Here is a 288,358-nt window from a genome sequence, read left to right on the forward strand (position 1 = left end):
TGGTGCAGCTGTAAACTTTGATGATCTGGAGACCCATGCCAAATCTTTTCAGTGTCCTGAGGGAGAAAAGGTTTTGTCGTGCCCTCTTCACGACGGTCTTGGTATGTTTGGACCATGATAGATCGTTGGTGATGTGGACACCAAGGAACTTGAAACTCTCGACGTGCTCCACTACAGCCCCGTTAATGTTAATGGGGACCTGTTTGTCCCGCCTTTTCCTGTAGTCCACGATCAGCTCCTTTGTCTTGCTCACACTGTACATTGCAAGATGAATGTCAATATGCACAATAGGCTGGATAGTGAGGTGATTTCCCAGTTAGTCCCACAAGAAGAGCAACAACGCTAATATTTGTGTAAACTCTTCAGAGTTGTGGGTGTCACAAGTAGGCTGATATCCCAGTTCATGGACCCAAGATCAATAGGTTAGGCTGTACAGGGTGTATAAGTATGCCCCCAACACAGTTCTGAAATCTAATACATCCACAGTGCGATTTCAACTTTTTTCTGTTGGTCAAATTAACTACTTATTGTCTTTTGTAGGCTGATACCTATGGATCTTGGGTCCATGAAATGGGGTAAGGGTGAATGCCAATACACATATACTCAGCAAAAAAAGAAACATCCTCTCACTGTCAACTGCGTTTATTTTCAGCAAACTTAACATGTGTAAATATTTGTATGAACATAAGATTCAACAACTGAAGCATAAACTGAACAAGTTCCACAGACATGTGATCGACATAAATTGAATAATGTGTCCCTGAACAAAGGGGGGGTCAAAATCAAAAGTTACAATCAGTATCTGGTGTGGCCACCAGCTGCATTAAGTACTGCAGTGCATCTCATCCTCATGGCCTGCACCAGATTTGCCAGTTCTTGCTGTGAGATGTTACCCCACTCTTCCACCAAGTCACCTGCAAGATCCCGGACATTTCTGGGGGGGAATGGCCCTAGGCCTCCGATCTAACAGGTCCCAGACGTGATCAATGGGATTGAGATCAGGCCTCGGTGTAACGCTCATTCCTTCGGCGATAAACGCGAATCCGACCATCACCCCATGTGATACAAAACCACAACTCGTCAGTGAAGAGCACTTTTTGACAGTCCTATCTGGTCCAGCGATGGTGGTTTTGTGCCCATAGGTGACGTTGTTGCCGGTGATGTCTGGTGAAGACCTGCCTTACAACAGACCTACAAGCCCCCAGTCCAGCCTCTCTCAGCCTATTGCGGACAGTCTGAGCACTGATGAAGAGATTGTGCGTTCCTAGTGTAACTCGGGCAGTCGTTGTTGCCATCCTGTACCTGTCCCGCAGGTGTGATGTTTGGATGTACCGATCCTGTGCAGGTGTTGTTACACGTGGTCTGCCACTGCGAGGACGATCAGCTGTCCGTCCTGTCTCCCTGTAGCGCTGTCTTAGGCGTCTCACAGTACGGACATTGCAATTTATTGCCCTGGCCACATCTGCAGTCCTCATGCCTGCTTGCAGCATGCCTAAGGCACGTTCACGCAGATGAGCAGGGATCCTGGGCATCTTTCTTCTGGTGTTTTTCAGAGTCAGTAGAAAGGCCTCTTTAGTGTCCTAAGTTTTCATAATGGTGACCTTAATTGCCTACCGTCTGTAAGCTGTTAGTGTTTTAACGACTGTTCCACAGGTGCATGTTCATTAATTGTTTATAGTTAATTGAACAAGCAACGGAAACAGTGTTTAAACCCTTTACAATGAAGATCTTTACAATCCAATTTTTGGGGGTATTTTTACGAATTATCTTTGAAAGACAGTGTCCTGAAAAAGGGATGTTTATTTTTTTGTTGAGTTTAGTAGGTTGACTAGTGGGCTAATGTGGCTCAGTTCATACTGGTGTCAAAGTCCCGCAATAAGTGCTATGATGCTAATATTTGTGTACACTCTTTACAGTGGTGTTATGTTGGTGTCACTGAGTAGGCTGATACCTATGGATCTTGGGTCCATGAAATGGGGTAAGGCTGTAGGCTACATTGCAATATGAATGACCAATATGCACAATAGACTGACTGGGGGGGTGATTTCCCAGTCCTGCAATAAGACCTACGACTTTAATATTTGTGTAAACTCTTCACACTTGTGTTCTGTGGGTGTCACTGAGTAGGCTGATACCCCGTTTCATGGACCCAAGATGATGATCCATAGGTAAGGTTATACATAGCAATATGAATGTCAATACACTGACGGTTGACTGATGATCAAAGTATATACAAATATTGGTGATAATGCACAATAGCTACACCAATATTGCGAGCCGTGAGGAGTAATGGTGGCTGGTAGAGCTTTTTGAGTCGACGCGACATGGCGGCAAATTCAAGATAGAAGAACCATTTAAACAGTTTGCTATTACAGCGGGTTTAAGAGTGGAAAAAGCATGGAGATGTGGTAATGAACAGCAAGGAAGAAAGAAAGCAGTTGAGTGTAGAGGGAAGCTGTGTGTTGAGGAAGATTGGCGTGAAGTACAAAAATTAAAAAAACGCAACCGGTAGCTCCAAACTTTTACCTGACGAGAGTGAGGATGAATTACCTGCGGTGGCAGGTGCAGTGAAGATGCCGAGTACGAGCCTTGTCTCGATGATGACAAGGATGATTCTGGCCCAGTGGTAGTGAGATTTTTGGAGAGAATGGATACTTGCCTTCTGACTGAACCATATGTGGTGTCAGGATGGGTTCAGAGGAAGTTGGAAACTTCAGTGAAAGTAACTCGAAATGGACTGGTGATGATTTTCTGTGTGTCTTCCGTCCAAGGGGTGAGGGCTATCTACACGTCGTGCCTCAGGACAAGACCTGTGACTTGCTTTGCTCTCTGGAGTAGGGTACCGTGGAAAGGAGTGCTAACTCCTATGGGTCCAGGGCGAGGGATCCTACGTGGCTCCCTGTGAGTAGCCCGACCCCAATAGAGAGTGATAGGCACAACCCCCACTCCTACACTCACCCAAGCCCAATCCTGTTACCTAAGAGGCATGTATCAGATGCTCAACATGCTCTGCTCACAACTATTGGTCCAAGCCTAAACCACACAAATAACAACACTGGACACTATGGACCACAAAGCTTTTACTATCTCATCCTGGAAAATACAAGGTCTGAGGTAATCTGCTTTCGGCCTAAAGATCAGGAACCCAGACATCACCAAAGTAATAAGAAATTCAGACATTGTCATCCTGCAAGAAACATGGTATAGAGGAAATGGACCCACTGGTTGCCCTCTAGGTTACAGGGAGCTTGTAGTCCCAGCCACCAAATTACCAGGTGTTACACAGAGATCAGACTTAACACACTCTATTAAATTAATCAAAGCAGGAACATTTTACATTTGGCTAGAAATTCTAAAGGAAATGACCTCAAGAGTAAAATGTCCTCCTGTGTGCTACCTCCCCCCACTTGAATCCCCATACTTTAATGAAGACAGCTTCTCCATCAAATCAAATCAATTTTTATTTGTCACGTGCGCCGCATACAACAGGTGTAGACCTTACAGTGAAATGCTTACTTACAGGCTCTAACCAAGAGTGCAAAAAAGGTATTCGGTGAACAATAGGTAGGTAAAGAAATAAAACAACAGTAAAAAGACAGGCTATATACAGTAGCGAGGCTATAAAAGTAGCGAGGCTACATACAGACACCGGTTAGACAGGCTGATTGAGGTTGGATGTACATGTAGATATGGTTAAAGTGACTATGCATATATGATGAACAGAGAGTAGCAGTAGCGTAAAAGAGGGGTTGGTGGGTGGGACACAATGCAGATAGCCCGGCTAGCGAATGTGCGGGAGCACTGGTTGGTCGGTCCAATTGAGGTAGTATGTACATGGGGGGGGGGGGGGGGGGGGTAGCCATGCAAATAGTCCGGGTAGCCATTTTATTACCTGTTCAGGAGTCTTATGGCTTGGGGGTAAAAACTGTTGAGAAGCCTTTTTGTCCTAGACTTGGCACTCCGGTACCGCTTGCCATGCGGTAATAGAGAGAACAGTCTATGACTGGGGTGGCTGGGGTCTTTGACAATTTTTAGGGCCTTCCTCTGACACCGCCTGGTGTAGAGGTCCTGGATGGCAGGCAGTTTAGCCCCAGTGATGTACTGGGCCGTACGCACTACTCTCTGTAGTGCCTTGCGGTCAGAGGGCGAGCAATTGCCGTACCAGGCAGTGATACAACCAGTCAGGATGCTCTCGATGTTGCAGCTGTAGAACCTTTTGAGGATCTCAGGACCCATGCCAAATCGTTTTAGTTTCCTGAGGGGGAATAGGCTTTGTCGTGCCCTCTTCATGAGTGTCTTGGTGTGTTGGGACCATTCTAGTTTGTTGTTGATGTGGACACCAAGGAACTTGAAGCTCTCAACCTGCTCCACTTCAGCCCCGTCGATGAGAATGGGGGCGTGCTCAGTCCTCCTTTTCCTGTAGTCCACAATCATCTCCTTAGTCTTGGTTACGTTGAGGGATAGGTTGTTATTCTGGCACCACCCAGCCAGGTCTCTGACCTCCTTGTCTCGTTGTTGTCGGTGATCAGGCCTACCACTGTTGTGTCATCCGCAAACTTAATGATGGTGTTGGAGTCATGCCTGGCCATGCAGTTGTGGGTGAACAGGGAGTACAGGAGGGGACTGAGCACGCACCTCTGGGGAGCTCCAGTGTTGAGGATCAGCGTGGCAGATGTGTTGCTATCTACCCTCACCACCTGGGGGCGGCCCATCAGGAAGTCCAGGATCCAGTTGCAGAGGGAGGTGTTTAGTCCCAGGATCCTTAGCTTAGTGATGAGCTTTGTGGGCACTATGGTGTTGAACGCTGAGCTGTAGTCAATGAATAGCATTCTCACATAAGTGTTCCTTTTGTCCAGGTGGGAAAGGGCAGTGTGGCGTGCAATAGAGATTGCATCATCTGTGGATCTGTTTGGGCGGTATGCAAATTGGAGTGGGTCTAGGATTTCTGGGATAATGGTGTTGATGTGAGCCATTACCAACCTTTCAAAGCACTTCATGGCTACGGATGTGAGTGCTACGGGTCGGTAGTCATTTAGGCAGGTTGCCTTTGTGTTCTTGGGCACAGGGACTATGGTGGTCTGCTTGAAACATGTTGGTATTACAGACTCAATCAGGGACATGTTGAAAACGTCAGTGAAGACACCTGCCAGTTGGTCAGCACATGCCCGGAGCACACATCCTGGTAATTCGTCTGACCCCGCAGCCTTGTGTATGTTGACCTGTTTAAAGGTCTTACTCACGTCGGCTACGGAGAGCGTGATCACACAGTCATCCGGAACAGCTGATGCTCTCATGCATGCCTCAGTGTTGCTTGCTCCGAAGTGAGCATAGAAGTGATTTAGCTCGTCTGGTAGGCTCGTGTCACTGGGCAGGCCGCGGCTGTGCTTCCCTTTGTAGTCCGTAATAGTTTTCAAGCCCTGCCACATAAGATGAGCGTCAGAGCCGGTGTAGTATGATTCAATCTTAGCCCTGTATTGACGCTTTGCCTGTTTGATGGTTCGTCGCAGGGCATAGCAGGATTTCTTGTAAGCTTCCGGGTTAGAGTCCCGCACCTTGAAAGTGGCAGCTCTACCCTTTAGCTCAGTGCGAATGTTGCCTGTAATCCATTCTAGTTGGGGTATGTACGTACAGTCACTGTGGGGACGACGTCCTCGATGCACTTATTGATAAAGCCAGTGACTGACGTGGTGTACTCCTCAATGCCATCGGAAGAATCCCAGAACATGTTCCAGTCTGTGATAGCAAAACAGTCCTGTAGTTTAGCATCTGCTTCATCTGACCACTTTTTCATAGACGGAGTCACTGGTGCTTCCTGCTTAAATTTTTGCTTGTAAGCGGGAATCAGGAGGATAGAGTTGTGGTCGGATTTATGAAATGGAGGGCGAGGGAGAGCTTTGTACGCGTCTCTGTGTGTGGAGTACAGGTGATCTAGAATGTTTTCCCCTCTGGTTGCACATTTAACATGCTGATGGAAATTTGGTAAAACTGATTTAAGTTTCCCTGCATTGAAGTCTCCGGCCACTAGGAGCGCCGCCTCTGGGTGAGTGGTTTCCTGTTTGCTTATTTCCTTATACAGCTGACTGAGTGCGGTCTTATTGCCAGCATCTTTCTGTGGTGGGAAATGTCAATAATTTCCAGGCCCTGGACACATACTCATCTGTGGTGACCTAAATGCCAGAACTGGACAAGAACCTGACATTCTCAGCACACAGGGGACAAACACCTACCTGGAGGTGACAGCATTCCCTCCCAAATATGCCCCCCTAGACACAACTATGACAAAACAACCAACAATAATGGGTCACAAGTCTTGCAGCTCTGTTGCACGCTGGGTCTGTACATTGTCAATGGTAGACTTCGAGAGGACTCCTATGGTAGGTACACCTACAGCTCATCCCTCGGCTCTAGTACTTTAGATTAATTTATCACAAACCTCAACCTAGAGTCTCTCAGAGCGTTCACAGTCAGACCAATGACACCCCTATCAGATCACATCAACATCACAGCCTACTTGAACAAAGTAATACTCTATCATGAGGCATCAAAGCCAACCAAACTGCATACTATTAAGAAACCCTATAGATGGAAGGAAAGTAGTGGAAACCTACCAAAAAAACTGTTGGGCAACAACAAATCTAATCCCATTTAGAAAACTTCCTGGACAAAACATTTCACTGCAATAGTGAAGCTATAAACTTGGCAGTAAAAAGCCTAAACTGTATATTTGACCTTTCAGCTTCTCTATCAAGTCTAAAAGTGTCAAGCAGACAACCTAACAAAATGAACAATGACAAATGGTTTGATGAAGAATGCAAAACCCTGAGAAAGAAATTGAGAAACATATCCAACCAAAAGCACAGAGACCCAGAAAACCACATCAGAATTAGGACTACACCCGCTTGTTGTCAAAATCCAGAAAAGAGTCGTTAAAATCTACAACCACTTAAAAGGAAGCAATGCCCACACATTCCACCACAAAGCCCTCACCTACAGAGAGATTAACCCAGAGAAGAGTCCCCTCAGCCAGCTGGTTCTGGGGTTCTGTTCCAACACAAACAGACCACACAGAGCCCCAGGACAGCAACACAATTAGACCCAATCAAATTATGAGAAAGCAAAAAGATAACTATTTGACACACTGGAAATAATCAACTAAAAAACTGAGCAAATTGTTATGCCCAAAACAGAAAATACCTGACAACTGTGACTGACCCAAAATTAAGAAAATCCTTGACTATGTAAAGACTCAGTGATCATAGACTTGTTATTGAGAGAGGCCACCATTGGCAGACCTGGCTCTCGAGCGCAGGAGGTTGGTGGCACCTTAACTGGGGAGAACGGGTACATGGTAATGACTGGAGCGGAATAAGTGGAATGGTATCAAATACATCAAACACATGGTTTCCATTTTTTTTATGCCATTCCATTTGCTCCGTTCCGGCCATTATTATGAGCCATTGTCCCCTCAGCAGCCTATTTTGCTGAGGGGAGAGAGAAGACAGACAATGAACCCACAAAATTAGGTGGAAACTGAGTGGCACATCCAAACCTCCTGCCAAATGTATAGATATACATATTTCCCACAGATCCACAAAGAATTTGATAACAAACCAAACATTGATAAACTCCCATATCTGTTGGGCGAAATACTGCAGTGTGCAATCATAGCAGCAAGATTTGTGGCCTGTTGCCATGAGAAAAGGGTAACCATGTGGAGCACATATGTTTTAAATACCACCAATATTTATCTGTTTATCTTTACCTACTATTCGTACTATAACTATTTGCACATTGCTAAAACACTGTGCATGACTGATAATATATACTAACACTTGAAATCACAGGAGGTTGGTGGCACCTTAATTAGGGAGGATGGGCTCGTGGTAATGACTGGAGCGGAATCAGTGGAATGCCATCAAATACATCAAACACATGGTTTGATGCCATTCTATTTGCTCTGTTCCAGCCATTATTATGGGCTGTCCTCCCCTCAGCAGCCTCCACTGCGAAATGTCTTTATCTTTTTAAAGCCTTTTTGAATGAAATATTTACTGTAAAATTCGAATCATTTTCGTTGTTGTTTTGTGTCTTCTCACTTTTGTTTATTTTACTTGCTTTGGCAATGGAAATACATGTTTTCCATGCCAATAAAGCCTTTTTGAATTGAATTGATAGGAATTACATAGGTTTCAGTAAGGTTGTGTTCTTAGCATTCATAGCCATGGTTGTCAACTGTACCGCAGAAATGGAACGTAAATCACAGAAAGTAGATGTTGGGGTGGCAGCTGCAGAGAAGTACTTGGGTGTACAAGATTTTGTTGCAGAGGAGTTACAAGGTGTGTTAAACGATAGTGTCCAGTCCTCCCAGTCTGCCAGCCTGGTGTAGGATCAGATAGGGCCACATTGTGGAACAAGGGTGAGGTTTTAATGGATGTTGGGTTTGTTGGTATAGTGATTTTTCTCCCTTTTGTGTCACACAGTGTAATACATTTACACTCCAGAACAGTAGGTGGAAACAAAGGGCTAGATAAGAGAAATAGATTAACAACAAAGATGTTCTACTATCAACTGAGCTACAGTTGGTAGAGCATGGTGTTTGCAACGCATGGTGTTTGCAACGCCAGGGTTGTGGGTTCGATTCCCACGGGGGGCCAGTACAGAACAAAAAAATAATTATGAAATGAAATGTATGCATTCACTACTGTAAGTCGCTCTGGATAAGAGCGTCTGCTAAATGACTAAAATGTAAATGTAAATGTTAATAAGGTGGCGGCATGCGCTTTAAACGTTTGTTTACGGACCGCCATGATATCATAGAAGAAGATAGACGAATAAGGAGGCCGTGACCAGCGTCCCACTCCAGTACAGTAGGTGGCAGTGTATGCATATTTCAGTTGGTTGCGATCCGACAATACACATTTTAAGAAGAATAACATTGGGGGCATTGCGTGCTTCCCTTCTGCACACACAATTTTACAACACATCCAGCGAGGTAAAATGGCGTCGGGTGCCATTTCAACGGAGTCAAAGAAAATAACAGATTTACGAGTTATAGATCTCAAATCTGAACTCAAGCGAAGGAATTTAGATGTCGCAGGTGTGAAGAATGTTTTAATTGCCAGGCTGAAACAGGTAACGAGCTCAATTTATTTGTACATGGCGAACGCAACGCTAACGGCCGCTAGCTAATGTTAGCTACCAAACAGTTGTGGTACGAATTTGATTGAGGCCGTCCTCAACTGCTGCCAGCTAGATAGTTTAGCTACTGGTTTGCTAACCAACTTGTTATGGGATGAATATGTATCTATGTACAGCTTGCTTTTTTCGTAGATGTCAACTAAGATGTTTAGCCTGCTAGCAAACGTTACCGTTGGATGCTGACTTGTTTTCAACTGCAGTACTGCGTGCTCGCGGCCTGGCTTTGCAGCGTCAGGTTGACAAGGTAGCCCACCGTCCTGCATCGATGCAGTCGGTTAGGGGCGTTGCTAACTAACGTTATCTGGCCGTGACATCTATCGCATTCAGCATGTGCACAGCTACCTAGCAAGTTACATGTCTCCTTTAGAAAACTAGGTTGCTTTAGGCCCACAGCACATCCACACGTTAACTAGCTAACTAATTAAGCGAAATACCTTGATCAGAGTTAACTAACGTCTATAATTCAAATAGAAAATGTCGTTTTATTTTTCACAGGCGCAGAATAAAACCGATGTAGACCTTACCGTGAAATGCTTACTTACAATACCTTAACAAACAAAGCACTTTTAATAAAAATAAGAGTTAAGATAATATTTACTGTAGGGGATATTCAAGTAGTATGTAGTAGCCTAAACCTATCAATGTTACATTGAGCTGGGTGAATGGAATATGAATGACAGTCATCAAATATGCTGTAATAGAAATAAGGCCATGCTTATAAAAAAATAATAATAATTGCCCTCCATCACCTTAAACTGCACCGTTCACCACTAATTTGGGGTTAGGCATAAGGTTAGCAGTGTGGTTAGGGTTAGCTGCTAGGTTTAAAATGAGATTTTAAAGGAATAAACAATGCCTCTTCGGCAACTACAATGTATTGAGCTGTTGTAGACTTACGACTTGTCCATGGCAGTAAGGTTAGTGCTATCAGGGATCCTTGGGATGTGAGTGACCACATCCCAATCCCCACACATTGGCGGTGCGGAATAGGCATTTTTTTCTTCAGTTGCTTGTACATTTTTATTTAGACCGTTTTTGGACGTACATCCTGGCCGTGACTGCAGTAAATGACGATAGTTGTAAATCAAAACTCATATTTGGTGACTAACAAACGTTTTTTTAACCCAATGAGTAACGCCGGTGTGCGTTTTAAACAGTGTGTTTGAACTACATACTTCTGTGTGATTAAGAGTGGCTGAGCTAGAGTGGTGTTTGAGACAAGGGCGGATCCCGAAGGGGCCCAGGGCTGGGTCTTTTTACTAAAATGTATGTAGAGTCCGAATGGTTTGCGCAACAAACTTTTATCTATAAAAAGGTGAGAGGCTCATGTTTTGCTCTATTATGCTCACAAGCTACATAAGAGTAGTTGGAAGGCTAAGGGTTACTTCTACCGAGAAGAGCATATTGTTTTTTTTTTTTTTTGGCCTTTATTTAACTAGGCAAGTCACCTGTTGAGGACCCCTTCCCGCTCTGATCCCGCTAACGGATTTATTGACAAGATACCATGGCGGGAAATTCAAAACTGCAAGAATCTAATCATTTCAATTTCTCAAACAATCAACTATTTTTCACCATTTGAAAGATAAACATCTCCTAAATCCAACCACATTGTCCGATTTCAAAGAGGCTTTACGGCGAAAGCATAAAGTTAGGTTATGTTAGGAGAGTACATTGAAAATAGCTGTGTGTAATGTTTTGTCAATTCAAAGACAGGCGTCACCAAAAGCAGAAAACCAGCTAAAATGATGCACTAACCTTTGACAATCTTCATCAGATGACACTCCTAGGACATTATGTTATACAATAGTATTCATTGACCTGGCCAAAGCTTTTGACTCTGTTAATCACCACATCCTCATCGGCAGACTTAGTAGCCTTGGTTTCTCAAACGATTGCGTCGCCTGGTTCACCAACTACTTCTCTGACAGAGTTCAGTGTGTCAAATCGGAGGGCCTACTGTCTGGACCTCTGGCAGTCTCTATGGGGGTACTACAGGGTTCAATTCTTGGGCCAACTCTTTTCTCTGTATACATAAATGATGTCGCTCTTGCTGCTGGTGAATCTCTGATCCACCTCTACGCAGACGACACCATTCTGTATACTTCTGGCCCTTCTTTGGACACTGTGTTAACAACCCTCCAGACGAGCTTCAATGCCATTCAACTCTCCTTCCGTGGCCTCCAACTGCTCCTAAACACAAGTAAAACTAAATGCATGCTCTTCAACCGATCGCTGCCTGCACCTGCCCGCCCATCCAGCATAACTTCTCTGGACGGTTCTAACTTAGAATTTGTGGACAACTACAAATACCTAGGTGTCTGGTTAGACTGTAAACTCTCCTTCCAGACTCACATCAATCATCTCCAATCCAAAGTGAAATCTAGAATTGGCTTCCTATTTCGCAACAAAGCATCCTTCACTCATGCTGCCAAACATACCCACGTAAAACTGACCATCCTACCAATCCTCGACTTCGGCGATGTCATTTACAAAATAGCCTCCAATACCCTACTCAACAAGCTGGATGCAGTCTATCACAGTGCCATCCGTTTTGTCACCAAAGCCCCATATACAACCCACCACTGCGATCTGTATGCTCTCGTTGGCTGGCCTTCACTTCATAATCGTCGCCAAACACATTGGCTCCAGGTCATCTACAGGACCCTGCTAGGTAAAGTCCCCCCTTATCTCCGCTCACTGGTCACCATAGCAGCACCCACCTGTAGCACGCGCTCCAGCAGGTATATCTCTCTGGTCACCCCTAAAGCCAACTCCTCCTTTGGTCGTCTCTCCTTCCAGTTCTCTGCTGCCAACGACTGGAACGAACTACAAAAATCTCTGAAATTGGAAACACTTATCTCCCTCACTAGCTTTAAGCACCAGCTGTCAGAGCAGCTCACAGATCACTGCACCTGTACATAGCCCATCTATAATTTAGCCCAAACTACTACCTCTTCCCCTACTGTATTTATTTATTTTATTTCTTTTGCTCATTTGCACCATATTATTTATCTTTGAACTTTCTTCAAACTACAAATCTACCATTCCAGTGTTTTTCTTGCTATACTTTATTTACTTTGCCACCATGGCATTTTTTTGCTTTTACCTCCCTTATCTCACATCATTTGCTCACATTGTATATAGTCTTATTTTTTTTTCTACTGTATTATTGACTGTATGTTGTTTACTCCATGTGTAACTCTGTGTTGTTGTATGTTGTCGAACTGCTTTGCTTTATCTTGGCCAGGTCGCAATTGTAAATGAGAACTTGTTCTCAACTTGCCTACCTGGTTAAATAAAGGTGAAATAAAAATTTAAAAAAATACATGCATTTTTGTTCCATCAAGTTCATATTTATATCCAAAAACAGCATTTTACAGTGGCGGTGAAATTCAGATTTTTTCCCCCCTCAAATGCTTCCGGTGATCAGCGTTACAATTTACAAAATTACTATTCGAAAACATTGGTAAATTATAATATTGTCATTCAAAGAATTATAGATTAACATCTCGTAAATGCTACCGCATTGCCAGATTTCAAAATAACTTTACTGGGAAATCACACTTTGCAATAAATGGGGTGCTATGCTAAGAACAATAGGCTAGGATATACAGGTTAGCACCATCTTGGAACCATCTAATATCAATAATACTATTGTAAATAATCCCTTACCTTTGATTATCTTCATCAGAAGGCACTTCCAGGAATCCCAGGTCCACAACAAATGTGGTTTCTTTCGACAAAGTTCATAATTTATGTCCAAATAACTCCAAGTTGTTCCATGTTGTTAGCGCGTTCAGTAGGCTCCTCAAAATGTAGGGCGGGGGGGAAAAGTCACGACGAAAAGTAAAAAAAATAAAAAATCTATTTACGTTCGTTCAAACATGTCAAACGTTGTTTAGCATCAATCTTTAGGGCCATTTTTAACGTGAAACATCAGTAATATTTCAACCCGACCTCTCCTGTGTCTTGAAAAACGTCTCGCCTCACATGAACGCGCAATAATGAAGTGACGTCAACTTCCCTTCCTTGTCATTCGTTCTCAGTTCATCATAGACGCTTCAAACAACTTTATAAAGATCGTTGACATCTAGTGGAAGCCGTAGGAAGTGCGAAATGAATCCTTTGTCACTGTGTGATCTATTAGCAATGACTCGAAAATAGTACAGCCACAAAATTCTCATTTCCTGCTTGTATTTTTCTCAGGTTTTTGCCTGCCATATGAGTTTTGTTATACTTACAGACACCATTCAAACAGTTTTAGAAAATTCAGTGTTTTCTATCCAAATCTATTAATAATATGCATATCCTAGCTTCTGAGTTGGTGTAGGAGGCAGTTAAAAATGGGCACATATTTTTTTCTAAATTCTCAATACTGCCCCCTAGCCCCAACAGGTTTTAATAAGAATAAGAACAAATTCTTATTTACAATGACTGCCTACAAAAAGGCCTCCTGACGGAGCCTGGGATGAAAAAATACATAAATACAATATAAATATAGGACAAAACACACAAGAGAGACAACACTACATAAAGAGAGACCTAAGACAACAACATAGCAAGTCAGCAACACCTGAACACAGCATGGTAGCAACACAATGTGGTAGCAGCACAAAACATAGTACAAACATTCTTGGGCGCAGTCAACAGCACAAAGGTCAAGAAGGTAGGGACAACAATACATCACACAAAGCAGCCACAACTGTCAGTAAGAGTGTCCATGATTGAGTCTTTCAATGAAGAGATTGAGATAAAACTGTCCAGTTTGAGTGTTTGCAGCTTGTTCCATGGTGTCTATAATACTGTAATAAGCTCACATAGTTGTCACAAACTCCAGTTGTCACTGACTAGTTGGATATTAATATCACAGCGAGCAAACAATTTCTGTACTTACAGCATTCATATAAATTCATTTTTATTAGGTTTATGCTTTGGCGGACCAAATTTTCTGTCAATAAAACTCATGAATGCAATTGTTTTGTGTTCTACTTGTAGCCCAGGTTGTCCTGAAAAGAAAATGGTAAAACACTTCATTGTGAGGCTAAATATAAGGGTGGGACCTGCAGCTAAATTAATATCAGATAAATGACCAGTAATTACAATAGTGTTTTTATTTATTTTTTATTTTTTTATAAATACTTTCTCAGGCCATTGTGGAGGAAGGTGGAGATGCAGAGACAATTGAAATTCCACTCCCAGCAGACACGCCTAATAAAAAAAATGCAAAAGCTAAAGGTAATTTGACATTCCTAATATTTCAATTACTGTTCAATATTTCTGTTTCCATTTCGGATGATATGACTCCATTACTTCCTTAGGAAAGAAAGTGGACTCTGACACTGACAATCCAATGGAAGAGGAACCCTTCTCCAAGGAAGATGAATCCTTCTCCAAGGAAGATGAATACTTCTCCTTCTCCAAGGAAGATGAATCTCCTACCAAGGAAAACAAATATTTTTCCAAGGTTAGTATCACATGAATATGTTTACGTTTGTGGTATGTTTGTGTTTACCCCACTCTCACAGTAGACTAGAGATCATTGGGTTACCATACCCTGGTCAGATAATAAAAAATAAATAAATGCTGGTATTCAGATTGGTTAACCCGGTTTTAGTAAAGCAGTAGACTGAAACTGTCTTTGTGTATTTACCTTTCACATTGGTCTCTTTTTCAGGAGGGAGACGAGGATGACGTTGAAGAAGGTATGTTTGTGCTCACACCCTATTGAATTGATTACTTTTTTGGGGGGGTTTGCAGGTAGCCCCTTTGTGTGAAGGTAAGAATCTGCTATGCCCCCTCTCTCCTCTATGCCTTCCGTTTCTTTTGTCTGCTGGCTGGATACTCAGCAAGCCAGCTATTCAGGACTCATTGTTCATGAATACAACATAGAAGGGACATCCTGTTTGTGGAGGACTTGCTTATTTTTGACCCAGTACTTTTTTTGAGGGTGGGATGTTACCTACTCTTCCAGGCCTGAGATGCAATAGGGCTCCAACAACCATACAGACTGCATGGCACATTCCTTCAAGATAAAAAGCTCAGGAATCAACAGGCTTCTTCAAGGTGAGGGAAAGGTATGCCGGAAGAAGTCAAGCTGAGTTGGAGGGAGATCCAGTGTGCGCTGACGATACCATGGGGGACTCCTGCCCATCGGGGCCCATCCTCCTGTAGCACCCAACTGCAGTACAGATGTCTCAGACGGAGAGAAGAAATCATCGCTGAGAATGCTCAAAGACCAACCAGGACATGATGTGCAGTCTTGAGGACACATTTGCTAAGGACTTGAGCCAGTCACTACAGTCACAAGGACAATTAAAGATGACATCTATTTTTTTGTCAACCTTCCAAGTCACTTAATAAGACAGACTTTTATGAGGGAAAGAAGACATGGGAGATGACCATAAAGACTATGATGGGAGAGCCCTCGGCAGTAGAACAGCCATAAAATGAGACTGAATTTGACCTCCATGGCTTTGGGCACAGATTTTTTGGGGGTTACGGAAGAAGTTGGACAGATGCTCTTTTCTTTTCATTTGAACAAATGCCCTCTCTTCAAACTGAAGAACTGGAATGGAGCTCCTAATGACAGCTGCATTGAAGAGTAACTTCACTGTACAGTACTCATAACTGTAAGGATCGCAAAAGAAGTATTGGAGATGAAGATTATTGAACCACACCACCGTTTTTCAATGAGGAATGTATGTTTTGTGTGTTCCTGTGGTCTTCTACCCTTCGATGACCACTAATACTAAACTTGCTTTCTATTCTACTTTCTAGGTCAAGTAACAGACATGTCAATGTTAAACATTGTGTTTTTTGCCATGTTTTATCCTTATTAAATCCCTCAGATGTAACTGATACAGATGATGGTACTCGCGAAAATTCTAAACCTCCACCCAGTGAGGACGTTGAGGCAGAAGCCGAGGCGGAGGCTGAACAAGTGGAGGAGATCGAAACTGAAGTTGCCGTCTCCGCTAAAGAAGACGAGGACGATAACATATCCGTCACACTCCAGAATGAAGATGCCATCACGCTGGATGTTGATGGTGATGACCTCCTGGAAACAGGTAAACATGTGAAACTTCCAGATTCAGAGGCAGATAAGGGCTGTGACGAGCCAGAGGCCTCTGCTGAGACGAGCCCAAAGGATGCCATGAAGATGGAAGTGGAAGGCCATAAAGATGGTAAGAAGGATGACGGGACGAAGGTTGACTCCTCTAAGAAGGAAAGCAGAGAGGCCTTGAAGAAAGCTGAAATGGGAGACAAAGACAAGGATTCTGGGAAGAAAGGCCCCTCGTCTACTGGGGCATCAGGTCAAGGAAAGAGGTTTGTCTTTCTAGCTATGTCAGTTCTTTAAGATACTACTACCAAGTTCCAGCTCACTGTGAACGCAGCATTGTGGGTAGCCTCAAGATTTTTTAAACTTTTTTTTCCTAATGAGAAATGTTCATTGATGTACCTAATGAGCCTCCCATTTGTTACTTTCGTTTGGTTGTTTTTCTGAAGTTGGGTAATTTGTGTCATTAACCAGGAGCTGAAAACAGATGTTACTTTCACCTTTCCAGCACGTTTGCCTTTTCCAGTTCCCACGTAGGGCTTTTTTAAAGGGGCAGTAGTCCCTGTGATGTCAGTTTGTCAGAAACATATGAAATGATTCGCTGTGAAGTCGAACGCAATACTGAAGATTTCATTGGTCCAGGGAGTAAATTGGCTGAGAACATGACCCATATCACCCGTGGAAAAGCAATGAAAAAGGCCATTATGGGAGATTTGTCCAAATGCAAGCCTTGCCCGTGGGGATAAAAAAAAAACAACATACATACAGAAAAAAAGTGTTTCTTTTTTGACCAAAAAAGTTGTTTGCCCTGGTGTACGTCATATTCCGCAGGGGCTTTCATATACTGGCACTCATCTCTTGTTTCTTTTTATTTGTTGTGAAATCTGCTTTGTAGTTCTTCAAAGGACAGAGATGGAAAGGCCACAAAAGATGACAAAGGTAAGCATTTTACAGATACATTTCTCAAATCGTCACTACTAATGATCAGACGATGGTCAAGTGTAGGCCTTTATGTAGTGCATGTAATCAATGTGCAGTACTGACTGGACAGCCAAAATGGCATTTTCTCAAGCGTCAGAACAAAAAATGTATCTGTGAATTTTAGTACCACTGGTGTAATCTGCCGTATTACTCAGTTTTCTTCACATATCTAAAAAGTAAATTTCTTTGGCATTTTTTAAAGGTGTCTGAAATGATTTCATTTAGTCAAAAGCACCTGCATTTTAACATTTAGTTATTACCGGTATGTAACATTAGGCTCTTTATAGATTACTTTGTACAATGTGTAGACATTTTACATGTAAAAGCCTCTACAGTGCATGCTTGTATGTTTTTAAACTACCCTATTTCAGGAAGTATCAGCAGTAGCAGTGCAAGCAGCTCCACTCGAAACATATGGGTGAGCGGCCTGTCCTCCAACACCAAAGCAGCTGATTTGAAAAACCTCTTTGGCAAATATGGGAAGGTAAGCCTAGAGCTTAAAACATCCATAAACTGTTTCTTGTGGTGGGGTACTGGGGTTTGATGTTTCTTACTGTATGGGTGTCATGGTTTTGCTTTGACTTATTGGAAACAATTTACTGGTTTACTAGGGGAAAGGGGGATACCAAGTCAGTTGTACAACTGAATGCATTCAACTGAAATGTGTCTTGCGCATTTAACCCAACCCTCTACAAGCAGCATGTAGTTGCTCCGTCCCTAAACAAATTCCTGTCACCGCAGGTTTTTAGTGCCAAAGTGGTTACTAATGCTCGCAGTCCTGGTGCCAAATGTTATGGCTTGGTGACAATGTCTTCCAGTGCAGAGGTGGGAAGGTGCATCTCCCACCTGGACCGCACAGAACTCCACGGCCAGCAGATATCTGTTGAAAGGGTAAGCTGACAAACAGTTGTTGTTTTGCACATTGTTCAGCTAGAATGTTCAGAGAACGATTACAATTTTACAGTTCAGAATCTTTGCTCTGACTTCTATCTTTTGTGACGTCATAGAAATGTCAAGAGTTCTGAATGTTTTAAGATGTCATTTTGAGAGTTTTCTGCAGAACAACATTGGCTGACATTCTCTTCTGAGCCATTGAGCCAACATGCGCTCTGTCGTATTCATTGTAGGGAAAAAAAAGGTTCATGGTCCTTTGTTCTTCAATTAATTGAAATTACATTGCTTCAGAATTGTGACGGAGCCTTTAAATACTGTGACGGAGTATTTGTTGTCTTTTCAGGTTAAAAGTGATCCCTTCAAGAAAGAACCTTCGAAGAAGGAATCAGATGACAAAACCAGCTCAATCAAATCGAGTGACAAACGTAGTGCGTCGACAAACAAGACTAGCACTAGCAAGTAAGGGAGGAAGAAACACAATCTGTCTTTTTCAGAATGGGGAAATTTGAAAGAAATATTCATTTCTGTGCCTGCTCTTTTTTTCCCCCCTAAAGAACCCAGCCATCCTCCAAAAAAGAGGAGAAGAAGTCCGACAAGCCATCAGACAAAGACGGCAAGGATTCATCCAAGAAGCAGGAGTCTAAAAGCACAACATCCAGCTCAGGCCCAGATGCCTCCAAGAAAGATGATAAAAAGCATGGTGGAAGTATGTATGCTCCCTATCTCAGGTTCCTTTTTCTTTAATGTGTTGAAGGGTAGAGTAGTAAAAATTAACCTCTGTGTCCTGTATTGTGTAGGGACCAAGAGCCCTGGCAAGATGGTGGTGATTGATCATGCCAAAGGAGACCTCAACAAAGTGAGACCACCGTTCAGGAGGGGGAGATTTGACAAGCCGGGTTTCACCACCAACAACAACATGATGCAGCGGAGACCCAGATATTTCATGCCTCCCGAAGAGGTTGGTCGCAGTTTTTTTCTGTCCGACAGTTTGATAATGGAATTTTCTTTTTCATAGTTCACCTCTACATGCTTGCCTTTCCTAGATGGAGATGAATAGAGTTAGAGTTTTCCCCAACAAGGGAGGCAGCAAAGACATCCTCCCCTTTGAGAAGATGAAAGAGCAGAGGTTGCGCGAGCGTATGGTCCGGCTGGAGCGGGTCCGCAGGGCTGTGGAGCTTCGCAGGTCAGCCTGAAACGCAAACTCCTACTGTAATTGTTGTACTTTGTAGTACCGTGAGGATGCTGGGTACTAATGTTTCTGTGACTTCCTGTCCCGTCAGGCGGCGTGAGATAGCGGAGCGGGAACGCCGAGAGCGTGAGCGTATCAGTCTGATTAGGGAGCGGGAGGAGAGGGAGAACCTGCTCCGGGAACGCCAGAGGCTTGAGGTGGAGAGGCAGAAACTGGAGAGGGAGCGCATGGAGAGGGAAAGGCTGGAGAGAGAAAGGATCCGCATAGAGCAGGTGCTTGGACTCAAATCATTAAGGATGTTTAGTCTTCTAGGCTGTACCTTAGTTGATTGTTGTAAAAACGACAGGGGGAAGGTGAGTTGTTTACTCATTGTTCATTCTGGTGCTCTTTCAAAGGCTCTTAGGAGCATTTTTGAGCAGATAATTGTGAGCAAACCATATAGTGGATTGATAATGTAATGCTGACGTTATATCTCTGTAATGCAGGAGCGGCGTAAAGAGGCGGAGCGTATGGCTCGTGAGCGGGAGGAGCTGAGGAGGCAGCAGGAGCAGCTCCGCTACGAGCAGGAGAAGAGAAACAACCTGAAGAGAGGCCGCGATGTGGACCACAGGTACACAAGGCCACACTAGTTGGGGATGGGATGTTTGCTCTGTGTAGTTGAGGCTCTGATCGTGGACAACCAGCTTCCACCATTATGTCCATGAAGTTGCAGGATAGGTTATAGAGCAGCTTGTGCAGTACTGCTTTGTCGTCTCCCCTGCACACAGACTTGTCTCCCATGCTATCCTGGTCTGTCTGCATCCCACGGCAGACAGGGATGCTTGATCTCAGACATGACAAGCAGATGTCAATTTGACCATCAAGTGAAAGATACATTTTGGTATCATATCTGACCAAGCTCAAAAAGTGGTATTCCACACCAGTTTACTTGTCGCCCAGCTAAAACATTCTCCATTGAATGTTTCAGCCGGAGGGATGATCCCTACTGGAATGGCAACAAGAAGATCCAGCCAGAGTCTGAGGGCCGTCTCAACCAGGGCTCGGACTACAACCGCCAGCAGAACCGCTTTACTGAGTTCAGCCCCCGAGAGAGGGGCAGAGGCTTCCCCGAGGCTGCAGCCGTGGAGCCCAACACCATTGAGAGGTAGGCCCTCTTTGATAAGCCCTCTTGTTTATATAGTGCTTTTTGCAAATAAAGCAACCTGAACCTAAACAGGCAAAGAGCAAGCTACACACAGCCCACATAGCAGTTTAGCATGTCTATCCCCCTCCAGTAACAGTCAGCTCTTGACAGAATCTGACAATCCATTTTGGGTGTGTGGGGTTTTCAGACGTAACCGCTTCAACAGTGAGCCTGAGGCCAAGAAGTCCCGTCCCGCTGCTCGCAGGGACAGCTCTGGGTTTGAGCGCTACCCCAAGAACTTTGAGACTGCCCGCAGGGCCGAGCCTCCTCCAACTCCACGCGCAGACATCCGTCTCACAGACCGCAGAGAGATCCGAGACAGGGACGAGCGTCGGGCCGCGCCCATGCCGGAGCGTCGGGCCGCGCCCATGCCGGAGCGTCGGGCCGCGCCCATGCCGGAGCGTCGGGCCGCGCCCATGCCGGAGCGTCGGGCCGCGCCCATGTCGGAGCGGCCAGCAGGGGGCAGAGCACCCATGCCTGGCATGTCTCATACTAGCCGCTCCCCCAGAGGCACCGGGCACACTGGTCATGCTACTCATACTGGGCATGCAGGATGGAAGAATGACGGCAGCATGAGTGCACCTAAGGGGGACATACGGTCAGAATGGATGGATGCCTAGTGTGCTTGTTTAAAGTTTGTAGACAATGGCCTTTTGTTGTAATCCGTGTGGTAATAATCCTGTCTCTGTGGTTATGTAGTGGAGCTGTGCGTACCGGAGGTATGCGGCCAGAGCGTTCAAGCAGAGATGGCCAGGGGCCTGCTCTCAGAGGAGGCTCCTCAGCCAGCCGAGGAAGATCCAACTTCAGTGGCCGGGATGGAGGAAGACCCATGGTCATGGCAGACCAGGTCAGCACCTCACAAATCCCCCCCATAACTAAATCTACACATTCAATACCCTCCATTTCCTCTATTTTAGTTACATTTCAGATAGGGAATTCATAACTACAATCTCCCCTGTTCTCTACCCAGCATTTCAGCTCTGGCCGCCAGGTGGTGGTGGAGCGGCATGGCCGGGACCAGCCGGCCCCCAGGAAGGAGTGGCATGGTGGGGCTGGATCCCAGGGAGGGGGCTTCCCAGACAGCCGCAGGATGGGAGACAGCCGTGGCAGCATGATGGCCCCACACTCAAGGTATTCACTGCCGTTGCATTAAGACTGTACTTTTCCCTTTATCCAGATTACAACCTCTCACTTTCAGTTAATTGAAATTGGAACCTTTTTTCTAAATATCACCCTTTCTGAAACAAGCTTTACAAAGCTGGTTGCAATTCCAATTTCATCTCCCAGAAAAGACAGAACAAATATTACAACACATATGGTTAAACTCAAATATGCTAATTGATTTAAAAAACATTTGTTAATGATATTATGAATAGGAAAGGTGGAGTTATGTCACATGTGCGGTTAACACAAATATGTGGAATTGTTAGCTCTATCTAAAATTACAACCAACTGATTGGTGCATTACTGCAAAAATGTAGGCGACAAGGGGGAGAAGGGGAGCTTGTTTGTCTGTCCTTTATTAAAGACCAAAATTAGAGAGAAATTGTCATGAATAGAAAAATATTCCAGTTTTATTTGAGGTCAAATGTTGACCGTGGCACCATACAGGTTGCAAAATACTTTTCTGATGTGCTGATTCCATGGCACATGGTTTATAAACTGATACACAAAACAACGCTTGACTCAAAACTAAGTTTTTCTATTTAAATTATTATACAATATTCTTGCCACCAAAAGAAGAATTATGTATATTGGGCATACAACCAATTCGACCACTTATTCTGGTATTGCTCCTATGTAGCCTGTTTCTGGTCACAGTTTCAGGAGTGGTTCAACAGTCATAACATTGTTCCAAAATTAGCCCTACAAATAGCACTGTTGGTCGATCAGGAAAGCCATACTCAATCAATGAACAACAAAAATATATATATTTTTAATATCCCATTTTAGAAAGGTTTGAGAATCTGTGTAAGACATCACAGAACAGTTGAAAAATAAATGGCACAAGGAAATCAAGAGCAGGTGGCATGGTGGGATGGGCTGAGAGAAGCCGAGGGGTGGATTTAATCTGTAATAGTTGTGACTGAAATGAATATGTCATGTGTACCGGACTTGTATGAGCACTATGAATTAGGCTTGGGTGGTATCCATGTTTCCATACGGTCATTTTGCTATGCCGGGATATGCTGTAATACCTACACTGAACACAAGCACTATTTTCAAACCCCACTGCGCCTCTGTAATCCATGTAAAATTCCATAGAGAACGCCAACTAAATACTAAAGAGGACATTGAACATTTTATACAGTCTCTAACCTAAAGTATTTGTAGGACAGACATCCCAGCTCAAAGTTATACAAGTAACTAAAAATGCTCCACAGTTTGCTGCATCCACAAAGCAAATATTAGACAGCAAGGCACTTGATCCAGGAGGGGATTCTCTGCTGTTACAAGCAAAGCTTGATTTTGAAAGAAGCTAACCACTTAACCAGATGGCTAACTAGTAAACCAAATGCACAACTACAGAGCATTTAGCACATTTTAGACAGTTAATAGGTATAAGATAACTAACTAGATCACCTGGCGTGTGCTACACAAGGCTCTGGTCTCTCGTTGTTGTGTGCTTGTAAACAAACACCACGTGACTGGGGACTACCAGTATGTTTAATAATGAAAAATTGTGACAGGTGAAATGACCACGTGCTTCTTTCTCCTAACTGATTGCACAAGTTGACTGTAGGTATTTACTTAAAGTAGATACAAATATTCAAATTCAACGGTATTAGCCATGATGGTTTTTCCATACCGCCATTTCCAAATACCCCGGTATACCGCCCAAGCAAACTAAGAAAAATAATGTATTCTGGTAGAAGCCATATTCGAGCTTCTATGTATTTACTCATTACTGTATGCAACACTGTTTTTAGGCAGAAATGTATTTTTGTTTCTCCAGCCACTCTTCATCTGCAATGAACAGAATCGTGCAGATCACCAACAGTTCCATGTCCAGTGTTGGCGGATTCAAGCCCTTCAAAGGAGCACCCCGACGGTTCTAACTGCCTGTCCCCAGATCAGCTTATTTTTAAAAAATACATAGTTTTTTTTAAGAGGCTGGTTTCTAGCCATAAGGTTGATATAGAAATGTTTTGTTCTGTATAGGTTACCGCAATGTATGGTTTCCTAACAGTTGTGCTGTGACTTAAACAACCCTGTGCACATAATGTTCAACTTACCTTTAGAATAGAATTGTACAGCTTTAGTTATTTGTAACAAGTTTGACGTTAACTGCTCTTCCCCTAACTGAAACTGTATGTAAAATGTAAGCAGATCAATGTGTTCTTTAACCATCATTTTTAGTTATGCCCCTGGTGCTTCTGAAGGTTAAATTATACATCTTGCTCATTTTGTCTTCGCTCCTACATTTGACTCATGAAGTGCACATACAAGACATCACACATTGAGTGGTTGTGAAAAGAGAATGTAAGTTTTATTGTCCATGTACTTTAATCAGGCTGAATGTCCCTCGTCTAAGGCATTTTGTTACAGAAGAAACACCATCTACATGTTGCAACGGTACTGTGATAGGCTATACATTATTTGGTCATATGTTTATAAACATTTGAACCTTCCAACATGAGGATTGACCTTTTCATATTCACAAGGTGTTAAACATAAGTGAAAATATTAACATCATTGAAATTATACTCCACTGAATGTCATTAGTAAGCAATTGTTGCATTACATGCATTTAAATCAACAGAACAAGTTCAACCAACATGGGGGATTGCATTCCTGTTCTGTGCTCCAGAATATGATTTTACACATGAAACTACTAGGGGATTAACAATTGTCGCCACTCTATAAATGTAAAAATAGCCAAATTAATTTAATCCATTCCCTCTAGATGACCAGCCAGTGGCATTTTTTAGTGTGAAAAGCTACAAAACAATTATGGCCATAACAGGTTGACAGCTACCTGATGAAGTTGCATCAACTTTTATTGAAAGGGGCTACACAGTACTTAATGTACATTTAACCAGCCCTTTCATACCTTTGTCAAAGAAACAATTGAGCATTTCATATTCAACTAACTGTTGAAGAGCTACTGTTGTAGCAATTCCAGACAGTATTCCATTTTTACAAGGTACCCAAAGAACAATAGCACTCACACAATTTCTAATTCTGTATAAAATGAGGTATTTTCTCTTCTCTTAGGCTGCGTTTACACAGGCAGACCAATTCTGATCTTTTTTTCTCACTAATTGGTCAAAAGACCAATTAGTGGAAAGAATATGCCTGTCCAAACGCAGCCTAGTAGTGCATATCAATGTAACAGTGCAAAACCAATTACAATGACTATATGTTCAAGGACTACCTTGTTAAGACTGTTTGTACAGTATTTACCCCCAAGCACTATAACAAGGCTTACACACATTCACTTGAGACAATCCACAAACAAAATCCTTAGCAATTATTCTGAAGAACAACATTAAAGCTGAAACACAAAACAATATCTAGATACTGGTAAATAATGCAATGACTCCAAAAGCAAGCTTACGCACAATAAAAATGTTTTAAAGAAAAGTATGTGAGGCAGCTGTGAAACATCTTGTTGCTCCCCCAAAAACCTCAAAGTAATTAGATAAAGTGGCCCTTTGAGGTTCTCATCATAATACTCAGTACTAGTTGCCTTTTGAACGTTGTTGCCACTGGGAAGGTTGACCACATGAACAAGTATAATTAAAGCTGTAGTGTGACTAACTTTAAAATGGATGTTATTTTATAAACAAAACAAGAGTATGGATTGTGTCCCTGACACTCAAAGGGACGTGGTATTTTGCCCATCCCCCCAACCTTTCACAAAATCACTCTTGTCAATAATGTAAAGGACATACTGTAGCACACCATAAGCAAGATGTATACGCTCGCTTCAACATAGGTGTTTCTCTAAGTCCTGTCTATTCAGTCAGATTACTTTTTGGGTAGTCATTGTGAACATAAACGCAGCAGCAGTTTACTCACTTTCTAAAAGCAGCCTTAAATTCCATTACAAGTGGCAAACCTATTCTAGTGTAAAGTCATGGTGAATTCCTTTGACTAGGTAGGCCTGAGAGAAGCTCAGAAACCCATTGTCATGCCATCCATGAACATAACTAGCAATAATTATGAACAGCCTGATAATATGAAGTCGACCTAGTTAGATACCATGTGTTGAAATAATTTGTTACCTATATGTGGTTACACATTTACATTACAACACAGTCTCTCGAGGGAGTTACTACAGGGTATATTCAATACTTTACAATGTTATATACCTATCATTGCTGTTGCCAAGGCAGCTAATACACAAACAATTTACAAAAGACACTCAAGGATATGTCCCTTCAGAGAAGGCCTGAGAGTATTTCTGATGTCTAGTTTACCATCTACAGATTGTCTCATTCCGGTAATACACCTGTTTCCGTTTATTCTTATAAAAGATATTGTAAATGTTGTAAGGCATTTTCTATACAGAGTAAGTGTGGCCTCGTGAGGACCGTATAGACAGGCTGAACTAACCCCAGTCCTCAAGTCCAGCCTGCAGATAAGCCTTACTAGTCAGGTAGCCTACTCCTACAAGATGCAGCCAGTAGCCAGGCAAAAATAAATACGAAGTACTGGACTTGTCCTTGAAGGCTGGGGTTGTCCATTTCTGAACAATGAGAACAAAATGTAACAGCCAAAAATAGGGGACCCCTTAACTAGCAGCACTGCGAGGAGTCCCCCCTATAACTGTGTTTCTAGGTCTGACGTACAACACAAGGCTTGAGTCAAGGCATCCAGCTGGAATGTGTAGATAGAAAACAGTAAATCTCTCAGGAGGCAGTACCATAGTAGGACAATGGCGCAAACTACTAGCTAGCTGTCATAAATGTGCATTAGGTATGTACACAATGTATATCAATTTGTCTGAAAGTCAGATGTTGTAGGAGGAGCACATGGATAAAAAAATGGCTACAGTAGAAAATCCTACTTCCATAACTCAACGAGGAGGTTATAAGGCTTCCCATATTGACAACATCTCCGTCAGCTTTTTACGGCGTGACCAGCAGTTTAACTGCCGGCAAATCTGTGTGACATTGGGCACTTCAGATTATTAGTGTAGGATACTGCTATCGCTCTGCAGCCAATAACCAGCCAAGTCTCTCAGGGACAGCGTAAGAGTGAGCGACAGTAGTCAAATTAGGTGCACCGTCCTGTTTCTCCATGGTTCTGTCTGTGTGATTGTCCAGACTGTACTGGATGTGAATCATATAAAGCAAATATGAGAAATTAAATACATGGCATATCTTTCAATCCAACTGCTCATATACATCGTAACATTTTTTGTTGTTGATGTTAGGTTATTTCCAAGTTGAAATTAAGAGCATAAATCAATGCAGCCGAGCATATCAGCCACACATACACACCGTAGACACCAAAACCACACACACACCAGAATTCAACACTGCCATACTCTGGTAAGGCCAATCTGGATAGGGCGAGTCTTAAATGGCAGATGAGGGTTGGTAGAGACAGCACTTACCAAAGTATGGCACTGACTTCCAGGCCTCTCAGGAAGAACAGGGATGTGGGTAGTGTTAGAGAGATATACAAAAGGCTTGTCACAACAGGGTCTTACATGAATTTCTAACCGGCAAAAACAAATGAATCCCTTTCAATTGAAGTATATACCAAAATAAAATAGTTCTCTAAAATACTCTCACACACGCATACAAACACACATGCGCAAAAACACACTTAATGTAGTAATTTGGCATCCATTAACGTGGTGAAGAGACAGGAGTGCTTAGATATTACACTCACTGATGTCACGATCACCTCATCTCTATCCCAATAAGACTCTGAACAAACTCTTGATTATCTCCAATTGGAAGGAGCTAAATAACCCCCACCAACCAATAGCTAGGAAACGAAGGTTATGTGTTTTCAGTAGAAAGTCTAACGCTCAAAAACAGAAGTGAATCAAAGCAGGCATATCTACACGTGCTGTAAAAAAAAAAATAGCTTATCAACTGCAATAATGAAAATTAATGAAAACGATTTCCTTGAAAAAAGTTGGTGCCATGAGAGGAGATATTTCAGATTCTGAATTCTTTCCCTCCCAGCATCCTGTTTCTGGAATTTTTCTCATTTTGCTATAAAAATCACCCCCATTAACCTGAACCCCAGATCACAAATATAGTGCACTGTGCGACTTGTAACAAAGTTTGGCCAACTGTACGAAAGATTAGTGGTAGCTGTCATAGCGTCCCTTCCTCTGTTGACCGGGCCCACTGAGGGTAGAGGATGGCAGGCACCAGTGGCTTGGGAACGGCAACTCCTCAGTTTGTGTCATTGCTCTTCAAAAAGGGGCTGTGCGTAGGGTGTCAGGTCAATGTGAAAAAAAAATTCTGCCCCCCTCTTTCTCTCTCACACAAACACACAACCATCCTCTGTTACAATAGAACACATTTGTCTTTATCCTTGGGCTCTTTTTTGGGTTTGCGCTCCCCGGCAGAGGGCTGCTTCCCTGGGCTGGGTGTGGCTCCAGCTGCTGTTGATGATGCTGCTGCTGCTGATGATGATGCTGCTTCTGCTGCTGCTGCTGCTGCTCTGTCTGCTTCGTCACTGCCCTCTGCTGGCTGCTGCACAACAGACAGGATGGAACAGGAGCGTCAACCACAATACCTACCTGTGGCTCATTCAAGCGGGTGAATAACCTGTTGGTGCTAAGGGGCAGTATTTGCACGGCCGGATAAAAAAACGTACCCGATTTAAACTGGTTATTACTCTTGCCCAGAAACGAGAATATGCATATATACATTAGTATATTTGGATAGAAAACACTAAAGTTTCTAAAACTGTTTGAATGGTGTCTGTGAGTATAACAGAACTCATATGGCAGGCCAAAACCTGAGAAGATTCCATACAGGAAGTGCCCTGTCTGACAATTTGTTGTCCTTCAGTTGCATCTCTATCGAAAATACAGCATCTCTGCTGTAACGTGACATTTTCTAAGGCTTCCATTGGCTCTCAGAAGGCGCCAGAAAGTTGGAATCGCCCGGTTGGAATATTATCGCTATTTTACGAGAAAAATAGCATAAAAATTGATTTTAAACAGCGTTTGACATGCTTCGAAGTACAGTCATGGAATATTTTGAAATTTTTTGTCACGAAATGCGCTCGCGCGTCACCCTTCGGATAGTGACCTGAACGCACGAACAAAACGGAGGTATTTGAATATAACTATGGATTATTTGGAACCAAAACAACATTTGTTGTTGAAGTAGAAGTCCTGGGAGTGCATTCTGACGAAGAACAGCAAAGGTAATCCAATTTTCTTATAGTAAATCTGAGTTTGGTGAGGGCCAAACTTGGTGGGTGTCAAATTAGCTAGCCGTGATGGCCGGGCTATGTACTCAGAAATTTGTTAAATGTGCTTTCGCCGAAAAGCTATTTTAAAATCTGACACCGCGATTGCATAAAGGAGTTCTGTATCTATAATTCTTAAAATAATTGTTATGTATTTTGTGAACGTTAATCGTGAGTAATTTAGTAAATTCACCGGTGGGTATGCTAGTTCTGAACATCACATGCTAATGTAAAAAGCTGGTTTTTGATATAAATATGAACTTGATTGAACAAAACATGCATGTATTGTATAACATAATGTCCTAGGAGTGTCATCTGATGAAGATCATCAAAGGTTAGTGCTGCATTTAGCTGTGGTTTTGGTTTTTGTGACATATGCTTGCTTTGAAAATGGCTGTGTGATTATTTTTGGCAGGGTACTCTCCTGACAATCTAATATTTTGCTTTCGCTGTAAAGCCTTTTTGAAATCGGAAAATATGGTTAGATTAACGAGAGTCTTGTCTTTAAAATGGTGTAAAATAGTCATATGTTTGAGAAATTGAAGTTATAGCATTTGAGGTATTTGTATTTCGCGCCCCGCGATTCCACTGGCTGCGTCCCACCTCGCCCAGACAGGATAAGCAACATTATAAACTGGGTAGTTCGAGCCCTGAATGCTGATTGGCTGACAGCCGTGGTATATCAGACCGTATACCACAGGTATAACAAAACATTTATTTTTACTACTCTAATTACGTTGGTAACTAGTTTATAATAGCAATAAGGCACCTTGGGGGTTTGTGGTATATGGCCAATATACCACGGCTAAGGGCTGTATCCAAAAGAACAGACCTGAGCCGTGCATTATTGCTTAATTACATCACAATCACATTGAACATAGAGATACATTCAGACAGAACATGTATTGTGTACAACAGATTCATGTCAGCTATATATTTAATTTCTATCTGACTAAGCCCCTGACTCTGCTATATCTATATAAACTGACAACCCTTACCCTTTTTCTCATCCTCATTCTTTCCTACACACCTTTCTCATCATATTCCCCATTCCACTCCACTCTTCGCATCTTCCCTCCCCCCTTCTCACAAGCTCCCCTCCTGCTCAGAGGGGTTGGGTTAAATGCGGAAGACACATTTCAGTTGAAGGCATTCAGTTGTACAACTGACTAGGTATCCCCCTTTCCCTCCCACCCAGGCTCCTTCCCCGACCTGTGCTTGTGCTGCGGCAGCCTGCTCCTGTTCCTGGAAGTACTGGGACGCTCGTCGGTCCTCCTCCTCCTGCAGCTTCTTGGCCAGCTCCAGGTCACTGATGCCCTCGGGGAGCTGCTCCCACTGCAGGTCCTGACACTGCTGCTCCTGCTGCAGCGACAACGCCATCAGGTAGTCCTGCATACAGAGAGGAGAGGGGGTAAAGAGAGAGGGATAGAAAGAAAGAATGAAAAAGAAATAAAGGAAAGAAAATAAATAAAGAGAATAGGACCAGGTCAATGCGTTTCACATCATGGTGTTTACACTGTTACCAGAGTGATGTGCCACTGCTAAGAGCTGAAGTATAAAGTAAGCCTAGTTGTAAGCTATGAAGCACCAGCCATTTTAAAGTCAGGGCTACAGACCTTTTTATTCATTCATAACCCTCATGTAGAGTAAAACCAAATATTTTCCTGAGTGCAGCATCAGACTGTCTTAATTGTCGGCTGTAATATGCCCTCTCAAGCATAAGAGTGTCTGGGTGGATGAGAGCGTGAGCGTGGATGAGAGCGTGAGTATATGGTCCCTCCCTCCCTCTTTGTGCTGGGTGAGGGCGGTGAATATGGACCCTGGCAGATGGACAAGCTGCTGGGCAGCCCTGCCACCAGGCCAGCCAATCAGCTGTCGTCACAAACCACATCATGCATTATTAAACAGCCAATCGAAGCGCAGCGTGATGCAGCGCAGTACAGAGGGAGGCGCCACATGTCACGGTCATCTCCTGATCAGGCATTCAGACATTAAAACCCTGAGTGGGAGGGGGGGTTAACGGGAGAGCAGAGGAGCTTTGAACATCTATTATTGAGGAACTCTTCCCCGCTACTTCTCCAGAGCTGAGTGCAGATGGAGCAGGCTAGGGAGCCACGGGGAAAACAGAGCCCAGATAGAGGGGATGTGTAATACTTGCTGTACCCTTTATACAATCCACTCTGTTAATCTTCAGGTAAACTCTGATTGTGACTCACCCTGACCTAGTATGTTTGTAATGCTGCACTGTGACGGTGCACCTTGTTCTTCATGGTATACATCCTCTGCAAGAGATATGCGGTGCACCCAACAGTGCGAAATGGCTGCCATGATTCAGCTAGATGGGTGTTCAGCATTGTTTATCGTTGCTCCCATGAATGAAGTGGAATTGGATCAGAGGGCCCAATTGGCGTAGTGGTCTGACCTGGTCTATCTGGTCCTGCTGTCCGCGGTACACCGTCTCTGGGTCTGACGGAGGTCGCAGGCGGAACTCAGAGTCACAGAAGTTGCCATCCCCGTCCACATTGTGCAGGCTCTCCCACACCACCTTCTCCTCCGTCAGGAAGCCCTGGTCTGTCACCAGGAGGTACAGCTGGCCCTGATCACACAGACACACACGTTATACACTCACACACGTCTTAACACTGCCAGAAAACACATCTACACACTTTCACACCCTCTTATTCCTGTAGTAGATAACAACCTGGATAACGTGTCTGTGTGTGTGTGTGTTTAAAATGGGGGGCTTTGGTACTGGTAAGCATTTATCCTGGGGTCATGCGTGCTACACACAGCGTGCTTCACTTGGCAAGCATGCTCACACACACACTCTCTCTCACACAGACAGGCCTGCTCCACTTCCCCTGCTATAGATAACAGGAAGAGCCTGTCCCAGCTGCAGTGATAAGGGGAGGGAGCACAAGGCGGGTGAAACCATTGTAGATAGCATTCAGACTCTCTAGGTGCTGAATAGGTCCCCATCACATGTCTACCATGCTCCAAGGGGCATTTGTATTTATGCCCTCGCACCAGCCTCAGAACCCTGTGTACTGAACATTACATCACCTGGGACTGGGGTGTGGGGAGCGCTATTGGGAGGGGGAGGACAGGGAGAAGGGTGGGGTATGGGGAGCGCTATTGGGAGGGGGAGGACAGGGAGAAGGGTGGGGTATGGGGAGATCTATTGGGAGGGGGAGGACAGGGAGAAGGGTGGGGTATGGGGAGATCTATTGGGAGGGGGAGGACAGGGAGAAGGGTGGGGTATGGGGAGATCTATTGGGAGGGGGAGGACAGGGAGAAGGGTGGGGTATGGGGAGATCTATTGGGAGGGGGAGGACAGGGAGAAGGGTGGGGTATGGGGAGATCTATTGGGAGGGGGAGGACAGGGAGAAGGGTGGGGTATGGGGAGATCTATTGGGAGGGGGAGGACAGGGAGAAGGGTGGGGTATGGGGAGCGCTATTGGGAGGGGAGGACAGGGAGAAGGGTGGGGTATGGGGAGATCTATTGAGAAGGGTGGGGTATGGGGAGATCTAATGGGAGGGGGAGGACAGGGAGAAGGGGAACGCACTAACAGTGCTCAGCTGTTAACAGATGGTTGAAAAGACTTGGATGAAAGAAAGTCCCCATGTGTCAACATCCCACCATACATACAAAGGGGTGATCTGATCCGGAAGCTAGCAATACATTTGAAATAAACACTTATTTGGGACTGAGTGATATGAATTCGGTAACATTATGCAATTACTTTATATAACACCCTTTCCCACTACTAAGAGGACAAGGCAGACTTGACTTGTTTTTGTTCCTAATAGACGGTGGTTTGGGGACGCTGTAGCAGAGGAAAGTAAGGAAGACCCGTTCACAGTAAACAGTACTGCAAGGCCCCATTTGTCATAACCACAGGGCATAAAGTGGATAAAGGCTTGTCAAGAACTTGAGTGGTCATTCACCTTGAACTTGATCATGGTGCTGAAGTGGTTGTTCCTGAAGAACACACAGAGCTCTCCTTCCTGCACGGTGGACGTGAGCTCACACAGCCCGTGGTATGTCAGCTGGGTGGCCGTGCTGTGCAGAAACTGCTCGGCTACAAAGCCTGCAGGCAGAGAGAGAGAGAGAGAGAGAGAGAGAGAGAGAGAGAGAGAGAGAGAGAGAGAGAGAGAGAGAGAGAGAGAGAGAGGGAGAAGGGGAGAGAGAAGGCAAGAGATAGAGAGCGAGTCAGTGAGAGACAGACACACAAGACCGATAGGCTGACATAGAGACAAAGACTTATGGACTGATAGAGATATAAAGTGATGTACATAAGCAGTAGCGAGAAAGAAAGCAAGCAACACATCTCCCCAGTCGGTCGGTCCACCCACCTTCCCCAGCCAGCTCGCTGCTGTCCGACTGTTTGCAGGAGATTATCTTCTCCACCAGCTGGTTGTAGCTGCAGTTACCCACTGCCTTCACTGTGTCGCCCATCTGGAGGGAACATAAAAGAGGAGAGAGCATTCATCAACCATTGTTGTGTTCTACCATGCAGTGAAGAACAAGCGACAAGAGCATATTGTCACGTTTTCAAAAGAAAAATACTCAAGAGGAGCTGTACGCTAACCAGTCATTCTGTCGTCATTTCTTTCATAAATAATGTGTGGAGTTGGTTTATTGTCTATTTGACAAACGCCTATAGAGTACCACAGTATGAGTCATAATACCCATAAAACCTAGCGGTCAAACAGGGAAATCGTTTTTCCACCATTCATTTTTCCCATAGGAGATTTTAGAAACACTTCAAATAAGGGCTGTGTTTTGTGTAGGCTTACCCTGGCGTGACGCTTTGATAACCGTGTAAATCTCTCTAGGACAAGGTGACTTAACAATATATTTGCCTGTATATCATAGTAATAGCTACATGGGTTTAAAGGTAGACTTATGATGTTGCCGTGAGCAGCCCCGTAGTTACTGCATTGAGCGCGATGCAATACTTTGCTCTCACAGTCACACAGAGGATCTGGGCATGTGCACGGGTTTGCGTCACGCTGCTACAACGTGGCAGCTACAGGCCCAAAACAGCAGAGAAGTTCAGCCTCGGGCTTCAACGTTCAGTTATTGCGGATATTGCATTTACGTCAACTCGCTCAGTCTACTTTTAAAGGGGGCTCAGAGAGAGAAGGGTTCTCACCTGCAGGTCCACCAGCCAGCCGTGGTAGAGAGGGATGTCCAGCAGGTCAAAGACAATGCACTCTGGGGTGTACTCAAAGACCCGCACCCCTGTGAACTTCACGTTGACGTCCAGCCCCGTCTGCAGCTTGTGCAGCACCGCCATGGCATCACTCATATTCTGGGGGACAACAAATAGAAAGTCATGTTCCTTTTCAAGGCCTTTAGCCAGGGCTGTTAGTCTTTGTAGAATTCTTGTTGACTACGGCATTGAAATAAGATTTGACATTGGAAGAAATGTTGAGGACAGTGAACCAACTACTGTCACATACTACAGCAGTTACAGCTAGAAAAACAGCAGACTCACCCACAGAAACCTGCTAGTTTGGACTATCAGTTAAGTGTACAAATCAGAAAGTGTTCTGACCAAGGAACTTCCTGTCTAGCGTACTCATCACGCCCTCCTGTCGTTCGCCCCTCAGACACACAAAAGACTAACAAGACCCGTCTGTAGCAACGCGCATGCCCCGCCCACCTGAGGATCTGTCTTTTTCAGCCATCTATTTCCTGTGTTTGAGGGACGCAAAATCAATTTGTCACTTAAATCTCACTGGATTGATTGCTTTCATTTTACTCCTGTGACTCCATCATACGTCTCCTTGTGCCTGTCTTTTTTATTCATTAACATTACGACTGCGGAAATGATTGTAATGACCTGTCAAACACACGCCGGTAATGGCTGAAATGTGGTCAATGGAATACAATGTTTTCAGTTGCATCTATAAGAACACTGAAGCTTCTTCAGGGATGTAACACATTTCAACAACACAAGAAAGAAGAAAAATGGCCGCACATTTTTTGTGGAATTGAAAAAAGTAATAAATTGCTACAGTTGAAAAGTTTTTCCAAATTACATGCACTGAAATGAAAGCAACTTCCAAAAATGAACACTGATTATAGTGATATTATGTCTGAACTCGCAAACAATTCAAAGTATGTATAGATAGGTGTAATCTAGAGCCAACCCTGTTGAGGGTATCCTGCTATTGGCACAATTGTTGAATTATGCAACAGAACGTGACAACAACAGTCATTAATGAGGCAGTCTAGACAGCACAGGTGAGTGCAGGTAGGCCTAGAGTCCTAGACAGAGGAGGTGAGTGCAGGTAGACCTAGAGTCCTAGACAGAGGAGGTGAGTGCAGGTAGACCTAGAGTCCTAGACAGAGGAGGTGAGTGCAGGTAGACCTAGAGTCCTAGACAGAGGAGGTGAGTGCAGGTAGACCTAGAGTCCTAGACAGAGGAGGTGAGTGCAGGTAGACCTAGAGTCCTAGACAGAGGAGGTGAGTGCAGGTAGACCTAGAGTCCTAGACAGAGGAGGTGAGTGCAGGTAGACCTAGAGTCCTAGACAGAGGTGAGTGCAGGTAGACCTAGAGTCCTAGACAGAGGAGGTGAGTGCAGGTAGACCTAGAGTCCTAGACAGAGGAGGTGAGTGCAGGTAGACCTAGAGTCCTAGACAGAGGTGAGTGCAGGTAGACCTAGAGTCCTAGACAGAGCAGGTGAGTGCAGGTAGTCCTAGAGTCCTAGACAGAGCAGGTGAGTGCAGGTAGACCTAGAGTCCTAGACAGAGGAGGTGAGTGCAGGTAGACCTAGAGTCCTAGACAGAGGTGAGTGCAGGTAGACCTAGAGTCCTAGACAGAGCAGGTGAGTGCAGGTAGTCCTAGAGTCCTAGACAGAGGAGGTGAGTGCAGGTAGACCTAGAGTCCTAGACAGAGGAGGTGAGTGCAGGTAGACCTAGAATCCTAGACAGAGGAGGTGAGTGCAGGTAGACCTAGAGTCCTAGACAGAGCAGGTGAGTGCAGGTAGTCCTAGAGTCCTAGACAGAGGAGGTGAGTGCAGGTAGACCTAGAATCCTAGACAGAGGAAGTGAGTGCAGGTAGACCTAGAGTCCTAGACAGAGGAGGTGAGTGCAGGTAGACCTAGAGTCCTAGACAGAGGAGGTGAGTGCAGGTAGACCTAGAATCCTAGACAGAGGAAGTGAGTGCAGGTAGTCCTAGAGTCCTAGACAGAGGAAGTGTTTGTTGTTGCAGCCCTGTTCCACCCCTTTATGTTAATATTTTCATATATGCAAATACACCCATTGTATTTCTGCAAAATGTTGCACATACACATTTTCTTTATTTTAACACAAAATATAAAAGAAATACCTGATACCATTCTAAAATGTATATATGAGTGCACTCCCCCCCAAAAAAACAAACACCTGAATTCCCAACAAAATCCCTGAACGCCATTCATTATTTTTCCATTCCCGTAAAATGTTTAATGTGCTATAATTCAGTCAATCCTGATGGATAAAAAAAAATCTAAAAGTTTGGAGTATCTTCATCCAGTGTCCAACTGTTGCATTTATTAGAATTGTTTTTATAACCTTTTAACAATTGTGATGACGGTCTGTGTCACAGGAAGCCTCTGCAGCTGTCCCCACACCCCACACGCACAGAGAGGTGATAGTGGGTGACTTGGTGTGTGTGTTTTCTTAATTTTCTAAGAGGATAACCTGTCAATAAGAGGTAAAATAAATCCCCAAAAGCAGGGAGATTCTCCAGCTTTCGTACTTAGCAGTGTGGCTCGTTGAAAAGCCTTTCGCTGGATGATCTGTGTGTGTGTGTGGATTAGGACTCCTGTGGACAGTTGTGGGGAGGATTAGTATGGTCCATGTAACAGACCATGCAGCTGCTCCACTCCAAGGGCAGAGGGCTTCAGTCAGATGACATCAGATGAACCCCCTGAGAGCTACTGATTAGCGGCTCACTAAGCAGGGGAGCTTCATACACTTCCAGTGCTTTGCTGTTTACACTAATAAATAAATAAATATACACACATATCTATATCTATATCTATATAGATATATATCTATATATATATCTATATATATATATATATATATCTATATATACACACACACACAAAATTATGTGGACACAACTTCAAATGAGTGGATTCGGCTATTTCAGCCACACCTATTGCTGACAGGTGTATAAAATCCGAGCACAGCCATGTAATCTCCATAGACAAACATTGGCAGTAGAAAGGCCTTACTAAAGAGCTCAGTGACATTCAACGTCATAGGATGCCACCTTTCCAACAAGTCAGTTCGTCAAATTTCTGCCCTGGAAACGTTTAGGAGCAACAACGGCTCAGCCGCGAAGTGGTAGGCCAAACAAGCTCACAGAATTGTCTGTCCTCTGTTGCAACACTCACTACTGAGTTCCAAACTGCCTCTGGAAGAAACATCAGCACAAGAACTGTTCGCAGGGAGCTTCATGAAATGGGTTTCCATGGCCGAGCAGCCGCACACAAGCCTAAGATCACCATGCGCAATGCCAAGCGTCGGCTGCAGTGGTGTAAAGCTCGCTGCAATTGGATTCTGGAGCAGTGGAAACGCATTCTCTGGAGTGATGAATAATGCTTCACCATCTTCACCAGTCCGACAGTTAAATCTGGGTTTGGCGGATGCCATGAGAACTCTGCCTGCGCCAATGCATAGTGCTAACTGTAAAGTTTGGTGGAGGAGGAATAATGGTCTCAACATTTTTGTTGGGTCATGTAGTCTATCATTGAGACACATCAAGGATTCTCTCTGCTTTATCCTCCTTGTTTTCCTACTTGTATTCTTGAAGACAGGTGCTAAAGCACAAGTCAAACGTGAATCAGTGCTGTGCATACAAAATGTGCCTACAAGCAAAAACACACACACTGACAAGTGCACACACAACTGTGTGGGCACTGCGTCTCTGTCTGGTGGGTGGCGAAGCTGGCAGCACAGTAAGAGATCAGGAACGTGCTCGCCCACTGCTCCCTCTCTGCCCAACATGCTGCCTGCTCTGCACACCCACGCCCTCCTGCTGTGTGGCCAAGCCCTGCTCCACTCGGCTCTAGCCGCTCACAGACTACAGATTATGACCAGACTACATTAAGTAATGCCACCCTAATCATAAATTCTGTGCTGAATATGGGATCCACACAGAGCCTGTGGTATTTGCATGTGATGATGTACAATGGATTATTCCGTGGTCACTGGATAATGAAGACCAGTATTCAATGGTTCCACTCCAGCTTTTACGGAAGAGGTAGACTGATTGGATAAACAGGCCGGCCTTCCTGTTGCATGTTCCACCAGCAGGCTGGGAGCCAGATCAATATTTCATTCCCACAACCCTGTGGCAGAGCCACACACACAAACACGACCAGACTTATCCGCCAGCTCAAACCAGCTGGTCTCACACACACGCTCTGCTTCCACTGGGGACTGGGGAGTGACTCCAGACCTCCATCCGCTGGCAAATCAGGCTGATAGGACCACGAGGCTGACTGATTGACAGACACAGGCAAGCGCTTTGCTTCAGTTTTCATGTCAAAGGCACACCGAGTGGACAGCTCCACGAGTATTATGGCGATCTGGCACAAAACTTTATTAGGTAGTCAGTTTTTAAGTCTGCATTTTAGTCTACAACTGTGCACTCTTAAAATCCACAATCATGTATATATACACAGCGACACACTCCCATCCTGCTACATTATTTTTTAGGAGCATCTATTCCAATAAAATAGAATATTCTATATCATATAACCACAAAAACGCTGTCAAGTAAATAGTGCTACAGTGTGCAATCTCTCAGGAGTGTCCTTTATCATGGGAACATGACCAAGACCAGTCTTTACAGAATAAACCTTCACTAAACTCTCCAGTCTCTGAGTTACTGTTTAACAGCCAAGCAATCGCTATTTTAATCCTCATATCCTCCTCCGACAGATGATGTTTTGAAGCCAGAGTTTATAAATAGAACTCTGTTGTGAACTCGTTCAACGCTCTTCAAAATCATAAAAGGAGCTTGACTATTCAAATATGCAGCAGACAATATCAAACAAAGGCAAGAACAAGATTATATATAGATATATATATATATATTTTTGAATCTTTTACAAATGTATTATATTTTGGTTTGGCATGCACATTGGCATGCTAAAGACTCCCTAGTGAAAGACAGCCTCCCTAACACACTCTCTACCCCAAACACTCTCTCTACCCCAAACACTCTCTCTACCCCAAACACTCTCTCTACCCCAAACACTCTCTCTACCCTAAACACTCTCTCTACCCTAAACACTCTCTCTACCCTAAACACTCTCTCTACCCCAACACTCTCTCTACCCCAACACTCTCTCTACCCCAACACTCTCTCTACCCCAACACTCTCTCTACCCCAACACTCTCTCTACCCCCTCTCTATTCATGGTGTGAGGCTCCTTCCGTTCCTGGTCGAGTGCTCTCCTGCCGTGTTGAGGCAGTTCTTACACAGCCAAATCTAACAGGAACCAACAACTGTTTCTGCCCCAGCTAACAGCACAGAGCCTGCCCTAAACTCCACCACACACAGTACACACACACACACACACACACACACACACACACACACGCCACAGAACCTGGTGTTCTGGACTATAGTCCAAGATTAGACCACCATAATTCCAACAGCATTTCATTTGAGCGTTGCTAGTTTTTTCAGCTTAAATTCACACAACGTAGCAGGAGCTTGGAGAGCTACGACTGTACAGCAGTCAGAACATTCTCCTCGGACAGTAATCCAGACTCTGGTATGTACACACGCACACATTACTTCTCTCCTTCCCGAGCGATGACGTCCGTGAAGAGAATAACATTCACAGATGTGCTGGTTCTTTGCCACAGCAGAGTGGAGAGGAGGAGAGGAAGAGAGGCCGTGCCCTTCCCACATTCCAGGCAGGCAGCAGGGATGGGAGCGTGGATGGGAGTGGGAATGAGAAAGCCATCCCTGCCAGGCCATGTGAACCACTCAGAGCCCCAGCATTGGCCTCGATCTGAACTCAGCCATGCCTCCCTGAGCACCCTCCCACAGCGATGTGAAGAGACATGATCTGCCCCTCCTGACCCATGCTGTGCCGTAGGCCTGATAAGACGCGGCTTATGTAACCTATATAGGGGCTAAACGCTGCTCTTGGGCAGTGGGCTGTTTTTTATATAACCTATATAGGGGCTAAATGCAGCTCTGGGGCAGTGGGCTGTTTTTCCATATAACCATAATCATCGCGCCGCTTATTTTCATCTTCCATAAATATACATTCATTGGTCTTTCTGGAGATTCATTCCCAATGCAAATGTTGTGCAAATGCACTGACGCAGATGCACATGACTGTATAAATACTCATCTTAGCATTACATCATTGCCCATTAGAATATGATATATTTCTGAATAGAAGAGGACAGGAACTGCAGTCACTAAACGGCAGGCAGGGATATTTTAGGCTGGGAAGCGAGAACAAGTGAGCCCCCTTGGCGTGGTGCGAGTTAATAGTGTGATGCTGCTGCTCTGCCATCAGAGATCTAAGCGGGAGAGGGGGGTACTCAACAGCCTAGAGCCTGCCTGCCTCTCCCTCCCAGCCTCCTCGCTCATCCTTCATGCCTGTCTGATTCTCCAACATGAGCCAGAGACAGACACAAAGAGAGATGGACCGGCAGACATGCGTATGATCAGTGAATAACGGCCCTTATTGATTGTGTTTAGGCAACAACAGTCCTTACCTGTTCATAGTTTAGCCGCTGGGCTTCAGAGATCTCTTTCGGCTTGGCGTCGAGGATGTAGTCTCCTGCAGGGGAGCGAGAGCGAGGGAGAGAGGAAGCAACATCAGAGGACCTGGGGATACAGGCTAATTAAAGCAACCATAGATACACTGGGGAGCTGAGACAGAAAATATCATCAGGGTAGAGCCCTGCCCGCTCACCAGTGACATCACAGCCTGCTTACGTCAATCCCAAGTGAAGAGGTGATATTGTCGACTACATTCTGATTCCATAAGAAGTGTCTAATCCTCAGTGAGAAGCGGGATGTTGAGTGTTAAGCGCTGGCCAGCTGTTTTTCCAGGAAGGGTTCGGCCAGGCATGCAGGGTCAGTCGAGCCCTGGCCAGTGGGGAGCCGCTAGAGAGGTGTTAAGGGCTTAGTGTAGGACCTAGGAAGAGCAGCCACTGGGGCAGGCAGAGAGAGCCTTGTAAAGTCAGTCAACCACCACTGAGACTGAAAGCCCTGCGGTGCTAATCACAGTGCACCTGTCATCAACCCATTAACATCGCACCCAACTCCACCCTCCCCTCTCTGAGCAACACACAGCGGCAGTGTCCAGCTGTCGAAAACATACCCACTCGCAAGATATTTGATGTTACAAGATAATGATTCTGTTAGACTTTTAGATCTGAAAAACAAACAACAAAAATAGGCCTACTTTTTCCTCATAATCCAACGATTGCTTTCTTACTTGAGAGGCGGGGAGCTACTCTGATTCGATCTCCATTTCCTCTCCTCAGACACAGGCTTCCTCAGCCCTGGCCATGAACGCACCCGGCTGAGGCCAGTCAACTGACTGACATTTCTATGCCCAGGGAACCCCCGGCCATACCCCCCCTACCTCCCTCCACCTGCCCCGTTCCCTGCCAGCTGACTGTAGACTGCCCTCCCTGCCTGGGCCTCTACTGCTGCTGTTTGATGATTCACTGGCATGCTCCACAGAGTACTAAGTCCCAACATCGACCAGCAGCCTCTAATACAACATACATCTCCTCCACTTCTGCCCCTATGGGCCTCACAGTAGTTATTAATACAGCGTCTGAATCAGCCTACGTTAAATGGGGCTCTTTGTGAGCAGCTCTTTTTCACAAGCTATTCTTTTTTTGTCTGGGCATGAAACAATAACTGTGCGTAATGAAGTGCAGTGGCGAGGCTAGGAGACAGGCCTATCTGCCTGTTCCTGGACATTACACAAGATGAACGGTTTGACCAGGGCCCAAACCATTCATTATGAGCTCTCAGCCACTAGCTGGAGTAAAGACAAAGCCGTCTCCACAAACACAGAGCCGCAATTTATGGGCACTTGTGAAAGAAGAGCAGAGACGACTCAGAGGCATATCTGGGATGATACGCACACACAGCCTGCATAACGCAGTTAAAGGTCGGCAATGTACAGAAGAGGGATGGCTACAACCATAAGCGTTCCTCTGAGGAAATCTAACACGAAACAGTCGGAATAACAGGAGTTGCATGAAATGAAAACGCTGTGCTTCATCACTGCTTGTCACCTGTGATTTGCAGAAGGGTTGAAGTGCTCACTGTGAGTCAGGGTGCTCAAAAGAGACAGGGAATGTTTTTACACTGAGAACTTGGAATCAACCATGGGTATCTGTAGGAGCAGATGAGCAAGGTGCAGAGAGGCAGACAGAGGGAGCAATCAGGGGATTCCATCTGGGGCACAGTGAGGGAGAGGGCCCTGAGTGAGTGGGGAGGGGTAAAGGCTTCTCTCTGGCTTCTTACTGGTATTGAACATAGAGCTATGGGGCTGGAGTGAGTTCTGTGTTCCATCAGACACCAGGCTACCTCTAAAATATCTAAAGATGGGCAACTATGTCTCTCAATGTGCTAATGCTTTGGGTCAGTCTGAATGGTCTCATCTCTCAGGGTTTGTCAGTTGACCAGCAGGGTACAGTTGCCTCCTCTCTTATAAAAAAGTATTTGGGAAAGGTCAAATTAGATTTGCCTGGTCATAACGTAGTTTGATAATGAAATGCACACACTGTAGATGATACTTTTTCTTCCAGCAAAATGAACCAAACTCCAATTGTAACTGAATTGCATGCATTAATCTGTCATGGACACCAAGCGCTATGGACTCACAGAGGCAGATTCTGTGGGGAGGAAACATAATCCCATTAACAGAGCTCAAAAACAGACAATTAATAATTCTAAATGACATTTTCCTAGCCAATGCATCCAAAGAAAGTAACATCTAACCGAAAGGTAACAACGTTATTGCATACAATCATTATTATCCCTGGTACAAAACACACTAATGAGAAGTCAAGTCAACATTTGAGTTAGTCCTAATGAAAAATACTTGAAGAGAAGCAGCAAACTGAGAAATCTAATGAACATTCCCATGACTGACATCAAAAATATATCTCCTGACAATGAAGAATCATCCCTCTGTTTCCCAATCACATTTTGTTGTTATATTCTATCTCGGTAGCTAACTAACTAATCTGTCCCCCAATGAAGCACTACAGTGTAAACTGTAATTAAACCATGGTGAGAAATATCCTTAGCCATAAATTAACGACAGTAGGTGTCTTGGCCCATAATTACTAATACAAATTAAATCAAAACCAGTTGAATCTGCTAATCACATGCAGAATGTAGGACAATGTAGCACAAACAGTCAGGAGTCTTTTGGTACAAACTGACCTCTATACCGAACCCCCAAATGATCATATGAAAGTAAACAACTCCCATGGCATGACTAATGTGGATACATTTCAGGACTTCTGGCGTCTCTCAGAACTCAGCAGCTGGTGGCTCCATTTCTCTTATAGTTAGAGTTGTTATTGACGCCTAACAGTCATTATATGATGCATTTAGCTAGAACACACTCAAAACAGGACACTAGTCATAGCACCAGTCAAAGAATTATACAGCTGGTAAAATTGAAGCCAAACTGACCACTGCCATGAAAAGAGGGCTTGGCTATAGTGACAGTGATTTTTTTTCTCTATAGCTTAGATGAGAATGTCTTAAGTAACAGGACACCCCTGGTTCTACATCATAACAGCACCCAGCTATGGAGGGAGGCAGTGGGGTCAGCGTGCCACGCATGGAGAAAGAACACAGCTCCTGTTTCCCTGACGTTAGCAGGGCTTGGTCCACAGGGATTCTTCCGTCCTCCTGGTCAATCTATACCGGACCATACCACCTGACCTCACATTGGTATTAGCGATGCGCGGGTGAGCTGTTTGTTCATCCGCACCCACCCGCAATTGCTAATAACTCATCCGCAACTGCTGATGAAAATCTGAGGCCCTCAACCGACCCACAAACATAGAAACTGCATTGTACAGTCTGAGATGGAAAACATTTTTGACAGGCATTTTTAGATAGCCTACCAAAATGTTGGAAATTATAAGCAGGCCTATGTTATTCAACTTGTCTATAATTAGACACAGGCAGCTTCTCTTCTGTAATTACTTCTTGTCCTAGAAGACTAAATAAACCTTTGCTCACCAGAATAATGTTAGAAATCAATAGTATTAATGTTTCAATCTACACTTAACAAAAATATGTAAGGTGTTGGTCCAGTGTCTCATGAGCTGAAATAAAAGATCCCAGAAATGTTCCATACGCACAAACAGCTTATTTCCCTAAAATTTGTTTACATCCCTATTAGTGAGAATTTCTCCCTTGCCAAGATAGGTGTGGCATATCATCCACCAGACAGGTGTGGCATATCAAGAAGCTGAATAAACAGCATGATCAATACGCAGGTGAACCTTGTGCGGGGGACAATAAAAGGCCACTCTAAAATGTGAAGATTTTTTACACAACAATGCCACAGTGTGCAATTGGCATGCTGACTGCAGCGATGTCCACCAGAGCTGTTGCCAGAGAATGTAATGTTAATTTTCTCTACCATAAGCCGCTACCAACATTGTTTTAGAGAATTTGGCAGTACGTCCAACCGGCCTCAAAACCGCACACCACGTGTAACCACACCAGCCCAGGACCTCCACATCCGGCTTCTTCACCTGCGGGATCATCTGAGACCAGCTACCCTGACAGCTGAGTAGTATTTCTGTCTGTAATAAAGCTGTTTTGTGGGGAAAAACTCATTCTGATTGGCTGGGCCTGGCTCCCCTGTGGGCCTGCCCTCCCAGGCCCGCCCATGGCTGCGCCCCCTGCCCAGTCATGTGAAATCCACAGATTAGGGCCTAATGAATTTATTTCAACTGACTGATTTCCTTATATGAACTGTAACTCAGTAAAATCATTGAAATTGTTGCATGTTGAATTTATATTTTTGTTCAAGATAGTTGAAATTGTTAAAATGTGTTTTCTTTCCTCTTTTATCTCTGCTTCTCTCACACAGCAAATACATTTAGGGACCAAGGAGAAAATTGAATAATAAAAAAATAAAAAAACATGAAAGATTTGACATGCAAAATGTCCAAATGACATCAATTTCACCGGTTAAGGAAATTAAAAGCTGTTAAAACGACACGTTTTTGATAAGATCTCAGTCCGGCTTGGATGCATATTTTATGTGGTTTAAATAATAAGATAATAATAAAGATAAGGTGATGGCTTACATTTGTCCTATTTTACACTTTTATGATGCTGATAAAGATAGCACCGCCATCTTTATAGATGGTCCCTAACCGCGCATTCATTCTCTCAAGATGCTGAAATAAATAAATCATATTTCTCCACTTCTGTTCAACTTTCAAAATGTATATTTGGTGTATAATTTTACTGCAAGAAATGCTTAGTTCTGCAGGAGTTAATATTAGGCGATGTGAGAGGTTATAGACCTACAGTCAGTCCAGATTTCAGTTAGGCTACTATTTCATTTAACCCATCTGAACAGTACAGTTCCCTTGATGTGCCATTTTGAATTCCCCATCTTGAGACTGTCAAATCATCACACATGACATAGCCAGAACTGCCATCATCCTCTTTTACCACTTCTCTACATTTTTCCCAAACATCAACTCTCCATTTCGCAGCTTTTCTACTATTGCATTAAACTCCAACATTGTCCTTTTTGCCTCAGTGGATCGATTTGAACTTTTTCTGCCCAAGTACCCAAATGCATTTGGCAATTAAACGTATTTAGGGCGCTACAGTTAGGCTACACACTAACGCCAGATAGAAATAATGAAAGGAAAACCTCAATGTAGTCTATAGATATGAATTGCACAAGAGTTATACATTAATGGATTTTTTTATGCATTGTTTTCTCTTTATTCAACCCGCCGGCACTTCATCCATACAATATTTTACGACCCTAAACCAACCCACCCACCCACCCCATCTGTGGGGACTCCAGGCATATCACTAATGGGTATACAAGTTCATATGCACTCTTCTGAGGGCAGGTCTAGCAGCTAGGTGACAACCAGAATGCATATAATGACCCAGGTAGAGTATTGAATGTATTACAGTCTTCCAAAATACTGTAAATCCAATTCATTTATTGGGTGCGTTCGTAAATTCAACCTGGCAATCTACTCCGATTTCAAAGCACTCTAGTTTGAAAGTGTCAAGAATAATTGAGGAATTTACGAACGCACTAAACTCGGTTGTTAGGACAGTTGTAAATAAACATTGGCTAAAACTTTTTATTAAATTGTTGACAGTGACACAGATGAAGTCACTAGCCCTCCTGATAACATGAAAACACTCTAACCAGCTCTGCTAGGGCGAGTAAAATGTTCAGAGGGAGGTGCCCTCTTATTTGTGTCTGGAAGAAGCTAGCAAGCTAGTCAACTTTAGTAAGTTAGCTTGGGTGCTTCACTGCGGTTCTGAACTCAGAACGCTTGGATCAACCCTACTTGCCGGCCAAAGTGTAAAATCTGACAACGCTCTGAATTTACAAACGGCCCAGAGAACACTGACACTCTAGAGTGAATTTACGAACGCCCCCATTGTATTCACTGGCTAAAAATTAAGTGGAGGTTTCGTTTATTTAGAAGAAAAACTCAGGTAATATTGGCATATGGGTGATTTCACAGCAGCTATGCAATTACTGTGTGCCATTGCTTAAATCATATGAAATCCATATTATATTGCAATTTCTCTTAAAGCTAGGAGTGGCAGCAAATCCACAGTCTACTGAAGGGAAGCGAGGAAATCAGTAAAATAAGACTGAGGGGCCAGGCAGGCAGTGAGGCAGGTCCTGTGATGTGATTATTCATACAATAATGCATTCTCAGGCAGTGGGACATAATTACAGCCCTCCAGTACTCTGTCATTAAGGTCACATTGCACTTCCCAGGCTAGTTTCTACTACAGCTCAATGCTCCACTGCACTGGTGTACTAAATTTATAGCCAGACTAGCATTTTGTGACATGGACCTCTAGGCAGGTACAAAACCAATGAAAAATACAGTATTGAGCACTGTCAAGGTGGCTTGTATTTTTAATCAGGCTTAAAATACAGGTCACAACCGTCCGTAAACTTAGAGAAATACTAGAGACAGGGAATACACTGTACACTTCACCCTCCAGGAGGGCAACTAAAGAACAGGTCACTGATTTAAATGACATTCGGGTGTATCTTTGGTTTCAAAAACAGATTCTCACTTATACTCACCAAGATATTCCATCAACTGTTCAGCAGTTATGATCTCCATCATTGGTGGCATCTTCACCTGTAATGGAACCACATACATTATTTAACAAACCAAGCAACATGACTAAAGTTAGCCAGGCCAACAGAACCTGGCTGACAGGCATCTCCCTCCCCCATGATTATGGTTCACAGTAAATACACCCACACCTGGGAAGTGGAAAGCTGTGTTTAAAGTCACCAGAAGTGCACTGTCAGCGGTTGCACGACTGTCAGCACACACACAGGCGTTTGAAGCAAAGAATTCTGTTTACAGTCACTTTTATGTCACCCATTTTCACAGTAGGTAGTGAGGTTTTAGGGAATGTTTCAGACACCTGAGACACAGAGCTGCAGTTTAAGTTGTGAAGCCACATACTGAATAAGAATCTCCACTGCCTGCCAACCAACCGTCACTGTCAGTAATTAAACATTATCTTTATGATGTAAATGAAACCAGAAGCTTAAAAAGGACTCAATTGGAAGCTCTCAGAGACTACTTATGAGAGAGGGACTGAGCTGCCAAGGCCGCAGCATGGGGAAAATACATACAACTGGGTCTATGGTATAATTGGTCAATGTGACCTATGTCAACAAACTCCATCCTAAAATTACAATAATTAAGCATTAAGAGAAAATAAAGATGAGTGCATATGAGTGGTATAATTTGAACTTGAACTTAAATTCCGCCCAAATGAAGGAAGATTATTTATGAATCTTCAACTTTTCATGGTATTCTATATTCTGGCAGGTGACAATAGTTTATTTTACAACTGATCATTACATTTTTATTTTATACTGATAATACACCAGATAGCGTAGTTATGATGACCAGCTTCATAATTACTTCTCTATTAGTAATTTAGTATTGTCAAATAATAGATGTGGAAATGTTCCAAATGGCATCATGCACACCACATGTAAACGTGTCTCAGAGGTCCGGTTATGATGTCAGTCATTTACCTTCCATGCCAGCAATAGGACATTCATAATTGCCAGCAATGGGCATGGACCGTTCTCGTTCTGGGTAATGATAGGTGTGTTTTCCTCCTTCCACTTGATCCACTTGATGTGGTATATGGACTGGCCAGCGCCCCGGTCCTTGGTGCACGGGATCTTAGTTCCATCAGCCCCATACTCGCTCTGTAGTGTTATTGCCAGCCCCCTGTCCTCCACCCCTTCACTGTTGAGATCGAAACTGGGACAGGAGATAAGGTTCGAGAAGGACTCAAGTGAGTCGACGCTCCTAGATTCTGCCGCGATGCACGGGTCACTCCCACTCGGCAAACCCTCGCATATGGTTTTGTCAATCGCAACTCCACATTTAACGTTTCCCGTATTTGTTTTGTCAGGACATAGGTGTGTCGGTTTTGCCTGCTTCACTAGTTCAACTGACTCACAACCCAACACCTCAGCGTGACCATCTGTAATCCTGGCCCCTATCGATGAGGGCTCGCCATCCGTTTTGTTGTTTACTAACTTTGAGGTGGCACCCTCGCTATTTCCTGTAGCCAGCTGCGTGCCATATCCCATCCCGTTACTCAAATGATCTCCAGATCCAGAGGACAATGTCTCCGACCAACCACTCGATTGAATGTTCTTCTCTTGCACCGGGAGAGACTCGATCAATTCTGCCATATCTAATTTCTCGACACTGGAGATAGCATTACTAGCAGTGCTAGGGGCACTACTGGAGCTAGTAGTACAACTAACCAAAGTACTGAGAGAATGCTCACTAATCTTGCACGTATCGGTCGCTCCCTTCATTCCGCCAACTGTTTTAATATCACCCATTTCTCCTGCAATAGTAGCACATAGAGTACTTCCTCCAACATCTCGATGCAGGTTTGCATTTTTCTCCATTTCGATTTAGACACTGTCGACAGCTTTTAGCTAGCTTAATTGCAGCTCCAGCTTCAGCCCCACAGACGCCATGACATATCTGCCAGTGACGTCACTGTAGATGAGCCCACAGAGTTCTGGAAGAAATGCCTCTTCAGGCCAAAGAGAGGCAGTAGAGAATAACGGGAGATTTGAGTGCTGTTTTTCATAATTTGGGTGTACTGTGTACATTTTGTATCCGTTTGCAACAAATTGCACATGCTTTCTCGTCGTGGTTTCCTGTCATTTTTACGTTAATATTCATTGTCCCCCACGATTAAATCGGGGAGGGGACTGTGGATCTGTCGTTTATATGTTCATGCGATTTCTCAGAATGCATTGGGCCGATTTGGACGAAACTTGGGTGAATAATGAGTCTTGCCATAGAGAGCCGGCATTTACAAAATTACTCTGATTGGCCAGATGGTGGCTATAACAAGAGATTGAAAATGCACATTTTGAAGGTGACGCTCCTCGCCCCATTTGACCTAAAGTCATGAAATTCGGTACATAGGCCCCTCTCCTCGCAAGGAACACATTTAGAATGTTGTGAAAAACAGTTAAAATGCTACTCTACTGACACTGAATGGCCGATCTGCATGAAACTTTATATGTGGCTTTTATGGATAAAGGTCTCTTAATGCAATATTTTCCAGACTAGTACCTAAAACAACATGCTCACTATTGACCAATAAACATTCACCTGTGCATGGTCTAGCACATAAATGCATATACATCAATCAGTCAAGGATATTCATATTGTAACAATTTGTTGCACATGTTGCAGACACTGTCAAGACTCAACATATGCAAAAACATTCATATGAACTACACAGTGGTGCTACAATGGCACATAATTATCTCTTGATCTGTTTGACTCAGAGCGCTGAGGGGATGTGAGTCTAGCTAACCCACATGATATCTCAGACACCACTTGCCCGATTTTGAGAAACTTGGGTGAATGATGCGTCTTGCCGTAGAGATCCAGCATTTACAAAATTACACTGATTGGCCCAAGGGGGGCGCTATAGTAATCAACTGTACGTTAGTCACACGCAACATCTCAAACACAACTGGCCCAATTTGTATGAAACTTTGGCGAATGATGCGTCTTGCCATATAGATCCATCATTTACAATATTATATTGATTGGCCCAAGGGGGGTGCTGCATTATTCGTGGGGGATTACATGTTTACTGTACCTCATACCTCTGCATATTAATCTGGTACTGGTACTCCCTGTATATAACTCCATTATGGTGTATTTTATTGTCCCCCACGATGAAATTGGGGAAGGGACTGTGGATCTGTCTCCGTCTGTAAATTCGTATGTTCGTCAGCACTGGCCAGATTTTTGACAAAACTTGGATTAATGGAGCGTCTTGCCATATCGATCTGGCATTTACAAAATTACACCGATTGGCCCAATGCAGGAGTTTATAGTAATTGGGGGGGGGGGGGGGCTGCATCATCCGTGGGAACGACATGTTTAGCGTTGCCTTGTTAATTTATTTTGATTTTTATATGGATAGAATCCTAATGGCTGAAGTAATATTATCTTCACAAAATGTGTGTGTGTGTGTGTGCGCGCGCGCGCGCGTGCGTGTGTGTGTGTGTGTGTGTGTGTGTGTGCATGCACAGGGAAGGAAGAGGTGCGTGGGTCTTCATCACCTTGTATCTGGTAGCAGCAGCAGACTGACAAGTTGTTTTAAGGTTTCCAGTTCAGTCAGTGTAGTGGCTTTTTTCAGCCACACAGTGGCAGAAGCTACACAGTGAAAAGATCAACGCTGTATGTCTGGTGTACAGTATGTCTAATGGAAAATAAGAGATACACATTTTTTGCAGTCAATAGTTGGTGTTACAAAGAGAGCATTTTTGCTAACCTTGACCCTTTCCTAACCTTAACCCAATTATTCTAAACTGCTACGTTAATTCTCCTAACCTGCTGCGTAATCACCTCTGGTTGTGGCTGTATTGAAGTGGTGTGTTTTTAGGGAATCTCAACAAGGATGATCAGTGCAGAGACAAATGCAGAGAACAAGCAAGTGCAGAGCAGGTGTAGGTCGCCAGGACATGTTATGCAGGCACATTCAACAAATTCACAATAAATTCAACACAAATAGCTGTCTCTGAGCAGTGCAAATGCATGTGGGGCCACACACCTCTATATCGATTGTTCCACTGTCAATGAACATATGAATTGGGGGGAAACATTTCAAAAAAAAAATCTAATGTTTCCCCCCAATTCATATATACATTGACATTTCACAGTGGAATCTACTGTAGTGATGTACTGTATTCAGTACTGAAATCATATTCCATTAAATCAGATTACAGGGATATTTCTAAAACTCTGTCCAAAACAAATGTATTATTGTCAATACATGATATTGTATTGTACAAAGCCATGAGTGCATGGAATTTCCTTCCATCTCATATAGCGCAAATGAACAGCAAACCTGGTTTCAAAAAACAAATAAAGCTACACCTCAAACCAAAACTCTTCTCCCCCGTGTGACCTACTTGTTGTTTGTATGTACTGACATGTATGTGTAATTGATAGATGCACACACACAACATGTTAATGTTTTTAAATGTATGTAAATTGTACATTATTTTGTCTGTAATGTCTTTTTCGTTATATGTCGGACCCCAGTAAGACTAGCTGTCGCCATTGGCGTTGTCTAATGGAGATCCTAATAAATAAAACATATTAATTTATAGGCTAACTTGATATTGAACAGTGGCTTGGTTTGTCGCTGTTGAATCTATTTCACTTTAATTGTTGTTTTCAACAAATATAAGCGGCCCTATCAAATAAAAGCAAACGGGTTTTGTTGCGCTAGTGAGGTAGGAGGGACTAGAACGCTGCCTGCGCCTGACGTCAGGCGGTTGGAGACAAGCGGTGAAAGGCAGTTGTGAAGGTACTGCCATAAACAGAGCGCGGACTGCGCCTTTAAGAAGTGCAAATCGAAACAGTAAAGCATTCGCGGTGTCAATGTACTAACAATGAATTTAATCGATATGGTCTTGATACAACTCTTGCTGTTGTTTAATTGCATCTGGAATATTAAAGGTAAGTTTTGGCATTCTGATTCATACAGCAAGGAAAGTGTTTCATCGCTAGCTAGCTCGCTAATCGGATTGAGAAAATGGTAGCGAGCGAGCTAGGCTAGCAGCGTTAACGTTACCTAGCTGGGAGGGGTGCAGCTCCTGTTTTAATTTTTTTTATACATTTATGGTTCCGCTAGGACTATATCGAGAGAGCCTGCTCGAGCCTACGAAAGGTCCACCGAAGACTAATGTTTACTAAAAGTTATATAGTATCAACATACTAGACCCCATTACTGCAGTTTCAGTCACGCACTGTTAGTTCTGAGAATCAAGTACAGTGGTTCCCAAACTTGAAATGGGTCCCCTGAGAATATGTGATGTTATCAAACAAATTAAGAACTTAAAACATTTTTTTTTTATCTTCAACTTGGTATAGAATACAACTTGTTAGTGTCGACTAAGACCTCTTACACTATTAGAATGTACTTTTATAGTTCTGGACATCCGGCAGGACCTAAAATTGAGTAAATATGAACACACAGCATTAACTAACGTTAGAGATATACTTTTTCCAAATGGGGTCTTCTGTATTAGAGGTCAACTGACTGATTTTTTTCAATGCTGATACCGATTATTGGAGGACCAAAAAAGGCCGATACCGATTAAATCGGCCGATATTTTTTATTTCTTTTTTATATAATGACAATTACAACAATACTGAATGAACACTTATTTTAACTTAATATAATGCATCAATAAAATCAATTTAGTCTCAAATAAATAATGAAACATGTTCAATTTGGTTTAAATAATGCAAAAACAAAGTGTTGGAGAAGAAAGTAAAAGTGCAATATGTGCCATGTAAAAAAGCTAATGTTTAAGATCCTTGCTCAGAACATGAGAACATGAGAACATATGAAAGCTGGTGGTTCCTTTTAACATGAGTCTTCAATATTCCCAGGTATGAAGTTTTAGGTTGTAGTTATTATAGGACTATTTCTCTCTATACCATTTGTATTTCATATACCTTTGACTATTGGATGTTCTAATAGGTACTTTAGTATTGCCAGCCTAATCTCGGGAGTTTATAGACTTGAAGTCATAAACAGCGCAATGCTTGAAGCATTGCGAAGAGCTGCTGGCAAACGCAGTAAAGTGCTGTTTGAATGAATGCTTACGAGCCTGCTGCTGCCTACCACCGCTCAGTCATACTGCTCTATCAAATCATAGACTTAATTATAATATAATAACACACAGAAATACGAGCCTTAGGTCATTAATATGGTCAAATCCGGAAACTATAATTTCCAAAACAAAATGTTTATTCTTTCAGTGAAATATGGAACCGTTCCATATTTTATCTAACGGGTTGCATCCATAAGTCTAAATATTGCTATTACATTGCACAACCTTCAATGTTATGTCATAAATACGTAAAATTCTGTCAGATTAGTTTGCAATGAGCCAGGCGGCCCAAACTGTTGCATATACCCTGACTCTGCGTGCAATGAACGCAGAGAAGTGACACAATTTCCCTAGTTAATATTGCCTGCTAACATGAATTTCTTTTAACTAAATATGCAAGTTAAAAAAATATATACTTCTGTGTATTGATTTTAAGAAGGGCATTGATGTTTATGGTTAGGTACATTTGTGCAACAGTTGTGCTTTTTTCGCAAATGTGCTTTTGTTAAATCATCCCCTGTTTGACGAAGTTGGCTGTGTTTGTTAGAAAGAAATAGTCTTCACACAGTTTGCAACGAGCCAGGCGTCCCAAACTGCTGCATATACCCTGACTCTGTTGCACAGAACGCAAGAGAAGCGACACATTTTCCCTAGTTAAAAGAAATTCATGTTGGCAGGCAATATTAACTAAATATGCAGGTTTAAAAAATATACTTGTGTATTGATTTTAAGAAAGGCATTGATGTTTATGGTTAGGTACACATTGGTGCAACGACAGTGCTTTTCTTCGCGAATGCGCTTGTTAAATCACCCGTTTGGCAAAGTAGGCTGTGATTCAATGATAAATTAACAGGCACCGCATCGATTATATGCAACGCAGGACAAGGTAGATAAACTAGTAATATCATCAACCATGTGTCGTTAACTAGTGATTATGTTAAGATGAATTGTTTATAAGATAAGTTTAATGCTAGCTAGCACCTTACCTTGGCTCCTTGCTGCACTCGCATAGCAGGTAGTCAGCCCGCCACGCAGTCTCCTCGTGGAGTGCAATTTAATCGGTGTCCAAAAATGCCAATTACCGATTGTCATGAAAACTTGAAATCGGCCCTAATTAATCGGCCATTCCGATTAATCGGTCGACCTCTGCTCTGTATATTCTAGTGTTAATGTAGGGTCTTGTGCAGTAAACGTTTGAGAACCCCTGGTCTAGTAGCAAGTTGATTTGTGTAGATCTTTGCTGGCAAAGTGATTACATGCTAATGTACAGAATTTGCTAGCTATTTCGACAGAAAGGAAAAGGCTAATCATACATTTTGACTTGGTCAATTACATTTGTCATTCTCATGATGTGCCCAACTCACTGACTTTTCTTTCTGTATTTTATATGTACACAGCCTAGCTAGATCACTATGGCTCTGATGCAAATATAACTTTTTCTATGGTATACTATAATTAGTTAGTGGTCTGTATTTTCAAAATTCTAAGCTGATTTGAATTCATTCAGCACTCAGACGAACTGAAAACATGACACATGGACAGGATGTCCCCTGTGATGCAGTAGCATGCATTAGAATAGACTTTCACTGACCCATGTTGGCTATTTCATAAACATGCCATCAAACATTTCACTTCATCATTATTCTTCACACTGTTAAGGTCCCACTCCATCTGGGTCTGACTACTGCTGAGTTGACTATACGCCTCATCTGTCTGACATCGAATGCATTTTTCATTTCCCTCTCCTGTTTGCCATGGGCTAAAATGCATATTCAGGGTCTGTTTTTTTTACCTGCTCTGACAGTCTGTTTTTGTGTGTGTGTGAACAAAGTGAGTAATTGATCTGCCTGAAGCTGCTGTGGGCCTTGTGTTCCCCTGTGCCCCCTGAGCATTGAGCTCCCCTGCAATTCCTGACTGGTGTCCTGTTTATTTGTTCAATGATGGGAACAGAAACATTCCACTGCAGATTAAGTGTTGTTTCAGAGACTGCTAGGTCTGATTTAAATGATCAGGACTTGAATTTAATTTGCGCCTCATAAATTGTTATTGTGTTGTCAAATCCCCATATTGAAATTACTAGTGCATAATTTATCATCCTAATTAATTATTTTGTTTGTTTATTCCACTTGAGTAACTCTCTCATTAGCTAATAAAGTAGAATGAACCATGTTTCATGGCTCTTCTTGATGAGCTAATATTCCCACTCATTTGCATTAATCATACTTTTTGGGTGTTTGTTGACTTATGTTATTCATGACGGCCAAGTTTGAGCCTTTCATTTGCCTATTTTTCTTTTAGCACAGTAATGACTCCATTCCATTCAAGGGACTGGGACATACGCTCAAATTCTAATACTGTAAAAGTACATCCTTCCTCCCTGTCTTCAGCTGTCCTTAGGGTGATGCCTCTTCTGATGTGGTTTGATTCGTGAAGCAACTCAATGTTAGCCATATTGGTTTTACCTACCATGTCTGATCACTTGAAGGGCGTAAAGAATAAATAAATGCTTTAAACAATGCCTTCATCATCGAATTGGTTCACCCGACATGGGCCAGATGTTGAGTTGGGTCAGATAGTCATTTTGATGTCAGGGTTGTCAGACTAATTGCAGAACTAAACAGAGCAGCAGCAGAGCTCTGTGTGAGGCACATGTTCCCTGGTGTGTCCTTGAGCGTTTGCTGCCAACTGAGAGCGTGTGAGCAGAGAGGATGCCACCCAGACTCCGTGATGCTTCACCACAATGTTTGCTGTCTGTGGAAAAGAGGATATGAGCCAGCCAGACTGGAACTCAAATGATTACTGAGGAAACAGTTCTCTTAGAGGACAATGACAATGTTCTTTCATAAACTAAGAAGATAAGTCCGCCAATGTCCACTCCAAATGCAATTTTAAAAGCACAGATTTGTATTCAAATGGAGAGTTTGGGATTAAATTGGTCACCACTATAGCAATTAATGTCCTCTAGGCTTAGGCTATATGCTCAGAGCCTCAGATCGTTGTACACTGAGTGTACAAAACATTAGGAACACCCTCCTGATATTGTGTTGCATGGACTCTATAAGGTGTCAAGCATTCCACAGGGATGCTTCCCACAGTGGCTGGATGGCCTTTGGGTGGTGGACCATTCCTGATACGCGTGAAAAATCCTTAACACACTCGAACCGGTACGCCTGCACCTACTACCATACCCCGTTCAAATGCACTTAAATCCCTCTGAATGGCACACATACACAATCCTTGTCTCAAGGCTTAAAAATCCTTCTTTACCCTGTGTCCTCCCCTTCATCAACATTGATTGAAGTGGATTTAACAAGTGACATCAATAAGAGATCATAGCTTTCACCTGGTCGTTCTATGTCATGGAAAGAGCAGGTGTTCCTAATGTTTTGTACACTGTGTATAATGTTATACATTTTACTGGGAAGGCAAATTATATTATCAGGATTTGGGTTTCTAAATCTATAATTCAATGCTTGATGCCACATGCAGATTAATAATGAATGAGAGATGTTGTCATAAAACCATAGATTTGATTCATGGGTGGATATTAATGATTTGTTAGGGTTTGTGGTAACAGATTCTTCCCTTTTGACTGAAATATGTTTCCAGAGTTGAACATTAATTATTCATAGAGGGAAAGCAGGAGATCTGGCTAATCTGTTCTTGTTGAGAGAAACATTTTTAGCTGGTACTGATCCAAAAGCCATCATTTGTAAAGATGAAGTAAAGTAGGCAGCCATGTTAATTAAACTAGTAACATCCCTACTAGAGGTCGACCGATTAATCGGAATGGACGATTTAATTAGGGCCGATTTTTCCAAGTTTTCATAACAATCGGTATTTTTGGACACTGATTGTGGCCTATTTTTTTTTTTTTTACACCTTTTATTTAACTAGGCAAGTCAGTTAAGAACACATTCTTATTTTCAATGACGGCCTAGGAACGGTGTGTTAACTGCCTTGTTCAGGGGCAGAATGACAGATTTTTACCTTGTCAGCTCGAGGATTCGTTTTTGCAACCTTCCAGTTACTAGTCCAACGCTCTAACCACCTGCCTTACATTTTACTCCACGAGGAGCCTGCGTGGCAGGCTGACTACCTGTTACGCGAGGGCAGCAAGAAGCCAAGGTAAGTTGCTAGCTAGCATTAAACTTAGCTCATAAAAAAAAACAATCAATCTAAACATAATCACTAGTTAACTACACATGGTTGATGATATTACTAGTTTATCTAGCGTGTCCTGCGTTGCATATAATCGATGCGGTGCCTGTTAATTTCTCATTGAATCACAGCCTACTTCGCCAAACGGGTAATGATTTAACAAGCGCATTCGCGAAAAAAAAGCACTGTCGTTGCGCCAATGTGTACCTAACCATAAACATCAATGCCTTTTATTTAAAATCAATACACAAGTATATATTTTTAAACATGCATATTTAGTTAATATTGCCTGCTAACATGAATTTCTTTTAACTAGGGAAATTGTGTCACTTCTCTTGCGTTCCGTGCAAGCAGTCAGGGTATATCCAGAAGTTTGGGCCGCCTGGCTCGTTGTGAACTGTGTGAAGTCCATTTATTCCTAACAAAGGCCGTAATTAATTTGCCAGAATTGTACATAATTATGACATAACATTGAAGGTTATATAATGTAACAGCAATATTTAGACTTAGAGATGCCACCCGTTTAGATAAAATACGGGACTGTTCCGTATTTCACTGAAAGAATAAACGTTTTGTTTTCGAAATTATAGTTTCCGGATTCGACCATATTAATGACCTAAGGCTCGTATTTCTGTGTTATTATATTATAATTAAGTCTATGATTTGATAGAGCAGTCTGACTGAGCGGTGGTAAGCAGCAGCAGGCTCGTAAGCATTCATTCAAACAGCACTTTCGTGTGTTTGCCAGCAGCTCTTCGCTGTGCTTCAAGCATTGAGCTGTTTATGACTTCAAGCCTAACTCCCGAGATTAGGCTGGTGTAACCGATGTGAAATGGCTAGCTAGTTAGCGGGGTGCGTGCTAATAGCGTTTCAATCGGTGATGTCACTCGCTCTGCGACTTGGAGTAGTTGTTCCCCTTGCTCTGCAAGGGCCGCGGCTTTTGTGGAGCGATGGGAGGGTGGCTGTTGTCGATGTGTTCCTGGTTCGAGCCCAGGTAGGGGTGAGGAGAGGGACGAAGCTATACTGTTACACTGGCAATACTAAAGTGCCTATAAGAACATCCAACAGCCAAAGGTATATGAAATACAAATGGTATAGAGAGAAATATTCCTATAATAACTACAACCTAAAACTTCATACCTGGGAATATTGAAGACTCATGTTAAAAGGAACCACCAGCTTTCATATGTTCTCATGTTCTGAGCAAGGAACTTAAACGTTAGCTTTTTTACATGGCACATATTGCACTTTTACTTTCTTCTCCAACACTTTGTTTTTGCATTATTTAAACCAAATTGAACATGTTTCATTATTTATTTGAGGCTAAATTGATTTTATTGATGTATTATATTAAGTTAAAATAAGTGTTCATTCAGTATTGTTGTAATTGTCATTAGTACAAATACATTTTAAAAAATCAGCCGATTAATCGGTACCGGCTTTTTTTTTTTGTCTGCCAATAATCGGTATCGGCGCTGAAAAATCATAATCGGTCGACCTCTAATCCCTATATTCCAACGGATCATATTCTTTTCACCTGTTGAGATGCTGTCTTTCACTAGCGCTGTGGGACTCCACACACCGGCTTCATTATCTCCCATTCTGTTTCACGCAGACATTACATGGGGTGTGTGACTTCCCCGTACATTTGAATGTATTGGAGAGCATTTGCCAAGAGAAGATTAGAAGATGTCAGCGAGACTCGGAGAGAGAGACTCTGACGAAAGGCCTTGTTTGTATGTGGAGTATAAAACAGTTTTTTGGAGCCATCAGGAGTCGCCATCAGGAGTCCTGTGCTTTGGTAATACACAGCGGCTTATCAGGGAGGCATAGCAAAGCCTTTCAGAATGTGGGGTTGTAGAAAAATATGTAATCCTGGATTAAATTTCCCCTCACATATCCAAAGAACTTCAATGAGTCTCCACAATTGACATTGTTATAAAAACACTTGATATTGTGTTTTGTTAGTTTGAAGCATACAGAGCAGCCTTCTAGTATATTCACACTCAGAAAGGCAAATATTATTGACCATATTCAAGATGTGCAATGTCAGTGTCAGAAATGCAGAGGGGCTGTGCATTTTTGCCCCTATATTTTCCATATTTGCCCCTGAGAGCTCTTGATGGAAAAAGCTGCCGCAATCTTTTCAAAACAAGTCAACAGGGGCAAAATATGCCCCTAACTTTAGATATATATTTTTTTCTCCATTGGTATCACATTTCATACAGTGTGTCCACAGAGGATTCTCCTTGACTCATCCAATCAGATAAAGTGCACTCTGCTGGCAGCTATCCACCCCCCTCCCCCATCTCACCCTCTTTGTTGTCAACATTCTTATTTTCAATGCATTTAACAAGTTGTGAAAATGCTAGTGTTCTTGTCTGGTGTATTGTCAACCAAGGTCAGAGATTGCTTAATTGGATTTTCACCGCTCAAGGGCATCATTTCCATGTTTCAGGTGTTGCCTAATATGCAGGCTATAAACGAATAGGCCCTATGTACGAAATGCAGGGGAGTTTGTCTAGTGGTGGTATAGTATTGATACCCAAGGCAATATGACATTTCTTCACCTTAGGAGGAAATGTGATTCACACAATAGTTTTTTTGCTCCTCTAATTTAAACCTCTGAATAAGCCACGATTAACCCACAGCTGTATGTTATCACACTCCTACTGTAGTGCATGTAGGGTTGGAACTTTCAATAAATACACTCCCGCTCTCAGCTGGTTGTAGTGTGTGTGGTGCTGCAGTAGTGTAAACTCAGTGAAATGATGGGCGGAGCTGTTTCCGTTCTGTTCCATCCCAGGGTGAGCAGACAGAGTAGTGTGTGTGTGTGTGCACCACAAACATTCTCTGTAAGATGAAAACATGTGTCATGACAGGAAATGGGTGTGTGTGTGAGTGTGAAAGGTTGAAAAACACGGGAGTAAAGAGAAGAAAAATAAGACCTTTTGATGTAATGTCACTGCTATTGTGATGTCATATGTTTGCTGGTTGACATGTGGACCTCAGCAATATGGATGCTGAATGGTTTTTTTGTGTTTATTTTGTTAAAAAAAATGTCTTCACATTTTCAAACAGTCCATTTAGTAAGGCCCGCGTCCATAGAGAGACATACCAGCTCTACTGGTAGTACAGTACTGCACCTGTCGATGACACAAGTTGTTCTGCTCACTCCATTCTTATGTTTAATAAATGTATCGTATAGAGCGTGTGTGTGTGGCAGGCTTACAATGATGGCAAAAAAAAACCATTTGAGAGTGCGCTGACCCTAGTGCTAGAGGGGGTACGCAGCTGGAGGTTGAATGTTTTGAAGGTGTACAGGACTATAAAAAGTTTGGGAACCACTGTACTAGTCAAATTAGGCCTAGGCCCTCTGAAGACCAGCATCAAGCAACAATTCAGTAAACTGTAACATGTAGCCAAGCATAAACGATCAATAATGATTACCAGTGATGTTTTACTGACAGGGACCTACCAGTCATTGCTTATCAGACTCACCACATTGGTTTGTTGAAGCACCATTTCCTCTGTTGCTTTCTTTTATGGGGAAACTGTGATATGGTTGGCTAGTTTGTTCATTCTGAGACTTGTGACATGGTGCCTGACATTTGTATTTCTATAATGACTGTGTTCTTACATTCCCTGTCAGTTTTGTTTTTCTGGCTTTATTCAGAGTGCATGGTTCTACCGCTAGTGTTTTGACTTGCCAATCAGTTTCCTGAAAGACAATCGTAAACTAACATTGACCTGAAAATGGTTCCTGTGTTAAATCACTATTCCTTTCACAGCAGTATCTCTTTCAGCTGGGAGCTGTAAGCAGCATCACATTCACTTCTGACTTCATTATCACTAGGCTCTTTGCTTGTTAACACAGACTACTAACTTGCCCTGCCTCTTGTTTCTTTGCTCTCTGCATCATATTCAAGTGGATGTTGAGCAGTGAGACTAGAATGAAGAAATCTACTCAAAACCGCAATGTTTTTAGGTGTGTGTGTGTGGGCCTAGTCTAGTTATAATTTAGTGCTAAGCCCTCAGCACATAGAAGCATGCCTTCACATCACAATCTCCTTTGGCTGTGACTTTCCACAGTAGGCTAACCTAGTTCTATGTGCAGACATTGTGCTGTGTGAGCCATACATAATAGCTGCTTCATAATTATTTTAGCATCACATGAGCAATGGACCCCACACCCTGTACAGTAGTTCAGATGAACTTCTTCTAAGCATGCATGGAATGAGGAGGAACATTGTACCTAGCTATTAATGATGGGGGGGAAATACATAGTTACAATTGTGTTTTGTTTTGCTACTGCGGGCAGCGTTAGCTAGAGACAGCCGGCTGTCCCTGCGCCAAAACTCAAGTATTTTTCATCCCATAGTTCTCCATCTTTAAAAAAAAAAAAAATGGTGAGCCAACATATTTTCAGCACTTTTATTTCCCTGACTGATCAACTAATTTTCTCGTGCTCTGTTTATCTGCAGCAGACATATCGTGAGCACTATGTTTGGAACATGAAATCACAATAAAATCGCAGTATAGAATTGCAATCCATATCGTATCGGCACCGAAGTATCGCGCTAATATCATATTGTGTGGTCCCTGGCAATTCCCAGCCCTACTAGCTACATTATGCTTTTTTATTTCAGACCGCTGCCTTGACAATTGCCCATACAGGACTGCGGCTCCCAGACCCAACACAAAAGCGTATTTGTCCAAAAACATCTGCTGCTACCACTGCCCATCGGATTAGTAGCTTCTCAGTGGTTAAAGGCTGTAGCTAGCCACAGGGACCACTGGACAGTGGACATGGCATTGGTCCACACCACAACAGTACCCACCAATGCCATGTTGTTTCCACCCCTCAGTAGTCAATGGCTGGATGTCTTGTCAGGGATGTAGACTAGTGGTTACCCATCACTCAGTGTTGTGGTATGGTGCAATAGCAACCAGGAGAACAAGTGGTGGAGCTCTGAGCTCTCTGGCCTGTCAAACAACCTGCCTTTACCCAGCATGCTAATGTATGGGGAGGGTGAGTCATCATGACCCAAGCTGTTTCCACTTCCTCTGTTCCTGTCAAGGGGTTCTATCTAGCCTGTCAAACTTGGCACCTCCATGAGTGAGGATGAAGACTTCACTGAAATACTATTGACTAAGGCTACAGTATGAAGCCCACAGGCACTACTTGTCATTGACAGCTCTGGCAATTTGGGCTAGCAGGTGCATTCCAGCAGGATACAAATAAGGAGTAGCCAAGATTTTCTCTTGCAAATTAGTGTTAGTCCTTTACCCTGCCAACTAATTAAAAGTCAGTGACTACTTGCAACACTTCAAATGGATTGTCTAGGCAAACAACGTTCTTGTATCCGCTAGGCATAGGCCTATATGGTTTGGGGCGGCAGGTAGCCTAGTGGTTAGAGCGTTGGGTCAGTAACCGAAAGGTTGCTAGATCGAATCCCTGAGCTGACAAAGTAAAAATCTGTTGTTCTGCCCCTGAACAAGGCACTTACCCCACTGTTCATAGGCCGCCTTTGTAAATAAGAATTTGTTCTTAACCGACTTGCCTAGTTAAATAAAGGTAAAATAAAAAAATATAGTAAAAAAAATAAAAACATCTCGATTTGAATATCCCAGAGGGTTTTACATGAACCTTTTGTGGCTGCTAGATAAGGGAGGAAATGATGTTAATGATTGACTTGCTAGTTATCCCTCTTATTTTTTTATGTAACGAAAACACTTCCTTATGCTGCCATATCCAGCACTGGGGTCACAGTCCTCACATGCCCCTCCCTTCCTCCGGACAGTGACCCTACACACAGATGTGGTGTGATACGGAAAGTCAAATCAGAGGCACGGCTGTGCCATGAAAACAACAGTTAGTCGTACATTCCTCCGATGGGTTTTCTCAATGGAAAAAATCCATGAATCCAGTGGAGTCGTATCTGGTCTGACAACTAAAGGGATTGTGGTGTGCCTGCTATACTCCATCTCCAACCAACAGCCTTCGAGTTGACCTTTACCCTGTTGATTCAGTTCGTCCTGGGCAGCTTTGGCTGCTGTAGGCTGGGCTAGAGTGGGTTTGTACATAACAGGCTACATATTTCCCTTTTAGGACAGAGGTTTAACAACTGATGATGAGTTTCACTGGAAGGCATATCCCCTGAAACTACATTGTACCAATAGAGGGAAAAAGACATCCCGTTGTCATGAAGTTTAAGATATCTGGGTTTTCCTGTGAATAATCTACTTTGTTGCTACTTCGGTTCTAAGAAACTTTCAGTGTTGCAATTACTAGGGCTGTGATGATACCAGTATCGCAATATTTTCCCATGACAAAAATGAAAACACACGAAGCAGACAAACCTCTTTGGTCTTTTAACAATCTGCTGTATTTAAGTTGTGTGCTATAGCTTGGAAATTAAATAAATGTGACTCTGGATGATAACCTAATGGTGTTTGTTTCTGACATTTAGGGGCTGTTATCCTAAAGAAGTTAAAGCCTCATGTTTTTGTTAACATGCCTCAGTACTAACAAGTATCACCATACTGGTATCATGCCGGCCCTAGCAATTACTCAGAGCAAATATTCAAACGAGAACTAACTTGTTCTTTTAACCAAACATTTCAATTCAACTAAAGGCTGTTTTGCATGATAGTGTTGTGTATCACTTCTCAGAAACACCAGCCCTTGCCAAATTGAGCCATATACAATGAGCCGTCTCTTTAGTCAAATAATTGCATTTCTCTTTAGTCTATTCTGCTTTATTCCACTGGTGTTGCGTGTTAATAGGCTGTGTGGGACAATGCATAGGAGATGTCATGCCCATGTATGGGGGTTGATGGAGGAAATCTGAGCGTGCTCTGTTTTGTTTTCATACAAGGCCCCTCTGTTTCCTGATTAAATTAATCTTCTTCCCCTGTTGTCACATTAAAAAGCCCACCAGCTCTTGTGTTTCTGTCCATCAGTGTGCCACACTAGACTGCTACTGTAATTAGTCTATTTGTTGGGGGGAGGACTAAGAAAAGATGGTGTAAATCTCTGAATATTTTCTCCCTGACTCATTCATGTCATGGCAGGCCAGGTGTGGCCCCTGCTTGTTGAATAGTTTTTACTCCCACACACTAGGGCCATCATGACAATACAATCTCTGTGTTTTACTGTGGGACCATTACCCCAGCAGCACTGTATGAGCTCCTCTCTTTAGGTAATTATTCCAGAGCTGTGAAGCACGGAGTGTCCTCTTCATATCAAACACAGCATTAGCTGATGACCATACATTTCTTAATGGGGTTTTAAAATAGCTTCTCAGGTAGTAGGCTAACACACCAACAGCTGTGAGAATCTCTGAAAGGAACCGGTCATCTCAGCCAATCTCTTTTGTACTTGTTTTTTGTATGTTGACTTAGTGGTCTCCTTGCTCATGACGTTATAGACGGGTTGGTTGTTTAGCAACACAACCCGACGCCTGGGCAACTGTGGGGAAAGACAGGGTTGGATTAGATTGTTAACAGCATGTAAACTATATTTAGTCTCCAATGTTTATTGAAAACATAAATACATTTGCACAATGAGCTTGTCTCCTCAAATACATTGTTACAGTTGTTGGTTAGCTAGCAAATTTGAGCTATATTAGCATAGATGTGACCTCAGTAAAAAAAACACCTCAAAACAAGACATGGTATCAAGATAAAACTAGCTTGAAAGAGCCACCTATGATTCCCACTTCTTGTTATTGTTGCTAGCTATCTGGCCATCCAGAATCACAACATGGCCTTCTGCCCCATTGAAGCGTGCCCATTGTTTTCATGACGTTGTCAGCTAACCAGTCTACAACCAGCTAGCAGGTGGACTGCTAAAACGGCAACTCATTTGGCTCTTATCCTCAGGTGTGTTCGACTGTTCGTATCTGACCATTCTTTAAAGCCTTTGTTGACTAGGAGTGGACCAATGATGACGTTTCGCGGATGAGCTGTTCTGTGCGGCGGTGAGTCTCGCGCTCCAGCTGTGTGTGTAAGCCTGTTTAGCGTGGCTGCTGTGCTTCATGGTGTCGCTGTGAGTGCCAGTCCCTCCCTCCCTGGCCTTGCTCCGTCTTCATTACCCAGAGTTGTGTGGAGGCACACTGTCAGAGTGTGCTCTTTAGCATCTGTGTCACAGCGCTTTAATGAAAGTGATGACCTATGTCTAAATCTGAGCCGGTCTTCATGCAGGTGAGCTCTCCTCTCAGGATTATGCTTTGCCTCCACAGTTCTCTCTACTGTCACACTTAGCCGTACTCTTGACTTCCTGCGAACTGAGGGCTTCATCAGCGGAGAGCTTGGAGACTGGGTAGATGTGCTCATTTAACAGATTTGGGACTGTCTGGGAGATATTTCTACCTGCCTCGGCTCTTGCCAACCTCTTGTTTTAACGTTAAGCATTTGTTTTTCACAAGTGGCAACAGCTTACTTTTTTGTATTTTTTGACATACCTCCTTTTTAAGAATAATCTTTTTGCTGTTTTGCCTTCAGCTGTTTATTCATCTAATCTCCTCAGATCCACTTCTAGTCTACAGACGCATTCTGGAGGTAAGAGGAAAATCGAATGTGGAAAAAGGATTATTCTCCCCAGATGAAATGGTCTGCTGTCAACACTCTCCCTTCATAGAAAAGCATTGTTCCTGTGCCACACTGTTGTGCTTAAAGTGTTTTTGTGTTCCAGTCTAGCAGATGTGAATGTTATTTTTTTTCTCCCTCAGTATTTCTTGAGCCCTTTCAAATTCAAATCTTTAAACGCTCTCAACTCTAGTACACAGCTGTCAGGGAAGAGGCTGTATTTTCCACTTCGGCAGGATCCTAAGGAGCCCCTCAGTGTGAATGAAGTGGGATCATGTTCCCACCAATGGGCAGCTCTGGAGACACCAGACTGGACACACAGTCTAGCCCTACTGTCCGGACTGACTAGTGAGAGGAGCAGTTTGAACGTTTGCCTAGTGTTGCCAAGCTGTCTGGGCAGAGGAATATTCTCAGCTAGCATCAGCCAGTATAGTAGACAGTCTCAAAGCTCTAACACTGCAACCAGCCAGCATAGCATCAGTCAGCCAACAGCTGAGCTACATATGAGCAGGAGCCAGTGTGCTGTTCCTATGGGACTAGCTTTCATTTTAACCTGAAAAAGAACTGAATGAATAAGTGATGGCTGCTTCCATCCCGTGCTGATTGCTAAAAGTGTGACCGTTGCATCTAACAGCTCTTTAAAAGCCTCCTGTTTCTACATTAATGTCCCCTCACTTTCCTGTAAAGTTACAGGGTACCGCACAGTGACAGAACCCCAGGAGAGAGGGGTAGCCTTGTGTGGAATTGCGATGCATGTCAGTGTCCCTCTCTTAACGAGCAGCGTTTTATCCCCTAGCCAGAACTAGATAAGTGGAGAGTTTTATCACAGCCGAGCAGGTGGAAGCAGGGGCTGCGCCGCTGCTGCCTCCGGGAGAAAACTCCATCTAACGCTACTGATGACTACAAAGTTTTTAGTGATTTCTCCTTTCTTTTCTCTGTGCAGGTTTGCCTTGCTCAAACTGTGAAGGAGTTTTTCTCATTAATTTCAACCACAATCACTGTAAGGAGAAATCCAGTTCCTTTGAAATCTCTAGCTTCTGTTCTAGGCTATATGCCTATAGGCTAAACATACACATACTTAGGTAGTACAACTGTTGGTGTGCATGAAGTCTTTGTCAAGGTTGCTCATAAGGCAAGGCAATCTAGAAAGTAAACTCCCTTACCTCAGAGTGGAAGATAGCTTTATGGTTTACTCTGGACTAGGGCTGTCCCCGACTTAAAAAAAAAAAACGTGACAACTTGAAATGGGGCCATGTTAAGGTAAAGGAGAAGTCAGATGTGTCGAATAAATTTGACTTGTTGTGGAAAATACTGGAAATAAAGAGAAGGTAAGGAGCAAGCGCTGCATGCATATGTGTGCCAAACAGGTGCTGTTAGATGACTATAGCTTTGACTGTTTGGAACAATGTAAACACTAAATAAATGATAAGCGTACCAGAGCAAATAAAAAAATAAAAATGTTTAAGCCTTTATTCAACTAAATTGGGTCAGCCCTAGTCTGGAGTGTGGTGTACTGATGACCAGGTTTTGATTGCAGTTGCTTACATAATGGTACTACTCCTCAGCTTTATTGAAGAGTATGTAAGCCTTTTTCATGTCTTAATTGTGACAGACTTTCAGCATGCTTATAGAGAAGACCACTCAACATGTACTGCACTGACACAAATGACTGATGATTGGTGGAAATAAATTGATAAGAATGTCAAATCAAATGTATTGGTCACGTACACATGGTTAGCATATGTTATTGCGAGTGTAGAAAAATGCTTGTGCATCTAGTTCTGACAGTGCAGTAATATCTAATAAGTAATCTAACAATTGCCTAATACACACAAATCTAAGTGAAGGAATGGAATAAGAATATATACAGATAAATATATGGATGATCAATGACCGAGCAGCATAGGCTTGATGGTATAAAATACAGTATATACATATGAGATGAGTAATGCAAGATATGTAAACATTATTAAAGTGACTAGTGATCCATTTATTAAAGTGGCCAATGATTTCAAGTCTGTATGTAGGCAGCTGCATCTGTGTTAGTGATGGCTGTTTAACAGTCTGATGGCCTTGAGAGAGACTGAAAAATAGCTTCTCGGTCCCAGCTTTTTTCTGCACTGACCTCGCCTTCTGGATGGTAGTGGGGAGAACAGGCAGTGGCTCGGGTGGTTGTTGTCCTTGACAATCTTTTTGGCCTTCCTGTGACATCGGGTGCTGTAGGTGTCCTGGAGGGCAGGTAGTTTGCCCCTGGTGACGCGTTGTGTAGACCGCACCACCCTCTGAAGAGCCCTGCTGTTGTGGGTGATGCAGTTGCCGTACCAGGTGGTGATACAGCCCGACAGGATGCTCTCAATTGTGCACCTGTAAAAGATTGTGTTTTGGGTGACAAGCCACATTTCTTCAGCCTCCTGAGGTTGAAGAGGTGTTGTTGCGCCTTCACCACACTGTCTGTGTGGGTGGACCATTTCAGTTTGTCCATGATGTGTATGCAGAGGAACTTAACGTTCCCGCTTCTCCACTGCTGCCCCTTCGATGTGGATAGGGGGGTGCTCCCTCTGCTGTTTCCTGAAGTCCACGATCATCTCCTTTGTTTTGTTGATGTTGAGTGAGAGGTTGTTTTCCTGACACCACACACCGAGTGCCCTCACCACCTCTCCGTAGGCTGTCTCGTTGTTGTTGGTAAGCAAGCCCACTACTGTTGTCTCAAACTTGATGATTGAGTTGGAGGTGTACATGGCCACTCAGTCAGGGGTGAACAGGGATTACAGGAGGGGGCTGAGCACACACCCTTGTGGGGCCACAGTGTTGAGGATCAGCGACGTGGAGATTTTTCCTACCTTCACCACCTGGGGGCGGCCCGTCAGGATGTCACAGGGCGGGGTTGAGACCCAGGGCCTCAAGCTTAATGATGAGTTTGGAGGGTATTATGGTGTTGAATGCTGAGCTGTAGTCAATGAACAGCTTTCTTACGTAGGTATTCCTCTTGTCCAGACGGGTTAGGGCAGTGTGCAGTGTGATGGAGATTGCATCGTCTGTGGACCTATTGGGGCAGTATGCAAATTGAAGTGGGTCTAGGGTGACAGGTAAGGTGGAGGTGATATGATCCTTGACTAGTCTCTCAAAGCACTTGTGACAGAAGTGAGTGCTATGGGGCGGTAGTTATTTAGTTCAGTTACCTTTGCCTTCTTGGCTACAGGAACAATGATGGTAATCTTGAAGCATGTGGGGACAGCAGACTGGGATAGGGAGAGATTGAATATGTCCATAAACACACCAGCCAGCTGGTCTGCACATGCTCTGAGGACACGGCTAGGGATGCCGTCTGGGCCGGCAGCCCTGCGAGGGTTAACACGTTTTAAATGTCTTACTCACGTCGGCCAAGGAGGAGAGCCCACAGTCCTTGGTAGCCGGCCGTGTCTGTGGCACTGTATAAAAGTTATTTTGTTGGCATTTACGTATGTCCCCATTACCAGTAAAACATAATCAAAACCTGTTTCTTTCACTTACTTGCTGTGCTGTTTCGTTGTTCAGTCGTTTCATTCTCAACCAGGATTTCATCATACTTGACAAGCAGTGAAGTTTCAGCTCTGTCTGTCCGTGGCCTCTTCCTCGGTGCGCACTGTCACTGTGTCCGTTTCCATCTTGTCCAGCTGTGTATGTAACATTTCACGTAAACCCGGTTTCTTGTTTGCATCGAAGTAGCAATCCTTGTACCCAGCATCGAGCATGGTGGCGACACCGTAAAGAGGCTCAGAGAGAATGCCACTGAATCGCTTGTTCACAGCCTCGAGTACTTTTGTAAATTTTAACACCACGGTCTGTGTTGGCAGTTTTGTTGAGCAGGAGTTTCAATGCCATGACAGAGAGTGTAACATCTGCTGCAGGCGCAATTGATGAGCTTATTTCTCCAGTCAGTTGTTCAAATGGAGCTAGCTAGTGTGTTCATGTTCTCACATGCCATTGAAATGGTAGCAGCGGCATGAGTACCAGCACATTCTTGAGCATGTACTGTCAGGCTCATGGGGCTGACATCGCTGGTCCAAATGTCAGTCGTGAAGCAAATGGTAGTGACGCCCATAGCAAGTAGCTCATGGATGTGTGTTTCAACAATACTGTGTAACTCCGGTAGGGCAACACCTGAAGTATACCGCCTACTTGATAGTGTGTACCAGGGCTCAAGGTGCTCGACCAATCGGCGAAAGCCATCATCATCCACGACAGAGAACGGTTGATTGTCAAGGGCAGTGAATTCCATTATCTTGGCGTTTTAATGGATTTCCCCTTTTGAGTTGTCTCGCTGAAATGTTCTTCCTCTTTCAAATGACTGTTCGACTTGAACTTCTTTAGTTGTTGGAAGTGTGTGCTTAGTATTTTTCTGCTTTTGTTCTGTGTAGCACTGTATTTTTCGTGTCATTACGTTATATAGGTATGCACGTCATCTACCTACGTTATATAGGTATGCACGTCATCTACCTACGTTATATAGGTATGCACGTCATCTACCTACGTTATAGGTATGCACGTCATCTACCTACGTTATAGGTATGCACGTCATCTACCTACGTTATAGGTATGCACGTCATCTACCTACGTTATAGGTATGGACGTCATCTACCTACGTTATAGGTATGCACGTCATCTACCTACGTTATAGGTATGCACGTCATCTACCTACGTTATATAGGTATGCACGTCATCTACCTACGTTATATAGGTATGCACGTCATCTACCTACGTTATATAGGTATGCACGTCATCTACCTACGTTATATAGGTATGCACGTCATCTACCTACGTTATATAGGTATGCACGTCATCTACCTACGTTATATAGGTATGCACGTCATCTACCTACGTTATAGGTATGCACGTCATCTACCTACGTTATAGGTATGCACGTCATCTACCTACGTTATATAGGTATGCACGTCATCTACCTACGTTATATAGGTATGCACGTCATCTACCTACGTTATATAGGTATGCACGTCATCTACCTACGTTATATAGGTATGCACGTCAGCTTTGACATCGGTTTTGCACATCGGCATTAAACTAGACATCGGGCCGATGCTGGCATTTTTAGCTAATATCGTCCGATTTCCAATATACTCACCGATTTATATATCGTGCATCCCTACCTCTCCCACATGTGACCTACTTGTTGTGTGTTTGTACTGACATGTATGTGTAACTGATAATGCGCGCACACACACTGTTAATGTTGTTCTTAAATGTATGTAAATTGTAAAGTCTTGTCTGTAATGTATTTTTCGTTACATGTCCGACCCCAGTAAGACTAGCTGTCGCCATTGGCCATGTCGCCATGGGGATCCTAATATATCACATCAAGTTACTAATCTATGCTTAACCACCTTTGAGGGTTTTCACACTCTCTGATTACCAGTTCTCAGGCTGACTTTTTGTGAGAAGTGTTTCTCACAGCTCAAATTGCAGCATTTTATAGTACATAGAAGGAAGGAAACTTCAAGAAATCTAAGCTGTTCATTTGGTTTGCTAACTTTCTAGCTAAGTGGCTATATTTCAATATCAAGCTTATTTTCTTACAGCAGAGATATTCATACAGCACAACCCTACGCATGGCATACATCGTCCAATGAAATGCTTACTTGCAGGTTCCTTCTTGACAATGCAAAAATAAAAGGAATAATAACAGATAAGAATACGAACAAAGTAAATGGCTCAGTAGAATAGAATACATTTTTTAGCATAAGTATAATACAGGAAGGCACCATTTTTTTTATAGTCCAATATTTACACGTGTAATGGGGAAGGGGGTCAGTGTATAAACTGAGCAGTATAATAAGAGTCTGGCAGCAGCCATTGTGATGTTTGTGGCATGAATGTGGATGTGTGCTAAGGTGCGGGGAATTGGGGCAGATGGTCAGTCCAGTTCAAGTGTTGAGCAGTCTGATGGCTTGTAGTTACCAACAGTCTCAAGGACAGTTTCTATCAGACCTCATGCTCCGATACCGTCTGCCCAATGGTAAGGGAGAGATCAGCTCGTGGCTGAGGTGTGTGGGGTCCTTAATGATGCTGCATGTCTTACTCAGGCACGTTTGTTTTTATGTGATGTCCTGGAGCATAGTCCCAGTGACGTACTGGTCCGTCTTCACCACCCGCTGGAGGGCCTTGTGGACGGAGCAACTCCTGTACCAGGCCGTGATGCAACCGGTTTGGATGCTCTCGACGGTACAGCGTTAGTATTTGGAGATGACCCAGGGCGGCATGCCAAATTTCTTCAGCCCCTTAGGAAGCAGAGACTCTGTTATGACCTCTAGACGTGAATGGTGGTGGTGTTGGTCTGTGACAAGTCCTCAGTGATGTGGAAGCCAAGGAACATAAAAATCCTGACTCTCTACTGCAGTCCCGTTGATTTGGATTCGGGTATGTTCCCTCCTCTGCTTCCTGAAGTCAACAATCAGCTCTTTTGTTTTGCTGACATGGAGGGAGTGGTTGTTGTCATGTTACCTCATCCCTATAGGCTGACTCATCGTTGTTGTTTATCAGGCCTACAACCGTGGTGTCGTCAGCAAACTTGATGATGGAGTTGGTGTCGTGCAAAGCCAACATGAATGAGGTTATGTAATGTTTTATACTTTTTTTTACAGTACATCAAATTTAAAGTGCTCTGGTGATTAAATTGATAAAAAAAAAAAAAAAGATCCCATGAAATTGGAAGGGAAACAAAAAATCTCTCTGAAGTTTGACAAATGGCAATTTTTCCGTGTTGGCTGAGTTTCTCTTCTGTAATGTGTTTCTGGGAGCAGGGGGAGGGAAGATGAGATTGGGCTGGGGATTGGATCACATCAGTGTAGAGATGCCTGGAACCCTGCTAGGAGCTGTAAATTATGACAATGGTGTTTGTGTCAGATAATAAAGTGGACTGAGTCAGCAGGAGGCAGAGTAAAGGGTGTCTAGCTAGCTGCTCTTGATGGGAATCACTCAAGGTCCCCATGATGGGAAGGGGAGTGGGGATATCTTTGGCAGCACACTGCAGTCTTGTGCTTATCATCTACTCAACTTGTGGAAGGTGGTTCCCCCCAGCATTTCAACACTAAATCTCTTACACGCCCTCAAGGCATTCAAAATGTGTTTGCTGTAGCCGATTTTGTTTCACTTTATTGTTTTTACTATTGCTGCAGCAGTTTTAGATGGAATGGGAAAAGTGAATGAAGCAAATATTGAGCTGAAAATAACCATTGGGCCTCTATAGTATTGTAGTATCTTGTGGGCGCAGATGTCCTTCAAAAGTGAAGCTATTCTTAGTCCCAAAAACAGTGCTTGAGGAAGTAACATCTTTATCCAAGGCAGGATGAAATGGAAAACACACACACACACACACAGTGTCTAAATCAATGGTGAGAATGACAGAAATACACACAGCCTGCTTCATAAGATACTTGTGAATCTAGTCAAGGCTAAAGCTTTCATAATGAGGGATTATGTGTCATGGTCTCGGGTTAAAAATAATTCCTAATAGACTAGCTATGTTTTGAAGTAGTGCTGTTCTGAAGTTTTGTCACTGCACCCCATGCCTACCTGCTAGTGAGGAATGAGTTCTTTAGACTTTTTAATTGGCCATTAAAAGTCTGTTTTCACCTCTGTTCCTGCAGGTCAGTATGGAAACCCTCTGAACAAGTACATCCGCCACTATGAGGGCCTGTCTTACGACACCGAGGCCCTGCACAGCAACCACCAGAGAGCCAAGAGGGCCGTCTCCCACGAGGACAAGGTCCTGCAGCTTGACTTCCACGCACATGGAAGGTACGTCACACTCTTTAGTCTACTGTACATTTAAAGTTCATAAGAGATCTAGCGTTAGCCTGGCTGACAAATCTGTAGTGCTTTAGCCAACTCATCTGATTATTGTTGTCATGCCATTCATTTACCAATTATTGACTGACATGACAATGTCAGAGAGGTTGGATAGAATACGAACAGATCTGGCTTCTGCTTTCCAGGCAAGTCGAGCGTCACGCCCAACTCAACAAACCTGTCGATGCTCGTAGTAAATAACTGACCTGTGACGTGTTTTCCTGCATGAGCAAAAGCTTATTTTTTTCAAGGGAGCAATCTCCCAATGAAGTCTTTGTGGGGTTTTGGATTACAGCAATATCTTAACATGGGATCAGGAGCAATCCTGAGCGCAGCAATCTTGTGAGCCAACATTGTCTTTCCCACACTGGCTGGGACATTGAGAGAGCAATGTGGTAGAGTCTGGCATGGCATTGTGCACCAGCGTGATACAGGGATAGCCTACTGGAAGACAGAGGGTGTTCACTGGTGACCAGGACTAAAGTGTTGTTATATCAGCCTGCAGCAAGCTACTTCTTCTCACAGGCCCCCACCTATTCCTACCAAACGTTTAGTATTCTGTCCTAGGCTGACTCTGCCTGTCTGTATGTGGAATGAGTTGATAGTTATTGGGTTATTACATCCAGCCGATTGTAGTCTCCAGCTATCTCTGACCTTGACTGATATGATCACCAAGCAAAACACAAACCTAGAGGTTAATATGAGAGAGAGAAACGATGTACATACATCTAAGAGAAGTGCTGCTGCCTGGTTTTTGGTTAATCTAAAATGCTTTGTTTGGGGAATGATGGCCAGGAGCTCGCTCGCTCCCCTCCCCCACACATAATCTACTGTTTCTATTTCAGATGGTGGATAAAATCTTACCGATTTGGGGACTAGCAGTCCATGTTACCACCTGTCTCTTAACTAAGATGACCCTCACCTTCCCAACAGGGCAAAATCCTCTCTGTCTTCCTCTGACAGTTCACAAACCGTCAGTACAGGACTGTGTTTTATTCCGCCAGCTCTTTTTTCTCTCTCTCTCTCTCTTTCCTCTTTGTCACGGGAGCGGTACTGAGTCCTGACCTTGATGTGTGGATTCACTCCCAGTGGAGGGAAGAGGGTATCGTCCTCTTGTGTAACAGACAACAGCAGCAGTGCAGACTGGCAGTGCAGACTGGCAGTGCAGACTGGCAGTGCAGACTGGCAGTGCAGACTGGCAGTGCAGACTGGCAGTGCAGAGGTTCCTTTGGGAGCTGCAATACAGCTAGACCTATCTCTGCTATAGTGTTACCTACCTTCTAATACCAAAGCTACTGGGCAGAGAACTCTTGTCACTGGGAAGTTTTTGTGTCTGTACAACATCATGTGCATGTAACTTTCCCGTCAAATGATGATATTCATGTCAGTTTTAACCCATCCCCGGCTTAAATCATATCAGTCCTATTCTGTTCAAGTAGACCCATTCATTTTCATAATGGCACCATTTTATGTTTTGGAAACATTTACTTTGGGTGATAGCAGTAACTCTACGCTGTGTTATCTGTATTTCCAGCTAGCAGTATTGTGGTCTCCCAGGGATGGTGAGAACAGGCTGCAGCGGTCACTTCCTGGTTGTCTGTTTCAGAGGACTGTTTCATTCACTGCTTGTTCTGGAGATAGCCCTGCAGGTGTTCATATTGTCTCCCAGTAACTACACCAGATGGGTGGAATGGGCTAGCTAGTATGTCAGTTAAGCAGTCACAAAACACTGCCTCCTCTCTGTGTAGAACAGAGCTCATAATTACTCAGTGCCTCTGGACATGAAGGGGAAAATGCAGCTTTTCTGGAGACGACACGTCTTGTACACCTCCCACCCTTCACTGTGCCTCGAACGAGCTCATCAACCAACCAACACTTTCAAACTGGGACACACGCACTTGTTCGTATGTACATACGTACATTCATTCGTACATTAATTTGTTAATACGTACATTATGTACATACATACATACATACATACATACATACATACATACATACATACATACATACATACATACATACAGTTGAAGTCGGAAGTTTACATACACCTTAGCCAAATACATTTAAACAAATCTTTTTCACAATTCCTGACATTTAATCCAAGTAAAAATTCCCTGACTTAGGTCAGTTAGGATCACCACTTTATTTTAAGAATGAAATGTCAGGATAATAGTAGAGAGAATGATTTATTTCAGCTTTTATTTCTTTCATCACATTCCCAGTAGGTCAGAAGTTTACATGCACTCAATTAGTATTTGGTAGCATTGCCTTTAAATTGTTTAACTTGGCTCAAATGTTTCGGGTAGCCTTCCACAAGCTTCCCACAATAAGTTGGGTGAATTTTTACACATTCCTCTTGACAGAGCTGGTGTAACTGAGTCAGGTTTTTAGGCCTCCTTGCTCACACACGCTTTTTCAGTTCTGCCCACAAATGTTCTATAGGATTGAGGTCAGGGCTTTGTGATGGCCACTCCAATACATTGACTTTGTTGCCCTTAAGCTATTTTGCCACAACTTTGGAAGTATGCTTGGGGTCATTGTCCATTTGGAAGACCTATTTGCGACCAAGCTTTAACTTCCTGACTGATGTCTTGAGATGTTGCTTCAATATATCCACATAATTTTCCTTCCTCATGATGCCATCTATTTTTGTGAAGTGCACCAGTCCCTCCTGCAGCAAAGCACTCACACAACATGATGCTGCCAACCTCGTGCTTCACGGTTGGGATGGTGTTCTCCGGCTTGCAAGCCTGTCCCTTTTTCATCCAAACATAACGATAGTCATTATGGCCAAACATTTATATTTTTGTTTCATCAGACCAGAGGACATTTCTCCAAAAAGTACGGTCTTTGTCCCCATGTGCAGTTGCAAACCGTAGTCTGGCTTTTTTATGGCGGTTTTGGAGCAGTGGCTTCTTCCTTGCTGAGCGACCTTTCAGGTTGTCGATATAGGACTCATTTTACTGTGGATATAGATACTTTTGTACCCGTTTCCTCCAGCATCTTCATAAGAACCTTTGCTGTTGTTCTGGGATTGATTTGCAATTTTTTGCATCAAAGTACGTTCATCTCTAGGAGACAGAACGCGTTTCCTCCTGATCAGTATGACGGCTGCGTGGTCCCATGGTGTTTATACTTGCGTACTATTGTTTGTACCTTCAGGCGTTTGGAAATTACTCCCAAGGATGAACTAGACTTGTGGAGGTCTCCAATTTTCTTTCTGAGGTCTTGGCTGATTTCTTTTGATTTTCCCATGATGTCAAGCAAAGAGGCACTGAGTTTGAAGGTAGGCCTTGAAATACATCCACAGGTACACCTCCAATTGACTCAAATTATGTCAATTAGCCTACCAGAAGCTTCTAAAGCCATGACATCATTTTCTGGCATTTTCCAAGCTGTTTAAAGGCACAGTCAACTTAGTGTATGTAAACTTCTGACCCACTGGAATTGTGATACAGTGAAATAATCTGTCTGTAAACAATTGTTGGAAAAATTACTTGTGTCATGCACTAAGTAGATGTCCTAACCGACTTGCCAAAACTATAGTTTGTTAACAAGACATTTGTGGAGTGGTTGAAAAATGAGTTTTAATGACTCCAACCTAAATGTATGTAAACTTCCGACTTTAACTGTACATGCATGCATGCATGCATATACGTGCACAATGAAACACACACATTCTTTCTTATTGTGCGTGGTTGCGTCACTGTCCAAGCTATTAGAAAAGGTGTTTCCCCCTCTCTGTCTCATTTTCTCTCTCTCTCTCTCTCTCTCCTTCGCCGTGGCCTGCTGTGGGTGAAGGGTGTTGTGAGACCTAAAAATAATCTATCCCAGGAGCCCTGTCGTTTTCAACAAGCTCCTCCTTTTTCCTTTCTTCACCACTGTCTTCTGAAGGTTTTGTGTGGGGGAATGATCAGAATACCCCCTCCTGTACTGCTTACACTCTGCGGCATGACATTATTAGCCCCTTGGAAACAGCAGGAGCTGCTTGTGTGGGTGGCAGTCACAGCTAACGTTAACTTCATGTGAACGTTTTCCTCAGCCATGTCTTTTCTGCAAGCCCTTTGCTCTCTGGTGTGATGTTCACCCTGGATTGTTGTGTGATACTCACCTGGCCTGTTAAACCACCTGATGTATCTGTTGTGAAGAAAAATGATTGAGAGGATGGTGCACAACAGTACATGTCTTTATTCATTCACCCTGTTTGGGCAGTCCATCTAACATTCCCCTGAATTACCAACATTCCAATAATGGTAGTGGAATGATTGAATGTTTGGGTTGGATAGTTCTGAGGGCTTTTCAGATCTCCATTCCAGCCGTTGAGCACCACCCTTATGACTGAGAACATGTGATGAGGGTAACGTCTGAGCTAGCACACCAAGGGCGGCATTCAGCCTCCGAACCCCACCCCCAATATTTTAGTGTGCACTTTCTCTCTGTCTAGAATGAGCTGGAGGGAGTTTCTTAAATTGACTTACACCAGTCTTTCTTTTTACATCCAGTGTGAACGAGTGCAGACTCAAGTAGAAGGGTTAAGAATCAGACTGCCCAGCTGATATTGACTTCTGTAAGTGAAGACTGAACTGCTGACTGTTTCCTCCTCCCTGTGTGACCTTTGTATTGTGTTGAGCATGCGGTCTTACTCCGCCTCCGTCACAGCCAAGGCAGTGGTGTCTGGTGATTAGGAGGCTCTTCACAGAAAAGCCCTTTTGTTTGCCCACACTCACATCACTACCACTCCCCTCCTCCCATTCCAACACTATGAGCAGCTAGATCAAGGTACCCGATAGTGCAATCCTGAGGCTTTGTACAGTGTAGGATCACATGCCAGGGTACAGAACAGTACAGAATACACCAAGGGTTCAGTGCCAGGGGAGAGACTAAGGGAATTAGTGGGCACCGGGCTTTTCTCTTACAAGGTATTTCACCTCACTAGGACAAATGGGATCAAATAAAGGTTCCTAGCTAACTGAAGCAAACAACCGCTACAGTAGAGCATTCCTTTTAGTAAGGGGACAGGACAGCATGGTTCAGAGAGAGGCCTACACCTCCCAAACAGTCATCACACCAGTGGTCTGGTTCAGAGGGGAACCCCCTACATGAGTTATTCCAGGCCACCATACAGCCAGGGTGCGTGTTCATTTGTGTGCGATTAAGCGTGTGTTCAGCGTGATTATCCTGCTCATCTATCTACCTCAGACTGGGGTTAACATGTTAAACCACAGTGAAGCTGCATGCCACAGGTCAACTAACATGAACCCTGCCACTGTAATCTCTCTAAGGTGAGTTTGGCCTTGCAGTGAACTGCCTGCCATGACTGTGTTGGCCAGAAGGATGGACGATTCTGCTGCTGCAGATATAGCCTGTAGTGTTTTGTAGGTGTGGGTTCTCATTTGTGTGTGTTTGTCTTCGGGCCTATACCTGTCTTTGTGATAATGTATTATCACATGCCTGGTTAGTTGGAGTCTTTCCTTTATCCAGTTCCCCAGTCTGTTTTCGGGGGTTTGGACAGGAGTTAAGGAAGTGTGAAAGTCAGTCCCACTGACTGTGGGCCTGAGGCTGTGCTGGATACAGAGAGAGGCTAGCCGTATGACTGTCAGACGCTCAGTCAGGCACTGAATCATTTAACAGTCAGCTGCTACCCTTAGTCTAACTGCACCTCTATTGGTTATAAAAACCTCCTCTACCACTGTGAAACACGGCCCTGTTTGTTAAGTCATGGACGCCGCTGTGTGTGTACAGTGTGTACTGTTAGTGTGTGTGCGTTGTTTTTCATAGCCTTGGCTGTTCCGTGGTACACAAGAACCAGTTTCTCTGCCCTTGGATGAATGTTTCATGGAGCACTAATGATGTCAGAGCAACCTAGACAGAGCGTGGCAGAGATGGAACGCAGCGCTGCGCCGGCCCCAGCCACAGCTACCCACAATGCTCTATGGCTCCCATGAGCCCTCTGCGAGGTCAGGCTTGATCAAGAACAAGCATTTCTCTCTCTCACGTGGACCTCCAGTGCACAGCTAGTGGTACTCAGTACTGCTCCTCTCAGCCCACACCGTCTCCCAGCGCCTTGTTTACTTCATGAATAATCAGGAAGTTGTTCAGAACCTTTCCTGAGAACCAGCAGCAGGAAGGAAGATCTGTTATTCTGTTTTCAGTCGTTTTTGTTTATTTATTTTCTAGATGTTTAGTTTCTAGGTTGAAACCCCCTGTGAACCATTTAGTCATTTTTGGCAGTGTCAGTGAAGTTCTGTGTTGGTATGATAACAATTTGATGGGAAGACTCAAAGTGGCTCTTAAACATAAACACATTAACACAAAGTCAAATACTTAAAATTAGTCTGTTTAGGGCTCAACATTTTAACGCTTGACAAGTAAAAACAATCACCCACAAATCACAATATTAAACAAGTACTCAGCAGAATGGGATCAGTGTCCTCCAGATGCACTGTTCTCACAATTTCTGCAGAGCTCATCGGAGTGGAATTGCGTTGATGGCCACAATCAAACCGTGTAGCCTCCTTTTGTTGATATTCCTTGCTAGTTTGTGTTATTTGCCCAACTCATAGTTCATTTTTGGTCACAAACATGGTTTGTACGGTTATGAAAAGTAATATGTGAATCACATGCTTGTGGGCCCGAGGAGCGCGAGAGAGACATTGTAGCAGCAGGTAGCCTATAATAATGATAGCCAATTCAAAACATATTGTGTAGCCTGGCTAGTTAACTATTTAGCTATTAGCATGTTTTAATGTCATGTCCAATGGCCTAAAAATAAGTTTCACCGGCACTCCCACAAATGGCCGACAAGCAATTGATGAACAGGGTGTGTTAATAAACCAATGCTGCATACAATCTGACACCATGGGAGAGCTGGAATTTCCCTCTTCATCATTGGCCATGTAATTCTGATAACATAAAAAATATTATAGTTAGTCTAATTGACGAACTCGCATGCTGTCAGTAGATCTCCCCTGAAACCTGAATATTTTAGCCTTTCAAGGTTATGAATAAACATGCCTTAGTTAGTTACCTTGCTTCGGAGTAGCCTACCTTAGTCATTTGATGGCTGATTTATTGAATGAGGGAATTATTTAATTGTAATGTTGCAATGTTTTAGAGGCTACTGAAGGCGTCCGCATGCTTCCTGTTCGGAACAGTTCATGCATATATTATGATGTTTGTGTTGGTTTTGGCCTTCGGCAAGGTTTTTTCTGCCTGTTCATGCATACACAAAAATCTTGAGGCATGTCGAAGTCTACGCCCCTTGGTCTGTGATTGGTGAACACTAGGGATTCTTCAAAAGTGTTTGTCACTCAACGATAGACAAACTCATTTTCATGCACATTTGTCACTTGAGAAATACTGCACCATACGTCTTAGATGTAAAATTGCAAAACTAAGATCTCCTCTGTAAAAATATATCTTCGATTAAGTCTGACTATTTTGTGGAAGTGTATACTGGCTACGGCGCCTTAAGCTGGACAAACAGTATTATTGCTGCTTTTTTCTAGTTTTTCAAGTGAAGGTCTTTTTAAGGTTGTATGCAGCACACGTGTTTGGTTCGCCTAGCTGCCAGCCAAACTGAAGCAAGCAGAAGCCTTAAGGGTGGTCAACTATCCTCCAGGAGAGCCTTAAAGGGGCAATGTTATATATTTGAGAAGAAGACAATGGGCAGAGTGTAGCCTAGCCTATATATTTTTGTCTGATTCTCTATGGTAGTGATAATGTATTTTTTTTGTAAATTGGTTCCTTGCGTCATACAATGATGTAAAAATTGTGTTACAGACCATATTTAATTTTTCTCTTAAACTTTCGGACAAGTAAAAAATCATACTTGTCTTACTTTTAAAAAGTCATACTTGTCTGAAGGACACGTGGCTTAAAAAGTTGATGTAAAGCCCTGCTGCTTGTAAATGTAAGCAATATTATTTTTAAGAGGATAAATCACAAGCTAATGTTTTTATTCTTTAATCAACAAAATTGTAAGCCTATACTTTTGCGTTTTGAAAAAGCACAAATTTGGCAAGCCTTTGTAAATAAGCGCTTTCATTATCCGGTGTTGCGCTACATGCAATCCACCCACAACATCTATAATGATATTTATCAAAGACAAATTTGCTGAACTTAGATGACATCCATCTGTTGTTGACAGTTGTTACTGATGTTTCTACAAGACAGGCTTTGTAGTGCCTCTTGACTTCCTGTAAAACTAGCTGCTGATCATTGAGGGGAAATGGCTTCACATAATGGTGCAGAAAACTGCACTGTATGTTTCATCAAGAGGGTTAAGACCAGCTTTCACAACTCATCCTCACTTTCACTGGGGTGGAGAGATTATTATGTGGGTCAAATGAATGTCTCTCTCTCTCTCTCGCTCACTTTGTCCCTGCTGTCTTCAATGTATCTACACAGCGCCCTCTACACACTATCACAGTCTCTCTTTCTCCCTCCCCTCTGTGTCTCCTCTCCCACCCATCCCTGGGAGGGTGCAGACAGCCATGGGCCCTTTGAGACCTCTGACAGTCTCCTGAAATCCTGGAGGATTGTCACTGCTACATTGGATTAGAGTTGCAGCAGTCTGAGAGCCTCCCTCTCGTAGAGTTGCAGTCTGAGGTTATCCCAGCTGGCAGCAGCTCAGTGCAGGCAAGCTGGCCGTGTGGTGGGGTTGGTTTGGGTCTCTGGTACCCAGCGGCCCAGCACTTATCCCTGGTTTTATCACCCAGTCCTAGGGTGTATGGGTGTCTGATCCCACCCCACTGACGCTGTTGAAGGATGACATGCCCCTGCCTCTGCTCCATCGATGACACCAAGTTCAAACAGATAAATCTGAACAGTGTAATTGCATCTGCTCTTTATCAGTGCAGTTTGTCTAAAGGCCAGTGATCCATGAGACCTGGGAGTCATGGGAACGATGGTGTGGAGGGAGACCGAAGTGGTGGTGGAGCTCATGCTACTATCTTGCACCATGTAAAGATGTTTACGTTTAAAAAAATAAATAACATTTCGCACCAGGTTTTATCTTTGTGTGAACTGAGTCATCAACATTGCACTGACAACTATCATCATAGTAGTTTTAATTCTTACTGCTCTTCAGGTAAGGCGTCCTTGTGAAGCACTCTCTACAGTAATACTTAAGATATTTTCTCCAGCTTGCCGTGTTCATCCTTGTGAACGAACCGTGACCGTGACCAGGCCACCCCGTGGTCGAAGCCTGGCAAAAAGCACTGTCTCTAGTTATGAGGAGGAAATGGCTCAAATGATGAGGCCATATTGATTTGTTATATTGCCCATTAATAATCAGCTGGCTGCTGCGTACATCAGTGCAAGCACAGGAGCTGTAGTCACAGCCCTGAGACTCAAGTCTCTAGCCAAACGCCTTCCAGCTGTCATGAGCCGGTTCGTTCCCTTCTTTGCTGTAGCGGCTGTCAACTGTATCAACATCCCCTTCATGAGGCAGAGAGCTGAACTACGGCATCCCAGTGACCAATGAGAACTGGTTAGGAGAGTCAGTCACCGCTGCCAAGTCAGGCATCATCCAGGTGGTGGAGTCCACAATTGGCATGGCTGTGCCAGCTATGGCTGTGCCCCCTTTGGTAATGAAAACACCTGGGGAAGAAAGCCCTTCATGAAGCGGTTCCCAGTCCTAAACGCCTCAGTACAGGTGGGACTGGTGGGTCTGTGCTTGGTCTTTGCCACTCCGCTGTGCTGTGCCCTGTTCCCACAGATGAGTTATATGGCAGTGAGCAGCCTGGAGCCAGATCTTCAGGAGAGGATACGACAGAGCAGTCCGTACGCGTCTACCATCTTCTTCAACAAAGGCTTTAGGACCACATAATAACACGCACCCCACAGACCAGCCCCTTTTGCTGGCTGGACCCCTCTTGTCCCTTCGCTGCAACTCCCGTACGGACTCGAGAGGCTAAGGTCGAGAGCCGTGCATCCTCCAAAACACAACCCAGCCAATCCGCACTGCTTCTTGACACAGTGCCTGCTCAACCCGGAAGCCAGGCGCACCAATGTGTCTGAGGAGACGCTGTACACCTGGCGACTGTGTCAGCGTGCATTGCGCCCGGCCCGCCACAGGAGTAGCTAGTGCGCGATGGGACAAGAACATCCCTGCCAGCCAAACCCTTCCCTAACCCGGGCAACGCTGGGCCAATAGTGCGCCGGTCTACCGGTCACGGCTGGCTGTGACAGAGCCTGGACTCAAACCAGGATCTCTCGTGGCAGAGCTAGCACTGCAATGCAGTGCCTTAGACCACTGCACCACTCGGGAGACCCAGGGTTTTGTTTTTCATTGCAAAACGTTTTGCTACAGTGAGCCCTAATGAACATTACCCAGTTTCCTAGCACAGTTTCCCTCTCTCCACTGCCATTGGAAGCGTACTTACACACACACACACACTGTCCCACCAGATAACCTTATCAACCCCTCTCATCTTAGTGCACCGGGTAACCCTGTGTGTTTTTGTAATCCTTTTGTGTTACCAAGAAAACCTTTAGATGCAATGACACTGCATGGACACTCCTAACTGATTTCAGTAAGCACATTCCTAGTAGCATTGATGACAATGAAATGCCAGCAGAAAGTTTTATGTAGGACAGGATCTAGGCCTAATGTTTCAGCACCATATCAAGACCTTGTCTTAAAACGTTGGGCCAGTAACCGAAAGGTCGCTGTTTCAAATCCCCGGGCTGAATAGATGAAAACATGTGCCATTGAGCAAGGCACGTAACCCTAATTGCTTCTGTAAATCGTTCTGGATGAAAGTGTCTGGGCGTGCCAGGGAGAATAACAAGCAGTAAATCTAACCTCAGCTTATCTCTGGAGGGCTGCTGCTGCTGCTGGGTGGGTACATAGGTAACTCTCCTTCCTCTTTCTCTCTCTCTCTCTCTCTCTCTCTCTCTCTCTCTCTCTCTTTCTCATTCTCTCTCTCTCTCTCTGGATTCTCTCTCTGGATTCTCTCTCTCTCTCTGGATTCTCTCTCTGGATTCTCTCTCTCTCTCTCTGGATTCTCTCTCTCTCTCTCTCTCTCTCTCTCTGGATTCTCGCTCTCTCTCTCTGGATTCTCTCTCTCTCTCTCTGGATTCTCTCTCTCTCTGGATTCTCTCTCTCTCTGGATTCTCTCTCTGGATTCTCTCTCTCTCATTCCTCACTCACTCTCCCTCTCTCTGGATTCTCTCTCTCTCTCTGGATTCTCTCTCATTCCTCACTCACTCTCCCTCTCTCAGCCCTTCCCACCCTGCCTCTCTCTCTACAGACACTCTCACGTAACATCACGGGCTGCGGGTGATATTAATAGTGTGCTGAGTCCCTGAGAAGCTCAGGCAGAATTACCTCTCCTATCCAGGCTCCCCTCACATATTTTACTTGGTCTGCTGTGGCAGACAGGGCAGGTTGGAAAGGCCCACCACAGGGCTGACTGAAGACCAGGGGCAGGTGGGAGAAGATGTATATGGTAGATTCTAAGGGATTCCATTGGCTTTAACTGAGTCAGTCATAGCAGACAATGAGAAGCTAGTTTTGAGGCATTTCAGTCCACATGTAGCCTAATCATCACATAATTAGATGAGCAGAGAGGCTCAGGCTAGATGTTGAGGCTGACCCCACCGGGCTGTCACATGTTCCTGTCTGATCTCCAATCATTGTGACAGGGTGGATGGCCTGTCACTTCAGCTTTAAAAGAGAACTGCCAGCCAGGGAGATTGTATAGGACAGACGGGCACACACAGCGGGAAGTAGGGTGACAGTTTGGTCAGCGTCTGTAACAGGAATAACAAGGTGTGTGTTGCGTCAGTGACTGTGTCCCCTAATGTCAGTGCTCCTCAAGCCTCAGGGCAGACTCAAGGAGGGGGTGTGACGAACACGTAATGGAGGATTAGTCAGGCTGCATTGCAGGGGCATTATGGAAAGGTGACAGGGGTCTAAGTACATCATGGCCAATGAAATCAAACACTTCTGTATTTGTAAGGAAATGATCCTGTACCTTGTCAACTGTTTGAGTACAGTGCAGATTACAAATTGGTTGTAGTGAATCAAAAGATATACAGCAATGTGTGTTCCTCTCTGTAGATATATAGACAGCCACTTCAGTGACGCAATCAGTGACTCATTTTGTGTGGGCTGGAGGGCAGCGGCCCATGTGAGAGTCGTATCTGACGGATGGAATGTCTCTAGGGTTGTTGGGAAGGAGCCTATAGTGAACAGAACAACTCAGTCTTCTGGGAAGTGACTGGGTCATATGCAGCTCATGTGGTGCTAGGTTGCCCTTTCAGAATTTGAGAGCGTGCTCGGAGAGCAGGAGGGTGAGGAGGGAATGCAACAAACCCGCTGTATGCTCATACAGCCTTTACTTATACCACGTTTGAGAGGCAGGTGTTATTATTATCCCTATGGGAATCCTTCAGTGTAGTGATTAGCCTGTTCAGTGAAGTGAGTTTGGAGTCCACTCTTATCACAGGGTGGGGCCCTCAGTATAGAGGTCTGGGTGGGACTGATTTCTTCATCCCGCCCACACCCGCAGCTTTTCATACCTGTAGCCACCCCCACTTGATTTCAAAAACTCTATTTAAGAACGAGTTGTTAAACATATTTCCTTTCTCACAAACAAGCAGAGATCTTGTTATAAACATAGTTATAAAAGTGCAACCAGAACCAGTCAAAACCAAAATATTGTACTTTTTTAATTTAACCTTTTATTTAACTAGGCAAGTCAGTTAGGAACATTCTTATTTACAATGAGGGCCGATGCTGGGCCAATTGTGCGCCGCCCTATGGGACTGCCAATACTGGCCGGTTGTGATACAGCCTGGAATCGAACCAGGGTCTGTAGTGACTCCTCTAGCACTGAGATGCAGTGCGTTAGACCGCTGCGCCACTCAGACACTTGTTTATTTTGGACCTGTGCAAATATCTATACAGATGAAAGCTTCCGAATCAAAATGACCCACAACATCATGTTTGTATACAAAATCTACACAGACATTCCAGAACACATCAGCGTGTCCACATTTTGAAGTTAGGTTCATGACCCTAAATGAGGAAAAGTCATTTCATTTCATGGAGAAATAGAGAGGTTAACTAGTATTTTAGACAACTCAAAAGTGGAATTTGGTCGAATTGACCTGTATCAGAATAGGTTTAATAGCCTACCCTTTTAGGAGTGGGACAATTTTCAGACATAGACCAATATGGGTCATCAATATTTATTTTGAGGCAGTGTAGTAAACTATAGCCTAATTAGATTTCAGAAGTTAATTTCCTTGGCAAGAGAAGTGCCCCGTGCTTCTCCGCCCATAGATAGGCTTCAGCCTACTCTATTAAATTGAGACCAAATGCGCACCTGATCTCACTCATATGGCTACTGAACTTGAAGCAGCAAGAATGATGACAGCAGACACTTGCACTTTCTCTTGAGCTACGTTTTGCATATAGGATATAGCCTACCTTTTAGGAGTGGGACGATTTGCAGGCAGAGACAAACAAATGGGTAATCAATATTTATTGAAAACGGAAAGGTGCAACGCTCACTCGCCATGGTATTCGCTCATTGCACCCTTTTCCTTTTCAAAACATGTTTTTATTTTTTATTATTGCTTTTCAACTCACGTTGGTTGAGCTCCCTCCCACTTTATTTCCATTATCAATATTTATTTACAGACACTAGTCAACTATAGCCTAATCCAATTTTAGTAAACTTTCTTGGAAAGATAACTGCCCCTTGATTCTCTGCCCATTTATATGCAGTCTACTCTATTTCATTGAGTCATATACTGTAGGCTCTTGATCTTGCACGCCCATCTAGGAGAGAAGAGGTAGGCTGTTGATCTTGAAGCAGTGAATTCTGAGATTGTCTGTGAATAATGCGACACAGAGGTGCTTTTAATACAGTAGGTAGGCTAACGCATACAAAGCAGAAAGACGACCGTTTCCAAATAATCTGCGGGACCCCAAAAAAATGTTCATCCCAAAGCCCGCTCCTGCTTGCAGCATGAAAAATGTTGACTGTGCCACAGTGATACCTGTTGGGACCTGCAGCCCTCTACCTCAGTACTTTACCTTCCTCCACTCTGTATAATGTGTGGTTTGAGATGACACACTGCCTGTACCGCTGCATATTTTATTTCCAGCCTGGTGGTTTTAAATCAGCCATGCTCAACCCGAGGTAGTTGGCTGGCAGTGGATCGATGCAAAGAGAAATATTTGAGGGAAATGTTTTTTAGATGAATCCCACTTCATTGTTCATATTAATGTTCCTCTCTCTTGTAGTAGGCTAGTAAAGCACACCCACTCTGACATTTGACACTCTGACAAGGTGACAGTAGTCAGCAGGGGTTTGATCTGTAGAGTTGATCTGCTGTGCTCCTACTGTGTTAAGACAAGCATGCCTTTAGGCTCAGTTTACTGTATTACATTTTTTTTAAAATCATTCTCGCTTCCCTGATCAATCTGATTTGAGGATTATGTAAGTAAATAAGTTGTTTAATTCCTTCCAATGGCCTAGTATTTTTCCATTGGCCGCGTGTGTGCCACGTTATAATAACGGTCAGCCTGAAATATTAGACCAAGTAGATCCTAATCTGATTTATCAGCTTGATCTATCATCAGTAGCCTGTAGCCTGAACACAGCCTTGGATAGCCATCAGACACCATGTGAGAGATGCAATGTTGATGAACTGCAGTGACCCAGATCTGTCCCATGGAGTAAGGCTGTATAATCAGACTTGACTGTCATGTGCCTGTTTCCTTCTTAGTCCCATTTTAGTTAATGTGCTGATAAGACTCCACTGGGCAACTAGAGACATGTACCATGGTTGCAGCAGGAAGGTTTTTGTTGGGGTTTTGAAAGAATGGGGCTGTTAGCCTGTCGTGTTGAGAGAAGCACAGGTGTTTACATGGTGCAACCCTATAATCAACCCTCTCTGGAGTCTGGTACTGGAAATTGTCATAAATATATTTTTTTGTTTACCTGAGCAGTGAATGAACCGTCAGTTTTTAGGTCTACTTGTTTCCCCTGGAGTAGTAGGAATTTATTTTAATAATGTATAAACTCATTAGGGACTATTTGGAAGTCTCTAATACACCTAGTTTTCACTTTCTGTAAGACAGGCAGATGGTGTCAGCATTATTTTAGCATTACTTTGAGCACTATTTCCATTATTTAAAGACCTGCCTGTCACATCACCTCTATACTCCTGGAGTGCTGACAAAAGCTGAGCATTAGAATTTACTTTGAGATGTGGTGCTAGCGCAGGATAGTTCTATGTAGGAGATGACGGGTCGCTTGTTTTTATTCTATATTCAAATGCCTTATCTAGTCAGATTCTACATAATGAAATTTTAAGTACTTTCTGTTCCCTTCTGACTGAGATATACAGATTGTTCTCCAGAGCTCAGGATTACACAAACTCTGTCTATGAATAATACAGAGATGTATTCCATTCAGTGACAAGTAGAGGGAAGAATGGCTGTATTTGATATGGGAGCACACTGCATTCTGGGAAGCAGTAAGCCGTCTCCGGTGTTCGGGTTGCAATTAATCAGGATGTTTAAAGCGTGAGCTGAGTGGCTATGGAGCTCTGAGCTCTAAATAATATGATCAGCCCACAGACATTTGGGTGTTTGATGTTTCATTGAGGTGCGTTTGGGACGTCGGGAGTATATTAGAGGAATTAATGCCATCTTGAAATGAGGGAAGATAATTTCCTGTCAGAAGTCAGATCCTTCGCAGCCGCCCTGCAGACTCCACTGTTAATGAGTTTTTAATAGAAGTTTATCATCTTGCCACACTTGAACTCACAACATCATGAACATCAGGCTTGAAACAAATGCATCGGTAATTTGTATTTATGTTCCCATCACTGTTCCAGACACAGATTGTATCAGCTGTGGACTGATTCCTCCCTCCCTCTCTTCTGTTGTGTTTGTGAAGTTCAAAATGTCATTTCTGCTGGTTAAGGGTGTCCCTGCAGCATGGTGTCTCTCACTTTCTCTCTCCGTATCTCCCTCTCCCTCACTCACACTCCCTCTCTGCCCGAGTCATTTTTTCGCCCACTGATATGTAGTATGTCACGATAATGTCTTTGGTTAGCGTTTCTCTCGAAGGCGATGGTTAAGCACAGAGACTCCATGTTTGTCCCATGTGTCTGTCATCTCAGGGAAGTGGAGCTGAAGGGACTGGGACTGACTCGATGTGGTGACCTTCAGGAGTTATTCAAACCGCTGAACCCTAGCTCAGAGCCTGCTGCACCATTTAAAGATCATATTCTGTCCGCCACATCCACATACAGACTGGGATAAACATCTCTCTACTTGGACCTGCAGCAGAGTTGGAGTGGTTCAATTCATTCTGGAGTTGAACAGTGTTTCATTTAGCCACACAGAGGTGTGAATACGCAACACTGCTTTTAGCTCAAATTCTCTGTACAATTCTCTCTCACCTCTGCTTTACAACGTCTGTCTGATCTGAAATGGAATCCATGAATAGCCTGAGTGTACAAAACATTAGAAACACCTTCCTAATATTGAGTTGCACCCCCCTTTGCCCTTAGAACAGCCTCAATTCGTCGGTGCATGGACTATAAGGTGTCACACGTTCCACAGGGAGTCCATGTTACCGCAGAAACAGACTAAACTGCACGAATGCACGGCCATCCCGTTTTCAGTCAGCTGTTCATTCCCCCCAAAAATAACAAATCAAATTCTACGGATACGACTGTTATTTTATTTTCATGACGATATTCATCCGTAACAGTCGGTTACACAGTTGTGCCAGCCCCCATCTGTAATGAAATAACCGCTATGAAGTTAGTCTCCAGCCCTGTTTCAGGCAGCATCTGATCGCTGTGGCTCACTGAAGCCGAGAGAAATAGAGCGCATCCACTTTTTAAATAGTCTGACAGATTATTTCACACCAGCTTCCCCCGGCACCTGAGTTTCAGAAAGGAAGCAGCCTAGATAGAGCTGTTGTTTTTGTTGGTATACCAGGACTATCGCATTTACCGGCACCCATCTCCAACTACACTTCTTCTAACAAGTCTGAGACTGGAGAAAGGAGGGGATGTACTTTAACTCACTGACACGCAGAGAGGAGGTGTAGGTAGAGAGAACATGAAAGGAGATGTTATTAATATTGCAGTTGGTCAGGTTGCTGGTGATATGCTTGTGTAGAGAAAGGCCTTGTGTTTGGCTAAGGGTTTAATGAGAAAGTGGCTGCTAGAGGTCAGAGAGACATGCTGATCTACACGTCCACAGACCGGTTATGTGGGAGAAACAGGGAGGCTGGTTGGTGGGACTTTGATAAACTCAGAGGACCTTGACAATGTTTTTCCATGGCAACAGGATCCATTAGAGCCATTCCCTATCAACAGCAGGGAGGATCAGAGCAGAATTTAACCTGACTGTATCCTGCCAGCCCAGAAGTTAAGCCAGGAGAGATAATAACACATATACTTGCTCACAACACACACACTCATCACAAGCTGCTGTGCTGGAAAGTTACATGCAGTGTGACTTGCTGGGCGCCAAACCTGCTGGGTGCCAAACCTGCTGGGTGCCAGTGGAGGCGGAGTGACCGCCTGTCCCTGGCTGCCTCAGGGTAGACCATCCCCCTAGCCTGCCTGGCACACGTGTACGCCAGCCAGCCAGCGATACTGCTCAGGTGAGGAGGAGTTGTGTAATATGTGGATCTGTTCAGCCCCTGATAGCGTTTCTCCAGTGTGGTGATTTACTTCGCCTGACATTATAGGGACATTACTGGGATCATCTTGTTCTCTCCTCCTTTCATTCCCTAACACACACTCCCTTCCCCCCTCACCATCACCACGGCCCCCCTACTCCCCCCTCCTAGTGCAGAGATTTGCTGCATTAACTCCAGTCATATGACTATGAAGTCATGTTGCTGGAAATAGTTTTTCTTATTGTAATACATTTGTGGCTTTTAAGATGCATGATAATACTCTTACGGGCATAATTACATTGTTTAAGAATTTATCCTATTTCATAGAGACAGAAGGCATGAGGATGCATTCATTTAGTGGGATTATTATAGTTGAATGTCCTGAGTACATCATAATTAGATTGTTTTGTGTTCCAGTAACTGACTGGGAGCCTGCTGTACAGTGTGTGTGTGATGATAATGGAGGGAGGGTAGTCTATACCCTGTGGCTCTACTGAGCAGTGGCACTGAATGACTGACACAATGGGGATGCTGCCCAGTCTGAGAGCCAGACTGCGCTCAAGAAGGTGTATCCTCGGGAAACCAAACAGCTTTAAATATAGAAATGGGGTAATTTCAGTCACTGCACTTCATCACATCTCTATCAGTATCTCCCCTGCCTGCCTGTCAAATAGAAACAGATCAATTTTCCTGCTCCACAATGTAACACTGATAGTCTCTTTTACCAGCAGAATGCTTCAGTATAGCTGTAGATATAACCTAGCTGTTTCCCCTGGCCCTTTATTTGAGATGTTGTAACAGTCATTGTCAGTTAATGCATAGATAGACCTGCTACAGCATGCTGTGGCCATAGATGCAGATCCATGGCCTATTCTCGGGTTTGAGAGGGGAACAGCCCTAACCCATGGGAGTAAAATCTTTCCTGGAAGTAGAGGGTTGACTCATCTCTCACCCCCTCCTGTCGCCCCACCGCTCTGCAGCCCCCACCCCTTCTCTCCCAGTATTCAGTATGCCTGTGTGCTCTATCTGGTTGCTGAGGCTGGCAGTAAAGGCTCACTACACACACAGCTGTCCTCTTTGCCGCCATTACCACTCTAAAAATACTGCTCCACATTTTAGAAAATGAAAGTCCAAAAATCTGGCTAATTTTGTGCAGCCATGCTCTGGTGGCCATCCGTCTGCTGTCTGCTGTCTGCTTGGGTGCGTGCTGAGTAGGAAATCTGGAGACCAATACCTGGCTGTACTGTAGGGCATGTTCTACCAGTGGTGCACAGTGCTGAAGAAAGGCATCCTATAGAATATAGGACATTGTACCTACAGTGGTACAGGTTACGGAAGTGTCAACCTTCTGCAGTCGACCCTCCAGTGCATTCTCTCCTGAATAGATTACAGAAGGGGCATAATAAGGAAGGCCTGTGAAGTGAAATCTTCCTGACGGGAATTAAATACACCTGTCCCTATGCCACTGCTTGTTTGATTGCACTGTGGAGTGTGTCTCCGGTTGGTGTGCCAAGGTTAAGTGTTGTGGGGTAATCGAGTGTGTTCTCCCAGTGGGGTCTGGTGGAGGTGGCTGTCTGTCTAATGGCTGGCTGAGTCACTCACTAACAGACATTAGCATAATGCTTTGCTCTCTGAAGGGTCTCGGAGAGAGCCAACCGCTTCACCTGTCTAACATTGCCGTCTTATTTTGGACTGTGTATTGTCTGTCCGTGTGTGTGTGTGTGTGTGTGTGTGTGTGTTTGAGAGACCGTTTTGGGACGACGTCAGTTAGGCTAAACTCTGTGTTGATGGTAGTTATTGGTCTAGTCAAGTAGCGTTCTAAGTGCTGGACTGAAAGGAAATGAAAGCAACCTCAGGCTGCTCCATCTGATAGCACTTTATGGACGTACATGTGTTTAACTCTCTTCCCCCATACATTCTGTTGTTATGGTGGTCTCAAGTACCACTATCATAAGGCAGGTTGCATCTTCTTGCACCAAGCAGTTAGGCTGACCCCATTTAGTGGACTGCTCGATTGTTTGATCGTTAGGCTGCTGGTCAACCAAGATTTCTTTAGTCGAACAGTTGCGAAAACGTTTACATTCTTTCATGCTGTACAAGACGCCTGTCTGATTTGCGCCTGTCTGAGTGGACTGATCCATTGCGGAGGCCGTGGGGATGGAACAGTCCTTCACTCTAAGACGTGCTACTGAAATTGTATATGGTTAAGGACAATAGTGCAATACTAATAAAAATACGATTATTTTATAACATGCGCTTTCTCCCGCGTTTGACACAGGTCGTATCAGTACGCTGTTGAATTGATGCTTTTTCCTAGACCATGTTGCTTTGTGCATAAAAGCAAAGTTAACCTTATATTGGTGTTGAGAACAATGCAGCGGAGTTAGGAGATGAGAAAACAGCCCTTGCCTTAATTGACTAAGAAAAGTGAGGAGCGAGGAAACCCCAGTTTTTAATTAGGTCTATAATCAACAGTCTAACTGTTAAATGTGCCTGACTTTTATAAATCATCCATATACAGTACCAGTCAAAGGTTTGGACACACCTACTCACTCAAGGGTTTTTCTTTATTTGTAGTGTTTTCTACATTGTAGAATAATAGTGAAGACATAAACTATGAAATAACACATATGGAATCATGTAGTAACCAAAAAAGTGTTAAATCAAAGTATATTTTAGATTCAACAAAGTAGCCACCCTTCGCCTTGATGACAGCTTTGTACACTCTTGGCATTTATTCAACCAGCTTCATGAGGAATTCACCTGGAATTAATTTCAATTAACAGGTGTGCCTTCTTAAAAGTTAATTTTTTGAATTTCTTTCCTCCTTAATGCGTTTGAGCCAATCAGTTGTGTTGTGAAAAGGTAGGGGTGGTGTACAGAAGATAGCCCTATTTGGTAAAAGACCAAGTCCATATTATGGCAAGAAAGCTCAAATAAGCAAAGAGAAACGACAGTCCATTACTTTAACCTCTCTAGTACATGTGGGACGAACTCGTCCCACCTACGTAACAGCCACTGAAATCCAGTGGCGCGATTTTTGAATCGTTAGAAATGCTATAACTTCAATTTCTCAAACATATGACTATTTCACAGCTATTTAAAGACAAGAATCTCGTTAATCTAACCCCACTGTCCGATTTCAAAAAGGCTTTACAACAAAAGCAAAACATTAGATTATGTCAGCAGAGTGCCCAGCCAGAAAAAATCTGACACCCATTTTTCAAGCTAGCATATCATGTCACATAAACCCAAACCACAGCTAAATGCAGCACTAACCTTTTATAATCTTCATCAGATGACACACCTAGGACATTGTGTTATACAATACATGCATGTCTGTTCAATCAAGTTCATATTTATATCAAAAACCAGCTTTTTACATTAGCATGTGACGTTCAGAAAAAGCATAACCACCGCAAACTTCCGGTGAATTTACTAACAGTTTGCTAAATTACTCACGATAAACGTTCACAAAAAGCATAACAATTATTTTAAGAATTATAGATACATTACCCCTCTATGCACTCGATATGTCCGATTTTAAAATAGCTTTTCGGATGAAGCACATTTTGCAATAATCTAAGTACATAGCCCGGCATTACAGGGCTAGCTATTTAGATACCCACCCAGGTCAGCATCCACCAAAATCACATTTCCTATAAGAAAGATGTTCTTACCTTGCTTGTTCTTCATCAGAATACACTGCCAGGACTTCTACTTCAATAACAAATGTTGGTTTGGTCCCAAATAATCCATCGTTATATCCAAACAGCGACGTTTTGTTCGTGAGTTCTAGAATGCTTCTTCGCGGTGTCGCGCATGGCGCATTGGCGTGTCAAAAATGTCTAAATATTCCATTACCGTACTTCGAAGCATGTCAACCGCTGTTTAAAACCAATTTTTATGCCATTTATGTCATAGAGAAGTGTTAATATTCCGACCGGGAGTATGCATTGAGCCTAAACAGCCGAATAAAATTTCTCCTCAGAAGCGACTCATGCACGCGCATCATTGAAAGGTCCTCCGAGCATCCACTTACAAAAGGCGATAATATATTTCAACCTGAGGTTCCCTCGTAAACCTTCAGTTATTTCGCGGGCTCTGAGAGCCTATTGGAGCCCTGGGAATTGTCACGTTACAGCTAAGATCCTTACTTTTCAATAAAAAGAGGTAAGACGCACGACTCCTTGTCAGACAGGGTACTTCCTGCTTGAAGCCTTGTCAGGTTTTTGCCTGCCATAGGAGTTCTGTTATACTCACAGACACCATTCAAACAGTTTTAGAAAATTCAGAGTGTTTTCTATCCAAACCTGAACAATAATATGCATATTCTAGCTTCTGAGTTGGTGTAGGAGGCAGTTAAAAATGGGAACATATTTTTTCCAAAATTCTCAATACTGCCCCCTATACCAAAGAGGTTAAGACATGGTCAGTCAATCTGGAAAATGTCAATAACGTTGAAAGTTTCTTCAAGTGCAGTCGCAAAAACCATCAAGCGCTATTGATGAAACTGGCTCTCATGAGGACCGCCACAGGAAAGGAAGACCCAGAGTTACCTCTGCTGCAGAGGATGAGTCCATTAGTTACCAGCCTCAGAAATTGCAGCCCAAATAAATGCTTCACAGAGTTCAAGTAACAGACACATCTCAACATCAACTGTTCAGAGGAGACTGCGTGTATCATGCTTCATGGTTGAATTTCTGCAAAGAAACCACTACTAAAGGACACCAATAAGAATAAGTGATTTGCTTGGGCCAAGAAACATGAGCAATGGACATTAGACTGGTGGAAATCTGTCCTTTTGGTCTGATGAGTCCAAATTTGAGATTTTTGGTTCCAACCGGCGTGTCTTTGTGAGACACAGAGTAGGTGAACGGATGATCTCCGCATGTGTGGTTCCCAAAGCATGGAGGAGGAGGTGTGATGGTGTGGGGGTGCTTTGCTCGTGACACTGTCTGTGATTTATTTACAATTCAAGGCACACTTAACCAGCATGGCTACCACAGCATTCTGCAGTGATACTCCATCCCATCTGGTTTGCGCTTATTGGGAATATAATTTGTTTTTCTACAGGGAAAGGACCCAACTCACCTCCGGGCTGTGTAAGGGCTATTTGACCAAGAAAGGTGATTGAGTGCTGCATCAGATGACCTGGCCTCCACAATCAACCGACCTGAGATGGTTTGGGATGAGTTGGACCGCTGAGTGAAGGAAAAGCAGCCAACAAGTGCTCAGCATAGGTGGGAACTCCTTCAAGACTGTTGGGAAAGCATTCCAGGTGAAGCTGGTTGAGAGAATGCCAAGAGTGTGCAAAGCTGTCAACAAGGCAAAGGGTGGCTACTTTGAAGAATCTAAAAATATTTTGGTTACTAGGATTCCATGTGTTAAATTGTTTTGATGTCTTCACTATTCTACAATGTAGAAAATAGCAAAAATAAAGAACCCTTGAATGAGTAGGTGTGTCAACTTTTGACTGGTACTGTATATCTACAGATATGACAGATCCTGCTTCTATGCCTGTTTGAGTGTTTGTTTAATAGCCTTCTGATTCCGTGAGCACCAACCACAATATGTCGGTTACATTTTTTTTCACAAATTCGACTGTTTTGAATCTTTGCTATGCTCTAAAGGCTTTACACTTTTAGTTTCTCATTAGAACATACTGTTCCAAATTGTCAGAAATTATATTTATAATAATAACCACCTTTTTCTTGATCTCCTTCTTATTATTCTTATTAGGATCATTATAATAATAAGTAATGTCATTATCATTAGTAGGCTTATTATAGCAGACTTGTAGAACCACCATCGAGCTGTAGGCATAAAAGCCGACCCTTTTTAATCTTAATACCGCAACTTACTTAGGCCTATATTTCAATACTTTTATTTAGGTGACTGTATCTATCAATCATTCATTCATGTCATCACACAGCATACGAGTCATTCATGATTTGAAATGCAATCAAGCGTTTTAGTTTTAAAACAAATCAATAGTTAGCGTAAACTATAAATAAACCGTTCCATTTCTAGGAATTGCATTCACAAATGCATGCGACTGTTTTTAGTCTCTGCTGTAATAAAGGCTTTACAAAAAAATGAAATAACATTAACATACTCTCTGGTACGCTTATCATTTAATTAGTGTTTACATTGTTCCAAACAGTCAGAAAGCTATAGTCATCTAACAGCACCTGTTTGGCACACATAATATGCATGCAGCGCTTGCTCCTTATCTTCTTTATTTCCAGTATTTTCCACAACTAGTCAAATTTATTCCACACATCTGACTTCTCCTTTACCTCCTGAGCAACCAGTAAACATGGCCCCATTTCAAGTTTGTCACGTCTTCTGCATCCATTTTGCTGTTACATGTGTTCGGAGTTTGTTATAACCAATTTATTGATGTGATTATGATATGCTACAGGTCAGGCCCTATTGGTCATGTGCATGCGATGCGTACATGTGTCACGTAAAGAGAGCAAGGGTTGAGAGAATAGGGAATGTTTTTCCTAAACAAATGAGGGATTTCCATAACTTTACTTTCAGAAATGGATGTAATTATGTTGCAACTTCAACACAGACAGCACGATAAACAATAATGTTCTGCGGTGGTCGCTGCAGCAGCGAGGAGAGAGAGACAACGGGTGCTAGTCACTTGCTGTAAAAAAATGTAACTGCAGCAAGTCTGAGCCTGGCACAATCAAATCAATTGCAGTCGGACTCCCTCTAGTCATTTGTGTGTCTTCATTATTTCATTGAACATTGGGCTTAAAGAATGAGACAAGCTCACTGCATATAGTTGATTTGATTAAAATACATAGGATGTGTCTATACATAGGATGTGTCAATATATAGAAAAGTACACGTTTTGAATTTTTGAAAAATTTGGTTGAAAGAACAGACTCGGTCGACACAGATTTTTTTGGGGGTGGGTACAGCCCTACTAAGCAGTAACTAAGACTGTCTTAGGGTGTGGTTTAGGGGAAGTGGTTATGAGTGGTATGAGTGGAGTGGTATGAGTGGAGTGAGTTTCTATGACAAAAAGAAACTTGGCAATATTGTGTGACTCACTGACTGTGTGAATGTCAACAGATTAGTCTATACATTTTCTTTGACAGGCCTAGTCGGTACTCACAAGATAAGCTATTTCAGTTTTATGTACATGTGCCATCTTTCTTTCCTTACACTTCTATTGTTTCCAGCGTTGTGTGTGTGAGTCACGTCGTCCCCTCCTGACTGGGTTAGTTGTGTAACCAACCATGTGTCCACTAACACCCCAGCACCCCGGAGGGGAGTCTTAATCAGAGAGCTGCTCTGGGCAGGGATGCCTACGTCAATTACAGCTGTCATTTGTTACCCAGTGAGAGGGCCTGGGCCTCCCTCTGTTATCAACAAAGCAAATTAGGAGGGCCGTTGTTGTGAAGTGCTATAGCTGTGATTAACCTGAGATGGCCCGCTGTTTCTTCTTAGTTCAGGATGTACTGAGGGGAAATGGTCAGTCATTTGAATTTTTTTGTCTTGTTCTCAGTGTTTACAAATCCAAAGAGAAATATGACAAGATACATTTTCACTGTCCAATCGTTGCAGTCTCAATGGGTTACTTTTATTGACTAAAGATACATGTTGTCAAATTGTGAGATTTTCTCATGTTGTTCCCCATGTCATAATTGGGAAATACAATGTGTTACCTTTTATTTAACTAGGCAAGTCAGTTAAGGACAAATTCTTATTTACAATGATGGCCTACACTGGCCAAACCCGGACAACACTGGGCCAATTGTGCGCCACACAATGGCACTCCCCAATCACGGTCGGTTGTGATTAGGGCTGCAAAGAGTCTGAAACTTTCCGTTAAATTTCCGTACATTTTCCATGGGAAGTTAAGCCCTGGAATTTTACTTAAATTGCTCATAAAAGTTAGCTTATAACAGTGAAGGTTTTTTTGTGGGATACACATAAGGCAATTCTAGGTCTTGTGGTATATTTTGGTTAAACTATCCCCAATTCAATGGAATTGCAGCCCTCTGCATGCACAGTGCATTCTTCCATCACGTGCAGTGCACTCTTGCATCACATGTACAGCTGATTCTCAAGATCTTGCACGCTTATGAGATGCTATTGAGCCCACACTACTACACTGTCTGAGCCAAGGACTACATGCTTTCTGGTAAGTTTTGATTACAATACTGGGTGGGGTGAATATATTTTATATGACAAACATAAACATCCCTTTTTCAGGACCCTGTCTTTCAAAGATAATTCGTAAAAATCCAAATAACTTCACAGATCTTCATTGTAATGGGTTTAAACACTGTTTCGCATGCTTGTTCAATCAACCATAATTAATGAACATGCACCTGTGGAGCGGTCGTTAAGACACTAACAGCTTATAGACGGTAGGCAATTAAGGTCACAGTTATGAAAACTTAGGACACTAAAGACGCCTTTCTACTGACTCTGAAAAACACCAAAAGAAAGATGCCCAGGGTCCCTGCTCATCTGCGTGAACGTGCCTTAGGCATGCTGCAAGGAGGCATGAGGACTGCAGATGTGGCCAGGGCAATAAATTGCAATGTCCGTACTGTGAGACGCCTAAGACGGCGCTACAGGGAGACAGGATGGACAGCTGATCGTCCTCGCAGTGGCAGACCACGTGCAACAACACCTGCACAGGATCGGTACATCCGAACATCACACCTGCGGGACAGGTACAGGATGGCAACAACAACTGCCCGAGTTACACCAGGAACGCACAATCCCTCCATCAGTGCTCAGACTGTCTGCAATAGTCTGAGAGAGGCTGGACTGAGGGCTTGTAGGCCTGTTGTAAGCCAGGTCCTCACCAGACATCACCGGCAACAGTGTCGCCTATGGGCACAAACCCACCGTCGCTGAACCAGACAGGACTGGCAAAAAGTGCTCTTCACTGACTGTCAAGAGAATTTTCAATCCCAATGATGATAACTAAACAATTATTTAAGCTTTGACCAATCCCTGAGGTTTGTAAGACCCTGGGTTTAATAATAATTAGGCAAAGACTCAGCTTCTGCAAAAGTTTGGTTCTTTATTCACAAGAACGTTCTAAAGTCCAAAATACAAAGACATGTCATTTTATAACTCTCACCCCCACCTACTTCCCCGCACATACACACACATAAACAGTAGGTGGGCTGTATCTCTCCCCACAGTCCACATTCCTCATATATCACTACCAAGCTGGCAGTTCCATACCGTTCCCTCCCTCCCGAGATTAGAGGGACCTTGACAATGTCTCTTTCCTGTCGTAAGTTTTTCAAAGTTCCAACCAGGTCAGGTCATGTATAGTTTAATTGTCCTCTGTGTTTTCTTAGTCACACACACATTTCTCTCCCTTACTTGTCTCGACCAAACCTTATTGGACTTTAGTCTAATTATTCTTAATACATTTTACATAATCTAATTATTACGTTTCAGGGTGGAATTCTTTAGTCATTAATTTAAACATATAAATTCCCTTATCACTGACGAGTCACGGTTTTGTCTCATCAGGGGTGATGATCAGATTTGCGTTTATCATGGAAGGAATGAGCGTTACACCGAGGCCTGTACCCTGGAGCGGGATCGATTTGGAGGTGGAGGGTCCGTCATCGTCTGGGGTGGTGTGTAACAGCATCATCGGACTGAGCTTGTTGTCATAGTAGGCAATCTCAACATTCAGCATTTACAGGGAAGACATCCTCTTCCCTCATGTGGTACGCTTCCTGTAGGCTCATCCTGACATGTAGGCTCATCCTGACATGACCCTCCAGCATGACAATGCCACCAGCCATACTGCTTGTTTTGTTCGTGAAGAGCCCGGATCTCAATCCCATTGAGCACGTCTGGGACCTGTTGGATCGGAGGGTGAGGGCTCGGGCCATTCCCCCCCCAAACATGTCCGGGAACTTGCAGGTGCCTTGGTGGAAGAGTGGGGTAACATATCACAGCAAATCTGGTGCAGTCCATGAGGAGGCGATGCACTGCAGTACTTAATGCAGCTGGTGGTCACACCAGATACTGACTTAATTTTGCCCCCTCCCTTTGTTCAGGGACACATTATTCCATTTCTGTTAGTCACATGTCTGTGGAACTTGTTCAGTTTGTCTGTTGTTGAATCTTATGTTCCTACAAATATTTACACATGTTAAGTTTGCTGAAAATAAACGCAGTTGACAGTGAGAGGACGTTTCTTTTTTTGCTGAGTTGACATGATTTTTTAACTAGTAAATAGTAGCGTACAGCAAAGTGTGTTTTAAATCATTTATAACTTGTTAACAATTTCTGCTAGATCGTTTTTGCTACCATGTTGGTTTTAGCTTGCTTGAGCCTGCTAACTGAGTGTTAATTCACCTGTTTCCATACATGTTTCATTTTAAAACATTTATCTTACAAAGGAGTTGTTTTAATCTAACTGCTTAAATATTTATCTGTACATAATCTTTACAGGAAAATGTCACGGGCACTATCTGATGTGTGCAGACATTTCACTGCAGCTAATGTAGAAGGAAAAGCTGTGTACGTTTTCAAATCATATGTGAAGAATGCAACAAAGATGCAGAATAATTTGGCCAAGTGCATAAAGTTCCCTCAGTGCTCACAACAAGCAACGTCTGACAAAAATCCCTCTACTTCTATTCGAGGTGAAAATTATGAATCAAACACCTTATCAATAGCAACAGCTCATGGTCCTCCTGGAATCAATGTTTTTTTGACTCAATGGAGGAAAGTAGTCAGAGAAATGCTGATTAATGTCTTGCTCAAGCTGTGTATGCAACTGGTTCACCTCTGATGCTCGCAGGCAATGTGTATTGGAAGAGATTTCTGAATGTTCTTTGCACAGCATACACCCCTCCAACCAGACATGCTTTATCTACTCATTTGCTGGATGCAAAGTTCAAGTGAAGGTCAAGCAAATCATAAAGAAAGCAGACTGTATTGCAATCATCTCTGATGAGTGGTTGAATGTTTGTGGGCAAGGAATAATTAACTACATCTCCACCCCTCAACCAGTATTCTACAAGAGCACAGACACAAGGGACAACAGACACACCGGTCTCTACATTGCAGATGAGCTGAAGGCAGTCATCAATGACCTTGGACCACAGAAGGTATTTGCACTGGTGACAGACAATGCTGCGAACATGAAGGCTGCTTGGTCTAAAGTGGAGAAGTCCTACCCTCCCATCACACCCATTAGCTGTGCTGCTCATGCATTGAATCTGCACCTCAAGGACATCAGGGCACTGAAAACAATGGATGCACTCTACAAGAGAGCCAAGGAAATGGTTAGGTATGTGAAGGGTCTTCAAGTTATAGCAGCAATCTAAACTTGGTTGCCATCCGGGCAAATTTGAGGCTTTTTGAGCCCGACGACAACGAGCCATCCTCAACAAGGTTGGAACGTGACAGTGAAGATGATGCCTCAGTCTGATGTTCAAGAGGTGGACATTGAGGAGGTCCAGAGAGAAGACATGGAAGACTGAGAGGAAGACAACCAAAGCTTTAGTTTTTAGACTATCATTTTACAGTATGTTGAAAATGTTTTTGGGAGATGCAATGGATCATTCAATATTCCCTTTATTTTGTTGTTCAGTGAAATCATCCCATGTGAAGATTCAAGTCATTTAATTAAAGTTCAAGTCGTAACTAAATAGTTCATTTTTTTTTTATTTTAAATTATTTCTATTTAAAGGATTTAATAATTTGCACTTATGTCTACTTATGACAAGGTGAAAGTTTTATTTTTGTCTCCATATGATATGGTAAATATATCCAATTCAATAAACATCTACATTTAAATAAAATGTATATTTATTTTTGCATATATTCCTGTTAATTCCTGTTAATTCCCACAGAACGTTTCCACCTCTGAATATTCCCCAAAATGTGCAACCCTAGTTGTGATGCAGCCTGGATTTGAACCAGGGTGTCTGTAGTGACGCCTCTAGTACTGAGATGCAGTGCCGTCGACCACTGCGCCACCCGGGAGCTCAAATGCAATCCTTTATGCATTCACTTCATTTGTTGACACAGTCAATAGGCTCATCTTCATGGACTCACACAGATGTAACCTACATGTCTGTTCCATTTCATATCCTATTCACATGGATTAAGAGCCAGGATATTAATATTATGATTCATGACTCATCCTGAATAATGGTTGATGAACCGGAGCAATAATGTCTATCTCCTAAGGCCTTCCCACACTGTATGTGCGATGTGTATAATTTTTTTTTTTAAATCAACCTGGCCAGATTGTATGATTTGCTTCAGTTCCGTCGTCACATTCTGCGATTGGCTTGCGAGGCTGTGTCAGCCTGCAGTGGTGTATTTCATCTGTGCATGTACCAGCATCGCAAGACTCACTCTTATGTTTATGCGTGAGTGAAGTATGCATCTTTGAAATAGTTTTCGCATACGAACTTTATATGTCCGAAACTTCCCCAAAATAACATGGTCGCTGTGAGAGAGTTTATTTTAATTGGGGATTTTGTGCATTTATCAAAATCCCATGTAGCTTGATTTTCATGTGTCAACAAGATTATTAGGGAAATCGTTCTTCTTGCAAAGCATGTAAATGTTTTAAATCAAACTATTATATTTAATCTGACTATTCACAATAGTCAAATTATTGTTTGGCTGACCGTAACACCAGCCACACTATACGATAAAGGCTCAATTTCTGCCTCTGCGAGAACTTTGTCAGAGCCTACGGCCCATACATATGAAAACCAGTAGATAGTGCTGACATCATCCACGTATTCCTATGGAAAATGCCTGATGGGGCATGAAGCGGGAAGTATTTGAATTTGAAATGCACCATGGGGCTGAATGGCACCAAAACATTGCTAAGGATCATGTTGAAAGTGGCCATAACAGGCATCATGGTCGATGTAGTCATTTTCATCCTGCTTGAGAGAGTCTACCTTAATGTCTATGGCATGATGGCGCGAGCCTCCTCGTAGCCTGCCAGCACCTGATTGGTCTGTGTCAGCATGGGGTCCTGTGTGATGACAAAATTTTGTCCGAATGGATTACTATTTAATTAAATCTCAATTTGTTTTCAACTTCAGCGTAATTTGTATGGGATCGAACTTAATCATAATAAACTAATTTTAGAGCCCAAAACACTCCACACCGGACACTGGGGGGCTGCTATGACTGCACGTAGTGGTACTTAATTGGCAGACCTAGACCCTGTCACACTGAATGAGCCAAGACGTCCGACAATCATTTGCAACCTAAGAATTTGCTCACGACATGGATATTTTGTCTGGGACAGCAAAATGGTGGCATAAAACAGCTAAAATCCTAGTCTATGCAGGCCTTTGGCTACCTTTCTACTCTAATCAAACCCCGTGGGCAGTAAATGTCACACCTGCTCCCGCTCTTCCCCCCGCACCAGGCTGCCCTGCATTACTCCTGCCACCATCATTCACCCACACCTGCCTTCCCTCGTCACACGCATCACTGATAGTTGACTCACCTGAACTCACTCAACCACCTGTTTATTACCTCCCCTATATTTGTCAGTTCCCCAGCTTTGTTCCCGGCTGCTGCATTGTTTGTTATTTGTCTGTGTTACCCGTGTGCTGACGCTGTTCCTGTCTCGTTCCATGTCCGTTCCATATTAAATGTTTGACTCCCCGTACCTGCTTCTCTCCAGCGTCATCCCTTGACAGTAAAGCGAGGGATTTGCACAAACAGAAAGAATTCAGAGTGATATGGCTATATCACAATCAGCCGTGATTGGGAGTCCCATAGGACAGCATACAATTGGCCCTGCGTCGTCCGGGTTTGGCTGGTGTAGGCCGTCATTGTAAATAAGAATTTGTTCTTAACTGACTTGCCTACTTAAATAAATGTAAAAAAAATATAGAGTAATGATTTACTTGACCTGTGTTCTGATAAGAGACTGGTGTGATTCTCTTGAGCCCCCAGCCCAGGCATCTAAGTCATCAGGACTTTATAGGAAATATTATTCCTGAACAATAGATGTGCTGCTGAACGAAAGCATTTGCTCATCCATTTAAGATGTTCCTCAAACAACAACCGCTTTATTGTCTCCCCTGAGAGAAGTTGATGAAGGCCCTATATGTCGGTCTTTATTTTCATTTGCTGTAGGCCTATGTGAAATTAAGTGTCTTACAGCCTAGTCTGTAGTCTTCTGTCAGTGTTGGAAGACAATGGTTTGGCATTGTTACTTGCCCTAATCCTTCTCCTGTCATTCTGGCTGCGTAGATGTTTACTGAACCATGAGCAGGAATGTTGGAGGTACTAAACGGGGTCTGGGTAGTGTAGTAATGCATTTTCATGTTCCTCTCTTGCAGGCATTTCAATCTGCGGATGAAGAGGGACACCAGCCTGTTCTCTCCAGACCTCAAGGTAGAGGTATCAGGAGTGGAGGCGCCCTACGACCCCTCCCACATTTACACTGGAGAAATCTTCGGTAAGTCCAGCAATTATGTCTTTGAACGACAAGGTCCTTGTGCACACAGGCACAATTACGATAGTTACCAGGGAAACGCTTCCTGCATCCAATTTGCTTTTGCGTTCATCTGTGGTGTTTGGGTGTGTGCCAGTGTGTTGTTGTGGGATTGTCAGCATTGGTAGTATGGAGTTCATTGTAAAAGCCCAGCCACCATGAAGCTGTGGTTTTAAACGTTGTTAATGGATATCAGTCTCCTCTCTTTGTGTGTGTGTGTGCGTATACGTGTGGAGAATGTGTTAGTCACGTTCCAGTCTCACATCCTCAGGATCCTCCCCCTCCCCGTCCCCCTGCCTGCAGCAGAGCTCACATGTAACACAAGGGAAACAAGGCCAAGGTGTGTCCGTCCGGTCATGTGACATGGTGTGTTTGTGTAAAGCTCTCAGATCCCAACAGGCTCATCTCCACTCCACCTCATCATTTCCAGATGCTGTCATCTCTCTTCTCCTCTGCTGAACAGACTATAATTCAAATCAGACTCCACTGGAGCACTTCCCATCTCTATCAAATGAAAATCTTGATCTGTTTCCTTTTAGAGAAGCAGCACTGCGTTGTTCCAAGGACGACGACGTTGTAGCCTATTTCTCAGATCTGTATTGTGGTGTGATTTGTAATGCAATGGAAAGGTTTGTCCAGACCAAAAATCCAGCAAGCTTTTTCTTTTCAATAATAAAGGTGAACTTTAGACCGAGTCAGAATAACTGTGCATTTACCCACTGACGTATTCATTTATTGGCATTATTACGGAATCAGAAATCTAGACGTTGAACTTCTGTAGTTGTGTTCTGCTGTAAAGGCCATACTCTTTGTGTCATCTTTACTATCTCCAAATCATATTTTTTTTATTTTTATTTTATTTTTTTTTACCCCCTTTTCCCTCCAATTTTTGTGATATTCAATTGGCAGTTAGTCTTGACCCATCGCTGCATCTCTCCTACAGACTCGGGAGAGGCGAAGGTTAAAGAGCCATGCATCCTCCATAACACGACCCTGCCAAGCCACACTGCTTCTTTTTAGAACCTCCTTTTCTCCTGGTTTTCAGACATTAACATTTCTGCCAAGATCCTATTACAGCGATGTCATAAAAGCCCCACTCATTTGCTGTGCGCTAGCTAGGTTTCCATCCAATTGGAATATTTCATGCAAATATTCAAATCTCAATGAAAATATGCGCATTGTCCCACCAGTGGTGTGTTTCCAGCAAACATACTCGTTGCAGGTAAAAATCTGTGAATTTAAGTTTTCATGTACCGAATAAAAATCTAAAGTTCATTGTGTTTCCAGTGCATTTTAGTAAATGTGCCTACTCTGGTCTCGCAGATAGTCTACAATGCAGGTAGGCTAGTCCACATGATGAGATGATTAAGAGCTAGGATATTTTTTTGGTCAAGCATTGATCATCATGTCACCAGAATAAGACCCTCGATATTTCTTGGAAAGGAGCATCAAACTCATCACTGTGGTTTCACCACACTGTGAAGTTCATCAGAACTTATTTCATCTGTAGCCTAATAAACTGCATGGTTTCCCAAGTCGTAGTGGGAGGACCACACACCATATCATCGCGTGACTCCAAGTTTACTTCCATATGATGGTTATTATATCAATATTTGCGCATAAAGGAATTTATAAAGGCCACTGCCTTTTCTTGCATAGTTAATTTTACAGACACAAAGATCCCACTTGTCAAACAAACAAACGATTTGTAGGCATTTATTAACTTGTATCGAAACTTCCAGTTTCCATCACAGCTGTCGTGATTTAAAAAATATATATATACACGGTATGCCTTTACTCGCATAAAACCTGTGGATGGAAACGTAGTTACTGATAAGTTTAATTGCCGGACTCACTCTGGCTTACTTAGGGAATAATTAGAATAGTCAGAAGATGATGTTTACTGAGGCCTTGATGTATGACAGAGAACCTTTAGGCTTTACAAAATCAAATCTAAAACCTTGCTTTTCCCCCCATTCTTTTTGTAAGTGGACAGTTTCCATATGAGAGATGAAACGCTGCAAGGAATACTTAATATTGTCCTCAAAGACTTAATAGATTTTTCCACATTCCCCAAGCTTGATGAGCTTTTTGGCAGTTGCTAATCTTCAGAGAAATAGTGGTCGGGTAATCATCATGCAATCACACTTCAGCAAGCAAGGCCGCTTGCCAAAGGCATAATTGCTGCAATAACGAAGTGTTACAAAAATGGAATACTCTAGAATACTGCAATTAGGGATAAAGATTGCACTCAGAGTTGAATTGCAGTAAGTGGCAACATCTTTCTCTCCTCAACCCTTTTCTGTGTAATACAGTGCCTTCCGAAAGTATTCATATCCTTTGACTTATTCTACGTTTTGTTGTGTTCCAGCCTGAATTAAAAATGTATAAAATATATATTTTTTTTTTACCCATCTACTACATACAATACCCCATAATGACAAAATGAAAACATGTTTTTTTTTGTTTTTTTTTCAAATGTATTAAATGAAATACAAACATTTCACATCCCTGAGTCAATACATGTTATAACCACCTTTTGCAGCGCTTACAGCTGGGAGTCTTTTAAGAGCTTTTGGATTGTACAATATTTGTTCTGTTTAAAATTCTTCAAACTGTCAAATTGGTTGCTGATCTTAGCTAGACAGCCATTTTCAAGTCTTGCCATAGATTCTCAAGTCAAATCTGTGACTAGGCCACTCAGGAACATTCAATGTAGTGTTGGTAAGAACTCCAGTGTATATTTGGTCTTGTGGGAATTTGTCTCCCTGTGTTTATTGGGAAGCAGACTGAACCAGGTTTTCGTCTAGGATTTTGCCTGTGCTTAGCTCTATTCCTTTTCTTTTTATCTTAAATAACTCCCTCGTCCTTGCCGATGCCTAGCATACCTATAGCAGCCACCACCATGCTTGAAAATATATAGAGTGGCACTCAGGGATGTGTTGTGTTGGATATGCCCCAAACGCAACGCTTTGTATTCCGGACATGAAGTTAAAAAAATTGCCACATTATTTGCAGTTTTACTTAATTGCCTTATTGTAAACAGGATACGTGTTTTGGAATATTTGTATTCCCTACAGGCTTCCTTCGTTTCACTCTCATTTAGGTTAGTATTGTGGAGTAACTAAAATGTTGTTGATCCATCCTCAGTTTTTGCCTATTACAGCCATTAAACTCAAACTGTTTTCAAGTCATCATTGGCCTCATGGTGAAATGCCTGAGTGGTTTCCTTCCAGCAACTGAGTTAGGAAGGATGCCTGTATCTTTGTAGTGGCTCGGCGTATTGATACTAGTGATGCACCGATATGACATTTTTGGCCGATATCCGATATTTTCCTTTTAACAAAAAAAAACGATACCGATAACCAATATTTAAGAATGTTGCGTCCTTTTAAGCATTCTAGTACAGTTAAATAGTTAACACACACACATGGACGCAGCAGTCTAAGGCACTGCATCTCAGTGCAAGAGACATCTCTGCAGGCGAATGCAGGCTGTATCACATCCGGCCGTGATTGGGAGTCCAATAGGGCGGCGCACAATTTGGCCCAGCGTCGTCCGGGTTTGGCCGAGGTAGGCAGTCATTGTGTATATAAGAATTTGTTCTTAACTGACTTGCCTAGTTAAATAAATGGTTACACATACACACCTCTGACCAAAAAGTTATTTTGTTGGCATTTACGTATGTCCCCATTACAAGTAAAACATAATCGAAACCTATTTCTTTCACTTACTTGCTGTGCTGTTTGTTTGTTCATTTGTTCAGTTGTTTCATTCTCAACCAGGATTTCATCATACATGTCAAGCAGTGAAGTTTCAGCTCTCTGTCTGTGGCCTCTCTTCCTCGGTGCGCACTGTCACTGTGTCCGTTTCCATCTTGTCCAGCTGTGTATGTAACATTTCACGTAAACCCTGTTTCTTGTCTGCATCGAAGTAGCAGTCCTTGTATATAGCATCAAGCATGGTGGCGACACAGTAAAGAGAGAATGCCTGTTAAGCAGGCGTTTCAATGCCATGACAGAGGGTATCACGTCTGCTGCAGGCGCATTTGATGAGCTTATTTCGCGAGTCAGTTGTTCGAATGGAGCTAGCTAGTGTGTTCATGTTTGAAACATGTTCTCAAATGGCATCAGCGGTATGACAACCAGCACATTAATTTCCTCAGTACGAAATCCTCGACGACCCACTGTGTTGTCAAACACAGCATGCTCATGGGGCTGTTATCGCTGGTCCTAATGTCAGTCGTGAAGTTAATAGCAGTGACGCTATTACTGTGTAACTCCGGTAGGGCAACATCTGAAAAATACTGCACTTGGTAGTGTGTACCAGTGCTTGACCAGTCGGCGAAAGCCAACATCACCCACGACAGAGAACAGTTGATTGTCAAGGGCAGTGAATTCCATTATCTTGCCGTTAATGGATTTCGCCTTTGAGTTGTCTCGCTGAAATGTTCTTACTCTTTCAAATGACTACTCGACTTCTTGACTGCTCGATCCACACAGCAGACATTGTGGTCTAGGTTAGGAATGCGTGTAACGCTACATTTTACGTTGCGTCATTACGTCATGTACCTACGTTATTAGTTTGCACGTCAGCTTTGACATCGGTTTTGCACATCGGCATTAAACTAGACATCGATGTTGCCATTTTTAGCTAATATTGACCGATTCTGATATGTTCACCGATATATCCTGCATCCCTAATTGATACACAATCCAAAGTGTAATTTAATCATTTTCACCATGCTCAAAGGGATATTCAATGTCTGCTTTTTTATTTTTTTACCAATCTACTAATAGGTGCCTTTCTTTGCAAGGCATTGGAAAACCTCCCTGGTCTATGTGGTTGAATCTGTTTGAAATTCACTGCTTGATTGAGGGACCTTACAGATAGTTGTATGTGTGGGGTACAGAGATGAAGTACTCGTTCAAAAATCACGTTAAACACTTATTGGTTCATGCAACTTTAATATGTGACTTGTTAAGCAAATGTTTACTTCTGAACTTATTTAGGCTTTGCCATAACAAAGAGGTTGAATACTTATTGACACTTCAGCTTTTCATTTTTAACTAATTAACAAGCCTTTCTAAAAACGTTTACAAAATTCCACTTTTACATTATGGGGTATTGTGTGTAGGCCAGTGACCTAAAATATCGATTTAATCAAATATAAAATCAGGCTGTAACACTACCAAATGAGGAAAAGGTCCAGGGGTGTGAATACTTTCTGAAGGCACTGTACATCTCTGGCATTGTGTATTGTTAAATTCAGTTGCTCATCAGTTGGCCTCTGCCTGATATTCGAAGAACCATGAACTGGCAGTAAATCGGTAATATCCCCAGTCCCATTCTCCCTTGAGTCCCTTTCTCCTCCACCTGTAGCTAATAGCTGTCTGTACTGGGATGGGAGTAGAACCCATCTGCTAGTGAAGTACTGTGAGCTAGTAGAGAGCCAGAGATCAGACCTCTCCATTATGTGTGTTCAGATCGGCCTATACATTCATTTGCCCCTCAGAAAGACCAGCAGACTCCACTCTCCTTACTTTACATTAGCCCACTTAGCACTTTGGGGAGCAGGCAATTTCATGAACTGAGGTGATTACCGTGGTCCCTGTCTACTGGAATTCCCATAATTGGAGTGAAGCTGCTTGTATCTGGACTACAATAGGGTTTCTGATTAGGTACAGGGGTAAAGAATATTCAATTTCCGTTGTCTATACGGCCACATTAACCCATCTCTCATTAGTGTTGCGTGTTCTTTTCTCTCCTTCTCTGACATAAAAGTCTTGTCCGTTGCCATTGGGACGCGCCGTATTCTCCTGACTTAAACTAGGAATTATTATTAGAGGGTATCTGTGTCTGAGTTCTGAGCACTCCTTGGCACAATAATCAGACTTGATCCATATGTGCGCAGAGGATGGATCTAAACCCCTCTGCACTGGCCTTTCATGCACAGATAAACAGCTTCCTCTCTGGGCAAATGAGCTGTGCCTTCTGGAGATCAGAAGGGAGAATATGTCCCTGAAATTATATAAAAACCATAGGGCCCTCTTTAATGTTACCAAGTACTGCCCAGTATAAGACAACAGATTAAATTGGTCCTCACTTTGATCTCCAAGCTGTAAGTGGGGAAAGCATTATTCATGTATTATTATGAAGAAAATGGGACAGCAGAAGTCATCTGAAGTGACAGTTATTATTGTCAATGAATGGTCTCAGCATAGCTCAACATTCCTTTCCCTAGTATCCTGCTGATTTTGTTTACATGGAGGTAATCTAGTTTACAGTATAGTATTATTTTGAGCAAGCACCTCGGTTATTGACTGGTTTACTATTACTCTAATCTAATATGTGCCTAATGTACAGCCGTAGCATTAATGGAAAGCACTTTCTGTTTTTCTCACTTTCAGTATCAAAACTGCTACCAATACCAGTTAGTGTCCCAGTGTTTCCTGACAAACTACATGGCTAGGTCCTGGAAAAACCAGGGAGAACTCTGGGCCCTTGGAACACACAGACAGAGATTTATGGAGAAAGAGCTAGATTCTCCGTGGGACAGCTATGTGTTCTGCTGTTCTCGTTATCTCCAGCAGGAGAGCAGAGCAGATGGGCTCTACTGGGCCTCTTTCCTCTGGAAACGCAAACCTAACTGGGGAGAGAGGCTGGTTGGCTGTGTTTCTCTGTCTACGCTAAACTGCAATGGTCCCTCAGGATAGCTATGAGACAAACGTTCCAACATTTTCGCAACAATATAGAACTGAAGAGAGCAGAAGATTTAAATGAAGTTGGGCTTCCCTATCCTGAGGAAAACAAGTGTTATTCTCTCCCTGATTTAGTTATCTTCTCCCATTGAGTTGCCAGTCATCTATGTCCTTTTCAATTATAGCCCTCCAGAGTCTGCTATTTTTATAACACAGGTTAATTGGGAGTGAGAGTTTTTCTTCCAACCTGCATAGCTGCTGATGGAAAAGGTTTTTCAAGGTGCTTGCTCTTGACAAACACTGAATTAAAAAACATTCCTTTTCGTCAGCCAGACTTTCTCTGTCTGGTTCAAAGGCGGATGATGTTTAATAGACTGCTATGCCCTGACAGCATTTTGTTTTATTCCCACTTCTTTCTCACTGGTTCCTTGATTCTTCAAGCATTAGTTGTGCCTTTTGCGTAAGAAACTATTATTTGGTTTTCCTTGACACTAACCAGAGTCCAAGCTCTTATTACTAAAGTCATTATTTGTCTGATTTGAAGGTCAGATGAGGGGAGCAGGGATGAGTATTTATGATCCAGACAGACAGGGATATGCTGCGTCCCACCCTGACTCTGTCCAAGACGGTGTTCCCCCCAGGAACAGCTCACGGTCTACCATCTGCTCAATGTCTAGAGCTGTGCGTGTGTGTGTATGTCTGCATTATGTTCTGTTAGTTTGTGTGTCAGCTTAAATTGGTCCATACGTTTTGTGTGTGTTCCTCTCACACGTTGAGCATTGACTTTCTTCCTACCCACAACTGAATAGAGTTGAGTTGACCACCCTTCTTCAGCCACCTGACCTCAGTCTTTCTCCTCCAGGTGAGAAGGGCACTCTGACCCACGGCTCGGTGGTGGACGGCAGGTTTGAAGGCTTCATCCAGACCCACCAGGGCATGTACTACGTGGAGCCTTCGGAGAGGTACCTCAGAGACAAGGATGTGCCCTACCACTCAGTCATCTACCACGAGGGGGACATCAGTGAGTATACTTGATTCACTGATCTCCTCTGCCAGTCACCCTGCAGGCCTGCTGAAGTAATGGTGCCAACATCATAGCACTAAAATGAGTTCTGGCTGTCGTTAATGTAATAGGTATATTTCATAGACTTAAAGGACATGTTCTTTAATGCTTTTGCTATATTGATTCAGATGATGTTGCCCATACAGTATGACTCTGGGTGTGTGTGTATAAGTGTTGATTAGTTTTTTAGGGATATAGCTTTAGAAATGAGGGGTTCATTATCCTATTCAGCAGTGGGAATACAATTTCGTTCCAAATAACACATATTTTGTGTAGGCAAAGATGGTTATTATTGGAAGCGCAGTGGATGGCTTAACACCACAGTATTCTGTCAGTGTATTAGTTTTGAAAAGCCATTTTTTCCATCATGAGCATGAAATGGATTGAATTAGCTGTAGCAGCTCTAAATACCAGTACCATGGCTGTGCTCTTTTTAATTACAGTTGTCAGCCACTGACAGCAGTGACTAATCCATGCTGGCTCGTCTGTCCCAGCTTTTCTCTCTCCACCTCTGCTACACACACATCCCTCCCTATCAGAGAGAACTGTAGGCGTCACACTGTGACAGGACAAGGACTTTAGATAGAGAGTGACACCGAAAGGCGATTCTCTGCTGTAGGTGTTTGTTGTAAGCAGAGATATGGACGATTATGGATGGATGAATGTGTGCCTAAATGAACTGAAGTATGGGGGTGGGACAGGACAGGTTTCTCTAGGCTTGGAGGTAAGGTCTTAAATGCTGTGGAGTGCATACTGAGCAGAGTGGAGATCTACGGTTCAAATACAATGCAGAGCTGTCAGAGGAGAGGTCTATCCAAGGGGAGTTTACATTGGACATTTAGCCATGCATAAGGTCAAGTCAAGGTCATGTCAGATGAACTGTGGAATGGGCCTGAGCCAGAGGAAGGGGAGCTGAGGAAGGTTGCACTGGGACACTTCGGCAAGACACACACCACACACACACACACACACACACACACACACACACACACACACACACACACACACACACAGGGTCAGGGTTAGGCTGAGCCCTGATGATTGATTGATGTGAAGTCAGGATCAGACGCCAGTGGCAGGGAGTGAATCATCTTCCTTAGCATCCAGGTCACCAATTATAAGTCGATCTGAGGTGTGGGCTAAGCTCCAGAGACCACTGACCCCACCATCCCAGTACAGGCCAGAGAGCTGCCCTCTCAGGCAGGGTGGAGGCCCACCCTGTGTTACTTGGCCCTCTCTTCCTCGGGTGGGTCTGATTCACAGCCAGCCTGCCTACTGACACACAGGCACAACCAGCCCAGCATGAGCCTGCAATCAAAGAACCTTTCTCTCACGCTTCTTCTCCACAATGTAGGCCTACTCGCTCTTTCTCCTTTCCCTCCATTTCTTCCCCGTCTCCCATTCTTTGTAATTTTCTGTCTGTATGAGGTGTCAAAGCTCTCACCCTCTATTCCTCCTCCCGTCCCTTTCTCTTTCTGTTTATCTGAGGGTGTGAACAGAGCCGTTCTGTTCCTCATCCCTTTCTCTGTTCCTCAGTGTCATATCCAATGACAGGCTGTCATCAGAACCCCTCAATAGTACTGCAGGGCTTGGCGACTGCCACAGTACCGGATTTGAGGTAGTTATGCCCTACCCATTATTTGTGCTTTTCACATTTTTCTTCGTTCCTTAGCAGATCGTATTGCCTGAGACATTACATGAAGGGCCCCATTTCATATTCTTTCCTTCACTACTCTATGAAGCGAATGCCGATGCCCCAAACAGATCATTTCTGTCAAGTCCGGTCATAGCACTGACGGCAGCTTTCTTGTAAAGACATTCTTATCTCCTTTGTGCCAACAGGCACCACTATGGGTTAACATGCTCCACACTCCTTGTGGTACATCATATTTATATTTACATAGCCTGTGATGTTATCCGCAGTACATTAACACATAGTTGAGTCATTTCTTCATCTAACTTTGGCTATATTCCAATGACCCAATGAAGTATCAAATCCATATTAATACAAGGGGACTGGGTAAAGACAATCTTCCATTAGACCTGTTTGAGAACTTCATTCCACTTACGTTTTTGTCATTTAGCAGATGCTCTTATCCAGAGCGACTTACAGAAGCAATTAGGGTTAAGTGCCTTGCTCAAGGGCACGTCGTCAGATGTTTCACCTTGTTGGGTCGGGGATTTGAACCTGCGACCTTTCGGTAACTGGCCCAAAGCTCTAACCACTAAGCTACCTGCCGCCGCATCCCATTCAGTGTAACATTCAGGTTTCAGCAGTTGTTTTAGTCAAACTGCTGTTCCTGGGAACGTCTTTATCCACCCATTAATGAGTCTCCCCTCACAGATATCCTGTCTGCACTTGGATGGTTTCAGACATCAAAGACACTCTTCAAACAGGTTCATTTTGTGGCGGAGGCTTTTTTCCTTGAAGAAACTGTAGCACCTAATTTTAGAATTCTCTTTCCTGTTGAAGCCGGTGTTGGTGAGAGAGAGGAAGGACAAATGGTGGAGGGATAGAATGAAAAGGCGTGACTGACTCTGTGACTCCCATTTCCCCCGGCTTTCACAACTTTGTCTTTCTTCGCTTCTCGTTTGCAAAGGATTTTTGATTAGCATCTGAATGAGAGGGCATTCACTGCAGGGACAATGGCAGCTTTCTGTCTGGAAATAGAGAACACATTGTCAGGGCAGAATGTTTTGTTGTTCAGTCAATCCGGTCGGTCCAGTACAGAGCCATTCTCCTCAACTGACAACGGTGGGACAGGTTGACCCTGAGCCCACTTTCTCCCTCTCCAACCCATTGACCTGACTGCCCACGAGTGGCGCTTTGTGGTGACTCATCATATGATATGCAAAGCAGAATGCCAATGATCTGCGGTAAGTCAATAGTGCTGTAAGTACGGCCAGGCTTTAAGGAACACCATCCTGACCCTGCAGCATTTATCCTGACTTTGATCAAAAATAAAATAAAAAAGGCTATAAATAAATTAAAGTGCCAAAATAGTTCCTCTGGCACTTTTCTGCCATCGGAATGTGAATTGAAATTTCTGTTTGTCCGAATTTGTCTGAGGAGAGGAGGAGGTTAGGCAGGTTGAGGGAGTGTGAAACGCTGGCTGAGTGTAGTGTTTACTTGTAGGTCGCAGAGCTGAGTGTGGTTTTGTCAGGACTGAGTTTGTGTTCTTTGGGACTGAATGTGTTTTCCTCGAGTTTTTAGGTGTATTCGTCAGCACTGTGTCATTACAGCGATGTGTGTTCTTTAGGACTGTGTTTCTGGGAGTTGAGTGTGTGTGTGTTCCTTAAATTTCCTTGGGGAGAGAGCGTGTGTTCCTGTGCGCTGGTGTGCGATTAAAAGGTGACGACGGCGTTGCTGTCGCTGGCAGACAGTGACATGCCCGTTGGCTTGTGGCAGAGGAATTTCTGTTCCCGCCACGCAGGCTGGTGACTGACAGGTCCATTTGGGAGGCTTTTTAAAAAATATTATTATTTGTGTTTATTCTCCCCTTTTTTTCTCCCCAATTTCATGATATTCAATATGTAGTTAAGATCTTGTCTCATCGCTGCAACTCCCCTACGGGCTCGGGAGAGGCGACGGTCGAGTCATACGTCATCCGAAACATGACCCGCCATGCCGCGCTGCTTAACGCTCGCTTAACCTGGAAGCCAGCCGCACCAATGTGTCGGAGGAAACAACGTTCAACTGAAGTCAACTAGAGTCGCTAGAGCGTGATGAGCCAAGGAAAGTCCCTCGGCCAAACCCTCCCCTAACCCGGACGACACTGGGCCAATTGTGTGCCGCCCACAGCCGGCTGGCTGGCTGACACAGCCTGAGATCGAATCCCAGGCTGTAGGGATGCCTCAACACTGTGATGCAGTGCCGTGGACTGCTGAGCCACTCGGGAGGCCATTTGGAGTCCATTTATATGCCAGTATATTGTGGTGGATGTAAGAGTGCTGATTGCTGTAGACTAAATGAGACGCATGCATGTACTGTAATTACATGATCCTAGTTGTAGGATTGATTGTTTACTGCTGTGTTTTTGCTGTGATTAGGGGGGCTTTCGCTATTGACTAGAGCTGTGGCATCGACTGTGTGTTGTGTACATTAGGGAAAAGATGCAGTGGAGACCTCTATTGAAGCGTGCAGTCAGCGTTATTGACTCTCACTGCATGTTACTATCTGGGGACAACTGGGGGAGTAAATAATCTCTCTGCTTGGAACTGATCAAAGAGCAGTATGACCTGACCTTGTTTTATTATCAGCATATTGTACAGTAACGGCCTGATTGATGGCATATGCATTCAGTTATTCTGTGTATTCAGGATTGTTGTATTGCGGTGTATAGGTTAAAACATTCAAAGTGCTGAGTGTGGGATTGTGCTGGCCTGTGTTTTGAAGTCCTGTCTCAGGTATCTAAAGCAGAGTAGGGAGGGCATGTTGCCCAGGGGAGGGAGAGATGGCTCTGTTATCCCGGAGTCCTCATTAGTGACACACACACACCGCCTCTTCCTCCTCACCCTGCTTGCTCTGTTATGCAGCCCGCTTAGACAGCAACAGAGCTGTCAGGCCTGGTTGACACTGCACCATTCCCCAGGCCCAGAGAGCCCCGGCTGAGGCCCCTGGGTTCACCTCACTCTGCCCAAACCCAAAACAGCATATCCATATGTTACTCTGCCTCCCTCATAATAAGGGTCAGAAGTTTTCCATGGTCACGTAACCTAACCAGGACAAGAGTAGCATACCCAAAAGAGACTGCCTGCCTCCCTGTGTGTCCTCCATACCTGTTCCCAACCCTGCATCTTCATCCAACAATTGGCTTTGTTCTGTAGGGACTGACATCAGACAGAGATGGCAGAAGTAGTTTGCTGTGAATAGATAAAGCCAACTAGGGAAGAAGTAGAAAGCCCTGTGTTATCCTGTTGACTAAACACACAGCCGTAATTGGAGTTCATTAGCATTCACGCCTGCTGTGAAGGTAAAGAGTGTAGATTACAAAAACCCATTAAGAGTTTTCAGATTTCCACAGGCAATTATGGCTCTCTGCTAAGAGTTCTGTGTCACTATGGTTTACTCATTTTCATTAGTGTTTCACTGTGCAGTTCTGTGTTCTGCATAGTGATCGCTGAGCTCATTCTACAGTGGCGCTCTCTACTATGGTGAGACTGCTTGTTTATTGGCTCATTTAGGAACAGGATGGTGATGACAGGGAGGGTGCTCTCCAACTTGATTGCTGGCTGCTCTTCAATGGGTGACATCAGACCAGAGTCAATAGATTTGAATTGGATGCGTTAATCAAAATGATGTTCTGTTTCATGAGGAAATTGGATCTAGGCCCCTGCTTTAGGCAGATGCCGGTGAACAAACGGTGTTCTTGGTGATCACCATGTTAGCTGGGTTGTAAAGTACCCAGCTCTGTCTGTTTTTACTGATTTGGTCCCATTGGGAATGCTGCAGCAGCCAGCCAGTCCACAGAGGGACACAGCACCACATGTTGTTGTTTTGGGCAATGGCATTATTTGTCAGCAGAGGGCAAGGACACGGTCACTGCTTAGATGTAGGTTTAAATCTGGACTCTGTGGCAAAATCTGTGGTATCTCAGACCGTTCTTTGACATTGATCTGTGTTGGTAATTGTGAAGGTGTATTGCTGAATACTGGACTTTCCTGGATACTGTAGTTGCAAGTAGTAGTGTTGCTCCTTATTGAGTCTGGTGTTTTTCAGAGCCTCTGGCAGAGGAAAGTCGAGCAGTGAGTGAGTCAGTGACATGTAATTTGGGAGGAAGACTGCTTTGTTACTCTCCAGCCTGGAGAAGGAGACGCCAGCTGTGAACAGAGGCTTATTCTTTCAGTTCGCGTAGACAGTCTGTGTGTTAGGCCTTGTTACACACACACACACACAGAGAGATTTTAACTACAGCTTCTTTCTGTCCTAATGAACAGATATCTCCACCCTCGGATGAATGTTGCTGCTAGAGATAGTAAGGTTATTATACTGGTATGTTTTAGAGGGCCTTGGATATAGTAGATGAGGTTATACTGGTATGTTTTAGAGGGCCTTGGATATAGTAGATGAGGTTATACTGGTATGTTTTAGAGGGCCTTGGATAGAGTAGATGAGGTTATACTGGTATGTTTTAGAGGGCCTTGGATATAGTAGATGAGGTTATACTGGTATGTTTTAGAGGGCCTTGGATAGAGTAGATGAGGTTATACTGGTATGTTTTAGAGGGCCTTGGATAGAGTAGATGAGGTTATACTGGTATGTTTTAGAGGGCCTTGCATAGAGTAGATGAGGTTATACTGGTACGTTTTAGAGGGCCTTGGATAGAGTAGATGAGGTTATACTGGTATGTTTTAGAGGGCCTTGGATAGAGTAGATGAGGTTATACTGGTACGTTTTAGAGGGCTTTGGATAGAGTAGATGAGGTTATACTGGTACGTTTTAGAGGGCTTTGGATAGAGTAGATGAGGTTATACTGGTACGTTTTAGAGGGCTTTGGATAGAGTAGTTGAGACCACACTATGGCCTATGGCTACTATTGTGTACAACCTTTTTCATTCCCCTTCTAAGCCGGTTTAGTCTGAAGCTGAGAGAAGCAATATTACTGGTAATATGGTTGAGCTCATATTGATGGTTTCCTCTTCTCCTCCCAGATTACCCTCATAAGTATGGCTCAGAGGGGGGCTGTGCTGACCACTCAGTGTTTGAAAGGATGAAGAAGTACCAGGCCTCGGCTATGGAGGAGCCTCTCAAGGTGAGCTGATAATACCCCACTGTGAAACCAACCCGATAGCTATACAGCACTCACCAATACTATACAACCACGTACACCTTCTGGACACAGTACTGGAGGACCATACAAACCACCTCACATCTTCTTGCTCCATGGTAAAATAACAGTTAGCATGATAAGGAAAAATGGAAGTGATTAAGTTGAACTTGTTATTGGAGCTGTAACGAGAGCCAGATTCCTGTTGTTGTTCCTGGGTTGTTATCCTTTCAGCTCTGTGGATGACTGAGTAGAGTGATGTCACAGATCATTTGGCAGGGTGAGGAGTTAGTGTTCTCTCTCCCCAGGGATGAGTCAGACCATGGGTGTGTCAGGAAATGTTTACCCATGTTCTGGAAGACCTCTCCCTCCTCCCTTCAGAAGCCAGGGCCCTCATTCTCCACATTTGAAGACATGGGATTTTTCCCTGACCAAAATGGATGAAATCCGTACACATTCCTGTTGGTCACCTTCTCATGTCATTTCTTAGTCTTGGGATCTTTTTTTCAACCTCCCACTTCCCTCTCTCACTCTATCTCTCTTCTTCCAGCTCCCCTCGTTCCACCTCACTCTCCCTCACATCCATCTCTCCCTCCTAGTTGACTAATGGTAGGAGTTCCTCTGGTTGTTGTCTCTGCAGGATCCCAGCAGTGTGGTGGAGGAAGAGGAGAGGTCCCATGGACATGGTCCGGTGATCCTGAGGAAGAAGAGAGCAGCTCAGATAGAGAAGAACACCTGCCAGCTCTTCATCCAGACTGACCACCTCTTCTTCAAGTACTACGGCACCAGAGAGGCTGTCATCGCACAGGTACTGAGGCTGTAACACACACTAGGGCTGTCCCAGACTAAAAAAAAATATTGGTCGACCGAGAGTCATCTGTTCTTTCAACTATTCTATTGGTCTACATTTTAAGTGTATTTTTCCATATATAGACACACCCGAAGTTTGAATAAAATCAACTATATGCACTGAGCTTGTCTGATGCTTTAAGCTCACTCTTTGATTAAATAAGACACAAATGACTCAAGATGGCCACACTGTGTTAAAATTAAATGACAGAGCCTGTGTGACTGGTGCACGTTGTCTCGCTCTCCTTCCTGCTGCAGCGAACAGGCACCACGGCAAGTGTTTATTGCCGCTGTCTGTGCTGAAGCTGCAACATAATTACACCCACTTTGTTTCTTACTTGTTTCTGACTGAAACGTTCTTACCGAAATACCTCATTTGTTTAGGAAAAACATTCCCTATTCCGTAGACCCTTGCTCTCTTTACGTAAAACATGTATGCAGTGCATGCACCTGACCAATAGGGTCTGACCTATAGCATAGCATATCATAATCACATCAATAAATTGGTTGTAGCAAACTCTGAACACTGTAACACATGACAGCAAAATGGATGAGGAGGACGTGAAAAATTTACTCGAAACGGGGGAATGTTTACTGGCTGCACAGGAGGGAAAGGGGAAGTTAGATGTGTGTAAGACATTTGACTTAGTTGTGGAAACTATTGAAGAGAAAGGAGGATATAGGAGCAAGTTCTGAATGAGTATTGTGTAGCAAACAGGTGCTGTTAGATTACAATATTATACTTTTTTCTGCCCGTTTGGAAGTGTAAACAACACTATATAAAATAGAACAGACTCTGGTATTACTTATAATGAAAAACATTTGCAAAGCCTTCATTAAAGCATAGCAAAGATTTATAAACAGCCGGATTTCTGAAATTGCTTTATACAACATTTTGCAGTTGCATGAGGCTTGGTGCTCAGGGAATCATTAGGCTATTAAACAAACACTCAAACTGTCAGTAGAAGAAGGATCTGTCTTATTTCTGTAGATGTATATGGACGATTTATAAAGCCAGGCATGTTTAACAGTTTGGTTATAGACCTAATTAAGTTGGTTTCCTGTTTCCTCACTCCGCTACTGCCTCTGTCGCATTGTTCTCAACACCATTATTATACACATAGCAACATATAGGGAAAGGCACCAATTCAACGGCGCACTGAAGATTAACTTTCAGAACCGTGGACAGCGCCTGCTATCCATCGCGGGAGAAAGCGCTTTTGTTATATAATATTATTTAGTTTATCAGTGTTGCACCATTATTCTTATATAATATATTATTTTTCCATTTTCAGTAGCACATCTTAGAGGGATGTACTGTGCCATCACAGTGGCCTCCAATTGATTAGTCCACTGAGATGAGCACAAATCAGACAGGTGTCTTATGCCCCATTTAATTATTTTTATCAATTTGCGACTGCTCAACTAATGAAATCTCGGTCGACCAACAGCATATCGACCAAACAATCGACTAAATAAGGTCAACCCTAATATACACACACACACACACACACACACTCTGAATCATTCGGCAGTGGGAAACCAGGGCCTGCCCTTTAATTCCGCCGGGAGAAATGGATTACAAACAGAATAGTGTTTGTCTGTGGGTCTGATCAGTTGTTGTTGGCTGGCCTCCTTCAGCCAGCCCGCCCAGCATCGCAGACTTGTTCCTCCTGACTGAGTTCTATAGCCTAACAAATGAGATGCAGAGGAAATGCTGCCTTTCACAGTAGAGGGTCCAGTTAAAGGAGAGACTAGCTGATTTAAAATGTCATTTCTGTGGACACTCACTCTCTCCATTGGTGAGATAATGAAAAAAGGTTCATTGTGATGATGACGTAAATGTGTTCGTTAGGATTGTGGTTAAACTCTGAGACTAGAGGCTTGTTTATAGGATGGGCTGGACAGTGTGGAGCAAGTCATCAACAGATTGATTCCAATAGGCTGAACGCAGTGATTCTGTAGTTAGAGATATTATTCATGTGTTCATTGGTGGGGTAACAGACATGTCATGTCTTTAATGCCATGCTATGATTTATCTGATGTTCTCTCTGCAGTGCAGTTGTTCCACACTTCTCACCATCTAATCGTGACTGTTTTATTCTGTAGATCTCCAGCCATGTAAAGGCCATTGACTCCATCTACCAGGGTACTGACTTCCTGGGCATCCGCAACATCAGCTTCATGGTCAAAAGGATCAGGGTGAGTTTGTGTTCAGGGTTGGGGGGGTGGTGTGGTGAGCCCCACCATTTGCCTCACTTATCAGTATTCCGCCATACTCCAAGACCTAATAAATCCTTAAAATCCTCAGGTGAACACCAGCTGCCATTTAAAGTAGGGAGCTCAGAATTCAAAATTCAAAACAACTCTCACAAAAGGTTTCTCTGGGGCCAAGGAGCTGGCAACTTAAGTAGAATCATTTCTCTCTGTCTGAAGCCTTTTCCCGCTCTCTCTTCAAACACACATTAGAATAGTTACCTTTAGCAATGATTATAGTGATGTAGACACAGTGACTTTTATGTGTGAAGTCTCTTCTCCAATACCCCAGGAACCTGTTACTGTAGGCCCTCCCAACAAAGCTTCCGTCTGTTCCCCTATCGCGCGCGCGCGCGTGTGTGTGTGTGTGTGTGTGTCAGGGTTTCTGTTAGCCGGTAATAGCCTGCTTTTTTTTTTTTTAAGCCGATAAATAAAATTGCCGCCGGTCAATTGTCTGGGAGAAGAATAAGAAAATCCCATTGCGAAATAATGCTCTTTAGCCTATTCATTGATATTAATACCAGTCGGCCTATAGGTTCATTTAGTGGAATTAAATTGGCACTTGTGTACAGTATATTAGTTTTGTAAGGCTATCTTATTTATCAAACGCCTACAGCATACAGATACAGAGCCTTTGAGTGAAAAATCTGTCTGCTGCTACAGCATCTCAAACAGCAAAAGCATAGGCAACGGAAGACACGCTTCATCAGCGCATCACACACCACTTTGCAATTAGCTGGAGGTAGTATGCATTTTGAAAATATATTCTTGTTTGAAACCTGAACGTTTTCCTACATATTATGAGGCATGTCTTACCTTGCTTCAAAGTAACCTAGCCAAAATCAGATCATATCCGTGGACGCAATTATTTTATGTAAACTTTCATTGTCCAGTAGCCCAAGGCACCATCCTAGTCAACCAATGCGTTGCATATTACATCTCCCCTCTTTCTAAATTTCTAACGGATATTTTCATCTCTGTCACATGAAACCGGTGAGCTTTTTCCTGCTAATTGCGTAATGGATGGAACATTCACGCATAGCCTACTGCCATGTGCTCATTGCTGCGTTTATAATGTAAAGAAATAAGTGTCAACATTTTAAGCTAAACGTTCTGATCTGTTGCATCAGACTCATTGCTTTTTTATTTTTATTATTCTCTGTCCCAGAGTCTGTTTGGAATAGGCTATTTCTTTCTCGACAAGCTGACCAATAGAATAGGTAACCTTTTCTACTATAGGGGAATAGTAGATTGACAAAGGCTAGTGATTCTGCTGTTCGTTACTGGTCTTGTTGGCTGAGTAACAGGACATGTTATTCTGACATCAAAGTGTGCCTCAGAGTTCGGTAAGAAGGAACGTACATTGTTGCATTCTTGACTTGCATGTTCTGTTAATATGAATTACCATAATCTAAATGTAACTTATGTCATTCTCAGCACTGTGGGTGGACGCCCTTATCAGGTTACGCACCCAATGTTTACGGGTCCGGTAATTTCCTCAAATGTCCGGTAAATTAAAGTGCTGCCGGTTAAACGTCCGGTGCCAGATTTTCCAAATGGAAACCCTGGTGGGGGTGGGTGGGTGTGATTACCTACTCATGACCTATTCAATAAACCATTCCTTTTGATCTCTTCAGATAAACACGACCAGTGATGAGCGGGACACCACCAATCCATTCCGCTTTGCTAACATCGGGGTGGAGAAGTTCCTGGAGCTCAACTCAGAACAGAACCATGATGACTATTGCCTGGCCTACGTCTTCAGCGACAGGGACTTTGACGACGGGGTGCTGGGCCTGGCCTGGGTCGGAGCTCCTGCAGGTACACACACACCAATTGAACTTGTGTACTGCACTCATTTGCATAATGGCTCTCAGGCTAGGAATTCAGTGGAGAATTAAAAAAGAAAACTGAGAATAGTGGACATTTATGCCTACTTAAAGAGTAGGAAGGTATGGCATCCAAGAAGTCACCCAAGTGTCCAGTGGTCTGTGAGAGACTCCCTGTCTCCAGTATCTCTAATAGGATCGCTCCATTGTAAAGAGGACAGGAAGCAAAAGCTGTGCTGCAGGTTCCCTGCTCTGCCCTCTGAGTCCTGCACACTATCAGAACACTCAATGATCCTCAGTCCATTAACCCCCCCACTCGTTCCACCAGCATGTCTGTAATTTAATGTTCAAGGCCAAGGAGGACTGGATTTGCTAAGGGATCGTCTCCACGCTGTTTCCACTTGAAATGCATTTTTGTGTTCCGCTTTCTCCCTCTCTGGGTGTTTGTCAAAACTGCAGAGCTCTCCAAACAAGGTTCACTCAAGGACAAAGGAGCTACATTCAGAGTCCTTCTCCTGAAGGAAGTTCTTAGACGTTTGTAGAATGTGAAACAGTCCATGGAGATGATCACACACCCCTTTCTATAGCCTGCAGCTGGGTCTCCCTCTGGTCTCCACCAACCCCATAGTGGTGACAGGCAGTCAGTAGTGTTGACTGTGAGAAGGGAGAAATCAATGAGACGGCCACAGCACACAGACAGAAATGGCCGTGTCACACACACACACACACACACACACACACACACAAGTAGGCTAAACACCTCTGAATGAATGATTCACACTAGAATAATATGAAGTTGTTGAGTGTGACTGGAGCGGTATGCTGTCCAGTGACAGGGGTGGCCCAGAGCCCTCCAGTGACAGGGGTGGCCCAGAGCCCTCCAGTGCTGGCTGACGAGTCATAATCAGATAGAACAGGAGTCCATACAGATGCAGGCTGTGCCTGGTTCAGGATATCCTCACGGTAATAATCAAGACGTAGAGAGAGTGGATAGTACTGTAGTTGAACCCCACGTTCATATGTTACTGCTATAAGTGTCTTTCAATGAGCAGCAGCCCCAGAGGTCAGAGTTCAGGCTTTGTTTTCCTTCATGAGGTTTAAATGAAAAGTCGGTGTCAGTTGGCCCAGGTATCATCAACATATCTTGATTAACTTCTGACTCACAGAACCCAAGATGAAAAACAACAACAAACACTAGGAATCAATACGGGCAAATAAGCAATGTTCTAAGCAGGCTGAATCGATCTGGGTCTGTAGAGCTGTAGAGGGAGGCTGTGGGCTAGTAGAGAAGAGATCTGCCTTGAACGCTCCAGTGGAGTGGACTGACAACAGACGGCTACTAGAGACACCAGTCAGGCCTGGGTAATGGTTTTCTTAATGGATTTGATCCATTACCACACTCATAAGTGACTTAAATGGAGGCATTCCTCCTACACTTACCACACACCACTTTCCACACACACACCACTTACCACACTACACACACACACAAATATGTGCCTATACTGTAAAGTGCCTAGGTTTCATGTTTCTATGTGTCTAAAAGCTGTTGTAGTCAAAGGTGTGGCCTCCTTATGACTAAGCACACAGGCTATTCTCAGATAAAGATGTCGCCACTGCCTGGCGTTCCAGCAGAGCCCCAGTCCTCCTAGCCTGTCTGGTTAGACAATAGAATTCCTCCATGGTCCACAGTTGTAGGAGAGAATGGACCTCCCCCCCCCCCCCCCCCCCCCCCCGATCTCAGAGGCAGTGTTGAGTGTGTAGTGCAGGGGGAGCCTAGAGGCAGACCGGCAATGTGCCAGCTGAATCTGATAGTACTGTAGGGTGGGACAGAGAATCTGTTCTGACTCAGCTCTGTCTACCACTGCTTACTCCCACTATCTGAGCTGACTTTAAACACTCCCTTTGAACACAATATGAAACTGGGGCCCTGTTCAACCCAAACCAGGTTTCCCTAATTGATTGATAAAAATCTAAGTGTGTGAGTATGCTCTTCCCTATGCTCCACATTTGCACTATACAGCTAACTGGCCATGTCTGTCAATGTGTGTGTTCCAGACAGTGTGTTTCTCTCTTTGAAAATGGGTAAGTGAGCGAGTTTAAATTAGCATTCTCAGCGACTGTGGAGCAGCGCCCTTCAGCTCTCCTGCTGTGCCCGAGCTGCCACTCTCCCCCTGCGGGCATATTCAGCACCACCTGGCTGCTCTGCCTCCTCTCATCTTCCTGCTGCTGTCTGTGTCTCTGTGTCTCACCTACAAGAGTAACCACTGGGCCCAAAATACATACCCTCTGCTCCCCTACAGTACCAAAGACTTCTGCTTATTCACTCCAGGCAGAGTATCAGGTTTAATTTACTCCAATAAGAGTGTCACTTCATTTCACTGTCACTTGTGTCAGAGTTGGAAACAGTACATCCTCAATGCCATGGAAATCCTGCTATAGTCCTGTTAGTTTGTTGGGTGGGATACAGTGTTAAAGAGAATCCTCCTCCATGGTGTGTACTGTATGTAATCTTGATGAGTGGTTTTACTGTGTTCTTAGGGAGCTCCGGAGGTATCTGTGAGAAGAGTAAGTTGTACTCTGATGGGAAGAAGAAGTCTCTGAACACCGGCATCATCACGGTGCAGAACTACGCCTCCCACGTCCCCCCCAAAGTCTCCCACATCACCTTCGCACACGAGGTTGGACACAACTTTGGCTCTCCGGTGAGTATTCTGTCCTGGGCCTTGTCTGGTTGTAGTCTGGTCTTTTATCGCAGTGCACAGCTCTAACCAGATCATACTGCACATGCTAATCAGTTGTATATACTTGAATACCACTTTGTTGAGATACTCACCATAGGATCTCTCTTGGTTTAAAGTCTCAGTACTGGAGGAGTCTATGTTAATGCCCTCCTGAGGGAGGAGAGGGATGCTCATTGGCTCCCTATGAACCTCTTCCCTATGGTTTGACAGCATGACTCTGGGACAGAGTGCACCCCAGGAGAGTCCAAGGCCCAGGAGAAGAAGGAGCAGGGGAACTACATCATGTACGCCCGGGCCACGTCAGGGGACAAGCTCAACAACAACAAGTTCTCCATCTGCAGTGTGAGGAACATCAGCCAGGTCCTGGAGAAGAAGAGGGGCAACTGCTTTGTGGGTAAGTGCCGTCTTTCTGAGGTTGTGTGTGTGTGTGTGTGTGTGTGTGTCCACACATGCACTTGCGGGCATCCATCTTTGCATGTGCATAGGAACTGTGGATGTGCTTGTCATTGGAATGGACATCCAAGGTTATGTGTCCTCTACTGCATCTCATCAGTCCTTCCTGTGTGTGTTTGCGCAGAGTCTGGCCAGCCCATCTGTGGTAACGGTCTGGTGGAGGCAGGGGAGCAGTGTGACTGTGGTTACAGTGACCAGTGTAAAGACGAGTGCTGCTACAACGCCAACGAGGCCGACGGCAACAAGTGCAAACTCAAGCCCGGCAAAATCTGCAGGTAAGTGGCCAATAATGTACGACAAAATGTTGTTGATTTTATGGTTAGTACTGTTAGAGTATTTATTTAATATAGTATTCAACTTGTTTCTGACTTAGTAAAAAGGAAGTTGAAGCTGACTTGGTGTGTGATCTGTGTTGTTAGTCCCAGCCAGGGTCCGTGCTGTACACCTACATGCAACTTCAAGGGCTCCAATGATAAGTGTAGGGAGGAGTCAGAGTGTGCTGAACAGGGCATGTGTAACGGAGGCACTGTCCAGTGCCCCACCTCTGAACCCAAAGCCAACTTCACCGCCTGCCATGGAGAGACACAAGTCTGCCTCAACGGGGTATGGTCTAGCTCTCTGACCAAACGTGTGTTGAAGTGCTTTAAATCATGACAATGGAGCATAACTGACACTCACCCTGTTTTGCCCTTTCCCTCTCCACGTCTCTGTCGACCAGGGCTGCTCTGGCTCCATCTGTGAGAAGTATGGTCTGGAGGTGTGTACCTGCGCCAGTATTGAGGGAACAGACGAGACTGAGCTGTGCCACGTCTGCTGTCAGGAGAGAAGTAAGTGTCTGTTATTTACTTGTTACCACTATCATCGGCCCATTATTGGCCATCCGTCCCAATATGACATGTATCTTAAACCACCAAGACCCTGCAAAGACTGGGACTGTCCTGTTAGCAGTGACCTCACAGTGGCGTTCCCCCTCTCCTCCCCCACCCTGCAGTGAAACCCGACACCTGCAGCAGCACGGGCTCTGAGAAGTGGGCCCGCTTCTTCAGCAAGAAGATCACCACGCTGCAGCCAGGCTCCCCCTGCAACGACTTCAAGGGTTACTGCGACGTGTTCATGAGGTGCCGGCTGGTGGACGCAGACGGCCCCCTGGCCAGGCTAAAGAAAGCCATCTTCAACGCAGAGCTCTACGAGAACATCGCGGAGTGGATAGTGGTTAGTGTCTCAGGCCCAGCCAATGTCCTAGTTGTACTGTAGTTACCTGTGTTGTTCAGAACATTAGTTCACCCTACTGCTGAAACTGTCACTCCCGTTGGCATGAAAACTATTTCAGGAGCTAAATACACCTCTTTATGAAATGTTCTTACCGGCTTCAATATGAAAGTTATGTCCGACACTGAAAAAATATGACTTGGCATAATCTGTGTTCCAGGCTCACTGGTGGGCAGTGTTGCTGATGGGCATTGCTCTCATCATGCTGATGGCTGGTTTCATCAAGATTTGCAGTGTCCACACACCCAGCAGCAACCCCAAACTGCCCCCACCCAAGCCACTGCCAGGTACGTTACGCCTCAACACTGGGGGGGGAAACATATCTCCCCAGCTAGACTGACAAAATAATGATAGTGTATGGAAGAAGTGTAACTGTGGTTCATTTTATGAAAGCAGGTATGTGTGTGAGTGTTATGGTGTTGAGAGCAGTGTGTTTGTGTCTCCCATACAGGCACGTTGAAGAGGAGAAGACAGCAGCAATCGAATGGCCAGCAGCCCCAGCAGCAGCGTAACCAGCGCCAGCCCAGAGAGAACTATCAGTTGGGTCAGATGAGACGCTGAGACACTGGGCCCCTCTTTGCCTTGGTTCTTCCTAGTGCCTACAGTGGGAACACTTCACTCCAAAGAGTTACCTGTACCATTCATTGCAACCACCCATCTGCAAAGCTAAAACTGTCAACAGAACTGATTTCAATAGACAAAACGTACAGTTCTAATGGACTATAGCAACACCACGGCTCTGGGAGCCAGCCGAGCTGTCCTTCACACAGCTGTAAGCAGAAAATATTATAGGAAAGCTCTTGGCAATGACGGGAAGAGAAAATGACTGATTTATTTTTTCTTTTCTTTACTGGAGTGCAGGGGAGAGCAGCAGCATTGTGGTAATGCAGCCTCTCCTCCTTTTTAGCTTCTTTCTTTCATCTGTTTTTCCTTTCTGAGGTGCTGCCCTCCTGAGCAGGAAAACAGGACTGCAGGTCACATGGGTTTTTGCTGCTATGCAAAGCCAGGATGTGAGACATTGTCGCAGAAGAGACTAATTTGCCAATGTAATTATTATTTTTAAAATCAAAACATGATAAGAAAAAATGCACAGGCTTTTATTTCCAAAGCATACATGTTCTTTCTGCGTGCAATTGTACAGATATTGAGATTATACATTTTTTTTTCTTTGTATCATATGAAATCGATTGTTTTCCTGCTGTCTGATAAAGATTATTTACTGTTTTAATTCACTCTCTCAGGATTAATAAAACAAAAAACAGCCCTGTCTGTCACGTTTAGAAGCTCATGTGGGGTGGATCAGAACAGACCTCTGTTATCAGAACATGGAGGGAATGTAAACCTAAAGCTGAATAAGATTAAAGCAGTCCTCTGTCAGAGGACTGGAGGGTATAGAGAGGCGACAGAGTTGTAGAGACTGTTGTGATATCATGGGATATCATTGGGCTGGTGGAAGGTGTCATATTCAGACAGGTTTGCTTTTACATGTTTTACTTCATTATGACATATTGTTCTCTTCAGCTATTTTTTTCTGACTCAATGCATTGATGTGAATCACTGAACCGCTAAATGCAGCAGATGTACTTGTCTATTGATCATTCCATGTGAGATTTTTTATTTGGATCTCTTTTAGTCTTCCAAGAGTCCTTAAACATTAAAATACAATTTATAATACGAGAGATGGGTAGGATGGAGGAAGAAAGGAGAGAATCTTCAATGCTTTAGCATACAAGGCTGTCCGAGGGCTGGCTGGTGCTACACCTCATGACTATGCCACTGAACATGGTCACATCGTATCCTTCAAGTCACAGGGCCTTGGCCAGAGCCTGCGAACACAGGCCAGGGTCCATAGGGGGCAATATTACAGAGGGCATCACAGACAGTCACTGTACTGGTCTGGACATGCTCTCACCTAGCTCGGCTGCCCTCACCAATGTTGTTACCTTAATAAAACGCACAGTCTTTAAGAGCTGACCTGGGAACAACTGAATGCCCTGTTACATACCAGTTTGAAGGCTGCTTGAGGAATCTTTTACACTTATGGCATGCATTAGGAATGTGATGAATGGTTTGCCAGATGAAGATCCTGGATGGCTTTAATGTGATTTTTTTTTTTATATATATTTTTTTTTTTGTCTCTTATTTTAGCAGTTCAGATATTTGTATATGGGGGAATTGTATCGATAAAGTCCTACAATGTCTTAATGTCTGAGTGTCCAGCTATGCCAAGCTGTTACATATGAACTGAGATTGATAAGGCTACCAATTACCTGTAACTGTTCTCCCTTTGGCTATAATTTCCATGTCGTGGCTCTCCTATGATGCATATCTGTGTTGCATGTCCTGTCTCTCTCCCTAACCCCACATCTCTATTGGAAGTACGTAGCTCTGCTCTGGGGATGATCTCCACCAAAATGAACCTATATGTCATAGTCTGTGGTTTGTGTAAAGACATCATAAACAATGTGTCTAAATGGAGTTGAGTCTGATTCTCCTGAGCCCATTGCAACTCCACAGTCTGTCTGGAGGTCAGTGGGGTTTGTAATGTATTGCCGACTCAGAGCCACAGAGACCAGGACAATCCCAGAAGGCAGGATATCCAAAGAGACTCTATTTATCAGCTTGGAGTGCTGAAGTCTCAGGAGGCTTGAGGAAACAGATTGCAAAAGTGACACTGCTTGACTTCGGGTGTCTTTTAGAAGGTCAACTTGACTGACTAGGGAGAGGAGAGGACGTGGGATAAATGTACCGTCCTGTATTTGTGTGGCAGGTGTTAAGTCTTTCAAAGCCTGTTACCAAGGTCTCTCAAATAAGTTTCTCAGAATGAACATAGACTAGTACTCAAGGTCAGGAGGTAACCCTAAGTCCTTTTTTACTTTTGATGACTTTGTTTATCCCATTTAAATGATATGTGGCTATCTTGATATTTTATGACTGATTCTGGCCCATTATGCCTTATCAGGTAGGTAGACCCGAAGAAGAGTGTCCTGGAGCTTAATTAACGACAAGCAGGCCTCTTCACATATTAATGCCTTTACTGTTTCCTCCCAAAACTGGTCATTATCGAATGAGGAAAAATGGCTCTTATCTATGTAGCCACATACAATGTCTACAAGAGAGCCTCTGAAATGGAAACAAAACTGATCCTCCCTTGATTCTAACATGTTTCTGTTTGGTGCTGGTGGGTATGGGTTTGTGCTGGATAGTAAAATATTGTTTCTCATTACCTTTTGGCATTTAGTAAGGCTCATCGGAGGGTTGTCGTCTTAAATCATTCGTCTCATTGTCTTTTTATTCCTGCGGGAAGGTAATAGGTGGGTGTATAGGGGGCGGTGCCTGGGATTTACATTTCTGTCTTTAATTTGTCTTGCTAAAAGTATTTTGAGAAAAGCGGGCTCTGAAATGTAAGTGATGTAAACCGAGAGAATCCAGAATGGAAAAGTCTAGTACTACTGTCTGATTTTAATGTCTGCTGTGTTTTATACAGTATCTTCAATATTCTTTACGATTTACTTTTCTTTTCTTGGCTCTGTTTCCTGTTCTGCTCACTTTGAAAAAATTGACTAAAATTGCTAAAAGTACTGTGCAAATATGTTTATTATTTTTTTGAACTACTTGAAATGCTTTAATAAAAATAGACTTGATCAACAAAATGTTGTTCTGAGAATGGAAATGAATGACTGAGAAATCATTCCATGGTTGGTTTGTTCTTTATCACTTTCAGTGGATGAGCAAACCAGAAGGTCCACTTCAAGATATCACACAGCTTGACTGGGCCAAGGAAATCAAGCTCATAAACTCAGAGAATAAAAAGAAAAGTTTTACATCTCCCTCAATCTGAGGGTGGTTTTAACCTCCCAGACTTGGAATTGCATCAACTCCCCACCCAAGGCTTTTACTTGAGACATAGTTAAATGCACTAAAAAGGAACAATGGGTAATTATTGAAGATGTGCATGCTCACCCGCAGAATGTTTTCACATGTCTATTTTTCAAAGGGTAAAGCTAAGAACATTAACAGCTTCATAGTTAAGAACACTAGAACAATATGGAAGAAACTGAAACGGATTCTACAAGAACCAATATCACTAGCAAAAAAATACATCTTATTGAACAATCCTTGAATAGCTTTTCAGAATGCACTGATAACATGGAAAACTAAAAGTTATAGAAACAGTAAATTATTTGGTAATAGGACATACATGTTCTTCCATGACACAATTAAAAAGCAATTTTGCACTGACCAATGTAGAAAAAATAAAATGCATGCAATTTCTAAACTAATGTATTATACAAGACACAAAATTCACTAATTATACAGCAGAAGGAGAGTCATGTCTTAAGTGTAAAACTAACAATGGCTCAATAATCCATACCTTTTGGGAATGCAATACAATCCAGAAGTAATGGGTGGAGTTAGAAAGTTGGCTGTCAGAAGTATTAAGGTATATGATCCGTTTGATCATATTTCAAGACCTGTCATATGAGGGTGCAGTGAGATACCCAATGGGTTGGACGATAGTCTTCTCGTTAATTATCTTGAAATAAACCAATCCTCTATTAAGACAATAGAAAAAGCATATGGTTCATTATCTAAATATTGAAAGAGCTGGTCGGGATGGGCAGGTGTGATGTCAGTGATGTTCATGTGCGTCTAAATGTCTTTCGTATGTTAATGTTTTGTATTGTAAAGAAAATAAAGGTAATCAAGCTAATTTCCTTACATTGGCAGTGGTTTCTGTGGATGATTTAGTCTCTCTAGTTTGGATTGTTTGAAGTGATGGGGACATTTCTCAGCAGCATCCAATAGAGGAGATACTATTATATTATCTCCCAATGTTTTTTCCTTACAGCTAATGACACATTTCTCATTATGTTGGAACACTATTTTCTATATCACACAGCCCCAAGGTAGCCACGGCTCTAGTAAAATTGTAGACCCGTCTACCTTACCTTTGTACTTCCTCAGCACTGAGAGCAGAGGTAATTGCCTGCAGCCTCCCTGACACTGCTCTCTGCATTCCAATCTTCACAATAACTTCTCACCATTTCTGCCACACCAGTTATGCGCTGAAACTCCCAATTCTTTGCCCCATGTTTATTTTGCCCAGCAGGCACTTGAACATGTTCAATAGGGCAGCTCCTCTTTCATTAAATTGATTCCATTAATTAATTTATTTGATTTATCATGTCTCCTCTTACACTGAAAAGTTTGCAAATATATAGCTTTAGTGAGATGAAACATGTATCCTATCCCATGGGACTGTAGCAGAATTGGTTGTCATAATCAAGTACCCAGGAACTGGGTCAAGTATTTGTATAAGCAGTTTGGATTGATAATAAAGTATTATAATAGCTGTAAAATAAGTAAGTAGCTGTAATCAGGGTATCAGTATACAAGGCTGTGAGGGCTATGTGAAGTATAACCATGGTCCCTGTCTAATCAGTCTTGTTCTGCAGATTGGTCTTATGCCTGAACACTGCAGCCCATAAGGGGGCAGGCTGTTTTGATTGGGGCCTGCTGCAGATGCACAGTCGATTCATAGCACCTAGCTATCTCTGGGCCAAAGCTCTCTGGGAAAACCAGGGGGCCAGTTTGTCCAGGATAGGATTTAATTTCCCTCAGACACAACTGGGACAGGGGGAGCAATCCTGCTGTGTGCTGGGCCATCTGATCCAGTCTGGTGTCAGACAAATAGCAGGGGTCTCATTAAAGAGGGAGAGGGAGGCCTGTGAATGAATCCTGGGGACAGAGAATGATGCTCAAACACTGTCGGCTCGGCTGTAGTCTTAGCACCCAGTCTGCTTACCAAGGCTATGGCTGTTGTGTGGAGCTCGGTGTGTGAAAATACTGTGTGGCCAACAAATTCTTGGGATGCTGCAAATTATTCATTTATCTCTGATGCAGTGTGCCCATCAATTCCCATGCCTATTGGGAGTCAGTAAGAATTGAGATGGAAAAGGCTCCAGTTTGCTCTTAGGCATAACAGGACAAATGAAAAGTGGCCGCTGTGCAGAATATTTTTCTAACAGGCATTAGGTATAGGTATAGTTGGTGATAAAAAATAAAATGTATGAATATGACTTTGTGTACACAGGTTGTGAATCCTAATTTGTACAAAATGTTATATTTATAATTACTGATTTGCAACCGTTTGACAATATCTGTATAACATTTGAATCTTAGTAAAAATTAATGATTGTCAAGATTTTTTTTATACATATTTTTATATATATTAGGTTGGAAAACATACTGTAGTTGGAGAAAATTGAAATATTACAAACCAGTGTTTTATTTATTTAGTTGGGGTCTCAGCTTACTATTGAGAGTAAGAATAGTAGAATACAAGAGTTGATTGTGCATCAGCAGTTTTTATCTTGTTATGTCAGTCACTGGATTGACTGACAATTACCCATGTCAATTCTTAGATTAGTAGTTAGTCTAGCCAGCTATCTAAACTTGTAGTAATCGAATACCGACTGGGCATTCAGGGGACCCTCCAGGGGACCCCCATTGATTTTGTTCGTCATTCTCACTCAGATATCATATTAACATGGCATAAGTCATGGCAAAATGTGTAGAATTGTAGGAAATTATCTTTAAAATGGCAAAAATGTATCTTCACCCTATAGCAAAATGGGTATCATTGCATGAAATTAGCTGTGAAACTGCTATAAATGTCTAGAATTGCGTTACATTTGTTATAAAAGGGCAACATTTTCTTTCTGCCCCATGGCAAAATGTGTAGGCAATGAACTTTAAAACATAACATTTCCTTTCAGCTGCCAGGGGGAGGGGGAAGGGTGCGGAGGCGCTAGAATGTATTGCGGTGAGGTGGGGAGACCCCAACCAAATCTAGTTTAGAGCCCCTAAAAAGCTAGAGTTGCCCCTGCTGACTGAAGTATCCGAATCAAGACAAATGCGTTTTTCTTCTGCGCTGTTTTTGAGCCTTTTCTTCCCAGCGCAGGAGGATAGATATGGTGGCTCTACTAGGAAGCAACGGGCTTGTGGCGCAATGGATAACGCGTCTGACTACGGATCAGAAGATTCTAGGTTCGACTCCTGGCAAGCTCGTGCATTTTTTCTATGTCTGAATGAGATTTGGAAATTAGTGATATCTTGTGAATTTGTGCTGAGTGTCTTTGTCTACGTGCCCCATTAATTTATACCTCATAAAACTCAGCAAAAAAAGAACGTCCCTTTTTCAGGACCCTGTCTTTCAAAGATAATTCGTAAAAATCTAAATAACTTCACAGATCTTCATTGTAAAGGGTTTAAACACTGTTTCCCATGCGTGTTCAATGAACCATAAACAATTAATGAACATGCACTTGTGGAACTTCATTAAGACACTAACAGCTTACAGATGGTAGGCAATTAAGAAGTTATGAAAACTTAGGACACTAAAGAGGCCGTTCTACTGACTCTGAAAAACACCAAAAGAAAGATGCCCAGGGTCCCTGCTCATCTGCGTGAACGTGCCTTAGGCATGCTGCAAGGAGGCATGAGGACTGCAGATGTGGCCAGGGCAATAAATTGCAATGTCCGTACTGTGAGACGCCTAAGACAGCGCTAAAGGGAGTCAGGACAGACAGCTGATCGTCCTCACAGTGGCAGACCATGTGTAACAACACCTGCACAGGATCGGTACATCCAAACATCACACCTGCGGGACAGGTACAGGATGGCAACAACAACTGCCCAAGTTACACCAGGAACGCACAATCCCTCCATCAGTGCTCAGTCTGTCCGCAATAGGCTGAGAGAGGCTGGACTGAGGGCTTGTAGGCCTGTTGTAAGGCAGGTCCTCACCAGACATCACCAGCAACAACGTTGCCTATGGGCACAAACCCACCATTGCTGGACCAGACAGGACTGTCAAAAAGTGTTCTTCACTGACGAGTCGGGGTTTTGTCTCACCAGGGGTGATGGTCGGATTCGCGTTTATTGTCAAAGGAATGAGCGTTACACCGAGGCCTGTACTCTGGAGCGGGATCGATTTGGAGGTGGAGGGTCCGTCATGGTCTGGGGCGGTGTGTCACAGCATCATCGGACTGAGCTTGTTGTCATTGCAGGCAATCTCAACGCTGTGCATTACAGGGAAGACATCCTCTTCCCTCATGTGGTACCCTTCCTGCAGGCTCATCCTGACATGACCCTCCAGCATGACAATGCCACCAGCCATACTGCTCGTTCTGTGCATGATTTCCTGCAAGACAGGAATGTCAGTGTTCTGCCATGGCCAGCGAAAAGCCCTGATGTCAATCCCATTGAGCACGTCTGGGACCTGTTGGATCGGAGGGTGAGGGCTAGGGCAATTCCCCCCAGAAATGTCTGGGAACTTGCAGGTGCCTTGGTGGAAGAGTGGGGTAACATCTCACAGCAAGAACTGGCAAATCTGGTGCAGTCCATGAGGAGGAGATGCACTGCAGTACTTAATGCAGCTGGTGGGCGCAGGAGATACTGACTGTTACTTTTGATTTTGACCCCCCCTTTGTTCAGGGACACATTATTCCATTTCTATTAGTCACATGTCTGTGGAACTTTTTCAGTTTATGTCTCAGTTATTGAGTCTTGGTATGTTCATACAAAAATCGATAAATGTTAAGTTTGCTGAAAAATACACAGTTGACAGTGAGAAGATGTTTCTTTTTCGGTGAGTTTTTATACACAAGTAACGGTGAAGCTGAATCAATGAGCGGATTCGATTATGCTGAGCCGCGAGGTTACCGTTCTATGACACGTGACATTAAGGGAAAAAGTGGTGAGGGAGGAGGGCCCTCACCGCTTGATCATGTTGTCAACAAGGCAGCATAGTGCGTCTTCCAGAAACATTCAACATAACTTTTCCATAAAATATATGTTCGGATTTTCTTAGTTTTCATTGGGAAGGCCGATAAAGCGTTTTCATGAAATAAAACAATCACTTTTGCAGGTGAAAACACTGAATCCTACTCATTACTCGACATACACCTTTGTTTTGAGCCGACTTCGCCGTGGGCTTTGAACGGGGCTCACGCCGGGAAGCAGTTCGATTACAAATTTCACCCGGTGCAAAACACCCCTAACCGGGCGCCTGGCCCAGATTTTTCGAATCCCCTCAATGTCCGCAAATTCGATGCGCCTAATAACCATAATAACCAATCATATTGCCGTCCGCACCAAGTATCCAGAATTGAGCAATTAGAGCAGAGTTCTGGAATTTTTATTATTGGGCTTGTGGCGCAATGGATAACGCGTCTGACTACGGATCAGAAGATTCTAGGTTCGACTCCTGGCAAGCTCGAACGTTTTGAGTGAGATTTGAAAATCAGCGACACTTTGTCAACGTGTGCTATATGTAACATCAACAGTTCGGGATTAGGCGGAATCAATGTCCAAAACTGTAATATGCTTTTAAAAAACCATCAGGACAAAGTGAGAAGAAAAGTATATCCACTATATGCATCTTTCATAATTCAGACACTAGAGGGCGTCAATTGCCTTTGAAATAGTACTTTTTGGAAGTACTGTACTGTCGGCCTCAAACAGACACAAATGCTTGTACTGTGTGGTTCAGTATACTGCTGATATTGATCAACTCATAGTATACATGATTATTATGGTATTTTGTATATTGTGCTTGTTAGAAATATTTATATTTATAGCACAGCATCTGAGGGGTGGAATGGATACTGCACATGCAGTGGTGCCTATACAGCCTTAACCTTTAAGATTTATAATGTGCTCTTTCTTGCATGTGTGAATTTACAATGTAACATGACATGGAAATCCTCTCTCATGTAGCATACTGTGTATTTTCCAGAACGGGGGCATTATGACAAGACTCTAGTACGCCCCACAAGCCTGTCTCTGCCTGTGTATACCCATTAGGATTAAGTGCCTTTCACTAACTATCTATTTCATTCTTTATTTATCTTTTATCTTGTTATATAACGAGGGCTGCCATCAGCATGCCTTATCACAATTAGTGTTAGATAACCTTGCCATCCAGAGAAAGTTGAGCCCCTCTGGTAGTTCATAGCTGGGTGACTAACAAGCGTGTGTCCACTCCCTTCTCACCTAACCACACCCACACCCATTCCTCAACGACCTTTATTGATCTTTATTAATGCAATTCAATCTCACACCCTCATTGCCCCCCAGAGGGATGGATACCCACCTATTTTGTGTCTCGCCTGCTTTGACACGGATTTTGCCCACGGTGAGCTTGGGCCTCATTCCCCCACTACCCCAGGGGTTAAAGGTCTGCATCTTGCTTCACATATTGTTCACAACACTCCCCTCCCAGCGGAACATCAGCATCATCAGGTCCCCAATGTCTGAGTCCAGGGTGATCAGAAAGGTGTATGTCTTATTGCCTGAGATCTCCTCGATGCTGAGAGGAAGAGTGAGAGGTTAGAGAGAAGTACATTCACCTTGATGCACTTCCTCAGGTTTTTCCCAGGTTTCTTTCACACATGGGCTGCAAGTAATGAACCTGAAAAGCAGAAGAAGGGTTTGACTATTACATTGTTATTTATTAGCTGAAACTGCTGTGCATGTGAAATAACCATAGTCTTGGGCAGCCTCTTTTATAAGGACATTCAGGGGTGGGGGTGAGGAAATACAGTATTTTCATCCCCCTCCAGAAGTGTAGCGGCTCTGACAGTAGGGAGGAACAAGAATGTGACTCTCTACTCTTAGTGTAGATGCACGTAAATCATTCATAAGGCGATGTACAGCAGAATGGGATCAAAACGTACAGTGGCTTGGCAGGGAGAGTGTTCCTTTGTGATGCACACACACATCAATTATTGATATCTCCCTCTCCATTTATAGTCCTATTTCATTCAGAGGTATGAGCTGTTTCCATGTACTTCCATTACTGCTACCCTATTACTGCTATTACTGCTACTGCTATTACTGCTACCCATGGGGAAGCTCTACGTTGTACAGGGGCAGACAGAGCTGACTGGATCCAGTCTCTAGTGAAAGTCTACAGACCCCTTTCACAGTCTTCACATTTAACTGACTTTAAATTCAATCTAAAAAGGGATTAGATCAGATAGAGCTACACAATCTAATTCTAGAAAATCTTCTAAATTAGTAAAACAAAATGAAGATGTATCGATTGTCTTCACACCCCAGAGTTATTACTTGGTTGAAGCACCTTTGACAGCAGCTACAGCTGTGAATCATTTTTAATAAGATTCTACCAACCTTGCACAGCTCCTATGGCATCATATAGTTATTTTGTCAAAAATGCTCAAGCTCAATAAATTAGGATGGGAATCATTGATGGGCAGAAATATTCAAACATTTTCTCTGATTTTCAAGCAGATTTAAGTCAGGGCTGAGACTGGACCATTCAGGAACACTCAATATATATTTGGCAGCATCATGTTATGGGTATGTTTGTCACCTGCAGGGACTGGGGAGTTTGTCAGGATCAAAAGACATATGAAAGCAGCAAAGCCCAGATAAAAAGTTAGCGGAAACCCTGCGTCAGTTTGCTGAATATATAACACACAAATGTTAATGCCAAAGACACACCAGAATGGCTTTTCCATAGGTGTTGAGCGTCCCTTGTCCAGTCTACGTTCTAACTTAAATTTGCTTAAAAATCAGAGACAAAGTTTAAATATTACTGTCCAACAATGATTCCCAACCAAATTTACTGAGTTTGAGCAATTTTGTCAAAAACAATGGATGTATGTTGCCCTAAGAGTTGTGCGAAGTTGGTAGAATCTTATTCAAAATTATTAACAGCTGTGATGGCTGCCAAAGGTGCTTCCACCAAGTATTAACTTTGGGGTGTGAAGACATACACAATCTAGACATCTTCATTTTTTATATTTTTGATTAATTTGGAAAATGTTCTTTAATATTCTTTCACTTTGAAAATGTGGAGTAGGTCTGTAGGAAAAAAATCGAATTTAATCACTTTTTAGATGTAATTTTAAGGCAGCAAAATTTGAAGACTGTGCAAGGGGTGTGTAGACATTCACTTGGCACTGCATGTAGAGACTTGAACTCTGTAGCCCCAGTGTACTGTCTGCATGAAAACTCAGCTCATATCAGGGCCACAGCTACAATACTTAAAGACGCACTCCAGATATTTTTTTACTTTTCCTGTTGAAAAACAATATCCCACGTATAAATACAGTAATCACTTAAGGGTAAAAAAATGATGTTTTAAGCAAATAGTGTTTTCTAGACAAAACTGCAAACTTCAAGGAGTAGGCCATTCAAGGAGTTGGTCTGATGGTGCCCTCTGATGTCATCGGCCTCCCCCTTACTTGAGGGAACAATAGAGGAGTAATAGAGAACAAAATACGAAAGGCCCACACCCCAACTTTTGCCATGTCATGAGGATACTTGGACCACATATTATGATGTGCCTTTTGTTAAGTAAATCAGGTGATAAATGAAGAGCATTCTGGGAGGACACACACTGACCTACCACATACCTGCTGAACTATCACATTACATACACAGGGGTTTTCTCTCCTCTAGTTCTAATCATCCCATCAGGTTGGTTCAGGACTTTCTGGTTCTGGTTTCTATCTCCATGGTTACATAGCCCCTCCCCCTGCCCATACACTCCTCCCCCCAGAGACTAAATGCCTGTTGCCCTGAGATACAAGACACACACACACACATTGTTACTGGCTACACCCCACACACACCACCACACACACACCCTCGGATGATCACGAACACATAGACACTAGTGGACTTACTGGCAGACACACACATAACCTACGACTCAGAGGATGAGGGAAGGGAGAGAGACTGTAGCAGCCGTGGTAAGGAGCGTGTAGGTGAATGAGGGGTCAGTGTGTGTGAAGGTGAGGGAGAGGAGTGTGTAGGTGTTGGGGGATATGTTCTGCGTCCTTCTCTACTGCCTCAGATGGAGATACTGAGAGAGGAGAGACAGGAGAGAGAATACAGAGAGAGGAGGTTCTGCATGGTATGAGCGGCCTTGTCTTTCAGAGAGTTGACATCAGTCCCTGGTCCCCGCCTGCCTTACACCAGCTCCTCCTCTGGGGAGCATGGCCCAAAGCCTCTCAGTCAATCCCTGACCTGGGGCGGAGTCTGGAGCATATGCTGACCCCCTACGGGCTTTCCCTGGCTGAGGAGCAGGGGTCTCTGTGGGTGGCGGCCGAGCCAATGGGACAGCTAGACTGGCTGTGGGCTGATGACCTCACTGATGACGTCAGTGTGTGTCTGAACCCTGACCTGCTGGCGTCACTGGTCTACTCCCTGCCTGACTGGCGCCTGCTCTGGTCACCTGACCCCCGCTTCCTCAACCACTTCCCGCCCATTGCCAGAGCAACCATTCCATCCCTTCTCCCTGTTTCCACAGAGCTTTGTTTATGAAATCAGATTCTGGGCGGGGCCAGACTTGCAGGAGGCAGAGTTTCATACTCTAATCAGAGAGGCCAGTAGAGAGACAGTAGAGAATGTTACACTTACAGACACCTACACATCCTACACACAAACCTACATACACCCTGACATAACACACACCTACACACCCTACACACACACTGACACACCACCCAACACACACACCTACACACAGACCGACACACACCCTGACATAACATACACCAGCTACTGTTACAGACTCACCTACTGCTCACACACACATGCCCTCTCACACACACACACACTCAAACTCCACACAAACCTGCAAAGCCTGCTGTCCACATGCATGCATCTCACCGTCAGGTAGTGTCTGTCTATGTGTGATAGTGATGAGTGCAGTGTTGTAATATGCTGTAGCAACACTTTCCAGACACTGAAGCTTGTGGTTGGTGTCAGGTTGGTGTTGATGTCAGGATGGTGTTGGTGTCAGGTTGGTGTTGATGTCAGGATGGTGTTGATGTCAGGTTGGTGTTGATGGCAGGATGGTGTTGATGTCAGGATGGTGTTGTTGTCAGGATGGTGTTGGTGTCAGGATGGTGTTGGTGTCAGGATGGTGTTGGTGTCAGGTTGGTGTTGATGTCAGGATGGTGTTGATGTCAGGTTGGTGTTGATGTCATGATGTTGTTGGTGTCAGGTTGGTGTTGTTGTCAGGATGGTATTGATGTCAGGTTGGTGTTGATGGCAGGATGGTGTTGATGTCAGGATGGTGTTGTTGTCAGGATGGTGTTGGTGTCAGGATGGTGTTGGTGTCAGGATGGTGTTGGTGTCAGGTTGGTGTTGTTGTTGTTGTCAGGATGGTGTTGGTGTCAGGATGGTGTTGGTGTCAGGATGGTGTTGGTGTCAGGTTGGTGTTGTTGTCAGGATGGTGTTGATGTCAGGATGGTGTTGTTGTCAGGATGTTGTTGGTGTCAGGATGGTGTTGGTGTCAGGATGGTGTTGATGTCAGGATGGTGTTGGTGTCAGGATGGTGTTGGTGTCAGGATGTTGTTGGTGTCAGGATGGTGTTGATGTCAGGATGGTGTTGATGTCAGGATGGTGTTGGTGTCAGGATGGTGTTGGTGTCAGGATGTTGTTGGTGTCAGGATGGTGTTGGTGTCAGGATGGTGTTGGTGTCAGGATGGTGTTGGTTTCAGGATGTTGTTGATGTCAGCGGCAGGTAGCCTAGTGGTTCGAGCTTTGGGCCAGTAACCAAAAGGTTGTTGGAGCGAATCCCCGAGCTGATAAGGTAAACATTTGTCGTTCTACTCCTGAACTAGGCAGTTAACCCTCTGTTCTCTGGTAGGCTGTAATTGTAAATAATAATTTGTTATTAACTGACTTACCTAGTTAAATAAAGATTGAAAAGGAGACTGGGATAGGATTTTAACTGCCTCATTGGCTTCAGAGGAGGAGAAGCTTTAAAGTGTCTCTTATTGGCTGTGCTCCACAGCAGATGAAGTCATTTTCAATAAAGCCACAGTCTCAGATTTCTAAGCTCCTGTCACTACACCCTTACCAAAGTTCCAGACTTTACCTCATCATATCAATCAATCAAGTGTATTTTATAAAGCCCTTTTTACATCAGCAGATGTCACAAAGTGGTAATACAGACACCAAAAACTGTCCCCTTGATCTGAAATAGACCCTAGAACATTATTTCCTAGTGAGATCTTGTCATGGCATATATTGACCAAAGTGTGTCCCAACTAAAATGGTCTTTGCATCAAACTAATATGGTATTGCATCAAATAATGTAACATGCCTACAATTCCCTGCTTGTTTCTTCCCATGAGACTTTATGGTGTTATTGACCATGGACTCTTATGCAAAATGTTATTCCTGGTTTTGTACAGTACAGTACAATGCCATGAAGTTAACATGTATTACTCTAGGCTCCTGCCTGTGCCAACTACACGTTTTCCTGCTTGTTAAGGAAGGACTTCTGACATTCTACAGTATTTCCAACGTACATGGAAGAGTGGGTTTTGTTGTAGAGCTTCTTGTCGGCGACACTGCGCACCCTCCTGACGTTATAGCTCAGTGTGTTGCATTTGTTCTTACGGTAGTCCAGGCAGGTACCCTTCTCAAAGGCGTTATCATCACTGCATCTGCAGGCCATGATCTGCTTGTCTTTGTTCAGAAGGGAGTCGATGAACAGGTAGACTGAACGCTCATGGGCACATTTCACTGTCTGCTCAAAACCTAGCGGAGAAAGAGTGGAAACGTGAGTGGAATTTTAAAAGGGGGCAGGTAATAAGACTGTAACACATATGAATCGAGCATTCAAACTTTGGACTCAAATGTTCCCCTTTGTGATCAGGTCACTGCATGATTCTAGCCCTGGTTAAACTAAACTGGGACTGAGGCTATTCAGAACTGTATCTGTTCCAGCCTTAACTCTTTCCTCTCCTCAGAATACAGACTACGCCTTAACAAGATCCTGATTATATTCTGATTATACTTTTTAGTTGGTCATTATTTGGGGATTGGTCATTATCCCCAAAGCAGATGATGTCCTGTCACCTCTCTGGGTAAAAAGGCCTGTCTACCTCTTTATGTCTGTGAGCAGACTGATCTGAGACCTGTCTTCAGGCCTGCTTCTCCTGAGGAGATCTCATCATAGCCTGGAGGCAGAATGCAGAGTAGACGGACAAGGCTGAGGGAGACGTATTTGGCTAATTAACTCATGAGGATGACAGATGCTTTAATGTGCTTTTGTCTTTCATGTAAGAAAAAAAAAGTTTTTGATTGAATCCCCCGAAATCCCACTACCACTTATTTCAGACTATTGGGAATTCTATTCATATTCAGCAGAGCAGCGTGAATATAAGATGAGGCACTGCTTTCACACAATACTGCTTTATTATTTTAGTTTGAGCCTCTCTGCAAGATAAGTGGTAATGGTTTACTCTGATCAAAAACAGCTCTTCCCCTTAATATACCCTACCAATATTTTTCTATATGCCAAATGACTCTCCCCTCCCCACTCCACCACTGTGACAGACTCACCATTGATTCCATGCAAGGCAATATGTTCCATTAAGCTCTGGAAAGGGTGGCATCCTGGTTGGAAGTCACCCCCGTTGTGGTAGAAGTCAACATGTGCCACAGGCTGCTTGATGCCCACACTCAGCCCCATGCGTTCTTGAGTGTAGGTGTGGATGGCATCCACAAAGAGGGCATCATCAGGGGACAGTCTGTCTGATGCTGCCATGCCCTCAAACAGGGGACCTGCTGGATCCAGACCTGGACAAAAAAACACAAAGGATCTCAGGCTTTTCACCAGAGTGCCATTAGACTTGGATACTTCTATAAGAATTGTACTCTAATGCATTATTTAGCAAGGAAATGGTGTGACAAAATATTTACAGAGAGTAGAAAGTCTCACCAGTGATTCGTCCAATCTTTCCAGGTCCTCCCAGGTAGCTTCCAGCAAATCCAGAGATGTGAGCACCAAGACTGTATCAAATCAGATGAACTTTCTCTGCAGGAAACTGGTAAAACTCCTAACACACAAAGATCACTATTATTTTAGTGTTGATGTGAAAAGGAGGTTATGTGGCATTATTGTCTTTTGTAGGAGACATTATATCTCCTAAAGAACTTATATCTCCTAAAGAACACAAACAGTACTTTGCTATGACAATCCTTGTTGAACACGTTGAACACTTTTCTGACTCTCTCTCACCTGCAGCCACTGTAGCAGGAATGCTATGTCCTTCCCCACTGCCATAGTGTTCTGGGCTGCGTTAGGGTAGTTAATATTGGCCTGTAAAAGCCAGTCAGTGACGATCACATTGACATCTCCAAGACTGGTCTTCAGAGCAGAAGCAAGAACGGGCACCCAGCTCTCCATCAGAGCGTTTATCTTGGAAAAAGAGAAATGGGTTTTAGTCTCATTTGTAGGGTTGGAAAGGGAGGGTATCTTACTGGAATCCTTCTACGTTTACCAGTAAACTCTCAGAATTTTGGTAACTTTCAAGGTTTTCGGGGGAATTTTATCAGATGACATCTAGTGGCCTTTTTGAGTACTCCAGATTATCACAGGTGTACATAATTATTTCTGTCCCTCTATGTGGCCTTATCACATGTCAAATATATCAAATAACATAGTTTTAAAATACAAAGCTGTTAAACATTATTATAAATTTAAACCATCAACTTAGTGAATACCATTGGTGTTTAATATGAGGGTTTCAGCATGAAATATCATTTTATTTATTTTTTTACACACTTTTATTTACTTTAATATGTCAATATGTATTTTGTCGCCAAGCTGGTAGCAGTTGTGAAAAAATAAATAGTTGGAAGAGTTGCAGAGGTAATTCAAAAATAATGTCATTGCTGATTGGATGCTTTTTTCATAATTTTTTTTCATAATTTTTTTTTCTTGAACCATAATCACTAGAAACTCATGGATAATATGGACACAAATATAAAACATGTATTCTATATATGAAGACATTTATAAAAGTTATTAAAGTATAAATTACAAAAGTTACCATATATTACCTGTTCATTACCAAAATGATAGAAGATTCCGGTAACTTTGATAATTCACCTGTAGCTTTGCAACCCTACTCATTTGGCTCACATTTTGTTGTAAGGGACCATACAAATCTATATAACTTCATTCCCCCCAACTTACTACAGTTTCCATCACATTTACCGGCCTGCATCTGAAGTGCAGAACAACAACTGAGTAAAATAAGGAGAACTGCCACCATATTATATCTGGCCCTCCACTGTATATCATTGGGGGCATCTACTGTCCATTAGTGATGTGTTTTACATAGGAGCTAATGGCCATGTTGTGTACGTGTCATCACTAGTTGAGCCAGGAGGAGAGGAGAGAACAGGCCGTACCGACCATCCGTGGGTGATGATGATGAGAGGATGACTGCTGTTGAAACCACAGGAGGTCCGAGTATGAGGCCTGAAAGCCTCCACCGTGCACCAGTCCTCCATGTCTTTAGCACCATCAGAGTAGAGCTTGAAGACTGTGCTGGTAATGTGAGGCATCTTAATTCTCAGGACAGGCTTCGGGTCCACTACAAACGTTAAAAAATACAAACATGGTCAATGCAGAGTAATAATAGAGTAAAAAGGTATAATGTTTTAGGATTTTATATTTGACAATAATGTGTTTTGAAGTACAACAACAGATTATTGTGTACAGAGTGGTAGAGCAAGCATTTTCATACATGTGCATTTCATACATACCTGATTATTGAACAGCACAGGGTTCAAACCCATTGATTTAGGAATTGATTCCCCTGTACACTCACCCTCTGCATTGACTTTTTGTTCTGGTAAGTGTTAACTTGTGACTAGAGTCTGTGTATTCCTTGTCTAGTTTGACCATGAGTGGACACTAGACTAGAGACACTGCCCAATATACAGTATAACTTTGTGTGGTGATAATGTAATCCAGCTTTCATTTCTGATTGCAAGAAATATGAGTTGGGAAACAGCCCTTAGAGATGGTAGATTTGTTTTGTTCATACAACTTACTGTATTTTTTTGTATATTTTATATTAATATTTAATATTTACATGTTATATATATATTTTAAATATTTGTTTATATTTTATATGCAGTGTTTGTTTTATTTTCGCCAAACTCTCCCTCCACATTGTTGTCACTTCAGCCACAACAATGATAGTATTGTAGTAGATACTTCACAACAGTAATCTATTTTACATCTAACTAGCACTGTTAGTATCTTTATTCTCAGAATTGGTCATTTCACAGTCACCATTTTGACCCAAATAGGAGAGTTATTACTTGAACAACATGCATTCGGGCATTCAGAAAATAAGCACAGTCTGGTTCATCCTTGGGAGCAATTTCCAAACGCCTGAAGGTACCACGTTCATCTGTACAAACAAGAGTACGCAAGTATAAACACCATGGGACCACGCAGCAGTCATACCGCTCAGGAAGGAGCGGTATGACTGGAGGAGCGGTATGTTCTGTCTCCTAGAGATGAACGTACTTTGGTGCAAAAAGTGCAAATCAATCCCAGAACAACAGCAAAGGACCTTGTGAAGATGCTGGAGGAAACAGGTACAAAAGTATCTATATCCACAGTAAAACGAGTCCTATATCGACATAACCTGAAAGGCCGCTCAGCAAGGAAGAAGCCACTGCTCCAAAACCGCCATAAAAAGCCAGACTACAGTTTGCAACTGCACATGGGAACAAAGATCGTACTTTTTGGAGAAATGTCCCTTGGTCTGATGAAACAAAAATAGAACTGTTTGGCCATAATGACCATCATTATGTTTGGAGAAAAAAGGGGGAGGCTTGCAAGCTGAAGAACACCATCCCATCCGTGAAACACGGGGGTGGCAGCATCATGTTGTGGGGGTGCTTTGCTGCACGAGGGACTGGTGAACTTCTCAAAATAGATGGCGGCATGAGGGAGGAAAATTATGTGGATATATTGAACATTACTGGACAGAACTGAAAAAGCGTGTGTGAGCAAGGAGGCCTACAAACCCGACTCAGTTACACCAGCTCTGTCAGGAGGAATGGGCCAAAATTCACCCAACTTATTGTGGGAAGCTTGTGGAAGGCTACCCGAAACGTTTGACCTAAGTTAAACAATTTAAAGGCAATGCTACCAAATACTAATTGAGTGTATGTAAACTTCTGACCCACTGGGAATGTGATGAAAGAAATAAAAGCTGAAATAAATCATTCTTTCTATTATTATTCTGACATTTCACATTCTTAAAATAAAGTGGTGATCCTAACTGACCTAAAACAGGGATTTTTTTACTTGGATTAAATGTCAGGAATTGTGAAAAACTGAGTTTAAATGTATTTAGCTAAGGTGTATGTACATTTCCGACTTCAACTGTATATTTCATGTACCTCTTTGTATTTTCAAAGTGTGGAAAGGGCTATTTTTGATTAACACCCAACCCAGGAAGTTTTAAAGTGACAAATCAGACACTCATCTGTTCCACTTCCCTTGATTCTCCTGGCATCACCCAGGTGATAAGTGAGCAGCAGGCAGCACAGGACTCTGAGCACCTGGACCAGAGCCATGGTGTCGACACAGACTCCCAGGTAATCCTACATACACACACACTTCAGGTGGAGAGCACAGCAGCTGAATAAGGCTAATAGAAGAGGGCAGTTGGAATTATTTAAGCTGAGTGTGAGCTGGAGGTGAGGCCCTCACTGAAGATGTATGCAGGGGGTGATTCATGAAGTCAGGGTGGGCTTGAGAAGAGAGTAAAGAACACTTTGTACTCAGATAGAGTAGGAAAAAGTAGGAGCAGGGGTACCTGGGAAAGGGAGACAAGTCAGGTCCTGATTGGCTGTCGTCCCAGATTGCAAAAGTGCAGAGGTGGGTGTTGGGTGGGTGGAAGAATGGGCTGATTGTGAAACGGTTTTGTAGCAGAGAGTAAAGATACTGGATGACCCCAAGCTTTTGTTAGTGTTAACCGTGCCTGTTAGTGTTAACCGTGCCTGTTAATGTTAACCGTGCCTGTTAATGTTAACCGTGCCTGTTAGTGTTAACCGTGCCTGTTAATGTTAACCGTGCCTGTTAATGTTAACCGTGCCTGTTAATGTTAACCGTGCCTGTTAGTGTTAACCGTGCCTGTTAGTGTTAACCGTGCCTGTTAGTGTTAACCGTGCCTGTTAGTGTTAACCGTGCCTGTTAGTGTTAACCGTGCCTGTTAGTGTTAACCGTGCCTGTTAGTGTTAACCGTGCCTGTTAATGTTAACCGTGCCTGTTAGTGTTAACCGTGCCTGTTAATGTTAACCGTGCCTGTTAGTGTTAACCGTGCCTGTTAGTGTTAACCGTGCCTGTTAGTGTTAACCGTGCCTGTTAGTGTTAACCGTGCCTGTTAGTGTTAACCGTGCCTGTTAGTGTTAACCGTGCCTGTTAGTGTTAACCGTGCCTGTTAGTGTTAACCGTGCCTGTTAGTGTTAACCGTGCCTGTTAGTGTTAACCGTGCCTGTTAGTGTTAACCGTGCCTGTTAGTGTTAACCGTGCCTGTTAGTGTTAACCGTGCCTGTTAGTGTTAACCGTGCCTGTTAGTGTTAACCGTGCCTGTTAGTGTTAACCGTGCCTGTTAGTGTTAACCGTGCCTGTTAGTGTTAACCGTGCCTGTTAGTGTTAACCGTGCCTGTTAGTGTTAACCGTGCCTGTTAATGTTAACCGTGCCTGTTAGTGTTAACCGTGCCTGTTAGTGTTAACCGTGCCTGTTAGTGTTAACCGTGCCTGTTAGTGTTAACCGTGCCTGTTAGTGTTAACCGTGCCTGTTAGTGTTAACCGTGCCTGTTAGTGTTAACCGTGCCTGTTAGTGTTAACCGTGCCTGTTAGTGTTAACCGTGCCTGTTAGTGTTAACCGGTCTGTTAGTGCCTGTTAGTGTTAACCGTGCCTGTTAGTGTTAACCGTGCCTGTTAGTGTTAACCGTGCCTGTTAGTGTTAACCGTGCCTGTTAGTGTTAACCGTGCCTGTTAGTGTTAACCGTGCCTGTTAATGTCAACCGTGCCTGTTAATGTCAACCGTGCCTGTTAGTGTTAACCGTGCCTGTTAGTGTTAACCGTGCCTGTTAGTGTTAACCGTGCCTGTTAGTGTTAACCGTGCCTGTTAATGTTAACCGTGCCTGTTAGTGTTAACCGTGCCTGTTAGTGTTAACCATGCCTGTTAATGTTAACCATGCCTGTTAATGTTAACCATGCCTGTTAGTGTTTCCTCAGTTTACTGGAAACTTCTGGAAATAATGTCTTCATTTGTCAGTTCTATCTCATCCTCCATTGTCCTCTTAGTTTGAATCAATATCTCTTAGACAAAAGGGATAAAAGCACTAACAATATTAGTTCTACTATTTCAACTTCTGTTTACTTTCCGTCCTGCCAGACGAAAGCCACTCTTCAGTAAAAGCAAATGACAACCCGCTTGGAGTTTACCAAAAGGCACCTAAGGGACGCTCAGACCATGAGAAAAAAGATTCTCTGGTCTGATGAAACCAAGATTGAACTCTTTGGCCTGAATACCAAGCGTCATGTCTGGAGGAAACCTGGCACCATCCCTACGGGTTAAGCTTGGTGGTGGCAGCAACATGCTGTGGGGATGTTTCCCAGTCCCTACCGTTGATAGACTAGTTAGGGTCAAGCGAAAGATGAACGGAGCAAAGTATAGAGAGACCCTTGATGAAAACCTGCTCCAGAGCGCTCAGGACCTCAGACTGGGGTGAAGGTTCACCTTCCAACAGGACAATGACCCTAAGCACACAGCCAAGACAACACAGGAGTGGCTTCGGGACAAGTCTCTGAATGTGCTTGAGTGGCCCAGCCAGAGCCCGGACTTGAACATGATCGAACATCTCTGGAGAGACCTGAAAATAGCTGGACAGCGACGCTCCCCATCCAACCTGACAGAGCTTGAGAGGATCTGCAGAGAAGAATGGGAGAAACTCCCCAAATACAGGTGTGCCAAGCTTGTAGCCTTATACACAAGAGGACGCAAAGCTAATCGCTGCCAAAGGTGCTTCAACAAAGTACTGAGTAAAGGGTCTGAATACTTATGTAAATGTAATATTTCATTTTTTCATTTTTTATACATTTGCAAACATTTCTAAAAACCTGTTTTTGCTTCGTCACAGTGGGGTATTGTGTGTAGATTGATGACAAAAAAAACGATTTAGGCTGTAACGTAACAAAATGTGGAAAAAGTCAAGGGGTCAGAATGCTTTCCGAAGGCACTGTAGGCCTAGAGTTTCAAGCTTTGGTTGATTTCCAAATGAGTTAATAATAATGTTGGATTCATGTCTACATCTCAACCAAACATCAAAGTTTAAAGAAAAGGAATAAATCAAACTTTATTTAAAGTGCAATAAAAAAAGGCTGATTTCATTTAGTCCTATTCCTTAATTTAGGATTTTGGTTGAGATGGAAACGTGAATCCAACATATCAATTATTAATATGCAGACAAACTAGAAAGCCTGACTAAGTCAGTGGCACCGATAGAACTGTATCCAAACAGAAGATACCGCTCCTTCAAATGTTGATGTTTGGTTGCTTTGTCATCCAAACACAATTCAATATGACTTTTGTAATACAGTAAATAGCCTAAAGTTAAAGCATCTTACAAACTAATGTAACAGTATTTATTCAACCTTAAAATGAGTAACACATCCATGGTCTTATTTTAAAGTTACTGTAACTATAAATGTCTTCTTATGTAATCATAGAAAGCATGCATGTTTAAGATCCCAGCTCTGTGGAGATCTTCACAATTGCTGTAAAAATTACTGTAATAATCTGCCCAGAATCTCGAATGGCATAGATGTATTTTTTATGTAATTTTAACTGCAATCCAAGTCATTTGGTTGTGCTATTAGATGAAGTACAGTGATAACACATGAACCTTTACGGGATTGGTGTTCCCCCGCGGGACGGTTGAGCTAACGTGTGCTAATGTGATAAGCATGACGTTGTAAGTAACAAAAACATTTCCCAGGACATAGATATGTCTTATATGGGCAGAACGCTTAAATTCTTGTTAATCTAACTGCACTGTCCAATTTACAGTAGCTATTACAGTGAAAAAATACCATGCTATTGTTTGAGGGGAGTGCACAACAACAAAAAACTTTTATCACGGCAACTGGTTTGACACATTCACCTCTGTTGGTAAATACTGTACTTACATTCAGTAATCTTGCTCTGATTTGTCATCCTGAGAGACCCAAAGATAAAATGTAGCATAGTTTTGTTTGATAAAATCTATTTTTATATTCAAATGTAGAAACTGGGTTCTACAGTTTGAACCCCGCTGTGTCGGAGGTCCTGTTTGAACCCCTTGCTTCAGGTCCTGAGTTACAGGAAGTTAGATTTGGGTGTTTCATTTCAGGCAAAAATTGAAAAAAAGGATCCTTAAGAGGTTTTTAAGTAGGTGTAAATAAACAACACCTTTTAAAACGGTGATAACACATTACTAAACCAAAAATGTGACATTGTCTTTCCATTGGAATTTGGTTGTGGTTTTAGATTGTTGAATGCATAGTAATAACACATTGGGAATTTAACAAACATTGGGTGTCTTTTTGAGTGGGTTGCAATCTTATAGGTTGTAATCTCATTTATCAACATCTCAACCAAATATTACCCAATTGTCCATGTTGAAATGACATGGTGTGCCCAGTAGGATAGCACCTCTGTTCGGGTCTCTTTCTATAGTGTAGGTCTGTGGTATTCAAAGTCGAGGTCGTGAGTCACTGAGGAATTGCATTGGGGTCGCCATTAAAAAATATATAAAAAGTAAGAGTACAGATTATAGACAGTTTTCGTGACGTTGTCAGATAACCTATGTGCACGCTTCAATGGGGCACAAGGACGTATGTTGTTGTGATTCTGGATGGCCAGATAGCTAGCAACAATGACAAGAAGCTGCCATGTCTCTAGAGACAACAGGAGCGGTAGAGATAATGAATGTGATCGGCTACGAAAAGCCAACTGACATTTACTCCTGAGGTGCTGACTTGTTGCACCCTCGACAACCACTGTGATTATTATTATTTGACCCTGTTGGTCATCTATGAACATTTGAACATCTTGGCCATGTTCTGTTATAATCTCCACCCGGCACAGCCAGAAGAGGACTGGCCACCCCTCATAGCCTGGTTCCTCTCTAGGTTTCTTCCTAGGTTCTGGCCTTTCTAGGGAGTTTTTCCTAGCCACTGTGCTTCTACACCTGCATTGCTTGCTGTTTGGGGTTTTAGGCTTGGTTTCTGTACAGCACTTTGAGATATCTGCTGATGTAAGAAGGGCTTTATAAATACATTTGATTTGATTTTATGTGGGTAATCGTAGGTGGTTTGTTTCAGCTAGTTTTTACCTTGTTCTTGATACCATGTCTTGTTTTGAGGTATTTTGACTGATGCCAATATGGTAAGCTAGCAAACCAACAACTATAATGATGTATTTTAGAGACAACAAGTGCTCATTGTGCAATTCATATTTATATTTATGTATTTATGTTTTCAATAAACATTGTGACAGAATATAGATTAAATATAGCCAACCCCGTCTGTTTCGCACACATAGTTGCGCACCTGTCGGTTTTGTTGCTAAACAACCAACCCATGAGACAATATACAAATGTTTTTGAGAAAGATAATTTGAAAAATAAAATGTTATTGAGTAAATTGAAGGTTATTTGTTGATGTAAAAATCGAAATGTACCGTTTTTAAGTTTGTGTCATTATATTTGTGGTGGGGTTGCAATAAATTATTACGAATAAAAATGGTGTCCCGCTGAAAAGGTTTGAATACCACTTGTGTAGGTCATTAAATTCTGGAGGTGAATTCAAATTCAAATATACATTTCCCAAGTTTGTTTGGAGAGCTATGGTACATAAACATGATCTATTCATTTCAGTTTATATGGAGACAATGTTTTATCACGCAATGACACCCAGCTGTTAACTTAAACAAAGTAGTGTATTGTACTTCTGTCTGCGCTCACGTCTTTAGATTAGATGACTAGCGGCAGAGCCTAAAGAGTTAAAGAAACATCCTGTGTCGTCTGTGATGTCAGCTGCAGGTTAACCTATGGTAAGAGCAAACAGAATGAACCTTTGCTTTTTCAAACACAGGCAGGGCTTGTTTTCTGTTTGCTGTCACCTGACCCATGTCAACCTACAGTTTTACCACCTGTAAAGAGGGGAAGTGGACCCCTGTCCCCCTCACTGACCGTGACTACATACAGTCAGTGACCTGTCTGGTCAAGGATGCGCAGGTCTTTGTTACCTGTGTTGTCAGCTCTGTGACCAACAGTACACTGAACCGTGGGATATAAAGTATATTGTACAGGTAACTTCCAAAATAAAGGAAACACCTGAGTAAATGAGGGATACAAAGTATATTGCTGTGCTGACATATGGAATTGTTCTAAGATGGTCATACTATGAATCATTTAGCTATTTGATTTTGAATTTTAGGACCCCTTTAGGTATATACTGTATATATATATATTTTTACAAGTATTTGATAAAATATTCAATTTGGCTTTTACTACTATAGCCCAGAGAAACACATTCAATAGTGAAAACAGTTTACCTTCCATCCCTCTCCTCGCCCCAACCTGGGCTTGAACCAGGGACCCTCTGCACACATCAACAACTGACACCCCACGAAGCATCGTTACCCATCGCGCCTCAAAATCCGCAGCCCTTGCAGAGCAAGGGGAACAACTACTTCAGGTCTCAGAGCGAGTGACGTTACCCGATTGAAACGCTATTAGCGCGCACCATCGCTAACTAACTAGCCATTTCACATCGGTTACAATAGCATATTCATAAACACATATTTAACCCCTTTTTGTGGATAGGCACAAAACTACCTTCATACTTCCATTAATTTGTTTAACGGGTACCAGTTACCTTCAGATCAGTCCTGTGGCACTGGTGGGGGTCATAGAGCAAAACTGGCACTCATCTGAAGTCAGTACAGTCGTGTTTGTGACAATCTCCCCTTTCCACAGTGGGGTCACGTTAGTTTGTAGCCCAAACGGTTTGGACACTACAAACAGAAGTTGACACATCGATGGTACCGACTTCAGAAGAGTCCCCTGACACTTGAGTCTCCCCTTTCCATAGAGTGACCACTTTATGCTGATGTTTACTGTATTTTGGCAGTTACCTGTGTCCTGAGACCCCTGCAAGTAAACTGGATAGACACAGTCTGGAATGTAATCATCACCTGTATTTGTGATTTAAAGGGAGATGTATAGGTAGGGACTGATGCTGCAAGTTGAAACTGAATTTAAAGAGTTATTTTCTCTGTGAGTACAGTATGTGAGCTGGCATGAGCCACTGTGAGGGTCCCAGTGCTCTGTCTGTTATTCACACATACAGTGAGATGAACTCTGCGGAGGGGAGGCAACAAACCGGGCCTAAAGAGATAGAGAGAGAGAAATAATGCCTCATCTATTCTCCATGACATTATATAAGCATTTCCGATTACTGCCTTTTTAAAGTGTTTTATTCACTCCACACTGCGCTGGGTGACTAAGTGGTTGTACTTAGTGATCGTGACCGGTTTTCTGGCCTGTTATTTTTAGGATTGCATACGGGTAATATTGAATACCTTCCAGTTACTACCAATGCACTTGTGGTTAGTGACAGTTTCTCATTGAATGTGTGTTACTTCCCTTAATCAGTAGACAATTAATGTGGATTGACAAGACAGACAATGAAAGTAATGCACATAAAATATGTATTTTTGTCAAATCTACAATACAGTTGTATAAATTACAAAATGACCTTCACAAACAAGTAACTTTTATCAAATAGCATCTGAGAAAAATTGTGTGAGTAAAAGTGCCTTTTATCTTTTTTTAAGCCAAGTGAAGCAACAACAAAAACAATTGTACTCCTAAAAAGGTTGAATCTCAGGAGAATCAAGCTAGCATCACGTAGTCATCCAAAGTACAAGTAGCAATTTTTTTAAGCAAAAAACGAACTACAATAAGAAACTAAAGCAACTAAACCACTAAGTAACAAAGGTGTAAAATAATAGAGAAAATATTTTCTAAAGAGCTTTATTTTTCCCTACGAATTATATCTGGTTCAGTAGTAAGCCACATACAGGTTATAAAATGTGTTTCATTGGTGAGGGCTCTTCTGGGAATAGGGAACTAGTGTTCCTCTGCCCACCCATGTTCCTCTGCCCACTCATGGCTAAATAACATCACTAGGATGGAAGGACTTGGTTCATTTTAGTGTTTTTGTATGAGTTGAAGGGCTCTATTGTTGGAAGTTGTACTGATGTTATTCTGTTATTGTCCAGTTCACTATAGGTCATAGTGTAGGAGTTCCTGAGTGGTTAAATCCTAGTCACATCATTGGAGGAATAACGTATTGATTATGATAAACAAACCATTTTTATACATTCCCATATGGCCATTGGCCAGTGGGGTAAACTATCTCTCAATGGACTCTTCATACAGTATATTGTTTATTAAAACATTTCAATGCTAGTACTAGTACTGTAGATACTAGGCTTCCCTACTCATGCTTCTATGAAAATGTATGCACATGACAGCAGGAACGTTATATAAGAGGAAATAAAAGTCAGATACAAATAATTCAGAAGTGATGTCGTGTCACGATACACAGTTCTGTGCTCCACGAGAGAGAGAGAGAGAGTACAAACTGAACGGTGTGAGGCTCATTTCACACACATTAAGGCTGTTTTTTCTGCACTCTAAAAATAAATGCTAGGAAAAAAGACTATGAGCATTTCAAAGCACAAATACATAGATGTGTGTTAGCTATAGCACACATGCAGTGATGAGGCTGTGCGTCGCAGCAGGCAGAGCGATTCACACAACTGTAACAAATAGATGGATGAAGTGAAGCAGAAGACGGAAGACACTCCAGTGAGGGTACCATTAAACTAGCTCAATGACAAAAAATATACACACTTCCTTCCTTCCATCATCGAAACTGTTACTGGCTATTTTCTATGTTGTTAATAACATTTACCATTGCCTCTGCCTGAAAGAGAAAATATTGAGACGGTTTCAAACTTGGAAAATTCCTCCTGCAATGAAAAATAGCCCTATACAAGAAATGCAATATAAATTCTTCAAAATCACTATCCCCAGAGTAGAATGGATAGTCTGAACACCTGATGTTGATGATGTCATGGGCTAGTAAACATGCCTGAGATCTCAGCTTGTGCTTGTGAATTTAACATTAACATTGTTTGTGTTTTTTATGTTTTGGCTCAACTGGCATTCTTTCAGCGGACCTGTCCATGAGAGTGCAGAGACTGAGACCTGACCTCAGGTCCCTTAGCCTGAGACCTGACCTCAGGTCCCTTAGACTGAGACCTGACCTCAGGTCCCTTAGACAGAGGAAATGACTCTAGTGCCGGCAGAGAAGGTTGTGTCAAGTGTGGCCTCATTGAGGTGAATGTTTAGCCTGTTGAGGGTTAAAGGGGTAGGAAGCTGCCAAGCCTCAGTACCATTGGGGCCCATGACCTCTCTGTCTAACTCAGGGTGACCATCTCATATTTGTCCTTGACGTTGTTCTCCCCCTGTTTCTCAGGCTCGGCATGGTGCAGCTCGATGAACAGGAAGTAAACGCCGGCCCCCACCACTCCTCCCACCATGGGCCCCGCTACTGGGATCCACCACCAGCAGCCTCCAGCACTGCACAGACCAGAGGAGATATACATACAGGGGTTTAGGAGTTTACATTTGACTTTGTAGTGAGTAAGTTAAAATAAAACATTTAATACCAAATACACTGAGTGTACAAAACATTAGGAACACCCGCTCTTTCCATGACATAGACTGACCAAGTGAATCCAGGTGAAAGCTATGATCCCTTATAATGTCACTTGTTAAATCCACTTCAATCAGTGTAGATGAAGGGGAAGAGACAGGTTAAAGAAGGATTTTTAAGCCTTGAGAGAACATGGTTTGTGTATGTGTACCATTCAGAGGGTGAATGGGCAAGACAAAAGATTTGTGTCTTTGAACGGGGTATAGCAGTAGGTGCCAGGCGCACCAGTTTGAGTGTGTCAAGAACTGCAACGCTGCTGGGTTTTTCATGCTCAAAAGTTTCCCGTGTGAATCAAGAATGGTCCACCAAGTTTAACACAACTGTGGGAAGCATTGTCGTCAACATGGGCAAGCATCCCTGTGGAACGCTTTCGACACCTTGTAGAGTCCATGCCCCGACGAATTGAGGCTGTTCTGAGAGCAAAAGGGGGTGCAACTCAGTAATGTTTTGTACACTATCTACAGGGTAAATAGTGGTCGCCCGCGTTAAAGGGACAGTGCAGTCAAAAACATGATTTATCTGTTTATTTTATGATATCTCCACACTATGAGGTGTAAAAAACACTCTGAAATTGTGAAAAATATTATAATTCCCTTTAAGAGTAAGAGCTTATTGAAAAAATGCTTGGAGTTTCAGCCTGTTCAGGTGGGATGCAGTTTTTGGCCGACAGCATTAAATCATAATCTAATCTAATTATTCGGACCAATGACCAGTTGTCTTCTACCTGCATATGTGTCTTCTTAATTTGAAGGGGTAAGCATGGATGATTCTATCCGCCAATCAGGGATGTGTATGAAAATATATTTCAATTTGTATCAACACGCCCACACAATCAGACATCATAATCGATAGCAAAAGGAGGCTCAGGGTAATTATTGATAAAAAACATATTTGCCGTTATTTTCATGTGATACAGTAATGATTTAAAAATACATTGAAAAAGACACTGCATGGGGCTTTAAAGCAACCCAGGAACGTGCCATGGTCTGAGGTACGCTACTGTACATTACACAGGAGGTTGGTGGCACCTTAATTGGGGAGGATGGGCTTGTGGTAATGGCTGGAGCGGAATCAGTGGAATGGTATCAAATACATCAAACACACGGACCATTCCATTTGCTCCGTTCCAGCCATTATTATGAGCCGTCCTCCCTTCAGCAGCCTCCACTGGTACGTTGTAAGCAGATTCCACTACTACCTTTTGTTTATTTACACAGTAAGACCCCCTAGATAGGCTCTCTCTAATCTCCACCTCTCACTACTCCTCTACTCTCTCTCACATTTTCGGGATCAGTGTCCCTTCCACGGGACAGTTGAGCTAATGTAGACTAATGCGATTAGCATGAGGTTGTAAGTAACAGGAAAATTTCCCAGGATATAGACATATCTGATATTGGCAGAAAGCTTCAATTCTTGTTAATCTAACTGCACTGTCTAATTTACAGTAGCTATTACAGTGAAAGAATACCATGCTATTGTTTGAGGAGAGTGTACAATTTTGAACGTGAAAAGTTATTAATAAACAAATTAGGCACATTTGGGCAGTCTTGATACAACATTTTTAACAGAAATGCAATGGTTCATCAGATCAGTCTAAACGGTGCACATACACTGCTGCCATCTAGTGGCCAAAATCTAAATTGCACCTGGGCTGGAATAATACATTATGGCCTTTCTCTTGCATTTCAAAGATGATGATACAAAAAAATACAAAAGAACGGTTGGCTATTCTTTGTATTATCTTTTACAAGATCTATTGTGTTATAATCTCCTATTTTCCTTTCACTTTTCCACAAACTTCAAAGTATTTCCTTTCAAATGGTACAAAGAATATAAATATCCTTGCTTCAGGGCCTGAGCTACAGGTAGATTTGGGTATGTCATTTTAGGCAAAAATTTAAAAAAAGGGGCGGATCCTTAAGAGGTTTCAATCTGCCTGCTAGTCTATTGATCCAACTATACATAAAGTTGATCTGTTCCCACTCCCCACCAATCTGTTTCTAGTAATGCCTAATTCTAATTGTGCTTTACAGATTTGCCAGTTATCTTAATAGCGGGTAATAGTAAAAGCCTAACAATTTCCAATGACCCCCAGATCACCCCTCAAACTCCCACCTAAACAGCTCTTTGCTACTGTAGCCTACGTAGTACATGTCCTGATTCTGTCCTGAACTGAGCGCTTGATCACCTCACTGCAACTCCTTGATAGAGATTAGCCTCCCTCTGCTAGTACTGACTGGTTGGATCCTGTGGGCGAAAGGGACTGAATTACCAGCAGTGACGTGACAAGGCCCAGGTAGGAAAACAGACAGTGTCTAAACAGGCTGTGTTTAGCTGCTAAACTACCAGGGGGTGGATGCAGACTACAGGGCTGGTGGATTAGGGTGTGTAATCTATGGGCAGAGCCAGGGTGACTAACCATATCCCATGATCAGGCCTGATGACAGACAGACACACTGGGTCCCACGATGACATCTCGTAGACATGGCACACTCCCAGCTCTTCCTACTGTACCTACTGACGTCAAAGAAATGTGCCACTGTACCTGGTCCTATTGCTTTCAGTTTCCCTACAGAGATTCAGTGGATGTAATCTATGGTGGATGGAATGTACGCTTTATGTCCTACTATCACCCTTATACATCTCTATCTTAACATCGTGATTACAGCTGTGTGTGCTGCTAAAACGTTTGAGATTTAAGGGACGTACTTAAACCTATATTTCAAATGGGCAGATTACGTCAGATTTGACAGTATGATGTAAATCTCAGGGCCGCAGGTTTATGTGCGCATAAGAGAGAACTAATTTTAAATGTATACGTATATAGATAATCTCATATAGAGATTATATTAATTTGAGTCAGCTTGCTACAGCAGGAAAGGAATCCTGCAGCAACAGGAAATTATAAGTCATGGACATTTTTGTAGGGGTTCATACATTTTTGATAAGGGAAAATCAAGTCTTCAATCTCAAAGTGGAAATTACAAACTTTAGAAACCTTTTTAAACTTCAAATACACTACAAGTTTGAAATGTCCTGCATTGCAGGAGAGTTCTCCTATAGCAGGGTGATCAAATTAAGATCCTACATCTGTATGCAAAACATCTGGTAAGATGTAGTGTGAACACGGTATAAAGTAGAGGGTCAAATACTGTACGTTAACGTTTCCCACCCCAGTAGGGGACCCCCAGCCATTGCACACAATTGTTCTATTCCAGCTCCAGCACTCCTGATTCAGCTTGTGATTTAACCGACCAGCCCTTTTCCGATGAACTGTGCTAGTGCTGGGAATAGAACAAATATGTGCAATGGCGGGTCTCCCCAAAGTGCAGGTTGGGAAACTGTTGACTTTGGCCATTAGATCAGACAGCGCCCTCTACTGAAGAGAAGTCTATAGTGCACTGGCAGAGATGTCCCTCATATCCTTCACATTTATCTTATGTAACTCTTCTTTAGCCCAGCTCTCATTGTTAAATAACTGCTTGTGAATTGCTTCACCCAGGTTTCTCTGGGGACAGTGGAAGTTTGCATGGCAAAGTACAGACATTACAGCCGATGACCGCTTTGCTTATCTAGTGTAAATAAATACCCAAAGACCAGGGACAGCTTTGAGGAGTGATGGCAGAGAGAGGGAGTCTGCCTCTGACAGTAGGACACACAATGGTGCCATTTTTCTGTTATATGAAGCATGGAATATTTATGTGCGGAAAAATAATCTTACTCTGCCCGCTCACGTCTCCAAGCCTTTTTGAAAATGCAGGAGATACAAGAGGTTGCTGGAAATATTGATTGAGATTGTCAGAAGAGCAGAGATAGCGATAGAGCCGCATACTCCTGCTCTTCCTGAAGGAGGCCAGGCCGCTGGTATTCACTCCCATGTTTCTCACACTGCGTGCCCAACTCCCAGCCACTGCTGGGGAGGAGGACTGAAAAGCAGCATGATGTGCCTGCAGCTCCGCTTGGCACGCTCAGATCAGAGAGGGGCTTTCCTGTCACACACACATACTCTGTTTTTTCGTCTTCATGAATCTTTCAATGTTCTACTGTAAAGTGAGCACGGGCTGTTTGATTTTTTTAGGAGAAGAAAGCTCATTTTCAATTTCAAAGGGTTTCAGGGCAAAAGGCATCTAACAATGTTTGTGAAATGCTACTGTACTTTTGGAGGCAATCCAGCTCTCATTTGTGGGATGTGTCTTCTCTCTAGTATAAGCATTGTTGAAAATTACCGGAACACCTCCATGCCCCATCCGGCCACAGCAGTGAAGAGCCTTGGGCCCAGGTCTCTGGCAGGGTTGATGGGATAGCCACAGTTGAGTCCCATGGACACTCCGATGGCCATGATGATCAGGCCAATGCACAGTGGCTCCATCCCTTTAGGAGCTCCAATGTTCTTCCCATCAATAATGGCCAGAATGCACAGGATCAAGGCAGCTGTTCCTATTACCTGGAGACAAGGCATCAGCCATGAGTTTGAGATAGCAATGATCAAAACAGATAATTGACAGACATACAGATGTAGGATCTTAATTTGAACCAGTTTGCTACAGCAGGAAAATAATCCTGCAGCATCAGGAAATGTGAATTATTATGTAGATTATAATTAAAGGGATAGTTTGCCCAAATTACAAAATAACATATTGGTTTACTCAACCTGTAAGTAGTCTATGGACAAGGTATGACAGCAGTCCATGCTTTGGTTTAGATTCCCTGGCAGTGGCTGGCATTGTTTACAAGCGCTAACAGCCTTTTAAACATTGAATACACTGCAAATTTGCATTTCCTGCAGTGCAGGAAAATTCGCAGCAACAAAAGAGTGATCAAATTAAGATCCTACATCTGTATTCAGTATATTCATTACCGCTACAAATGAACAGTCTGTAGCTACTGCTCATGCTGTTACTGTGATGCCTCCACCAATATAGAAAAGACAGCCTCTCATAATAGCGTAACAGTGGTATTCCTTGTAGCTTTTTATGTAATGGTAGATGATAATAGGAGTTGGATACCAGATAGTGACAGGGGGAGAATGGCTTGTTGTTATGGTCTGGGTTTTATAATGACTGTCTGTGGCCAGCAGGACTAATTTGCTGTGATGACCTGTGGCCGTCTATTCTGTTGCCTAAGCCTATAATGGGGCTTCCCCTTTCCCCTGGATGAAGGATAGATTAGGCAGTTTTAAAGTCTTTTGAACAGTATCCATATGGTTAGATATTAGGAGCAAACCTTATCTTGGGCTAAAAATACTCAACAACTCAACAATTGCATGAATTACTGTTCATAGAGGGGAAAACGACTGCTTGAATGTTTGCTTCTATTAGTCAGTTAATGATTGTTTTCTGATTATATTTTGACCCCCTACCCACACACCCAACCACATAACCACATAACCACATAACCACACACACACACACACACACACACACACACACACACACACACACACACACACACACACACACACACACACACACACACACACACAAGGTTGGGCTGAATTCGAATTGAAGGCAGTCAATTTAGGAAGTAAACTACAATTACAATGAAATAATTGAAAAAATTGCATTTATTTTCAAAGACTTAAACTGAATAGTAAAGCTATTTATATCAAAAGTTTTTAAAAATCCTTAATTTACTGTAAATTTCACTGCCTTTAATTCGAAACCAAACTTGCATGTGCACACTCAGCTCTTGGGTATTCAACACATATGGTTGTTTTTGCTCAGCCAGTATTGCTCACAATATATGTATGAGAGCAACAGCTGTTCCGGACGACTGTGTGATCACGCTCTCCGTTGCCCGATTTGAGTAGGAACTTTAAAACAGGTTAACATTCACAAGGATTACCAGGAATAATCTGCATGCTCTGAGTACCAGGATGCCTACTCATAGCTGGCAAGTGTCTTCACTGACATATTCAACCTCTCCCTGACACAGTCTGTAATACCTACATGTTTCAAGCAGCCCACCATAGTCCCTGTGTTCAAGAACGCCAAGGTAACCTGTCTAAATGACTACCACCCCGTAACCCGTATCACGTCTGTAGCCATGAAATGCTTTGAAAGGCTGGTCATGGTTCACATCAACAACATCATCCCAGACACCCTGGACTCAATCCAATTCGCATACCGCCCCAACTGATCCACAGATAACGCAATCTCTATTGCACTCCACACTGACCTCTCCCACCTGGACAAGAGGAACATTTATGTGAGAATGCTGTTCAATGACTCAGCTCAGCGTTCAACACCATAGTGCCCTCAAGCTCATCACTAAGCTAAGGACACTGGGACTGAACACCTCCCTCTGAAACTGGATCCTGGACTTCCAGACGGCCGACAGGTGGTGAGGGTAGGCAACAACACATCCGCCATGCTGACCCTCAACATGGGGGTCAGAGCCTTGGCAGGACCAGGACAACAAACTCTCCTTCAACGTCAGCAAGACTAAGGAGCAGATCATGGACTACAGGAAACAGAGGGCCGAGCATGCTCCCATTCACATCGACGGGGCTGTAGTGGAGCGAGTCGAGACCTTCAAGTTCATCAGTGTCCACATCACTTAGGATCTATCATGGTCCACACACACCAACACAGTCGTGAAGAGGACACGACAACTCTTCCCCTTCAGGAGGCTGAAAAGATTTGGCATGGGCCCTCAGATCCCCCAAGAGTTCTACAGCTGCACCACTGAGAACATCTTGACTGGCTGCATCACCACTTGGTATGGCAACTGCTTGGCATCAAACCACAAGGCGTTACAGAGGGTAGTGCGTACGGCCCAGTACATCACTAGGGCCGAGCTCCCTGCCATCCAGGACCTCTATACCAGGCGGTGTCAGAAGAAGGTCCTGAAAAATGTAAAAGATTCCAGACACCCAAGTCATAGACTGTTCTCTCTACTACTGCATGGCAAGCGGTACTGACGCACCAAGTCTGGAACCAACAGGACCCTGAAGAGTTTCTACCCCCAAGCCACAAGACTGCTAAATAGTTAGTTAAACAGTTAACCAAATAGCTACCCAGACGATCTGCATTGACCCTTTTTTGCACTAACCTTCTTGACTCATGACTACTGCTGCTGCTACTGTTTATTATATATCTTGTTGCTTAGTCACTTTATTCCTAGCTATATGTACATATCTACCTCAATTACCTCATACCCATCGACTCAGTACCGGTACCCCGTGTACATAGCCAAGTTATCGTTACTCATTGTGTATTTATTATTACTTTTATTATGTGTTATTACTTTTCTATTATTTCTTTATTTTCTCTCTCTCTGCATTGTTGGGAAGGGCCCGTAAGTAAGCATTTCACTCTTCGTCTACACCTGTTGGTTACGAACCATGTGACAGCTAATATTTGATTTGATTTGATTTGACACATACTACAGCCTGTTCACCATGTACATGCACATGACTGATCTAAATGCATTCGGGGGCCCGAGGGGTGCAGTGCTCTAAGGCACTGCATCGCAGTGCTAGAGGCGTAACTACAGACCCGGGTTCAATCCTGGGCTGTATCACAACCGGTCGTGTTCGGGAATCCCATAGGGCGGTGCACAATTGGCCCAGCGTCGTCCAGGTTAGGGTTAGTTTGGCCGGGATAGCCCATCATTGTAAATAAAAATGTGTTCTTAACTGACTTGCCTGGTTAAATAAATGAATGCTCACGTGCACATTCACTTATATACATACTATTACACATGTACTGGCATGTTCTAGCTCACTTCAAACATAAATCAGGGTGTGTGCCTGTGCGGCTCATATCATTCAGTAACAAAAAGTATTAGGATATGGTTAGATAACCATTGATGGTGCATCTCTCACCTGGTCTACGAATCCTCCAAGGACTGAGATGTGCTTGGCAGGGTAGGATGCCCATATATTAGCTGTGGCATTGACACCAGTAACTTGCATAACTCCTCCTGTGTGTTCCATTAAGGCATCTATGAAAAAGGGAATAATGGAATTAGCCATTGAGTTTTCCCAATAATGTTAGTGTTATTAATAACCTATAATGTTCCCACTCCAATAATGATCAATACCTTTCCATTCAAATATCACACTGGCTAAATGCTATGAATATGGATTCCATTTAGAATCTCTGCATTAATGTGTATGATCATAATGATGATGATTATGATGATAGTGATGGACATGATGACAGTAACACCTACCATAATACAACCCATAGACAGCACAAGATCCAGCAAAGGCACCCAGGAACTGTGCTGCCACGTAGACAGGGAACTTCTTTATAGGCAGCTTGCCCAGGACCACCATGGCCAGGGAGACTGCTGGGTTCACATGAGCCCCTGGAACAAAGGTCAAAACTGGATTTCAAAACAAGGTTCAAGCTTTTGTAGGAAGTCTGAAACACATTAATTTATAACCACTATCCTTATTTAGTGGATTCAGTCATAGACACAATGACGGCACAACACTAGGCGGGGCACAAGGTGGGGACCGAGGCTCTGGGTGACCTCAGCGGGGCAACACTGCTGGGGGTTTCAGAGCGCCCCAAACACTAATCCCCAGCCCTGTTCACTAACTGTGGCCACAACAGCTGGCTGAAACATCCGATCGGAATTGGGTCTGACATAATCTGCCTGAATCTGCTTAAGGCTCTTCAAACTGCATGTCGTTGGAATGACCCAGCCATGACACACCTCCGCTAACAAGGGTGCTGGTTTACTCTGCCTGTAAATTAGCATCGCCGACATAGGAGTGAAAAGGAGCGGGGGGAAACAGAAGTGTGTTGTGTTCCACTTGGAGAGGCTAGCCTGGCTGGGAAGACTGGAGACCCATGCCCCAGTAAAGCTCATTAGTCCAATACCTGTGATCATCATCAGAGATGTCACCTAACAGCGTGAAGGCTTCTCATCCACACATGGGCCCCAGGGTTGAATGGCCCAATATGCAGTGAAGGTTCCTATACTGTAGCCTACTACACACTCCATTCTTGCTGAATTCATTTTCGCTCAAGGAAGCTCCTCAATTAATGATTAATCCACATTCATCCAAACATGGCATAAATATTGGCTTCCCAACACTGGTCTGATGTGCTGCAGCTGTAAACCAGGCATTGAGGATGAGGGGTGGTCCTGAGTTGAGCTTTAGAGATACAGTACAAAGACTAAGCTCACACTCTGCCAACACTGGATTTTCTAAGATGAAAGCACATTGAGTATGGCTCATATAACACTCAGATTATCTCATATGCTACAGTGTTCATATTATCCCGGGGGTGGGCATTAAAAGCTCTAATCACATCGTTGCTCTTTTATGTCCCAATTGTGATGGAAATTACCACGGCAATTTCAAATTACAACTCATCATCCCCCATTACGTAAAGCCTCGCTGAGACATAATGAAACCCTTGATTGCTGATTAAAAAGCACTCTCCACCTTGCTCAGCAAGCTCACCTAAGGCAGCGTGACTTTTAAAAAGTAATTCCCCCTAATGTTATCCCTCTGTGTCATTATTGCTGCCGAAGCGAGAAGGAGAGGGCGATCCTTGCTTTAATCTCTATGGAATGCACCCAATAAAGTTCCCCTGGACATGAGGACACAACTCCAGCCTTGTAAATCTAGCCGGCACACTTCATCCTCTGACATCAAGAAGCAGCCAGGCATTAGGAATGGGTAATCGAGCTATTGCATATTTCTTCCATTTCCTCTGTGCCTCTTCCCCAGTTAGGGTAATACTAAATGGTCCCCACGTTGAGTCCAGACTGCTATGGAATACTAAGATGATGTTCTCTGTATCATTTTTGCCATGTTGCTGAGTCTCTAGTGATGACCTAGGTCTCCACAGTCCATTGCTGTTACTGTATGTGGACTTTCCCCAGGACACAAGTCAGGGTGAAGCACACAGGATAGGATAAAGTAACCCTTTTTAAGGAATACCTAGGATAGGATAAAGTAATCCTTCTAACCCCGCCCCCCCCTAAAAGATTTAGATGCACTATTGTAAAGTGGTTGTTCCACTGGATATCATAAGGTGAATGCACCAATTTGTAAGTCGCTCTGGATAAGAGTGTCTGCTAAATGACTTAAATGTAAATGTAATGTAAATGTGTTAGTGATCCATGACTGTACTCTTTACTTTCTCTCCTGTGATCTACCTGACAATAGGGATGGACATCATCTCCCCCTTTCTCAAACAATGAACATGTGAACATGTGGATGTGAGGACATCCATGGAGCCATAACACACAGTTGCCCAGACATGTGGGAAGTACATGTTGTCCTTTAAGAGTTTAGTACCTGAGAACAAAGAGAGCCAGACATCCATGGTCAAAGTTCATGACAAAGTAAAGCCTTTTCATCAAAGACAAACAACCATTGATAACCTTTGAGTCCTGCTCACATTTTGTAACCCAAAACCCTTTTTAATATTAAGATCCCTTGGTCAATTGCACACAATTTGACTTCTGCTTTTAACCCCTCTGAGACACACATGAGCAGGTTTTTGGAGAGGTGCGGGGGCTGCCACACTGGGCACCCAGGGAGCTGTTGTTGTGGGGGGTTAAGTGCCTTGCTCAAGGGCAACGGTACACTCTTAGAAGAAAAGGTGCTACCTAGAATCTTAAAGGGTTCTTCGGCTGTCCCCATAGGAGTACGCTTTGAATAACTATTTCTTTGTAGAGAAGGTTCTACATGGAACCCAAAAGGGTTCTACCTGGAACCAAAAGGGGTTTGCCTATTGGGACAGCTGAAGAAACCTTTTGGAACCTTTTTTTCTAAGAGTGTAGAGAATGGAATTTAGGATTTGATACCACCAACCCTCCTGTTGCTGGCTCGCCTCTCTAACCGCTAGTACGTGCCACCCCTTTTGTAATTGGACAAGTTGTTTGTGGATAGAGGTGACTGAGTGCAAAGTATCATTTTTTCTCTCAGTGTTCGTCTTGTGTTTTTTACAGTAATGACACTATACTACATCTGTCAGTATCTCAGTCTCTCCTTTTGTAGTTTCCTGTTGCAAACAAAAGAGGATATAATGACATAAAAAAGGCCTGACTTGTAAAATGAGGTGCTGACCAACTGAAAAGTCTCAACACTAAACACACATGTTGTGTTGCAACTTCAATCATACTGCAAAATCAACTATTTGGGATGTTAGAACACTGTATGTTGGCTATGTGCTGAGTGGACTTTAGAAATGGATGTTGAGAATGCAAAGTTATGTAAAGGAGGTATGGTATTCACCTGACACTCCCCCAGCCACGTAGACGGCCATCATCACCCCCAGAGTGAAGCCGATGTGGATGGTCAGGGGTTCTCCCAGAGCTCCCTTACTCAGCACTGTCTGGGCCACCGAGCCACATCCAAAGAGCTGGGACGGAGACAGAGAGAAAAAACACAAGCAAAAACATGTTGGAAGGAGGAAGAAAGAGTCGTTGTTTTTTAATTTCCAATTACGCACTAAAGACTAGTCCTCTTGTTCTACAGCCTTCATTTCTAATTAGATGGCCTTTTAGATCAGTGCGTTCCCCCTGAACCCTGTAAGAAGAATGCCATAGAAGATGTCCCATTTGAAGCATGGGAAATTATCATCAATCCTTTCATTGTTTATTAGAAGGACAAGTAAATCAAAACAAAAGTGTTGAAAGAAGGATGCCGTCCAAAAATAGCTGTTTCTGTTGTGAGGAGTGGATTAGTCCGTTGATGCTGTGCCGCTGACCTAGATGACCACTGACTCACTGAGCCCACTGAGACTGAGCCTCAGTAAGCCCAGCCACTGAGCTGTGACACTCAGACAGACAGGACAGGACGGGGAGGTGAACCTAGAGGGGACAGGTAGAAGGCAAAGGACAGGTCAGCTTATTAAGGACCCCTGTAGATGTCACCTCAGTAAACACTGTTTCCCTCCAAGCTTGGTGATGATGGGGAAATGTGTGTGTTTTTACTGCAGTAATAATGCAGAGAGAGAGAGTGTGTATGTCTGTTAAGGGGAATAATGGACTGTGAATTGGACCAGGTGGTCTATCTTATGCTAATGGTTTCTCTGTATTCAGTGTAATGTAGATCTGTTTTCATTCCATTTCAAATCACTGTATTCATTGGCAAGTTGATTGCAATTGATGGGGGGGGGGGGGGTTGCTTTACAACCATGCATTAAATATTGATGCTATCGATTTTCAGCCTACAAGTAACATATAGGGTAGCCGTGTTCATCAAATAATGGAGCTTGCGGAAATATAAAGGTGTGCAGTATGCTATACAAATTGGGTCTATTTATTCACAGATTAGATACATTCTAAGGAAATATGAATGTCATATCACTGTGATGATCATACATCATATGGAATGGTGCATGGTGCATGGTGATTGGTGCATGGTGCATGGTGCATGGTGAATGGTGAATGGTGCATGTCAGTAAAGCTTTACTGTGTTTGATCATGTTTTTCTTTATGTCTGAAAACACCAAGCATCCCATTAATTCTCCCCCTCCTATCCTCCACCTGTCAAACTTGCCATTACAACATTCTCTAGATGTCTTAATTATCTCCCAAGGAGTTTCTCAGACCAGAATTACGGATGAGCATATCAAAGAGAAGCCACATTATCAGGATATATTAGTCAGCACCTAAACATGTCAAAACATGATATCCCTGTTGACAGATCAAGTCCCCTGAGAACAATTTTGACACCTTATTACCATATTGTTGCAGCTTTAAAGCAGGCTATTAAATGACAGTCAGATGATGAGGGATAGTGTCCATGTACTTACTATTAATACGAATATCCCCAGAAATTCTGCCAGGAACTCTTTGATGATGTCCTTCCTCAGGGCACATTGCTCCTTCATTTTTCTTTTCCTCTCAAGGTCCATATTTCCCGAGGACATCTGATGTCTCACTCTTGTCAGGACAGACAGTTGAAGAGTAGTGTGAGTGTGAGCATGAACATGAGCGTCTCTCCGGTAGTTCAGGATATAACCCCTCCTCCCCTTAGTAGCCTACTACACGTGTATTATGTACACTCGACTGACATGACCTGTTAATCTTTTTCTTCCATGAAACTGTCCCCCATCACCACCGCTACCGCCAGAGGTGCACTCTTTGGCTCCAAGTGCTTTATTGGTCAATAAGTGTTTGATTGGTCAATAATGACTCCAATGGTCAGCAACTGACTGAACGTGGACAGGGCGCATTTATACGCGCGAATGTAGACAGTGTGCATTTACTCATAACTTGTCTATTTTCTATCAACAAAGTAATTCTTTCAAGTTTTAATTATATGGTTGATAATAATTAAATAATTCAAATGTGGCAAATATCCCACTGGGCACAAACTGGTTGAATCAACGTTTCAACGCAATTTGTCAAGTATTGTGGTGTGGAATCTATGTGGAAAATGTAAACTGTTGTTTTACGGATGGAATTTCAACCACAGGATTTTGCCATCAAAGTAACAAAGTTTCAACATAGACAAACATTGTATTATATATGTTGAATTTGTACCTTTGAAACAAAGTCAGATCTTCAAAGTTATATCCACTATTAGAAAAAAAACTATAGGCTGTGCAACACTTCCTACTGGAGAGTTGATCTCTCTATAGCTATTCATTTGGTCTCCAATCCAGGGTTTTTACCAAGCCCATTTTACCATTGATATTTGTCAGTGACTACTAACAATGTGCTATTGTGAGAATGACTATTGAGAGATCTCTTAATAACTCAATTCACTGTTGCTATCGAAATCATTCCAAAGGGTAGCAGAGTTAAACAGCTACTGTTTCAATTCAACCCAGGGTTAAACTTAAAATAGACAATGCGCAATACATATAGGCCTATGGTTTCAAGCTTTGGTTGATTTCAAACGTAATCTTCAAGTTAATCATTAATATGTTGAATTCACATCTCCATCTCAACCAAACGTTAAAGAACAGGACTAAATCAAATCAAACTTAATTTCAGGTGCATTTCAAGTTAGATTTGATTAGATTTAGTCATATTCTTGAACTTAGATGTTTGGTTGAGATGGAGATGTGAATCCAACACATTTTAGTTTGTAGACAAACTGGAATTAAAGCCAGAGTAAGTCAGTGGCACAGATGGAACTATCTAAGCAGAAGATCTCCTTCAAATGTTGATATTTGGTTGCATTGACTACCAAACACAATTCAATATCACTTTTGAAATACAATAAATAGACTATTAACTTGTCTACAAGTTAAACAATGATATGTTGGATTCATATCTCCAACTCAACCAAAAATTAAAATTCAAGAATGGGATTAAGCCAGTGGCTCAGATGGAGCTATCCAAGCAGTACATACATCTCAATTAAATGTTGGTTTTTGGTTGCATTATCAACCTAACACAATTCAATATGACATTTGTAGTACAGTAAATAGGCTAATGCTAAGGCTGTCTTACAAACAAATGTAACATTCAACCTTAAAATTAGTAACACATCCATGGCCACATTTTGAGGTGACTGTAACTATAAATGTTTTCTTATGTAATCATATAAAGTGTGCATGTTCAAGATAGCATGCAGAGGTGATCACAGGTCTGTGGAGATCATACAATTGCTGTAATAATCTGCACAATTTCTCGAACGTCATTGATCACTTGCACTATTTACTTTAATGTAATCTCAACTGCAATCCATCAAGGTCATTTGGTTCGGATATTAGATGAAGCACAGTGATAACACATTAATCTCTTGTATAAACCAAAAATCTGACATTGTTTTTGCATTGGAATTTGGTTGTGATTTTAGATGGTTGAAAGCATAGTGATAACACATTGGAAATTCAACAAACGTTTAGCTTTCTTTTTGAGTGGGTGGACTGTAATCACATTGATCAATGTCTAAACCAAATATTTCTCACTTATCCACGTTAAAATGACATGGTATACCCAGTGGGATGTTGAGCATAACACTATTTGTGGATTTTTAGGGAATGCCATGGAATAGTAGTATAGTAATATGACAATGTGACTCATTTGGCTATACATATGTTTTGTCTTATCATATTGACCCATGAATCCATTTGGTGTTAATGAGGATATTGTGTAGAGCCAACCACTGCCCTCTTCAGAGAGTGTTGGGCTAATGATGTGTGCTGCATGTGGCAATGTTGTAATGATATGCATTTTATCTCTTTACCTTGAAGTCTTGTAGACCGTTGTCAAGAAGTTTGAAATAATATGATTTATCATGCAACTCAATGAGTATTTAAAAGTTCCTGACTGTGAGGAGTTAGAAGTGCCTAGCCAATTATCAACAAGCTCTCACAGTCTCATGTCAGAATTAGACGTTCATCCATGTTTCTCAAACATCACATTTCCAAGTTGTTCCAAATGTCCAATTTCGAAGTCTTTAAGGTTAAGTTTAGCATTAACTCAGAATGTTTGTTAGGGTTCAATTTAGGCATCAACTCCGAATTCTTAAGGTTAGGCACTAACTCCAAATGGTTAAAGTAACTGTTATGATTTGGGATAGGCTTAAAAATATATATCAACACAACTTTCTATACCTGGATTCGAACGTGCAACCTTTGAAACCAGTCGCAAATGCTTACGAAATCTAATTGAAGGTAACAGCGCTCACTCTTGCCCCTAGTGGCCGGTTTCCAAGTAATCTCCCGACATTCTCAGATATGGATGGATGTTGAATACTGACTTGTATCCCGGGTGACCTGCCTGCACTTATATCAGGGGTAACTGCCAGCACGTATACCTGACACCTTTCTTCAAACACCTAGAAAGCAGTTCTATTCAGATCATTCAATAGCTATTAATTTCATAGGGAATATAAATCCCCTCGAGGCTTTTGACCTTTAAAACATTGGTATCATATAGGCTTCCTTCTGATCAATCAAGATGCCACCAAATGAAATTATAACTAGGATCAGAGAGTGGCATGTTACTGTATTAGACTGAGTTCCGAGTTAATGTTTTGTCCAACAGAGGGAGCTCAATGAACAGAGAATGAGTGGAGTGGTAGCAGGGAGGTGACACTGTCTCCATGTATGTCTTATCTTCTGCTCCCTGTAGTCTTTTAAAAGGAGAGGCGACAGGTAGAGGATGGGATGGTTTGGTTGCATTAATCAATGTCACTTTTTCGTCTTTGTTGTCTTTGATGTGAAACAGACACGTTAGGAGTGTCGCCCATGCTGTGAAAAAAGGGAGCTGTGGTGATGGAGAAAAAGCACCACTGCGGGGTATTTCCAAATTATACAACTCCGTCCACTTTTGTATTCTGTCAGCCGCTTCTTGGATTGTCAATATATTCAAGGCATGTTGAAAGCCATGTCACAGTAAGAATTTATCTTCTCCACTAGATAGATGTCCAACAACAGTAGGCTATAGCCTATTTCATCAATAAGTAGCCATTAGGTTGGAATAAATAAATAAAAAGTGGAATTATCCAATATGTTATTGTTTAAAAAAGCTATCAACAACATTGTATTTTAAGAGAATGAAATACTGCATCTAGGCCTAGTAGGCTACCTTATTAAATAATGTCATGTAGCCATGTAGATTTATTATCAAACATGGAATCACATGAGAGAGTTCAAATAATCTCACCCAACCAACATTATAAAGGCTACACCTTATATTTTAGGCCGTATATATACATATATATATCTCAGTGATGGAGAGATTACTCATGCCGGTTTAAGAGCTTTGCTTCCAATCACTCGATTTATTGACACATTTAAAATGTAAAAAAAAAACTTGACCCAATAGCAATAATGCGATGTCAGTCATTTGTGGTTTTATTAGTTAACTATTTTAGCCCAAAACTGTTAAAGGCCTATCTTGAGTTGTGAGCAATTGGCTAGTAGGCCTACCATCACTCCCTAGGTGTAAAGATCCGTGTAACTCCTTTTATTTTTTGAGACATCGCTTGAGCCGACTTAAATCGTTCAAATGTGTATTGGGACGTTTGAAGTGAATGCTAACAGGGAATTATCACCACAGGAGCCTCTCATTAACAGACTAGGAAATAATAATGATGGCTTTAAATCCACACTAAATAACATCTTAAGACCTTGTGAGGATGGTATAACAGGCGAGTTGATGAAATGTGTGGCAAACGGACCTTATTCATAGACATCACACTTAAATATGACAAGTGTAGCTAAAGAATAAATACATTATGTCATTCGGGTATGTTCTAAGTAGTCCAGCATCAGAATTAATTCTTATGCTTCTTACCACCTCTTATGGAAATAAGGTCACTGGTATTTCATGAATAGATTAAGTTATAGCTACAAAATAATTAGCTGAGTACTTAAAAATATTCTATACATTTGCCTATTATAGACCCATATCTGGAGAGAAAAAAGTTCAGAATCTCTCTTTCACACTTTTCCATATAAAGAAGGTTCGTTTATTTAAAGGCGCACGGTGGAGTCTTTACAGCTCAAGTCTGTAGCATGTTGTTTTTATTAGAGTCGTTTAAGGAATTGCTTTCACACTTACCGTTTACCAAGGTGTTTAATTCTCTCGTAAATACCTCAAGCACCACTTCTCCAATATAACATCTTACTCTGATCCCATTTTGTTATAGTATATTCATTATTATATCTGAAATGTAAGTCAGTGTGTTTAAACTGGGTCTATCTATTCAATACAGATAACATGTCAATTTCAATGCGTTTCCATTGACTTATAACGAGAGACATTGTGATAAGTACTTTCCCTCCCCAACACGGATGGCTGGGTTCGTTTATGTAAATTAAGATAGATTTTAATTCTATCAGGAGGACGGCCCTGTTCTCTACCCAATAAAAACGGACCGCCGCTGACACCTGTATATAAACACAGGAAGGATTCCAAAGTCCTAATCAGAAATCAGTAGAAAAAACGAAGACGCATCTGCTACAGACACACGAATGCAGGCGCGATGACTTCCAGCAAAATCGAACTCCCTGGTGAAGTGAAGACCGACGCCGATGCCGCTGCGCTCATGGCATCTCTCCAGCTGATGCCCTCGCCTGTGCCTAACGCGGAGATCAAGTACACCAAGGTCTGTGAAACAACTTAAACTTTTACTCCGAGTCACATATTATGTTCAATGTATCATATCTCTTCTATTATGCAGAATATTTCCCCCCTAAAGGTATGTGTCTGTAGATGATAGATAGCGCACAATTGTCAAAGTGTGGAACTGTCCAATTTAGCCAATGTCTTTGCGCACAGTACAGGTGATTGAGTCCGGTTTAAAATGTTCATTCAAGTTCTGGATTTACCGTCGTAAAATTTGTTTCAGATCTTTTCTCACATTCATTGCTCAACTCATAGCATAGAATACAGCTCATCAACATGTGGCGTACTTTTCTAAAAGTTATCACATACGGCCACATCGAGTGTCATTTCCAAGGCATGTTTGAATGATTAACAGTGCTGCCAACATAATTATATTGCACAGGTGTTTTTTATTTCACTTTTATATTTACCATGACTCATATAGTCTGTATGTCATCTGCAGTGGCTACAATGAATAGTATTTATCACAGGTGACAGCAGTCATTTAGTGAAGGTCAGCATTTTTTCAGATAGGATGTTGTCATTACACAATTCTGTCCAGATAGAGTAAACGTCCCGTAACCTGCCGTTATGTGATTGATAATAACCGCCAACTCAACCGCATGTTATTAACTACTTATTGATTAGACAGCATGATTCCCAGGTATCTTATATCACTTGCATAACATTTGAAAAATGACCTTGTTGCTGTGATTCAATCACACCTGTAATTTCAAAAGACGATTGAATTGAAAATGTTCACTTTGGAAGATATTTTTGTTGTAAAAATCCATGGTTTGGTCTGATATACATTTGATAGGCCTATTATCAAATTTTATCTTAAGTGTGCTTTTTTCGTTTCAAAATATGTATTTAAACTAATTGTATTCAACCATATCAAAGCTTGAACATAAAATGAGGAGGGTCTTGTTTTCTTTGCCTGCCGTAAGAAGCAATTTAACTGGTTTCAGAACCCCTTACGCATGTTGTAAATTCTATTAATTTTACTATGATTCAGAATAAGTTATTAGATTCACGGAATGAATTGCAAAGTCTTGGTGCTCTAGTCCATTACTGTCCTTAGAAGTCCGCATGACTCTTCTGACCTCATACAAAATTACGCAAGAACACTTGATGAAATGTGAAGACCTATTTCAATCACAAGTCTCATGTTTCCTACATATTTTATTTTATGTGTACTCTATAGCCTAGACGTTGTATTTGAATGGTATTTGAATAGATTTTTGTGCCGTTACACTTGTGGTTGGTTATTATAGGCCTACACAGCAATATCAGGAATCAGACTCCAAGGGCTTCCTCTGAAAGTGTAACATTTTTGGTCATTATTGTTTACACATTTTAGGCTTGCATTTTGAGGATTACATTAATGAGAATAATATAGGCCCTGTGATGTCAGTATAGGCCCAGTATAGGCTGTTTCTCAACTCCCCCTTTACTTAATGCTGGTATACATTTAATCAAACCACTAGGACTTGACTGTAGAGTCACCATCCAAACATGTATAATAATGTGGATGTTTGTCTGTTTCCTGTAGCATGGTCCCTTCTGCAGTTTGAAATCCAATGCTTTTATTGCCATGAGTGTGAGTAAAGGGCACTTCTTATTGAGGAGAGCTCCATAACAGCACAATATGTAAGTACAGTGTTGTAATCAGTGTTAGCCTCACACCTCGTTGTTGTAAGTTCAAAGGGCAATTGGCTGAGGCAACAAGCAACTTACAGTGGTCTACTCGCCATAAGAGGAGAGCTGGTTTAGCATGCCTGCCTTATGTGCACAGTCATGCTATCAGCTCTCCTTCCCACTCTCCCTCTCTCTACCTCTCTCATGCTTAGTATTATTTAAAAGAATGCACGCAAAGGGTGGAATGTATAGAAGAACCTTTAGGGAGCGCAGGCCTTGGTGAATTAACCCCCAGGAATTTGAATCATCCAGTCCCTGTTGGTTTGGTGGACATGGGGGGCAGGAGATCACTGATTTATGGCCACCCCTGATGCAGGCGCTCCTCTCCTCACACCCTGTTCATGTTCTATCCACCCCACCGCCTGCCTGCCAGGGGGAGAATGAACACTGCGAGCAGAGTCTATAGCTAGGAGAGAGCTGGCCTTCTGGACTGTGGGCGCATGCTCTCTGTGTAGCCCTATGCATTCTTCCACTCCGTGTAGGCTAGTTGTGTGATGTGCCTCTGCCTTTTGCAGCCAGACGTCCAGTAGAGAGTTGAGAATGAACATGCTTGTAACGCAGCTCCTTACACTCCAGTTTAGAATTGTTTCCTTGGTCTCACATGAGTTTGAGCATGTTGATGTTTTTTCTACTTACTGTAAAACATGATCATTGATTAGTGAATATGAATACAGTTTGAGATAGCCACCATGACTGGGCATGTATTTTTTTCAGTCAACAGTTTTGTTTTGCAAACGGAGGCTTCTAATAGTGAAGATACGCCCATAGTATGTTTAGTACCAACAGTGACTGTAGAGAGGTGTGAGATAGAGAGGTGTCATCGCCATAGACGTTTTGCCCCTTGTCCCTTTCACTGAGCCATGAACTGTTTGCCGTCAGAGAGACATTTGTGTGAACGTGTCAGTTAAGCTATCTCCCTCCCTGCGTGGGATTGTGCAGATCAGTGAAACTTTGCAAGGTCTGCTCAGGTCTCCCTTTGTTTGCTTTGTTATAAAAAAATAGAACTTTTTCACACCCCGCTCTCCTGTAGCTACAGCCGTAAAAAGAGGGCGCTTGGGTCTCGGTTCCTCCATCCACCCTACCCCCACTTCACCATAGCTTGTGGCCTGAAACCAGCTGGGTAGTAAGACACTAAGCTAGTATAAAAACATAGCGTTTGAATGGTCACAGGAGAGTCGGCTTTAGAGCTCTCCGTCTGTGAGGTAGTCCGCAGGGCTGATAGCGCCATGAAGGAAGCCATAAATTAGCCTACCCTGATGGGCATTTATTGATGATTTTAGCTTTTTGCAGAGCGGGGAGAGAGAAGAGAAGGATAAACTGTGTGGTGTATAGTTAATAAATGGAGACAGAGCCAGTGTTCTCGGGGTTTTAGTGGGTGATTTCTCTGGCCCGGGTGGCTTCTCACACCGCTCAATGATTAGCAGTCGTTAAACTAGACTCCTAGAAGAATAAATCTTTAGAGATGGAGGGAAGGAGCATTTCTGGCACATTCTCCTTCAAGTTGTTGAGAGAGACACCTGGAAATACAAAGTTGAGTTCACAAAATGTGTTTGAATTGATACTTAGTGTGTATGATACTGAATAATGTTTGAGCGGCCAAGGTATAGACATTTTTTTCTGTCATTGTTTACTATAAAACTGTTATGCAGGGATTCCTCATTGTCACTAGGACAGAAGTAACTGAAGTTAATGGTAAACTGGAGTCACTGTAGCACGGTTGTAGCTTAGTGTACTTTTACAGATGTAGGATCTTGAGTTGAGAAAATAATCCTGCAGAAACAGGAGATGTGAATTATTATGTGGATTATAATTCATTAACATTTTTGTAGGGGTTGATACATTTTTCGTAAGGGAAAATCCAGTCTGAAATTTCAAAGTGGATATTACAAACTTCAGAAGCCTTTCTAAACCTCAAATACACCACAAGTTTTACATTTCCTGCATTGCAGTTCTCCTGCAACAGGGTGCTCAAATTAAGATCCTACACCTGTGAGCGTACATAGACTGTGGGGAATGAGGACTGTAAATCAGTGAATCCTGGCAGAGGAATTTGGGCCGTAATCCAAATAGGGTTTAATTTTCAACTGTGTCAAATGCAGTGAAAACAGGAAGAGCTATGCGTATGCAACCTTCACAATGTTCAAACACACCAGACTTTAACTAGACGCAGTTGCCATGCTCATTATATAGCTTCCCAATGTAAATAATGGCTTTTATTTTCCAGATTGGTATACGTTAACTGTTTAAAAAAAACGAATTGTGCAATTGCTGACACTTTTGTCCCTAATAGGAACCTATAACCTTCATATTGAAGCGAGGAAGGGTTTTGTAAACTAATCTGTGAGAAGTCCAGTCAGTCAATGTGGATGAATGAAAGAGGCCCCATCAATCCGTCACTGATTGAGATAGTACAGATGAAGGCTGGGGCTCCTCAATGCTAGGTGCTGTCCACTGGGCTGTAAATTCTGGGCCTGTCTCACAGTGTGGGTCAGTGCCCTGCCTTGCCTAGCCTGACCTGCACTTCTGGAGTTTTTCACTTCAAAACCACCATCTTACTGCGATGAACATCAAACAAACCCCAAGGTGGAGGACACTGGGAGCCTGAATGATTTATCACAACTAGCACAGCGAGTGTTCTCTTTTTCTTCTTCTCTCTACTCCCATTCCCTCTCTTTCTCGTTTCACACTCTCCCCCCTTCTTTCTCTCAGACGCACAGTCACAAACGCAGTTATACACATCCCTGGTTGTGACAGGGTGAGCTTGCGGTACCATGAATATGTCCGTCGTTGTGAAATGGCTGTTTGTGCAGTGAGTGTAAATTATCGTCTGAGCAGAGGCGTCAACATCGCGTCGCCTGTCTCTTAATCACTCTTTAAGGAAGTCCGGTGACAGGGAGGTTATCCCATTAACTTCTATACCTTAAGTCTTCAGGCCGGTTGACATGGAACGTGTAAATCCTTATGGTGTCATTGTGAAAAACTGCTGGCTCCATAAATCCTCTGATATCCATAAAAAAAAACCTCTCCCCTCTAGAGAGGCTTAGATACACAGAGAGCAGAAGTCTGCCAGACATGAAGTCATAGTCACCAGGCCCCAGTCACCCCTTATCACTAGTGGATCACTGTAGTTATATTCTACCCAGATTACATTTATTTGTGTTATTTCTCCCACTGACATATTGTAGTGGAAGCATAGAATATTCGATTCTTACATCAATGTAATAATTTGATAATTTGAACCCTTAGAAAAGTATGGTTAAGTCTTTCAGTCTTAAAGGCTTATGCTCTTTATGAAAATCTTGGATTTGATATCCATAATATTATCTTATGAAATTAGGCTATTTCTTTAACGCAGATATTTATTTAATTAGGATAAATGTTATGTTTGAAATCTGCACAGATGATACAGCTGATTGAAAGACAAACTCAGTGTACCTCAGTGAAAGTGTCAATCTCAGACTCTGTAGACATTGGCACCACATGGCGGCTTAGAAGAGGCTGTGCTGCCCAACTTCAACTCCCGCATGTTCCATCCATTTGAACAAATGACAATTCATATTCAAACACAGTTTCCTATTGAATTTCTGTTTCTCGCGTTAAGGAGTGAGGGGGAACAGATTCAACTTTCTCACCACACACACAGTCAAGACAAAGATGTTTGCCAGTCGGTGACAGCGGGGTCGTCCCCTCCACACCCAGGAGAGCAGGGTGGCATTGTCTCCGGGTGTGTGAATTGGAAACATGAAAGTTCTTTGGTGTCAGGAGGACTGGGGAAAAAACACCAACTGGGCTCCAGTTTCACCCTCCCCTCGCTTGAAACAGTAGTAATTATAAATGTCTTGAAACAGATCCAGAAAACAGAACGGAAATAGAGGTCCTGTGATAGGAAAGGATATGAAACTTCCTGTGCAGACGAAAGCTGCAGGTGCCCTGATCGGGATCCGTCTGGCTGTGGAATCTTGGCCTGTTGTGTATAAACATATATGTATGTTCTTTACTCTCTCCTGCCTCCCGAAAAGGGACGAGAAATGAGTCCCATTAAATATTCCTAAAGCGTGTGAGCCATGAGAAGACGCTAGAGGCCAAACAGATGTTTTGCTGGCTGCTGTGAGTACTTTGGCATCCCCTGCCTGCCCTCACTCCCTAGTGCAGTTGTAGAGCAGCTTCCAGAGAGAGCACAGTGGCAGATGAGAAATGGGTCAGCAGGACTGCGCCTTGAATTCACTGAACGGATGGAACATTACTCTTTAGTTTCTCAATGTCTGTTGATTGCACATGTATTCCCAGGGGACTCCCCTATATATCTACCTTTTGCTTGGTCGAGATGATAACCACCTAGTCCCATTGCATTGAGAGCATGTTGTAGATAAGCAGAGCATATTTTTATATTGACATTTGTGTCCTTTATAGTGAACAATAGAGCCACGCTGACGTGATCAGAAACTTGTATTCTGTAGCCCTTATGTTCATCGTTGGCTTCAGGCGCACAGGTCTCATCATTTTATCAGCCAAACAGACAAGTACTGTCAGCACTGTGAGATTGACAGTTTTAACAGAAAAACATGGGGGTTGCTAAATGTTTGCAGCTGTCCTGTGGCCCATACATAAAGTGTTGACCTATCTGCAGACTGTCCAGTTCCCATCTACGCCAAGCAGCTCTCTCTCTCTGTGTTGTAGGAGGATCAGATGTCACGGCTGCACTGGGAGCACAAACTCTGCCAACTTTCTGTAATACCAAAATGGCCTGCGTGTTTACCAAATAATAAGAAACCACACAGCTTGAAGCAGTTCCTTGTAAACACAAATCGATTGATTTCATTCAGTGTAAAGGTTCTATGCATTTTTAGCAGTTGTCTTCATGTTGGTGTGCTGTGAGAGGTCTGGATTTGTTTTCTTTCCGATTTGCACAATACACACAACATATAGCTTTCCCATGTCAGTTATCATCTTAAAACAAGCTTTGGGACTGACATACAGTACCAGTCAAAAGTGTAGACACACCTACTCATTCTAAGGTTTTTCTTTATTTTGACTATTTTCTACATTGTAGAATAGTAGTAATTCATCAAAACTATGAAATAACATATAAGGAATCATGTAGTAACCAAAAAAGTGTTAAACAAATCAAAATATCTTTTAGATTTTCAATTCTTTAAAGTAGCCACCCTTTGCATTGATGACAGCTTTGCACACTCTTGGCATTCTCTCAACCAGCTTCACCTAGAATGCTTTTCCAACCGTCTTAAAGGAGTTGCCACATATGCTGAGCACTTGTTGGCTTCTTTTCCTTCACTGTGCGGTCCAACTCATCCCAAACCATCTCAATTGGGTTGAGGTCAGGTGATTGTGGAGACCAGGTCATCTGATGGAGCACTCCATCACTTTCCTTCTTGGTCAAATAGCCCTTACAGGTGTGTTGGGTCTTTGTCCTGTTGAAAAACACATGATAGTCCAACTAAGCGCAAACCAGATGGGATGGCGTATCGCTGCAGAATGCTTTGGTAGCCATGCTGGTTAAGTGTGCCTTGATAGTGTCACGAGCAAAGCACCCCCACACCATCATACCTCCTCCTCCATGCTTCACGGTGGGAACTACACATGCGGAGATCATCCGTTCACCTACTCTGCGTCTCCCAAAGACACTGCGGTTTGAACCAAAAATCTCAAATTTGGACTCATCAGACCAAAGGACAGATTTCCACCAGTCTAATGTCCATTGCTCGTGTTTCTTGACCCAAGGAAGTCTCTTCTTCTTATTGGTGTCCTTTAGTAGCGGTTTCTTTGCAGCAATTTGACCATGAAGGCCTGATTCACACAGTCTCCTCTGAACAGTTGATGTTGAGATGTGTCTGTTACTTGAACTCTGTGAAGCATTTATTTGGACTGCAATTTCTGAGACTGGTAACTCTGCAGCAGAGGTAACTCTGGGTCTTCCATTCCTGTGGCAGTCCTCATGAGAGCCAGTTTCATCATAGCGTTTGATGTTTTTTGTGACTGCACTTGAAGAAACTTTCAAAGTTCTTGAAATGTTCCGGATTGACTGACCTTCATGTCTTAAAGTAATGATGGACTGTCATTTCTCTTTGCTTATCTGAGCTGTTCTTGCCATAATATGGACTTGGTCTTTTACCAAATAGGGCTATCTTCTGTATATTACCCCTACCATGTCACAACACAACTGATTGGCTCAAACGCATTAAGAAGGAAAGAAATTTCACAAATTAACTTTTAACAAGGCACACCTGTTAATTGAAATGCATTCCAGGTGACTACCTCATGAATCAGGTTGAGAGAATGCCAAAAGTCTGCAAAGCTGTCATCAAGGCAAAGGGTGGCTACTTTGAATAATCAAAAATATATTTTGATTTGTTGAATTTTTGGGGGGTTACTACAGGATTCCATATGTGTTATTTCATAGTTTTGATGTCTTCACTATTATTCTACAAAGTAGAAAATGGTAAAAATAAAGAAAACCCTTGAATGAGTAGGTGTGTCCACATTTTTGACTGGTACTGTAGCTGTTATTTTTTTCATTTTGCTAGACTTGATTGGGGCTGAGACATGGTCAATTTATTTATAATGGCTCATTATCAAAGGCAGTGAGTACTTATATGGGGATAATGATTTCTATACAAATGAAACCGCCATGTGTGGTGAGAGCAAGGACACCACGGGGGGATGGGAAAACCAAAAAGAAAACACACATCATTTCAAAATTTGCACTTTTGCACTTGAGTTTCCATCTTAGTTTTTTCCCCTTCGTTTCTAAATGAACCTAAAAGCAATTTTAAGAAACGTTGAGAGTTGATTTAGTGTGTAGCCTTGTCGTCTTAATCAACTCTCTGAATGGGACGAGACAAAAGTCTAACAGCCCCCTGAGCCCCGAGAGGGCCGAGGCAAACGGTGGCTGATGGTTGTCCTTTTCTAGCCATGATTTAGATGGCGGCCTGGTCCACTGTTCCACTGTTTTATCCCCTCTCCTTCGGCGGTGCCTTGTGAGAGGGGTTACGCCGTGCATAAAGCTACCCATGGACTGCATTCTTGCTCAGACTGTCGGGGCTGTCAGGGGGCTCCCCTGATTTAGGGCGTTCCACTACAGTGGCCCCTATAAATTTTAAAACTAATTCCGTGCTCTATAGGGCTTTCTGTTTTTGTAGCAGGCCCTCAGCTCCTCGTCGTCACTGACACTTTTATGAAGTGCTCTTAATGAGAGTGAGATTAAAGGTGGCCCCCGATAGAAGGCGCCTGAGAACACTCAGCTTGGATGAACTGGAAGAGAACTCACTGAGAAGGCTAGGCTGTGGCTGGGAGAGAACTCACTGAGAAGGCTGGGCTGTGGCTGGGAGAGAACTCACTGAGAAGGCTGGGCTGTGGCTGGGAGAGAACTCACTGAGAAGGCTAGGCTGTGGCTGGGAGAGAACTCACTGAGAAGGCTAGGCTGTGGCTGGGAGAGAACTCACTGAGAAGGCTGGGCTGTGGCTGGGAGAGAACTCACTGAGAAGGCTAGGCTGTGGCTGGGAGAGAACTCACTGAGAAGGCTAGGCTGTGGCTGGGAGAGAACTCACTGAGAAGGCTAGGCTGTGGCTGGGAGAGAACTCACTGAGAAGGCTGGGATGTGGATGGGAGAGAGCCCACTAATAAAGTCTGGGATGGGGATGGGAGAGAGCCCACTAATAAAGGCTGGGATGTGGATGGGAGAGAGCCCACTAATAAAGGCTGGGATGTGGATGGGAGAGAGCCCACTAATAAAGGCTGGGATGTGGATGGGAGAGAGCCCACTAATAAAGGCTGGGATGTGGATGGGAGAGAGCCCACTAATAAAGGCTGGGATGTGGATGGGAGAGAGCCCACTAATAAAGGCTGGGATGTGGATGGGAGAGAGCCCACTAATAAAGGCTGGGATGTGGATGGGAGAGAGCCCACTTATAAAGGCTGGGATGTGGATGGGAGAGAGCCCACTTATAAAGGCTGGGATGTGGATGGGAGAGAGCCCACTAATAAAGGCTGGGATGTGGATGGGAGAGAGCCCACTTATAAAGGCTGGGATGTGGATGGGAGAGAGCCCACTAATAAAGGCTGGGATGTGGATGGGAGAGAGCCCACTAATAAAGGCTGGGATGTGGATGGGAGAGAGCCCACTAATAAAGGCTGGGATGTGGATGGGAGAGAGCCCACTAATAAAGGCTGGGATGTGGATGGGAGAGAGCCCACTAATAAAGGCTGGGATGTGGATGGGAGAGAGCCCACTAATAAAGGCTGGGATGTGGATGGGAGAGAGCCCACTTATAAAGGCTGGGATGTGGATGGGAGAGAGCCCACTTATAAAGGCTGGGATGTGGATGGGAGAGAGCCCACTAATAAAGGCTGGGATGTGGATGGGAGAGAGCCCACTTATAAAGGCTGGGATGTGGATGGGAGAGAGCCCACTAATAAAGGCTGGGATGTGGATGGGAGAGAGCCCACTAATAAAGGCTGGGATGTGGATGGGAGAGAGCCCACTGGGGACCTGTGTCGATTCTGCTGTCTGAAATGACTGTGGGTCCACTTTGTGAGCTGTGCTGGGATGTGTTGGACGAGGACCGTCAGTGGGCCTGTTTCTATCTGTTGTGTGTGCGGGGAAGTGTTCAGGGCAGGCTAATACAGATTCATTGAAGTGGTATACAAGGCTGTATGGTATGGCCCGCAGAGTGGTACAGGCAGATACCGAACACCTAAACACTCAAACATGAGTTATTCATGTGCAAGGTTCTTCTTGTAAAGCAGCCAACTGCAGGAGAGAGTGAGTGGGAGGGAGTGAGAGTGATGTCTGTGTGCTGAGTCTTGAATGGTTTCCAAGCGTGCTGGCATTTTATACCTGCCCTAAAGTAAACACTCCTCACAGTTTACAGCCAATTAAATTGTGCTTAAGCCTCTAAGTTTACGTTGGTAAACATGTTGGAGAGCTAGAGAGAGCTGGGCCAGCGGGACACTTGAACCCTGCTTTCAGTTCTACTCTCAGTGTATCTTTTCTCCCTCTCAAATAAAAGTATGGTAAGAGCACATGTGTATACAGGAGGATTTAAGCCAGCAGATGTTTTCTTAACACCCCATCTATCAGACAGACTGACATTAATTAAAAACAGTGTCTGAGGAGTCGCTGTGATAGACCAAAACATGTCAATAAGCCAACGGGACTGAGACATCTTCTATTTACCTTACTCTTACATAAGACAGCACATTTGTATGATCAAATCACACCAGTTTGTTAGGGGGCTTTTAAAATAAAGCTCAGATGACTGTTATTAAACATATTCACTCAGGCCAATTCCTTGAGATATGTCCCATTTCTGTTATTTGTCTAAACATTTGTTTTTCTTTGGGTCTTTATTGAGCTTGAAAAGAGTCCGTTTGGAATCCCAGGTGGTTGTTTAACGGACGGCTTGCTTTAACGCATCACAGAAACCAAGTGTGGCCCGTGTTTTATGATCTCATAAACGAGCAGCGATGTTGTGAAACGTGTGTCTCTCTCTCTCTCTCTGTGTGTGTGTATGTATGTGTGTGCGCACGTGTGTGTGTGTGTGTATGAGAGAGTGAGGGGGTGTCTGGTGTCTGATAGGGATTTATCTCTCCCCCACCTCTTTGTCTAGATGTTGGAGTACTCCCCAGAGAGCCATGCCGGGCAGGCAGGAATCTCTGTCCACATTTCCACAGATTCTTCCCTTTCCCTCCCTCCCTCCCTCCCTCCCTCCCTCCCTCCCTCCCTCCCTCCCTCCCTCCCTCCCTCCCTGCCTGCCTGCCTGCCTGCCTGCCTGCCTGCCTGCCTGCCTGGCTCCCTGCCTCTCTGCCTCCCTCCCTCCCTCCCTGCCTGCCTGCCTGGCTCCCTGCCTCTCTGCCTCCCTCCCTCCCTCCCTCCCTCCCTCCCTCCCTCCCTCCCTCCCTCCCTCCCTCCCTCCCTGCCTGCCTGCCTGCCTGCCTGGCTCCCTGCCTCTCTGCCTCCCTCCCTCCCTCCCTCCCTGCCTGCCTGCCTGCCTGGCTCCCTGCCTCTCTGCCTCCCTCCCTCCCTTACACAAGAACTGAGAGGCACTGGTAGGAGCAAGGCTCACTCTCACTAGACTGTTTATCAGGAACTACCATTAGTTACGGAATAGATTGTTTTTTTTGCACCACGGTAACAAAACAGTACATTTTTATTAAATAATATAACACACAATACCAATGATCCAACCTTACAATTATGCTCCCTCTCAAACTGATGCCAATAATCTAATCATAAAACACAATGTTTTTTAACAGCACATTTCTTATTTGATCAGGTAAATACTTCTGTCTTGATTCAGCATTTGTGTGTTGAGAAAACCGCACAAGTAAAATGTTATACCAGGGCCCCTGTGCCTCTTTAGAGCAGGAATGGCTGAATAGGCTCTGGAGAGAAACAGAGCTGCTCCTAGAACCAGATTTTCCCTCTCACATGGGCCTCTCCATCCTGTGTACTGAACGCTGCATCTTTTCTCCCTGCAGATTTTCATCAACAATGAGTGGCAAGACTCTGTGAGCGGAAAGACCTTCCCAGTCTACAACCCCGCCAGCGGAGAGCAGATCTGTGAGGTCCAAGAAGCAGAGAAGGTATTGTAGAAAATAAAAACAAATCTGTAGTTTCTGCATTCCCATATCTTATATTTTCAGAAATGAAAACACAGATACTTTCCCTTGGAGTGTTTGAGGATTTGATGTTTGTTAGACAGAGCTACGCTTGGGTTTTCCACATGTGTTTCCTACCACCTCTGTCCTGGCATCCTCTCCTTCATGCATTATCCATGTGTGAGTTATGTGTCCAAAAAACAAGGAAAGCAAATGGGTAGGGAGTTTAGTCTAATGTGGTTTGGTTCTCTGGCTCGACTGTTCCTCCTCTCCTTTCCTAAATCAGCACCTCTGTGTGGAATAACTGAAGCAGAACAAGCCTTAAACATGCCAATGGAAGATCCATTAAGTATCATTCGGAATAGACAGATACATTTTATTTGTCTCAGTGGAGGTGGAGAAACACCTGTTAACTGGACAAGGTTCTATCATTAAACTGCGTACTGGATACGGTTTCTCTGTTTCTCTACCTCAGGCTGATTCAATCATTAAACTGTTTCTCTTCTACAGGCTGATGTGGACAAGGCGGTGCAGGCGGCCCGGCTGGCCTTCACCCTTGGTTCAGTGTGGCGGAGGATGGACGCGTCAGAAAGGGGTAGACTGCTGGCTAAACTGGCTGACCTGGTGGAGAGGGACAGTGCTTATCTAGCAGTGAGTCCTCCACAGTGCTCAAAGTCCAGATCCCGGACTTCTTCGTTTTTGCAACATGCTCAAAGGAACATGCACCATACAGTGCCTTAGAAAGTGTTCAGATTCCTTGACTTTTCACATTTTGCTACGTTACAGCCTTATTCTAAAATTGATTAAATAAATAAAAAATCCTTAGCAATCTACACACAATACCCCATAATGACAAAGCGAAAACAGGTTCTGAGACATTTTTACAAAATGTAAGAAATAATTAAAATGTATGTACTGTATATTTACATAAGTATTCAGACCCTTTGCTATGAGACTCGAAATTGAACTCAAGTGAATCCTGTTTCCATTGATCATCCTTGAGATGTTTCTACAACTTGATTGGAGTCCACCTGTGGTAAATTCAATTGATGGGACATGATTTGGAAAAGCACACACCTGTCTATATGTAGCGGGTCTGTTATGCACCACAGGAGAACCAAGAAATGAAGAGCGACACCATGGCTGTCTTTTTGGCTTTTATGTTGATCTGCAATAGTATTGTGAAAAGACAGGACAGGAACACATCAGTCTCCAATGCACCATCTGACAAGTTGTTCTACACAGGAGCATGAAGAAAGGTAAAACACATATCCTGTCTCACTTCCCCAATACATTGCTAGGTGCTTTCAGTGTTGACAGTACCAAAATACAACAACTCATGTACAAAAACAATGCAACACAAACAAGTTACAACGTGAAATCGCCTCTATCCCATTCAGACCTTAGAGGACCAAACTACATCTCCCATAATGCAACGCCAGCACCAGTCGGCAGCTCAGCTAACTGTCTGCATCACAGAAAGGCATGCTAGCTAGCAACAGCAGCACTCTGTAAATTATATTAATAACAACAATAAAACTCTGAAAGTTACGCGTTTCAATAGTCTCACACTCCCTTATAACAATATCTACAGCATTAACCTTGGGATGTTTTATTTATTTCACGTTATGGACTTTTACAAAGGAGTAATCTGCAACACATACCTTTCTCTCTCAGTGTTTCTCAGACTGAGGAGAACGGGAGCTACGGGTAGTACCAGGATGAAATAAAATACATTTAATGAAACAAAACCCGAAGATGTTAACATCATTCAGCTACTGTAGCTGCCTACCTAACATCAACAGGCATCACCAGTAGCGCAACAATTAAAAATAGAGACCAAAAGTAAAGTTCCTGGCGATCATAGCGATCTGACTCCCCCCTTCTGTCTGAACTTGGAATATTCCTGTTCGCGGGCTTTGGCCACTGACCCTCAACCTGGTTGTTCTGTTCTGCGTTGTGTACTATTCTAATCATTTGAAGTTTGATGGAATAACCATTTTAACTCTACTACATATATATGGTCCTATAGTTGACAGTGCATGTCAGCGCAAAAACCAAGCCATGAGGTCGAAGGAATTATCTGTACAGCTCCTAGACAGGATTTTGTCAAGGTTCAGATCTGGGGAAGGGTACCAAAAGATTTCTGTAGCATTGAAGGTCCCCAAGAACACAGTGTCCTCCATCATTCTTAATTTGAATACGTTTGGACGCACCAAGACTCTTCCTAGAGCTGGCCACCCGGCCAAACTGAGCAATCGGGGGAGAAGGGCCTTGGTCAGGGAGGTGACCAAGAACCCGATGGTCACTCTGACAGAGCTCTAGTGTTCCTCTGTGGAGATGGGAGAACCATCCAGAAGGACAGCTATCTCTGCAGCACTCCACCAATCAGGCCTTTATGGTAGAGTGGCCAGACGGAAGCCACTCCTCAGTAAAAGGCACATGACAGCCCGCTTGGAGTTTTCCAAAAGGCACCTAAAGGACTCTCAGACCATGAAAAGACAGATTTTCTGGTCTAATGAAACCAGGATTAAACTCTTTGGCCTGAATACCAAGTGTCACATCTTTAGGAAACCTGGCACCATCCCTACGGTGAAGCACGGTGGTGGCAGCATCATGCTGTTGTAACAGTTTTGCTTCCGTCCCTCTCCTCGCCCCTACCTGGGCTCGAATCAGGGACCCTCTGCACACATCAACAACCTATCGCTCCACAAAATCCGCAGCCCTTGCAGAGCAAGGGAAACAACTACTTCAAGGTCTCAGAGCGAGTGATGTCATCAATTGAAACTCTATTAGCGTGCAGCCTGCTAACTAGCTAGCCATTTCACACCGGTTACCCTCACCCCTCTTTTGAACTCCTCCTTTTCTGCAGCAACCAATGATCTGGGTCATTTCACACCGGTTACACTGTGGGGGTGTTTATCAGCGGCCGGGACTGGGAGACTAGTCAGGATCAAGGCAAAGATGAACAGAGCAAAGTACAGAGAGATCCTTGATGAAAACCTGCTCCAGAACGCTCAGGACCTCAGACTGGGGTGAACGTTCACCTTCCAACAGGACAATAAACCCTAAGTACACAGCCAAGGCAATGCACAAGTGGCTTCAGGGCAAGTCTCTGAATGTCCTTGAGTGGCCCAGCCAGAGCGCAGACTTGAACCCGATCAAACATCTCTGGAGATACCTGAAAATAGCTGTGCAGCAATGCTCCCCATCCAACCTGACAGAGCTTGAGAGGATCTGCAGAGAGAATGGGAGAAACTCCCCAAATAAAGGTGTGTCAAGCTTGTAGCGTCATACCCAAGAAGACTCAAGGCTGTAATTGCTGCCAAAGGTGCTTCAGCAAAGTACTGAATAAAGGGTCTGAATACTTATGTAAATTTGCAAACATTTCTAAAAAACAGTTTTTGCTTTGTCATTACGGGTAATTGTGTGTAGATTACAGAATAAGTCTGTAACCTAACAAAATGTGGAAAAAGTCAAGGGGTCTGAATACTTTCCGAAGGCACTGTATATACAAAAGTATGTGGACACCCCTTCAAATTAGTGGATTTGGCCATTTCAGCCACACTCGTTGCTGACAGGTGTACACACAGCCATGCAATCTCCATAGAGAAACATTGGCAGTAGAGTGGCCTTACTGACGAGCTCAGTGACTTTCAACGTGGCACCGTCATAGGATGCCACCTTTCCAACAAGTCAGTTCACCAACTTTCTGCCCTGCTAGGGCTACCGCAGTCAACTGTAAGTGCTGTTATTGTGAAGTGGAAAGTTCTAAAAGCAACAGCGGCTAGGCCGCAAAGTGGTAGGCCACACAAGCTCACAGAACGGGACCGCTGAGTGCTGAAGCATTTAGAGAATAAAAATCATCTTTCCTTGTTTGCCACACTCACTACTGAGTTCCGAACTGCCTCTGGAAGCAACGTCAGCACAATAACTGTTAGTTGGGAGCTTCATGAAATGGATTTCCATGGCCGAGCAGCCGCACACAAGCCTAAGATCACCATGTGCAATGCCTAGTGTCGGTTGGACTGGTGTAAAGCTCGCCACCATTGGACTCTGGAGCAGTGGAAACGCGTTCTCTGGAGTGATGAATCAAGCTTATCCATTTGGCAGTCCATCGGACAAATCTGGGTTTGGCGGATGCCAGGAGAACGCTACCTGCTCGAATGCATAGTGCCAACTGTAACATTTGGTGGAGGAGGAATAATGGTCCGGGGCTGTTTTTCATGGTTCAGGCTATGTCCCTTAGTTCCATTGAAGGGAAATCTTAACTCTACAGCATACAATGACATTATAGACGATTCTGTGTTTGCAACTTTGTGGCAACAGTTTGGGGAAGCCCCTTCCTGTTTCAGTATGACAATGCCCCCATGCATGAAGCGAGGTCCATACAGAAATAGTTTATCAAGATCAGTGAGGAAGAACTTGACTGGCCTGCATAGAGTCCTTACCTCAACCACATCGAACACCTTCGGGATGAATTGGAACGCCGACTGCGAGCCAGGCCGAATAGTCCAACATCAGTGCCCGACCTCACTAATGCTTGTGTGGATGAATGGAAGCAAGTCCTGGAAGCAATGCTCCAACATCTAGTGGAAAGCCTTCCCAGAAGAGTGGAGGCTGTTATAGCAGCAAAGGGGGGAGCAACTCCATATTAATGGTCATGTAATGTGCCACGGAAGATCAGAGAAGGATCTTCATAAGACCCCCTTAAAATATAAATGTGTACATTTTTTACTGTAGATAATAATAATAATAACTTGTATCTTTTAGGCATATTTCTAGACATCCTATGTCACTTTACATTAACATAAATGTTTTCAATTTAAAGCATATGCTTCCAATAATTAATGGAAAAAAAAAAGATTTAAAACAAACGTATTGTGACAGAAAGATGTCAAAACAAGGGGACTGTTTTAAAAAATGCCGGAGAAAAGCACTACGTTTTTGCCCATGTGGTTATAATAGTGTTAAATCAACCTAATAACCCTAAGACTTAAAGGATGATTTATAACTTATAGGCAATGTAGCATGATGTTATTTTAGTATCACGTTTCCCCCCGGAGATAATGTTAAGACCCACTGTTTCTTGGAAAAAACAAAAAGACAAAGATTGTGTTTTAATATATATTTCTCTCCAGACTATAGAGTCCATGGACAGTGGGAAGCCTTTCCTGCCCACCCTGTTTGTGGACCTCCAAGGAACCATAAAGACGCTCAGATACTATGCTGGATATGCAGACAAGATCCATGGAACGTCCATTCCAATGGGTAAGTCCATTCCAACTCAGGCTTCCTGACAGTGGGTTATGTAACAAAAAGTACATTGAATTCTTATTCTCTTCAATTTCAACGAACTAGAACCCAGGCAGAATGTTACAGGTCAGAGGTATGTGGTGGATGCCAGTGCCAGGTGAAGATTACTAGTTAGCTAGCAGCAGATAAGCGGAGCACCGGGCTTCTCTCTGGGGGCCTGCGGGACAGGAGATGAGCTGTGCTGAGGGCACAGAGGTGATGTGAGCGTAAATATGGCTGCTCCCTGGCCAGTTATAAATCTGAGCCTTAATGGTCACCCTCCTGTTGAGACTGCCACCAGTGGAGCCCAGTGACAGGACTAAAGAGCGAGGGCCGCTGGCTGTTCTGGCTAATTTAGCCATTTGAAAGCGCCGCGACGGGGAGTCTATAGGAGTTAGGACAGCCACTCCACAGCTCTGTCATAGAGCAGCCATTAGCTGGGAGAGGGGTTGGGTGGGTTGGGGTGGTGTTGGGGTAGTAGTTGGTTCTCAAGGACCCACCTGAGGACCAGATGGGGTCTGCCCATTGAGGGCCTGGCATTAGGGAGTCTATATAAGTCATCCACACTCTTTTAACAGGCATGTTAAGTTATTGTTTAGTAGCCAAGAAAACAGAGAACCTAAGAAAGCAGTACTAGTACTGACAACCTCCTGAGACTAGCACTGTGGTCTGGTCGCTCTTCAAGCCCCTCCTGTGTTTCTTCACCAAACCCAGCCAGTCCTCAGCTTGTTCAGAGTTTGGCTTTAGCACTATTCCAATGTGCAGCAGTGTTACAGAGCAAACAAACAGAACTGTTTCTGTGGCCTGGGTGATGTTGAGATGTCTTATCTTGGCCACCAGGGAAGATGAAGCAATTGGCCAGTCCACCCTTGGGCCTTAGTTCCAGGTCCAAGCTCCTCCTCCTCCTCTCTGGAGCAATGTTTCATCAGCTGAAGCCTTAGCCATCCCGTTCTCATGAACATCACATAACTCTATTGTAATAAACACTGTTCAGTTTTCTACCACTCAATAGCGATTGTTATTACTACTGTTGTAGGGAACGAATAAACATGGCACACCCTCAACGAGTATCATCCTTTACTCTGGTAATGTAAGAGGAATGAAACTCTCCTTCCAACTTAACACCCACTGCTTTCTCCTGACTTTAAACAGAGTCACACGTATAATTTTGCTCAATGTAGTGTAACAAAAGAATGGTACTGTGTGATGTATTGCCTTTTTAGATCAAGATGAATTGTGTTGGTAAAAAGCACAACAAGGACACCTGGTGTTTTGATGTGTCATCCGGTCACTGCTCTGCTAATGTCTCATACAAGCTCATCTCCCAAACCCAGCTAGAGCAGAGGATAGTAACGAGCCTTGTTCTTGTGTGTTCCTCTACAGATGGAGACTATCTTACGTTCACTAGACACGAGCCCATAGGAGTGTGTGGACAGATCATCCCTGTGAGTGTGCCAGTTTGTTTTCTATTCAGATGGCTAGTCTCAGAGGACAAATCAAACAGTCACTCTCCCACATCTGCAAAACTTCCCACTCAATATGCAGAGAGAGGTGGATAGAAGGAAAGGTGTTGGGATGGTGGTGGTTGTGAGGTCTGAGACAGAGTCAACCCCTTTGTTAAAACATATTGTGCAGGTTCCTGGAAGTCTCTGACGTGCTTATCAGTGAGTGTATATTTGGGTAAATCTGTTGGCAGGCTGAGAAAGAGACTGTGTCAGGTCAGTATAAGCTCAGAGAGAGAGAGAGGGGAGGAGGAAGGGGGAGAGAGAGAGAGAGGGGGGCACAATGAAATAGACAAGGGACAGGAGGACAGAAGTAAGAACAGAGCATTGATTGTGCAAGAGCTTGAGGAAGCGTGTGTGGGTCTGTGCTGAGGCCTACTGGGGTTCAGTGTAAAGTAGAAATAACACCAGCCTGTGTAGTACCATGACACGCTCTAAGTACTGCACATGTGTTGCAATTTCCTTGTTTTCTCAGTGATGTGGGAAGAGAATAGATAGTGCGAGAGAACATTTCCCGTCATGACTACGTTGGGCAAGTGAAAGTGAGAGTCTATGAGTGAGTAAGCAATGGAATGTGTGGGAGAGCAGGGAGAGCAGTGACGAGTTATTGAGTATGAGGGAGCACCCTTTGTCAAGAGTCTGATGTCCTGTGTGTGTGGGGGGTGTTTATGTCTACAGTGGAACTTCCCACTGATGATGACTGCGTGGAAGCTAGGTCCAGCGCTGGCCTGTGGGAACACGGTGGTCCTGAAGCCTGCTCAGCAGACCCCCCTCACCTGCCTGTACATCGGATCTCTGGTCAAAGAGGTACAGTACAGCACAATCACCACAGTAACCCAATCCTTAGACCCTCTTTATCCACATCCTCCATGTCTTCTCTCTGTGTTCGGCCTCTCCCCTTCTCTGAGACAGTGTGTCTCTCTCGCCTCTTGTCTTTTTGATGTTCTGTCCATTCTCTCTAGTCTGCTGGTAGGGAGGTTGGGTTGGGTCCGGATTCCCCCACACTGCCTGTGGTTTTGCTTGGCTCTCCTGTCCTCTCCTCTAAAGCTTGTTTCCTCTCATATTGTTTTGACAGGCCGGGTTTCCACCGGGAGTCATCAATATTTTGCCAGGATTTGGGCCAACGGCAGGAGCTGCGATCGCTTCACACATGGGCATAGACAAAGTGGCTTTCACAGGATCAACTGAGGTAATTTCCATGAACAAAACGATTGACGGATAATCCACTGTCCATATTGCTTTCTTTAGTGACACAGTGACCAACATGTGCAGAGCAGCAGAGATGGAGGGCTGTGTAATTAGGGGACATTGGGTTCCTGTATTGAAGTCTAAATGACAAACAAACGGGGGCTTACATAAGCTGCGTGCCCTGTCATTACTTCTCACCACAGGGGGATCAGAGGTGAGCAGTCTGCTGCTGGACTTTAACACACACACACACACACACACACACTAATGTACAGATTAACACACACATATCTACACTGCACACACACACGCACACGCACACGCACACACACTAATGTACACATTAACACACACACCTACACTGCACACACACGCACGCACGCACACACACACACACACACACACACACACACACACACACACACACACACACACTAATGTACACATTAACACACACATCTACACTACACTACACACACACACACACATACTGTACATTCACTGACATACATAGACCAGTTACAGACAAACTGGCTCATAAGTGTCCCAGCCAGTGTAATGACAACCTGCTACTGTACCTTACAGATATTGAGTTGTCTATCAGGTCCCTGGAAAAACAGCCGCCTTCATAGATAGTGGAAAAATGTTGATGGAAAACTAGGAATGATCAAGGCCACACCGTGTTATGCAGGGAGCATTAGGAGATGTTGTGGTTGGATTGCATTCCTCCGTCTTGTGTGATCAGTCAGAATGACAGCCAATTCCATTAATGTAGATCATTTTATAAACATCTGTTATTGCTAACCACAAATGTACCCCCTCAGGCAGTAAGAGCACGTACAGTAATCTTAACATAATTATGAAGCGCCATAAATCAATGGATTTTATATGTTTTGAAATGACCTGCGTATATTTCACGTGTATCTGTCGTAAATGAAACAGGGTTTTGTAGTGTTTAGAGAAGCCCTAGAGTTTATAGAATCTTTGCTTTGACTCTGGGGATCTGTTTGGAGAGAAAAGGAGGAGAGTGACTGTTTGTGTGTGGTATTCAGCACCCACCAACACTGCTACGCATGTGCAGACATAATAGATTGCTCTTGGTGATAAGGGGACAAACAGAAACACTGTAACCAAAGCAAACTCACATACTATGGAGAAAAACATTTATTTAAATTGTCTGGTTGAATCAAATCCAGGCCTTTATTGAGAATATAAGAGATGAGTTTATTTTATTTTTTTGACCTAAATGTTGCAACATCTCTGTCAAGCCCTGTAAGGATGACAAAGACCCAGATGTCCAAATCATCTGAACTGTTATTAATGGGAACCTGAATGCAGTAATAAAGTTCATGAGAGTGAATAGGGTTTCAACTGATCCTCACAGAGTCCATTCATGCAGCCCGAACTTAAGTCATTGAATCATTTGATCAATGCTCCATTACCTAACCAATGAACATCCACAGGGCTTTGTCCACCATCACTTTACATGCTACCAGGCAGAACACACATACGAGCCTTCCTCTTTCTTTTTTACCATCGGCGGTTACAGAACATTTCCCCAAAAAGTGGCCAGTTGTCTTTAACTGCTTTCTCTGTTGTTGTTTCCTGTGATCTGGAGTCAATTACAGAGTGGATGAAGCGCTGCTGTGAGAGAATGTAGATGCCCAGACTGTGAGTCACCTTGGGTTTCAGTCACACCGGGCGAGAGGGGACAGTGGACACAGCATCCCCTGAGAGGCTGGAGGGGGTAGAGGGGGTGGATGGGTAGAGGCTTGAAGGGGGGGGTGTGGTTTCAGGTGGCCATTGCGTCAGCGGTCCCTCATCCTTGTACTCACACACACACAGGGCTGTGACTCTCCACAGTAGCGGCCCAAGTGGGAGCCAGCCCAGCGTGTCTCCTTTACACTTCAGTGAATGCACGCTAACGTCATGTTAGTCAGCACCCCTTGAGCCCCGCCATCAAAGACAGCGACAGCCAGGACAGCTTTAGAGAGCGTGCTGCCTGCCTGCTGCCTGCCTGCCAGAGGAAGGTTTGCCCTGCTCTCCCTATCACTCAGCTGCTCTACCACTCCAACCAGAACACTCAGCAGGCTGCCCTGCTCATTTCCTAACACAGAATAACGCCGTCTGGCAATATTGGGAAAGGGAGACATTCCAGTGTTAAACATTGTTCGTGCAAAGAGATGAGGCATCATTCTTTTCCACTGGGGAGAGTCTCATACGTTTTTTTCCTACTCCCTTGACTCCCTCTGTCTTCTCCCAGCGCTGGTCTTCTCACTATCTCCTGGAAAATAAAATCATGTGTGTCAGTGACTCCTGGGTGGACAGGAAGTGTGCTTGTTGGTTTATGGTTATGAATGCTGCTCGCTCTCTTTCTCAGGCTTGTCTCTATGTAATAAGGGTATATCTCATCTCATGGTGTTGAGAAATAATGTTGGGGTCAATACAATACATCAGTATAATAAGAGCAGCTGGGCAGACTCAAATACTCGCAAGCGATTCATTTTCACTGAGAGCTCACGCTATGCATTACTAGAGAACCACTGTTTTTACACGTCTCCACTGTGTGAGTCTGGAGGGAGACGGGAAAGGGCTGTGGAATTCAGCAGTATTTGGATAATGGTGAGAGCAGCACTTTTGATGAGGGGGAAATTGTGAACAGAGAAGTCGAAAGGAAAGCTCCTGCTGCTGTTTGATAAACACTCCCAACTCCTCAGATCATCCTCAGCATCCAGCGCTGCCAGCCAGGGCAGTGTAGGCTCACGTCGCACCAAACAGGCACCACTTTACAACTTATCACAGTTAGGTATTTCAATGTGCCACAAGCCCAGGCTGCTGCTGCCACCCACACAACCTGTGGTTGCTTCTTCCTGCGCTTGATTTAACAAGAGATGCTGTTCGCTGCTGAAACATCACTTTCTTTTCCTGCTGAAGCCTCCCAGAACCTGTAATAGATATTTTGGCTGTGTGTTTGGCACACTTGTGTTTCTGCGGGCCCAGTGGTGCGTCCCTTGTTTTGGGCCTAACCAACCTGCTAAGCTATTTAATGGCTGCATCCATTTAGTGATCCGGCCACAGGTCTGCTTGTGTCTGCGTGAGTAAACTAAACCCAAGCCCTGTTTCCTCCCCAGGTCGGCAAGCTGATCCAAGAAGCAGCTGGGAAGAGTAATTTGAAGAGAGTAACGCTGGAGCTAGGAGGAAAGAATCCCAACATTATTTTTGCAGACGCTGATTGTAAGTTTGATGACACTGTTTTATTAGTTCCTCTCGTTTCCCCATAGGTGGTCGTCCAGATGGACGCAGGGGTTCCCTATGTGGCGTTGCCTGATTTGAAAATGGAGTCGCGAGAGAAACGCTGAAATTAAATATGCACTAGATTGGGGTTGTAATAAACAGAGTAATTTCTGTTTTTTTTCCTGAAAATGTGTCTCTATCTTTTGAACCTTTTAAGCTTCAAAATATTATGAGCCCATCACTGTTTCCCTCTACAATGCCCACAAGCCGTGCAGGACTCATTAGAACAGAGAGGACAAGACCAGGCAATAAATCAGACTGGGAGAAAATAACATAATCAATGATGATGTTCTTCTCTACACAGAAGATCATACAAAATGAATGTCTGATGATCTTCTGAACTTTTCAATATCTTTCTAATCCATTTCAGTAACTTTAAACCATACTTCCTTCATATTGAAATACTGTCAAAAGCACTGTCAGACTGATTTGTAATAGACTGTCATAGCTCCAATTAAAAAAGGTAACATTGGCCATTGATTACATTACCTTTTTTTTTTACATGGTGGGGTCGCGAAAATATTTTGATATCAAAATGGGGTCGCGGGACAAAAAAGTTTGGGATCCCCTGCCTTAAAGACATTGTCTTGATAGAGGGCCGAGGGGGATTATTTACAATGTTTTGTCCAATAATTTAGTCTGACATGCAAAATGAGACAGCGGATATGTCCACATGGAGTGAGAGCTCTGGCATCTTCAAACGCTTCCACTGGGCTTCACAGGGCTGTGAAAACCAATGGATGGATGGCTCTCATGTTAGCTCTAAGTGTCTCACAGAACTGGAGGTGCCGGGGCTTTCAAATGCTTTCAGCAGCCACGAGTGGGGCTCCCCAAGGCCCGTAAATCAGGGGAATGGAACCTGCCCCGGCCGCCTGCATCAGCCGAGACCCATAAATCACTGGGCTCCGTTAACCCCTTGCGTGCCATGGCAGAGGCCTGTCTCTCAGGTGTCAGATAGCAAATGCGCAGCACAGAGAATAGCTGGACAGTGGTAGAAAACATTCTGACCATGATTGGAAAATGCATTTTGTGCATGTGTAGTGTATGTGCATTAATGATATTCACTTTTAATTCATGTAATTTGTAAGAACCATTTGGAATTTCATCAACATTTTTCAATATGTTATAATATACTACCACATGACGCTAAAATGAACTGTATACTGAGCCCCCCTCTTCCTCTTCTTCCTCTTCCTCAGTGGATCTGGCTGTGGAGCAGGCCCACCAGGGAGTGTTCTTCAATGCAGGCCAGTGCTGCACTGCAGGTTCTCGTATCTTCGTGGAAGAGCCCATCTATGAGGAGTTTGTGCGCAGGAGTGTGGAGAGGGCCAAGAGGAGGACAGTAGGAAGCCCCTTCGATCCCACCACGGAGCAGGGTCCACAGGTGAGGATAGAGGGCCATAGACCCTGCAAGGGAGGGAGGAGTCAAACAATACCCTCTATGTCAAAACATGTCAGTTATCGACTCAATATGTGCATGACTAAATATAATGTATTTTATTTACTGTATGTTAAATATGCTCTTTTGACTTTCCTTCTTGTTTGCTCCTTTTTCTCTCTCTCCTCTCCTCTCCTCTCCTCTCCTCTCCTCTCCTCTCCTCTCCTCTCCTCTCCTCTCCTCTCCTCTCCTCTCCTCTCCTCTCCTCTCTCTTAATCCAGATCAGCCAGGAGCAGCAGAGCCGTGTGCTGGAGTTTATTCGAAGTGGCATCAGTGAGGGAGCCAGGCTGGAGTGTGGAGGCAAAGCCCTGGGCCTGAAAGGATTCTTCATCGAGCCCACTGTCTTCTCCAACGTCAAGGATGACATGCGCATCGCAAAAGAGGAGGTACCGTAATACACTGACTGACTGGTACACTGAATGACTGATACAAAGTATGACTAAAACTCACAGTACGACTGAAACACAGTATGACTTTCCATGCCCTATGAATTTACAGAAGGTGGTTTCCAAATAAGTTAAAATGTCTATTAATGGCCTCGCCCCCCACATACTTAATGGTGTGACTAAGCAAGGATGTCATCATGGAATGTTTCAACATGTCATCTTACACATACTACTGACTGTCCACTCCAGATCTTTGGACCAGTTCAGCAGATCATGAAGTTCAAGACTATTGATGAGGTGATTGAAAGGGCCAACAACACAGAGTACGGCCTGGTGGCAGCTGTGTTCACCAGCGATATCACCAAAGCCATGACCATCTCCACAGCCATGCAGGCTGGCACCGTCTGGTAAGACCCTCTCATCATCATAGCGATCTATGTGTCCCTGGTTAACCCCATAGATCGTATAAAAGGTTGACTCATATTACTGTAGCTTTTTAAACGATAGCTCATACAGTATTCAACTACACTCCACTCAGCATGCTCTTCATTTAACCAGTCTTGACAGCATTACCATTCAACATGATACAACTATTAAACAAAGCAGAAGACTCAAAAGCCAATGTTTGATGTATGTTTTGTGTATTTCTTAGGATAAACTGTTTCAATGCCCTGAGCACGCAGTGTCCATTTGGAGGATATAAAATGTCTGGCAACGGGCGTGAATTGTAAGTATTCTTTTCTGTTTCCTAGCCCACTGTCTGAAAGTGCGTGACTAAAGCCAAGCAAGTATTCCTGTAAACTGTGTGCTTACAATAGAGAAAGGTTTGGTTGCAAAATATTCCCAAATGAAGCTTTGTACAATAAGCTTGCTACACTTCATTAGAAATCTGTTTTAACTGCCATTGTGTGTGTTTGTTTGTAGGGGGGATTGTGGCCTGAAGGAATACTCAGAGGTGAAGACCATCACCATAAAGATCTCAGCCAAGAACTCCTAAGGCGGCCGGCCACACCACACGTAATGGAGGAGGACTTCCTCTGAGGCGCACCACTGACCTTCTGACTGTCTGTCTGTGGTGGTAAAACACACTGATCATCCCAACTAGCCATGACCATGGGCAACTAACTCTATTGGCTGTGAAAACTCCCTGCCCCCTCCTCTCCCTCACCTCCCATGGGCATTCTTCACATCAACATCAGCTGTCTCCATCAGCCCGGTGTCCACTGGCAGTCTCAAGTTCACACCAAACCTCTCCTCCACCTACTGCCATCACCCACCTCCTCCACTAACCACACTAAAGCACTCGGAGAGACGATGGGAGAGGCTACTCTGTTCACGTCCCCCCAAAACCCCCCTAACCCCCAGGAGTTGGACACTCACAGACTTAAGCACCGCACCTCCATCCCTGCTTTGCCCCATGTCAGCTAATCATTGTAGCATGTTGGGAGGCAGTGTGGTCGTGTTGTATCATTGTCAAACCTCCTACTGTATGTTATTATGCATCATTGCTTTGATTTGCCAGGTAACATTCATGGAAGCATATCAGCTCATTCTAAGACCACTGAAGCTCTCAACCTCAGAAATGAATGGATGAGTCCATTGAAACTGTTAATTAGAATTTGTAATTGTTGATATCTAATTGTTCATGTTTTTATTTGAACTTTTACCACTTAACACTGTATGTCAATGTATGACCAATGTAAACGTGAAAACAAAAATGGTTAACCTCTTAAAAGCATTTTAGTCATACCTGCTAAGAAGAGGAGTAATGTATTTTAATCATAATGTAAGTTTCTTATCGATGTCCATTTATGTTCATGTTTATACAATTATTTACTATGAAATTATAAGATATAAAAAATGGACCATAGATTTTTTAGTAAAAAACGTTTTTTTTCTCTCAAAAACCTGGCTTGGCTGTGTTTGTTTCAATGCCATGGGAAGTAATATGTTGTGATATAGTGCAGTCACTGGCATCAAAGCTCAGTTTCCACATTCATGCTCCAGCTATCTCAGCTCTGACATATTGCTCGGATATTTCATGAGGTCGCACAATTTACAGTTCCGTTCTGGCCAGAGCTCTGAAGAGGGCAGACAGGGAGGGCCCCAAGTCTCGTTTTAATATTTAACTATCAGCAAGACAAAGCTGCTGTTGTAACTCATGGTGAAAAAGAAGAGGAGTTTACTCTCTTAACGAGGCATCTGGTGCAAGCATTATGTTATGTCTGAGGAGGAAGACACTAAGCTGCAACTGCAGTAACAGAGTTAACAGAGATGCTCTTCTGGTGATTATTACAATGTCTTGAAAATTAGTGTTAATCTTAACATTCATACCATGAAAGACAATTGTATATTTCTACAGTACGTAGGCCTGAGGATAAAACACAAACAATAACAGGCCAATACATCTGGTAGGTCCCTCCATGCAGCTCCTGCACAATAGCATTATAAACACTATGCTCTCTGGACACATATACATTTGCAAACAGATTTACTATTTGATATGCCAAAGACCCAATGAAGATAAGAGATCTAGGGCCAAGGGACCAATGAAAGGGATTAAGAATCAGAGAGTGTGCGAGAGGCCGCCTTGGAGGTGAGGAGTTGTGCAGATGTGAGCACCCTTCACTGAAGCCTTCCCTTGGCAATTGTCTTTTGAAATGTCAGGGTGGATTTTCCCACAATCCCCCTGCCTGTTGGTATCTGTAGTCATTCCAAAGGGTATGATGAAAAAGTGATCGTCTTATTACGGCACTCTGTTAGCTCAACAGGGAACGTCAGAGCAGGCCAGGGACACACAGACATAACCTCCAGTTAAGGACATCAGCTTGGAAACAAACCATACTGACAGGGACGTTCAACCTGCTGTTCAGACAGCTCCTTATCTCTCAAGCACCACGTTTTGGACTTCTGTCATCCCTCACATAGTGGAGAAGCTATTCTTTTTATCAACTTCAACAAAATGCTCACATACCTAATCAATCCATTTCTGTCTCAGTGTTTGTCTCAGATTCTGCTTCAGGATGGTCCTCTTCTATTTCTTTCCTCCTGAAAGGTTGTTTTTTGTTTTCAGCCCAGGCCTCTACTGTGCCATGGTATGCTTTAGCTATAGTGAGATGGATTGCGGCACTGTGTGTGTAATGAACACTCACGAAGGAGGGAGGACTGTATGCGTAGAGCTAAGAGATTGCAGGAAAGGTCTGATCCTTCTCACTAGAATGTTGTGCAACAGTTTCTATACAAGCGTTTCACTCCAGCAGAGTATGAGTCAAAGCTCAGTGAACAATCACTTCTCCAAAGCCTCATCATGTTTCCCTCTCCAAATGACATTGGTACAAGTTCAAGTGAACACACCAAACTTAATTGATATGAATGGGAAAGTTGGTTGTACATGTAGCGCTAATTACATAAAACCTCTGCAGTAGGGCGACATCTTTTCCACGGGCATATTGAAGATAGACATATTCCATGTGGACATTTTTTTGTGTGCACAGTAAAAACATACCAAAACATCAAATAGAAGCCACAACGCACCACAAACCTACAATAGAAAGCAAATACGTATTTAGAACAATAGATTTTTTTACAAATTTGTAAAAGTAAGTAACAAAAAAAACCATGTAATAAAAGCTTTCTTAAAAATGAGACTGCACTGTGATACCTTGTCAGGAATAGATCTTGATGAATGAATCAGTGACACCAGAAGTCTAATATGTAACATAAAATACATTTTCTATTAAGAAGTGTTATCCTTAAAGATTGGTCAAGCCTTTATGGGACAGACGATGTACAGGTTGATTTAAGCGCCGTCTTGGAATCACTCCAAGGTGATGATCCTATATCCATCAGGACCTGAATCCCCATATGAATGAACCGCTCTGTGTATTTATTGGAAATAGCACTTATGGTGTCTGATAAGTATCATTCACTAACCATTACCCTTTGGTCCTTAAACTGATTTATGAAAACCATTTGCATATAACCTTAACATCTATTGAATAGGGTGAAGGATTCAATATTGCTGTGAAAACTCTTAAATTCAACCAATGAGACATACTTTCCAAAGAATGAAATTACATAAATGATCTATGGATCATTTGTGTGGTTTGCCAAATAGATTCTGAGACGAATGCAATGTGTCATTTAAGCCGTAAGAACCTAAATGAGAATGTGACATTGCAGTCTTAAATGTTGTCATTTATCTTCATTAAGCTTAGAGGAGACCTTACCCATGCTTGAGTACTTTCTTGTCCATAGTGATGGGACAGAGAAGTTGACACCTAATGGACAGAGATCAGAAGAAGCTTTACCACTTTGTCCCTCTAGGGGGAGACACCTATTTCCATACCACTGCCTTCCTAGGGTCTCAATACAGATCAGTTTTGGCCTAATACCGTAGTAATTAAATGTAACATCAGCCCCATGACAAAGGGAAAATTAAACATATCTATCTCTACCCACAGTTTACATTTTCTTTATGCATTTTGTAATTTGACCAGTACATTCGTCATTGGCCATTATGCTTATTAAAGGATCAATGCAGCCATTTTTACATCAATATCAAATCATTTCTGGGTAACAATTAAGTACCTTACCGTAATAGATTTCCATAAAAATTGTCAAAAATGGCTTTTTAGCAAAAACCTATCTTTCAGGCAAGACTTTTGCTAAGACTGTCTGGGGGTAGTTTGAGTGGGGAGGGGGAAAATAAAAACTATCTGTTGTTGACAGAAAGGTTTAGAACTCTATTTGTTATTTGTCTATAAACCGATGTCACCATGGAAAGCCGAAACTCCCGCCCATGCAAACTTGCTGATTAGAATGTCCTGTGTAGATTGTATTTTCAATAAAACATTTTCACACGTTTACAGTGTTAGTTTCATCAGCTGTTGTGCAATATGTTATAAAACATAGGAAAATTGAATTTTTTATTGCACTGGGCCTTTAAATAATTGCAATAAAGTGATTTTTTTATTTGGCATAAGAAACTGTATTACTTTGTGCCAATGATATGCTAGATTATATGCAATTACATAATTAGGCACACGATAACTAATTTCAATTGTTGAAAAAGTTTCCATAATCCTATAAGGCCATTGATGACTCCAGAACAAACTGATGAAAGGTTTCATCATTTCATGATGCTCTAATAGTTACAGGGCCCCCCCCCTCCCCCCTCCCCCGTTTTGGTTTGTAGGGATGTAGACGAATCATCTAGCTGGTTATGGGTGAGGGTCTGACCCTGGTTCATCACACAGGTGGGCCAATTCTGGCTTCATCACTCAAATAAATAGGCCAGGGCAATCCAATTTCAGTCCTGGAGGTCCGAAACACTAATTCTGTTTCTACCTGGCAGGTACTCACCTGGTGTCCTAGATCAAATTAGTTCCTGAGTAGAGAGGAAGAATGATGAGAGATAGTGTAAACTAGGTCTACATACACTTTGTTAATATCAAGTCTCCCTCTTGGCTAAACGCTCACAGGGTAGCCTAGTTAATCCAAAGATAATAGATGGAACTTGTGCTGGCAGAAACCACAAGACCCATCTGTGTTTTCCAACTCCCTCCAACATAAACGGTTTGCCTAATACCACCACTGGTAAGCTGCTTCCCTACCGCAGCTGCTCTTCTAATCTAAGCGACCACGACAGGTAGCAAAGCAACCGTAAATCATGGCAGCATTGAGCACCTGGAACGGAGGTTTTGATTCCTCATCTGTGGATTCTATTTGCATGCCACTGGACAGCAGTGGAGATAAAGTTTGGTAAGATTGAAATGTGACCACATTCTATCCTATTCCATGGATCATGTTTCTGCTGTAGTGTTTTGTACATAGTGTAAGATCAAAGTGTTCTCATACAGAAGGCTTAAATCACTGCTCCTACAAGTACAAGGAAACATGCACTGTAGACAATGAGGATATAGGCAAATGTACTATCTCAGCTTTGGTTTTTCATTTCAGGACATCATATTGGAATATATCTGGAACAATGAAAGGATCTTCCCTTTGATAGACTAGAAAAGTGTTGATTTTTCATTGGAGATGATGAAAGGCCAACGTTCATGTATAAATTAAATTAATTGAATCCATTCAGTCATTTGTCTCCATTTCATCCCTCTACAATGTTCTAGTTATGTTGGACATTTTCACAGGATGTTCCTTTTTGAAAAGCTGTTATCTCAAACCCCCTTGTGACGACAATTACTTGATGAATATAAATTACAGCTCATAATCAGATATGCCAAAGGAAGCAAACTGGGACATCTTACTTTTTTAAGGAAAGAAAGGGGGAAGAGAGAAAGGAAAGTATTTAAGTCAATCTGGGTCTCTGCCAGTTTGACTGTAACCTTTGCTCTCTTGGTTTGGGAGTTAGCTAGTTTCCTCTGACATCACTCTCCGGGATCCACACAATAAAAATATGACCCCAATTGCATGACATTACTGCTTCCTTAAAAGCACATGGGAGAATTGTGTAAAAAAGCCTTCACAACTGCAGGCTGACTGCAGTTCCCAGCAAGCACCAGCTGCACAGCTGGTGTCCATGGGAGAGGCAGAGTGGATACACAGATTCCAGTCTGTTTTGGACGAGGGAAAAATATTTCATTGGGCAGGAGTACTGTACATTGGCAGACTACATATATAGGCTACATCCCTGCTATTATTATGACAGAGGCAGATCCGATATCTCTTTCACATACTCACATGACACTTACATATTTACATCATATTTACACAACATGTACTGTACCTATGATAAAGTGCAGGTAGTTCCTAATGTACTCATGGGGAAGTGTTTAGGGCTGGACACCTAGTGATACATTGCAACCTTTCAATTTGACCTGGGGAAGAGTAAAAAGTGATATACAATTCATTTTAAGCACTGTAGTAGTAGTGGCAGTCTACCTACTGTGATGTGAACCCTGTATTGGTATTAATTACTATATTACCATCATTTATGAGGAAGCACTACCTTCAAATTATTCAAACATAAGAGGGAATTCTGGTTAATTTACAAGCCAAATGGATTTAACTATGACAAAATTCTACCCGTTCTGTGCCAGCTTGATAAATTAAAAACCCCATTATCTTAGCATCCAGGCTCCAGTCCACACAGCAATAAACCTTAGTGAGCTCTTAAACTCCTGTGTCTAGTATATCGAACCCCCTGGAGAGTCTGGTTCTGAAATTTAAAGCAAATTGCTGTTTGAAATCAGTGCTTTTTTCTCCAAGCCTCAGATCTTAATTTGTTGTTGTAGCCTATTTTAGAAATATGAGCCAACTGCTAAAGCGCACACAAAAAGTGCACCTTGTGTGATTTTTTTTAATGCAAGCCAGATGTGAGCAAGAAGCATGGAAACAGGTGATGATAGCATTACTCTAGGATTGCACACAGATGGAAAAAGGCTTGAACCTATTCCTGTCTCGCTGTTGGGGTCATAAATAAATATTCTTTTGTCTCTTTCTGATGAAATTACTTCTATATGAATTGGGCCAGACCAACTCCTGGTCTTGTGTAAACGTGGAGGGCCAAAGGGCTGCTCTCAGGGCTAAAGTCTTCTCTCAGGCAAGACAAATAATTCATTTTGAGTTTTTTGAGAATGCGATTTAGTATTACCTAGAAAATCAGCACGCCCATGTGAAGCGATACCTCGCAGGTAGGGAGATCCACATCGCTTCAGAATGAAGGAGCTGAAGTTTAGCTCATCGAGGCCTAACAGATACAGTATGGCATCATGGCTGGCGCTATTACCTCAGTGTGTATATTTTGCCATATTTGTGTGTGTGTTTGTGTGTGTGTGCGTAAGTGCATGCGTGTGTTGGTGTGTATGTGCACGCTCCTGTATGTACATATAGGCCTATGGTTTCAAGCTTTGGTTGATTTCAAATGAAATCCTCAAGCTTATCATTCCTATGTTAGAGTCATGTCTCCATCTTAACCAGAAATATATCAAAATTAAAGAATACGACAAAATCTAATCAAACTTTTGAAAGTGCATTTAAAGTTTGATTAGATTACATTTGAAGGAGATGTATTTTCTACTTGGATAGTTCCATCAGTGCCACTGACTTAGTCTGGCTTTAATTCCAGTTTGACGACAAATGTATAAACGATATTTTGGATTCACATCTTCATCTTAAAAGTTAAAGAACAGGAAACTTTAAATGCAGTTTAAATAAAGTTGAATTTGAGTCCTATTCTTTACCTTTGATTATTGGTTGAGATGGAGACGTGAATCCAACATATACATTATTAATTTGTTCACAAACATGAATTTACAGACAACCAAACACAATTCAATATCGCTGGCCACATTTTCAGGTTAGCCTACTGTAACTATAAATGTCTTCTTATGTCATCATAGAAAGTGTGCATGTTCAAGATAGCATGCAAAGGTCGCAGGTCTGTTGAGATCTTCACAATGTCTATAATAATCTGCGCAGAGTCTTGAACAGTATTGATCACTTGCGCTAGGCCTATGTACTTTTAATGTCATCTCAACTACAATCCAGGGCATTTGGTTGTGCTGTTAGATGAAGCACAGTGATAACACATTAAGTTGTTGTATAAATACAAAATATCTGCCAGTTGTATTCCCATTTGAACTTTATTGTGCTTTTAAATGGTTGAAAGCGCAGTGACTCTTTTCTCTGTATACATCAATGATGTCGCTCTTGCTGCTGGTGATTCTCTGAAACACCTCTACGCAGACGACACCATTCTGTATACTTCTGGTCCACTTTGGACACTAACAAACCTCCAGACGAGCTTCAATGCCATACAACTCTCCTTCTGTGGCCTCCAACTGCTCTTAAATGCAAGTAAAACTAAATGCATGCTCTTCAACTGATCGCTGCCCGCCCATCTAGCATCACTACTCTGGACGGTTCTGACTTAGAATATGTGAACTACAAATACCTAGGTGTCTGGTTAGACGTAAAGTCTCCTTCCAGACTCACATCAAGCATCTCCAATCCAAATTTAAATCTAGAATCGGCTTCCTATTTCGCAACAAAGCATCCTTCACTCATGCTGCCAAACATACCCTCGTAAAACTGACTATCCTACCGATCCTCGACTTCGGCGATGTCATTTACAAAATAGCCTCCACCACTCTACTCAACAAATTGGATGCAGTCAATCACAGTGCCATCCATTTTGTCACCAAAGCCCCATATACTACCCACCACTGCAACCTGTATGCTCTCGTTGGCTGGCCCTCGCCTCATATTCGTCGCCAAACCCACTGGCTCCAGGTCATCAATAAATCTCTGCTAGGTAAAGCCCCGCCTTATCTCAGCTCACTGGTCACCATAGCAGCACCCACCCGTAGCATGTGCTCCAGCAGGTATATCTCACTGGTCACCCCCAAAGCCAATTCCTCCTTTGGCCACCTTTCCTTCCAGTTCTCTGATGCCAATGACTGGAACGAATTGCAAAAATCACTGAAGCTGGAGACTCATATCTCCCTCACTAACTTTAAGCATCAGCTGTCAGAGCAGCTTACAGATCATTGCACCTGTACATAGCCTATCTGTAAATAGCCCACCCAACTACCTCATCCCCATATTATTTCTTTCTTTGCTCCTTTTGCACCCCAGTATCTCTACTTGCACATTCATCTTCTGCTCATCTATCACTCCAGTGTTTATTGCTAAAATGTAATTATTTCACCACTATGGCCTATTTATTGCCTTACCTCCCTAATCTTACTTAATTTGCAAACACTGTATATAGACTTTTATATTGTGTTATTGACTGTTCGTTTGTTTATTCCATGTGTAACTCTGTGTTGCTGTTTGTGTCGCACTGCTTTGCTTGATCTTGGCCAGGTCGCAGCTGTAAATGAGAACTTGTTCTCAACTGGCCTACCTGGTTAAATAAAGGTGAAATAAAATAAATTAATAAAAATAAGACATTTAGATGACAACTAAACCAGGAATATGACATTCTTTTTACATTGGAATTTGGTTGAGCCTTTAGATGCTTGAAAGCATAGTAATAACACATGGAATTCAACAAACTTCAGCCTGTCTTTTTGAGTGGGTAGATAAGGTTGAAATCTCATTGATCAACGTCTCAACCAAATATTACCATCATTTCCACGTTGAAATGACTTGGTGTGCCCAGTGGGATGGTAGTTTTATTTTGACTCCTGGGTATATCCACTCTCCACAGAGATGTTCTCTCCTTCCTCAGTCATGTGGTTCCAGCTTCACCAGGGGAGAGGAGTTCAGCCAGTCAGTCTTCCTGTTTCATAGTGCGGGTCTTTTATTTAATGTATTTATCCTTTATTTAACTAGGCAAGTCAGTTAAGAACAAATTCGTATTTACAATGACGGCCTACTGGGGAACAGTGGGTTAACTGCCTTGTTCAGGGGCAGAACGACCGATTTTTACCTTGTCAGCTCAGGGAACGCTCTAACCACTAGGTTACCTGCCGGGTCTACAGGAGACAGGTCTGCTTCACGTCAGGTGAAATGACTGCTGGGAAGGGAGTGTCTCCAGCAATCAGCCTTGATGAGGCAGCCAGTGGAGCTGTCCTGTGAGACAGAGGAAAGCCACTGAACGTGTCAGACTGGCTGCAAAGGCGATGGACATAGAGCAGACCTCTGCATTAAGGCAGGCTGGCCACCCCTGAGAGATGGGTATTTAGCCAGCAATTATGCATCTCACAGGACTGGGGGAGTCAACGAAAATGTCCCCCTCAACCTCAAAACTTGTGGAATGTTAATCTCGTGACCTCATCTCATGAGTTAAACGTTTGCATGCACAGCCTCTGAGAAACATGAACAGAACATAAGCAGGGAAATAAAGAAAACGGCTCAATGTAACATTGTCATTTCCTTAATCAGGGAGTTCACTTTGAGTCATAAGAACGTATGGTTTCAGAAGTCGTAAAAAACATTGTTCATTGTTTTAAAAAGACTTAGGTGACTTACAGCAAAGGGATTTACAGTGAAGTGACACCTCCCAGACAGGGAAGGCTATCCCTGGAGCTACCACAAGAGAGCATAGCTGGCCGGCCGCCTGGCCCCACGCATCCATCCCCTCTCACAGCATAGCACCACCTTCCTGCTGTCACAGTCACACACAGGTTTAAAAGCCCTGGCTTTGAACACAGAGCCAGGCACAGGGAAAGTGACAAGCAGAAACCCCCCAAAGACAGACAGCCGTCCAAATGGGGCCACCCTGTCCACATTCATTGGCAAATTGCTGGCCAGCAAGCCATTTGGGAGAGTGGTCGTTCACGTCGATAGACTCATAAGAAAGCGACACGTTGGCTCAGTGTGTTGTCACTGGACTACGTGACAAATAGGGAGCTCCTAAATCATTACATTACAGTGTGAAATTATTGATTGGCACAGCAGACGGCCTGATCCAGGGAGAGTTAAAGATGCTCTCTGTTTTGGATCTCACCCGTTCTGTAACATGTTTATGCAGCTGGATAGTTTTATTGGCCGAATTTAATTAAGTTGTGATAATTGAGCTTAAGTACCATGCTCAAGGGTGCACTAGCAGCACCGCACCTGTCAGGGTGTTGGGCTCTAGTGGGTGTTGCGTCACATTCTTATTTAGTCTATATTAAACTGTATCAGTGTCATTAAACTTACAATTAAAATGACTATAGACATTTATATAGGCTGTATTAAAAGCTGAGCATTCAACATAGTGGTTCAATTGGGCCGGAGCCAACCCACTGGACAAAAACTGGCTGAATCAACGTTGTTTCCACGTCATAAAAAAATATTAAAAAATACATGTGATGACATTGAATCAACTTGGAAGACGGATTGGATTTGCAAAAAGTCCTCAACGTTAAGGAATATATTTTTTTTAACCTAAATCCAATGACATGGTGCCATTTATTTTTTCTTTCACGTTGAATTCATGTTAGATGACAAATGTAAATCAAAACTAGACGTTAAAATGAAGTCTCTGCCCTGTGGGAATCTTACTGTTAACTTACAGTAACCCTAAACCTAGCTTCATGTCTAAACCCCGGCTCAAACCTAACCCTAACCCTAGCTTCATGTCCAAACTCTGGCTCAAACCTAACCCTAACCCTAGCTTCATGTCCAAACTCCGGCTCAAACGTAACCCTAACCCTAGCTTCATGTCCAAACCCCGGCTCAAACCTAACCCTAACCCTAGCTGAATCTCCATGGCTTGGTCTATACCATTGAGACTTGAGGACAGACATGTTATTTAGATATTGAGCTTTCCCTCGTTTTGGAACTGTAAATTAGGAGCTACTAGCGCTGTAAAGCTTAGTGACAGTCTGCACGAGAGGATCAACTCATTTACTTTACCATGCAGCACAGCACAGCGTGGGGAGAACACAATTCACATCTTAATAGATCAAGGGCTTCTCTTTGTCCCTGCAGCCGCACAGCCTCTGTGACTCACAATGGCGTCAGCGAGGATGTTGGGCTGGCGTGACACATGACTGGAGAGCACAGCTGACCACCTGACCTCCCACTGGTGCCTGGGGAACACACACACAGCTGCCTGAAAACCACTAATTGTGCCTCTTCCCTCCGTAGTGAAGGCAGATGCACTTGCGTGTTCCTTAAATCCCCACCCATTCTATATTTAATTAGTATTGTTCTGTTTTGATGCACACTGGGCATTCACACACACAAACACATCTTAAATATGTAGACAGAAGTGTTTGTATCAATTCCCAGTTCATTGTTTTTTCCCAAATAGCTTTTGGAATAAGAGATCTATTTACTCATCCATTCACTCAACCATCCCTCCATTTATCGCTCCATTTATCCCTCCTTCGTATCTATCTGCACGCCTGTCTGACTTACATAGTTCCATACTTACTGTATATATTTAACTTCCAAGTCTTACTCTTAACATTAAAATAGTTGTGAAACAAAAAGGAGATGCATTGTTGGACAGATATACTGTAGCAAGGGATTTAGATTGAGTAGATTGGATTTGAATGTTATGGCAATATTCTGGCAACTTAATGGAATTTTACATCAAAGCTGTTTATATATTCGGGACTTATGATTTACGGCGCTGTCCTTCAACCATTTCCCCCCAGAAAATACAGCTGCGAAGCTATAAAAACCAGAGGAAATTGGATTTGACAGTGTTTTTCATTCTCTCATCCCCCCAAAATAACATTACCTCTGATTTCCCATCTCTGACAACCGATGAGAGGAGGAGGGCAAAAGCTACGTTTACAACTGCAGATCCTCATTTGGAAAGGTGGCCAAGACAAGATAGAGAAAAAAAATAAACAGTCGCCGGCTGTGGCCATTCTTCAGCGAGTGCTAGAATGTTCCAGCCCTCCAACCACTGGGATGGAGAGTCTTGGTTAGTGATGACAACTCTGATCTCTTCCCTCTGCAGGCACTCTCCTTTGACGAAGCCCAGCACATCTCTTTACTACTGGACAGAGCAATCAACCCCCTCTCTCTGTGTCACATGCACAAGTGCACACCCAGCGCACGCACGCACGCACACACACACACACACCAAGACACACACACCTACTACACCGTGGGCCATTTGTGTTGTTAAGTGTGTGCTAAATGCTACAAGGTGATTATCAGGGGGGGCAGCTAATTGCCTGTAAGAACACCTTGGCTGTTGTGACTCTCACAGTGCTCCTTGAACTTCAGTGGAGAGGCCTCACTGTGCTGAGAGTTCCCAAGCCCTGTCAGTGAGCCTCAATACAGTCCGTAACTACAGGCAACAGACATCCAATTAAATATTTTGGACTGGAAATATAAACAATAAAAATATGATACTTTTTGATCATTGTATCTTGGAGACAGCTGAGCTCTAAGTCTTTATTGGGGATTGTTTGCTTTCACAACTTTGCCTTGACACAAATCATGCAACATTTTCACTGCTTTGAAAACATTGTATAATGGAAGGGTATTGTGAACATTGTGTTTTACAAATCCTGTCCAGAGTATGACAGAGCCTCCCCTTCCTAACAATGGAGGAGGAGAACAGGGCTGATGGGATGAACATATTTCCATGATGCACTATGGTCACTTCTTATCTATAATGTAGTTATCCAGGTTATTATAGTTTTGTGTCTTTATGTTAGTTTTTACTTCTATTTGTTTTTTGATTTTTGGGGGAAATTCAGTTTAGTTGAAGTTAGTTTTCTGACTTGATTTACTAGTTTTTATTCCGTTTTTGTTTGATAAAAACATTTATATTTTGTTTTTATATTATTTAGTTTCAGTTTTAGTGTTAGGGACATAAAGTAGCCTATGCATGGGAGGCTAGGAGCCATGTATGTGTTGTAGGATCTATTTATTGCCTGTTAGCTAGTGATAGCTAGTAGTCTCCTGTTAGCTAGTGATAGCTAGCATTCTCCTGTTAGCTAGTGATAGCTAGTAGTCTCCTGTTAGCTAGTGATAGCTAGCATTCTCCTGTTAGCTAGGGATAGCTAGCATTCTCCTGTTAGCTAGTAATAGCTAGTAGTCTTATGTTAGCTAGTGATAGCTAGCGGTCTCCTGTTAGCTAGTGATAGCTAGTAGTCTTATGTTAGCTAGTGATAGCTAGCGGTCTCCTGTTAGCTAGTGATAGCTAGTAGTCTTCTGTTAGCTAGTGATAGCTAGCAGTCTCCTGTTAGCTAGTGATAGCTAGTCTTCAGTAAGCTAGTGATAGCTAGCAGTCTCCTGTTTGCTAGTGATATATATTAGTCTCCTGTTAGCTAGTGATAAGCTGGTAGTCTCGGAAATTCCAGACCTAGAGCAAAAAATAAATAAAATAAAATGTTATTTCTCACATGCTTTGTAAACAACAGTGAAATGCTTACTAATGGGTACATTTCCAACAATGTAAAGTTAAAGATAAAGATACAAAATAGAAAATAAAAATTGAAATAGTGACACGAGGAATAAATACACAGTGGATAACGAATAACAATAACAAGTCAAAAATAGCATGGCTATAAACAGGGAGTACCAGTCCCGATGTGCAGTCGATGTGCAGGGGTAAGAGGTAATAGAGGTAGTTATGTACATATCGGAGGGCGTAAAGTGACTTGACAACAGGATAGATACAGTGCATTCAGAAAGTATTCACAACCCTTGACTTTTTCCACATTTTGTTGTGTTACAGCCTGAACTTAAAATTGCTTAAATTTAAAGTTTGTGTCACTGCCCTACACACAATGCCCCTTAATGTCAAAGTGGAATTACGTTTTAAATTTTTTACTAATTAATTCAAAATGAAAAGCAGAAATGTATCTAGTCAATAAGTATTCAACCCCTTTGTTAAGGCAAGCCTAAATCATTTCACAAGTAAATATTAGCTTAACAAGTCACATAATAAGCTGCATGGACTGACTCTGTGTCCAATAATAGTGTTTAACATAATTTTTTAATGACCACCTCATCTCTGTACACCACATATCCAATTATCTGTAAGGTCCCTCAGTTGAGCAGTGAGTTTCAAAAACAAATTCAACCACAAAGACCAGGGAGATGGGTAAAAAAAAGCTGAATATCCCTTTGAGCATGGTGAAGTTATTAATTACACTTTGGTTGGTGTATCAATACACCCAGTCACTACAAAGATACAGGCACCCTTCTTAACTCAGTTGCCGGAGAGAAAGGTGAGGCCAATGAGGGAACATTTTTTACTTTATGTAACTTTATGTCCTGAATACAAAGTGTTATTTGTGGGCTATACTTGGCCTTGTCTTAGGACGGTAAGTTGGTGGTTGGAGACATCCCTCTAGTGGTGTGGGGCTGTGCTTTGGCAAAGTGGGTGGGGTTATATCCTGCCTGTTTGGCCCTGTCTGGGGGTATCATCGGATGGGGCCACAGAGTCTTCTGATCCCTCCTGTCTCAGCCTCCAGTATTTATGCTGCAGTAGTTTGTGTCGGGGGGCTATGGTCAGTCTGTTACATCTGGAGTGTTTCTCTTGTCTTATCCGGTGTCCTGTGTGAATTTAAATATGCTCTCTCTAATTCTCTCTTTCTCTCTTTCTTTCTTTCTCTCGGAGGACCTGAGCCCTAGGACCATGCCTCAGGACTATCTGGCATGATGACTCCTTGCTGTCCCCAGTCCACCTGGCCATGCTGCTGCTCCAGTTTCAACTGTTCTGCCTGCGGCTATGGAACCCTGACCTGTTCACCGGACGTGCTTGTTGCACCCTCGACAACTACTATGATTATTATTATTTGACCATGCTGGTCATTTATGAACATTTTAACATCTTGACCATGTTCTGGTATAATATCCACCCGGCACAGCCAGAAGAGGACTGGCCACCCCTCATAGCCTGGTTCCTCTCTAGGTTTCTTCCTAGGTTTTTGGCCTTTCTAGGGAGTTTTTCCTAGGGAGTTTTTCCTAGCCACCGTGCTTCTTTCACATGCATTGCTTGCTGTTTGGGGTTTTAGGCTGGGTTTCTGTACAGCACTTTGAGATATCAGCTGATGTACGAAGGGCTATATAAATAAATTTGATTTGATTTGATTTGTTATGTTTGGGGAAAATACAGCACAACACGTCACTGAGTACCACTTCATAATTTCAAGCATGGTGGTGGCTGCATCATGTTATGGGTATGCTTGTCATCAATAAGGACTAGGGAGTTTTTTAGGATAAAAATAACCTGGTTCAATTTGCTTTCCAACAGACACTGGGAGACAAATTCACCTTTCAGCAGGACAATAACCTAAAACACAAGACCAAATATACAGTGGAATTGCTTACCAAGACAACGTTGAATGATCCTGAATGGCCTAATTACAGTTTTGAATTAAATCGGCTTGAAAATCTATGGAAAAACTTTAAAATCTTGAAAAGCTTGGATAATTTTTTTGAGAATAATGTGCAAATATTATACAATCCAGGTGTGCAAAGCTCTTAGAGACTTACACAGAAAGATGTCTGTAATCGCTGCCAAAGGTGATTTTAACATGTTTTGACTCAGGGGTGTGAATACTAAAATAAATTAGATATTTCTCATTTTTGTGTGTGTGTGTGTGTGTGTGTGTGTGTGTGTGTGTGTGTGTGTGTGTGTGTGTGTGTGTGTGTGTGTGTGTGTGAGTGTGTGTGGCGTCAGTAGGCATGTTATGTGTGTGTGTGTGTGTGTGTGTGTGTGTGTGTGTGTGTGTGTGTGTGTGTGTGTGTGTGTGTGTGTGTTGGGGTGTCAGTGTAATTATCTGTGAGTGTGTGGACCATGTTAATTCCTTAGTGATGTGGACACCGAGGAAGCTCTCGACCCTCTCCACTACAGCCCGATCGATGTGGATAGGGGCGTGCTCGCTTCATTCCTGTAGTCCACGATCAGCTCCCTTGTCTTGCTGACGTTGAGGTAGAGAATGTTGTCCTGGCACCACACTGACAAGTTTCTGACCTCCTCCCTATTGGTTGCCTCATCATTGTCGGTGATCAGTCCTACCACCATCGTGTCATCAGCAAACTTGATGATGGTATTGGAGTCATGTGCGGCCATGCAATCGTGGGTGAACATAGAATACAGGAGGGGACTAAGCAAACACCCCTGAGGGGCCCCTGTGTTGATGGTCAACATGGCGGATGTGTTGTTGCTTACCCTCACCGCCTGGGGGCGGCCCATCAGGAAGTCCAGGATCCAGTTGCAGAGGGAGGAGTTCAGTCCCAGGGTCCTGAGCTTGGTGATGAGCTTGGAGGAGACGATGGTGTTGAATGCTGAACTGTACTCAATGAACAGCATTCTGACACATGTATTTCTCTTGTCCAGGTGGTTGACGGCAGTGTTGAGTGCAATAGAGATGACGTCATCTGTGGATATGTTTTGGCACTATGCGAATTGGAGTGGTTCCAGTGGGTCTGGGATGATGGTGTTGAGGTGAACCATGACCAGGCATTCAGCATTAAGTTTGGGGAGGATGTCAGATTCTCTTGGACATTTAGAAAAACTTTGTTCTGGGGAGGGTCCTCTTCAGACAGACAACTCTGCCAACAAATCATAAGTTCGGGTAGGTGGGCCAAGCCTGAAAAATCTAAATCTTTTCGTAGCCTGACATCTCAGAACGTCGAATTCGAAAACAGTTTGCTGGCAAAACCTTTGCATTATCTACCTTCACTAAAACCACAGCAAACTAGCCACTTGCAATACACTCATTAAATACACTCACTAAAAATAACCTCCATATTCTCCATCTACTTTGTGTCCGGATGTTTACGCTAGAGCAACAAGCGGATAAGGCGGGGATGTCACCGGATAAGGCAGTGACGGTCATCCCTGTTCTGACTGCTCCTCTCCTTCCCGACGCAGGTACTGTACTTGTACAGATGTGTATGCTGAAGCATTGGTACATTGTGGGAGGCAACCCATCTGTCTAGAGAGATAGATAGTGATAGTGATGCACAAGTTAGACCTACTTGAAACATTGCCATCTCCTGGCAGAATTTACCTGCCATATTCAGAAGCTTGAAAACCCCATTGGAAAAAAAGGTTAGAAGAGAAAAAGCTACAACTGAAGATAATGTTTTTTATTTTATTTTGTAGTCAAAGATAGTTTCAGTATAGTTTTAGTTTTGAAAGAGGTTTCTTAATTATTTTATTTGTTTACTAAATTGTTTTTTCATGATTAGTTTAATGATTCCTGCAACATCTGTAGTAAACCTAACAGGTTGGCCATCCAACGTAACTAAACGTAAGAAACGTCCCTTTTTCAGGACCCTGTCTTTCAAAGATAATTCGTAAAAATCCAAATAACTTCACAGATCTTCATTGTAAAAGGTTTAAACACTGTTTTCAATGCTTGTTCAATGAACCATAAACAATTAATGAACATGCACTTGTGGAACGGTCGTTAAGACACTAACAGCTTACAGACAGTAGGCAATTAAGGTCACAGTTATGAAAACTTAGGACACTAAAGCGGCTTTTCTACTGACTCTGAAAAATACCAAAAGAAAGATGCCCAGGGTCCCTGCTCATCTACGTGAACGTGCCTTAGGCATGCTGCAAGGAAGCATGAGGACTGCAGATGTGGCCAGGGCAATAAATTGCAATGTCCGTACTGTGAGACGCCTAAGACAGCGCTACAGGGAGACAGGACAGACAGCTGATCGTCCTCACAGTGGCAGACCATGTGTAACAACACCTACACAGGATCGGTACATCCGAATATCCCACCTGCGGGACAGGTACAGGATGGCAACAACAACTGCCCGAGTTACACCAGGAATGCGCAATCCCTCCATCAGTGCTCAGACTGTCTGCAATAGGCTGAGAGAGGCTGGACTGAGGGCTTGTAGGCCTGTTGTAAGGCAGGTCCTCACCAGACATCACCGGCAACAACGTCGCCTATGGGCAAAAACCCACCGTCGCTGGACCAGACAGGACTGTCAAAAAGTGCTCTTCACTGATGAGTTGCGGTTTTGTCTCACCAGAGGTGATGGTCAGATTCAAATTTATCGTAGAAGGAATGAGCGTTACACCGAGGCCTGTACTCTGGAGCGGGATCGATTTGGAGGTGGATGGTCCGTCATGGTCTGGGGCAGTGTGTCACAGCATCATCGGACTGAGCTTGTTGTCATTGCAGGCAATCTCAACGCTGTGCGTTACAGGGAAGACATCCTCCTCCCTCATGTGGTACCTTTCCTGCAGGCTTATCCTGATATGACCTTCCAGCATGACAATATCACCAGCCATACTGCTCGTTCTGTGCGTGATTTCCTGCAAGACAGGAATGTCAGTGTTCTGCCATGGCCAGCGAAGAGCCCGGATCTCAATCCCATTGAGCACGTCTGGGATCTGTTGGATCGGAGGGTGAAGGCTAGGGCCATTCCCCCCAGAAACGTCCAGGAACTTGCAGGTGCCTTGGTGGAAGAGTGGGGTAACAGCGAGAACTGTCAAATCTGGTGCAGTCCATGAGGAGGAGATGCACTGCAGTACTTAATGCAGCTGGTGGCCACACAAGGTACTGACTGTTACTTTTGACTTTGACCCCCCCCTTTGTTCAGGGACACATTATTCCATTTATGTTAGTCACATGTCTGTGGAACTTGTTCAGTTTATGTCTCAGTTGTTGAATCTTGTTATGTTCATACAAATATTTACACATGTTAAGTTTGCTGAATATAAACGCAGTTGACAGTGAGAGGACGTTTCTTTTTTTGCTGAGTTTACATATCCAATCCCTTGGTGGTATATTATATATTCCATTTAACTATTGCATGATAACCTTACATAGCACACTGGGTAAAAAAGAAAGACTGATTATTTATCTTTTCTGTCTTGCCTAATGTGTGAACCCATTAGTGAGTCCGGTGCATGGGAGTTTATGCATGTGGCTCCAGCTGAAAAGAGTGCCAAAATACTCAGGTTTTTTAAAAATTCATTTATTCAGATTTGCCAGCGTTGTTTTCCTCTTTAGGTCTCTTAGAGACTGGTTTTACACTGTCTACACGCATTACTTCCATAGCCGGTTGAAGGCTGATCCTGTCACCCACATTTTGTGTGCAGCTGGGCCACCCAGTCTGGACGTGCCTCTAGCATGTCATCCCTCTGTGTGGTCCTCACAAAAGAGAAACAGATAGATGGAGGGAAATGTAGGGAAGTGCCAACTAAGAGAGAGATGTTTCAAAATCTGACACTGTCATTTCTGGGCAAGGAGGGGAGGGGAAAGGAAGGGAAGGAAAAGGACGGAAGAAAAAAGACAAAGCATAGGAAGAAACAGAATGTGTTGTGAGTCATGCCATGGGAGGAAAGAACAGAGTTGGAATGGTAGTGTGAGAGGTGTCAGAGGAAGAGTGAATTAAAGCATCCAATTGGATTTGCAGGGAAATAAATCTATATTATAGTAGGCACCTGTTGGTAGGCCTGGATATATGTGAGAGGAAAAGTGTGCAATGCTATCATGAAGGCAAAGGGTGGCTACTTTGAAGAATCTAAAATGTAAATTATATTTTGATTTGTTTAACACTTTTTGGTTTATTACATTATTTCATATGTGTTATTTCATAGTTTTGATGTCTTCACTATTATTCTACAATGTAGAAAACACTACAAATAAAGAAAAACCCTTGAGTAGGTGTGTCTAAACGCTTGACTGGTACTGTACCTATATTGAACTATGCTTCCCTCCTGGAGTTGATAGTATGAGAGCCATTGAAACCATGGAGCCCAAATTAGAGCAATAACATTATTATTCTGGAATATGTTATAGGTTTTAATAAGGGCAAACTCCCATTTCCTATTTGTAGAGTAAACACAGGTGATATCATTTACAGACATTTTGACTTTTTTAACCATCACATACAGGCATCTCCTCATGTTTTGCAATAAAAACACAAGTAATGTAGACTATAAATACCATAAACCAGTTTGGATCTTAAAGAGCACAAAATTCCCCCTTAATCAGGTTTATTTGTGGCTTGCTAGATGGAGAGAAGAGAAAGGCCTTTTCCGGAGCACATGGTGCAGATCCAGTGCCCTGAAGGTGTTGTGTCAGTGAAACACAGGCAGCTGGGAGAGATTAATAAACGTCCGTGCATCGCAAATACTGCCGTGCTCCTGTGATTTATGCCACATCAGACAGTGGACGGATGGGGAGACAAGGGCAGCGCAGAGACAAACGTTCTATTCCAGAGCGGGAGGGAGACACATCTCCCCACCCTCCATCTGATGCGAGCTTGTGCTGTGCCAAAGATATCTGAGGCTGGAGAGACTTGATGAGGAGTCTGGGAGTGACAGAGAGGAGAGGGGCATGAGAATACCCAAAGCAGGTTTTTCTGTTGTCATATGGGTGTGTAACCTTGCATCCAAAGAGACTGCAAACTAATTTAGTCAGTCAAACAAAAATGTATGTTTCTGGAATCAGTCACTCGTATACACAGGTGATCACAGGTGATAAAGCACAGAAATACTGGTCTATATTTCAGAAGACAGCTGTGTCTGTGTTTAGTTTTTTACTGCGATACAGTTTTTCCCTACCTCTAAGTCAGTATTTTCCTATCTTGAATCAATCATATGCACATAAGATAGCCTCCAAAATGACCAGTTGACTTGCTTAATGAAAAGCCAAAGGGTGCAAGTATTTACACTCACACAGATGGGAGTGATTTGTTGATATCCAAACTAATATATAATGTCTTGTTTTACCAGCGTTTGCAGAATGTTGCGGTCACAGAGGGGAGGAAAGGATGAAACACAGCGCTCTCTGGCCAACAGCAGAGGAAGAAGGTGGTTAGAATCAGGTCTTTTGGCTCTGCTGATATTCCTCTGGGGAGGAAGGAGGTTTCCATGGCCAGAAAATGTAAGACATGTAAAACAGGAACTTACAAACGAGTAACGCACTCCAGGTTGACTCTCCACCCCAATGGGCACAAACCGGTTGAATCAACGTTGTTTCAAAGTAATTTGTAAACGTATTGTGATGTGATAGAATTTGTAGATAATTGGCCCTCTTTTCACCCACAAACAGGACCAAGCTTGGCCTGTTGAGGAGTGACGGACTCCATCCTAGCTGGAGGGTTGCTCTCATCTTATCTACGAACATAGACAGGGCTCTAACTCCCCTAGCTCCACAATGAAATAGGGTGCAGGCCAGGCAGCAGGCTGTTAGCCAGCTTAGTGGAGTCTGCCACTAGCACAGTCAGTGTAGTCAGCTCAGCTATCCCCATTGAGACAGTGTATGTGTCTCAAGAGTAAATGTCAGTTGGCTTTTCATAGCCGATCATTGAGAGTATCTCTACCGCTCCTGCTGTCTCTGGAGAGTTGAAAACCGCAGGTCTGGGACAGGTAGCACGTCCGGTGAAAACTAAACATGGCGGTGTTCACCTTAGCAATCTCTCTAGAATAAAGACCTCCTCCATTCCTGCCATTATTGAAAGAGATCGTGATAGCTCACATCTCAAAATAGGGCTACTTAATGTTAGATCCCTCACTTCCAAGGCAGTTATAGTCAATGATCATAATCTTGATGTGATTGGCCTGACTGAAACATGGCTTAAGCCTGATGAATTTACTGTGTTAAATGAGGCCTCTCCTCCTGGTTACACTAGTGATCATATCCCCCGTGCATCACGCAAAGGCGGAGGTGTTGCTAACATTTACGATAGCAAATTTCAATTTACAAAAAAAAAAAACTTTTCGTCTTTTGAGCTTCTAGTCATGAAATCTATGCAGCCTACTCAATCACTTTTTATAGCTACTGTATACAGGCCTCCTGGGCCATATACAGCGTTCCTCATTGAGTTCCCTGAATTCCTATCGGACATTGTAGTCACAGCAGATAATATTCAAATTTTTGGTGACTTTAATATTCACATGGAAAAGTCCACAGACCCACTCCAAAAGGCTTTCAGAGCCATCATCGACTCAGTGGGTTTTGTCCAACATGTCTCTGGACCTACTCACTGCCACAGTCATACTCTGGACCTAGTTTTGTCCCGTGGAATAAATGTTGTGGATCTTAATGTTTTTCCTCATAATCCTGGACTATCGGACCACCATTTTATTACGTTTGCAATCGCAACAAATGATCTGCTCAGACCCCAACCAAGGAGCATCAGAAGTCGTGCTATAAATTCTCAGACAACCCAAAGATTCCTTGATGCCCTTCCAGACTCCCTCTGCCAACCCAAGGACATCAGAGGACAAAAATCAGTTAATCTGATATGGATTGGGAGCAGTATTTTCACAGCCGGATGAAAAAACGTACCCGATTTAACCTGTTGGGGCTAGGGGGCAGTATTTGCACGGCCGGATAAAAAACATACCCGATTTAATCTGGTTACTACTCCTGCCCAGAAACTAGAATATGCATATAATTAGTAGATTTGGATAGAAAACACTCTAAAGTTTCTAAAACTGTTTGAATGGTGTCTGTGAGTATAACAGAACTATGGCAGGCCAAAACCTGAGAAGATTCTATACAGGAAGTGCCCTGTCTGACAATTTGTTGTCCTTCTGTTGCATCTCTATCGAAAATACAGCATCTGTGCTGTAACGTGACACTTTCTAAGGCTCCCATTGGCTCTCTAAAGCAGGCAGAAAGTGTAATGGGGTGTCTGCTGTCTCTGGACGAAAAACAGCAGGAGAAATTGTGAGTGGTCAGCCTGTGGACAGTGACACTGGAGATGCGCGCTCATGAGAATTCTCAATTTTTGCCTTTCAGCCTTTGAATGAATACAACGTTGCCCGGTTGGAATATTATTGCTATTTTACGAGAAAAATAGCATAAAAATTGATTTTAAACAGTGTTTGACATGCTTCTAAGTACGGTAATGGAATATTTTGAAATGTTTTGTCACGAAATGCACTCGCGCATCACCCTTCGGATAGTGACCTGAACGCACGAACAAAACAGAGCTATTTAAATATAACTATGGATTATTTGGAACCAAAACAGCATTTGTTGTTGGAGTAGAAGTCCTCGGAGTGCATTCTGACAAAGAACAGCAAAGTTAATCCAATTTTTCTAATAGTAATTCTGAGTTTAGGTTGCCCCAAACTTGGTGGGTGTCAAAATAGCTAGCCGTGATGGCCGGGCTATGTATTTTGAAATTTGCAAAATGTGCTTTCACCGAAAAGCTATTTTAAAATCTGACACCGCGATTGCATAAAGGAGTTCTGTATCTATAATTCTTAAAATAATTGTTATGTATTTTGTGAACGTTTATCATGAGTAATTTAGTAAATTCACAGGAAGTTTGCGGTGGGTATGCTAGTTCTGAACATCACATGCTAATGTAAAAAGCTGTTTTTTGATATAAATATGAACTTGATTGAACAAAACATGCATGTATTGTATAACATAATGTCCTAGGAGTGTCATCTGATGAAGCTCATCAAAGGTTAGTGCTGCATTTAGCTGTGGTTTTGGTTTTTGTGACATATATGCTTGCTTTGAAAATGGCTGTGTGATTATTTTTGGCAGGGTACTCTCCTGACATAATCTAATGTTTTGCTTTCGCTGTAAAGCCTTTTTGAAATCGGACAATGTGGTTAGATTAATGAGAGTCTTGTCTTTAAAAGGGTGTAAAATAGTCATATGTTTGAGAAATTAAAGTTATAGCATTTTTGAGGTATTTGTATTTCGCGCCACGCGATTCCACTGGCTATTGACTAGGGTGGGACCAGGGAAGTTAAACTGGTTACTACTCTTGCCCAGAAACGAGAATATGCATATTATTAGTCGATTTGGATTGTAAACACTCTGAAGTTTCAAAAACTGTTTGAATGGTGTCTGTGAGTATAACAGAACTCATATGGCAGGCAAAAACCTGAGAAAAATTCTACCAGGAAGTGTAGGATCTGAGAAATGTAGTTCTTCTTTCTAGTCCCTTTCGAAACTACAGTATCTGTGCTGTCACGTTGCACTTTCTAAGGCTTCCATTGGCTGTCTAAAGCCTTCAGAAAGTGTTTTGAGCATTCCCCTGTCACTGGGCAGAGTATAGTAGCTCAGTTTCTGAGTGGACATAGAGATTGGATATGCGCGTTCCCACGAGCACGCTGTTTTTTCTTTTCCTCCTTGAATGAATACATTATTGTCCGGTTGGAATATTATCGCAATTTTACGTTAAAAATGCCATAAAAATTGATTTTAAACAGCGTTTGACATGCTTCTAAGTACGGTAATGGAACATTTTGACTTTTTGTGTCTCGAAATGCGCTCGCGCGTTACCCTTTGGATAGTGACCTGAATGCACGAACAAAACGGAGGTATTTGGACATAACTATGGATTATTTCGAACAAAAACAACATTTCTTGTGGAAGTAGCAGTCCTGGGAGTGCATTCTGATGAAGATCAGCAAAGGTAATACAATATTTCTAATACTAATTCTGAGTTTAGTTTGGCCCGAACTTGGCGGGTGTCTGAATAGCATCTCCGTGATGGCAAGCTATGTCCTCAGAATATTGAAAAATGTGCTTTCGCCGAAAAGCTATTTTAAAATCTGACACAGCGATTGCATAAAGGAGTTCTGTATCTATAATTCTTAAAATAATTATTATGTATTTTGTCAACGTTTATGATGAGTATTTTTGTAAATTCTTCGGAAGTTTTTGGTGGGAATACATTTTCTGAACATCACGCACCAATGTAAAAAGCTGTTTTTGGATATAAATATGAACTTGATTGAACAAACCATACATGTATTGTATAACATAATGTCCTAGGAGTGTCATCTGATGAAGCTCATCAAAGGTTAGTGCTTCATTTAGCTGTGTTTTGGGTTTTATTGACATATTGACAGAAACTTTCTGTCCACAAATGATACAGAAAAATTAATCCATGCTTTTGTTACTTCTAGGTTGGACTACTGCAATGCTCTACTTTCTGGCTACCCGGATAAAGCACTAAATAAACTTCAGTTAGTGCTAAATACGGCTGCTAGAATCCTGACTAGAACCAAAAAATGTGATCATATTATTCCAGTGCTAGCCTCCCTACACTGGCTTCCTGTTAAGGCAAGGGCTGATTTCAAGGTTTTACTGCTAACCTACAAAGCATTACATGGGCTTGCTCCTACCTATCTTTCATATTTGGTCCTGCCGTACATACCTACACGTACGCTACGGTCACAAGACGCAGGCCTCCTAATTGTCCCTAGAATTTCTAAGCAAACAGCTGGAGGCAGGGCTTTCTCCTATAGAGCTCCATTCTTATGGAATGGTCTGCCTACCCATGTGAGAGATGCAGACTCGGTCTCAACCTTTAAGTCTTTACTGAAGACTCATCTCTTCAGTGGGTCCTATGATTGAGTGTAGTCTGGCCCAGGAGTGTGAAGGTGAACGGAAAGGCTCTGGAGCAACGAACCGCCCTTGCTGTCTCTGCCTGGCCGGTTCCCCTCTCTCCACTGGGATTCTCTGCCTCTAACCCTATTACAGGGGCTGAGTCACTGGCTTATTGGTGTTCTTCCTTGCCATCCCTAGGAGGGGTGCGTCACTTGAGTGGGTTGAGTCACTGACGTGGTCTTCCTGTCTGGGTTGGCGCCCCCCCTTGGGTTGTGCCGTGGCGGAGATCTTTGTCGGCTATACTCGGCCTTGTCTCAGGATGGTAAGTTGGGGGTTGAAGACATCCCTCTAGTGGTGTGGGGGCTGTGCTTTGGCAAAGTGGGTGGGGTTATATCCTTCCTGTTTGGCCCTGTCCAGGGGTATTGTCGGATGGGGCCACAGTGTCTCCTGACCCCTCCTGTCTCAGCCTCCAGTATTTATGCTGCAGTAGTTTATGTGTCGGGGGGCTAGGGTCAGTCTGTTATATCTGGAGTATTTCTCCTGTCTTATCCGGTGTCCTGGGTGAATTTAAGTATGCTCTCTCTAATTCTCTCTTTCTCTCTCTCGGAGGACCTGAGCCCTAGGACCATGCCTCAGGACTACCTGACATGATGACTCCTTGCTGTCCCCAGTCCAACTGGCCGTGCTGCTGCTCCAGTTTCAACTGTTCTGCCTGCGGCTATGGAACCCTGACCTGTTCACCGGACGTGCTACCTGTCCCAGACCTGCGGTTTTCAACTCTCCAGAGACAGCAGGAGCGGTAGAGATACTCTCAATGATCGGCTATGAAAAGCCAACTGACATTTACTCTTGAGGTGCTAACTTGTTGCACCCTCGACAACTGTGATTATTATTATTTGACCATTCTGGTCATTTATGAACATTTGAACATCTTGGCCATGTTCTGTTATAATCTCCACCTGGCACAGCCAGAAGAGGACTGGCCACCCCTCATAGCCTGGTTCCTCTCTAGGTTTCTTCCTAGGTTTTGGCCTTTCTAGGGAGTTTTTCCTAGCCACCGTGCTTCTACACCTGCATTGGTTGCTGTTTGGGGTTTTAGGCTGGGTTTCTGTACAGCACTTTGAGATATCAGCTGATGTAAGAAGGGCTTTATAAATAAATTTGATTTGATGTGGAAAATACATTGAATTTGGAAAAAGTCATCAATGTGTTGTTTTGAAGGTGAAATTTCAACCGTTGGTTTATGTCATATTGGTAACCCAATTTCAACATAGACAAACCTTGTGTAAAATATGTTGATTTTTTACCTTTAAAATAACCTCAGTGTTATATCCAATATCAGAAAAAACTAAAACAATAGGCAGGGCAGCACCTCCTACTGGAGAATTGATATATCTACAGCTAACCTTTTATCTTCCATACTGTCACATCCTGACCAGCAGAGGGAGTAATTGTATTAGTTTTGGTCAGGACGTGGCAGAGTTTTTGTGTTATGTGTAGATTGGTTGCTGGACTCTCAATTGGAGGCAGGTGTTTCTAGTTGCCTCTGATTGCGAATCCTATAAACAGGTGTGTGTTTTTCTTTGTGTTTGTGGGTAATTGTTTATGTTCAGTGTGTTAGCTGTCAGGACTGTTTAGCTGTCGGTTGTTTCTTGTTTTGTAATTATATAGTGTTCTGTCTGAATTAAATTATGAACACTAACTCCGCTGCACCTTGGTCTTCTCTCCATGACGACAGCCCTTACAGAATTACCCACCACAAAAGGACCAAGCAGCGGAGGAGGAGGGAGCCACAGGAGAACAGCGTGATGGACTGGACATGGGAGGACATCCTGGATGGCAAGGGATCCTACACTTGGGAGGAGATCCTGGTCGGAAGGGATCGCCTCCCATGGGAACAGGTAGTGGCACTCAGAAGAATGGAGGCAGCAGGAGAGAAGGACCAACGGCGACGGTATGAGGGAACACGGCTGGGAAGGAAGCCCGAGAGGCAGCCCCAATAATTTTTTGGGGGGGGCACAGGGGCTGTTTGGCGGGGCGAGGATGGAGCCCCAGGCCAGCTCCCCACACTAGCCCTGAGGTGCTTCAGCCCAGTCTGACTCGGCCTGTTCCCGTTCCCCGCACTAGCCCTGAGGTGCGTCAGCCCAGTCTGACTCGGCCTGTTCCCGCTCCCCGCACTAGCCCTAAGGTGCGTGTCTCCAGGCTGGCACATCCTGTACCAGCCCCACGCATCAGGCATCTAGTGCGTCACCCCAGCCTCACCAGTCTGGAGTCGCCAGAGCTGCCCGCCAGTCAGGAGTCGCCAGAGCTGCCCGCCAGTCAGGAGTCGCCAGAGCTGCCCGCCAGTCAGGAGCTGCCAGAGTGGCCCATCTGCCCGGAGCTGCCAGAGTGGCCCGTCTGCCCGGAGCTGCCAGAGTGGCCCGTCTGCCCGGAGCTGCCAGAGTGGCCCGTCTGCCCGGATCAGCCAGAGTGGCCCGTCTGCCCGGAGCTGCCAGGTCTCCATCTCAACAAAAAAAGTTTACAAAAATGTAACTAAATCAAATTCAACTTTAGATTTTTGGTTGAGATGGAGAAGTGAATCCAACCTATCAATTATTAATTTGTAGACAAACTGGAATTAAAATCAGACTAAGTCAGTGGCACAGATGGAACTATCCAAGCAGAAGATACATTACTTTCAAATGTTGATATTTGGTTACGTTAACAACCAAACACAATTCAATATCAATTTTGAAATACAGTAAATAGCCTATTAACTTGTTGACAACTTAACACTTTTTGGTTAATCAAAAATAAAATACAGTAACATTCAAACTTAAAATTAGTAATAGATCCATCGCCACCTTTTGAGGTTACTGTAAGTATACATTTCTTCTTATGTAATTATATAAAACCTGCATGTTCAAGATAACATGCATAGGATCACAGATCTTCATAATTAGTAAAAAAAAATACAGATGTCTTTTCTTATCAATAGGTAAATGATAATGGCAAGGAGAAGTTATCAATATTGAAAAATGTATAGATTTGGTAGATAGATTTTCATAAATTTGACCTCCCCACAGTTGTGTAAACTCTAACATAGCCAATTAGCTAGAAAGGTAACTCCAAACACCTTGTCAGTAGTAGCAGCTGTTTAGCAAATGAAGCACAATGATAGCACATGAATCTGTTGTATAAATAAACAAAATATCTGACATTGTATTCCCATTTGAACTTTGCTGTGCTTTTAAATGGTTTAAATGGTTGAAATGGTTGGGGCGGCAGGTAGCCTAGCGGTTAAGAGCGTTCAAATCCCCGAGCCGACTAGGTGAAAATCTGACGATGTGCCCTTGTGCCAGGCACTTAACCCTAATTGCTTCTATAAGTCGCTCTGGATAAGAGTGTCTGCTAAATGACTTAATGTAAAATGTTGAAAGCGCAGTGATAGACATTTGGGTGACAGCTAAATGAAAAATCTGACATTGTTTTTCCACTGGAATTTGGTTGTGCTTTTAGATGCTTGAAAACATAGTGATAACACATTGACAATTCAACTAACTTTTGGGTGAATATAGGTTGTAATCTTAATGATCAACGTCTAAACCAAATATTACCCAATTATCCATGTTGAAATGACGTGTTGTGCCCAGTGGGACTTTTAGAGCTTAGCTAGAGGTAGACAGAGAGAGAGGAGATAGAGAAAGAGCTAGAGAGAGAGTTTGAGAGGAGAGAGACACTGGACCCTTGTGCCTTGTTAGTTGTTACTGTACCTGACAAAGGCAAAGGCCTATAAACAAATGGCAATTTGGAGCATTACAGCGGTAAAGGGCTTTGTCTTTTATACATGGTTTCATACACTCATCTTACATTATGGAATGTTCTAGATATGGGTACAATATCATTTTGGATCTGTGTTCCTTTTATTTGCCAACGGGCCTTCCTCCCCACACAGACTGATGCCACTTCCACTCATCTCTCTCTCCCCTCTTCGGGAATTTGCGGACATTTTGCAATCAGATCAACTTTAATTGTAGATACTTACAATAATCATCCCAAAGTAAAGTATACCAAACTATGAAGACATGAACATACTACAACCATGTGTGTTCGTTTCAGTCATACAGTACAGTTCACTGAGGTGCAGCCAAGGAGAATGATTAATGACTCACATTTTCTCTTTTTTTAACTGAACATTATCAGATAATTGTGACAAAATGGAAGGGTGTGGGTTAAACAAGGAAGAGCTGGCATGGCACAATGGATGAGAGCACTAAATATAGCTGCTGAAGGCAAGTGGCCAAGAGGGATACGGTACTGGTATATCCTGTTAAACTAAAACTGTCTGTGGTATTATCAGACCAACGGTCTGGGATATTAAATCCATCCACCTTGATGCCAAAACACAAAGGTGGAACACAAGCTGCTTGGCTGAGCCCTGTGAATCCGAGACCCTCGTCGGAGCGGATGGGGAAAGCGGACGGGGTGAATAATTGCTTTATGACAATGACATGGGTGATAATGAAAAGAAGACTTACGTAATCACAATAATCACAATGCTTCAGGGGTGATGTCATACAGAGCCCTTATGGTAGCAAACTTCTCGCTTACTGCACAGTATGGAGGCTGTGTAGCAACGTCACACAAATACCCCAGTGTTTAGGTGGAAGGCCTCATAGTTATAGCCAATTACTGCTTAATATTTTATTTATTTTGTCATTTGTACACCCAAGTTTTAACTGGCAAACCTCTTGTCAGTTGGAGAAAATAACAGATGACACTGAAGGTGCAGGCTATAGGGCCACCTTCCAGTGTCTCCTCCTAATACTTCAGAACTGTACACACAGCACAGAGCACTGGAGATGAGTCAAACACACAGGATGGGGCCAGCAGGCTCAGCTCACCATGTTGAGCTGTCCAGCACTGATGATGTCACTCGCAGGCCGTTCTCGCCCCCTCCTTGCCACGGCCGCAGCAGTGGTGCAGGCAAGCTGAGTGGCGGCAGGATTTGTTTTTCAGGGCAGACTGCGAGGAGTCGGTTTAACGGTTGAGGATTATTATTTAACGGCGCTCCACATGGAGCCCTGCATCCCCGCTCCTGAGAGAGAAAGGTGTTAATTCCATTTCTCAATGTGTTTTTAGTTTGCCCCATCGCTGACATGTTTCTCAGCTCTAATGGGCACCAGTGACGGACAGCCCAAAGCTCGCACCACGTTCGGTGGGAGAGAGTGTGCAATTATGTGGATGGAAAATGCAAGGCAATTACCGAATTGAGCAATCCTTATATTTATATAATAGCATCCACTACCACACCCTTGGGAGAATATAAATAAATAGTGAGGTTAGTGAACAATGACATAGTAGAGCGTTTCGACATCATTAACAAATAACGGCATTAACAAATAAGGCATGAAACAACTTAGCATACAGTGCGCTGTGGATGAAAACTGAGGGGCTCCTATTTAGCAACGGCAAACAAACAATTGCTTCATAGCTGTTGATCAAGTCAATCCTTTTAGTTTGGCATCAGTTCTCTCAGATGTTCTTTTAGTCTGCTGTCTGGCAAGGTGAAGGTAAGAGAGGAAGATTGGCTTTTACTTAGCAGATCAGTAGTCCAACAATCCTCCCATCCACCCTGTGTGTAGTGGGACTGGACAGGGAGTACACTTTAAACTGAATGGGTGGACAGCTTAATCTTGTTTCATCATAGAAGACATGTAAACAGTCAGTATATCAGCTAAACTGGCCAACAGACCACCATTCACATTTTTGAATTGCACAACACACTAGAAAACACATTTGATTCAATGTAATAATCCATCAACTAACGATTACATGAGAATGCATCTAAGTGTAAACCAGGCCCAAGTATGAAGGCATTCTGGGCCAGCAGCTGGGTGGGTTTCAGCAGCTAAGCGGTTCTGCTCTGGTCTGCTGAGATCCTGCTAATGACCATCCATGTGGACTCCATTTCCTTCCTGTCCCCAGCCCACCCACCTATTTATCCTGACACACACACACACACACACACACACACACACACACACACACACACACACACACACACACACACACACACACACACACACACACACACACACACACACACACACACACACACACACACACACACACACCGAGAATGATATGGTGAGAGACTTGTCGTTTTTCTCTCATATGCTTTTAAACGGCAGATCGGAGTTCCCAGTAGGTTAGAGGGCAACAAACTTCAAATGCCTGGACAACAACCGACAACAGTGCTTTCCCCGTCATTTGCTAGGAAAACACTTCCCGTCGTGGGCTCCCCACCCCCAGCCTGCGTTCCCCCACTGTAAATCATGATGAAATGGCTTGCAGGTGTCAGGATTAAAGAATAGTCACACAGGACCTCCAGCCCCAGCTGGGTCCCTCCCTTTGCCAGGTCTTCTGTTGCTATTTGTTTTTGTGAGATCCTCTTGTATAGTACCAGGGACCGGCACCGAGGAAGGCAGGGCCGGTTGGGGGACAGGGGGGCTCTGGGCCTGCTCTGAGTTATGCACTCAGTTAGCCCAGTGAGTAAGAGAGCAGATGTCCCTCCTGCCCTCTCAGGGTATTTAGCATACCTGCCTCCTCCAGTTAAACAACATAACCTTCACACATCTCTGGCTGTATGAGCCAACACCGGCCCCGTGCCAGAGGCTCTGGGATCAATAAATCCTCCTGTCAGCAGCCATGAGCAGCACAGAGAGAGGAGCTATGCAAAGTAGAGGATGCTTCAAACATTTTATTTTACGTGACTGCGGTGTAAACCGTAGAAACTGTAAAACTGACAGCACAGCGCTAACAACACGCTCAAAGTATAAACCCAAATGAATCAACTTTAAAGCTATGTGTCTATAGGCTGAGCAAATCCTTCTGATAGTTTCACTCAGGGGTGATGCCAGATGGGCTGGTCCATTCATAGCCTAGTGGGCCTGTCTAACTTGGCTTTTTTGCACAAAATTATAATTATCTGGCTAATAATGGGCTAACAATAGGCCACGTGGGGGCCACGAGGAAAATAAAATTGGCAAAAAATGGGCCGGTGTGTTAAAAATGCCAGAGATGATTTCTGGTCCCAGTCTGCCCCTGGTTTCACTTTGTTAAATCGACCAATTTTCCCCTAATATCATTTCCAAGAAACAGAGAGAAAGGGAAGAAAAAGAGAGAACACAATTTTCTCTCTCCAATCTTTCTCTGAAGAACCTGGGTACCTGATTACCTGCTCTTTAAGTAGTTAAGTTCCTCCCCTGTGTTGTGCTGACTAGGCTGTTGTGAGAGAAGAGTCAGTGTTTCTGCCAGCTCTGTTCGCCAGCTGAGGAGAAACCACAGTATAAACCAAAGACAGCTTTGACAGTGTGGGAGCAGCCTCCATGGAGAGACGCAGTCCCTGGGCATTCTGAAGTGGTCCAGAAACCTCCTCACTGAAATTATCACTGACACATTGGTGAGTCTGCAGCTAAGGGCTGGAGAGAATATGGAGACATGTTGATATATTGAGAGGGACTACTGAGTCCATTACTGTGAACCATCTATAATTCCACACGCTGTAGCTATGGGCTATACTCGTCATTATCATACACTATATCTTGTGAAATGTCATATAATCTTTAGGTCTTTAACATCCTGCACCTGCCAAAAGACAGTATTACAGTGAGGGAAAAAAGTATTTGATCCCCTGCTGATTTTGTACGTTTGCCCACTGACAATGAAATGATCAGTCTATAATTTTAATGGTAGGTTTATTTGAACAGTGAGAGACAGAATAACAACAAAAATTTCCAGAAAAACTCATGTCAAAAATGTTATAAATTGATTTGCATTTTAATGAGGGAAATAAGTATTTGACCCCCTCTCAATGAGAAAGATTTCTGGCTCCCAGGTGTCTTTTATACAGGTAACGAGCTGAGATTAGGAGCACACTCTTAAAGGGAGTGCTCCTAATCTCAGTTTGTTACCTGTATAAAAGACACCTGTCCACAGAAGCAATCAATCAATCAGATTCCAAACTCTCCACCATGGCCAAGACCAAAGATCATGAGAATGGTGAGGAATCAGCCCAGAACTACACAGGAGGATCTTGTCAATGATCTCAAGGCAGCTGGGACCATAGTCACCAAGAAAACAATTGGTAACACACTACGCCGTGAAGGACTGAAATCCTGCAGCACCCGCAAGGTCCCCCTGCTCAAGAAAGCACATATACATGCCCGTCTGAAGTTTGCCAATGAACATCTGAATGATTCAGAGGACAACTGGGTGAAAGTGTTGTGGTCAGATGAGACCAAAATTGAGCTTTTTGGCATCAACTCAACTCGCTGTGTTTGGAGGAGGAGGAATGCTGCTTATGACCCCAAGAACACCATCCCCACCGTCAAACATGGAGGTGGAAACATTATGCTTTGGGGGTGTTTTTCTGCTAAGGGGACAGGACAACTTCACCGCATCAAAGGGACAATGGACGGGGCCATGTACCGTCAAATCTTGGGTGAGAACCTCCTTCCCTCAGCCAGGGCATTGAAAATGTGTATTCCAGCATGACAATGACCCAAAACACACAGTCAAGGCAACAAAGGAGTGGCTCAAGAAGAAGCACATTAAGGTCCTGGAGTGGCCTAGCCAGTCTCCAGACCTTAATCCCATAGAAAATCTGTGGAGGGAGCTGAAGGTTCGAGTTGCCAAATGTCAGCCTCGAAACCTTAATGACTTGGAGAAGATCTGCAAAGAGGAGTGGGACAAAATCCCTCCTGAGATGTGTGCAAACCTGGTGTCATGTTTTGCAGAGGGGTCAAATACTTATTTCCCTCATTAAAATGCAAATCATTTTATAACATTTTTGACATGTGTTTTTCTTGATTTTTTGTTGTTGTTATTCTGTCTATCACTGTTCAAATAAACCTACTATTAAAATTATAGACTGATCATTTCTTTGTCAGTGGGCAAACGTACAAAATCAGCAGGGGATCAAATACTTTTTCCCCTCACTGTATATTGTATTGTACAATACGGTCTCCGAGGAGTATGCCATGTTAATATATAACAGCTTTAATAATTCTTAGAGATTTAAAGGAACACTGCCTTCAAACCCCCCTCTACCACAAAGCTGGGGGAAACTCAATGGTTTGGTGGGAAGTTGGGTTAGTTTACAAGTGCTTCAGTGAAAGGGGACCCCACAGAGCAGGCTTTATACAGCCAGCGTTATTTCACAGAACACAATCTCTTGGACCACTTGTACCCCCTTCTTGCGCTAAAGAGGAGAGCCAGTCGGGGGGAGGGGGAAGAAGAAAGCCCTCATGTGGCTGAGTTGATAATGACCGTTCTGTTGGGAGCAGATTGATAGACGCTGTCAGAGAAACATAAGAACTCTCGAGAGCGTTGTCAGGGGCCTGCGCGAGCCGAAAGCCATAAGAGATGGTTGTAGCTCCTGCCAAAGGATGTGCACCAGTCCCCATCCACTGCCAGACGGGAAGGGGAGACCCACTCAGGTTGAATGGAGCGAGCCGCTGCTCAGCAGCAGATGTAAGGGTGGATTGTCCCTAGTAGAAATATTAATCCAGAAGGGTTTGAAGATTATGTTGTGTCGTTAAAGGCATTTCAACAATAGTCAGAGGTGACATATTTATTTTGTTGAAAGGAGGAAGAGGAAGAGACATCTCTCCGGAAGATAAAACAAACACTCCACCCTTGAGGCCTCACAGTGTAACACCATCTGAGACTGTTGTTCCTGTGCAACATCTGAAACACACACTGTCTCTTCACACACAAAGAGACAAGAGATCAGTTGGTATGGCGGATGGCCTGTCTGTGTCTGTGTGTTACGAGGGCTCTATTTCTCTGGGAGCCCACTGTATATCTGCAAGAAGTGAAAACAATATGAGAAGGTGGATACCTGCCTGCGGAGGCACCACATGCTGCATGTAAAACATGTCAGAGAGTAGTGGAGCCCTCCCCTCCCCTTCCTTCCATCATCCCTTGCTCTGATCTGCTCTCCTCCTCCACACACTTTGCTTTCTATTAGACAGCACTGTGGCACCTGTAGCTGTAGGGACTCAGGCAGGGAGGTACAGACACGACCATCTGCAGCTCTGTGAGCGTTTGCCAGAGTGTGATACATTCTCCATTGGTCACGGTCCTCTGTGTAATTCTGTTTTGTTTTGTGCTGGCGAAGAACAAAGAGGAACAGGAAGACAAACAGCCTTTATGAATTTAGTTAAGTGGATGGGTGGATGACACTCCACCCTTCATACGATTGAATCATAGGGCCGCCCTCCATAACAGGAATACAGCACTTTCTTTCTGCCCCCTTTACCTTTCCATTTCGTACTGTGATTATGTCAACAGAGATTGTTTATAGAGAAAGGGCTAGTTATTCTGGATTTTAACCATATGTTTATGGGTGGAGAATTCCATGTAATCATTTCCCATAGGATTTTGTTTGTGAGCCATTTCTAGCCGTATATATAACATACATCTCAAAACCCACCAATAAACAATGTATCCAATAACAACAGCAGTTTTACTCACAGTTACACTGTATGTACACTATATATACAAAGTATGTGGACAACCCTTCAAATTAATGGATTCTGCTATTGTTGTTGTTGACAGGTGTATAAAATCTAGCACACAGCCATGCAATCTCCATAGACAAACATTGTCAGTAGAACATGCACAGAGCACTGACCGCAACACCATCGAACACCTTTGGGATGATGAATTGAACGGCCAACTGCGAGCCAGGCCTAATCGCCCATCATCAGTGCCCGGCCTCACCAATGCTCTTGTGGCTGAATGGAAGCAAGTTATAGCTGTAAAGGGGGGCACCAACTCTGAGGAGTATTTCTGTCTGTAATAAAGCCCTTTTGTGGGCCTGGCTCCCAAGTGGGTGGGCCTGTGCCCTTTCCAGGCCCACCCATGGCTGCTTCCCTGCCCAGTCATGTGAAACCCATACATTAGAGCCTCATTTATTTATTTCAATTGACTGATTTCCTTCTTCTAGTAAAATCTTTGAAATTGTTGCATGTTGCGTTTATATTTTTGTTCAGTATATGTATGTATGTAACACTAGAGGAGGATGAGTGTGTAAGGTTAATTTAAGACAATCCCTGCCTCATCCTGTCTGCTGTAAAATATTTAATACAGGAACAGGAGACTGATCCCTCTGACTGGGCCATGGATACGGGAGTCTATACTATCCTGTAACACACTCTCACACTGCACAGTCACATGGCCCATGTTCCTGAACATGATTAAGGTGGCCAATCCAGACTCTTTCACCACTAAAAAGGGATTGGATTTCATGAGATTTTGACTAATAATAGAACCCAATCCTAATGACAATAGCAGCAGCCCAGGCTGTAAATGGATATGAAGCAGTCCCAGTGCAGCGCAGTGAGAGCAGGGCCACACACTACAGTACTGCTCTCTCCTGTCACAACCCGTGGGAGGCTTCCTGACATTACACCCAGGCACATTGTCTTTCCTCAGCCCCTTCAACTTGTAGGATATCTTGTGTGGCAGTCATACGGGGCACACAAGACCATTAAGAGGACTGTGAGAGACTACAAAAAGAGATATCAGACAGAGTTGTAACACTCAGTCGTTCAGAAACTTGATCAGAAAAGTGCTGACTAAGCATCATTTGTGAATAATATTAAGTCTGACAGCCTGGAGCAGCTTAAGATAACTAACGTTTGGAATTGGACAGTGTCTTCCTCCTCATTGAACACAGATGTTTTGTTTTGGGGACAGAGAGATGAGACCGGAGTGATAAAAAAAAGAGAGCGGGGCTTCCTGTTTTCCCTGACAGATGCAGTTTGTATCAAACAAACAAACAAGAAAACAAACAGGGAAAAGCCTCCCTCTCCCACTCTGTCTCCTCTGATGGATCTCACCCTTCTGCAGCCGCCCCGCGGAGCCAGAACCATGCTGCAGACTCGGCACTCCAACACACTCCCTGCTGCAATCAAAACCACCAGGCCCCAGGGCTCAGAGCGAGCTTGGCGTGGACACAACATTACAGCATATAAACAAGCCTGCAGTTCCATATAGAGGCCCTGTAATTGTTATGAGCTGAGCTAAGGAGGATTGCCTCTTTTTTACTGCAGGGTTTTACTACTGTTGTAAGACACAGTGCCCAGATCAGAACTTTATTACACAATGCAGACTTCATAGAATACAAGACATTCTCACCAAAATGCATACAGTACAGAACCCCCCCTCCACCTTCCCCAGCAACACCCCCTCATCTGTAGCCTACTCCATGACTGCAGCTTATGTTTGTCATGAGAGAGGAACTGTCGTTCAGATTTGATCTAAAACCCCTTTTAACTCCCTGCCCTCATCCAACTTTCACACCTGCAACATTGAAAAGAATGTGGGAAATGATATTTGACATTTCAGAGGTTGTATTTCATCACCCTTTAAATGAAGTTAGTGCTCTCAATGTGTAATGTCTGGCACCATTCCCTGAGTTGCTGCTAATTTACACTCCTGGTGCTTGTCAATTGGTGCGTTCACAAATCAGGAGGCATGATTTCAGTTAAAAATAATGAAAATAATGAAAAACAGAATTACATTGTATTCATCACGCCTCTTTGCTGACAACTTTAGATTGACGTCACATATAAATGCCCCAGCCAAGAAGTTATTACTTAAAACTGGTATTCTGCATCTTGAATGCCATAACTGACATCATCCACAGTCATCAGAGCCTCATGACAACCTCTCTAATGCCATCTACCAGGCTACTAGCAAATATACCGAGACAACCAATGTTCTATCTGTCACTTTGAATGGAAACATGCTCACTTTGTACCACTATAAGACACCACATGAATTAAGTAACGATGTTACACAACGTCAGAGTTAGCAGTCTCATGCACCAGGATACAGTACTACTCCTCTAAGCCAGGCGGCTGGACTCGTGTAATGTGTTGGGAGGTTACCGCGTAATAGAACTCCATTAGATATAAATAGGTGAGAGAAAAAAAATATAGGCCTACTAATCATAATTAATGCACTTGGTATAGCTGATGAGCAGAAATTAAGGGAAAAAGGGTATTGAGTAAAAAAAAAAAAGTTTGGACAAAAGCGGATTGTTATTGTTACATTAATCTGGATACAAGAATGAGAATTTTCCTCCTCATTATGGCCAAGCTGCTGGACAAGACTCTGGTTTCTCTCCCCTACCGTGCCCTGGCACTCCCGCAGCATCCCCACGGAGACGGCTTCCTCGCCGTGATGAGCTTTTGACAGGCCTCGAAACAGCCTGCTTAATGCCGTGCCAGCCCAGACGTGGGGCGGCTGGGACGCTGGCAGCTTCTTGGCCCTCTCCGCGCACCATGGGCCTCGGCCCATCTAGACCCTCTTTTCTCTGCTTTTCTTTCTGCAGCCTCATGATTGTTATGCAAAGTTCTCCAAGCAACAGTTGTTGGAGTCCGCTTAGCCACAGATGTAGACAGGGATTTCAGACTGTTTCCCTTCTTGGTGGATTTGTAGACGTAGATCTGGGCTGATTGTTGGTGTTATCTGGACTAAGCAGATTGGGCTCCACATGAGGGACATCCACCACACCTCAGAACAGCAGGGTCTGGAATTAAACACAGTTATGTCAGCTCAGGACTGCAAGTGACAGCTGATAGCTGTTCAGCCAGATCCTTTCAGAAATGGTGACACTTGTTGCTTACTTTCGTTATGATCAGGTGTCTTCGTAGCCGAGGCCTTGCTGGTGTGCTTTCTTTCCAACTCCTACAAACAACACTGTATGACTGTATGTTCATGAGAGCAGTTGCATGAAAACAGAACCTACTTCTTTTCTGCATGTATATCATTATCATCAACTGGCCAATAAAAACCTTCCTATGTTTATCCAAAGTTTACTGTATGTTGGTGGCCTGTCCAGTGTAAAAAGGTGCGAGACAACAGGTTCTAGGTACCTTAATAAGGGAGGGCATAAATAAAGTGGTGCTACTGCCATCTTGTGTTAGACTGTGGAAGCTACATACTGTAGGTAACAAGTCTGTAGTCCATCTGCTGGAGGTAGCTTGAAAACGTCATAATAATTAATTACAGCCATGTAATGTTTTTTTTCTCCCATATGTGGTCAGGGATACAGCTACTGTAAGATAAATATTTTTGTTAGGGAAACTAACGTGACTTATTCTTGTAGGCCACAGGAGTGCAGAGCCTGGCATACTGTATTCCACATGGAACCTCGGTAAGATACAGTTCTGCATGCATGTGTGACCTGGACATACAGTACAGTAGCCTATATATTGACATATATCATTCAGAATGCTATGCTGGCAAAGCACTATAAAAGCCATAACTTTTCCATGTCACAATCAGCTTCTATCTAAATAATGTTTATATGGTTAAGTGTTATTTTTGCATAACACATACCGCCTTTTCTATTTTTCCCTGCCTGTGCAAGGGCCTTCTCTAATGAATCTACGCACATACAGTGCCTTCAGAAAATATTCACATCCCTTGACTTTTTTTCACATTTTGTTGTGTTACAGCCTACATTTAAAATTGATTAAATTGAGATTTTGTGTCACTGGCCCATCATTTCAAAGTGGAATCATGTTTTTGGAAATGTTTACAAATTAATACAAAATGAAAAGCTGAAATGTCTTGAGTCCATAAGTATTCAACCCATTATGCCAAGCCTAAATAAGTTCAGGAGTAAAAAAGTGCTTAACGACACATAAACGTTGCATGGAATCACTCAGTGTGCAATAATAGTGGTTAACATGAATTTTGAATGACTACCTCATCTCTGTAGCCCACACATACATTCCCTCAGTCGAGCAGTGAATTTCAGACACAGATTCAACCACAAAGACCAGGGAAGTTTTCCAACGCCTTGCTAAGGGCACCTATTGGTAGATGGGTTAAAAAAGACTGAGCATGGTGAAGTTATTAATTACACTTTGGATGGTGTATTAATACACCCAGTTACTATAAAGATACAGGCGTCCTTCCTAACTCAGTTGCAGGAGAGGAAGGAAATCGCTCAGGGATGTCACCATGAGGCTAACGGTGAATTTAAAACAGTTATATAGATATAAGAAAACTGAGGATTGATCATCAACATTGTAGTTATTCCACAATACTAACCTAATTGACAAAGTGAAAAGAAGGAAGACTGTACAGAATACAAATATAAAAGAAAAGAGCTACACACAAGCAAAATCCTAGAGGAAAGCCTGGTTCAGTCTCCTTTCCAACAGACACTGGGAGACAAATTCACCTTTCAGCAAGACAATAACCTAAAAATCAAGACCAAATAAACACTGAAATTGCTTACCAAGACAACATTGAATGTTCCTGAATGGCCTAGTTATAGTTTTGACTTAAATCGGCTTGAAATTCTATGGCAAGATTTCAAAATGGCTGTCTAGCAATGATCAACAAACAACTTGACAGCACTTGAAGAATTTTAAAAAGAATGTGCAAATATTGTACAATCCAGGTGTGCAAAAGTCTTAGAGACTTACCCAGAAAGACTGCCGAAGGTGATTATAACATGTACTTAAGTCAAGGGTGTGAATACTTATGTCATTTAGATATTTCTGTATTTCATTTTCAATCAATTTGCAAACATCTCTAAAAACATGTTTTCACTTTGGCATTATGGAGTATTATGCGGAGATGGGTGAGCGAAAAATCTATTTAATACATTTTCAATTCAGGCTGTAACAACAAAATGTGGAATAAGTCAAGGGGTATGAATACTTTCTGAAGGCACTGAATCACAATATGACAAAGAAAACGTACACAACCAAGCCTTTTGCTCTTCATACAAACCAGACATTAAAATCAACTTCAACTCATGGAAAAGTAAAGGATGGTGTTCATCTAAAAATACCAGATAGCAGCATTTTGAAGGGGATGTTTACTTCATGCATGATGAGACCCAGTTCCAGACAGCTGTAGTGAATCTCTAATGCAGTGTTTTAATAGGAGTAACACCAGCCAGGGAATTCAGTGATCTTATCTGCATATGGTGTTGATGATTGGGCAGCTGCACACACTTTCAGGACTGTTGAGGCCACGTGCGATGTCTCTTCTGGAAGACATCAGGCATGACATAAACAACCCTTTTCTTTACTGCCGTCTGTCTCACACAACTTTCTCCCCAAAAAAAACCAACCTCTGAGACAGAGGCTTGAGAAACCCACTGTTGTCTTGTTAAAGTTATGAGTAACCTGTTCTCATTGGACAGAACAGACTAATGAACAGCAGCGGAATAGGGTAAAATAATACTGAATATCTGCACTTACATATACAACCATGAGAAAACGCAGCAGGACAGCAGTTCAATAGCACCCACTCCCTGAAAACAATTTTCTCCGTGTTATCAAAACACTGCCATTTTCTGACCTGCTTTGACGTATGTCTTCCACGCATCAGGATTTATTATGAAAACAGATTTCTGGTGAATACCATTGGTTGAAAAAAGCTCTACATCATAAATTGAAAATTATACTGAAATGTACAATTGATCAACAATCCACATATAAAAATATCAATGAATGAAACAAAAAAACCTGGAACACATAACTCAATCTGGTCCCAGTAAGAGGAGGCAGAGCTGGTTGTAATTGGAATGGGGGAGATAAACTACCATCACAAAGCTGCTGACTGCTGCATTATTTCATATCCTTTTGTGCTCTGAGAAAAAAAAAAAACATAAGAGGGGAGAGAATGGAAAAAAATGGTATGACCTCAGACTTTGTAACATGGCAAACGTAGGATAATGCAATCATTTAGCTGAGAATCCAAATTGAGCTTAATGCCAGTCTATACATCACTGTTCACTGTACGGGCGAGCTGGCTGCTCTTTGAACAGGCAGTTTTAAAATCATATGCCATTTTTCCTTCCCAAGTCCAAATTATTCCAGCTCCCCAGAGATGTGTGATTTCGGACACACAGTTGGAGCAAATCACTTGCAGACTAGCTGAGCAGTTTATTAATCTGAGGTAAGAAGTGTGGGATTCACCACAACTATAAGCAACCTCCCAAACGAACAACTTAAAGGCTCTGGCCATAGAACGCATGCTTGGTTCCAGCTCATCACTCACTATGTACTTGTGAGTGATAGCACAGGCCAGAAACCATGGAGCAAAGCTGTAGGAAAAATGCAACCCCGTAATTGGTAACAGTCTCCACATTTATGTAAGCAAGGTAGGCCTAATTAATACCAGTACGAGGAAGATCCTCTCCTGAGTTCGCTGACATATTTATTATTGAACGTCGGAGCAGAGCTTTCTGGAGTCCATCAGGCCTGTGTCTAAACACACAGCAGCCAGATGGTGGTTTTTTCAATAGCAGCTCCCATCAATGGCTCAGCAGCAATTATCAGGGGTTATCAAGGGGCATCAACCATGGAGCTCAGACAGACCAACATGAATTCTCCCTCATTTCCCCCGAGCTCGCCTCAATCACTTCTCTTTCTCATTAAAATTCCTGAATCGTACTAAAGTTAAAATGGGTCTGTATAACTATTAGGGAGGATTGGACTGGAGGTGATGGGAATGGATGTTTGGGAAGAGTTTTTAATGTTGTTGGCACTCCTTATCAGCATTAATAAAAAAAGCAGAAAAATGGCATGTCAGTCTGCTGCCATCCCATCATACCCTGCCACTGCAGGAAGTAACATGAGCCAAATGCAAGCCAGATGTATTTCAGCCATTGGGCCCGATTCCATCAAGCTGCAATATTTCACTAGACCGTATATTAATCTTCTAAAGCGTGTCACAGATTTCTCCACTGATAACATCACAGGGTTTAAATGACGGCTGAGTCATAGCTCTCATCAAACCGTGGTGGGGTTAAGAAAACATTCTGCTGGAAAATGTCAGCACACTTCTCCGTCTTAGACCGCAATTAACCGCTTCCACCTTTATTTTCAGAGCTCACACAACTTAGGGCTATGATGATTTGTTCCCATTTCTAGAATATGATCAACCAAAATATGGTAAGAACAGAGTTTTATTTTCAATAAGAAACACTGTAGAAAAAGATCATACAAAAAATATTTTCTTTATATTTCTCAATACTTTGCAGTCTTTTGTAAATGCAACCACCAAGTGAGTCAACAATACCAGACAATACTGTAGCAGCCTCATCACACAACTGATTTTTTACTCTCTGACAACATGGTGAGATAGCATACCTAATGCTCCCTGCAAGAGGCTAACACATCACCCAACGGGAGGCCTAAGGTTCTGTGGCAGCTCTGATAAACTGGACAGGATGCTGACTGGGTGACAACTCAGTGAATCACTGATGGTGAACCAAGACCCACACAATTCACTTCCCTGGATAGACAAGACAGGGACACCCACTGTGCCTTCACAACCACCCGATGCCCATGACCCTTCCCATCTCCTCAGGCAGGCCTCTCGCCTTTGAATTGCCAATCCCCTCCTTCCATAGGCCCTGATTCAGGGCACAGAGACTGTTGTCTCAGAGGTCAGGGGTCACCAGAGTTTCCTTGCTGCGGCCCCCTGGATTAGTCTTCCTCTGAGGAGAGCTGGGCTCCGTCGTCATGAACCTCCCTGTAGGCGCCCAGCGGGCCCCCTTCCACAACATAGCTCCCTGTGCTGAACCTCAGCCCCTCAGACAGCTTCTGGGCTGCCAGCTTGGCCTGCAACTCCTGCGGGAAACACACAATACAGGAGAGATGCTGACATTGAAAGGGTAATTAACCTGAAAAATGAGCAAGTGCTTAGCAGTAAGCATTAGGCTGCTATACTATACCATGAATGGAAGTAGCATAGGGAGTGTTCATCATCAGAGTTTTTGTGGTGATAATGGAATAGGTTGGTAGACGTTGCCCCAACACTTATAACATATTTAATTCCCTCATGTAATCTGATCGTACATCTGATCAGGCGTAACTTACCTTGAGCAGTGAGCATTTTGGTGTTGTTGGACAGACCTTAATGTTCCTCTGTTATGTGATGTGTCAGACAGACCCAGGGGCGACTCACCTGGTGTTTCCTGGTCTGTTCGAGTAGCAGGTCAGCTGACTGCTCCAGTGTCAGCAGCTGGGCAGGGTTGTAGTGGAGCAGTGGGAGCCTGGCAGCAGTGATGTCGTCAATGTGCTTCCTGTCTCGCTCCCTCCTGGCCTCAACGGAGAGCACCGGTGATGGTAATAAGCCTCCAGGAGATTGGCTGGGTGACAGAGACCCTGACGGGGAGCCATCTGTGTTGTGGGCAAACCTGCAAACATTACAGGAAGAGTTAATATAAGAGTTAGTAGGTGAGAATACTAGTGCATCGCCATAACTAAAGGCAGCATCACTGAACTATACAGTATTGTTATATACTTTCAGACAACGTGGACTTACTGATTAGGCTTATACTTCTGTCTCCTCATAGCCGGGTCCTTCTCAGTCCTCTCCAGGACTTCTATGTAGTGTGGTTTCTTCTGTGGCTGCCTTCCAAGGAAGGGGTTGCCAGTAGCAGGTCTGTTGAATGTGTCTTTAGGGGATCCACTTGAGCCAGTTGAGTGGTCAGACAGAGTGACCCTCTGCAAGGCCTCCGCAAGGTCGCTCTCTTTTGTCCTGTCAGAGTCTAGAGAGGCCCCTGCATCACCACCAGCCTGGGCCATCTCCATGGTTTCAGCAGCAGATACTTTGGACACACTGTCTTCTTGCAGCGTGTCAACTGTTTTGCTCTCCTGAACATTAGGTGACAGAGGTGAGACATCCAATTCTTGGACATTTCCAGGAGCTGTGTCCCCAGCTTGTCTCCTATGTTGGGACGTTCCTGGTTTATTCTGGCTACCACGTTGTCTTTGTGTCAAAGCCTGCTGGTATTTAGACTGCAGCTCTGTCCTGACAGATGACAGCATACCTTGCTTCCTCTCCTCTTCTTCATTGTGGGCAAGAGCAAGGCATAATCTCTCTGCAAAGTCTGAAATCTTCTTCCCTTTGTCTGGAAGGGTCTGTATGAACCTCCTGTTGATAACAACATATCAAATCAGTCTGTCAACAAGAAATAACACCAACTACTGCTTTCAGCTCAACTTTAAGAAAATGTAGTTGGCAGTGATAGTAAAACAAAGGAATGTCAGATTCAGGGTAAAACGCATTTCCCTAGTTCAAGTAACATCAGCTAGCCTACATTGAGGTGGATAGCATATACACACATGCGCCAAAACCGGCACCACTGTCTAGCCAACAGCTGGACGTTTCTAGAAGAATGTAATGTTGTTGTAGCAGCTAATTAATAATTTGAGTTAGCTTCTGTCAGATGAATGATATGAAGTTACTTACGTGTTAGATAATAATTTATATTGATGAAGTTACTTACTTGTTAGAGAATAATGTATCTTGGCGTGACAGTAATTCAGCAAGTTCTTCTTTGCTCTTGGTTTTAAGATCCCCCACCTGCCCCTGGCGTTCTGATGGAGCTGCCCACGATGACGAGAACATTGTTAGCTAACTAGTAGCTTCTAGTCTAAAACCCGCCCAAATAAGTTTACCGAATAGCTCAAATTACCCTATAAAAACATGACTTTGTTAGTCCATTAGCGTTACACTTAACGGGATTCTGTTGTTCAATAAAATATACTTTCATCTTCAGCTGTCTGTTAGCTTGAACTTGTATTTTGGTAGCTACGAAGCCGGAGCGCTTTCATTGTAAGCGGAAGTAGTACGGAAGTACGTTACCTTCAATATTCTTCTTCTTTTGCTTTAGGATTTGGTTGGCGGATCGCATCCAACTTTTAGGTGCATACACCGCCACCTACTGTACTGGTGTTGGAGGCCATTCGCGGCCTACCTACATTAAATTATTGATACGGTAATTCAAAATTGGGAAAAAGGAAAATTGCCCTGTCAACTATTAGCCCTCTATAAAAAAAACGCACCACCCCATTCCACTTTTTAACCCTATCTAATCATATTACACTTCCTAACTTGACCTTGTCGAGCAAAGACTACATCAAAACTCAGCAAGACAAGTACCGACAATATCTATATTTTTTCACCTTTATTTAGCCAGGTAGGCAAGTTGAGAACAAGTTCTCATTTACAACTGCGACCTGGCCAAGAATAAAGCAAAGCAGTTAGACAAATACAACAACACAGAGTTACACATGGAATAAACAAAACATACAGTCAATAATACAGTTGAAGAAAATCTATATACAGTGTGTGCAAATGAGGTAAGAAAAGGGAGGTAAGGAAATAAATAGTCCATGGTGGCGAAGTAATTACAATTTACCAATTACACACTAGAGTGATTGATGTGCAGAAGATGAATGTGCAAGTAGAGATACAGGGGTGCAAAAGAGCAAGATAAATAAATAAATAAATAAATACAGTATGGGGATGAGGTAGTTGGATGGGATATTTACAGATGGGCTATGTACAGGTGCAGTGATCTGTGAGCTGCTCAGACAGCTTGTGCTTAAAGCTAGTGAGGGAGGTAAGAGTCTCCAGCGCCAGTGATTTTTGCAATTCATTCCAGTCATTGGCAGCAGAGAACTGGAAGGAAAGGCGGCCAAAGGAGGAATTGGCTTTGGGGGTGACTAGAGAGATATACCTGCTGGAGCACGTGCTACAGGTGGGTGCTGCTATGGTGACCAGTGAGCTGAGATAAGGCGGGGCTTTACCTAGCAGAGACTTATAGATGACCTAGAGCCAGTGGGTTTGGCGATGAGTATGAAGCGAGTGCCAGCCAACGAGAGCGTACAGGTCGCAATGGTGGGTAGTCTATGGGGCTTTGGTGACAAAATGGATGGCACTGTGATAGACTACATCCAATTTGTTGAGTAGAGTGTTGGCGGCTATTTTGTAAATGACATCGCCGAAGTCGAGGATCGGTAGGATGGTCAGATTTACGAGGGTATGTTTGGCAGCATGAGTGAAGGATGCTTTGTTGCGAAATAGGAAGCCGATTCTAGATTTAATTTTGGATTGGAGATGCTTAATGTGAGTCAGGAAGGAGTTTACAGTCTAACCAGACACCTAGGTGTTTGTAGTTGTCCACATATTCTAAATCAGAACCGTCCAGAGTTGTGATGCTGGGCGGCAGGGCAGGTGTGGGCAGCGATCGGTTGAAGAGCATACATTTCGTTTTACTTGCATTTAAGAGGAGTTGGAGGCCAAGGAAGGAGAGTTGTATGGCATTGAAGCTCGTCTGGAGATTAGTTAACACAGTGTCCAATGATCATACCATAGAAGTTTGTTACATTTTAGGAATCTATAGTATGTTACTCCTCCACACAAGCCTTCGTTTGAGTGTTTGAATATTCTCTTGGAGCTAGTAGTATGGCATAAACTACATGTTATTTACATACATTCATGTATTTGCTTACCTTGCAGTAAAATACTTTCAAAGCTGCTTCATATCATATGGCATGTAAATAGAGATGAAACGCAGATAATTGATTGGGTGGCGCCACCGAGCGTTGAGAAGTAAAGATTACACTGATGCGACCAATGACTTTATAAAACTTGGATTGCTGATGGTTGGTACTCCCCAATAAGAGCATTCCTCCATTAATTGTTTTATTTTACCAGGTAAATTGACTGAGAACACATTCACAGCAACAATAGTTACAGGGGGATGAATGAGCCAATTGTAAACTGGGGATGATTAGGTGACTATGTTGGTATTAGGGCCAGATTGGGAATTTAGCTAGGACACCAGGGGTAACACCCCTTCTCTTACAATAAGTGCCATGGGATCTTTAGTGACCACAGAGAGCCAGGACTCCCATTTAACATCCCAGCCAAAAGATTGCACCCTACACAGGGAAATGTCCCCAATCATTGGGATATTTAGAAAGGGTGCCTCCTACTGGCCCTCCAACACCACTTCCAGCAGCATCTGGTCTTTCATCTTGAGACCAAGCAGGATCAACCCTGCTAAGTTTCAGAAGCAAGCCAGCAGTGGGATGGAGGGTGGTATACAGCTGCTACATAGGAATGCTTGGAATTCTACAATATTTAAATTAAATATTTCAAGGACAAAATTACATGTATTTAAGAATTTAATTGTAATGGGTAATCTAAAAATATTAGTAATCTAAAAATATATATACTTTAAGGAAAATGTTTTATATATTTTAACGTTTTATGTTTAGCTCACATTATATAATTTAAAAGTATGCATTACGGTGTCGCTAATAGAATAATTGTGGCAAAAACGAATGTAGACATTAATAAATGCATTTCTATAGGTTCCAAAACTGTTATTTTAAACGGTGGGGGAGCCATGGTGGCTTCAACACAGTGCCCCCTATAGTCATCTAGTGTATATATAAACCATTGTATGCTACATATAACCTCCCTGAAAGCTTCACAAAATGAACAATTTCAGCCACTAGACAGTAAACATTTTCATGAATGATTATAAAAACACCACATTGGTACAATGGCACATTTTCAAAACATACACTGATTTCATTAGTATGCACTGGATGTGTATCATTCAAGAAAGGCACATCACGCTTATCATAACTAATCATATTCACAGTCCTGGCAGTGTAGACAAATTACTTATACCAGTGGCTCAGGGATGGCAATCAGTAGAAATACAGTTGTTCAGTTTGTCAGATATAGTTACATATTATCCAATAGATAAAAAACAACCGATTATCATCACCGTTGTGGAGTATCAGTGATTAAGCTGTTAATAAAGGCACAAAGTATATATATATTTTACATATGTTGTACATAATTTGACTAATATTAAAATAATATTGCATCTCATTTATACAGTGCAAACTAAAAATGTCAGAAAAAGATACAGTATAAATATAAACCTTCATACATGATAGTGAATTCAAAATTCCATAAACTATACAAGAACATTCACTGTAAACAAAACCAAACATAATTCTTCAAAAGGATACTTTCAAGTATTATTTACAGAACAGTAGACTATTTACACAATATGCAACATATTCCCTTATACAGTATACTGAATAGCCTTCATAAAAAGTATTTCTTCATGTGATTACTCAATGTTAATCTTTGCTGTTATCTCCATAAGTTTCATGAAAGGTGTGTTGATTTTGGATGGGCTTGATCTTGCTTGAGAACAGGATGGGGCTGAGATGTCCACCTCTGGACTTGAGGCTGTATCTGTGATTGGAACTGAGGCAGACTCTTCTGTACTGGACTGATCAGGGCTTAGAGGGCCAGACGAAGACAGCGTTGGACTGGTTAGTGTTCCAAAGGATCTTGAGGAGTTGGTTGACAGATACCTACTGTACTCAGGAGGAGAGTACCTCAGTAAACTAGACTCCAGTCTGCTGGGTGGCGGTGGACCTGATCTGAATGTCCTAGACTGTCCTAGGTATTCTGTAGAAGAGGGATGGATTGGGGTTGGTCTGGGTTGGTATTGTGCTGCTGGAGGTTGGACATTAGTTTCAACCTCATACCCCTGTATTTCAGGTCTGTGGAAGTAAAATGAGAAAACAGAATGAGAAACTTAAAAGAAAACCCCAACTACAGGAAATGAAGCCACATGTATAATAGAGCCAGTGGTTCATACCTGGGGAGCAGATCACAGCCCACTCCTATCTCTCTGGTTTGCACAACTTCCCTTGGCACACTCTGTACAGACATAAAATACTTCAGCTTGTCTTCTAACTCATTATTCTAGGAAGAAGAAAAGAGGAAGGAACAAAGTCAGATCCATGCAAATGAGGTGGATGTGATGTAATCCAAGTGGACCAGACAGAGACAGATGATGTCACAAAAGGTGCAACACTGAATTTAGAGGTAGAGTAATGTCAAAGCACAACACACAGATTGACAATCTGAAACGTAGGAGAACGCTGGACATGAATGCACCCATAAAGTTCAAGTTTGGAAAACCACACCATACATTCATAATGTTCGGGAAGTGGACAGTACATAGTGTGGTGACAGTCCAGTCTCACCTCACACTCCACAATAGCAATTCTGTCCAGAAGCTCTGAGATGAACATGTCCTTCTGTGCCAATTTAGCTCGTAATGATTCAACCTTTACATTTTCAAGATGAAAAAAAGAAACAAACAATCCATATCAGTATAACATTTATATGTCAGTGTACTCATGTTTCCATTGACAGTGAGACAGAGAGAGAGAGACTTTTCTTAGTCATTCACCTCCTCTATCATGCATTTGACCTTCCTCTGCTGACAGAACACCATGTCATTCAGGTGTTTGATTCTCTCACGGAGCTCCCCTGCCTCCTCTTCCAACTTTTGAGAACTGTAATAATGAATTATAGTGTTATCACTTCAGTATATAATTTCAATGGGATGGAACATATAAAATGCCATTTTTGTTTTGGCATTTGTACCTCTTTGCTACAGTTGCATCTGTTTTGTATGTCACCTCCATCGAGCGTAGACGCTGTTCACATTCCTGCAGTTTATTCTGAAGATGGCCCCTTTCCTGGAAAAAATACATATTATTATAGTATTTTTGCCCAAAGGACTTGACATATTACACCTACAGTAAATACTATAGATATAAAGATAATGTTGCATGCATTATTGCATGCGTTATTCTGGGTCTTACCTGTCCCATACAGTCCAGCAGGCGCTCCACCTCACTGATCCTCTGGTCCCTTTCAGCGATCTTGGCCTCCGCAATCTTAGCATTCTTCTCTGCCTCCTCTAATCGCCTAATATACTTGTCAATTTGGGCCTAGTTGAAATATATTGATGGTAAACAAAATATATTAAAAGCTTTTAGGCAGAGAACTGGAACCTTTTATACTGTTTACATCACAGGAGGTTGATGGCACTTTCATTGGAGAGAACATGGTAATGGTGGGAGCAAAATCAATGGAATGGTATCAAACACATGGTTTCCCTTCCATTTGCTCCATTCCGGACATTATTATGAGCTTTTCTCCCTCAGCAGTCTCCTGTGGTCTACATATACACTTTTCATTAATATGTAAGATGGTGAAAACATCACCGGCCTTGCTTTTCACATGATTAATCAATCCCCGCCCTTTCTCTTCAGGCAGGGGCTTGGGTGAAGTGATATCAGAAGGAGACTCAGCAGTACCTGTAGCTTCTCTATCTCCTCTCTGTGTTTCCTCTGCTCCTCCTGAAGTCTCTCCTCATACTGTCTCTGTAGCCTCGCTGTCACCTCCTGCACTGCATGGCTGTTGGCCTCCTGAGACGACTCCACCTGGACAACACAAGCACACATCTATCAGTCAATTTCATACAACAATGTGACGATTCAAAGACTTGCTAAAGATAATTAATGTAGAAATGTCTATTGATTCTGTATTTTTCTAGTGAGTCCGGCATAAATGTTAATAGTTCAAATCTGGAGGATTGGTTCTTTGAGCTTGAACTGTCTGTCAATAACCTGTTATTCATCATCACATAGAATTGAAGTTGAGTGTTCAGCGGTCAGAGCAGACAAACCAGGTCAGAGAAGGCAATCAGTCAAAGGATCAGGGGAGTCACATCAAACGTTGAATGAAATAACCAGAGCGTGAAGTGTGTGAAATCAAGCAGAGCATTCTGGGACTGAAGTAGAGAGGGAAATGAATTGAACGGAGTAAGCCAGAGAGAGATATCAATCATATTTCAAGCAAAACACTTTAGCAGCCCCCCTATTGACAGTGGAGAGAAAATGTTTATGTTTTAGAGTTAATTTCATGCAATTCTACACATTTTGCAATGGAGCATACAGAAAATGTTGCAGTTTTAAAGCAAGTTTACTGCAATTCTTCGCATTTTGTCGTAGGGCGGAGAGATTTTGTAATTTTACAACTAATTTCATGCAATTCTTCTAATTTTTCCATAGAGTGGAGAGAAATATTTGCAGGTTTTAATATGATACTTGAGTGAGACTGACTAATGAAACCAATGGGGGCCCGGCCAGTAATTCAAACATGATTACAATATGCCATTCGTGTCTCAAATTTTGTAACAATGCAGAGGGTTCCTTATAGATCCAATGCTCCAGAGTGGCGCAGTGGTCTAAGGCACCGCACTGCAGTGCTAGAGGTGTCACTACAGACCCTGGTTTGATCCCGGTCGTGACTGGGAGTCCCACAGAGCATCGTCCAGGTTAGGGGAGGGTTTGACCGGGGTAGGCCGTCATTGTAAATAAGAATTTGTTCTTAACGGACTTGCCTAGCTAAATAAAATCTAGTACATGGACGTCACGCGACTCTTGGCGGCAGTAAGAAAGCCAGCAGCATTCAACATAGCCTAGATTTAGGTGTTTATTAATTCTAAACAAAATAACTTTTGGGAGTTTTCATACGCTTACAATTATGTTTTGATTCTTACTTGAACAGACGCTAAGATTATATTTAGTTTTGATCTTTGCAAAATAACTATTTTGGATGCAGCAGTTGTTAGCTGGAATGATATATGCTGTAGCAAAAGCTAGCCAAAGATATAGCCAAAAAGTGTTTTAAGTATAATGCAGTTGATTTGCGATGATGACACAAACATTACATTAAGCAGTACATTCATACGAGCCTTACAATCCAATTATAATCCAAAAGTAGTGTGAAATGCACTCATTAGCAACATGTGAATATAGGCTTTTTTTGTTGGCGTTCTATAAGAACTCCCTCTTGTTCTGCCACCAATTTGCACGCATCGTCCTCGTGCAGCAATGTTTGCAAACACAGAAAGGGGTCTATAGCTCTGCATTGACATGATTGGTGAGGGTGGAAGGTCCTGTATAAACACAAACTTACTTCCTTGACAACTTCCTTCACAACAGCTTTGCGCTGTTCTGAGAAGCTCAAGAAGTGTGAATGCACTGACTGCTGCAGATGCTTTATCACCCCAAATTCTGCATGGCCAATGCAGACGGCAGATGACCATGCAACTTTGCCATGGATTTAACACATCCTCTGGACTTTATATCAAAAGAAAGAGAAGAACGATAACTTTAACATTATGAATTTAATACAGTTAGATGCGCTGAAATGAAAGCAATTTTTGAAAATGAACACTCGGATTATGGTTATATGTCTGATATCGCAAATTGTTGATTTTTAATCCGAGGCTATTGACACACTTGTTGAATTATGCAACAGAACGTGACAACAACAGTCATTAATTAGGCAGTCTAGACAGCACAGGTAACTGCAGGTAGGCCTAGACAGAGCAAGTGGTTGCAGCCCCGTTCCACGAATTTATGCAAGGAAATAATCAACAAGGGGCGATGTGTTCTATGGAAAATAATGAAAGAAGTGGAAGGTGTATTCCACCACTCTAGGATTCCGGAGTTGCATTATTTTCCAGAGAATGCATAGAGCCCCAAATTCATTATCCCTTTTATACCATGGCTATAATTTAACACATTTGCCGCTAGAAATGTGTTCAACATCCACTGCAACTAGCACGTTTACTAGATAGCTACAGTAGTTGCCTTGGTAATCAAACAAAACACAGTTGTTAGTTTAGCCACAGATATAACAATGAGATACGTTATTCAAATCTTTGGTTTAGCTAACCAAACCATCACAACCAGCTCAAACATAGAACATGTACGAATGAACTATAGCCATTGAATTTTACCCTGCTGATATACCATGCTATAGGAAAATTGAACACGCTCTAGAATGCCGTTCAAGCCAATCAGAAACGAGTATTCAACAATGCCACTTCTCAAGTGTTTTCAATTGTATTGTAGATAAATATGCTCCCTTTAAAAACTGAGAATTAAAAATAGGTTTTGCCCTTGGTTCAGTCCAGAGCTATCTGAAGTCATACACAACAGAGATGCTGCCTGGGCCAAAGCTAGATTCACAGACTCGGGCACAGACTGCCAGTCTTTCAGGGGGATTGAGAAATCTGTCTGTAAAACTAGTTAAAAAAGCAAAATCGGATTATTATGTTAATACACTATCTGAATGTACAGGGAACCCAGCTACATTTTGGAAAGCAGTTATGTCACTGAAGGGTTGTGTCTCCTCTTCTCCCCCAATACATTAATTTAGATTCTGGCCCTATTACTGCCAAAATTGATATCATTAATGAATTTAATCACCATGTTATCTCTACAGGCGATATATTTAAATGTATTTCAAAGCCAGCTCTTGAAAAGAGTAGTTTGGATGTTGATGGTGAAAATCTATTGAATGATACTGAAAATGCTGGTCAGGATTTTTCTTTTAGGAAATTCACTGATAAAGAAGTCCTGGATGCTATGTTAACATTAGAGAAAATTTTTTGGAGCCTGGTCTGCTCAAGTGTGCAGACTTAATGCTGGCTCAGTAGCCCACATTTTTTATTTAACGTTGTTATCAGGAAGTATTCCAAAAGCATGGAAATCCGCATATGTGCTGCCACTCCATAAGGGTGGGGATACAAATGATTTTGACAACTATCACCCCATTTCAATACTACCTTCTTTAGCTAAGATTCTTGAATCCTTGGTTAATGTATAACTTTGTTCCTTTTTATCCGATAATTGTATTCTTAATGTAAACCAATCAGGGTTTAGGCCTGGGCATAGTACTACCACAGCAGCCACGCTAGTTGTTAATGATCTTGTCAATGCCTTGGATGCTAAAAAGAGCTGTGCTGCCTTGTTTATTGACCTGTCAAAGGCGTTCGACACTGTTGATCATTCTGTTTTGCAGAAGTTATCAAGAATAGGCCTGGGATATACAGCCTGTTTATGGTTTCAGAGTTATCTTAGCGACAGAACTCAGGCCATATTAACAGATGGGGTTAATTCTGAATTTCTTGAGATTCAAAAAGGTGTTCCTCAGGGACCATGATTGTTCACCTTGTATATTAATGACATAGGAAACACTGTTAATACTTGCTGATGCTCCAGATACTCAACTAGTCTAAAGAAGGACAGTTGAATTGCTTCTTTAATCAGAACTACAGTTTTCAGCTGTGCTAACATAATTGCAAAAGGGTTTTCTAATGATCAATTAGCCTTTTAAAATGATAAACTTGGATTAGCTAACACAACGTGCCACTGGAACACAGGAGTGATGGTTGCTGATAATGGGCCTCTGTACGCCTATGTAGATATTCCATAAAAAATCTGCCGTTTCCAGCTACAATAGTCATTTACAACATTAACAATGTCTACACTGTATTTCTGACCAATTTAATGTTATTTTAATGGGCAGAAAATGCTTTTCTTTAAAAAACACATTTCTAAGTGACCCCAAACTTTTGAACAGTAGTGTATGTGTATGTTTTATTGTTCTGTTTTTATTGTAATGTATACAGGGCTCTCTTGTAAAAGAGATTTTTAATCTCAATGTGACTTTTTTTTAAATTAAGCAAAAAGGCACGAGGGGGTTTGGTATATGGCCAATATACCAAGGCTACGGGCTGTTCTTACGCACAAAGCAACACGAATTACAGCCCTTAGCCGTGGTATATTGGCCAAATACCACAAACCCTTGAGGTGCCTTATTGCTATTATAAACTGGTTACCAATGTAATTTGAGCAGTAAAAATAAAGGTTTTGTCATACCCATGGTATATGGTCTGATATACCACGGCTGTCAGCCAATCACCATTCAGGGCTCAAACCACCTAGTTTATAAGCACATTTATATATGCAAATACACCCAGTGTATTTACACAAATGAAGCACATATCATTTTCTTTATTTTAACACAAAAAAGGTTACAAAATACCTGATACCATTAGAAAATGTATACATATATAAATATAACTGCAAATTTGACAAATTTAATACCTCAATTCCCACCAAAATCCCTATACATTCATTATTTGTCCATTTAAAAAATATATATATTTAACTACAGTGACGGCCTACCCCGGCCAAACCCGGATGACGCTGGGCCAATTGTTTGCCGCCCTATGGGACTCCCAATCATGGCCAGATGTGATACAGCCTGGAATCAAACCAGGGACTGTAGTGACGCCTCTTGCACTGAGATGCAGTGCCTTAGACTGCTGCGCCACTCGGGAGCCAAATAGTGTGTTCCCTGTCTGGGAATCGAACCCAGGCCGCGGCGGTGATAGCACCACTAGACTAGACCATCCATCTTATTGATTTCAAAAATTCAGAAAGTTTTGAGTATCTTCATCCATTGTCCAACTTTTGCATTTATTGGAATTGTTTTTATAACCTTTTAACAATTGTGATGACCGTTGCTACTTCATGGAACTCTTTCAGGGTCAGGATTATGTATCCTGTGAACACTAATGAGTAGAGTAAACTGTGCCCCATAAACAAAAAGCAAACACTTGCCAGGCCTGTACCATCCACTGTGTGGTGCTGGTGTGCTGTGTTTACAGTAGTACTCTACCTTCAGTTTGAGTGTGCAGTTCTCAGCCTGGGCAAGTTCCAGCTGCCTCTCCCTCTCCTTCAGCCTCTCCTCGGCCTGCTGAAAGGAGCTTCTTAGACTCTTCATCTCATCCCGGGAGTCCACACGATTGTGACAGCTCTCTAGTAGAGATTTCTGCAAAGGAAGCTAGTTCTTTAATTCCTCATACATCATTGCATGCAGCAATCATGAGCAGAAAGATTGACTCATACACTGAAACTAAGATTAACAGCTTAGAGCTACTTTATAAAACAAACATGTATAATGAACCAGACAGGATATCCTTCACTCTCCACAGATCAGTAGAAGAAGGAAGTATAGTGCTGCATATCTCTGTTTGAGAGGATTAAGACTTTCCGTGGAGGGTTATGAGACATCCCACTGGGTAAAAACTGGTTCAACCAATGTTGTTTCCACGTCATTTCAACCGCAAAATTCTATGTGATGATGTTGAATCAAAGTGGAAAACTGATTGGATTTGCAAAAAGCCATCAACTTAAGGTAATTTCATTTTTTTTCCAGCCAACTTTTAACTTAAATCCAATGACAGGGTGACATTTTTGGTTGATTTCACATTGAATTCACAAATGTAAATCAAAACTAGACATTTTGTGTTTGTTTATTATCTACTGTCTACTGACGAGACAGTGACAGGCCTGTTTGACAGTCGTTGATCCTGTACCTGGAGGTCAATGTTGGCAGATATAAGGGAGCTGTTCATCTGGTCGAAGCTGTCCATGGCTGCAGTCCGAACCCTCACCTCTTTCTCCAGAGTCTTCCTCTGGGAGTTGGCAGTCTGGAGAGACACATAGCACACCCAATTCTCAGATTTTGTATCCCTTTTGTGTTTATAAGAAATTGAAAGAGAAATGATTTCCAGCTGTTAGCTGTCTTATTAGTCATGTGTGGCTTGGTGTATTGTCTTACCCTGATGTCTTGTGATAGTTTCTGCATCGACTGTTGCATTCCTCCAGACTGGCTGTACATCCGCTCTCTGACCTTCTCCAGGGAATCTCTCACCTGTGCAGCACAGAGATAACACACGATTGAAGTAATCCATCCTTATTGCTTAATTAGCAAATCCATAACGTTGTCCATGTTACAGAATCCTGGTGTTTTGCTCTTGGATACCCTGCAGGCCTGTCAGGTGTACTGTACTGTAGGCCTCTGCTCTGTTTACACTCCTAAACTTGGATCAGCCTCATCGTTATCTTCTCCATCTCTACTCACCTCCCTGATGTACCTCATCTCATCCCTCAGGTGATTGACAGACCACTCGCACGCCATCACTTCCTGCTGTCTGTCCGAGCCTGTCCTCTGCAACACACCGTACACCTTGGGCCCGTGCTGCCGCTGCAGCGACATCTCTAGCTCCCCATTGGTCGCTGCTCTGAGCTGCTGAGGGAGACAGGATCAACCCGGTCAGGTTTCTATCTAGACACACTTTCTACCAGCCTGTAGATGTGTGTGTGTGTGTTCGCCTCTATGTGAGTGTTTGTGCGTTTGATTACTTGCGCATGCCCAGGTATTTGGAGCATTGCTGCTGAGCACTTGAATCTGGAGGTTGGGAAGCAGGGATGGAAACAGAGTGCAGTGAGGGTGTCATGTTTCTGCAACCCAGTACATGAGCTCCCGCTGTCTCCCTGCTATTGTTCCTCACCAACAGGGCTCTCAAGGAGCACAGGTGCACACTGACACAGGTCCTTTGTAGCTCAGCAGTATCAGGAAGTGGCTCTAGCACCTTTATGTTATCTTAGAGTAACATACAGTATGAGAGGAATCCACTGAGTGACACAGATACAGAATCTTATCAAAGTCTCACAATAAATACGTCTTACTGTGTGAAGAAGCAATATGTTTCCATTGTTATGATCAGACAGGCAGCGAGCCCGCATTTAAGTCTGTTATCTACCCTACGTTATTCAAAAATAGAGGAGCCAAAACAATGGCCTGTCCTACTATGCCACAGACTCCAGTATAAACCCTGGAAGGTGAATCTGTTTGCCTTTGACGATAAATCCAGGACACTCAAATTAGTATGATAGACCAGGTTGTGCACACAGGTCCATGTGACCTCTGTTTCAACCAGAGGCAGAGGGTTGTACCCAATACTACATATCGACATAATCAATGCTTGGAATTATCTGAGGATAGGTTATATCAAGGATAGTACAAAAGGTTCTAAATGTTCTTGTTTATATACAGTGCATAGCTTGCATATTTGTGTTTCACACGCCAATAGCAGAGTTGACCACAAATTCAGGAAGTTACTTCCCATTTTCTCACCATACCATTCTGTAACTTTCCCTTTCAAAAGCCTCTATGTGGGAAACCATGATAGCTTTTTATGTTGTGGTTGTGGTAGTTTACCTGTACAGGTGACTCACTGCCAGCTGGCCTCTCTCTCTGGATGAGTCTGTTCTTCTTCTTCCATGTTCCATTGACAACCTTCTCCTCTCGCTGAGAAGACAAACAGAAACAAATGAACTGTGTGCTCACAATATCTGGAGATATTTCACAACCCTGTAACCTGATTATTACTGAATGCTTGGAATTCCTGTTTTTTTAAAGCCACATATTTAGTCTGCAGATTATGTGCTTCAATGTGCACAACTCATTCCCCTCTTTCAGATAATGATATGGGCCAAGGGTACAGTTTAAATGCATGGATCATGTACCTGTTCTCATCAAACTTTTGATGACAGATTACCATCTTTGTTGAACATAGTCTACTGTAGTTTTGATCACTGGGAATAGTCATTATACTCATTTCTAGACCACATCTTAGTCATAACCCATACATTTAAAAAAATATGGGTTTGGACTACTGCAATGCTTTGTGGGGAAAGAGTTTCTGAACCTGTTTGGGATAGGCGGCATGTCATTCAGGCGGAAATGAAGAAAAAATGGGCCTAGCCCTAAGAAGTTAACCAGCATGGCTACCACAGCACTCTGCAGTGATTCACCATCCCATCTGGTTTGCGCTTAGTTGGACTATCATTTGTTTTTCAAGAGGACAATGACCCAAAACACACCTCCAGGCTGTGTAAGGGTTATTTGACCAAGAAGGACAGTGATGGAGTGCTGCATCAGATGAGCTGGCCTCCACAATTACCCGACCTCAACCCAATTGAGATGGTTTGGGATGAGTTGGGCCGCAGAGTGAAGAAAAAGCAGCCAACAAAAGCTCAGTGTATGTGGCAACTCCTTCAAGACTGTTGGAAAAGCCTTCCAGGTGGAGATGGTCAAGAGAATGCCAAGAGTGTGCAAAGCTGTCATCAATGCAAAGGGTGGCTACTTGAAAAATCTCAAATATATTATATTTATTAAAACACTTTTTTGGTTACTACATGATTCCATATGTATTATTTCATAGTTTTGATGTCTTCACTATTATTTTACAACGTAGAAGAAATAATGAGTAGGCTTGTCCAAACTTTTGATTGGTACTGTATATCATTTACCATCCCCTGTGTTGTTGAAGTCTGTCATTAAGTGCTTCTTCTTAGGGCAAGGCCCCTTTTTTCTTAATTTCCGCCTGAATGACATGCCCAAAGTAAACTGCCTGTTGCTCAGGCCCTGAAGCCAGGATATGCATATAATTGGTACCATTGGAAAGAAAACACTTTGAAGTTTGTAGAAATGTTAAAATAATGTAGGAGAATATAACACAATAGATATGGTAGGAGAAAATCCAAAGAAAAACCAAACAGAAACTTTTATTTTATCCTCTTAGAATGGCAAGTAAAAGGTCATATTAAAAATTAGCTCCCTGGATGCAATTCCTATGGCTTCCACAGGGTGTCAGCAGTTAATTTTCAAGGTTTCAGGCTTGTAACTTCAAAAACGAATAATAAATATCAGTTTTAGTACAGGGACAGTCTTGGAAATTCATGTTTGCGTGTGCCATGAAGACAGGACGCACCTGCTAAAATCGGTTTCCTATTGAACATACTTCTTTCCGTAAGAAATATTATAGTTTGATTACATTTTAGGGTATCTGAGGAGTAAATAGAAACTTATTTTGACTTGTTGAAACAAAGTTTAGGGGTAGATTTTCGGATTCCTTCTCTGCATGTTGAACGAGTGGGTTACTCAAATCGATGGCGCCAACTAAACTGACTTTTTGGGATATAAAGAAGGGTTTTATCTAACAAAACAACACTACATGTTATAGCTGGGACCCTTTGGATGACAAATCAGAGGAAGATTTTCAAAAAGTAAGTGAATATTTAATCGTTATTTGTGAATGTATGAAACCTGTGCTAGTGGAAAAATATTTTGATGTGGGGAGCCGTCCTCAAACAATCGCATGGCATGTTTTCGCTGTAATAGCTACTGTAAATCGGACAGTGCAGTTAGATTAAAAATAATTTAAGCTTTCAACCGATATAAGACACTTATATGTACCTAAATGTTTAATATCCATAATTATTTTAATTATTTATTTGAATTGCGTGCCCTCCAGTTTCACCGGAAGTTGTCCCGCTAGCGGGACGCCTATCACAAACAGGTTTTAAGTGTGCCTTGAATTCTAAATAAATCACAGACAGTATTATCAGCAAAGCACCCCCACACCATCACACTTCCTCCTCCATGCTTCATGGTGGGAACCACACATGCGGAGATCATCCATTCACCTACTCTGTGTCTCACAAAGAAACGGTGGTTGGAACCAAAAATCTCAAATTTGGACTCATCAGACCAAAGAACAGATTTCCACCGGTCTAATGGCCATTGCTCATGTTTCTTGGCCCAAGGAAGTCAATTCTTCTTATTGGTGTCCTTTAGTAGTGGTTGCAGCAATTCGACCATGAAGGCCTGATTCACACAGTCTCCTCTGAACAGTTGATGTTGAGATGTGTCTGTTACTTGAACTCTGTGAAGCATTTATTTGGGCTGCAATCTGAGGTTCAGATAACTCTAATGAACTTATCCTCTGCAGCAGAGGTAACTCTGGGTCTTCCTTTCATTTGGCAGTCCTCATGAGAGCCAGTTTCATCATAGCGCTTGATTGTTTTTGCGACTGCACTTGAAGAAAAGATCTTGAAATGTTCCGGATTGACTGACCTTCATGTCTTAAAGTAATGATGGAGTTTCATTTCTCTTTGCTTATTTGAGCTGTTTTTGCCATAATATGGACTTGGTCAACTTGTAAGTCGCTCTGGATAAGAGCGTCTGCTAAATGACTTAAATGTAAATGTAAATGTCTTTTACCAAATAGGGCTATCTTCTGTATACCACACCTACCTTGTCACAACACAACTTATTGGCTCAAGCGCATTAAGAAGGAAAGAAATTCCACAAATTAACTTTTAAGAAGGCACACCTGTTAATTGAAATGCAGATGACTACCCCATGAAGCTGGTTGAGAGAATGCTAAGAGTGTGCAAAGCTGTCACCAAGGCAAAGGGTGGCTACTTTGAAGAATCTCAAATATAAAATATATTTTGATTTGTTTAACACTTTTTTGGTTACTACATGATTCCATTTGTGTTATTTCATAGTTTTGATGTCTTCACTAGTATTCTACAATGTAGAAAATAGTACAAATAAAGAAAAACCCTGGAATGAGTAGGTGTGTCCAAATGTTTTACTGGTACTGTATATTTTGGACAACAACTAAAAAGCTCTTGTTTCTTAGAAGAGAAAAGAGAAGCTTCCCTACTAAACAAATATTAGCTCAGAGGAACTTCAGCCAAGACCTCTGCTCTGCAGCCCATCCAGCCAGAGAGAGAAGGCCCATCCAGCAGAGATAAGAGATGGGTAATAGTGACGCCACTGTTGTTTCATGGCCTCCTGAGCTGGACGTTGCTCCACATTTTCACACCAGATAATCCACAGAGAGAGAGCAGGCTGACAAGAAATTATGAGGGGCTCCAAATAGGCAATGTGAATACCAACAGATGGGAGAGAAGAATGGCCGTCATTATGCTTTATGGCCGGTACTGTACACACCCTCTGAAAGAACTTAATATGTCAGCCTCTATTGCATTTTAAATATTACAATATAGGCGTTTCAGCATGTTTGCAGAGGGAGCATTTATTCCAGTTTTGTTCCAGTTTTGTCCTGGATTCTTTGAAGCTGAATTAACAGAAACTGATTTTTCTTCTTCTATCCAGTCAGATAAGGGACTGTGAAAACAGTTTTAATGTCCTGCCAAAGGAATGTGACCCTCACTGAACTGACAGTGTTATTTATTCATGGGAAACCAGATGAGAGAGGCCTAGTCTGAAGAACTCAAAATCAAAAGCAATGGGCAATATTCTACACTCTTAGAAAAAGGGTTCCAAAAGGGTTCTTCGGCTGTCCCCATAGGAAGAACCCTTTTTGGTTCCAGGTAGAACTCATGGGTTCCATGTCGAACCCTCTGTGGAAAGGGTTTTACATGGAACCCAAAAGGGTTCTACCTGGAACCAAAAAGGGTTCTTCAAAGGGTTCTCCTATTGAGACAGCCGAATAATCATTTTAGGTTCTAGATAGCACCTTTTCTTCTAAGAGTGTACTATTCTCTACTTTAATTGACTTAATGTTACCTAAGCTTGGCTGTGTATGAAAATTGCTCGCATAATGAAAGACTCCACTGTGCTATATACCTCTAATATACCTCTAATACTGCTTTGTGCCCTGCGTTGTGCCCTGACCAGAAGTATACAGAATGGTGTCGTCTGCGTAGAGGTGGATCAGAGAATCACCAGCAGCAAGAGTGACATCATTGATGTATACAGAGAAAAGTATCGGCCCAAGAATTTAACCCTGTGGCACCCCCATAGAGACTGCCAGAGGTGCATAGCAATTTTGAGCCTGTAATCGAACCCACAAATGCTGATGCTCCAGATACTCAACTAGTCTAAAGAAGGCCAGTTGTATTCCTTCTTTAATCAGAACAACAGTTTTCAGCTGTGCTAACATAATTGCAAAAGGGTTTTCTAATGATCAATTAGCCTTTTGAAATGATAAACTTGGATTAGCTAACACAACGTGCCATTGGAACACAGGAGTGATGGTTGCTGATAATGGGCCTCTGACCGCCTATGTAGATATTCCATTAAATATCAGCCTTTTCCAGCTGCAATAGTCATTTACAACATTAACAATGTCTACACTGTATTTCTGATCAATTCTATGTTATTTTAAAGGACCAAAAATGTGCTTTTCTTTCAAAAACAAGGACATTTCTAAGTGACCCCAAACTTTTGAACGGTATTGTAGGTCGTAGTGACGTCATCTGCTTACTGCTTGATTCACTCAAAGTACTGTACTGATGAATACTGAATTGGCATTACTGACTGAAACCCTGACAACAAGGGAAGAGTTATGTCAATTTCAGCTGCCTTCAACATGCCTGCTTAATCAATAGATAAAGGGAAGCTAGAGGGGATGTGGTTGGAGGGGGGCACTTTGAACATCCTTCTCTCCTCCTTTCCCACTGTGCGTCCTTACATACTAATCCTCTGTTTATGTTCTATCTGTAAGGCCTCTGAAGTTAATGGGCTGGGATAATTATTATTGTAATGTGCGATATGTCCTGGCCGCTCCGGAGCGCTGCTCTCGTTAGCGCTGGTTGGCTCGTTAAGTGGGCCTAGCTTCAGCACAGACTGATACCACATTGCAGACTGGAGTGCACAGCTGGCCGTGGCAGAGTGGCACAGCCCCCATACGACTGGCACAGCTGTGTTGTGTCATCAGCAGGGCCCTGAGTATTTCCAGACCACATAACTAGACCAGGAAAACCTCTGGGCCCTAATTAACTAGGGCCCAACGTTGTTCTCCTCTGTGCTGCTCTCTGTTCAACCCTGACCTGGCTGTCGTCTTTCATCGGTAGTCAGGCTGTAAACATGCACAGCCTCCTGAAGGGAAACACCATCAGATTACACCATTAGTCACACTGCTATCAGCTGAAATGTGATGGCAAAGGGGTGGGGCAGGTTATAGGAACAGTGTACAAGGTACAAAGAACAGCATGGACCTATCTCTCTGCTTTCTGTCACTATCTCAGTCTCTGTGGAGGAGCGACCGAAACCATACTTCCCCTAACCTCAATGTGATTCCAAGCAGCACACTGTGTGCTGTCAAACACTTACATTACAAACTAGCTGATGTAAGTTTGCCAGACCACAGCTTCTCAACACAAACAGAGCAAAATGGCGAACCACCTCTGGCAAACAACATGTCTGCCTTTATTATGACGTAGGCTACTATGTGTACTAAGTAGGTACCGTGTAATTAAAAAGAGTTCCGTGATTGTTTAGTGATTTTACAGTAAGATGTCATCATGTGTCGTGTACATTATATATGATATACGGCATCTGAAAACAGACAACAGCATGCGGTTCTGTGTAATTCTGTCGTCAGCTAGGCTTGTGCATGCTGAAGAGAGTTCTACTGTAGATGAAAAGGGACATGCAGCTCCTAACTTTGTGCAGAGTACTGTGAAAATCAGACACAGCTGTGTATGGTGGTGTACACACCCCTGTGTGAATACAATTGCATAACCAACCGCCCAGATAACATAGCAGCAGTAAATCTCAGTGGTTCCACCTTTCTCTGTCTCTGTATTGTGTAGACAGTCCATGGAATGTTTCTTAAACTGGATAAAAGCTGGTTCCTAGTTCACAAACATTCCCACCTGACTTGTGTGTGTTTGAGGGATAGAGAGGGCTGTGAATAAGAAAGGGAGAGAGGCAGAGCGCACTGACTACAGGTTGAGGAAGCGACGATTAAGGGAGGGGAGAGAGGGAAAAGATAAGATCCAGGATCCATAGCGTGGTGAAGATGAAGATGTGTGAGGCTGACTGGGTGTATGAGGGTGACTGGGTGTGTGAGGGTGACTGGGTGTATGAGGGTGACTGGGTGTGTGAGGGTGACTGGGTGTGTGAGGGTGACTGGGTGTATGAGGGTGACTGGGTGTGTGAGGGTGACTGGGTGTGTGAGGGTGACTGGGTGTATGAGGGTGACTGGGTGTGTGAGGGTGACTGGGTGTATGAGGGTGACTGGGTGTATGAGGGTGACTGGGTGTATGAGGGTGACTGGGTGTATGAGGGTGACTGGGTGTATGAGGGTGACTGGGTGTATGAGGGTGACTGGGTGTATGAGGGTGACTGGGTGTATGAGGGTGACTGGGTGTATGAGGGTGACTGGGTGTATGAGGGTGACTGGGTGTATGAGGGTGACTGGGTGTATGAGGGTGACTGGGTGTATGAGGGTGACTGGGTGTATGAGGGTGACTGGGTGTATGAGGGTGACTGGGTGTATGAGGGTGACTGGGTGTATGAGGGTGACTGGGTGTATGAGGGTGACTGGGTGTATGAGGGTGACTGGGTGTATGAGGGTGACTGGGTGTATGAGGGTGACTGGGTGTGTGAGGGTGACTGGGTGTGTGAGGCTAACTGGGTGTGTGAGGCTGACTGGCTGTGAGGCTGACTGGGTGTGAGGCTGACTGGGTGTGTGAGGCTGACTGGCTGTGAGGCTGACTGGGTGTGTGAGGCTGACTGGGTGTGTGAGGCTGACTGGGTGTGTGGCTGACTGGAGGTGTGTGGCTGACTGGGTGTGTGAGGCTGACTGGCTGTGTGGCTGACTGAGTGTGTGAGGCTGACTGGCTGTGTGGCTGACTGGGTGTGTGAGGCTGACTGTGTTTGTGTGGCTGACTGGGTGTGTGGCTGACTGGGTGTGTGTGGCTGACTGGCTGTGTGGCTGACTGGGTGTGTGAGGCTGACTGGCTGTGTGGCTGACTGGGTGTGTGAGGCTGACTGGGTGTGAGGCTGACTGGGTTTGTGTGGCTGACTGGGTGTGAGGCTGACTGGGTGTGTGAGGCTGACTGGCTGTGAGGCTGACTGGGTGTGTGAGGCTGACTGGGTGTGTGAGGCTGACTGGGTGTGAGGCTGACTGGCTGTGTGGCTGACTGAGTGTGTGAGGCTGACTGGCTGTGTGGCTGACTGGGTGTGTGAGGCTGACTGTGTTTGTGTGGCTGACTGGGTGTGTGGCTGACTGGGTGTGTGTGGCTGACTGGCTGTGTGGCTGACTGGGTGTGTGAGGCTGACTGTGTGTGTGTGGCTGACTGGGTGTGAGGCTGACTGGGTGTGAGAGGCTGACTGGCTGTGAGGCTGACTGGGTGTGAGGCTGACTGGCTGTGAGGCTGACTGGGTGTGAGGCTGACTGGGTGTGAGAGGCTGACTGGCTGTGTGAGGCTGACTGGCTGTGAGGCTGACTGGCTGTGTGAGGCTAACTGGGTTTGTGTGGCTGACTGTGTGTGTGAGGCTGACTGGGTGTGTGAGGCTGACTGGGTTTGTGTGGCTGACTGGGTGTGTGAGGGTGACTGGGTGTGTGAGGCTGACTGGGTGTGTGAGGCTGACTGGGTGTGTGAGGCTGACTGGGTGTGTGAGGCTGACTGGGTTTGTGTGGCTGACTGGGTGTGTGAGGGTGACTGGGTGTGTGAGGCTGACTGGGTGTGTGAGGCTGACTGGGTGTGTGAGGCTGACTGGGTTTGTGTGGCTGACTGTGGGTGTGAGGCTGACTGGGTGTGTGAGGCTGACTGGGTTTGTGTGGCTGACTGTGGGTGTGAGGCTGACTGGGTGTGTGAGGCTGACTGGGTTTGTGTGGCTGACTGTGGGTGTGAGGCTGACTGGGTGTGTGAGGGTGACTGGGTTTGTGTGGCTGACTGGGTGTGTGGCTGACTGGGTGTGTGAGGCTGACTGTGTTTGTGTGGCTGACTGGGTGTGTGGCTGACTGGGTGTGTGTGGCTGACTGGCTGTGTGGCTGACTGGGTGTGTGAGGCTGACTGTGTGTGTGTGGCTGACTGGGTGTGAGGCTGACTGGGTGTGAGAGGCTGACTGGCTGTGTGAGGGTGACTGGGTTTGTGTGGCTGACTGGGTGTGTGGCTGACTGTGGGTGTGAGGCTGACTGGGTGTGTGAGGGTGACTGGGTTTGTGTGGCTGACTGGGTGTGTGGCTGACTGGGTGTGTGAGGCTGACTGGGTGTGTGGCTGACTGGGTGTGTGGCTGACTGGGTGTGTGGCTGACTGGGTGTGTGGCTGACTGGGTGTGTGGCTGACTGGGTGTGTGGCTGACTGGGTGTGTGGCTGACTGGCTGTGTGGCTGACTGGGTGTGTGAGGCTGACTGGGTGTGTGTTTTGGGACTCACTGTGTCTGAGGTTGGTTTCTTGGTCTCATTCTGTTCATTGTCTCCTGTATGAAGAGTTAGTCTGAGTCGCCGGATCCTCCTCTGGGGGAATAAAAAACAGACAGAAACATACACAGACATAAAAAGAAAATGTCAATGTCACTCAGTTCAAGCTCATGCACCAGTAATCAATGTCATAGTTGGATGAAAACTAAAATGTGTTGTGTTTCCCAGTGTCACTCTTTATGACATAAAAATGGATCGGTTCATATGTAATGCGATCTAGCATGTGAGCACAAGATTTGTGTTGTAATGAGCCTGATTGTTGTGTTACAATAAGCAGTGGAATGTTTCTGATGGGGTCCAAATACAACAGGTCACCATCAGTATTTATAATTATAGACTGTGACACCACAAACAAAAATTATGCAAATGTTACTGCAATGAGGTAACAGCATCAATACGCCTTTTACCACTTCAAGCTAGCACTATCTTGTTCACAATACATCCCTTTAGGACCAAGGTGCCCTAGGAGCTGATTAACATACTGTAAGTCAATGGGAACAATGTTTAGGCAGGTTCACTTTCTTAAAAGGTGTTAATTGCTAAAGTAATCTCTTGGTTGAGAGTGAAACATGACGCTGTAATCATCATAAGGATTAATCCAACTCCCTGTTAGCTTTTATGTTGGCTATAAATCCTTTGGTGTCACTTCATTAGCTGTGAGAATGGCTTTTATTGTCAGTTTAAAGACGCTGTCTGCTAGCCGCTCTGGGCTGATCAAATAAACATGACAGCCATGCCTCCCAGATACTCGGCTCTCATTACAAGCTCAAACAGATACACATATCCCTGAGCCACATGCAAAATTCCAACATACCGGCAACACTCAAAAAGTGAGAATGATTAGTTGTGATGTAGACATGCTACGAAAACTAGCCTTGAGCAGGCAGATGTGAGGAAAACAGATTAAGAGAGAGAAAAGTGAACGGGGAGTAGGGGGAGCGGAGACAAAAGCAAACAAACACCAGATAGTCTACAAACACACTGACTTACACAAACCAACACGCCATGCTACTCATCTGACAGGCGAATGAGTGATGTTTGGGTTCTACCCTGGGACAGAGTGGCTCCCTGGGGCTCCTTACCTCACTGGGCTGCTCTGGACTGTCCTCGGTGGTGATGACCGATCCTGGTGAGCTGTAGCGTAGCATGTCTCCCCTGGTCTCTGTCCACTCCCCTGCTCTCTCTTTTCCTCTCTCCCTCCCTCTCTTCCTCTCACTCTCTTTCCAGACTACTGTACAAACTCACACAGCCCCCAGCTCCAGCCACTGGAAGAGAGACTAGAGAGTGAATGAACAAGACGGGAGGGGAAAGAAAGTTCCACTCTGACAAGTTTCTCTCTTCAGTGTTATGTATAATTCATTTTCCAGTTGATAAACAAGGCCTGGTATTCCTGTTGAGTGCCAGTCAGTCAGTCAGGGGCTAGACTACAGCCCAGCTCCACACAGTCCCTACTGCTCTACTACTGTATAGAACTATGACACTGTCCCAGCCCAGACTGTAGACAGCACCTGACTCCACCTGGCTGACTGCGTCTCTCTCTCTCTCTCTTTCCCTGAGCCTCCCATCAGACCCACTCTCTTGCTCTGCACCTCCCACCTGGGTTGGGCTGTCACAGGGTGGGCCCTTACAATCATGGACAGGTAGAGCTCTATGGCACATTGGGGACGGGCCATCCATCAACAGAAGTCTCGTTTACACCTTGCCCCAACCTGTGGGTTTCGTGATCTGATCAATATGATCAAATCACTATCTGATCAAGCTTTGTCGGGTCTACACATGGTTTTAAAATGTGTCTCTTATCCGTCCACTGTGTCCGCATTGTGACCAGATTTCCTGGGGTCTCCCTGTATGCAAAACACTCAAAGTACTGTCATATATTTAATTTCAGAATATGCCATTCTGTTCTTCAGAAGAAAAATGACGTTTCAAAATGTTGTTGAAGACCTGCCCTTAACAAATTAATAATTAATGATCTTTGTGATGGTGTTTTTTTAATGGATTTTACCACTTGAATTGTGGTGTTTTAGTGGTTTTTCGTTTGTACTTATTGCATGCAGTTACATTAAATTGTTTTATTTGAAATACATTTTCTTTCATATTCTATTGTTACCTAAGACCTTCATAAACACAACCAATGATTATTTTTGCAATAGCATATATGAAATGTATTTATTAGACTGTTAGAATTAGAATGTTTACATCCAAAAACTCATCACTGGCTCGAAGGATACATGTTAGCACCAGGTGTAAACTGGGCTAGAGTGACACATTATATCCTCTCATGGCAGGTCTTTATTGTAGCCAGGCTAGGCAGGACTGCTTCTGGTACTGTAGCAGTATTGAGTGTGTGCAGTATAGACATCGATCGTGTTTTAAGGCTTGGGGTGAAATGTGTTGATGATATGGCAGGCTGCTCATTTAAAATGTGATAGTTGATATTTGATCATTATAGGAGGAGGTTTTGACAAAGAGGGGTTGCTGATCCTTCCAGAGTTTGCATTGAATGTGAAAATATAGATAAATATACTACTGTACCTTCCTTGAGAAAAATGCATAAAGTAGTTGACACATTTCTCCATGTCACAATGGGGGATCACATTCCTGGCATTGGTATGGTCACAACTCTATGTCCTCCCTCAGCAGAAACAGACACATAGAAACGAAACTAATGTTCAGGGTATTTTCTTTGGTCTCATAGTAAAACCAATTGCGTAACAGGTCATGTTGTACATAGGCAATGAGTGGAGGCATAGAAAAGTTCAACTGAAATATATCATATGTTTCAACAAAGATGCACCAATATGTAAAGTAAGTAAATTCTCTGAATAGTATGAGTGTTATTTCCACGCTTTTCGGTTAACCATTAACCACACAACAAACAAATGATTTTGTTTACTACTGAATCAGTCAGCCAGCCCCCTAGTATGGCCACCCATTCATGCTATACCGATCACTTCTTAAAGTAACACAGTCATGTATCAAACTCAGATGCCATATTTCACTATCCCATGAGTGCTATATGTCAGGTAAGGTGTGTTGATTGTGATCTTAGTGTCTTGCTTCTGGGAGGCACTTGATTCAACAGTGTTACTCTTGTTTCCACCTGGCTGGTCTTTCAAGAATGACTAGATTCATACTGGAGCCGATCTGATAGTCGAGCCCAGACCTCAGCAAGCCTCCAGGGAGAAACATTTCTTGCCCAGAATATTTAATTCACTCATGACCTGGCATCCTCAGCATATCAAACTGCATACAATGACAACCACATGACCCTAAAGCTCCCAGACAACTCAGACAGGGATGACAAGTTCATGTCCTTTCAATAACAAGGCAACATACAAAACATGTATGTATTCTATTGACTTTTCTAATTCAGTGTTTGATGTCGGAAGGCTGGCTGTAGGTTGCCTGTTCCTTTCTGATGCTTTCTGTTTGTTTTGTAAGAGAGAGGCAGTGAATTAGGCTCTCCTATCAATCACTGGCTGCATTAGACCCTCAGACGACTGTCACCACACTTCTATGAGGATACTTACTGACGTGGTGAGTGGCTGTTGTTGTTGTAACCAACAACAAAAGCTGTTGTCTGTCCTGCATCACTACAGCCGTGGAATTTTATAGACTTTTGTTTTGGCAACTACCTCACGGAAGAGCCAACCGTCACCCACTAACAGACAGTCTTATGTCACAGATTGTCTGTCCCAATGATTCTGTCTGTTGTTGGAGTTCTCTGGAGTGAGTGCACAGCAAACTGGTTGTTTGACATTCGTAATGTTATCTGATCCCACTGGGCACACACTGGTTGAATCAACGCTGTTTCCACCTCATTTTAATTAAATGACGTTGAACCAACTTGGAATATATGTTGAAATGATGTCTGTGCCCAGTGGGATGTTACTGTAAACCTTGTGTTGGAAGCATTTTTTATTTTTTGAAGGGCGAAAAGTGTCCATCATATTGTTGAAAATATGTCTGAAACAAGCAGTCATTGTAGGGTTCAGAGTGACTCAGCTATGATGAGGTGTAAACTAAAAGGACTGAAGTTGAGGAAGTTTTTACTATATTTCAGGTTCATCATATAGGGTAACACTGACTAACACAGCTAAAGAGAGATAGGGAAATTTGACTCCTGAAGAACTGAGGCATCTTTAAGATTTAGTCATCTTTGTAGTGAATGGTGGTTTTGGGGTGTGAATGGGGGCCAGTGGTGGTGGAAGGCAGCCACCCTCTCTCTCCCTCTGAGTGTATTAAGGCTCCTGACAGTCAGGCTGGGTGATTAAAGCCATCTGCCAGGGGCCACAGCCCCCTATTGAGATTCATTAGCTACCTCATCATTAACGCTCTCACCCATAGAGATCATACATCAATCAGCATGCCTGCCCATTAACACTGTCTACAATTCATCTTCTAGCAGTGTCAGTCTCTCAATATGTATTCTATAAAATGTTCTTTCTCTCCCATCATGAATAAGTAGTTGAGGTTTGTTATGAAACTTCATCAGAGGTGTCATGCCCATAGGGGGCACAAGGGCACTTGCCCCCTCAGATTTGTCATCTTAAATAAAATATTTGTTTTTTTTGTTTTGTTGAATTAATTACTAAACTTAAGAGGGGGCACACTGACTGGACCAGGCAAGGAGTACCCCACCCCCCCTAGTAAGTGGTTCCTTCCAAGGTGCACCACAGAGAAAAGATATGCAAGGCAGGATGCTAGATACTCTACCAGGATTTCCCAAACTCGGTCCTGCTTTTAGCTGCCGGTGATGGGCAGGACTCGCAGGAGGTACAGTCGAAAGTCTGGACACACCTACTCATTCAAGGGTTTTTCTTTACTGGTTTCTACATTATAGAATAATAGTGAAGACATCAAAACTATGAAATAACACATATGGAATCATGTAGTAACCAAAAAAGTGTTTTTGTAGATATAAATAGATTTTAGATTCTTCAAAGTAGCCACCCTTTGCCTTGATGACAGCTTTGCACACGCTTGGCATTCTTTCAACCATCTTCCTGAGGAATGCTTTTCCAACAGTCTTGAAGGAGTTCCAACATATGCTGAGCACTTGTTGGTTGCTTTTCCTTCACTCTGCGGTCCAACTCATCCCAAACCATCTCAATTGGGTTGAGGTCAGGTGATTGTGGAGGCCAGGTCATCTGATGCAGCACTCCATCACTCTTCTTGGTCAAATAGCCCGTACACAGCCTGGAGGTGTGTTTTGGGTCATTGTCCTCTTGAAAAACAAATTATAGTCCCACAAAGTGCAAACCAGATGGGATGGCGTGTCGCTGCAGAATGCTGTGGTAGCCATGCTGGTTAAGTGTGCCTTGAATTTTAAATAAATCACAGACAGTGTCACCATCAAAGCGCCATCACACCTTCTCCTCCATGCCTCAGAAATTGCAGCCCACATAAATGCTTCACAGAGTTCAAGTAACAGACACATCTCAACATCAACTGTTCAGAGGAGACTGTATGAATCAGGCCTTCATGGTTGTGTCGTGTCTTTGGCATCATTAAACTGAAGACTTATTTTTAGCAAATAAATTCTCTGTAAATATTATTACGTGATTAAACTAACTTAATCATGTAAATGTAATTAACTAGGAAGTCGGGGCACCAAGGAAAATATTCAGATTACAAAGTTATAATTTTCCTAATATAACTTTCAGATATTTTAATATCTGATCAATTAGTCTTCTAATTAATGAATTATTCTTTACCTCACATTAGTCTCATTCCAAACGTCGTAAATTGTTGGATGAACCTGCACGAACCCAGTCTTCACTATCAATCATCCATACATCAATGGTCTTAAATCATTTATTTACTAACTAAATAATCACAGAAATGCATAAACAAACAAACAGTAGATATAGTTACAAGGAAATGATAGCGGAGTTTCCCTAGTGGGATAAACTGGTATCGCGGCTTGGTGGACAAAAGGGAAGTGGGGGTCGACTGAGAAAGGCGGGAATTACGCAAATGAGTCACTACACACTTGATAATTATATTCATTGAAATGCTAATCCTTTGCACATGGACGCTCACTCATTCGGGAATAACTGCAATCAATATATATTTACGCTCAGTGTGTCGTCGTGATCTCTGCTGGAATCGTCCGTCTTTCTGTTGGAGAGTTCGTCTGATCGTCTCTCGTGGTTAGAATGGATACTTCAGAGTCCCATTTCAGAAATGTTCTTGTAGAATAAATGTTTCGGCGGTTGTCGGTCTTCGCGTTCAATGGTATAGAATTCCTAGCTGCAGACTAGTAATTAGTATCAAAGATTTGTTCTTATTCTGTCGGTATCGATAGTCTCAGAGTTGAACCATGTGGTATGGTTAAGAATTCAGCAATCTACTCAAATCTTAGCCCTCTTGGTTATTGAGGTAAGCTGGTCTGAAGATAAATTCCCAAGGTGGGGGTTATATTCGGAAGACCAGAAAAAGGCTGTCCCATGACGCCAGATCAATGTCTGTGCTCATGGGGCGGGCCAATGACTTAGTTAACTTTAAAGGGAATTGGGTTCCCTTTCATTAAACAGTTTAAAATCACATTACATAAGTTCACAAATAGTTTCATCTTTACTCATTCATTTTATACAACAACTAGATGCAAGCCTCATAACTGAGACTCTTGTATAAACAGAGTTATGGTAATGTGGCTGTATTGTCTCTCATGAGTTTCACAAACATTAAACGAAATGGACTGGTCGTAGCTGGATTCTTCCCCGACCGTGTACACCTTCTCCAAAACATGTACATGTTCAGGTCTCAAGTTCTATGCTGGAGAAGAGGTTCCTTTGTTCTCCTGTGAAACCTTCTCTCTCTCTATACTGTTTGGCCATGAGGAAGAACGTCTCCTACAGGAATTTACGACCTGAGATAACAGCAGCCTGGGTGTAGGCGAGAGAGAGAGGGGGAAGGCACGCTATACCCAAAGAGGGCCACATCATGACAGTTGAATTTCTGCAAAGAAACCACTACTAAAGGACAACAATAATAAGAAGAGACTTGCTTGGGCCAAGAAACACGAGCAATGGACATTAGAGCGGTGGAAATCTCTCCTTTGGTCTGATGAGTCCAAATTTGAGATTTTTCCATTCCAGGTGAAGCTGGTTGAGAGAATGCCAAGAGTATGCAAAGCTGTTATCAAGGCAAAGGGTGGCTACTTTGAAGAATCTCAAATAAAAAATATATTTTGATTTGTTTAACACTTTTTTGGTTACTACATGATTCCATATGTGTAATTTCATAGTTTTGATGTCTTCACTGTTATTCTACAATGTAGAGAATAGTAAAACTAAAGAATAGCCCGGGAATGAGTAGGTGTGTCCAAACGTTTGACTGGTACTGTATGTCTGTAAATGAGTGTGATTAAGCTATGAAGCCTATTGATTTTTTTGGATGAATAAATAAAACAAAAATGTTTTTTTTGTTTCTCTAATACTAGCCACCTGGCAATTTTATAAAGTTGGCTTTAGCTAGCCAGCTAGATAGGTTCCCAATCTCCCATCCTCATAACTCCTTACCAAGCCATTTCAGGCTATCAGTCAAGTTAGAGTAGCTTGTCTAACTATCTTAGCTGGCATGCCTGCTGGCAAGGTTGCTTGACTTTAGAAGACACAAAAATTGATTTTATTATTGGGTTATGATACTACATCCCAGTGGCAGTTGTACTAAACTCCTAAGGCATAAAAGTTCTTAAAGAATCAATGTGGATTACTGGTTAAAATGTCAAGATTGCAGGGAAACACTGTTTCAGATGTTTGAAAAATGCAACATTTCCTGAAATTTGGACCTCCCTCCCTCCATCCTCATATACTTCTTGCCCCTTGTAAAATAATGGATGGATTATGCCCCTGTTCATCATCACAATGTCATGCTTCCTTCCCATCTCACCAACAGGCAAGCATGCATTTTATCAGCTTAGAGAAGAATATCAAGAGGACTTGAGAACACAATTTACAGCAGACAAAACAAAGCCAACATTCCAGATGTCTTTGAAATTCTTTCTCGTACCTTCTAATGTGTGCTTTAGCATTTCTACAGCTAGAGGGCAGCAGAGTACCATGTACAGTTTTAAGAAAGTGCTTAATAGTTGGTCAGACTACTTCTTTTCATTGTTCAATATTATCTGAAAGAACAAGATATTCTTCAATCTCAACTAAAACATTCTAAAAGTTATAGTTTTTTAACCTTGGGTTAAAAAAAAGTGTCTGAGGCCATGGTCCACTACTAACTTCACAGAAAATCACCACAGCCACCAACCATGACAGCTTAATATTTTTCAATTGTAAAGTTACAACCTCATGACCGTTTCCCACTCCCCACTCCCATCTTTCACCAGTTACTGCATGAGTTCACCCAAGCACGGGACAAGAATTTCAAGAATGGTCATTCTTTAAAGCCCTCACAAAAGCCCCACCCCGAGCAGTGCACTCCCAGTGTGTGTGTATGCTGCTTGGGCTGACAGAGGGGCCAGAGATGATCCCCACGCATTTAAAAGGTTGATTTGTTTGTTCTCCACAGAATGGCGACAAATGCAGGTCACGACCTGGGAACAATGACCTGCCAGTCTTGCTGAGAGGATAAGAAAGCCTTGTCTCTACTCCCTTTCTTCTGCTGTAGTCAACTGTAAAATACCTTTCAAAATAATGTAGTCATATCTCCTAATGCAGCCTGGATTGCACCTTCCCACATATGGTGTCATCTCTTTAACACAAGGGATCAATCATGTCTTTTCCCCCTGAGACCTCGGAGGACCTGTCCTGCGGTGCTTTGGTGTCAGGTGCTGGACACCGAATCAATAGGCTTCAGCAGGAAAATACTGGCCCACTGAGCTCCATATTAAATATGGGGGGCTGATATTGACACAGCTGCTTTGGCCAAGACGATAAAATAATAAGTAGGATGAATGAGGTCACACTGAGAGGACCATAAAGCATTCACGCACCACTGAGGTCAATCCTTTCAACTTCCTCATACAACTAAACACTCTCCAAAGTTGCTTATTTTGTGTACCTAAATAGATTAGAAGAGACAGATGTGATCAGCAGTATAATTTACAGAGACAATAAGCATGTGAGATTAACTACGGGTAACTTTATTTCATTTTAGCAGGGTTTTTAGTCTCAGCAAAGTACAGATGTGTACATACAGAGAGGTAGCGGCAGTATTTCTTCTCAACCCCCCCACTCCAAAACGACCAGAGGACGCACACAGCCAAAGGCCTCTTCTTCATTCCATACGGCAACAACAGCCTTGGACGCCTTCAGAAATAATCCAACGGACAGTGCAAATCATCACAGTTTAGCAAACAGATCGATTGTCAATACAGGTCATCTGTAGAAAGTCCCTCATCATATAAACTTGCATAGCAGAGGACAGTCTCCTCCAACAGATAATAGATAGGCACAGCAGATGCTTATAACAGTTACTGACCGTATGGTCATATAGCATAATAATATGCTCCCACAGATGCACATAGCAAATACAAAGGTAGTCAACAAAAAAATAAATGTTAATTTTACATTAGATTGACTCATATGTCTAATATTAACACTGTTTAGTTCTCGGAGGATATACCATAAACATAAATAGCTTCTTCTCACATTGTAACATGTTTCTGGTAAAAGTCATATTTCTATGAAATACAGAGATGAATTACTTTTAAACAAAAGTAAGGAATGTGTTTTTTACTATAATGCAAAAAATGGACTATTGAAACAATAATCTCAGGAGTAACAGAGCAGTCCCGGTAGTTAGTAGAAAAGCCCAACTAAAAATACACAGTTGAACCTTGACTTGAGAACGGTGATCTAACCAGTCTTTATAAAAGTTCTACTGTTTCTTATTTTAATAAAGGCAGGGTTAAATACTGCAATAAGTCAGAAATCATAAGCCTGAAAACAGAAGTGATAAAACAGAGATGTTTTCTGTAGACCACGCTAACATCATGGATGGATTACTATTCCTTATTCAGGTAAAAAAAAAAGATACAAAAAAGCATCTGTATAAAGAAGAATCCCTTATACAAATTTCCCTAAAAACATATTGCCCTTCATTCAGCCATTTCTTCATATATTCAACAGTAAATAAATAGCTAATATTTCACTCAAATCAATTTAAGGCCTTACACTCTACCTGACTTCATTACAAAATTGAATTGATATTCTAATGCACAATACAAAAATTAATGTTTCAAATAAAATGTGTTGCTGTCAGACTTAATAAGCGGCTTAACATATTTGATTAAGGATATAACATCTAGTGAGGGATTAATACATTTCAAAAAGGCATAAGTTGTTACAGAATGCTGTCCTTTACAGTGCATTACAAGGTGAATAATTGGATTCCCTTTACATCTCATTGCTGGATTATTCATAAGATGTAAGAAGACACGTGCAATGATTAACCAAGAACTTAGAAATTGTGCTGATAAATCAACTATTGCTAAATTATAATCAATCATTTACAAGACATTGTAATTAATCAATAACTATCTAACCATTCCCTGTCAATCTATGTACTGTGAAAGGAAGAGCAAACACATATCACTATGCTATTTGACCAATTTTCCAAAAGCACATCGTGACCTGAAAGTGGTCTCTCTGAATAGGAGTCAGTCCACTTGGTCCTTCTGTAGTTTTAGTAACATTCTCTTCATTGTGTTGGTTCACAAAGAGAATGTTGATATGATGTTGTCTTGGCTAGAGGAGCGTTTATAGCCAGATGAAGACTGGAAGTAGGTCTCTCCGTCCGTGCTGATGTCATCCTCATCATCATCGTCGTCCAGAGGAGCAGAGTTGGTCTTACGCCTTCAGGGAGGGAAACTAGTGTTATTCTGGGTGGAGGGCTGGGTGAGGTAGTTTACACAGTATGAAAGAGTTACAGTTTGAGAGAAAGTGGGCTAAAGCCTACACACATTGCATTTTAATATGTTCGGGTTAGACTACATTGTTCAGGAAGGTGTGAGTAATACCCAAGAGCAGTGGTAGGGAATATGTCCAGATAGTTTACAGTGGGTTAACATAATGTGTGTGCCCCTGTGAAACTTCATAAGCATGTGCTTTACACTGTGGTATCTCTTGGTGCATGCTGTTAGCTTCAGCTGGCTAGAGCTGCATTACAATTAACTAGGTGAACAAATACCAAAGCAGAATGAGCATGTTCTTAGCGTCTTCTGTTAGCCGTGTGTATTTAGCATTTTTACCTCATCTCGCTGCGCAGGGATTTGAGCTGGCTCTGGAGCTGCTCGTTGGCCTCCTGCTGTTCATCCAGGTCTCTCTGCAGCTTCTTCTTGCCGTGTTCCAGCCGGTCAATCTCCTCCTCCGCCTCGTCCATCTGCCTCTTCAGGGCCTTCAGACGCAGGTTCAGCTGCAAGAGGAACACCGAGGGTTAAAACAGCTGTGTGTGTGTGTGTGTATATATATATATATATATATATATGTGCATGTTGCATCCTGACCTGGTCCTTCTGATCCTGCAGTGAGTGGTGCTCTTCATCAACTTGCATCATCATCTCCTTCACCTTCCTGTCCAGCCTCCGGTTCACCAGCTGCAGGTTGGCACGATCCCTAGAAAACACAGCATCATGGGTAAGACTAGCGATCTGCTACATGTCACATACTGTAGCAGTACATAAAACACTCTGGAAACCACAAGGTAATTGGCCATATGCCACATACTGCATGCATCTACACATAGTATGCAGTATGACCTAAAGAATGTAAAACTAAACTAACAAACCCAATGAACCAAGGTTAAGTGCAATATGACCTACGGTAATTAGAGCCAGACAGCTTCTGTAATGAGTCTGTAGGCAGCACTGGTCCCTATAGCAGATCCGCTCTTCTCCCTCCAACCCCTACCCCAACCCCACCTCTCCCTAGGAACCCATCCCATCCCAACCCCAACCCCAACCCTAACCATACCGCTCCTCTCCCTCCAACCCCACCTCTCCCTAGGAACCCATCCCATCCCAACCCCAACCCCAACCCTAACCATACCGCTCCTCTCCCTCCAACCCCACCTCTCCCTAGGAACCCATCCCAACCCCAACCCTAACCATACCGCTCCTCTCCCTCCAACCCCACCTCTCCCTAGGAACCCATCCCATCCCAACCCCAACCCCAACCCTAACCATACCGCTCCTCTCCCTCCAACCCCACCTCTCCCTAGGAACCCATCCCAACCCCAACCCCAACCCTAACCATACCGCTCCTCTCCCTCCAGCCTCTCCTCCAGCTCCTGGATCCGGCTCTCCAGTTGGCTCACCAGACCCTCCTTGTTAGACTTCTGGGATCCCTCCAGATGGGCTATTCTACTCTTCAGGTCCTTGTTCTGTTAGAAACAGTGTGAGAAACAACTTTGATACACAGTCTTAGTTCTACTTTATTTAGCTAATGTTTTGGTCAACAAGACCATTTTCAGAGCAGGAGTATAGAGATGGAGACAGAGAAGGACAGATAGAAGACAGAGATGGATTAGATGAGTGCATGTTTTGGTATGAGCCTAATGGACTTTTCACAGATAAACTGCTGTTGTTTCCCCCCAGACAGGAAAGGAGGAAGGAGTGGGAAGACCAGGGCAGTGTGTACCTGTCTCTCCAGAGTCATCTTGTCACACTCCAGGTCCTGTCTGCCAGCCCTCTCCTGCAGGAGTTCATTCCTCATCTGCTCCACCTGTCAATCAGAGCGGAGAGAACTGTCATCTCAATGGTTACACACTCTGAGAACACAATTATTATGAGAGGCTGCTTGTGTGTCAGTAGGAAGAACCCTTCCTGTATGTCTTACTCATGGTGGAAGGAGCCTTCCTGTAGCTAATTGGTGGTTTGGATATTCTTATTCGGTTGCATTCCCCTGAACTGATCCCACGTCAGCTCTCATAATGTACATTCAGATAGACTCGGAGTAATAAATCAGTCATATTTAGATGAACCTATCATAGCTAGTGCTGGGAATGCACTTAAGCCTCTCAATTCCTCAGGGTGTTCAACTTCTCTCCAAAAGCCAGACAGAGAAAAATGTAAATGTTTGCTTTTAAACTAGACTATTTCTGTGAAAGATTAGAAACCGAGAATAAACAACCTTTGACTCCTGCTTGGTTTGCTTTAATTAGTTAGGGTTACAAACTCAAACTGTCAAACTACTTCGTTGTCTCAGAGAGAAAGAGAGAATGAGAGAGAGTGAGAGAGAGAGAGAGAGCGGGAGAGAGACTAGTTCAAGAGAAGGGAATACAGATGTGGATGGAAAAAAAGACAACTAATCAACATTTTCTTTTGCGAGGGGAGCTTAGTATGGGTGATATTTTATGCCAATTAGTGTGTGACAGTGGGCTGCTCTGATGAACGATGGGCCACATAACTGGTGTGCCCGGTGCAGTACTTGAGGGAGCTGATTCAGCAGACTGGAACATACAGCAGAAACTAATCTGCTTTGTGAGAGACGGCGGGAGGAGAGAGGAGAGATTACTCTCATTTAGACAGGAGAAGAGCACCTGGTGCCAGGAGAGGCGCAGGTGTTCTTCCTGCCGCCCCCCCTCACTCCAAACCATCATGGCCATGCAGACCCCACTCTCTCCGTCCCCCTCTTCCCCCGACCACCACCACCACATCCTCCTATCCTAACCTCATCCACTTCACTATGACTGTACACCACTCCACTGTTGCCTTGGCAACTCACCTTGGCCCAGTGTTGCGGTAATGCCACTTTGTCTAGTGCTACTCTTTTCTCTGTGCTAGGTGTTTCTTGCCTTTAAGGAAATGTAAGTACTTGTTCACTCCTTTTAGGCCTCTCATACTTTTGTTCAGGTCTTTACATATCCCATCCATTTCAAGGTTGGAGGACTGTGCAGACTTAGCCCTTTAATCTTACCATTGCGGGACAATGAACCTGACCATAAAATAACTAGTCATATCTTTGTTAGACATGAAGAATGCATCATGATTGCATTGGCAGTATGAAAATCAATGAGAGCACAGTGAATTGCAGAGGTATTGCAACAGGGTAGACCCTTGGAGGTAAATGCACTTAGCACATGTTGAATAATACAAAACACATCCTAGAAGAAAAAGCTTGTCCTGTACATGAATTGTATCTGGAATAACGTCACTTCCTCATGAAAAAGCACCAGACCAACAGTCTCCTGATCTGAGTTAGCAACCCTTTCTGACAACAACTCTTTCTCCAGGAAGCATGTACTCTTATCTCAATCTGAGTTTATAATGGCAACATCAGCAGGTTTATCAGAGGGGAAGGAAAGCTGCAGTGTTTAGGTCTGACTCCCTAGAGATGTGAGAACTATGATCAGCCACAAGAAATGGATTTGTCCCTGAGACGCAGTCACAGCTAAGTGAACTCCATAGCCATAAACTCGATACATTTGGCAGTGTGCATATTTTGGCTGAGGTGGTGCATTAAAAGGGGTATTTTGTGACTGATGCATGAAAATTGGATTGGCGCTTTTACACCGAGCAGGCAGCCTGCCAAACTGAACGATTATGCAAGATCCTCTTACATGGCAATAACCCCTCTGCTCTCTCCAGAACACAAATTAACTGGGATAGTGGGATTTTTGGGTGGCTGTTCCATACAGGGGGGCCCACACACACACGCGCGCGCGCACTGAAGAATGGCTCGGTGTGTAGGTCTGTGTGTGTGTGGGTATTTGAGCTGTCAATGGCGGGAGGGGATGGCAGACAAGCACAAAGAACTGATACAGGGTGTAAGCTTAGATGTCACATTATGCCAAGCTGCTCTGGAATGACTGTACTTGAAATGCTTTCTGTCTTTTGCAGATGATAATGAAGTTAATGGAGTTTAGAAGTGTGACTCCCGGTCACAGGAGAGTCAGAGACAAATTGGTGAATGACCTTGGTGAACCATGGTTAATGAATGTTAGAATGCCCCATTGACTGGAGGTCAGTTAGAGTGGTCAGTCAGGGATAGTGGTAAGGGACTCACCTGTTCTCTGCCTCGGTCTATCCTGACAATCAGCAGGTCTCCACTTTGCTTTTCCTCATCCAGATCCAGCTCCAGCTGATTGATCCGGCCCTGCAGTACACAGCATCAACATGGTAATAACAATGACATTATTATTTGACCTTGCTGTAAACATGGGGTTGCTTCTCTGAATGACAGCTTTAGATTTCCTTCTGCCGTGTTTGCCATCACACCACTGTCAACACTAGAGGCCTGCAGTACACATGACTTGTGTCTATAACAAACTCAGGAAAGAACCCAGCTAGCACATTTGGTTACTTGGAAGTTGTGGGATGGTATGTTTTTGATTTCACATTGGTTATGGGAAGCTATACATTTCCTGACCGGTAAAACTGAACGTTTTTTTTAAACGTTCTGAGAACAGAAGTAAAAATGTTGCCTTTTCTGGGAACGTGCATTTTTTGGTTGCAGGGAGGTTCTGAGAATGTTTTACTCTGGTTCCTTGAATGTTTTCCTAGGAGGTTTTATTAATGGTCTGAGAACAGAATTTATAGGTTATTTGGAGGTTTTTAAATAATTTCATAAAAATGTTCACTGAATCATTTAATAAGACTTTTAATAACACTGACATCTTATTTTGCTTTAACTCTTTAAATGCAAACACATTTATTTTTTATTGTGACACGGCATCAGTGAGATTCGAACCTATTGCCTCCTCAGTTAAAGGAAGGAGGTTCTTTTTAGTTATTGCAAAGAGAAACTCGACAGTATAAAGCATTAACATCATGGAAACGGTTTATTTCCAACATGACAACGCATACAACATAGCCAGTTCAATGAGGGCCTGCCAATTAATCTATGCGCATCCAATCAGATACATTCTTCCAATATCACGCACTGAACATGTCCATACCATTTTAACCAGAAGCAGAATGTTATTAAGCACATCTCTCAAACACTACAGATCCTCCCCTGTAACTTCAACTAGTTGAGAACCTTACTCTCTTATTTTAACTTTAACAA

General features: G+C 43.1%; 7 protein-coding genes, 2 non-coding genes and 2 pseudogenes across 10 annotated transcripts in view; 6 read left to right on the forward strand and 5 right to left on the reverse strand.

Annotated features, from left to right (window-relative positions):
- The first annotated feature begins 8,926 nt into the window (after positions 1–8,926).
- LOC115203096 (SAFB-like transcription modulator) lies at positions 8,927–24,134 on the forward strand. The gene is made up of 19 exons (XM_029767463.1): positions 8,927–9,132; positions 14,346–14,433; positions 14,517–14,662; positions 14,873–14,900; positions 16,047–16,524; positions 17,151–17,194; positions 17,608–17,720; positions 17,978–18,127; positions 18,474–18,589; positions 18,685–18,836; positions 18,928–19,088; positions 19,174–19,313; positions 19,411–19,591; positions 19,805–19,929; positions 20,287–20,463; positions 20,651–21,100; positions 21,202–21,349; positions 21,473–21,633; positions 23,459–24,134. The coding sequence occupies exons 1-19, from the start codon at positions 8,998–9,000 to the stop codon at positions 23,559–23,561; spliced, it is 3,096 nt and encodes a 1,031-aa protein (XP_029623323.1). The 5' UTR covers positions 8,927–8,997; the 3' UTR covers positions 23,562–24,134.
- Positions 23,968–49,289, reverse strand: LOC115203097 (ubiquitin carboxyl-terminal hydrolase MINDY-2). 2 transcript variants are annotated; one of them, XM_029767466.1, is made up of 9 exons: positions 48,240–49,289; positions 47,262–47,319; positions 40,657–40,721; positions 34,059–34,217; positions 33,256–33,358; positions 32,848–32,990; positions 31,322–31,495; positions 30,112–30,288; positions 23,968–28,169 (listed from the first exon to the last, which is right to left on the reverse strand). In XM_029767466.1, the coding sequence occupies exons 1-9, from the start codon at positions 49,137–49,139 to the stop codon at positions 27,984–27,986; spliced, it is 1,965 nt and encodes a 654-aa protein (XP_029623326.1). In that variant the 5' UTR covers positions 49,140–49,289; the 3' UTR covers positions 23,968–27,983. The 2 variants fall into 2 exon arrangements, with proteins under 2 accessions (XP_029623326.1, XP_029623324.1); XM_029767464.1 differs by having other exon boundaries at positions 23,968–28,172; positions 48,240–49,288.
- Positions 49,290–52,070: 2,781 nt separating this feature from the next.
- On the forward strand, positions 52,071–133,768 carry LOC115203098 (disintegrin and metalloproteinase domain-containing protein 10). Its single transcript, XM_029767467.1, has 16 exons — positions 52,071–52,233; positions 73,790–73,940; positions 106,021–106,139; positions 113,739–113,897; positions 120,591–120,691; positions 121,347–121,514; positions 123,665–123,757; positions 125,449–125,632; positions 128,182–128,345; positions 128,595–128,778; positions 128,962–129,112; positions 129,257–129,440; positions 129,556–129,664; positions 129,829–130,049; positions 130,267–130,393; positions 130,558–133,768. The coding sequence occupies exons 1-16, from the start codon at positions 52,167–52,169 to the stop codon at positions 130,665–130,667; spliced, it is 2,292 nt and encodes a 763-aa protein (XP_029623327.1). The 5' UTR covers positions 52,071–52,166; the 3' UTR covers positions 130,668–133,768.
- LOC115202682 (sideroflexin-3 pseudogene) lies at positions 83,281–83,910 on the forward strand (annotated as a pseudogene).
- A 3,339-nt stretch (positions 133,769–137,107) lies between the features above and the next one.
- On the forward strand, positions 137,108–137,180 carry trnar-acg (transfer RNA arginine (anticodon ACG)). The gene has a single exon. It is a non-coding gene; the product is annotated as a tRNA-Arg (tRNA).
- Positions 137,181–139,319: 2,139 nt separating this feature from the next.
- On the forward strand, positions 139,320–139,392 carry trnar-acg (transfer RNA arginine (anticodon ACG)). Its single transcript has one exon. It is a non-coding gene; the product is annotated as a tRNA-Arg (tRNA).
- A 775-nt stretch (positions 139,393–140,167) lies between these two features.
- On the reverse strand, positions 140,168–150,639 carry LOC115202700 (hepatic triacylglycerol lipase-like; annotated as a pseudogene).
- A 7,094-nt stretch (positions 150,640–157,733) lies between these two features.
- Positions 157,734–172,786, reverse strand: LOC115203099 (aquaporin-9). Its single transcript, XM_029767468.1, has 6 exons — positions 172,566–172,786; positions 171,041–171,167; positions 168,007–168,144; positions 167,657–167,775; positions 164,055–164,272; positions 157,734–159,692 (listed from the first exon to the last, which is right to left on the reverse strand). Exons 1-6 carry the CDS (start codon positions 172,680–172,682, stop codon positions 159,530–159,532), a joined length of 882 nt encoding a protein of 293 aa, XP_029623328.1. The 5' UTR covers positions 172,683–172,786; the 3' UTR covers positions 157,734–159,529.
- Positions 172,787–177,533: 4,747 nt separating this feature from the next.
- LOC115203100 (retinal dehydrogenase 2-like) lies at positions 177,534–205,153 on the forward strand. Its single transcript, XM_029767469.1, has 13 exons — positions 177,534–177,826; positions 190,024–190,128; positions 190,654–190,794; positions 195,285–195,414; positions 196,822–196,883; positions 197,619–197,747; positions 198,016–198,129; positions 201,260–201,362; positions 202,622–202,806; positions 203,082–203,246; positions 203,496–203,653; positions 203,899–203,973; positions 204,171–205,153. Exons 1-13 carry the CDS (start codon positions 177,704–177,706, stop codon positions 204,241–204,243), a joined length of 1,563 nt encoding a protein of 520 aa, XP_029623329.1. The 5' UTR covers positions 177,534–177,703; the 3' UTR covers positions 204,244–205,153.
- A 42,745-nt stretch (positions 205,154–247,898) lies between these two features.
- On the reverse strand, positions 247,899–273,972 carry LOC115204730 (early endosome antigen 1). Its single transcript, XM_029770447.1, has 19 exons — positions 273,473–273,972; positions 272,346–272,426; positions 263,576–263,665; positions 262,436–262,603; positions 262,133–262,225; positions 261,888–262,001; positions 261,188–261,340; positions 255,961–256,086; positions 255,463–255,591; positions 255,242–255,336; positions 255,045–255,150; positions 254,836–254,919; positions 254,445–254,551; positions 253,909–254,346; positions 252,615–252,690; positions 250,248–250,375; positions 249,281–249,892; positions 248,921–249,152; positions 247,899–248,583 (listed from the first exon to the last, which is right to left on the reverse strand). Exons 1-19 carry the CDS (start codon positions 273,536–273,538, stop codon positions 248,440–248,442), a joined length of 3,042 nt encoding a protein of 1,013 aa, XP_029626307.1. The 5' UTR covers positions 273,539–273,972; the 3' UTR covers positions 247,899–248,439.
- Positions 273,973–281,472: 7,500 nt separating this feature from the next.
- LOC115203101 (cingulin-like protein 1) overlaps positions 281,473–288,358 on the reverse strand; it is a 41,367-nt gene continuing 34,481 nt past the window's right edge. The window contains exons 14-19 of the mRNA XM_029767470.1: positions 287,357–287,446; positions 284,990–285,073; positions 284,608–284,732; positions 283,858–283,966; positions 283,603–283,766; positions 281,473–283,207 (exon numbers count right to left, since the gene is read on the reverse strand). Of these exons, the coding sequence (XP_029623330.1) occupies positions 283,066–283,207; positions 283,603–283,766; positions 283,858–283,966; positions 284,608–284,732; positions 284,990–285,073; positions 287,357–287,446 (714 nt within the window). The 3' untranslated portion in view covers positions 281,473–283,065. The remainder of the gene's footprint in view (positions 283,208–283,602; positions 283,767–283,857; positions 283,967–284,607; positions 284,733–284,989; positions 285,074–287,356; positions 287,447–288,358) is intronic.

Source organism: Salmo trutta, chromosome 12 (assembly GCF_901001165.1).
Source record: "Salmo trutta chromosome 12, fSalTru1.1, whole genome shotgun sequence".
Classification (NCBI taxonomy): domain Eukaryota; kingdom Metazoa; phylum Chordata; class Actinopteri; order Salmoniformes; family Salmonidae; genus Salmo; species Salmo trutta.

What these genes read in the sequence shown, in the direction of transcription:
- LOC115203098 (XM_029767467.1), top strand. Translation starts at nt 52,167, where the DNA reads ATGAATTTAATCGATATGGTCTTGATACAACTCTTGCTGTTGTTTAAT. An exon ending in GACTTCCACGCACATGGAAG is followed by an intron (nt 73,941 to 106,020) that starts GTACGTCACACT and finishes CCTCTCTTGCAG; the next exon opens with GCATTTCAATCTGCGGATGA. An exon ending in CTACCACGAGGGGGACATCA is followed by an intron (nt 113,898 to 120,590) that starts GTGAGTATACTT and finishes TTCTCCTCCCAG; the next exon opens with ATTACCCTCATAAGTATGGC.
- LOC115203099 (XM_029767468.1), bottom strand. Translation starts at nt 172,682, where the DNA reads ATGTCCTCGGGAAATATGGACCTTGAGAGGAAAAGAAAAATGAAGGAG. An exon ending in TTGGAGGATTCGTAGACCAG is followed by an intron (nt 164,273 to 167,656) that starts GTGAGAGATGCA and finishes CCTTGTCTCCAG; the next exon opens with GTAATAGGAACAGCTGCCTT. An exon ending in TGGGGCATGGAGGTGTTCCG is followed by an intron (nt 159,693 to 164,054) that starts GTAATTTTCAAC and finishes TGGTCTGTGCAG; the next exon opens with TGCTGGAGGCTGCTGGTGGT.
- LOC115204730 (XM_029770447.1), bottom strand. Translation starts at nt 273,538, where the DNA reads ATGCTACGCTACAGCTCACCAGGATCGGTCATCACCACCGAGGACAGT. An exon ending in GGCTGTGATCTGCTCCCCAG is followed by an intron (nt 254,347 to 254,444) that starts GTATGAACCACT and finishes TTACTTCCACAG; the next exon opens with ACCTGAAATACAGGGGTATG. An exon ending in GATACATTATTCTCTAACAA is followed by an intron (nt 249,893 to 250,247) that starts GTAAGTAACTTC and finishes TGTTATCAACAG; the next exon opens with GAGGTTCATACAGACCCTTC.
- LOC115203100 (XM_029767469.1), top strand. Translation starts at nt 177,704, where the DNA reads ATGACTTCCAGCAAAATCGAACTCCCTGGTGAAGTGAAGACCGACGCC. An exon ending in CGGAGATCAAGTACACCAAG is followed by an intron (nt 177,827 to 190,023) that starts GTCTGTGAAACA and finishes TTCTCCCTGCAG; the next exon opens with ATTTTCATCAACAATGAGTG. An exon ending in TGGAACGTCCATTCCAATGG is followed by an intron (nt 195,415 to 196,821) that starts GTAAGTCCATTC and finishes GTTCCTCTACAG; the next exon opens with ATGGAGACTATCTTACGTTC.
- LOC115203097 (XM_029767464.1), bottom strand. Translation starts at nt 49,139, where the DNA reads ATGGAGAAAAATGCAAACCTGCATCGAGATGTTGGAGGAAGTACTCTA. An exon ending in ACAGTTGATGGAATATCTTG is followed by an intron (nt 40,722 to 47,261) that starts GTGAGTATAAGT and finishes GCTCCCCTGCAG; the next exon opens with GAGACTACATCCTCGACGCC. An exon ending in AGCAGGACCAGATAGACCAG is followed by an intron (nt 30,289 to 31,321) that starts GTCAGACCACTA and finishes CTCTGTATGCAG; the next exon opens with GACTACCTGATGGCGTTGTC.
- LOC115203096 (XM_029767463.1), top strand. Translation starts at nt 8,998, where the DNA reads ATGGCGTCGGGTGCCATTTCAACGGAGTCAAAGAAAATAACAGATTTA. An exon ending in AAAACAAATATTTTTCCAAG is followed by an intron (nt 14,663 to 14,872) that starts GTTAGTATCACA and finishes TCTCTTTTTCAG; the next exon opens with GAGGGAGACGAGGATGACGT. An exon ending in GGCCGCGATGTGGACCACAG is followed by an intron (nt 19,930 to 20,286) that starts GTACACAAGGCC and finishes TGAATGTTTCAG; the next exon opens with CCGGAGGGATGATCCCTACT.